This window comes from Amblyomma mixtum, chromosome 9 (genome assembly GCF_055824585.1).
Source record: "Amblyomma mixtum isolate Tamu chromosome 9, ASM5582458v1, whole genome shotgun sequence".
Taxonomy (NCBI): Eukaryota; Metazoa; Arthropoda; class Arachnida; order Ixodida; family Ixodidae; genus Amblyomma; species Amblyomma mixtum.
Window position 1 is genome coordinate 41,533,549 of NC_143020.1, and position 288,358 is coordinate 41,821,906.

A 288,358-nucleotide genomic window follows, 5' to 3' on the forward strand; every position below is an offset into this window, starting at 1 on the left:
TTGGTTATATCGGCAATTGTCCTCTTTAGCTTCCTGTTGAGTTTTTGTCTCTTCCACCGCTTGGTGAGCCCGCGTCTCGCCTCCCATCGAGAACCTTGGAAGCGACCACCACATAATAAGGATCTGCACGGTGGCGGACAACGTCAGGAGGAAGATTGGCACGGCTCGGCTGACGGACTGGGACGCCTTCAGAGCGCACTGCAAGCAGCTCGAGGGCGACATCGGTTCTGCGGAAGAGTGGAGCCAACAACTCAGACGAATCCAAGACCTATACACGAAAGAAGTAGACAGAACGGAACAAATGCCATATGAAGAACGCCTGAGGAAATTGGACGATAACAGGTGGGCAGCTAAGGTATGTAAATATTTATACAGAAAGAGCGTTGACTCACAGTAGCGAAAAAGCACTAGAAAACTAACCAGTAAGTATGCCGGTCATGAGGACGGAGAAAGAAAGAACATGAAACGACAGGTTAAAAACGCGGAAGTTAAAAATTGGAAGAACTCAAGGGAAAAGAAACATAGTGTAGAACTATATCGATACTGGAAAGGGCAGATCAGGAAAGAATTTTTCTATGATAACTCAAGAGGCCGTGCCCTACTTTTTGAAGCTAGGTCAGTGTGTCTCAGAACGCGCAGCTACAAAAAGAAATTTGACGTAGAAAATGACACATGTGCAGTGTGTGGTACATTTGTGGAAACAATTGAACATCTCCTAATCAAATGTGATGGTATCCATCCAGATGTCGATGCAGGCACAGTCACTCTTTCTGAGGCCCTAGGCTTTAAAGATAACGATGGTCATGTAAATAAATCTGCAGTGGAGGTTAGCAAAAAACGATTGGAGGATTGGTGGCTGAAAAGCAGAGATGTGGCATAAGGTTAGAATTGCAGGAAACCGTAGGTAAAGATGACGGCGAATCTTAATGAGAATTGCCAACACAGTAAACAAAAAAAATAATGAAGGAAGAAAAGCTGAGCATGGTGGCAATTGCCACCACCCCGTTTCAAAGGGGGCGCTTCCATCCATCCATCCATCCATCCATCCATCCATCCATCCATCCATCCATCCATCCATCCATCCATCCATCCATCCATCCATCCATCCATCCATCCATCCATCCATCCATCCATCCATCCATCCATCCATCCATCCATCCACCCACCCACCCACCCACCCACTCCCCCACCCACCCACCCACCCACCCACCCATCCATCCATCCATCCATCCATCCATCCATCCATCCATCCATCCATCCATCCATCCATCCATCCATCCATCCATCCATCCATCCATCCATCCATCCATCCATCCATCCATCCATCCATCCATCCATCCATCCATCCATCCATCCATCCATCCATCCATCCATCCATCTATCCATCCATCCATCCTTGACGACATGGCCCGCTGGGTGTGGAGTCCTTCCAGGCAGATCAAGTCAGTACGGTCCACCCTCTAGATGGCCTTGAACTTCGCACAGGCCTACCTGACATCAATCCACCTCACCGTTTCCACCACCAAGTCCAAGGCCCTCCACTACTATCCTAAAGGGCGACGAGCACTGTTGACCACCCTGCAGCTTGGCGGAGTGCCCCTTTCATGGAAGGACCAGGTGAGGTACACCGGCCTGCAGATCGACCACCGCTTCTGTATCGCTGTGGAGGAGGCCATCCAGTCCCGTCCGGAGCGCATTGGACAGGCAGTACAGCACCTCTTAGCCAGGGACAATGGTTGCTCCCCAACCTGGGCCGTCCGCCACGACTCTCCTGACGTATGCGCTGCTGCTGGTCTCCCTGCGGCCCACTCGCCTCAAGACGCAGGAGATAGGCCACCGCTCTGTCCTTCGCAAATGCCTGGGCCTGGCTTCCTGTTCTCCCGTCGCGGCCACCAACTAGGAGGCAGGAACCTGGTCGTTGTCTCCTCTCCTCCTGCAGGCCGGCCTGCGGCATATTGACCGTATGCACCATACTCCAGATAGTGCCGCCCTCCTGGCCCGCCTCCGGCAAGCACCGTCCTCCGCAATGGGGCTCTTCAGAAGCACCTACCACCGGCTATTTGGAGACCCCGCGGGCCATGCTGTCATCCCACCATCGCCAGCCAGACAGCCACTCCGGATCTCAGCAGATATACCAGGCTGCACAAACATCGAACGACTGCTGCTGCCCTCCAGCAGGCAGCAGCATCCCTGATTGAGAAGGCCTTGGCCGCCCACTTGAAGGTCTTCACGGGTGGCTCTGTGCTCCCCGCCCCTGGGGAAGCTGCTGCGGCCTGCGTTATCCCGGCCTTTGGTGCTGCGAGATCCTGCCACCTGAGCTTTCCAGCCAGCTCCACCATGGCACAACTGGCGGGGCTGCACTTGGCCACGGACCTCCTGCTCTTGAACCTCAGGTTCCAACCTGCAGTCATCCTATGTGACTCTCGGGCTTGCCCTCTTGCTGCTACAACGCGCCCACGACAGGCAGTTCACCGTAGCCCAGCTGAGAGCTCGCCTTAAGTCCACAGAGGATGCCGGCCTGCCCCTCTCATTGCAATGACTGCCCTCCCGTGTTGCCATCCTCGTGAACGAGGGGATCGGTTAGAAAAGGCTGCCCGCAACGACGCGCCCCAACTCTCCAGCTCTCCTTGAGGTGAAATTCACCCGGCCTGCCCTCTGACAGGCCGTGCTCTCCCTCCACCCAGACCGCCTGGATATAAGTGGCCGCTTCCAGCGACTACCTACCCAGCTCCCATGGCATGACTCCGCACGGGCTCCTTGCGGATGGCAGCTGGCATGCATCGCCATGGAAGGGCCCTCTCCTCCGCCTGTTCCTCCTGCGTAGAAGAACTTCTGGCCCGCCTGCTGTGAGTCTGTCCCACTCTCGACGCGGCCCGCAGCCCCAGGATGAGAGGCTACCGTCTCCTGGGCCTTGCGACATCAACGGACCAGGACTTCCTCTTAACCGGGCCGCAGCCAGATGACAGCCTTCCGGCTCCTGCTGGAGTACCCCAGACAACTAGACTGGCGTCCAGGCTGTAAGGTGGCGGGCAAATCCAAACCGGGATCCTTTGAACCGCCATGCGCCAGCGGCCACTGCGCGCAATGCTGCGACTGCCCCCCCCCTTCCAATTTCCCCCACCCCTGCTCTAAGCAGTGCCCCCGCAAAAGGGTGGCAGAAAGGAGCGTACCTCCCCCCTCCCTCCCCTAGCCTCAAGTACTAGCAGTACCCGCAGCACCAGGGTAGCGCGCGCCGTCTTGTTCTCGCCGATGACGTCACCAGTAAAGTATGTGGCGAGAGAGACGCAAGCAGTCACAGTTGTGGCTGCCGTTGTATCAGAGGTGGCACCGCAGCAGTGAGCGCCGCCGTCCGTTGGCCCAAGGCGACGCTCAGCGGCGGCGCATCACTGTGCACTCTGCCCAAGCCGAAATCCACAGTTGCCTTCAGCTATAATCCCTAGAATCTAGGGACCACACTTCAGCACTGCTTGTTCCGTATGCTGTCGCCTTCGACCCAAACACCGCAGCAGCTGCATAGAGCCCACTCACTAATCCATCAAAGTAACATTATTAAGGCCATCCTTCATTTAAGCTTGTGCGCCAGAGTTTTTTCCTAACGACTGTAGACAGCCAGGTGATACACTCTGAAGGGATTCCCCGCACAGGAATCGTTGCCTGAGAAGAAGCTCAGCTTTTCCAGACATCACCAACTAACAACAATGTTACAAACGGGCCGACAGCAGAGTAGACCGTGGCCAGCGAGCCTGTGGCACAGCCGGGCCAGACACAATCGAGACAAGTGGTATGGGCAAAAGAATGTGTATTTTTTCGGCAGCTTTGGGATTTTATTAACTAACGGAGCATTCCAATCAGCAATCAGGATAATGTGTTTTTTTTTTTTCATGGACCAAGAAAGGCTCTTGTACCGGTAATCTGGATTCATATCTTAGGTTCTTATTTTCTGAGACGGATATTTTGCTCCTTCGCGGATTCAGGGCTGTGCTCTACGATTCGTATCCTGTAAGCTGTCCATTTTCCGCTATCCAATTCACCTCCATTCGGTCCTCTGTCACTGGTCACTCAGACATACCAGCGGTGTAAGGGATCGGTAGTGCGTGCGGGCTCATTACTACCGCTAATTCTTTCTCAGTACCCCGCCGCTGCCGTCTTCAATGGACCCCCCCCCCCCCCCCCTCGACGGGATGGGACGGGACGGTGGGGTGCGCTCGAAGGGAAGAATGACATTTCTTGGGAAGATGCGCGCGCGCGCGCAGGCGCCGGGCCGCTCGGGCGTCCATCGCCCTTTGGGGCTGCTTCGCGTCGGCTGGGCAGGGGAGCGGTGAAAGCTATGTGGCTGAAGGGCCGCCACACGTCGACCCCCCCTTGTCTTAATCCCCTCGTCTTAGCGGACACCAGATATGCGACACAAGCTCGCGACGAACGTCTCGTTCGAAAAGTATGCAGGATTCCCGAGAGGATTAAGCACTGCCGGACGGAACGGCGTCAGGGCGCCGTGACGAGGGGGCAAACGAGATGAGGAATAGCCGGCGCAGCGCGTCTAGCCGCGAGCAGCGAAGGCCCGAGTTGGGTGACGCTACGGGTATCGGTGAGGCGCCGACTAACAGCCTTGGGAAGGCTAAGTCGCCTTGGAATGCAGGTCCGAGCTCGCAGTGTCAGCTACAGTGGTAGCTGCCCGCTTAAGCCCGATAATCCCGAATTCCGAGACGACGCCAAGCACGTGCTCGCACGAGTTTGTTTTGTGTTTGTTTTTATTTTTATTTTGCAATGGAGAGGGTGTTTTGCCCTACGGAGGCTAGAGGGCTGGCCATGCTCTCGATGAGCCAGTCGTAGGAAGAGTGTAGCATGATTGGAAGCTACCAAATGTGGGCCGGGCCTTACGGGCTTTAAAACCGGGCCCCGGAGCAGGAAAAAGGGTTCTGGGCTAAGGTCAGGTGCTATGCATCTTCGGCTATGCCGAGTAGGGGCCTCCCCTAGTGTTAGCCAGTTCCACCTTTTGTTTGTCTTTTTGCTGCTTAATATGTCTCCAGTTCCTAAACTTGTATCTGATGTAAATATCTGTATATAAATCGTCAAGTATTCCCTTTATCCCTGCATCGTAACTCATCGCAAGACCGTCTCTGACGGGGCACCCTTGGTGCGAAGAAAGGCTTCAGTCTTCCAGTTAAACAAACCGCCTCTGGCGAGGCACCTCTGGTGCGAGGAAGGAAGACAAAGAACTTGTGTGAAACTTTACTAGCGGCTTTAAGGAGTCGGTGGTGAGCGACCCGCGCATTGGGCGGTTGGCGGCCGGACCTCTCCATTGGCTAAAATTGGATGCTTTGTGCAGCCAATCGTGAGGGGCATAGCAGCGCTTTGACAACAGCAGGTGACCGGACATGACCACTGGTGACCGGGCTTCCCCATCGGCTGCATATTTCAGCCAATCGGGAGGTCCGTCGCCAATCACCCTGTGGACGGGTCGCTTTTCACAGACGCTTGAAAGCCGCGGGTATGTCTGAGTGACCACTGATGGAGGACCGAATGGACGCGTAATGGACAACGAAAAATGGACATGTTATAGAATGTGGCCCCAGATCGCCGACTGGAATAGCGTTAAGCGGAGGAAGAGGAGGAGAAAAACAAGGAGTGGCTGTCGTCGATGCGAGCGTGGCGTTCGACAATAACGATAAGCAACAAACAGCCCGTGAGCGCACATATGGCCATGACGGAGCAGTTCGTGGCAACCACTTTTGACGGCCAGTACCGAACACCACGTAGCTCGGTGGTGATATGTTAAACCTGCAATTGTGCAACACTACACAGCGGAGTAAATTGCGCGCGAACGTGTTCATAGCGACAGCCTACTATCTCTAGCACCTGCAAAACACGTCTTGTAAAATGGGTTTCACTCTCGCGCCCACTATTCTCAGCAGCAGAAAATCAAAATGGTACACCAAAGCATTACTTTTTCCGGGGCGATGTTGGACGTTGAGCACCATGCGGCATGTGGTAGAAACCACCCGAACAAAAGTGCTCGTTCAGGTTTGCTTCGATTGTTTGGGACCATAACGCATCGTGCTGAATCGTGGGGAAATAGAGAAAGATTCAATGCTGGTTATCCCTGTCAAATTTGTGGCGACATGTGGCGATTAACAAGTGGCTAACATTCTCGCCAACGTCCCTGTGGAGACTCCTATGCGTCGGTTTATACCTCTGTCCCGCTGCGGTGGTGCATTTATATCAGTGCAAGCTAAGGGAGGAGGATTTATATCAGTGCAAGCTCCCCCCTCCCCCCTTCACGGGGGGTGGGGGGGGTGAGTAGAAAATAAACCGTAGCCCTCCACTTCCATCTATCTCATAGGCAATGTGCAATTTCAAGACGTTTAAACCACTACATTTCAGCCATTATGCAGTCGGAGGCACTGAAACATCAAAATCCATTCACAGAACGGACAGAAACCTCGAATATAATCAATAAGCGCAAGGTAAATGACAAGAGCAAGGGTTGCCTGCCCAGGGGTCGTGTTTTGCCTTTCGTTTTCATTTAATTCGGTCCTATGTCATTGGTCGCTGCTCCCAGTGTAGGAGGCGAAGGAATGACGTCATTCTTGAGGTGGCAAAAATATGTGCATGCACTTACTTGCAAATGGGTCCGACGCCATCGCCGTTCTGGTAGACCGACGCCGACGAATGGCGGAACACGACTACGTGTTTGATATGTCTGGGCACCTTCCTCGGTGCTAATCTTGTCTCTGGAAAGAAACTTAGCGGTGGTTCCGCGACGAACCGGTGGAGCACACTGCCGTGAATCTGTGTACTGTTTGTTTGTTCATTCTTCAAAGCTGCCGACACGCGGCTTTATCACTTTGTGATGCAAGACGCGACCAGATTTATCTCGATTGATCGCACCCAGGCGGAGCTGATTCTACGTCGTTCCAGAATGTTGTGTTAACTTCGCACTCCGCATCTCGAAAGTTTGATATCAGCTTTAAATTGAGTATAGCCGAGAGCGGCGGGCATTCTGTTCGACGACCGCCGAGCGCGCTTCTTGCTACGCCGCCGCCGAGTCATTGAGTTCACTGTGGGCGCAACGCCGCCTAATAAAGAGTTTCGTTTGGAAACCGTTTTCGCTCTCTTTCCTGCACGCCGGACTGCCGGTACTAATAATAATAATATTCTTTATTTCACCACCAAAATGTACATGATGGCAGGAAACCCACAGTAAAAGCGGCCTTTTGGACAGCTTGACTCCGCCATGAACACCCAGCCGCTAACTAGTACGTGACATCCGGTGGAGGTGCGGGGTAACCGTTCATGTGCCTGACACCCCATGCAAGCCGTGACGCCAGCCTTGTGCGCTTCACACCAGAGGACGAGTCACCAGTTCACCGAGTCAGCCGACGTCTCCAAGGGGCGCAGCCTGTGTTCGGGACCCTGCGGGACCGCACCCGAAGCGAAAAGACGCTGCTACGAGCACCACAACCTCGCCACAGATGTCGACTCTGATCATACTACAGCAGCCGCGGGGGCCGCCAACTTGCAATGGATCCCTAGGCGAAGATCCCGAAGGATGGTTGGACCAATTTGAGCGCCTGTCATCATTCAACAATTAGAATGATGCGGCGAAAATCGGGGGCGTATTTTTCTCACTGGAGGGCTCAGCACGTACGTGGTACGAAAACCACGAGTCACCCCTAACGACATGGGGGCGATTTAAGAAGGAACTTTTGCAGGTATTCACCAGTGTCGTGAGGAAAGAAAAAGCCGAGCGACTCCTCGAGTCCAGGATCCAGCTTCCGAGCGAGCTCGTGCGCGGTTACGTCGAAGAGGTAATGTAGAAGAACTTCTTGCTGGGCGAGTTGGTGCATAGCTTTTTTGGGATGGCGTTGAGCACACGAACAAACATGCACAGGAAGAGGCAGAAGACAGAAAGAGCGCAAGTGCGCTCTTTCTGTCTTCTGCCTCTTCCTGTGTATGTTTGTTCGTGTGCGCAACGCCATCCCAAGAAAGTCGAAGAGGTGAAGCGCCTCTTGCACCGCGCCGACCCCGAGATGGCCGAGGAAAAGAAAGTTGTTTTTAATGCACGGCGTAAAATAACAACTCTTCGCCTGCATCTTCCGCCAGCCGCCAAAAACCATCGAGGAATTCACGCAAGGAGCCTGCACGATAGAGAAAGCCCTCGACATCCGGACTCGGCAGTGCAACCGCCCTGCTTACATCAGTGCAGTTCGTCCGGACATGACGATCACCACCAGTGATAACTTGCGGGGAAATATCCGTGAAATCGTCGGCGAGGAGCTCCGACGACTGCTGCCAACTTCCGACGGTCCGCCAAACTCCGATTGCCGAGCATCGCACTGTAACCGACCAGCATGCCCGACCTCTCTGCCAAAGCCCCTACCACGTGTCGCCCCGAGAACGACACGCCATACGGAACAAAGTCGAAGAAATGCTTCGTGACGACGTCATCCAGCTATCGAAGAGCCCCTGGGCGGCGCCAGTTGTTCTAGTGAGAAAGGAAGACGGCGCACTTCGATTCTGCGTCGATTACCGGCGCTTGAACATTACAAAGAAGGACGTCTAACACCTTCCCCGCATGGACGACACACTGGACCGGCTCTGCAACGCCGTGCCAAGTATTTCCCTTCGATGGACCTCAAGACCGGCTACAGGAAAACTGAGGTCGATGAAAGAGACATCGAGATCTCTTTTATTACTCCGGATGACCTCTTAGAGTTCAAGGTGATGTCATTTGGTCTCTGTTCCCAGACAGCGGGACAGCTTTCACAGCGGAACTGGCGCAAGTCATCCTGCGTTACAGCCAAACCAGGCACCGGAGGTCAACTGCATACCATCCGAAGACCAACGGACTGGCCGAGCACCCGAACAAAACCATCACCGATATGCTCGCCATGTATGTCGATGCCGAACACAAGACCTAGGACGTAATCCTGCCTTACATCGTCTTCGCCTACAACACCACAGTGCAGGAGACCACCCAGATGACGCCTTTTAGGCTCGTCCATGGCAGGGAGCCCACGACCACGCTAGACGACATGCTGCCCGACGTTCCCGAAGAAGATAACGTCGACGTCGCCGCCTACCTTCAACGCGCAGAAGCCCGAAAACTTGCCCGATTACGGATCAAAGACCAGCAGCGGACCGACACCAGACGCTACAACCTACGAAAACACAACGCGGAATACAAGCCAGGAGACCGAGTCTTGGTTTGGACGCCCATTCGCCACCGAGGATTGAGTGGAAAACTTCAGCGCCGCTATTTCGGCCCACACAAGGTTCTTTGTCGACTAGGTTAACTGGACTATGAAGTCGTCCCTGAGGAAATGACTGCACCCCAGCGATGCCGCGTACGACCAGAAGTAGTCCATGTCGTCCGCCTAGAGCCCTATCGTGCGCGCTAAAGGACACTATGTTTCCACACCCGGTGTTTGCTTTGCCTGATTACTGGTTTGCTTACCTCATTCTGGTCTCTTCACGATTGACGTCAGGAATAAATGTAATGCAAACGAACTGAATCATTGTAAGATGACGACCTAGACCTCCACGAAGTGCTTGTCAAATGAGTGCGACTTTCTTGGGCATTCGTAATCGCACTTAACGTTTTAAGGCGCTTTGAACACATTCGGAGAGTTTCCAAATTCTTAAGTTGGCTTCTCCGAAATTGACTTTGCCTAGCTAATGGAGGAACAAGCAGCCTTCTAAGCAGGAATTATAAGCTCAGCGCGTGAGTTTCTCGATGTGGTTTCATTAGTACAGGCCGACTTATCTCAAGTATAAGAACTCAACGACTGCGATATATTTCGTGTTTGAAAACTGCATGTTCTGCAATTAGTTGGCTAAAGTGCATAGTGGAGAACGTTAAGAATCTGGAAACTCTCCTTCTGTGCACGAAACGAACTCGCAGAATTTTCTCACAGTGTGCTGACTCCAGCAGTGATTTCTTTGCTTGAGGTGTATTTAGTATCCTTGATATCGCATATAAGTTGGTTTGTTATGCTGCAGAGCGTACGCAAGAAATGATATTTCGCGAAACTGTCGGTTGGGTAGAACGGCGTCCGCCCTCTATCTGCTGTGAGATTGTGGCGCAGTATTACGATGTAAACTTTTTTTTACAATTTCACAAATGATGGGCATCTTGCAAAAAGATATTGATTCCAGGATCCTCCGGCTGTACGTATGTGGTGCAGGTAGGGGCTTATTAATTTTATTTCCTTTTCGGTTGCCCCAACCTATTCTTTGTTCACTTGAGTCCTGGAATTTCGATGTTGCTTTTTACATCAATTATGAAACCCTGTATGAAATAGCGCTGAGAAGAATTAACTGCTTGTATATTGTACCGGAAAAGTGACAACTTATCTTTCTTAACGCCCGAATATGCTATTTAGAGCCAAATATATTTGTTGTCAATGGAAACAAAATGTGGCGTCTGAAAGGATTACGTGCGCAAGCTCAGTTGGCGCTACCCTACAGTTTCATCTTTGTTTATTTGCCTGGTTTTCCCTTGTACTGTTGAAAGTTGCCCCCCTCACCTTTTTTTTTAAATACACCGTCAGTCGATAAAAAAAACTACTCTGTTGCTTCTACTTTCTATAGTTCTTGTCTTTCTACGCCGAAAAACTGGTTTGAAAAGCAAGCATTTCGAGTGTTCTTAAGCGCCAATTATGACCAATGCAACCCATCAGCCAGAACTTCCCTTTCAATCAGAACTGTAAGCACAATTGCATCTACATCGGAACTTACCTAGTGGCGGCAGCAGCCATCTGCCCAAGTTGCCATGGATTAATCGTTTGTGAGCCTTATAACGGCAACAGGAGCCGTCTATGCCGCTCTAATAACGCCTGCTGAAGCGTTCTGATTAACGCCTCAGCTTGTACAAACTGTTTCAGCCGAAATGTACCTTGTTGGCGGTCGTACGCTCCTTGTATCTTGTACTGTGCGCTTACGGCACTTTCTCGCAGTCTGATAGGATGTTTTACAGTGGGTGGCGTTTTGTGCACTTACCATTAAGTGGTAATTGTATTGTAATTGTCATGTTGTTTTAAAATTCGTCCAAAAACTGTAGTCGCTGAGCTTACGAGAGCTGATTATTATAGATTTCTGCAATGAGATGAATGAAGGTTGACTGAACGCTAATTATTTGAAACTCTCTTAATTCGAACTTCCGGTTTTTCGAAACTGACACTTTCGTATAGTCAGTGCCGCGTGCATTAAATACCAGGCTCCTGTTAACTACAACTGCAGATAATTCGAACGAAGTTTCGGCCCTCTTCGAGTTCAGTTTACCGCGAATGTCATGTATTACATTTACAGCATGAAGACAGCAGGCGCTACAGTGAAGATTAGAGTAGAAAATATTTTATTACTAGCTCATCGAAGCTGTGGCCTTGCTGTGTGCAACTGTACAGCGATACGGCTGTGCTTTTGTGAAGCATTTACAAGCGGCGATGTTGTTTTCACCGCCGTCAACTGCTGTATGGCAGTGTCGTCGAGCCATCGTAAACGAGTTCTTCGAGCTGAGGTTACAGCTGTGTGACGGTCGCAGTGGCTTGTAAGCCTTCCTTTGAAGGTACCCTGTAGTCGTACAGGCGACCACAAAAGTTCTATACACACGGAAAGCCCAGAAATGCCTAATTACTAGGAATTCTGAGCATGCAGTCGGGAACTATATATGATACGCTCTGCACTACCCTTAGTGACCTGCACACCGAGTTTCCCAATGTAAGGCTACGCACTTCTGGGATGCGAGGAAAGTCATCTTTATTCGTGGCTTCCGTGCTATAGGAGAACGTGTGTGGGAACCTCTGTGCAGACATCGCTGTGAAGATTTGCGGACTTCCCCCCGCAAAACTGCGGACAACTTGTACATTCCCTGACGTCATGGAGAAGATTCGACGGCTTGCGGCAGGGTGGCATATTCTTACTTACTCTTTTAACCAAGAGAAAAACAAGCACATTGTGCATCAGTGGTTCATTTCTGCTCCTGGCGGTCATTATGGAATCGGCGCGGTGAGGCATAAGGGTATACTAAGAATTAATTAAAACCTTTATATTTATTCTCAGAATTGAGATGATCATTTTTCAGCACCCTCAGTTATGGCGTACAGATACGTGCACGCAACTTTTTTTTTTATTTGCTTCGGGATTACTTCTGGCGTACAATGTGACGAGAAAAGCTGCAGCTTAAATTTTATATCCTTTGCCGAATGTCACCTAGGACCATTCTAAGCCAGGCATGTGAAATGAACCCAGGGAGTTGTTCTCAAGATCGATGTCTTTAGATTTTATGTAAGCGCCGATGTGTCCCCGGAATCTGTGTGTATTTGTTTTGCTGGTACCAAATTTTCAGGATTCCTAAACTAAGCTGAATTTTTTCTATAATTATTTCTCATTACAGAAATGAGTGACCAAAAGAATAATCGACGCCTCAAAACGTGTAGAGTCAAAATGTGGAGATATCAGGACCCGAAAAACACTGCATAAGTAATGATCAGAGGCGGTCGAGCTTCTTTGTGTAGAGTTCAGCCATACTGCTCACAAGCACCTGTTTTTACAGACACGTGGTAGATTGAAAGAAACAACGCAACTTGTTTGGTGCCGAACTCATGACATCCAAATGCCGTGGGCTGCGTTCCGACAGCGCCTAACAAGCCTTATGACTTCCGTCCATTCTTCCCAGCTAAAAGAATCGACGCTTATGTCTTGCCAGGTCTCAGGAAAAAAAAGTCATTTATTAAGCTGGAGACGATAAAAAAAATCGGGGGAGGGACAGAGGAGAGAGGAACAAATTGTTTCATTTTTCGCTGTTTAATTTTTCGCCTACCATTTGTGGGCGGATGTCGGCACAAGGTAACGCCGCCGCTACCAATGTTATCATACTTACCCCAGCCATACAAGTAGGACAGATTGCCGTAAACAACGTGGTTGAGGCAAAACCAAGCAAAGAAGTATGACAACGGAGGTCAGTGTCATTTTCTCCTCAGAGTAAATTTATTGACCACAAGCTCGAAACAAAACAAGAAAAGAAGAGAAACAATAACAAAAAATGAAACGAGTCAACCTTCACAAAGAAGTCAACCGGTTCGATCGCAGACACTATGACACAGAGATGCAATTATGTACATAACTTTACACCGCCCTATAGAATTAAGTATACAGTGATACACGAAGGTCTGTCTCTTGTCCGACGCTTGAACGGGGAAGTTTTTTTTTTGCGTAGAAGGTGTGTAGGTAAGTATAGTGCGGACGGCGCGACCGGCCGCACTGTAGCACGATACAGTGTTGTTACACTATGATACAAGATATACATATGGAAGAGATAAAACAATAAAGTGCTCGCGAATGACTAGAACACCTTGAAATCCATTGACGGTACGACGGTACACAAACGCAAGATGAGGAGGCGGGACTTCAGGGCGGCGACAGCAGGAATAACGCGAAAGGGAACATTGCTGTCAGCAGCCTCCTGCTGAGTAATATGAAGTACAGTCTTTGTCAAAAGTAACCAGGCTGCATGGTGTGCTTCTAGCTCGTACAGTGGAGCTCTTAAAGCTTCCCTGAAGTTGAAATGTCGTTAAAGGTAACAAATGGGGGTCATCTTACCTTCCAACACCTTTCGACCTTTACGAAAGCCACAAGGGCTCCACTAAACAAGCCAGAAGCAAACCATGCAGCCTGGTTACTTTTGACAAAGATTGTACATCGTTTGTCTAGTCGGTATGGCCAAACCCTTTTTTTTGTCCCTTTAAGCATTCCCGTCATTGTTCTGCAAAACAGACGCTGCATATAAACGAAATAAAAGGCAGGATACCTAAGTACCAGTGTTTGCGCCAAATTTTCTCTAGTGCACGTGGAGGGCATGCTATTTTTTTAGCCGTGCCACGAAGTCAAATATTACGGAAAGAAAGAGTTTTTCACTGAAAAAAAAAAACATCGCCATGGATGTGAGATAGTGAGGCCATGACAAGCAGCCGTCCCCTGCGAGGACTATTATCCTGGAACAAATCAGGTGTGCATTTTACAGATTCTGCCGAGTTTAGTTCAGAGCTGTTGCATAACTATGTATAGCGATAACGAACTCTATCCTTCCTTTGTGACGTCATCAAGTTTCGTTTTATAGTTCTAGACATATTAGCCTCGTCACAGTTTTACAATTGCTATGCCCCAGTTGCGTAAGCACTTAATACTGCGTGCAATTCAAACGCATTTGAATACGACTTCATTCGCTCCGTCCTTATAATGTATGATGTGTGTCTAAATTGATTAAGATAGCATGCGCTCGTCAACTTCGTTTAGAATATGTTTCGAGTATTTGTTCCTAATCTATATCAATATGCGGAAAGTGTATTAGCATTCAGTAAGCCACGTACTAGTGATGTGAACGTGATATAAATCTGCACTCACGCCAGCGCTCAACTGCATAAACTGAAGTGTGCTGTGCATACTGTTGACGACGAGAATGAGCTGAGTAGTTGCGCATGCGTCGAATGATGGGAATAGTGCTCAACTAAGCTCTGTCTTTACTAAGCCTGGCATTTCTAAGACAAACTTACCAAGAACATTTGAACTTCGTACCTTCAGAGGCCTAAACGCTTAGGCTTAGCTATACGCCACGTGTGCAAGGCATTCGGCACCTTAAATGTCATTTTGGAACGCTTTAAGTCAGTGCGCCAAATGGTAGTTACGTTTCAAGTTGGCCAGAATCATTTGTAAATGCTGGTAACGATGAAAAAAATTCATCATGGCACACCAAAAATGTTGCATTCTGGAAATATTTTTTGACAGAACTGCCGAAAAACAAAGCGGAAAATTTTCGGTCGTCACAACAGATCTTTGTAGTATTTTAACATATGGCCTGGTAGTAACAACAGAAATTTCCGTACTAATAGATGTTTCTGTAGTATTTGCAGTCACGGCGGTACAGAACGTGTTCTGTCGTATCAACACGTGTCTTCAGAATACTACAGAGAAAATATGTCGTTATGACAGGCCGAAAAACAGGCACGAACATGTCGTATTTCATGGTGGGTGAACAGCGCAACAAAGGTGAGACAAAGACAAGAGAAGCGTTGTCTTTTCTTTGTCTTTACAGCCTTTGTTGAGCTGTTCACCCACCATGAATATTTACCAACTCGCCCAAATCTCAGCTCTACCTGTCGCATTTTTAGCCTGGAAGGTGTTGACGAAATGATATAGAAAAGAATAAAAAAAAAGAAACCAAGCCCGAAGCTCATGTCCGTCAACAGTTTGCACAACACACCGACAGTAAGCAACACAGTTTGGTGCATGCGACGGCAAAGAAGAGGGGTGCTGTCACTCGAGCGCCGCATAGGGTTCAACAAACCGGTAAACATGTACACCAACAGACATGTCAACATCGTTAGAATGCATTTCTGCGGAGTGATATGACAGGTTCAACAGCAACGCACTAAAAACGCTAGGATCCTACAGCTGCCCAGAAGCCACAAGAGAGAACGCTCGGGAAGAAATGCTCACAGGCGGCTGTTGTAGTGCCGCTGAAAGCTGATCGACCCACAGAAAGGTTAGCGAATAAGAAGCTCTTACCTTACCATGCGCGGGCTCACACTCGATTCGTAATTTTCTTGATTATCCCTCATATTGAATAAAACAACAATGCGTAGGCATATATAACGCTTATTTTATGGTAAGAGTGGAGAAGGTTGTTCAAGCCTTTTAATAGCTAAGCTACCTAACTACATCGTTGCTTACATAAGAATAAATGTGCAAGTGTCTGCGCTTATGAGAACTCTTAGGCTATCGGAAATGGTAAGAGATGATTGTTTATAAATTTTTTCCCCAACAGGTCAAATTTATGGGATGGCATAAGAGTGCGCTATAGTTGAAGGTAAACATCGTATTGCAGTTTACACCTGAAAAAAAAGGAGATGCAACAGCGCTGATTACGGAGACTCTAATCAAGTAACGACCACTAACACGGCTGAAGACGCCACTGAAATTCCAAGCAGTAGTTTGCGCTTGCCTTTAACCTGTGATAAAGGCAACTGTCAGCCTCTCTCAGGACGCGAAACTCCCGGTAAAGCTACACTTGCGCATTATCGCAGTGTGCTTTCTGTGCACAAGGCCAGCCGCACGGCGAGCATTTCCACGCCGAGATTCGTGCGTTATGAGGCGATTCCGGCTAAGTGAGATCAGTATGAAGCTGGAATGTTGTGTAATAGTTAGTATGGAGGCGTGCGGTAACACGCGTATTGTCACCGCAACAGCAAACATCGGGTGGCGCGGGGGCAAAGCGAAGGGCCATTCAGAAACGTGGGAAAGCGATGTGAAAGAGAGAGGGAAACCTGTGTCCCAACCTCAACTCCTCCCGGATACTTGCGGGCAATCGCTGGGGTCAAAGGTCAAGAATAATCCTCCTTAACAACTTCTCTCCCAGTCACCTCAACAGGCACGCCCGAAAAAGTTAGAAATCGAACACGTGCGAACTGTGCTTACAGAGCTGGGGTAAAGGAACTTGAACAGCGAACGTAAAAGTACTTAACAGGAGTGTGTTCTACGCTAAATCCGCAACGATAAAAGAGGAGAACGCTGCCATCATCATCAGTACGGGATACATCCCACTGGTGAAGAAAGAAACTCGTTAAAAGCCTAGGAACTGGGCGTAGGAGCAATACAAAGTCGACCAGACATGAAGGTAATGAGCTTGCCGGCAGGAACTCTGAAGCCTTCGAAGGCATACTTTCAGATGTAATACAATTCGAATTCAAATTAATTTGGTCACCAGGCATAGTTTGCCCAACAGCGATGCCCCGAAAGGCTCGTTTGCAAAACAAGGCATTCCGAACATCAATCTCCGGTTCACTGACTGTTCAATACTCAGCCATGTGGTCAGCGTGCGTTTTCACTTTCAATTACGTACCGCTAGAGTTGACAATTTTAAATTCAAAGATGATCCATTTCTTCTCCAGAGTGACATAGATATGCCATCAAAACAGCCGGTCATATAAACTAAGTCGCCTGATAAACTTGAAATATTTTCACCTATTTAAGGAAGCTGCGAAAAAAAGTTGTCAAAAATTGCATCACAACGGCTTCGGAGTGTATGCTGGCAGGGCATGCAAAGGCTGCGATACATGGAAGAGAATACATTCTGAAGGACGTAAGGTTTAGTACGAGTCAATATCAGATCATTCTGCAACAAATATATTCTCAAGTCAAAACTCTCACTTCGGAGGAGGACAAGGCAGAATGTACAAAGCAAACACGGTCGTCTTCTCACGCGTCTCTTACAAAAACACAAAAAATCTAAGCACTTCAACACCACTCTGCAAGTAAGACACTGCATTCAACCGAGTCATCTAAGCCACTACGCTGCAGCTACTTCAGTAGAGTGACTTCGAGCACGAACATAAAAAATTTACAGTCCCAGCGAAACTAGCCAAGCTACCCCGACTACACGTCGCGGAGTCGTTAACCTTGACACATGGCACGCTTGGAAGAATAATTCACGGTTTCTTTGCTTTGCTTCTCCAAGAGGATACGATGCACAAGCTGAAGAATATAAGACTGGTGCCTCTTCACAAAGAAAAAAAAAGCAAAGAACACATTCCAAATATCAACAGTTTTCACGTACTTCGAATCCTATCGCACACGGCACACCACAGCACTGCATCTACGATACATTCTTTTCCTTAAGAAGCGCGTTTCATCTAACTAACAGTTCTACTACGATAAGTAACGCGCGTCTCCGACTTCAATATACAAAATTCGACGTAGGCATAGGCCTATTGCAAGCGACTCAACTGTGCGGCATTTAACTGAAGGTCGAGGGTAAGAAACAAGGGTTAAACGGGAGAGAAACGTTGTGAGCATGGGAGTGTATAGAAAAGAATACAACGTGAAACGACAAAAACTAAGATATCGAGCACACCTATATCATTGCGTTCCCATACGATTATTTTGCCAGAATGGGCTGCCTGGATTGCAGCAACAACCAACACGTGATCCTTAAGACCGAAGAAAGTGTGCTAATCAACCAAACAACTTCGCTTTGACAAGGATCTTCTGCTCTTTCATTACCTAGGAAGATTCGGCGCAGTAAAAAAAAAAGTTTTGTCTTTTGCGATTCAGCTTCATGTTAGCGAAAACTCGAGGGTGCTATTTATCAAGCTAAGCACCCATCGATACTGTGTCTAGCGATTTCAAACACTTGGAACTATGCCAGGAGGGCAAGTGTCGTTACAACAAAGTAAGCTACAGAAAAAAAAAGCAAATGAATGACAAGCAGCACAAGTGAAACGAGCTTCATTTGCGGTCGAGAAGCACCCTTATACACGTGTCACTCATAACACATAGTCCCGAATAGATTTCTACCCTCACAACCAGGCCATAGCAAGCATACACGAATCACAAATCCGGCACACTTGTGCTCAGTCGCGACTCCGAAGATTGAACAAGAAAGTGTTCACATGATATAGCGAGAGGTGACAGAAAGCATAGAGAAATATCCATAGGCTGGTCATCAGCGACTATCGCGTGAAAGGCCGCCAAACAAGAATTTCAAAAAGAGAATTTATGCACTTTCTAGAGTTCTCACAGGCGTCGTGATTAAACAAAACCCAATCACAAAATATGCTAGCGGGAACAAAGTGCCAATATAAAGACGCAAAAAAAGAACAGATGTAAGACAAGGTACGTTGCTAAAACAAGCTGATTTGCAGTAATAAAATCTCACTGGAAAACAAAAGGAACATGTCACCCAGAGGGATTCAAAGTAAACGTAGCTTTTGGCAAAGAAGGCAACCATAAACATGGTTTGAGGTTTCAGCAAGGCAGAGATGACAAAAAATCGCTACACTGACTTCAAGACGTTTCCAAAAAACCTTTGCATATCGCCTTAGTGACCTACATTTAGTAATACTTACAATGGGTTCACCAAGTAGTGTGACTTACGAACGCGAACAAATTAAACGAAGAATAATGCCTGAAGAAAGGGCATTACAGTGTAGGTGCTGTTCGACTATCATCGAGAAAAGATTTTTCACTAGGATGAGATGACACAACTTTTACCTGAAGCGGTATGTCGAGGACCTTGATATATGCACCTGTAAGGACCCCATATCATTCAGCATAGCGTTTTTTATCTTGTTAACTTATACAGCCTGTGATTTCAGATTCCCGCATTTTTTCCTCATGCATAGCTCAATACAGTTCGTCGCAGTATAATAAAAACAAACAAGCAAGCATATCTTAGCCTCCCAGTCACGACGGTGAATCAGCCGTATGCGATCTCCAAATTTACGCCAACAACAAAGCAGAAATGCCGCGATCAGCTCCTCTGACCGCATAACATGGTATGTACACGTCTCCCGTCTGCTCTGGAACAGAGAACACACATTGAATACGCACGAAGGAATACGTTTTGAACAATGGTACACGGGAGGTACGAACGTAATAACAACGGTGCAATAAACAGCAGGCGACTGGCCAACGCATTCAGTTGAGGACGCTGGGAGCCGCCCGCGAAGTGCAGGGGAAAGGGTGGCCTTAGATATTTTGCCTTTGCACCTCTGAGGCCTGGAAAGAGAAGACACGAAAGAAAGCACATCAGTGCGGAACTTTCTCGATGCACTGAGAAGTGAGAAAAGGAAGAAAAAAAGAGTCAGCAAGACTTTTATGGATATCTGCTGATAACACATCACCAAATAGTTTTGTGAATGAGCTGATTTAGAAACAGAGGGACCCTTGAAGATATATTCTGCGTATGCGGGCTTTTGAGGACTACTCTCGTGCATTGTTGCGCTTACGAAGGAACGGGGACACAATCAGGGACGACACAGAACATATGTGCGCAAACTATCAACTGCAAGTTTATTTCTGAGTGCATGTATATATAGGCATTGTCAAGACAAAAACCAAAACAAAAACAAATCCGTGATCACATCGTCATGGCAAGATATCTTTTAACGTCCTGTCCAGCAGTAAAAAACATGCATTATCTTTCTGACTTAGCTGTTTGTTTTTATTTTTACAAAAATTCTTTTTCCTGATTTGAGAGCTCGATAGAAGGTACGCTTACACATGGCCCTTCTTTTCCTGATTGTATGCAGTATGCTTCCCAAAGTTCCCTGATTAGCTTCTCTCTTGAACCGAGCAGTATTGCTGTCTGCTTAAAGTGAGGTGTGCAATTTTTGCATCTGGCGCAATGCGCTGCCAGATTTCCCGGTGAGTTGACAAGACTGCAGTTGCGCCTATGTTCTCTGAGCCTCTCATTGAGGCACCTACTGGTCTGGCCAACGTACGTTTGCCCGCATGATAGCGGTATCTTATACACAACACCTTCGCGGCATTCCACGAACTTTGTCTCATGTTTGACGCCACATGACACCTCTTTCTCGGCATTGTCTTCGTCGTTTACTTTCGCGCACATTGCTTTCAATTTTTTGGGTGCTGAAAAAACAACTTTTACGTCGTGTCTTTGTGCAACCTTTTTCAGGTTGTGGGAAAGTGCATGGACGTATGGGATAACCACAGGCCTCTTCTTTTCTTGTGTATAAGATACCGCTATCATGCGGGCAAACGTACGTTGGCCAGACCAGTAGGTGCCTCAATGAGAGGCTCAGAGAACATAGGCGCAACTGCAGTCTTGTCAACTCACCGGGAAATCTGGCAGCGCATTGCGCCAGATGCAAAAATTGCACACCTCACTTTAAGCAGACAGCAATACTGCTCGGTTCAAGAGAGAAGCTAATCAGGGAACTTTGGGAAGCATACTGCATACAATCAGGAAAAGAAGGGCCATGTGTAAGCGTACCTTCTATCGAGCTCTCAAATCAGGAAAAAGAATTTTTGGAAAAATAAAAACAAACAGCTAAGTCAGAAAGATAATGCATGTTTTTTACTGCTGGACAGGACGTTAAAAGATATCTTGCCATGACGATGTGATCACGGATTTGTTTTTGTTTTGGTTTTTGTCTTGACAATGCCTATATATACATGCACTCAGAAATAAACTTGCAGTTGATAGTTTGCGCACATATGTTCTGTGTCGTCCCTGATTGTGTCCCCGTTCCTTCGTAAGCGCAACAATGCACGAGAATAACAACCACCAACTAGCCCAATTTGAAACTCTCCTAATTTGAGGACTACGGCGCGAAGTAGAACAGGCTGCGAACGTATAAAGGTCACAAAGCGATTCACAGTCAGTGGAGTGAATATAATGCCCGAGATAAGGAATATCGCGGAAAGAAGGGATAACGGGGCCTTCCCTTTGAATAATAGAACTTTAGTACCCAACAAGTACAAGAGAAACCTTGCTACGGTCTGACTTTGTTCTTTGGTGGTACTAGAACTTTAGTGCCCAACAAGTACAACATAAACCTTGCCACGGTGTAGATTTGTTCTTTGGCGGTTGCATCCAACAAGTAGAAGGTAAACCTTGTATGGCATATCTTCGTTCTTTGGTGGTGATAGAACTTTTGCACCGAACAAGTACAAGGTAAACCTTGCAATGGTAGACTTTGTTATTTGGCGGTGGCAGAAATTTGAACTCACGAAGTAGAAGGTAAACCTTGATATGGCCTATCTTTGTTCTTTGGTGATGATAGGATTTTAGTACACAAGAAGTGCAAGAAAACTTGACTATAGCCTTTGTTCTTTGGTGGTTTTAGTTTACCTGCTTGTCGCTGTTGGCTTGATTTAGTTCGTCCTTAGTCCTTGGTTTTGTTAACGCCCACGAAGTATAGATGGTTACAAAAGCAAACATTTAGCGCTTTAGCCGCTACATTGAGCATTGTTTTAACTTTTTAACTAGTGTGCACAGAAGCCTTCTCAAATGTGAGATCATGCTACGAAAACGAAAAGGAAGAAATAGCGCTGGAGTTTAATTCTAATGAACGTTGTGAACCGCCGGCGAGATGCTCAGAACAGCACGAGTCAAATGAGGACAGCACATGAGACTAGAGCTGAGTATATGCTCTCCTCCGTTTGATGTTTTCCAAATTTCAATAAAGACTGCTTCCGAATCAACCTGGAATTAGGAAGAGGAGATATGCGGCCCACTCTATAGTTGACTCTACCTGTTTCAGTGACATTCTCTCGCACGCAGGACTTTGAACACGAAACCACTGTTTATTCCGGCAAGATAGAGCCTTTGATTATGACAGGCTATAGTTAAGTGCAAAATTTTTTTACTGCTACCGGTGCGCCAGATTTAGCGAATGAAGGTTCACGGCCACTCCGGTCGTATTTCCATACATCCACTCAAAATATTAGAAAATGTTCCACTGCCGCAAGTAATCATGCAGTGCGGCGCCTCTTGTAACTGAATGTGGCATTCACGCTTACAAAAAAAGGTAGTTTTTATTAAACGCACGCAGTCACAAACCATGCCATGTAAAGTGCCAGGCACCACATCTAACAGATACATGCAGATTGTCCAGCCCCAATGGCAACCAACCTAATGAGCACTACCAACCACAAAAATTACTTATTTTTTGGTTTACGGGGGTTTAACGTCCCGAAGCGACTCAGGCTATGAGGAACGCCGTAGTGAAGGGCTCCGGAAATTTCGACGACCTGGGGTTCTTTAACGTGCACTGACATCGCGCAGTCCACGGGCCTCCAGAATTTCGGCTCCATCGACCGCCACGACCGGGAGCGCCTTAACCATTGAAAAACCGCGGCGGCTTTCAGTCTGGCGCCCGTAATAACTAATACGATTGCATGTGAAGTCGCTGGCAAAGTTCTTCGTTGACTCTTGGTGCACCGGTAACTTTTAAGCAAGGGCGCTGACATCTGTGCCGGGTAATGGACGCCACGATTACCTGCGGTGGCTCAGTTGTCCTGTCCGTCCGTGGGCTCCTTGAGCGAGTGCCACTGTGCGATGGGGCGGCGCGGAGACGCCAGCATATCCATCCAGTGACGGAGCTCAGTGCCCGTGGCGTTGCAGCCCAGCACAACCTTCCCGATGGGTTCCGACGTCCCGATGCGGTCGTAGTCGACCACCGTGACAACCAACTGCACCTTCTGCATGCCACAGAGAAACACAAATGAACAGTAAGTATAAGAAGCTTAGCGTTTTTTCTTCCCTGCCTCTTGTTGTATGCTCGTTGCAGTACGTACTACCTATGAAGGAAGCTAACAGTAATCGAAACCATAAAATGTCATGTTTGCTATGTGTGTGTGAGCAGTTTGCATTGTACTGTGTGCATTTTTATCTGTTTCTAATCTGAGTGGCAACGGCAGAAGAACAAGACGGAAAAAGTGCTTTTTTGTAGTATTGTGTGACCATTGTATCGTACTCCTGTGTTTTGCGTGTCTTCTGTTGTGCCATCCCGAATAATGATTGAATAACTTCTCTTTACATAGGTCGCGAGTTCGGATCCCACTGGCGGCATGGGGTTGTTTTGTATCTATTTTCTAAGCAATTATGTTTCAGGCAAAAAACAATTCAACTATTAATTTTTCGCTGATCAACGCCACAAATGACAAAATAAAAACAATTTCCCTATGCTTTCGTTGGTTACGTTTAGTGTTGGCTTCCATCATATGTTGCTCTTTAGGAACATGCGAATTGCTTTTAGAGCCCAGCGCGCAGCACAACAATACCGTCATATGAACACATCAATTGAAAAAATAGTACACGTCAGTCAAGGTCTATGTTGTATTCAAGGGCTCTAGCTTCGTTATGATCCCATAGCTGGTAATAACTTAACATGCTAACAGGCTAAAACGAACATTTCTTTTTCTGGACTAGATGTAGACAAGAAACAATCAAAGGTTCAGCTCTAAAGTAGAGGAGGACCTAAAGTCAGTGGTACCGGGAAAACTTGACAGTTACGACAATTCGTAAACAAATAATTACGGCGACGACAATCTCGTCTCTTCTTACGCAAAAATCAGGGAAAATTGCTAAAGAGTACAATACTTTGCTCTCTCTCTCACTCTCTCTAAAGCCTTTCAAGCAAAGCAAGCTTTCGCAGTGAAACCCAAAGTTTACTAATCGTAACCTGATTCGCTACCGTCTTGTTTGTTTTTCGTTCCAAGTGGCTGTTGCGCGATGTTGTCAGCAAACAGATACACATAACCAAAAATACAGACGCACTTTAGAGTCCCTAATATTTAGGCCATAGCTAACATGCGCAAGCACGTCATTGCAAGTAAAGAAGCGTGTTGCTTTCGTCGGAGGTGGCTTAGCTTTGACGTGTGAAGATCAGCTGCATATTTAGTGGTGGCTGTATCGGGACTTGCCTGTATTTGTTCGAACGGGACTTCGAAAGTGAAGGACTCGTTGTAGTAAGGGTTCAGGGTGCACTTCTTGATGCTGGTCTTCTTCTTCTTCAGCCTCTTGCCATTCATCATCAGTGCAATCTTCACGTACGGGTCTATAAAAAGTGGAGAGTTTTGCAAGGAAAAAGCCCGGAAAATAAGTACATATACCAAGAACACATTTGGAGCAATTGATAGAGAGGACAACAAACCTAACGCGTGAAAGATAGCCTAGGGTTCTAGAAAATGAACTCATCACAGAAGAAGCGAAGTGTTCCCCCCCCCCCCAAAAAAAAAAAATTGGCAAGAAATTATTCTTGAAACAATGAAAAGGAACTGCATTTTCTAATCACTAACAAACTCTTAAATTGTTTGCACAAAATTACCGCAATCATTGCGCATGGTCATCACTTAGACTACTTCAGGTAGCAGGAAACGTAATTTACTGGTTCTAGGTCATTAGCAATCCATTATCTCCGAAGGCAATCACCTACATCGGCGAGCGCAACCATCACTGAATGATTTTAAGCTGTAAGCAGTTAAAGAGGCTGGTAGCCCTTCAGCCATTAGCAAGCGATTTTCTCCGCCTAATGACCTCAAAGAAGCCCCCGCGCACGCAAACACCAACCCTCTTGTATGCCCGAAGTAATACTCCGTCATTCATTCTTCAGAAATATCAAAACTGTCGCACGGAACTGAACTCTTATGCCTTTAGTGTGAGGATAAACCGAGACGAAGGTAATACAATCTCTGTTCAAGCTATCACCTTCTTGCCAGGTGCATGTAGTAGCACATAAGAAGCAAATGCCAGTGACCTATTCCTTATGCACGTGCTGCAATTACTCAGAGGGCAATAAACAGTATCTTGCCTCATGCTCTTCTTCATCGCAAGCCCAACTACACTCACTGCTGGACAAAGGTTAACTGCTAACGAAACGCAGAACTACTATCACTGGAATAAGATATTTCTTCCGCTGACACGTGACCTCCAACAGAGCCACGATTAGATAGACGCATTCAGTAACACATGTGAAGTAAGTGACAGTGACCTCTTCCTCATGCGCTTGCTGCATTTACTCAGAGCGTAATAAACAATTATCTTGCGTCACGCTTATCTTCATCGTAACCCCAACTACGCTCACTGCTGGGGAAACTGCAAAGGAAGCGCAAAGCTACTATCACTGGAATCAGAAATTTCTTCCGCCAACACGAGAACTGCAAAAGAACAACGATTAGATATCAAGCTACAAACCGGAGAGTCCTCCAACATCCATCTTCTTAAGGTTCTTGGCTTCCAGGATAACTACAGTCAATTTGCCGGCCGTAGGAACGTAGCGGAGTGAGAAGCAGATGTCACCCAACTTGTTTTCCTGTTCCGCAGGCACAGTTCCGAGGTCGAAAAAAAATAGAGGAAAGAGAGGGAGGGGAAGTACGACAGCGTCGTCAGTCGAAGCACACAAAAAGTTCGTTCTGCGCGGTTACGATAAGCCTGAGCAAAGAGCGGGTGTTACTCGGTCTCTAAATCCTTTGCCAAGAAGAAACATAGTGGCGCCTAAATTTGCCCGGGGATCAGCTCGGCTTCCAAAAGCCTGAGTAGAAAGTGCGATGATCGCAAAAGACGGAGAAAACTTTTCGTGACTGCCGGCACTTTGTTGGCCGAAGGATTTTCGCCCAGCGGTAACACCGTCTTATGTGACCGCCTTGTGGTGTGATGAAGTACGAACGTGGTTTGCTGGGTGCAGACTGAGAACCGGGTGTGGATTGCGTATTCCATGGTAGGGTGTGGCTTATTATTGTGATATCAATTTCACATTATTTTGTACGTTCTGTTTCTTGTTTATTTTTCTTTTTGACTTTATACAAAAGCGTCCTGTAGGCTTTTTCTTGCGAACTAAATCGAATGGTCACCCACCATTTACCCCAGACCTTGCTTGCAGAATAAAAATTGTGAGGCGCCTAGTATTGTGTACGTGGTAAACATATTTTACACTTTTTTTATAGCACTAACAGTAGCCAGTGAATGCTTCTTAGAATAAGAGTCCCCAAATATCTATCAATAACCATCCGCAACAGCCGTGACAGAAAAAAAAATCACCTTTAGAAAGCTACCCGAGGCGATTTCAGCAGAATACTTAGCACATATAACATTTAGCTTAAGATATACGACAATAGGTTCGGTTTCAAAGCTCTGATATTGAGGAAAAATGCTCGTACGCCTAAGATTAGTAGAAAAAGGGCGGAAGAGAAAGTTTGGAGCGTTTTTCCACATTTCAAGCAGCGCACAAAGCCGTTGCATACTTTGCCACAAATACAAACAGGCAGTGCTATAAAATAATTAGGACATCCATTTACGACCAATGAGAAAGTATTATAAGAATAATATAGTAAGGGAATGACGTGTCTTAACTGCTTAAAACCTAGCAGTGATTGCAGCGGCGGCTAATAGCTAAAAGGCGGAAAACATAGTCAAATCCCATGAAGTAGTCGTAAGAAAATCTTCTGGATGAGAAAGTTCTTCGAAAAAGTTTTTGCCATATGGGCCACTGATAGCACCATGACATGTGTTATCGATGCTGAGGCATACATCATTGCATGCGCATTGTTCGGCCCTTTATAGTATAAATGGTACAGAGAGGTTGTGTTCTGAGAGACTTGCAAATGCTGTTGTAATGACCAAGCTACCACTCACCAGTCATTTGGACAGTGACCCCTACCACGTTCCTCAATTGTTTCAGTGTCTCTTTCCTAGCTGTGAGAAGCTCTCGAAGATAATATTTTGGTTTCAAACAATCGCAAGTGAAAGGGAATTTTAAAAGAGGAACCATTTCGAAGACTTGTCCTTGCAAGAACCGCATTCAGGCTTGTGTGATTCACCTGTCAGATGCAGCAACGCGCTCACACAAGGCAGATGTCTGTTTTATTAGTCTTTCTTTCTTTTCCTTGCATGACAGTCACTTGTTTAGTGGAAAAGCGCTTGTTGTCACCGCCTATTATGGTGCCGTAAAGGAAGGGCGCGAAATGGCTCGTCTGAACTTAGTTACGGCAATAACAGAGTGCAGAAAAGTTAGCAACATTCTTTGTTAATAATCTCTGCTTAGGTGACTGCATTATTAGTATTTCTTTCTTGTCCTGCATGACACATTTAGTGGAACCCGCTTGTTGCTACGACCTGCTATGGTACCGTAAGGGTAGGACACGAAATGCCTCGTCTGGACGTAGTTTGAGGATTATGCGTTTTCTTGAGAGTGCTTCTTTTGCGAATTGGTTGCTGCGGTGCATTAGTGTTTCGTGTCATGCTTAAAACTTTCGTCTGGAAGAAATATGTAAACAGCTGCTACACAGAATCCTAGAAAGGATGCTGCTATGATGAACGACAGCTCTACCCAGTTCCCTTGTGTCACGAAGTACAAAATGAGGTAGACAGCCTTATGTGAGCTCTCCATTTGTCTTCTGGGCCAAAAAAGTGTCATATTTTGCATGTTAAGAATCCTTCTGAAATAAAACCTGCCTACCGTTCTTGCAACGACACGCCATCGCAAAGACATCAGCAGGAAAAACCACAGCAAGAAATAAAATACAGCACATCCAAAGCAAATGCTACACAACACACTTTGTCAAAACTGCACAGGTGAGGTTCAGGGGCGTGGAAGAACATCTACTACGTCACGGCACGGCACAAGACAACACATACACACATACACAAATAGAACGCTATATTGCGACTGGTAGTCCAACAAAGACCACCTGCAATTTCGTTTTTTTTTTGTCTCGTACGGGGACGGTCCTTCGGTGGCCGGGGTGCTCCGGGAATTTCTGACTGTGACCCTCGTTAAAGAAGAGACTCCTGAGGACATGCATACTCCAGGTCGTGCGAAAAGTGTGGCTGAAGCGGAACGTCAAAGCTCATGCAAAATGCAGAAGCCCAAGGAACGAAGCGGGCGGAACAAGCCCGTTCCGGGGCCGATTCGGGAAGTGTGTTTGTGCCTTGGCAGCTCTAAGCGCAGCTTTTCCCGGAAGCCGTTGAAGTGGCGTGACATCATTTATGCTCGTGGTCATGCGACTTTCGAGCATAAGAGTTCTGACACTATTTTGCGGTTTATATCATCAATCTAGGCGTCACTTAGATTTCGTGGGGCCGTTTTCTGACTTGTGGCTTTACAGTGTTTTACACGACAGATGATTTTTCAGGCATAAGCTTGCTGTCTTGAAATACGTTTAGGTTCCGGCATTCAGCAGTTGAATCATATATATAGAGAGAACAGCGTGCACAAGCAAAGTCTTGTGCATGAGAATCGTGATTCTGTGCCATTAATACCCCGCCACTACCCTGACAAAAAGCGAGAAGTTGCCTCACTTTTGAAGTACCTTCCAGCTCTTTTGCAGTAAGGCTGAGCGGAATCATTGAAGACAATTTTAGAAAATGAAATGTTGCTGGAACGTGAATTCGCAGAACAAACGCGTAAACAAAGAGCACGGAAGATACGCTGACGAGCTTACATGCATGGAATTGGTAAAAGTAAAACGCTGCGGCAGACTGAGCAGCCGCAATTGTTGTGACTGGTGACCTGTGCGTATGTCAGAAAAACTCCCTTGCAGAAACATATCCTATGGTTCACTGTAAGTAGATATCACCAGCGCAACAACATTCAGTCGTTTGTTATCTTTCTACACATCACACGGATTGTTTGTACTAGCGTACATAAAAATGCCACTTCGGAACTTCGTGTATTTGACGCAGAATATATATGTATTTGGGATTCTCTAGATATAAGCGGCATCGTAACTATTCTAGGCCTTAAGCCAAGCGTATCGCGACTTTTTTTCCATCTGTCTGTCTTCCTTGAACGTGCCTGCTCTTCCAGCATAAACAAAAAAAAACTGGATTAGAACAGCAATGTCGTACCATAACAGTGCTGCTTGGCCATGGCAACGAATTGTTAGCATCAGCTTACAAAGCGTAGTGACTCTTCGCTGTTAGAGAAGAACACATAACATGCTTTCTGCGAAACATAGTCCGCGCCATCACGTTCCACGACACAAAACTGCTTTCTGACCCGTATTAGCGGTTTAAAAGCGAACAATAAGACAGCACACTTTCCTGTCTAGAAAGCCCTCTTTTCATAAAATCCAAGTTTCTAGTCCTGCGTTACCTGCTCGCGCGCAGACATGCAGCATTTATAATATCTTTTCTATGCTTTTGTCTCTTAGAGAAGGTTGAACGACTTGATTACACCATAGCTTGCTAATGCTTACGTTCTTACAAATGAAAGTTCATAATACCGAGTGGAGTGAAATGTAGCCCCAGAGAAGCTTCATCCCCTGCAAGCCCTAAGCAGAACGTGGAGGGGTGACATGGATCTAATTTCGAGCCTAGTTCATAGTACGGCCTGACCTTCTGAGCCATAGTATGAAGTGTTGCACGCATTAAACCTGTATTATAAAAATGATACAACATAATTGATAACGCTGTTTTTTCTTTTCACTGTCTGCTTGATATGTGCCCGCCTTCCATAAAAACTGGTAAAACAAAAATGCCCTGTGCCAGTTTTTATTAGACGGGCGCTTGGGTGTCCACGCCGGCGCATAGTGCCTGTTGACTGACGCGGGAAAAACAAGTATCTTTTACAGACCCGCCCGCACCCTGGCTACCCCGAAGTAAACACTGCGACAGCATTGATTGCCTCACTGTTTACGAGCTCCCGACCCATCGCATATTGGCGATTCTTTACCATAGCAACAACCCCCGTCACGCCACATTCGACAGCTAGAGTGTTTTGTCGCGTGTTTCACGTACAGATATTTATGCAGCTGTGACAGGCACTTAACGCTGGCGTAGCTGGATTCTTCTCTACCAATGTACCGATATGTGGTATCGTTGCCTTAGTGCTTTTTGGTACTCCGTTTTTGCCTGTTCAACCAACCAGCACTGTTTCGTCTATCTTTAATGCACGCGCTGCGATAACGTTGCCATATATGGGGCACCTTACACACGGACCTGCTGAGTTAGAAACGCTTCGCTCAGACGTTTATTCCTAGTTCAGAAAGTTTTAACGGTACCAGACAGTAAAACAGTAATCGAGAGCATTCGCGATAATCTTGTAAAAGAAGTTTTCACTGAAATTATTTTCAAAAAACACTAAAGTGAGAACCTTTAGCTGCATGCAAAACGAAGATGAGTAGTCGCTGTCTCACGTGCTCGCTACCTTCTCTCATAGCAGATTTAGATTTATGTATTATAACAGAGCATACGGACAGCCGAAAGATCCATAGAGAAAATAAAGACAGAAATAAGGACAAAACCCTGAGCGACAGCGATTACCGGGAATACCTAGTTTCGTGCATCTCAAGCCACTCAGCATGCTTCTTGGTTAGATAGCGGAAATGTTGCGCTTATATGAAACTGTTTTCTGCTGCCAAACTTATCACTCCAGCTAACAGTATAGATATTTAATTTGCGAACTGGCATTTATTATCTTCCAATTTTCTTCACTTTTGCAAACACTGAGCACAAAGAGGCACACGGTCTCAAAGCTACGATGCCAACTTACTATTCATGGAGGCACGATAGCATGCGTACAAGTCACAGGAAGCACCACCAGCGACTGCATAGTCATGAGCGGTGGAAAACAGGCCATGCGTTTCAACTGCACCTGAATCCACATAAACAGGTCGGTGCCTTGGGACTTCACCCTGCTCCTGATGTGAGCGATCGCGCCCGCCGTAATGAGTCAAACGCATTCTGTTGTCAAAATTAAGGTGAATAAATGGTTTCCAGTGCTTCCCTCTTTTCATTCCAAAGTTATACTGGATTCCTTTCTGTCCAGGCTGAGTACAACATACCAAGCCGATGTATGTGCAAATTTGGTCTTGGTACCAGATGGCTTGCTTGTGAGTTGTTGCCGCCGAGCTTGCGGCATCTGTAAGTACCGAAGTGTCTAGAGAGTTTAGGACAGTGATTTTCCCCAAATTACGTGAAATCTTTCGTTTCATAGCTATCATAGATGCCGCAATACACGTAGAAGAACATTTATGAGTGAATACTTTCGACCAATGCTTTGAATATTTGCTAAATACGCGATCCTCAGGCAGGGGGACACCTATCACGTTTTTGTTTTCAGACTTTGTCGACAAGCGACCGTGGCTAATAAAATGACTGTGGCCAAAGTCTCGTAACACTGCTATTTTCCTTATCGCGCAAGATGAGTGAGGATAGTAGTGATTAGTGAAACCCTCTGCACAATACTTCTCCTGGTGCGGCATGCATTCACTGAAGAGGCTGCCGCATGGTAGCGAGCGAGCGTAGCGAGCGAATCAGAGAAGGTGTCTCTGCTTTCGTTACCGCGTGAGAAACTCGTCCCTGGCGATGACTGCTGCAGGGATCGTTTCACTTTTGTGATGCTAAAATTCATCTAGCCTATCAGTGCCCCAGATTACCACACTAAGCACACAGCTCATTGATGTTCCTGGCTGCATTTCCCTTTTGCTACTCCAGGCTGCAACGGTCGCATTCAGATGGAGACAAAATGCTAGAGGCCCGTGTACTTGTGATGTCAGTGCACGTTAAAGAACCCATGATGATCGAAATTATGCAGCGTCCCTCATACCCTATGTTGCTTTGGGACGTTAAACCCTATAAACCAGTAGATTAGAGGTGCTCACACGATTAGGTGTTTGGAATGTGAATACGTTGAAAGTATTATTCCTCCATGGAGAGCCGAAAACAACCGACGCACCCGAGTGCCAATGACTGAGGTCTACGAAAGGATGATGAGGGCTGGCGTACAGAAGATGACGTTCTTTGTTAAATCTGTCTCCTCCATCTACATTCTGCACAGAAACTGCCGGGATCAGGGTAGACTTATGTGTTTTACTGCATAGCAGGAAGTGTTGATAGAGCTAAGCTTGAAAATTCGCAGGGTATCGTCGTTCCTCGGGCTTATCAATCGCGTGTTCATTAGAATAATCGCTTTCATCTTCGCCGCAGGAACGACCAGTTCTGCGTTCTTCGACAACAACGAGCGAACACCATGAAAGCCGCCGGGGCACACGCTCACGTGATCGAATTATGACTGTACCGTCAGCGTGTCAGTCTTCTCATTCCCAGGCCATCAGGCCGATTCCCAGCTTAACTATAGAGATATACAGTCTTCTCTATTTCATTATCTGACAATAGATAACTTAATATATGTGGTCAAAGCCCTAGATATTCTCCATAGCTTAGTTGAAATTTACCTCAATACGGCAAAAATAGCTTCGCTCCGAGTGTATTCCAGTATTGTAGTGGTGCCACGCGTACATAAAAGGACGAGTTGTAGTTACGGGGGCGGCAGGCATGAAATATCAGTGGTAAATGAAATCATAAATGCGTAAGCTTGTAACGAAAAGGGTAGCTTGCCTTTGTCTTCGAAAGGTTTAACGAATTGTTCGCTAGGGCATCAACACATGCGCACTGCTACATGAAAGCAGTGGGTTCTCACTAACTGCGGCCCTCAACTGAGGTCAGCACCCTCAAAGATTATGGTTTATGTTTTTTTGTTTATGGGGGTTGAAAGCCCTAAAGCGACTCAGGCTATGAGGGACGCCGTAGTGAAGGGATCCGGAAATTTCGACCACCTGGGGTTCTTTAACGTGCACTGACATCGCACAGCACACGGGCCTCTAGAATTTCGCCTCCATCGAAATTCGACCGCCGCGGCCGGGATCGAACCTGCGTCTTTAGGGTCAGCAGCCGAGCACCGTAACCACTGAGCTACCGCAGCGTCTGCACCCGCAAAAGAGGTGCCAGTGGATAAACGGGATGTTATATATGCGCGCTTCATATATCAGTATTTCGAAACCCTGAAACAGATAATAAATATGTTCAATATCCTAACTACTTCGACATGTGAACTTTCACCAGGCCTCATGTTGTGGCTTCCATGCCACGATACTGTCCACGTAAGTGTTTTCAAAGGTTAAGCCGTCCCTGCATCCAGCTTTGAAGCTAAGGAACGGATGTCGCGCCGATTCGGAAAGCGCCTCATTCCTAAAATGGCCTCAGGAGAACGTTTCATTTCCTCAGTGTGTTTGGCAGAATACTAAATGGGTGCCCTCTCTGGGTTTTCTTACTGTACTAACTGGGTATTCACTGCGTTTGCGGCACTGTACTGTGTTCTTCAGCTTCCCTTGGTACTGTTCTAACTCCTCGTCTTGACATACCACAGCAGCAGTAAATCCAGTCCGGGGTTGCTTTCTTAAACGTTTATGGCCTTTTACACAGTGCTCAGCAACGCTTATTCCAGAAGCTCGAGCCTCAAAGTCCGAGTGCATGCAAGCGTGCGCTCGCTACAACCGACTAGTAATGTCTTTATTGGCTACTGGAAGCCCCGCGATAGATGTTTTTTTTTTCTTACATGCGAGAACCCTCGCCAGCTAACTAAACTGGCATTTCGCAAGCTTTAAGTTTATAGCTCACTGCGCGTCACTAACGCAATTCTTCTTAGTAGACCCTCACTAAAACATGAAAGATTTCGCAACAGCTAAGTTCCCGTGTCTCCTGCCCTGTGTTTGACATGAAGCCTAGAGCTTTGAACAAAGAACAAACCTTCCCGCAGCCACTTTCACGTGCTTGCGACGCTCGCAATGTCAGCGCAATTCGTGCCTGTGGTAAGGGGGGCAACCGCCTTCACTTGTAATGGCTGCGCAAAGAAGGCTCGAGTTTACGACGGGAGCAGAGCCGTGCTTCTGCCTGGGCGAAGTGCCCAGCCCGGCTAGTGCTCTCCCGAAGCACGAAGAAAGGAGTTAATGTTTAAACAACCGTCGAAGAAAGCACGAAGCCCTTAGCGGGGACGAAAACGGGCCACGAAGCGCTGTCATAAAGCTCTGCACTGAGGAGCCTCGTCGCGAGGTCTCCCTTGAGAGCAAATGAGCTGTAGACTATTAATAATGCGGTGCACTAGAACCGAGGCACATTATTAATCTCTCACTGCGAGCGCTTCACTCTATGGCATGGAGACCAGAAAACGGTACCTGCGGGGATTCTTCGGCCCGGGGAAAGTGGCGGTCTGCCTATGGTATTGCGTTTCGCCATTTCACAAAGGGAGCGTCCTTATAGGCGTTGCCTAAATTGACTATTCTAGTATACCGATTTTATTTTCACAGACACGTATCCGAAGGCGCGACACCGCAAATAACAAAAGAGTTTGAGTTTACTCACTCGATAGAAATCTCGAGAATTATCTATTTATTGAGTGGAAACGACCTCGCATATTCACGCCACGGAGATTGGCGTAATAAAATAATATCGACGTAAAACATGACATTTACGATCTCGATTCTAACTGAATTTCTTTTTTTTTTTCTGGACGGCGCGCTTCACCACAGACCTGTGCTGTTAGCCGGAAATTTAAAAGCGCCTTCTTATTCCGGAACCTGCTATTTCAGCAAAAAAAAAAAAAAGTGAGGCGGCGAAAAAAGCTGTTCGTTTCCCTCAAAAACTGCGTCAATCTTTTCGTGTGCACACAGCCTCAGGATCATTAGCTTAGAAATAAACTCTTTCATACTTGGCTCGCAGCTACGCACATAAAACAAATATGCTGAAACAAACAGCGCCACTAAAAGTTTGTACAGTTATTAGTTCAAAGCTTTATACGATATAATTTAGCGTGGTATCGCCTCAGAACGTAAGGCACAAATGATATGAAAGGCGAGCAAAAATTTTCGACCTGATTATGACAATGCTTTGATGCAGCTCAAGGAAATTTCGAGTCTTCGTCTGCAAAATTGTGCGCAAGAAAAGATGCGAGTCAAAATGCGCTGTTTACCAGAGCCCTTGAGCGGTTATTCTTTGAGGAAAGGCAACATTTCCAAGTTTTTTTTTTGATTCGCTTCGTACACTGCGCTTTATAAAGCTCCTATAGTGTCCCACTACAAAGAACAAGTAAACCTTCTCAGAAATCCGACATGTTTTGTAGCTTTGTCGTACCGACACATTTTTCTGTTGTTTTGTAGTATTTTTCTGTAGTACTGTAGTTTTTCTGCAGTATGTAATTCTGTAGTACTTTTCTGCAGCAACTACACGAAATTCTGTTGTTACAGCAATTTATGTTTTTACTGCAGCTTCCTGGTCAAAAATATTATAGGAAATCTGTTGTGATCACAGAAAATTCTGTTGTGCTTTCCGACCGAGGTGCGTAAGTGTTCTGAAGCAAGCATGAACAATGGATAATAAATTAAGATTGGTCGAGTTTAGTGCAGCCACAGTTAAGTTGGTGATAGCGTTAAGTAGAACAGAAAGGAAAAGCAAAGAAAGCCACCAAAACCACTTCGTGTCTTTGCTTTCTTTTTCCGAGTTATAAATGATGTGGCTAAAATATACTTTGCTGGTGGATTGATTGGGTCAGGAGATGAAGCGATTGTCCATTCAACGCGCTACAATGCCGACGAATAAAGGCATAGCTCACGTTAGGGTGCATGCAAGGCAAGGATAATACGTGAGTCATATGTATTCTGTAACTTTATTAAATTCTCCAGCATAGTTAGAGTTAATGGCATACTGAATGCCTTTAAGAAGTTGTAGGAAATTATAACACTAACAGAAATAAGGCAGAGTGCTGCTTTGTTGCGTACTGACTTTCCGCGGCTTGGTCGAAATCGATACACGTGAAGGTCTTCAAATGCCCGCATGAAAATTCTCCTCAAAGATTGACTGTTGCTCTAGCGTGGTGTACGATCACTTTGTGTAAGCTGCTCTTGCACCGGCTGTCTTGTCCCCTTGCGCGGGTTTTGCACCGCTTATTGTAGGGGAGACATTTTTGAAATAAGCACGTATATTTCGATAGCCTAGATTGTTGTCCTTTTGCTTTTCGACAAAAGCGATCCGTCAATGTATGTGGTAGTGTGACTGAACTACTCCTGAGATAAGAACAAAAGAAAGCGATTGCAAACAGCACCAGAGGGGACATAACAATGCCGTTGTTATTGAAACCAGGGTCCGTATTCTATAACTCTCCATTGTCCTTTTCGTCCTCTTTCATTGGTCACTCACATTTACCCAAAGCTTTCAAGCGTCTGTGGGAAGTGACCTAACCAGTGTTTGGTTGGCGACCGACAACACTATTGGCTGGGACATGCAGCCAATGGTAAGGTTTGGTCGCCAGCCATCCAATGGTTGGGTCGCTTCCCACAGACGTTCCAAAGCCGCTGGTATATCACAGTGACCAATGACACAGGACGAAATGAACAAATGCACACTGGACAGGTCGTGCATTACGGCCCCAGATGTCGTACATCAACAGACGCCTAAGTCACATTCCAGAATGTTTGGACTGCTCGAATAAATGCAAAAAAGAAAGAAAATGGACAGCGCGTGTTTAGCTTCTGTGCTGATCTGCAAAGTGAACGAAACATTCTAACAGCCTTTCTTCTGTTATCCCGAAATAGCAGTCATTAGCGCGCGCAAATATTCACTCTTACGCGTGACGTTACGTGGTAAAACAACACTTCAAACAACAATGCAAAACAAATTATGTTTGCCGGCGTTTACGAAGCAAACATGTACCGGTGCGTTCAAAAGTAAACGGAGGACACTATTACCTTTAACACGTTCCTTAACTGACATTGCAATTACGGTATATACATTCCGGCAGTGTACGCTAGTGCGCTTTCTTATTGGCAAACAACATTTCTTCATTTCCAGTGGGAAAGGTGTGAGTTCATTTAAAAAGAAATAGCGTGCGCCGTTTACTGAAGCTCGAACCTGCACATACGTGCGAATTGAAATAGAGTAGTGAAAACAACATATGAAGCTAATGCAAAGGGGTACAGAGGCGGCGCGTGACTATTTCTGTTCTTTGGTTTTGCTTTTATGCAACTGATACGAATCAACTTCAATCAATATCTTTTCCTGGTGTGCCTGTTATTGGTGGAAAGAGAAAACAACACAGAAAGCGTTGATCTAAGGGTCCGCTCATTTTTTGCTTTCTGCTGGTAAGGCAGCAACAGTAATAAAAGTTGTCAGATAACTTGAACTGGCGCGTCAGGTGGATTTGTTCCTTCCGTCAGGTGGATTTGTTCCTTGCTTTTAGCATATTACATTCGAAATTAGATAAAGTTAAAGAACGAAAAACTATGGAGGGCACTTGGGACTGGTTACGTGCTTTGACTACGAAAGCACTGTCGCATCGTTAGCTCTGTTGTTAGGTTCGTTAAAGATACCTTCCTTTCTAACGACACACCTATTCATTAGCATACTGTCGTGAGGAAACGCATACACTAGGCTCACCTTTATTCGCCAAGAAGTAACGCAGTTTTGTGGCTAAGTGTATGAACAGACAGACTTTAAACCGGAGTGACACTACCTCTTTGAAACGTGCTCAGCCTTACCTACCGTCTAGTGCTCTGTTGTTTTGCCTTTTTTGAAATGTCTTTCATGCCATTTCTTAAAAACATTGTAAATAGTTCGTGTAAATAGAGCATTATTTCAGTGCAACAAATACCATGCTTAAATAAGAAACGGTTTTGTGACCTATGGGTTGCATTCTCGCCTCACATCCTGAAGGTGCTTGGTTCAATTCACGGTGGCTTTTGTGCTAATAGGACCCCTAATGCTTTCTCATTAATAAACCGAACAGGAATACTGAAGAATTACTGAAGACGCACACGATTAGCTTTTGCTAGACAGCAAGATTGAGCGCTTTTAACTAGAAAAAGCATTGTCTTAACCTTTTGTGTGGCAGAGACATGCACGAGCAAGCTGACGATAGAATGGGTGGAACCGTAAGCTTCTAAAGTAGCACTCATGTAGAAATGCGACAGCGTGCTGTAAAAGCCAAGTTGAAGCGAGAATACGCAGAGCACTGGAAGATCGCATTTTCCGCTGTACTTTCAGAAACTTCGTTATCCTTTGCACGGTCAATTCGGTGCGTGAAATAGTCGTCATCAACCACGGGGGGCCATAAATCTGTCAGCACACTCACCGCGCAGTGCGTAAACGCCTCAAAACAAAGCCAGCGGCTTGTGTCAACGTACAGTTTTTGCCAAAAGTGACCGGGCAGCGGTGGTTTGTTTCTTAACCGCCTAGCGAAGCACGCATGGCAGCCCTTCAGCTCTGAATCTGTGTAAAGTAAGGTAAACACTTGTCCTGACGTACTGGTCCCTTTCGGTCTTTAGGGGTGCTGTAAAGGCTCCGTTATATGCTTGAGAAGCAAAAACCTGCTGCTCGGTTACTTTGGGCAAAGGGGGTGCTTAGTTCGCTAATATTCGAAGAGTTGTGACGTGGTTCTTTTTGCTTCAAAAAAAAAAAAAGAAAAGGCCTCAGACCAGCCCTATCTTTTCTGTCCATTTATATTCACGTAATTCATACAAAGCATAACATGCAAAATCATCCCCCCCTCCTCCCGGTATTAGGCCCGTCAGTTTATACATAGATTTTTATGACCAGACTCGCAAAGAGAACCTTTAGCGCTGTAGCAGCTATCTCGCGCACACACGCATGATCACGGATGACCAAGGCACAAACACACAATCGCCGCCACGCTAGGCGTGTAGGGTGAAAAGAAAAAAAGAATAATAAAATTGTCTACACGCGACAAAGTCAAGCGCCAAAGTGGACAGGCCCCGTAACGGGAGCACTCCGGAGGGTCAGGTAGAGAAGCCACGTTCCAGGAGCCACCACCAGCTGCAGCGGGAGCGTGAACACGGTAAGCATGAGGGAGAGAGTATTCCGGAGCCAGAAGGACAGGAGAGAGAGAGAAAGAGAGAGAGAGAAGAAAGAGAGAGAGAGAGAGCCACACAGTATATGAGAGATAGCACGGGTGCAAGCCAGAAACGGGGCATGCACGGCGCAGGCGCGGAGGCAGGGGAAAATAGAGAAAGAGGGAGAACACGGGCGACGTCACCGCCGTCTGGCGGTGGCGGTGGGCGGCAATACTTACGGGCAGCCGTGCGTTCCGCAGCAGGTATGGGAAGGAGCAGGTGGGCCATGTTCCCAAAGAGAGAAAGGGGTTTCAAAAGAGATAGAAGTTCTTTTTTTTGCGATGCGACAAGGAGGAGCGGCGAGCAGACCATGTACCAAAAAAAATGAGAAAAACGGAAATGCAGCAAGAAAAAAAAAAGAGTAGGTATGAAACGAGAAAGTTCGAGGATAACAAACGTATAAGAAACAGGGGCGTGTAGACTTCACACTGTTCGCTCTTCGATCACCGGTAGTGGAGATCAGTGCTTTTATTCTGCTATTACAAAATCTTTGTTCTCGTTTCTGTAAGAGGCTACGGGCCCGTACAGGCAGCAGAAAAAGAGCAGAAAAGAAGACGCCTATTGTTTGACATAGTAAAAAACTTCTGCGCGGTGTCGTTAAAGACATCTAAGCCGCTCAGCTCATAATGAAAGTAACATTTTTCTGTGAACTATATAATTAATCACTGATTAAAAAAGACTAAGCAATCTTCACTCCTTTTTTAAATTTTTCACTCCTTTCGGTACGCTGATTCATTACCACAAGCAATGAACGTCATCCAGCTGGTATGTGTAATTAAGGCAATGAATGTGGTCTTGTATAGGACTCAGTGCGGAAGCGCCCATGACATGGCAACCTTAGTACAAACCATGAATTTTTAGACTAACAACCGTTATAAAATGCCTCAGCTGAAATTTTTAAAAGCACATTTCTTGCATGTATATGGATGAAAAATGTTGTGATGTTGAACTGTTGGTTAGGAGACGTTCTCAGAATTTCTCAGAAAACACAGCACTGCGATCAAACGTCACGGCTCACAGCACGAGCAGGGCGCGTAAAGTGGTGTCGAAGTAGTTCGAATGGTGATAAAACAACACTGAAGTGAACTCCTGAGTAAGTATACTTTTCGCATATGTGAGCATGTCAAAAATAGCCGTAGTTACGTTTCAGAACCCTCCGCGGGATAAAAACAGGATAGGGCAGTGCAATGCCCGCAGATGCCACCGCTACATTTATGCATTACCAAAATATTTCAAACATTTTCTGTTTTTCCTTGCGACATGGATTTGATTGACGTTTATGGCTCTTCACATTGTTTTCTTTGTGTACGAACATGTGGGTCAGAGCGGTCCCCAAACTTTCAGGTCCAGAAACTTCATAAAACCCAAAAGCTTTGTTTATAGTGTATACGTCTGCTCAGGTGGATGTTTGTGGCTATCCTTTAGTCAGTGGAAGGTTTCAGGACTGTTACATTGACACATGGGGTTTGAGATTAAGTAGCATCCGAACTGCATGTAATGGCATGCTGACTGTTTATAAGGACAATCTTTATAGCAGACCTTTTAAACATCATAATTAGTATATTAAGTAGCATGGATATACCCCATTATTCCTAGAGCACACCGCGCATATTACCAGCAAGAAACTCAGGGGCAAGCTCTCTTTGATATACCATTAAAACAATTGGTTCACTTGAAGTTCTGGACCAATTCATAAAGTATACTCAGAACAACGATAAGTTGGTTAAGGTCTTGGCAGTCGTGAATTAGAGCGAAAATAACGTGAGATACACCCGAAAGTGAAACACTCTATTTGTTCAGTGTCGTCTTCGTTCCTTTAGCACTATGATTTACAAGAAAAAAGCGTCTAAGCACCTCGTTAACAAAGAACGTTATAAAACTAGAATGCTCCTGTTGCCACGTGCACAGTGATTAACAACTGCATGTAAGAATGAAATACACACGCACAGTTCGGCATCTCTAGACGATGAACGTACGCATTGAAGCCCCTTTAGAAACGGCAAGATATAGCTGATAAACAAAGCATGTGCAACAAGATCTAAGGAAGATTCAGATCGCAGCTAACTCTGAATCCTGGGAAATGTTTCACAGTGTGTATTACGGCAGTGTCCTCAGAAAATCAAGATATTTCTATTTGCACATCTTTTAGGAGAAACGTACCTTGCTGAGAGACGAACAAGTCTCCAAGTTCGCACAAGCAGGGAATAGAATATAGCACTAGCTCGAATGTTGATATAGAGTTGAGGGTACTACTGAAAGTTTTCTGTGCTTTGGAAGAGAAGCGGCCTCAGAACTGCACACGTCTTCTACTATCCTGGCATGCAGTATCATGTTAGTGAATGTCAGGGGAAGGAATTATGAGTATTTGTTTTAAACTGTTTGTAGTTGGAAGGCAGTTTAGGGTTTCAGTTTTCTCAGCATGAGTAATGTGTGTAGTTTTAATGCCCGATGAAGAACTTCAGATGCATAGAATTAAAGGCAGTTTTCTGTTAAATTTCTAAGAGGGTATCGCAGTCAGATCATAAACCTTCCTTCCTAATTAGCCTGCGCAGCTATGGAGCCGTGACCTTTCATACATGGAAACTGCTGCCTTTTTGTGCCGTAGTGCAGACACAAACAGGCCTGTCAGAACTAGTGGCATACACATGTAGCTTCTAGCCTGGATACTTTTTCGTTCCATGTGGAACACTGCGTTTCGGTACATTCCCTGCCAGCACAATCGACAGACAGGTCATGCTGGTTGTGCCACTGGTCTTTTTGCCAGGGTTGATACCAAACGAAAGTAAACCAAGGAAATAAGGACAAAGAAATGAATGCTCCACATATGACCACCACTTCACAATCACGGCCAGCACAGTAGCATGCGCTGCCACACGAAACCAGAGCCCACAGAGGCAGCCATGTTGCTTCAGCGGCGAGGCTCTACCACCGACCAGGCTTGCTGCTGCTGTAGTCACTGGTGAATTCAAGCGTACGCGGTCTCACTCTGGCAGGATTAGGGGCGAAGCAAAGACACGGCCCAGCCGTCCGAAGTTCGTATCTAGTTCGCTCCGCGCTGGAAGTATCACAATACATAAACTAGCCAAGGTCCGTGCTTTATTTGCTCTAGCAACTGGTCGTACATTGGCATCTGGTGTAGTCTTTAAGTGAACTTAAGGCGATATTGCCAGGGTAACAAACAATGCCTTTGGTACTTCGTGATTTATGATAAGCGAAGAAAACAGGACTACATCGTTATACAGGTGTCGTATGTTTGCGACGAGGTATCACATCGCTTTTAGGACCACAGTTTGCCTGCTAGCAACCTTGTGTAGCAACAAGGAGCTTTAGCATATCATGCGGCGTCTGAACCACGGAAAGGAACTGGCGTAATGAGCAGTAACAGGGAAGTGAAGTCATCACTACATATTTTTTCGCTTACTACACAAAAATGTGTCAACCAAAGGCACCAGAAATGAACCTGACAAAGAGTAAACCAGACAAAGAGCTTGTTTTGTAAGAAAGAGAGGTTACATGCGAAGTTTTAAACAGAAAGCGGTGAAGACACTGCATTTGCAGATGTCTATATGGATCGAAGTACAACTAAACTAATCTTAAGGCTCTTACTACAACCGTCAGCATGATCTACTTAACAAAACTCGGATGATTAGAGTAGATATCTACGAATATTCGTGCGTGAGGACGAGTTCGTATGTGTGCAAATTTGTTTTCTCTTCGTCGTCCTCGCGCTATGTACCTTATGCTCACTTAGGTAATGCGACCAAAAAGGTAATACATGAATGCTCTTGAGACAAAGGTACATCTCTCGACGCGTACATTGAAGCCGAGGTTGCCTCTCATATATATTGAAATTTTGAACAAAAAATTGAGAGACCCTCGACTAGGGAAATTTGGAACCATTGTAACCTTCTTGTTCGGATACCTCTAGTATCAGACCAGTGATTTATATTCTTGGCAAAAAGTTATTGGACATATTCATCTAACATTATGCTGTTTAGGCACTGAAGATAAAAAACGTTACACAGCTAAGCTTACCGGCTTAGCGCATTCATCAGCGAAAGCTGTTACAGCTTTGACTTCGCCATTCAGCTCTTCTTTGGCCGTGGAATCTACATCATCAGCCGTAAGAGAAAGCCAAGCTGAACTAATACGAATTAGCGAAATCTGATCTAGCCACCCACCGCCACCCACCCTCTTTCTTTATTTCCCTCTCCTTCCTGTCCCCTAAACGAGGAGAAGTAAGTTTTCTCTCTCTACTTTGCCACCTGGACCACCAAAGAAATAAAAATAACTTGAATTCAATTAAAATAACTAGAATAAATCAAACGAATTCACTAATTAAATCTATACGGCTGACGCTGTAGATTCCACGGTAGATTCAAGGGCCATATTGCTATACGGAACGTATAACAGCTTTCGCGGTAAAATCTGACATGCCCAATGACATGAAAGGAATCTTGCCTAAAGGGAGAACTGTAACTAGCCAAGCGAGTGACTGTGTCGAGAAAATGCACGTTAATGGCATTAAAAACAAAAAAAAGTGAATGGGATTGCCTTTTAAAGAGGTTAAACGCCCGGTACCACCAGCTTTCAGCACGACTGCACACTAGCATGGGGAACCGCACAAAATGGCAGTCTTCCTGGTAGTACTTCTCTCGGTTTAGCCGCTTTCTACAACTTGCAGCTACACACACACTTGCACGCAATCTCACCTGCGCCCTAAAGCTTCATCAATTATTTTCTTGAAACTGGTCTGAAGTGTCCACTGAGGAGCATCCTAGTTCGTATGGGCCGGGGTGAGAGTTGCTGAAGTGACTAAATAATGTTGGAGTACTTTCAACGCTACGTACAAAACGCAAACGCTAGGCACGATAAAGACTAGACATTCTACATCTACATGGTGTTGTGAAGGGTCACGTGTTCGCACAAGGGAACCGTCATCTAAGTGTAGACTACAGTGACACGTTCGACGCTACTCAAGTGCAACGGTGAGTTTGTGGTGGTATGTTTCGGTGTTGCAGTCAGTTGTGCCTCACCAACGCACCACATATAGTTCTACAGTAGACAGTGAGCTGAAGGGGCTCCGTAAGAATGGCACCAACTTGTGCAGCCTGCAGACATATGCCAAATCTTTTTATTACGTGAAAATATTCGGTGAGCACAGCAAGTACGTTAAAGCTTCAAAAGGGCCGAATCTGATGTAAAAGAACAGCACGGTTTGAGACTGCCATGAAAGGATACCTCTAAGGGCTCGAGGCTATATATTTTATTACGGCAATAAACGGGACTCTATTAATTTATGGGTTCTTTGAGTCCGATGAAAAAAAAAAGTTTGTTGAGCAGTTGCGTTCAGTCAAATGATCTTTTTGAAATAAAGGACCCGTATGGGGCTTTAGGTATAAAAAATAACCTCATAGGCTGTTCACAAAACGGGTTTAGTTAGATGCACTTCATTGTATTAGGAAATTGCGAGTTTGTGCAGGCAGGATTCCCCCAATAAAGCAAAAGCCTTTATATGCGCTCAATAAACTCAACTTTTTATGGTCCTTTACCTTTATGAACCATTCTGGAATGCCACTCGTCATCCGTGAAATTTTGTGCTTGGCTTCCACGTCTTAATTTCTAAACTTTTTCAATGTATCTGCATCAAAGTCCAGGTTGGAGATAAAATCCTCTACAGAGCCCATTCAGCTGTCGCTGACCATACGCAGACACATGACGAGACAATGTCCTTTGAGCCAAGTATCCTTTGGTGTCCTACACGAGACAGACCAAGTAAGGGGAACAAGGTGCTGACAGGACACCTTGTGCGTCTGGTACCGCTACAACATGGCGGCGTAGCAGCGTAGCCACAGTAGTACCTCTAACACGGAGAGACACAGAACGTGGGGACTTTAAGGAAGGAGGTAAACAAACTGGAAGAGAGCAGAAGTCGATCCAGAAAGGTGGGATCACATTCGGAATCACATGCGGCAAGCACATGCCCAAGCTGTCCAAGAGACGAAGGAAGAGGTGCCCATGGTACACATTCATGCATGCACAACATCAGGCGTCTCATTCCTTGGTCATGCAGCATGATTTCGCAGGCAGAAGCAAAGGAAAAGGAATGTGCCAACTGGTATGGTACCAGGCTTGCGACACAGGGCTTTAGAAAAAAAAAAACTATCTGACAGGCTTCCTACTTTTTCTTTTACCTGTCCGGTAGCGTGGCTGCCACGTGGATATGAATGTTTCCGCGGAGCTCCCAGCGCGAAGGTTTGGCAAAGTGACATCGACAGTGCCGGACAGAACAGGTATTGATAGTCTGTTCGATTGCTTCCTAGATGGCTATTTGTTAAGCTCCGCAGTTTTCAAGCTCCGTAACTATGTCTGATGAAATTCTTAACTTTTACTGACTTATTTATACTAGTTGGGATCAAGGTACAAAGCCTTACTCATATGCAACACGAATATTGAACTTGCGGTTGTTTATTAACATGAGTTTAACTTCCTATTTCCTCCAAGTGACCCGCTCAATTCACCAGAATTGAAATCGGTAAAGCTACTCATTATTTTGACGTACGACAGAAGAATCAAATTTTATGAAACAAATGGTTTTCGACAGTTAAAACGTTTTTAGAGCATCGAAAGTTTTATGAGAGGCGCTGAACGTTTTGCCGGGTGGCCTTGATGAGAAAACTGGCAACTTCGAAATAATGACCTTGTTAAATATTCGCATACTTTGCTTCTGTCGACGTATAGGATATATGAATATGACCATGACCCTATGCCAATTAGCTTACAGTGAACGGGGGCATGTAAAAAATAACAAATTATGCTGCTAAAAAAATTTGTCAAATTTTCTCTTTTGATGAAATCTGCAGCAGCCTCGCATGATTTTTGTGAAGCTTTACAATGCTGGGTGAAAAGTTCAACACGTAGATAAAATTTTAGGTGTGCATTTTAGAGATTGTCAAGACATCATGACAGGCATCATGACAGTTTTGTTCTATGTCAAGGCTGTAATAATAACAGAAGTTTTTCGTACTAAGATGCAAGCCCGCAGTAAATATATCTGACGAAAGAAAGTATTACCAACTACGGCAGCATTTCATGTTACATACCTACGAATAACTTTACCAGGATGTAATTTTTCGCATGATCAGTGAAAAGGCACAACTTTTATCATTTTTAACCAACAAATAGAATAATATTACTGTTGACCTTGATGCTACGTAAATAATAAAAGCTTGTGATAATTACACGACCATTTTCTTATTAATCAGAAAGAATTCGAAGAAAACAAAAGAGAGTAACGTGTTCTCTCATGGTGGCGCAGACATAGAGCTAACTCAGGACTGTTTCAATTTTCCTTTAATTATAAAGTAGCCTGGAGATAATAAGAGGCTTGGCTTGTATTTGAAAAGTGCTCGTAATGGGCAAGTACTTCAAGCTCCTTGCCCTCATCTATGCTGAGGAGAACGATAGAAATCCATAAAACGCTCTGCGGTAAATAAGAGATACACTGCAGTTGTAATGCCAGTGAGTTATTAGAACAAATATCCTACTACAAAATTTCAACCTCTGGTTTTCAGAAACTTTCTTTTAATATGCTTTACGAAGTTTTCTTAAACATATATACTTACTATGAAATAGACGAAAATATGTCGGCTAAGATTAGGCATGGTTGTCGACTTTCCAGTCTCATAATTTACAATATGCCATCGTTTAGCACACTAGCAGAGCTAAGAAGGGGTGATGTTTGAACTTTCGTCTTTCCGGAAATATGGGACGAAACACTCATAACAGTTAAATAGAATCCTAGATAAGATGGAATTCCAAAGCTATATAGAATGCTTGATTTGTTGTTTACACCACAGAACTTTTCTAATATGGCCGTTAAAATGATGCTCAGTCAATGAGAAGAGGATGTCAACTAAGGTAACTGCGCTTGAAACGCCGCCTAGCAAGATTTTGTTGTTCATTATTTGAGCTTACGTACAGGTAGACGAACTCGATACCGCAAAACTGAGGTAGGGGCGTTCGTGCTAACGCAGAACAGCTTGTGAAAACAAAGGCACTGAATGTCGAACATTTTCTTAAACAACGGCACACACCGCGCTTGAAAGCGGTTTGACAATGCGGGTCAAATGTTACTGACCTGTCCTTGCTCGCCCTCTACGCCAGTCAGGTCCCTCCACTCCTCGATGGTCTGAGCGAGGTCAATGGTGTTCATGGGCACTTTGACCTCGCCAATCTGGTCGTGCTTGGAAAAGCGGTCAAAATCGAAGATGGCAAACACAAGTGTCTTGGTGGTGATCTCAGCGTAGGGGACCTGGTGGAGAAGGAAAACAACGAAGGACCAAAGTGAAATGGGACAACCATGCGGCCAAGAAAAAGCTGGGTGCAGAAGGTGAGAAACGTAGGAGCGACGTTCTTTTCTTCAGGCTACACTTTGTATAACACTGCATTCTGAGGTATTCATGAGCGGTCAGTTCAGTTCCTCTAGCGAAGTGACACGGTTGTAGTTATCAATCAATCAATCAATCAATCAATCAATCAATCAATCAATCAATCAATCAATCAATCAATCAATCAATCAATCAATCAATCAATCAATCAATCAATCAATCAATCAATCAATCAATCAATCAATCAATCAATCAATCAATCAATCAAATAATCTTCATTTGCTCATCGAAGGAAACTTTGTACAAACTGCGACCTGAGCTTTTGCATTAACACAAGCAGAGAATGCAGCATCAGTGACTTTGGTACCCGCATGCAACCTCGTACGCTAGCACGACTGGAGTAGTATTTAATCGACAATAAACGGTAATACAGTGTCCTGCTTTAGCCCTAAACAAGTATCCTCTCATCATCAGCTCCAGCTCATTCTTACTTCAGTCTTATACGAAAATGACATTTTGTGGACGGTGATGTCGCCGCGACGTGATGTTTAAGGGCTAATTTCCATGTTCGTTCGCAAGAAACGCGAAATAACTCTTGTCTCGAAACAGTATCATGGCAAATGGCCTCTGCAGTTAAGGCCTCTGCCAGACAAAAGCCTACCACAGTTAACTTCATTTAAGTAACACTGTCTTACGCAAACCGCAGCGACCTTATGCGAGAAATTTTTCTCCCACAAACTTCTTCTTTGCTGCCCCTGACTAAGTTTATCTTACCTTAATATTAAAGCTGCTACATTAATAGGCCACTGGTCATCCGTTGTGGGCACCATCAATTCTGCGCGATGCCATTTTCTCATCTTAATTTCGACCATCACATTATTAGCGCTACTCCTTGAACCAACAGCTCACGCCGCTGCTGAAAGCCATCTTGTTCGAACTGTTTCTTTTTAACGTGTGTGGCCGGATTTAACGAAGCTTCTCATAGGCGAGTTTCGTTCTTTAGCGTCATACCTGTCGGTGGAGACAGTGCCAAGACCTTAGCTGAGATACTAGCTAAACTTGGTTTGTTCTCGATTGCGGATCGATTTCTTATTCCAGTCACAGGATGGATATATGCAGCGTTCTGATTGCACACGAGAGTTCAGTTCAAGGAAATGTGTTAGTCCATGAAAGAAATAACAAACTGGTTACGCTTAATGACCGATAACCTGAAATGTATAGCACTCTCCGCACTCTCTAGCCCGGAAGCTGTTCCTGGAATTTTCTTGCCTGAAGAATGAATTAAGGCAAAAAAATAACTTACTTTAAAGTTACACGAAGGCCAGCTTCGCATGAGATGCGCGGAAACTCCGTTGCTCCATTGAAGGGCATACCGGCCCTTTAAACCCTGTAGGTGTTACACGCAACACCTAACAGCCACTGAGAACTAAATCGAGATAGTGGTACGATAGTTGTGTTGTCACTGTCCAATTCCCTACTAAAACGTTCCGTATGCCGCTCGTGTGGAATTATGGGAATATGGAGTCCATAAAAGGTGAAAAAATATGCGGGAACTCATATCTTTTCTGTACGGGATTCATACGGGAATATGGAGTCCATAAAACTTGCAGAAATGTACAGAAATTCATATCTTATCTGTACAGGATCCATAGCATTCCATTTCATTCATACACGATTTCTGTACAGTGAACATGATGTCATATGGAGTCCGTAAATTTCTATACGTGCTTTCATAGAGTCCTTACCGGCTCCATATGCACTATATTGACTCCATGAAATGTTTTATGGAAACGTATGGAATTACAGAACTCGTAATATGGAAACGTTCAGTACGAAATCATCACCTGCTCTTGCGTCTCCTCTTTTCGATTTTAGAACAGGACAACATACTTTTGCCTCGAAACTTCCTCACGTGTGCCATTCTCGAAGTACTCTGGGGATTCGCTCACCTTGAAGTTGAACGTCTCATTGAAGACAGGATTGAGCGTCTTGCGGTGCACCTTGGTCTCGTATTTCTTCTTCTTGTCCGGAAGGAGGTAAACCTTGACGTACGGGTCGGACGTGCCGGACATGTCCAACCCAGGCAGGTCTTCTGCTTGGATCACAGTCACGGCAAGCTGCGGAGGGAGAAAAAACGAAGGTGTTCTCGCGCCGTACTCTTTCCAAGCAGCACAGTTAATCGTCCCAATATATTGGCAAAGGACGCTCAAACAAAGGCCCGAAGTGAAACCAGCCATTTTCAATATTAAGGCGAAAGCCTTTAAGGGCTCATACTGTCGTTCGTTAACAAAGCATGCCACACGCGTTTTTTTATGATGTATAAAATGTATTGTATGTATAACTGTGTCTGTGTAAAAAGTTTTTGTCTCTAGCGTTTGACCATCTTCCGATGTTTGTTGCTGTATGCGACGTAAAGGGGGGTCCGGGGGTCCCTCAAGTGATCTGCGATCACTTTTTACCCGGACCTACCCACATCTATGATGTAAATAAAACAAACTTCAAACTTCAAACTCGGGAACTAAAAAAGATAGATGAAAACCGTAGGTTGCTTTAGATAGAGGAAGAAAAAATGAACCTAGTAGCCAAGTTCGATGACTCTAGATTTGTTAGTTAATTAATTATAGGCAAAAAATGTAATGTCGGAATTGCGTCGAAATAGCGCAGACGTCGATATATCCACGGGAGCGGTGTGACGTCACATCCACCTGAAGTCGTCACGGCATAGTGAAAATTGTCACAGAATGGTCGGAAAAACGTCGGATTTGTGTCAAATGAGATAGAAAAGTAAGTAATTAAGCGTTATTAACACTTGTGATCCCCGAAAGAAGTATAACTTTGGTATCGATATAGCCACGGAAACGATGTGACGTCACATCCACCGGAAGTCGTCACGGCATAGTGTCCTTGCCATTTTTTGGGCCGATTACCTGTGCTGCTTGGGTTATATGCGGTCCAAGAAGCAACACGCCGTTAAAGTGGGCCATATGGAAATGACAAATTCCATTTGAAGACAGACACTAAAAAACCATTTTCACACTAACGTGTGACCATCTGTGAAGACTTTTCAGGTTTAATGTCATGTTGCGCCGCTGGCGAATCTGTCTATGTTAAGGAGGAAAAAGTGTGAGTGCTGGAAAAAGGCTTGTCTTTGGCCGTTTGATCTTTTTGCGACTTTTTTTACCTAATGCACCCAATTTGTAAAAAGGCCGCATAGTAACCGGTCAATGAATTGCATGTTATAACAGTCATTCGAGCCAAACACAAGGTGCCGGTATTGTGAACACGATGCACTGCTGTAATGCTAAACTCATTAGTGGTTTTGTGGAAACGAAATGACGCAATAGCTATCTTACATTAGCGGTTAGTGGAAAGGAAATGACGGCAATAGCTATCTTACATCTTGGTGGACACCTCAACCGCGCCCTAAGGGAAGAGATAATGAGCGAGTGAAAAAAGAAAGAGAGAAATCGACGTTGTAGTGAGGGTCTTCGGAGTAATTTCGACCACCTGGGGTTCTCTTTAACGTGCACTGACATCGCACAGCACACAGGCTCCTTTTGAGTTTCGCCTCCTTCGAAACGCGGCCGCCGCGGTCGGGTTCGCATTCGGGTACTCCGGCTGTCTTCAAAATAACAGTCCCTAATCAGTCGAGTTTCAAAATTAAGTGCAAGGTCGACAGAAAAAAGCTGAGGCTATTCAGATGCCACAAGAAGAAAACATTTTATTCACTGCTCCTTCACTCGCACTCTTGAATCGGTGCCGCATCTTGCTCGAACCATTAAAGCACGTTTTTTGAAAATGTGTGCCCAAAAACGGACTAACCGTTGAGTATTCAAAATTTTTTAAAGGACAACTCTGACCTCATACGATTGAAACTGGGGGTACAGAAACCTGCCCAAGGAAATTGAAATGAAATTTTTGGAACAAAAACGACGCTAAAAAGTAGATGGCGACAATGCTTTGCTTTCTACTTCAGCGCAATGCAGATTTGGTATGCGGCAAAGCCAAGGCACCTCGCAATTGGAGCTCATAGGTGGAGGACGACCGCCACCTCACACACAATCTCCATGCTCAGGTTTGACAGTGGACAGACAAGAATGCTGAGAAGGTAAATAAATTATTACTGTTCTTATTATTGTCATTGCGTACGATTCTGAGTTGGTCCAGAAGAGTTGCTTTTGCACGTTTTTTTACATTGCCCGAAAGATTTTGCAGGGCAAGATCTAACGAGCGACTAATGAACTAGGAAGGCCCCCTTTTGATTGATGACCAAATCGATGTTCACAATGAAGTGTGTATTATTATTAACTTCATTATTATTATCGTAATCAAACGATTGCCCATCTGTTGCTGCTCCAAGCACAGCTGCACCTTTTTAGGAAACCGCTCCCATTCCTCGAGCCACAACTACAAATTGATTGCTTTATTGCTTGTCACTGCATTACTTTTATAAATCCTATACACTCTTAATCGTTATTCGTTGTCTCGCGGGTCTCTGAGGGTATCTTCCCCCGACAGCATATATAACAAGCAAAAGGTTGAGGATAAGTAAATTGTCAGAGGAAGCTTAGTTGTGGCTAACATGGTGCCTAGGTTGAATCCCGTTTTCAAGAGTTTGACCGTGAGCCTCCGTGTGGAAGAATAGCTGTTTCTGAAGATTTCCTGCTTTACATGCTGCCGCTGCCGCCTAGAACGACACGGCAAACGATACAGATTTTATTGAAATCTGGGACTGCTCAACGACAAGGATTTACAATCTGGCAGTTATAAGGGGCGCTCTGTGTACGAGGATAAAAAGGCATCAAAAAGAAAAAAAACAGTTAAAATGAGAAGGAAGGAAACACCAATACTGCTTGTCTATAAACGAGTATGGTGGTCAGTTTCTTAACCATCCCGCTTCTGGAAGACAGAAGGAAAAAAAAAGGAAAGCAAATACGAAAAAAAAGCCCAAATTACAAATTGCTCCGCTCACATTTTCGAAATTTGTGCAAGGCCAGTGGTTAGGGAAATTCGCAGTACTCTCCTGAACCGCAAAAAGAGAAACTACAAAACCAAAGAAGAAATCGGCGCGATAAAGATCAGCCCGCTTCGTTTGGAAGGGCACCGCGCCCACGACAGATTACGAGTTACGCAAGGACCAACCAAAACCGCAAGGCCATGCTGGGTAACGGACGAATCCTGTTTCGCCATCAGTCCTAGTTCCGTTACCAGCTCGAAAACATGGCAGCAGAGAGAAAGCAAGAAGATGAGGGGGTGCCAGTGGCACGCTATACTGCACCCCGTTCCCACTTACGCAAGACGGGCATTGCGAGTTTATGTACACGCTGTACTGATCGCAGCCCCAGAGGCGTGGGTGGTAATTAGCGCGTCCCTGCGAGCCGCGGGAGAATGTGCTTGTTATCGCTTGTCCTGAACGCAGGTTCCCAGAATGTGGCAGGTAATGACAGTGGTGCTGCAGGCCATGGACGTAAGTGAGGAGGGGTGGGGCTTGTGGTTATATGTGCACTTTGGCCTGGGCCACTATCACTTGCAACGTGGCACATCCGTGTCTTCTCGCGCCCTTGACTCGTTTCGTTAAGAGCGTACCGCGTCCTCCTTATTCACCTCAGACTTGCTGGCTCTGCTTGCATTATACTCGCAGTATTCACTTACTATGCCTTGTCGTCATTATCGTTGCCGCTTTCGCTGACATTGCGTTTCGCTTGCTTTGAGCCCCCCTAATTCGGGAGTCACTCCCACTGTTGGGGCTACGTGCAGATCCGCCCACGTTGCAGACATGACTTGAGCAGGCTGGCTGCAGCCAGTTAAAAACAACTGATGCAACTATGCGCTTTAAATCAGGAAGGAAAGATGGTCCAGCATAACTTCAGGAGAGACCTGCCACAGCACAGCTAGAGAGAGCGTACCAGACATGCTGGAGTCATGAGACTTCACAGAAGCAGGTAATGGTTTTACAGAAAGCATACACACTAGTGATAGAGAAGCGCAGATGCGTATCGGTAGTTTCAGGATTAAAGGCAACTCTTTTTTCTTTTTTTTTGCACAGGTGAGAATATTTGCACGCTTAAAAAGATCCCTGCAGGCACAAGAGACAAGGTGAAGCGCATTAATCGAACAATCCAAAGCTATGAATTGTGCACTATGCGGCGAGAAGCCTCTACCTCGATGCAGCTTTGCATTACTACAACACTCACGCTGATGCTTGCCGGTGTACCTAAGTGCAAACAGAAGTATTCAATTGAAGTTACGTGGTTTTTTTAGTTGAATTAAGGAACGAGCCCAACACCGTTCGTGGCTGTCAGGACACTGAAGGAGCGGTCCGCATGGTACCAATTCAACGAACGCATCATCGCGCCCATAGCCATAGTACCATAGCCATTGAGCCACCGCGGCGACAGGAATACTCATAGAACATGCTCACTGGCTTTAAAGTGAACACAGCCATCTTCACTTAGGACAAGACACGACACCAAGGCGCTGATAAGAATAACCGTAAAACAGGGCCACAAACGCTGAAATGGTCATCTCTGTAAAGAACTCAAGACAGCGCCCATGTCATTCGAATAAAATCTATGACTTCCTCTCATACTACGAGTGATCAACACATACGCTCGATGTCCCCATCATGGTTTAATAAATGAGATTGCGATGAATACCCCCCGTAGGCTAAAAATAAACGAAGAGACGACGAAAACTGAGAGTGAAGGAGTACCAGCGGTTCTCTTTATTACCAGCCTGGCGCAACGCCCGCGATAAATAACCTCGGCACCGCCTGGGGAGCGACCTGGCGAGTCCCGAAGACTCCGGCTCGGCGAAGACTGGGACACCCGTCAGACCGGCGGGCGGGGCCGAGCCGGAAATATCGAACGCTCGAATGGCGGCGCCCCGGGGCGCGTCGGACGTGAATGTAAGGTATCGGTAATCGAAGGCCCTTTCAAGTCGCGCTCATCGTTGCCTGGATTACCACCGTCACTGAGAATAAACTCGGCGCTGGTGACGGGCGAAAGAACGGGGTCTTAGTTTGCACTCGCCTTAAGCACAGAGTCCGGCAAGCTCCAGAAGGACACAGCGTGAGTTTTCAAGATCGTTTTTCTGGTGAATTCAGTGACGATGCGTCGTTTGCAAGCGGACCCAAATATACTTTAACCCAGGAGAATCCAAATGTAGGCTTGAGAGCCCAAATACATGCTAACAGAGAGAAAAAAAAAAAGACTGGCTGACGGGTAGGGAACCTTCTTCTGCCCATGTTCGATACCAAATCAATGCACTAGTGCAGACAGGACAGTTTTTCCCTTCTCATGCACTATGACAGGGACGCCGGAGGTGCTGTTTCAGCCGCCGTGGTTACTCAGTGCTCATGGTTTTCTGTCACTGGGCACGTGGTCACGGGTGCGATTCCGACAGGAAGCGGCAGAGGAATTTGAAGAGGAGTCAAATGATGAAGCTCTTATTTACAGCTTTTTAGCCGGACATTGGCAGAAGTTAGTTCGGAGTTTTTCATTTAAAATCGAAGCCGTGGTCCCGAGCTAGAGCCCCCGCCTTAGCTTCTGGAGGTGGTGAGTTTTCTGAAAGCAGTACAAGACGTCACCTGGGCTAGCGCTAGGCTTGCAGGGGTGCATGGCTTGGGAAAGAAGCGTGTGTCTTCAAATCCCATCACTGTCGGTTTGAACAAAAAAGGGACTACTAATTGATTTTACCGCACATAGCGGACTTCGAGCTTCGATGGGTCAACTACCCGTCGAAAAAGTGTACGCAAGTGGTCCTCATCTCGGGCACTTCACCCCCTTGAATATTCGAGCACCAGGTCGGGGAAAGCTTGTACCCTTTGGAACACCGGTGGGAACCGAGCACATTGGGAGGAGAAGGCGGAGAAAAACTTCATGCAAACAAAATATTGAAGACGAGCGCCGCAATTGGAGTCCTCAGGCTAGAACCCCGGTAGATATTGCGCCATCTTCGAACCGAGCACCATCCGCATGCGAGGCGGAGGAGTCCTAAGACACTTCTCTCAAGCATTTTCTCCCTGTGAAAACCGAGCCCCGGGGCGGAGGAAAGTTTGCCCCGATTGAAAGATAGAGGGCATTCGGTGGCACTGGGCATCGAACCCAGAACCTCCCGCTCTAGGCCACCATTACGCTAACTTAACACCAACTGAAACTGAAGGGCTGGAAAATGTTCAGCTGGAGCTGAACTCTGCGTCGCCTAGCCGGGTACACACGTCGCACCAACTTTCAAAGTCACCACCCGAATAGCGTGAGACCATTGTGAAGCGCCAAGCTCGACCCGAAGTTTTGCGCTCGTGGCGGATCAAGCTCTTCTGGTCACTGGGCTTGCGTTGGGCGACTTAGCACCTAACTCATTTCCCCCTATAGGTAAGGCGTGACTAATATCCACCTCACCGTGCCTTCTTCAGGTGCAGCGCCGGCATTGTAAAATATTATACTTACAGCGAAAAATTTGACGAATTAACTCGCGAAGTGAATGCAATGTATTCATGGCTCTAAAGAGAATGAACGCAGGCTTGATACGCACGTTGCTGGTGTTGAAGTCGTAGTCCAGCTTGAATTGAAGCCTGCCCAGTTTCTCCTCGGACTTTTTGCTCTCACCGTCGCCCTCATTGTTCTCCATGTTGTCCTGCAGTTCCTCCATGTCAGGCTGCACCTGAGAAAGAGCCAACAAAAAAAGTGTGAGACCACAAATGGTGTTGAGCTAGAGATTTCAGGAACAGCTGAATTCGACTATATCGCCCTTAATATCACTGCTGCCATTGCCATCATCTCCATCGTTAATGTAACATGCACTGCGAGATTAGCCTGTCTCAAAAGTCTTTTGACAGCCACTGTCCTCCTGTCCCAGAAAAATTGCAAATTTTATCTCTTTATCTTCCTCCGTCATGCCCTATGATATAGCTCCTTCCCCTTGGTATCCACTTTGATGCTTTAGAGCAGCAGTCAAATTCTTAGGCCCATAAGCATTGGCCGAGTGCCGTCATCACTCGAGGAAATAAAACACACGTCGGATACCGATGGACGCAGTCTTTTACATTTAACTGTATTGTATTTGCATCAAGACTAATATTTTGTTACAAGGCGAAATATACATATTTTGAAGGCTTGGTGCGCTGAAGCTGCAGAAGACGAGAAAATGCTGTCACTTGAAAGTCAACTGGTCTCCTCTTCAAAGGAGACAAAACAATTGAATTAGGAAAAAAATGCAGGTCTAAACTTTATGAGCGTAAGGACACGTTCGCACTGTCAGTACCATCTGTCAAAGCTTGAAAACCAGCAATCTGGCCGAATTTTTTTCTGGGTATGCCATGAGAAAAGAGGGTGCAAAGAACAGATTACTGATAGTAGGCTACGACAGAACAACACGGGCCTTACAGACCACTGCTAACGGTTAAAAAATGTCTGTTTAAAAAATAAGAATAACAGTTTGCAGGTAGCTAAGCTTTCAGGCTTCATCAGAATACTGACATATTCTGCGGTCATGTCGGAATAGAGTTGCGGCTGGCGTAGGACGGAGATGAATGGAAACCATTACGAGGGGTCATTGTCCTTCAGTGAACGTAATCTAGCTGATTGTGAGGTTCTGCGGTCTAATTTGCTGGCAGCCACATGTCTGTTATGGCAGGCTGCGTTGAGCATTCTAGTTGAGCGTTTCAAAAAGGCATAGCAGTTACCTAGGACTACCCAGGCACCCAGTGCGAAGTAAAGGCACCAGTGTCCCTGGAAGCCAGCCGAACTCGCGAAGTCTTGACAATCAGACACATCCACTGAACTCCTCCTCTTTGGCGTGTGAACAGAAGCGTCAGTCATAGTCGAGTTTTTTAGGACGGTGTAGACATAGTCCGTTTACTAAGCTTTGTACGGGGACCTGCCATAATGCCGGCATAACCACTTGTTAACACCGGGTGGAGAACTGAACACGTTCTGTTGCCCCTATTTGTACTCCCTAGCAGATCGACTACTTTACCTCAGCAGTCGCTTGACCATTGGCTAAAGCTTTGCGTGCTTTGCTGACCAGTGAAGTTTGGTTTGGTTTGGTTTATTGGGGTTTAACGTCCCAAAGCGACTGAGGCTATGAAAGACGCCGTAGTGAAGGGCTCCGGAAATTTCGGCCACCTGGGGTTCTTTAACGTGCACTGACATCGCACAGCACGCGAGCCTCTGAAGTGAGAAACAATTTATGTAGTTTATACGTTGTAATACAAAATGGCATATAAATATCTTTCACAACTTCTCGAGTATGCGTAACAGCTTACTTTAAGAGAACATGACGAGGGCGTATCAAGACAGTGCATATTTTGTTGAGTTAGTAACAAAATTTTTGAGAAGGTGACCTGTTTTTTAGCGATGCTGATACTAGGAAGACAAAAACAATTACCTGTGAAACGTAAAAGCATGAGACACTTTTCGGTTCCATGGTTTCGATCAAGAGTACATATGGAACTGCAATTCATAGATGCTTTCCGTGTCCATAAAATAGACTCGAGTGAAAAAATTGCCAATATTACGGCGCTGACTTCACCTCAAGAACTACGCAAACCTCAATCTCATCAGAAATGTTTTACACGCAAAGCCTAAAGTGATTATCTGAACTAGTAGACGCCGACATGTTTGCTGTATTTATATGCCATATGCCACCGCGGCACGACATCTCTGGCTTAGGAAGGTGGCTGATGAGCCTATTTTAGTGAATTTTAGCCAGTGCGCGTCGAAGTAAAAACAAACAGAATCAGGTCACTGGAAGCAAGGTGTACAGATCAAAGCTCCTCTGCACTTTGGAGTTACCTCAGAAAGTTGCCAATGCAAGACGGCTTTGTGAAGATTGCTTGGAAGCTTGCTTTAGTGCGAAATATAGGTCTGAGGCGGACTAAGGTAATACGACCGGGGGAAAAAAAAATGAAGCACGGTCTCTCGAACTGGGTCAAATCACAATAAAAAAAAGTGAATTTCGAGCTAGTTACTCCTGTGGTCTGTTTCATGGAAAGGGAATGATATGAAACAATGCTACAACTATTCACGCAGTCTTTAAGCTGCTGAATATTTTTGTCGGTTCACGGTATTCGTCGAACCTTCCGAACAACCTTTCCAGAATTTCGACAGCATTCCATTAAAAGGCAGCGCAACTATAAATTTCAACATTATTTTCATTAGCTGAAATGCTGTAAGTGGGTCCTGAATTTATTCTAGTCCCGACGACTGCGCACAGTGATTCAAACAAAAGCTTAAAGCACAAAATGTGCTATATAAGCTGCCTGAATTTCAAGGAAATGAAACTGTCTCGGAAGTCGGCTTGCTTAAGTTTTGAAGACCATGGGCATACATCAAGTTCAAAGACATGGGTATATCTCAGCTTAAGGTATGCCTTAAAGACTCAATTTCGAGGGCTTGACCATGTCTTAATTTCGGCATGCCTCAATGCTTCGATTTTAAGAGCATTACCATGTCTATATTTTGGCATGCCTCAATGCCTTAATTTCCAGTACATGGGCATGTCTCAAGCTCTGCATGCCAAAAGGCGTCAACTTCAATGGCATGCCTGAGTTTCGGCATACCTCGATGCCTTAATTTCAAGGGGTTCACCATGTCTTAATTTCGGCATGCCACAATGCTTCGATTTTGAGGGCATGCCCACGTCTCCATTTCAGCATACCTCAATGCCTCAATTTCAAGTACATGGATATGTCTCAAGTTCTGCATGCCTCAATGCGTCAATGTCAATGGCGTGCGTGAGTTTGGCATGCCTCAATGCCTTAATTTCAAATAAATGGACATGTCTCAAGTTCTGCATGCCTCAATGCGTCAGTTTCATTGACATGCCTGAGTTTTGCATGCCTCGATCCTCAGTTTCAAGTACATGCACATGTCTCCAGTTCCTCATGCCTCAATGCGTCAGTTTCATTGACATGCCTGAGTTTTGCATGCCTCGATCCTCAGTTTCAAGTACATGCACATGTCTCCAGTTCTTCATGCCTCAAATCGTCAGTTTCCACGGCATGCCTGAGCTTGGCATGCCTCGATGCATCAGTTTCAAGTACATAGGCATGCCTCAAGTTCTGCATACCTCAATGCGTCAATTTCAATGGCATGCCTTGATGCCTCAGTTTCAAGTACACGGGCATGTTTCAAGTTCTGCATGCCTCAATGCGTCATTTCAATGGCATGGGCATGCCTGAGTTCCGGCGTGCGTGCCTCGATTTCAAAGGCCTAATACCAGCCGCGACAAAGGCGGCCTTGCAGATTTTTCGATATATAGCTGCGCCGCCACGATCGCTGTCTGCGAAAAAATTGCAGCCGTCCAGGAGTCTCTGTGCCTGCTCTGTTCTTTTTTTTTTTCCGCCGATGCAGCTGTTTTTTGGAACGGAGCGGAACATGCGGCGGCTGCCAGTCCCCGGCAACAGCTGCGTTTCAGAACCGTCCAAACAATGCAGGCGACTGCGGCGCGGTGCCTACGACGCGGTTGACACAGAGCCCCAACCGCGTGAGTTTCGCGGGAGCCTAGAGCGATCGCCGCAGAAACTGAGTCTTGAGAGAGGAAGACAAAAGGGCACGCAGCTCGAATGCAAATGAAGCGGTATAAGGGCTGGTCCTACGTATGGAACGTGCCTCGTTGTTTATTGATAGTGTTGTGTGTTATTTGCTTTCTTTTAGAACTGCCCTCTACGCCTGGGCCGAGGAGTGCTACTGACCCGGGATGGAATAGTGCAGCGATTCCATTAGAGTTCTATTGCCCTTTGTTTCAGGCTCAAGTGCAACGGTTGTATCGGCCACTCGGCGAAGTGGTTGATGGGAAGGAAATAGAATCGAATGACAAGAGTTGTTTGTTTATGGTGTTTGGCGTAGAGACACAGAGGATGTAACGTCTTTTGAGAGACAAGCAGGGCAATGAACGTGCGGAAAATGAGCACGTACACGAACATTCACAAACTTGTACAAGTTCATGACAACAGCAATATGATCAAGAAAATTTTGAGGGAGCGTGTTGCACAGATCATCCTAAATTGACAATCCTAGCTGTCGTCGTGGCCAGTAATGCTTACGTTGACCATTCTATTCGTGACTAAACTGTGAAAGCGCTGTGGGCGATGCGGCCGACATCAGAGGTGGACTGGCTGGTGATTTCACTTCTAAACGTTGCACCAAAGCAAAAAAAAAATTGTCACAAGCACAGCCGAAAATTGGCAGGTTCGGTACTTCTGCGCCTCTTCGTTGGCCTGACTTTTCCTCTGGAGCAATATTTAGAACCAACGTCAGCCAGGCAGGGGATGAGTACAGGTGACGTCATCAAAAGCAAAGAGCAAAGAGGATGGTAGCCTCATGTATATTTATCTACTCGCTAACGGTTAGCCTCTGCTCAGTGGAATAACAGGCAAGGTAGATTAGCTGTCGCACCGCAATGAGAACTGTATCAACCACTTTATTTCTAAATTGCAGCATGTTGTAGGCAAGTGACGTTCATATTTATTTTCACTGTAATCTGTTCTGTGCTTAACGCCTAAACCGTATGCTGCGCAGTATTCAGTGTTTAAATAAGAAGCTGGGGTAAATAAGAGCACAGGTAGCAGGAGTGAAACCAAAATTATTTCAAGGAATTTGCAGCCTCATCCTAAACCTGTTTCCATCAGTCGAGAGGGGAATAACGCTCGAGGTTCCTCCCCATATACATAAAGCCTCTTACCAGAAACAGCTCTTTCGTAGCGCACAGAAACACTCTGCGACCTCTGTCGGGCGCGAAACTCGCGTACTGGTGCTTGTTTTAGTTTCCTGTTAACTAAGCCTGGGTTTGTTAACAGAATCGAAAAAAGCTGCGTAAATTAGTGGCTAGTTAGGCTACGTAAATACGTGACCATACGTCGTAATCATACGTAAATTGTTACATTACTGCCAGTTTATCACTATGAACGTTATGTTCATCATGACTGAAATCGCGTTACAGTGCCTAACATAAAAAATACCGAAAAGTGCTACAGCGAATGAACGGCGTTTTCATCACAGTTTGCTCCAGGTTTTTTATAATAGGTGCCTTGAGGCACTTCTATTATGGCGAGAGGGACTAGCGGCTCTGCGTCACAGAGATAATCGTGCACAGTTCCGACCTGATACTTACTGATAGTTGTGCTCCGACTAATTAGAATAGCTAAGATGAGGATAGCCAAGGAGCCCATACAAGTAGCGCTCAAACATGAACAGCTTTGAGAACGCAGAGACAAGAAAAGAAGCTTAGTCTAGCTCATTCCAGGTAGTATGACAGGTAATAAGAAAAGAGTTCCATGCCGTCGCTGCCCACTCAAGTCGGGGTTCGGCCAAAGGCAGCGCATGTACTACGCTGAAGGGCTACCGATCATACATGCCCTATTCAATTAGGCATTGCCGGACAGCTGCTTACAGGAGGCAGGTCATCGCGAAAGCTCGGCAAGGAAAGAACGAGAGTAGGAGCGGAGAGTAGGGCGGATGCTCACCTTCTCCTTATAGGCGTTGCCCAGAAGCTGGACCCCCTTGAGGTCCACGGCTCCCTTGAGTCCCTTCTTGGCGTCCTTCTTGCGCCGGCGACACCAGCGCCGGAGGCAGCAGAAGCAAATGCAGAGCAGCAGCAGCGCCACTGCGATCAGGATCATCACGATGCCCCAGGGAGGAACTGCGCACCACACGAAAGATGGAGGTGTGAGGTTGATGGAGGGCACGGAAGGTGGGGTCAGTGACATGGACCCCCGGAATGTAGTGCGTAGGAAGGTAAGGTGAGCCGATAATCAAGACAGTGCCCCCCACCTCTGCCGACGAATCCCGGTAGTGTTGCGTCTTCATGCCTCATGATTATATCAATAGTTCTGAAGAATCGATTGGTGGGCGAGTTGGTATATGACTAGATGATACACAGCGCCAAAGGGACATGACAAATGAAGAAACAACACGGACAAGCGCCTTGTCCGAGTTGTTTCTTCGTTTGTCCTGTCCCTTTTGTGCTCTGTATCATCTAGTTATGTCAGTAGTGATGAGGTCATCGCCATGATCGCGACGTAGCTTCTTAAGCCTTGAAACTCAGGCCGTGCCAAATGAGTGGCATTGTGTTTGTTGTAAGCACGGTATACGCGTGATGTTATTAGTGTGGCTGTTAGACCGAAATGGTGACCAGGGTTTTCACGTGGAGGAAGCGAGATGAAGCTAAATACGGAGCTGGACCGGAGCTACGTAGAAAAGGCCCTGAGTGTTGTCCAGGACAGACGTGTGCGTAGCCTGTTTTATTGTTTCTATAGCGTCGTTTTTTAGGCTGCCTCTATAGCTTCGGTAATCTAAAGCTAAAGTTGTTTAGTATGTGCTCGCTTTCCGTCTTGCTGAAAAATAGAAACATAGAAATATAGTGGCCAGCTTCATACCAATAAACTAAATGCCAAGCTGGCCTGTTCTTGGGCTTTCCCTAGTCAAAGTAAGCCTATCTTTAGTTATTACTACTTTTCCACAAACTACCGCCATGTAAATGCCGGTTTTCATTCCTTGTCTACCACGGTAGGCTCTGCTTTCATGAGGAACGCAAAATAGCAGGGTGGATTATCTAATGTTCGGCAGGCAATGTCAGGTGATATTCTTCTTTTGTAATTGGCCAAATGTTTAGGGGAATGCCCCAAGGTGGAGTAGATTTGTAATAAGGGAGTAATTACTCATTTACATCCACCCGAGAGCAGCCATACGACTACAAAGGAAAGCTATACAGCTTTCTCAGAAACTTCGTAGTTAAAGAAAAATTCGTCCTGGTCCGGGGTTCGAACCCGGGACCACCGCTTCGCTGGAGCAGTCGCTCTACCAATTGAGCTAACCGGGAAGGCAAGCTTATGGTAGGGCGAGAGCGAATTGATCAACAACTCGAAGTGGGAACTGTATTTGTCAAATATTGTAATTGTAATTTATAAGCGCGACAGAGTTTTGTTCTTAGATGCACACATGTGCGTTCTTTCTGCACACACGAATATGTGCGGCGGGTGCGTTTGTTTATTTCATTCCAGCCATACTGTCAACCTGGATCTATATGACTGTGCAAGCGTTCATAGTCGATATTGCGATGTGAGCACACTACGGAGGTGTGTACAATCTTGCGTAATGTGACCAAAATACTGAGATGTTAGTAATAAACCAAGAGCGTTTTACGTTCAAGCTCGCACATCTGATTGAAATTGGAACAAGATGTACTGCCGTCTTAATATACCCCGTACGAACTTGTCACATGCTGCAACGCCACCTCTGCCGAGATGAGAAGCGTCTCATCTTATTTTGATTGCCATATAAATCATTTGCCTTGATATATTTGCCTAGATGATTGCAGGCCACGTACTATGCACAGTGTTGATATATAAACAGCAATTAACAGTTAACAAATCTTTGTTGCTTAACAAATCTTTTTTGCCAGCCGCTATTCAAGACTGGAATCGGCTTCCAGAATAGGTTGTCATTGAATGCGATCCAGTAAGGTTTAAAGAACGTCTGATGTGTTATATTGTTGTATAAATTGTTTCATTTCCCTTGCGTGACTTTATTTCTCTTTATGCTTTTGTTGTGTGTGTTTTTTGTTTGTTCTTTTTTAATTCTATTTTTCCCTACCAATGTGAGTCATGTTGAATGTACTACTCCCCCACCCTTATGTACTACTCCCCCCCCCCGGGGGCCTTTAAGGGTCAAATAAATGATGATGATGATGATGAATTATCATTTAATATATACTGCATTTAGTTGTATTTATTCGTTCAGTCTGCCAAATAGGACAGGAAGATGCTGTGCTTCAAATAAATGCAAATTATTTTTATTCCCAGGACTTATCAACGCTGGCATGATACGTAGACCGAGTTGTCTCTCTGTAGTTAGAAATGTGTTTCTGCCATGCGCAATGGTGTGCCACACTACGACCCGCCAGTCGACCAAAAAATCCTGTCGTGTGAGCGCCCCCAAAAATGTGATGTCGTAAACCGTGCCACACATAGCTTCGCATCATCGCATTGCAAATAACGAAATTTTTCGCATCATATAATGACTAACGAAGACATGACCATCTCGTGTGTGCTCCCGCTTCCTTTCCTGCAGCAGAATACAGGCGAGCGCAGAAACTGCCAAGCGTTGTGACGTGACTGATGTACAATACAGACTGAATGGTCACCTTTGGTATTTTATTTATTTCTTTATTCCAATACCCTAAGGGCCCACTGGGGGCATTACATAGGGGGGACAAATCAGAGCACGATTTTCAAACACAAAAAAGCACTTTAGGTGGTTAATACGTCAGGTTGAGAAACAACATTACAACGTAAAAACTGTGACAAAAAATGGACAAATAACAAAGAAAGAGAACATACTGGTTTGCAAGTAAGTGATATAAAAGTAAGTCTAGTTACTGAACGCGCTGGGATCCCAGATAAGTTAGCAATTCCGACTGAAATGAGGAAAACTGGGTTATGGTAGCGATACTGGAGGGCAACTCATTCCATTCTTTTATTGACAAGGTTAAAGGCGAATTCTTGTACTTTTTCCGTCCGAGCGAAGATGGGGTTAACTTTGTAGATTGTAAAGATTGCGAATCTAGACTTCCACTATCAACGATATGAGATCCAGCTTTTGCACAAAATGACCAAGGGAAGGGGTGGGTACTAAGGACGTTTGGACAACGTTTTGACAAGATAGCATACCTTTGTCTCTCTTGTCCTCTTGTCCAAATGTTAGCTAAGTATCCTGAGGCTCCCCCTCACTTGTCCACTCTGTGCTTTCGAGAAACCTACCTCCGTGCCCTGTTTCTACTATGCACTTGTTTGTGGCATACAGGGCGATGCTCTTGTGGTGAAAAGCGAAGTGCAACGTAGACTGAAAAGCAACCGGTATTCCAATAACACTTAAAAAAGCAGTGGAAAAAGGTACTTTACACATTAAAATTGTGTTGCTCCTGAAGAAAGAATAAACGAAATTCAGCCTCACTGCTTCAGCCCTAAGCAGAAATAATAGGAGGTTCAATTCCTTGGAGAGAAACAACACGAATGCTCCAAACTATTAGGTAGAAATAGCAACAGCTCCTTTACTGCTAATAGCGCCGCCGCGGTGGCTCAGTGGTTATGATGCTCGGCTGCTGACCCGAAAGACGCGGGTTCGATCCCAGCCGTGGCGGCTGAATTTCTTTAGAGGAGAAATTCTGGAGGCTCGTGTACTGTGCGATGTCAGGGCACGTTAAAGAACCCCAGGTGGTCGAAATTTCCGGAGCCCTCCACTACGGCGTCTCTCATAGCCTCAGTCACTTTGGGACGTTAAACCCCATAAACCAAACCAAACCTTTAATGCTAGCATACCAACTTAATTCCTTCTTTCATGCTGAAACCAGCATCACGATTAAAGATACTGCTCTATTCGATTATACGCACTGTGCATCGTGAAAATAAATCAGCACCACTCCTACTCGAGACATCTTTCGGCAACTCCCCTCTAGCAGATGTTTATCCCTTCCGTACATTCCCACACACTCGCGAGTGCCCCTTGAGCCTCCACGTGGCCCGCTTCTTTTGTGGCAAAAAACGTTTCCGCGAGCACCGTACTCGAACACACCGCCGTCTCCTCGTCGAAAACACCATTACATGGCGTGCGAATCCACTCCGATCATACAACGCCCACGCTTGAGCAGAGTGCACAGGAGGGAACTACCGACAGTAATAAAATACTAAAGGAAAAGAAATACGACAACCGATAGGCAAACGGAACTCAACATAGAGCCTCCGCCATCAGAGCAAATCTTTCCATCAAAGCGCCTGCTAGATGGCAATGGCCTGGGGAAGCATTTTCTTCTGCCCTTTTCACCAAAGGTTATGCTTTGCTCCCTCGGTTTTCCTGATGCATTTCATAGCCTGCTGTCTGTAAACGGCGAGCTGCTTTTTTCTTTCTCTTGTTTTTCTTTCTCGGGCATACGACGATTCCTCAGAGAACGTGATGCGAAAGCAAAGTTAGTAACGTGGGAATAATGGGGCCCCCTACGGGTAGGACTGGGCTCAGTGTAGTTTCTGGTAACTTTGCGTTCCGTTAACGCAGGCTGAACGTGCACGGGCCGACAACGGCCATAATCTGGGCTCGAGGCATGAAAGCGGTATAACGCTCAGAAAATATGATAACGACACTGCAGAGTTGGAATTAAGGCTATTAGAGCTGCCCATCGAAGCACGCCTGATCGGTTCTGACCAATAAGATGGCATGCCATGGCGTAAATGTGGGTCTTTTAAGAAGCGAGTGGCATAAAAAAAAAATGCCCGTACGATTATGCTCTGACGAATGCGTTTATCCAACGCAGCTGTTGGATGCTTTTTTTATTTGTAAATTTGCCATTACTCCTAGTAGTCTTTTCGAGATGTGCTCGCAGTGACGTCACGGCACTGAGGTCATGTGGGCGGCTTAGAGGGCTCTGCTCAAGACGGCTCCATCTGCGCTGACGACACGGCGCGGGTTCAAATAGTTCGGGCTCGCTCGGGTCAAGTCATGGGTCTTCTCACGTGACCAACCGTGGTGTTACGTTAGGGCTGCTACACCCACATCGACGGATACACCGGAAATGATGTAATGACTTGTGCGCTGCAATAAAAAGTGCTCGAAAGTGTATTTACTGTGAATAAACCGTGACGCAAACACTAGAAAAAATGCCGTAAATAAAAACGATGAAATAGATAAGACAAAAAGATGGGCCAGTAAACAAACCGGACGTGACGCTACATGCTCAGGGTTGCTCATGAGATTCCCTGCCTTGAGATAATGGAAGCCTTTTTGATTATAAAAAACGGCAAACGGTGCGTCAGCGAACCTTCAGTGGCCTTGTCAGATATGGAATTCAGCTACTTGAATAACCGGGTGCACACGCGCGCCACTCCTGTTTAGATTGTCTTTCACGCCTTGCACGTAATCTGTTTCTCCGAGGTTATGACGTAAACAGTCTTAGGTGGTTACTGTATATATTATGTTCTGTTTTTCTAATAAACCTTAGTTGCGAGTCAGCGCTTGTAGTGTCTCCCCTCTTTTTCTGTGCCGCCGCGGTGGCGCAGTGGTTATGGTGCTCGGCTGCTGACCCAAAAAACGCGGGTTCGATCCCGGCCGCGGCGGCTGGAATTTCTTTGGAGGAGAAATTCTAGAGGCCCGTGTACTGTGCGATGTCAGTGCACGTTAAAGAACCCCAGGTGGTAGAAATTTCCGGAGCCCTCCACTACGGCGTCTCTCATAGCCTTAGTCGCTTTGGGACGTTAAACCCCATAAACCAAACCAAACCAATCTTTTTCTGTGTTCTCTGTCTTAGTTTTGCGCTGTTTTTCCACCATGAATTCACACCAACTAGCCCAGATGTCTGCTCTGCTATGACCTGTTCTCCCAGATATTAGTGTTCGAGAACGAAAAGAAAAACGTGTCAATACGACTACCATCAACAAACAAGCAAATGAACTAATGAAGCGAAGAAGGAACAAAGCCCAGATGCACTAAACGACAAACAAACAACAAAGCCAGCAGCAAAAAGTTTGAGTGGAAAACACGGGTACTGCTCAAACAAAACAGAAAATGGACACGTAGCAAAATCAGAGCTACACCATGAGGGTAACGTAGGCCTAATGAAACCTAATTAGGTTGTGCTTTTAGGTCAGCTTAGGGGAACTTAATTAATGTTTTACAAAGGACGCTATGAAGGACAGAAAGGCGAGGTAACTGTGTTACTCTAGATGCACACCCGGAGTCGTGCGCGGATGAAGTGAAAGAAGGAAGCGAAAAAGCAAGAAGAAAGGAGGAAACGTGGGTGCATAGTTGGCCCATGGTGCCTTGCGAGCGTAGGCGATCCCAACCCACTCGTGGTCGATGGGCTGTATTCACCAACGCAGTCCCCGGGTGGAAAACATTGTGCATGGGTTCTTGTCCTCGTTTCGAGCACACTCGATTCCTATTCTACCTGCACCACAAGAAAACTGCCAGGGCAGGATCTTGTTTTGTTATATGGGGCTTGAAGTCTCACTTCAAGAGACGAGTTCGATTAGGAATCTGTTGCTGCGTTCAGTGGCATAGTGAAGAGAGAAGGCACTTTGTATAGGAGTGTCTACCAGATGTTTTTTGCCCGCAAAAAAAAAAAGAAACGCAAGTGGAAGTAACATATGGTACGCAATAAACTGCGAAGTGTTGGCGCTCTGCTGCGTAAAAGCATAAACTCAACGAAAGCTGCCGCTGTGCTGCTGCCTGTCGTTTGCTAAAACCCAACATGTACAGTCTTTGTCAAAAGTAACCAGGCTGCACGTTTTTCTTCTGAGTCATATATTAAAGCTACTATGCCAGCCCTCAAGCTCTAAATCTCTGTATGGTAAGAATAACGCCTGTTCTCACCTTCAAAAAGCTTTTTGATCTTTAGGGAAGCCGTAAGGGCTCTACTGTACGAATAAAAAGCAAACCATGTACATTAAAATCTAGGACTTGAAGACTATATGGTCTATCACAAGAATTCCAACGTGATGTTCATGTGGCTGTTCACGGTCTACGCCACCAAATCCGCCATATAGTCCTCCGTATAACAGCTCTTGCTGTATTACAGTATTTATTTTTGATCACGATCATCCCAGTAGGCAGAAGCCTGCTAAAAATTCATACAGCGTTATTTCAGATCTCCCAGTCACTGGAAGATTTATAGCCTGTCATCTTAACCCCAAATTCAGGCGCCACCACAAGAAAGAACCGTCTCCTTTTTTCTTCACCCCTATCAACCAGTGCCTCCTCCGCAGCTGCCGCCCAATATCCCGGTCGCAAACAAGAGAGATCGATGGAAGTCCGCGGGACGCCCACACAGGCGCAAACAAACAAACAAGCGGGCGCACACACAAAAAAAAACATTAAAGTTCCGCGCCACAGCCGGGAGAATACCTGATGTCAAAGGAGTCCATGGGGCGTCGGTTCAGCGGGCATGCTGCTGCCATAACAACGAAACTCTCCCTCCCCTCTTTGTCCCTGCCTCCGCTATATTGAATATCAGGATCCCCGTGGGATAAAAGCCGCTCCACGCGGACGCAGATAGCACGCCAGCTAGTTTTGATGCAAAGCGCGTCTCCGTCCGTTCGATTTGGCGCCGCTCGAGTGCAGTGCGTAGAAGGCGACGAGGGAGGGGTCAGAGTAGAGGGCGGGCCCATGGCAGGAAGGACAACAGCACGAACTCGTGTTCGAGCTTTCTCGCTCGCTGACCCGCCATTAAGAACAAAAAATTGCAGTTTTCTGTCTAAGGCGAAGAACCGCATAGAGGGTACTTTTATGTCTGGACTTATAATGAGGTGGCCTTTGTGTACAGGGCTGCCGCGGTGGCTCAGTGGTTATGGTGCTCGGCTGCTGACCCGAAAGACACGGGTTCGATCCTGGCCGCGGCTGTTCAATTTCTATGGAGGCGAAATTTTAGAGGCCCGTGTATTGTGCATTTTAGAGCACGTTAAAGACTCCCAGAAGGTCAAAATTTCCGGAGCCCTTCACTACGTCGTCTCTCATAGCCTGAGTCGCTTTGGGACGGTAAACCCCATAAACGAAACCAAACCTTTGTCTACAGTTATATATGCCAGAATTAACCAGAAGCGCCTCTTCTGCGTGAAAGAGACAAGGTGAACATGTTACATTAGCAGGCTTGTAGGCTGTATGGACTGGCAAAAAATAAAACCTTAATTAGATTTCCGGCTCGGAGCAGAAAGGAGAATGCTCTTTTTTGATGCGCTGACCTCATCACATGAGAACGGCTGTTCCAGATGTAAGTCGCTCATTGATTTACCTATATGTGCGCGCATAGTGAGGAGGAAGTTCACGTTCGAAACCTTTCCCTATCTTAATAGGCAATGTTTTTTGACTCTCTTGGGTCCATATATGAATAGAAATGACTTATACTCCGTTTCATTCATAGCACGCAACGTGGCAAAGCTCGCGCGCCTATTCGCGCAGGCTAAGTCCGCGCGCAAAAAGTAGTTCGCCTTACAACGAAAGCTAACACAAGCATATTTCGTTCGAAAAATCTTAAGTGTCCTGACTGGCGCCTCCAGGACTTCGTTTTACCTCTAGCCACATTTTCGTCCTGCGACTCGTCGAGACTTCGAGAAGCAAGAATTACATGTGACGGTATGATACGCGGTTGGAAGGTCGAATCGCCCCTACTCAATACGCTCCGAAAAAGTAGTTCACATTTCGTGACAATTATGGCCAAAGAGCCCGAATACTGAGCGCTCACAGCTTCGACCGTGATTTTAAAAGCTACCACATCGTTTTATACCGCTCTTTGTATTCGTCCAAACAAAGACTAGAGCGCTGTGTGTGTCTTGTCTCCTTCTTGGTCTGTGTGTGTTTGCGCTGTTGAACCATCACTATGAATCTACACCAACTAGCCCAATCTGCAGTTCTTCTAAAGACTAGAGTTTTCAGAAGAACGAATGATACGTGGCGGAGTAATATGGTTTCGCAGACGCACTTCTTCAGGAACCTCCGCAGCGTTGCCTGCTATGTATGAAACAGAGTATGCATGAGTATGCATGAAAGGTAAGGAAACTGTGTGCTGAGATGTTACCTCAAAGCGAAGAAAGCTTCTTGAATTGAGAAGCTATCTGCGACAACCTATCTGAAAACGTGATTTGTTCAATGAAGTGAGGTTCTGTAGTCTCTTTTATTCTGCCAGTTAGCACAGGCACAGTGGTAAAAGCGCTCTTGTTCGAATAACTGCACGATGGCTATCAACAAAAAATTAAAACTTATCCTCTTCAGTTCAAACACGCACTAACACAACTTAACCTGAAATGACGCAGTCGCGACCACCAGCTGCTAGTGATAACCAACCGACAACGAGACGAGGTGCTTGTCGGCTGTCTCGGGCTGTGTTGCTCTCGTTCCTGGTTCATGGTCTCGTGGCTGCACGGAGACGCCGGTAGTTAATGGTCGTTTTGGTAGTTAATGGTCGCTTTGTCGTTTCAAATTTTCTTGTCCACGACTGACTACTTTCTAGAATGACGCCGGAAATCTTCTACTTAATGCGGATTATGTCACTTTTCTGTCACCTGCTTCGTTATCGGATGATTAACGCGGGCCTAACGGGATGAGGTAGTTCTACTAGGTGGCGTAGGTTGAGAGTCTGAGATGCTGTAGTTATAGCATTCGATGAGCATAAAGAACCAGAAGAAAGACTTTGCGGAACATGTCGCAAGTAAGAAGAGTTCGAGCTAGATGCTGCCTATTGAATGGCATATACTTTGTAACCGATATATCTAAACAAATCCTGTGATGTGGAGCAGATTTCGATTAAATGAGTAATTACTCATTAGCGCCCGCATGATCCAAGACATACGGCTCCATAATGAAAACTACGCAGCTTTCTCAGAAACTTAAAAGTTCAGACATTTGTTTTTATTGGTATGCAGCTCCTTTTCTTATCTTATAACGCTCCTTGAAATCGATATCGATTTTGTTCATAATTTTTCTAGCAAGACGGGTTGCGCTTAAAGGGCATCTAAGAAAGAGGCAAGGCGGGACGAACGCATGCCCCTTATTGACTTTCATCTGAATGCCAGATGCGCAGCTCATCCTTCTATACTCGATACAAACCAACTTTCCCACGGCTCCTTTTGCTGGACGACGCAGCTTTTTTACTTGCACATATTTCTGTTATAGAGCTATGGCTATGCTCGCGTGAATGCTAACGATTGATTTCCCCGTATATAACCGTAAGAACAGCACGCGAAAAACACAAGGAGCCCACACGTCCATTTTTTCGGGTGCTCTTAGTAAGCAGTAAAAAAAACAAACAAAAACAAACGTAGAGCTTGAACAATGTTGAAATTCGGGCTTGTTGGTTCATACTTCGGAGCAATAGCGCAAACAGGACAAGGGACAAAAGAACGAGTAGACACACACAGCGCTATAGTGTGTCTAGCGCTGTGTGTGTCTACTCGTTCTTTTGTCCCTTGTCCTGTTTGCGCTATTGCTCCGAAGTAGAGCTTGAAATTTACGCCGACAGCTTAACATCGAGTTCGAAACCTGTTGCGTTTCCGCTGCTTTTGAGATTACCGAAGGGTTTCCAGCTACAATGCAACCCAAGAAGCAGCGTATTCGAGCTCGAGGCTAATCTTTGTTCACAAGCCCGAGTTGCGCACTTTCCTGACGAGGCCGACCTGTTCAATCTTTCCCCGATCCCGTCCGCGAAAGACGAACAATGCGTTGTTGCCGTGGTAACAGATGAGGCGCCGGATTTACACCAAAGATAAAAGCTCAAGAAGAAAGAGAGAAAGAAAGACACTTGCGAACTTTCACCTGTCAATACGGTTGGGCGTTCCGGAGGAAAAGGTCAGAGATTGGCGATGGCCCTGGAACCTTGCGTTTGTCTTTTCTTATTGGTTGCCTTGGTTTTGGCTTAAAAGATTCTCGGGAAAGAAAAAAAAGATAGCGCGCTAAAAAAACGACGAAAATGAAAAATAACGAAAAGAACCGTGAGCTCTCATTACAGTCGGGGCCGTTACGAACGCCTCGATGCCATTTCTTTCCTATCGTTACGTCGGAATAAAGAAAAATATGGCTGGCCGATCAGCCACAAATAGCAGTGATGTATTGATGCTAATATTTATTTTATTTATTTAATTACAAACACCTTACAGGCCTCCGGAGAGGCATTGTGTAAGGGGGAGCAAACACAGAAGTTTGTGTAAGATAGGTCAGAAACAAAAAGCCTAGTAAAAGTGCAGCAAAAAGACAAAAAACAAGTGAGATCAGATAAAATATTACAGTTTACAAAAACTGGTAAAGGTACAAGGCTACTATGCGTCCTGGAACATAAAATGGATGAAATACAGAGTTGCACAAAAGGAAAAGAAAAAATTCAGGGGGCACTTTGACTGTCTAAAGTGCGTAGAGGCGAAAGCGTTTTCCGCACCACTTTCAGTGCTTCTGTGGCACTGGTGGCGTCACATGTAATTGAGTACTAATTACTAAGTGATGGCAAATCACTAATTAATGGTTAATTAATGATTAATGCCTGAATACTAATGAACTGCTAATTAAGCTTAAGCTTCCCCTTTAGGAGTGGAACGCGACGGCGTGTTGTAGCGTCGCCAGGGAGTCCACGGAACGCCACCACCCGTTCGGCGCGATGCCTTGCCGTTTCAACGCAACGGTTTTTGAGGAAAGGAAATGGCGCAGTAAATCTCTGTCATCTCGGTGGACACCTGAACCGCACCGTAGAGGAACGGAGGAAGTGGGAGTGAAAGAAGAAAGACAAAGATGGCCCTTAATGAAGAAAATGAAAATTGTATTTGAGGAAAGAAAATTACGCAGTAACTGTCTCACATATCTCGGTGGACACCGGTCAAAATTCAGGGGGGGGGGGGGGGGGGGTGCACCTTTTTGACCTAAAGTGTGGTCACTGATGTGTGGTTAAGATGTTAAGTTTCGCCTCTAAGAGTGGAACGCGAGAGCGTCTTGCAACGCTGCCAGGGAGTCCATAGAACGCCATCGCCCATTCGGTTCTACGCCTCGCTCGTCGGTAAATTGGTTTTTGAGGAAAGGAAATGTATTTCTCTCTCATATCTCGATGGACACCTAAACCTCGCCGGAAGGGAAGGGAGGAGGATGGCAGTGAGCGAAGACACCGTATTCACTAGACGTGCCTTTGTTCATTCCAAACCATCGAGCTGGCATGGCGGAGTGGATAGCATGCTCGTCTCGCACTCCGAAGACCGGGGTTCGATTCCCGAGCTCGACCAATTTCTTACTAGGTTTTATTTATTTATATGGCCTGACTAGAGAAGTTAATTAGGCTAATTGGGTAATTAAGCAATTAACTAAGCTCAGTCCCACTTACTTGGAGCATCACTATATGGTCCCTTCAATTGGTTGCATGGTTACTAGCCAAAGTACAATTGGCCCCGTTTGAAATTGGCGCACTGTGACGTCACGACCGTTTCGACCAACTGAAAAGCGTGACATTCTCTGTCGACAACTGCTGCTTACAACGATGAGACATTAAAGGCTTTCGCCTTAAAACATTTCAGGTATACATGACGGTAGCAGCCCATGAACTGATCCAATGAGGCAAAAGTCTCAAGCAGCTGAAAACAAAGCTATATGAATCATGATTATATAAATGAAGAGCTAAGCGTTATCAACGAAGTGTTTCAGTAGATGTTCGCGAAAGGTGTCATGATTACGCTGCAGTGCGATGCAATCCGGAAGATCATTCCAGAGGCGGATGGCGCGCGAAGTGACGAGAAGTTGAAAGCATGAGTGCTGCCATAAATGCGGACATAGCTGTTTACCTGTTTACCAAGTTTTGGCTGCATGTTAAAAAAACATGAAGATGCGTAGGTCCCCTTAAGGGAGGGATGTGATAGCTTTAAATTTCATTTGTCGCCGATTCTGTTGCAACTTCTGTGTGTGTTTGCGTCCGTTTCTTTCAATGAACCGCCACACTGGCACTGCTAGCTGCAGGAGCAGGTATCGCTTATGCTGCGAGGGCGCGACATTTGCATATGCCACAATTTTTTATGGATTTTGGTTGAAGATTGCTCACAACCCAGTGGGCGGGTTGTGATGACGTCACAAGTTCACGTGACCTCTCTCGATCAATCAGAGCGTCCCATTAAGTCAGGTTGTGATGACGTCACAAAGAAACATGCTCTCTGTCTACCAATGAGCGGATTTCGTGGCACCCGACGACTGCGGTGTTTTGCTGTGACGACCACTCTAATGCCATTGCATTAAAAAACCAAGCCGACGCACGTCAATCCCCAACACTCAACCAAAACATGCCTCAGCATGTCCAACGTGACTTAGGCATGTAAAAACCCAGTAATAATAATTATTATCTTTTACTCTTGCGTAATATAGAATAACATTTATTACCGACATGTGCGCTTGTAAAAATGCCGCGTTTCTATGTGCAAGCTGACAGCAGGTAGTCAAATAAAGAAAATACAGAAATCTCCAATACCAAGCAATCGCACAGAAAGGCAACTGTTTGCCTAGTGAGCTTTCATTATGCCCTTTGGAGTTGCTTCCAAATCTTGCTAAATAAGCTGATTCAGACTCTAGAGATAAGCGTACCGAACGTTTATCTTTTCAGATAAACGCTAAAACATCTTTGCTAAAACATCATCTAACGAGCTGTCTCTACCAAGAAGAACGTTTTTTTACTAGTATTTGAAGCATTTCCTGAATAAAGAACATATATTTTTTTTGTGAAATACATTTTTCGGCGTCTGCCTGAAAGATCTTTGATCTGAGTGGTTTTCGAAGGAGAGGCTTCCGAATAAATATATCCCGTAACGACCACCTTTAGTAAGATAGCAGGTTGAAGAGCGCAGGAACGATCATTGCGTGCATTTTAAAGGACATATACCTGAAGAAAGGCATGTGCCTAGTATGAAGCACTCCAGGAACTTTTCGCTAAAAACATCGCAGATGAAGCCCACAAAAACTACAGGGATGAGCGCTGACTAGAAGCTGGCTTTAAGAGAACCCGCTTCTAACTATACTGTGTATTGTTCCAGCACTGCTTAATACGTACTATTATGAGCCTAGTAGACCAAAACGCACCCCAGCCAAAGACGAAAAAAATCTTTATATATCGCATCAATAAACTAGTGAGTCATGTCGAGCGCCTCAGGAGTGGTGAAGAACCTGGCGCCAAATACTAGACGTATTACATCAAAGCGACATACCTGATGCCGAAATTTGGCGGCAGCTGGCAAAGCGAGCTTACTACTAGAGCACGACGCACTTAGCGCCATGGATGTAAACAGGGCTATGTTCGGCTTTGAAGGCTTTGAAGCAGGTAGAGGCGTGTTGCAGAGAATACGAAGGAGCGCACTTTCGCGAACGTACAGCGTAAGGACTTAATTCAGTGGCTATACCTGAGCGTCCTAACGCAGAGGCTGCAACCTGACTTCAATACACAAGCTTCAACGCGCATGAATGCCATGCTTTAAGTGCAAAGCCATGTACCACGATGCTTTTGCGGACACTTAGCTGATTTAGCTAGCATGCGTTCTCTAATAAAATTCAGTTCGCTTTATGTACAGCGCTATCCAGCGCACGCGTCGCACGAGGATGCTTTTTATGGCCCATATAATGAGACACACATGTCCTATTGTATGGTGCATGTCTGCGCAGGGTGTGTTCCCAGTTTTCCTTATTTCAGTCGAAATTGCTAACTTATCTGGAGTTCCAGCGCCTTCAGTAACCAGATATTCTTTAATATCACTTACTTGCAAACCAGTATGTTCTCTTTCTTTGTTATTCATGCATGTTTTGTAACAGTTTTTACGTTATGTTCTTTCTCAGCCTGACGTTTCAACCACCTAAAGTGCTTTTTTATCTTTGAAAATTGTGTTCTGATTTGTGCCCCCCCCCCCCCTATGTAATGCCCCAGTGGGCCCTTAGGCTATTTCAATAAATAAATAAATAAATAAATAAATAAATAAATAAATAAATAAATAAATAAACAAATAAATAAATATTGTACAAGAGTGGCAGATTAATGCATTTTTTTCTTGGGTAAGCCGTGACAATTCTTGAAATAAGCATAGGGGGACGGACGCATGAACGCTACAGCAGTACAACGCTAGGAGACAAAATAGCGCGTAGGAAAATACATTCGAGCCGAGATCAGCACCAGCTGTCATTGTCATTATAAACAAGATTCGCCACGTTTTGAACTGCTGCGGCAGTGTCTGCATCGTCGTCAAAAGTAAACAACCGACCATGCACGCCACAGTTGCACTCTAAGCACGAATACGCCTGCATGGGTGTGAAAAGAGAGTAAGAGGTCATCCAGATTACTCCCTTTTGTAAAATGAAGCGTCTAGATGATAGGTTACTCCCTTTTTACACCTTTCTGTTTAGCCGCCGTGGTGGCTCAGTGGTTACAGCGCTCGGCTGCTGACCCGAAAGACGCGGGTTTGATCCCGGCCGCGGCGGTTGAATTTCTTTGGAGGAGAAATTCTAGAGGCCCGTGTGCTGTGCGATGTCAGTGCACGTTAAAGAGCCCCAGGTGGTGGAAATTTCCGGAGCCCTCCACTACGGCGTCTCTCATAGCTTTAGTCGCTTTGGGACGTTAAACCCCATAAATCAACCAACCAACCTTTCTGTTTAAGGTGTAGGTTCACACTTCATAGCTTCGAAGTTGGTGGAGTGGTCTTATGAACTACGAAAGCATATCCCGGCGTCAGCTCTCGTTTTACGCACCATGTGGCCTTTAGTGCTGTTAAGCGTTTGCTCCCACACAGTTCCCAAAATAGCTTCGAACAAGTCTTAAAATACTTTTGTGGAATAGATAAAAAATTGCAAGAACTTAGCACTTAAGTTCTTGCTAATGGGTTGGAATATCAGGATCGAGGTTTTCTGTAATGTATGGATTCGGGAAAGAACAAAAATGTGTATGCCTACTGAACGCTTGGCCTTTCACATCCAGACGTCAATGGCCGTAAAGGGCGAAGAAGAAAAAAAGAGTTGCCCCGAACATTGCTCGAGCTCGAGTTGAATAAAAATTCTGCTTTTGTTGCCCTTTACAACCTTCACTTCTACCTTTTCTATGAACCGGATGCTTCGCTTTACACTTTGGCATAAAAAGCTAAAAGGCAGTGAAAGGAGAAAAACCAGGGTTAGCAGCTGAATGCTTCGCTCAAGCACTCATTATGCGATCAGCACCGTTTTTATGGTCATTTTTTCATCCGCAATGTACACTCGCTTATTGAGTAAAGAGCAACACGCATTGCCATTCGTTACGAAACCATCAATTTGGACTTCGTGTTTCGCCGAAGTGCTGGCATATAATGCGCAGCTTTTTCAGCTTAAAATTAGTTTAGACGCGAGCTTTTTGTTTCGACGGCAGGTAATTTTCATTCGCGATATCATGAGAGAATGATGGCTTTCTAGCTGTGATTAGGGTAGGATTACCAGCAGGCGCGCATTAAGCAAAATCTCCAGAAAGGGCTTAAACCGAACCGAGCATAATGCACTGGTTAGCTAAGCCTATGGTCCGAGCTTTCTGTCGCGATGGAGAGTATCGGATAACTTTCGCAACCACAAAAAACACAAGTGTTTCAATACATCCGTCTTGGTAGCACTCTAAATACACTGTTCCGCTTGTGAATTCCATTAAAATGGAACTGCTTAAAACTACTGCTTGCTCTTTTTTAAGCTGCTGTGCTAACGCGAGAAAGGGGACATTACTCTCTGGGGCCGCTATAAATAAACGAAGTTCCGGCACTATGCCATTATGCAAAGTTTTATACCCTTCGGGTCCTTAGGAGTATTGCACAAGAAACGCATTAGCAGAGGTGCCTTTATATGATCCCTGCCGCCATTATTTTGCAGACGCTCACGAAAAAAAGGCTCTCAAACTGTGCTTTTTATTACGTGTAAGCATTATCTTCTTCCGTTGCCAGAATATTTTTTTCCGCCCTGATTGAAGCCTTTTGTGCAGGATTTCAAGGCGGGAAAGTGGTTCGCTTTGTTTATATAACAAGCTCCTGTTTGATTTCAAAATGATGGAGAAAGCAAGCCTTATTTATAACGCAACTTATAGGCGACGCCTCACTTGTAACGCATGCTTTAAAGAAGGACTTGTCTACGTGCATCAGGTGTTCAGAATGCCTTAGCTCGCGGCCTCGCACGGTGGGAATCGTAAAGCAGAATTTAGCACAATAACCCTGTGCTCCTAAAGCTCTCGTACCTGGAACCCTTTTCGAAGGTTAGCTGCTTTATATCAGTGTCAACACTTTCCTCAACTTCTTAGTCTTTCTTAGTTTTTCCCCTAAAAACGCTCAGAGCAATATACTTCGCAATTTTTCACTCTCATCTCACATACTGCGTTGAATCGTGGGGCTATACCTATGATTCATATCTAGAGCCACTCGTCATTTTTCAGAAACGTGCTCTGCGCATTTTAACCTTTTCAGGTTGCAGAGAACACTCTGCGGCACTATTTCCCGAACTGCAGATTATGTCATTCACAGTCGCACGTGATTACAAAACAGCTTGTGCTGTGCACAAGATTCTGTCAAGTAATAACCCCTTTCCCTCCACCACCTTTATACTCCCAAAAAGGCACACATGAAGTGAGGATCATTATGATTTTAACTTACCCGCCATTTACAACACATACAGCAGGCGATTATTAACATATACTGGTACAAAAATCTGGAACGCTCTTTCCGTAATGGTTAAAAGAAGCCCGTTTCTCTCGCTTGGTAAAGGACATTATCTATAAAAATAACTTTCAATCTCTTACCGAGATATAGTGTACTAAAATGTGTATTACTTGGTTTGTATAGAATGATCTAATAGTCTTGAATATGTATTTATGTATTATAGAATGCTTGTAACGAACGTCCTCTGTTGTCTTTTCCTTAATTTCATTGGTTGCATATGCTTGCTTCTATTGATTGTAGTTTTGTGTAATATCGTCTATGCATATAAAATGTACGCTATTTTGTGCACTTATTGCATGGGCCCGAACTAGCAGCTTGCTAAGGGCTCAGATGCTTTTATTACCCTCTTTTGTATAACCCTCATCCAAAGTGAATAAACTGAAACTGAAACTGAAACTCTTTGATATGCTGTTTCTTTTTCCTTCTCCACTTTCCTTTTTGCTCTGTAAAAGTTCTAGGGAACAAAGAACGCTAATAATTGTGGAACACAAAACTAAGAAGCAAGAATGAGATTGATGTTTATAAGATAACTAGCAATTTACAGATATCTTTCCTGTTCCGTAAATTACGAACAAAGTTGAACTTGCGTCAGGTATTTAGTATCCTGAGCAGGCGTACTTGAAAACATGGAAGCCTCGTAGAACAATGCTTAGCGTTTTGTGTTCTCAGATTATTCACGTCACTTCGGTGTGACACTACTAAAAGATCGTGCTAATTTCGAGGACTTAGTGAACCGCCGCAAGATAGCCAGTCTGACTCTTCTTCATAAGTTGTATGAGCATCCACTTCTTCATAAGGATTTTTTTTTGAGCCCGCGACTGCCATTCTTCCATCCATGCGAAGTTAAACGTGCCTTCTGTCGTACTTAAAATTTTGCGAAATAATTCATTCCCCTCAGATTAAAAGACTGGAACGACTTACCTCCACGCATAGCCATCAAAGCTAATTTCTCTAATTTCCAAGAGCTGTGACGCTATTCTATTGTCACAGAAGCACTATGTATTTTTATTTTTCCAAAAGCATCTTGCCTTGGAACGCGCCCTCTTACTATTGAACTATTGATGTATATGATTGGTTCTTGGCATTTTGGTTTTTCTCCTGATTGGTATCTTTTTAATCTTTTTGTTCTATAATTTTATGATTTTTTTAGTTGTTCTGCTCAACTATCCCGTTTTTTTTTTAAACATCGGACCTTCCTTTTTTTTTTTGTGAACGTACTTGTATTCTAACTTGTTTTGCGGACTCTACTTACAGTTCTTTTTGCCTATGGATACTCCTTAATTTGTATTGGACCACTGACGTTACACGCTCGAACTTAGGGCTCTCGAGGGTGTCCTGCTTAAATAAATAAATAAATAAATAAATAAATAAATAAATAAATAAATAAATAAATAAATAAATAAATAAATAAACAAATAAGTAAGTAAGTAAATAAATAAATAAATAAATAAATAAACAAATAAGTAAGTAAGTAAATAAACAAATAAAGCACAGAAAGCCACCATATAAAAGTTTCCTTCCTTACAACAGACATTATTTTAGTATTTACGGACCTCACCTGGTCGTTATAAAAGAAATTCCTGCCTTAACAGTAACGTCTTCTGTAGCATCCAGCAGTCGTTTGTGGTCTTAATAGAATGAAGTCTGTCGCGACGACCGGCGACTGCGCCCTAAAACGTAAATTTTCGTTCCAACAAGAGGACAGAAAAGTTGTGTTGTACTTTGGGACTGACTCCACCGTGTTTTTCAGCTGTTAACCGCGGAGAGTTAAACAGGTAGCTCTACCTCGGGTTTGCCTGCCCAAATGCAATAAATGGTAATAAATTTTTGCTTGATAAAGCACCGTTGTGTCTTATGAGCCATGCGATCAGTCAAGGCATCTGCATTAATCTCGAGCTCGCTAATGTGTGCGGCAAATTTCCCAAACGGCACGGCCGGTTTAGCACCTTACCTCTAAATGAGCCACTCCAATGCACCGGGGCCTAGATCAGCAACCGAATCCGATAGCCTCTGAACCATAGCGGTTTATACTTCCTAAACGCGCCACGTTGGATTAGTGGCAGTGGCAGCCGACTGCTTAGCCTTAGGCCGTATGTTCGAATTCCAGCTGTGGCGGCCGCACTTCGATTGAAGCGAAATTCAAAAGAAGCACATGGGTTGTGCGATGCCAGTGCACGTTAAATAACCACAGGGGAACTAAATTAATGCGGAGCTGTTAACTACGACATCCCTCCGCGACCATGGGCGCTATGCCGGAAGGCCCGAGTTTGGCGATCGCCCGAGTTTCATCCGAGTTTGCGATGACGGCAGTCAGTGAACGAAGATAGCGCGGCACGTGCGCAGGCAGCGGACAATAAAATGTAGAGATAAAGCCACGTAAAGGCGATACAAGCGCACCCTGCGCGACTGTTTCACACTACAAACACAATACACTGCGCAATACCAGGCCGCAGCGCTACCTGAAGTTATCAGCGCCATATCAGCAATCGCGAAATCATGTCTTCTCTGCTATCTATCTGCACACTCGCCGCTATCTGTTTGACACGCCTTTTCGGGCACATCAAAGGCGTGTCTTCTCTTTCAGGCTCTATCTGCCTCTCCATTTCCGAAGACGAACAGTGCGCACTAGGTGCACTCTTGTATCAACCCTTTCTCTTCTCTCGAATACGTTAAAAGGCAACAAATAATATTATGAACATTTTGTTCATTTCCAAATGTATTTTAATGTCTGAATCAAATAAAGCGTTGTTGAAAAGCATAGCTTTAGGAAATTAACAAAGATTTGACACTTTCTGCCGCTACTGGCGATAGTGAGGCCATTGCTTGCAGCGTGGCTTGCATACGAACTAGAGCGGCAGCCCACCGTGCGAAAACGAGAGAGATCCTGCGCTGACACGCCGCCGGTAGCGCTGCCTTCGAGTGGAAAGACTGGGCAACTATTGCACGCTGTATCTGTCTTATTTTTCGGCCATTGTGATAATATATTTTATTGTGTCGTATATAAAAATATAACAGCCATGCATCTTCTGGCTTGCATAATACACAAAGCAAAAAACTGAACTGCACTGGACCTCCGCGTCACTGCTGCTCTCTGCAGTGACCCGCTGCTACGGCCGCTGCCGCACCCCGATATGGTCAACCATTGCTTTTAGTACGGTCTTGGCGAATCTCAGCGGTAGAAATTGGCCGTGCGAGCGGCTGTGATCCGGTGTGAGGAAAAAATTGCTGTTTGGCTGTATTCAATAATTCATTACGTATGCCTGTTGTGTGTGACGCCTCTTTAGTGCACTGCGGGTGCGAAGAGCGTGCTACCCAGCGACACAACTCATCTTATGCCATCAGACGCTGACTAAAAGCTGTGAAGGTGGTGGCGCGCGTATCTGCGTAGTATTTGTTTACGTCGCGCACTTCAAGGTTTTGCAGACTGGTTTTGTCACTAACGTCGATCGCCGTTGTATACCGTAGTGACATCGCAATAACATCGTTCGGGCAGATGACAGATCCTGTTTGTAATAATAGAATCGGAATTATAACAGAGAAAGGTGTTACGGTTGTGAAGTACGCAGTGCTTGCGTGGTGGAAATTACAAACTCTTTATTGCACTGGGTCTGGAGCAGCCACCGTTTGTCGATCCCGGATGTGTTTGACACATTGATGCTGAGGTTTATCACCGATGAAAGGACGGCCAAGCAAAACACATGTGATGCGATGTTGTTGGATTAGGACGTGCTCCAAGCACCGTTTCGTCGTCGTGCTCCGTGTTTGACGCCTTGCAAGCAGGTGTGACGCGCCGTCAGCGTTGTGCTGTGTATAACGTGGTTGCAACAGGCTATAGTGTTGTGCAATCTTGGTATGCGAGCGAAGAAATCGGCGGCTGTGGCCACGTTGTGTGTCCTTCGCAGAGGTGCTTAGATTAATCAGCGATGACGTCCGTTTTGCTTGTTATATTTCGATGGTCAACATCGTCGATGTCTGTCAGCAATCCGCACAGCCGTGCAGCATACCTGTAGCCGGCAGGGATGTTGGGAGTGGCCCACCCATAGCGCATACGCCTATAATTTATGTACGGCACGCCGGAGGCGTGACCAATGGTTTTGATTGACAGGTGAACTCGGACTAAACTCGTGAACGGTGAAGTGTCCCGAATTCATCTCGGGACTGTCATGGCGGCAGCAGCAGCAGCCTGGGTCATCACTTCCTCTGACGGCAAATGTCAGTACGGCCGGCTGGACCCGTTTACTGCCATGGCCGACGACGAATTCCAGCGACATTTTCGCCTCTCCAAAACATTGGTACGATGGTTGTGTAAAGACTTAGGCGACGACCCACGCCTGCGGAGAGTGCGTACCGGGCCTCATTCGCTTTCGGCCGAAGAGCAAGTCCTCTGCGTCCTGCGGTTCTTCGCGACCGGGAGCTTCCAGGCGAGCGTCGGCGCCAACCGCTTTATTGGACGCCACCAAGCACTGTGAACCGCTGTGTGAGGGACGTCTCCGACGCGCTTATCGACGCGGCTGTGCAGAAGCGGTGGCTCGCTTTCCCCACGACTGCGGCCGAGCGTGCGTATGTTAATGAGCGTTTCTTTCTGCGCGGCGGCATCACAGACGTCGTGGGATGCGTCGACGGGACCTACATTGGCGTAAAGGCCCCTTCGAAGTCCAGCCCTGACATGGTGAAGGCCAACTATTTCACGAGGAAGGCACATTATGCATTGAACACTATGGTTGTAAGAATGCTCTGTTTTTGCTTTCATGCATGTCATGGTTAATGAAATGTTCTCCCATTTATTAGTCATAGTGGACCGTGTACTGTGCAGAGTCAGTGGATGTTAAGGAACCCCATATGGTCGAAGTTATTGGCAGCCCTTCACCACGGTATGCCTCATCGCTTGTGTTACTTTGGGGCATTAAACCTCAAAAACCGCTTCCGTTTATCAGTAACTGAGCAGTTTTACCAACAGTGTAGATAAATTTTTTGTTTTACCTCATCTTTGCGCATGTAATAAGTGCATGGATTTTTCCAGCTATTTCATGCATGCATTTTAATGGGTTTTTAAACGGTAGCATTTGTGTCCCTTGGCAGATTGCATTCTTATGCAGTATGCATTGTCGCAATAAATGTTTCACTTTGGCTGAAGTGGAAAAGCTCCTGCCGGAAGCACTGGCGTCTGTAAGCCAGGAAAACTGGCAAAACTGTTGTGTTCATGTGGAGCAAGTTGAGGCTGAAGCATGGCAACGTGATATGATTGTTGACGCTGAAATTGAACCGGTTGTCTTAAGCATTTCTGACTCGTGCAACGCCTCCTCTGATGAGTCAAGCACTGATTACAGTGAAGAAGATTTGAGTGGCATCGAGGAACTTGTCTGACTTCGAATTAATGTGTAATACACATGCTACCGAGGAAAGAGAGAGAACTCATCGGCTTGCGGTCATCACCTTTGTGCGTGTTTGGGTGGAAATGTGAAATATGTGTGCATGTGGGTGTGTGTGTTGATCAGTCTACCGAGGAAATTGTAACATTTCCATCAAAAATTGTAACATTTCCGTCAAATAATTGCATCATTGCAATTCATTGCATCAAAGTGTTTCGGGCAGTAACTTGTAGTGCAGGTGGTCAGGTGGTCGTGTTAATAGTGGCTGTATAGAAGTAGAATTTGTAAGGGAGTGCAAATAGTAATTTTTACAATTAGAATACGTATACTGGTACACGTCGTCAATGTGTGCAGTTTTTGAAAGATTAATTGGAGAAAAATACTGTGGAGCTTAATCAAGCGTTGTGTCAATTATTCAAAAAAATATCTTAAAATTTGAGAGCAAATTGGATTCATTTAAAATAATTTTGAACATATACTGTTTGATTCGTTCGACTAACTGAACAGAAATTTATTCAATTATGCTGTCTAAAAAGTTGGAACATTCACAAACCTCTAGACATTGTTCTCATTTTGTGTGTGAGGGTTGGGATTGGTATGTATGGGTGTCTGATCTTCATGTCCTGAAAAGGAATTCCTGGTTTGATGTTTTCTTTGCATTACTGTCAATCTCTGGTCGTTTTGACATGTTATGCAGTGCCGGTGTTGAGTTAGCCAGTACTGTATGTTTTGTCCTTAATTTTTAGGAAGTGTGAATGATTTCAAGCTGGCTCTTGCTCAGTTGAGTGTGAATTTGTTTCGAGTCATGTCTTTGTTAGTACATTGGTCAGGTCTTCGTTTTATCAAATAGTGTTGTTCGATGGCTCCACATTTTTTTTAAATTTTGGAGCACTTGACTTAACGTGTGTAGGTGTACATCCACTGCACGTGTCCTTTAATTTGTATGCACTGTGATCCGTGCCACTGGCTGTTTCCAGAATAAACCATTTCTCGCAAACACTGCGGGGTCAGCATTCTTTATTGTCCTGTCTCATTTATTGTTTGCGCTTTCGAAATATCTTTTCCTAGCGTTGTACTTTTTCTGCAATCTTACTTGACGCTCCCACAGCTTGGAACTCTTTTTACCTGGCTGCATGAAAATCCTGCCTGAGCAGCTTCTGCTCTTCTAGGAGAGCAGGGAAATCGAGCCAAGCTGACTCTTGAGGCAATACTATTTTCTGTCACTGTGTGAATCAACACTACGTTCAAAATTTAACAACACGGGAAAACGGGCCATATCGAGGTGGTGTGTGGAAAAATAATTTGACCAATCAGTTTAAATATACTGCTCTTTTGCCGCATATAATAGCCATGTTATAGAGCTCTCTTCAATGACAAAAGAAAACGCGCTTTACTAAAGAACGAAATATATCTTAACAAAAACAAAAGAATTGCAGATATGCACAAGAATGTGTCACATACACAGTCAGAAAATTGGCGATTAAGACGTCTAGAACATGTTTTCTGCGCTCCTGCATGATAAACCAGCATTCTAAATTAACAGACATCTTGCTTCTGAACTTTGCGATCAGTGAAAAATAATTGTTCTCGAGAAGTCCTTTAGGCTACTCTACAGCCCAGTGCCAAAGTCGGCACTGTTTTGGCGAAGAGTGGATCTGCCGCTAACCGGTTGCACGGAAGAATTCATAACAAGCCAGGTACCTTAAGAGAGGCCCACAAAAAAGTGGGCTCCTCGGCAACGGCGAAATCGAAAGTTGAGGACGGCCACTTGTTAATCGGGCCACTGCAGAACACTCACCACTGAGCTCATTAATTAAACTCGAGGAATGAAAGTCATCTTTCGCACAAACCTCTCGCTTGCATCTAAAAAGTATAGTCACAATGCTGCAGAATCGGGAAGAAAACCGCCACTGCTGACCAAAAGCCGGTGCGAGCTCAATGACAACGAATTTCGGACAGCTCACATTAACGCGGTATGCATCAAATGAACAGAAGCACGAAGTTCATTTCAGACGCGGCATAATAATCAAGCGATTCTGAACAAAACTAGTTATCTGATTCAAGTCACACATAATTCAAGTTGCGATGAAAAAAAAATGTGCGAGAGAAAAAGTTTCACCATGCGGGATTTGAACCCACGCGCTCCCATTGCCTGTCGACTATCCGGAGCGACGCGTTAGACCAAACGGCCACAGAACATCGCGGAGCGATACACCTCTCTTTATTTCTTCTGCGGACTACTTCCGTAGCCATTGTCAGTCAGCTGATGACGTGACCGTAGCGTTGGTAGCGTTCCCTCGCGGTACAAAGCAAAAGTTAATAATGCATGAATTACTCTAAAGCGCTTTAAATCCAAATCTTGCTCACTATAAAATGCTTATAAAGGTGTACTAAGTGCATTATAAAATTCAACAAACCTCGTTTGTCTAATTGCACACGCAATGAACTTGGTGGAGCGACACACAAGTGAAAAATGCACCGGCGGTTGGCTCACGTGACCCGTTCTTTGTAGACCGCCCAAAAGCCCATGAGGTGGCGCCGATGTGATGATAAAGCACGGAATATATCCAGATAACCCGATGAAGCTAGAGGCGTGACGAGGGTGGGATTTTGTCTTGCTACCATTAGTTCACTTATCTGAGGGCGTCGCCAGAGCTCGGGAAGATTCCGAGTTTCAGCAAACTCGGGCCTTCCAGCATAGCGCCCCATGTGTCTTTTCGGGACGTTACATACGGCAGACAAAAGCGCGGCTGATGAAGTTAAATAGTTTGTTATTTATTTACTGAATTCGCCTGGAATTTTGTGTGAAATTTAATTCTTCATAGCTGTGCCGAAATTATCAAAAATTTGGAATACTAGTGTCCAGCATTTCTGGAGAAAACTTTTGAATATTGGAATATGGCAAAGTACCGTTATTGAAATATTGAAATAATGGTCCAATCTTCGAATGTATAGCAAAATATTTCGTTCAAATATGTTTCATCGCTGGCATCGAGTAGTTAAAACTGCCTCAGGAAACTTAGGTGGAAAGTTTTTGACGGTAAAAAAAAAACGTTAATAGCAAAAAAAAATGCAAGCGTGCCGATAGGAGATCTGTGGATATATTGTTTGTTATGGCTGGTTTATGGGCTTTAACGTCACAAAGCGACTAAGGCTATGAGAGACGCCGTAGTATATGAAAAAATTTCGTTCATAATTTATTTCTCGTTGAAAAGTAGTTTTGTCTAGAATTGCTGGCTATGCATTTATGCTGTAGACATATTTTTCTGAATAGCCCCGCCGCGGTGGCTACGGCGCTCGGCTGCTGACCCGAAAGACGCGGGTTCGATTCCGGCCGCGCCGGCCGAATTTCGATGCAGGCGAAATTCTAGAGACCCGTGTACTGTGCGATGTCAGTGCGGGTGAAAGAACCCCAGGTGGTCGAAATTTCCGGAGCCCTTAACTACGGCGTCCGTTATAGCCTGAGTTGTTTTGGGACGTTAAACCCCAATAAACCACAACAAACCAAACTATTTTTGTGAATATATCTACTAGCTTTTTAAATTTTCGCAATCTCGCAACCCTTAATAAAGAAATAACGGAAATTAAAAACTTCTGCCTTTTTAATTCCTGGGAATGAAATAGTGGAACACCGGCTAGTGTGCGAAGCAGCCACACGTGAGCGGAACCATGATTGGGATACCGTTGGTCGCAGTGGATCTATAAACTGTAACGTAACGGTTTGAGAAGGGTGCGTCTTACTCACCACGCTTCGTCATTCTTTCGAGATATCCGGTCTTTTATAATGTGCTGAAATAGTTTAGAGCGTTTTTTTCCACCGCACTCAACCAGGAACCGGCAGACTTGCAGCTTACACCTGACGCCCTTGCTCGCTATGGAACATACAGACAGCAGCACGAAGCGAACCGCGGTTGGAGATTGGCTCATAGCACGGACAACGCGGAGTAACTCAATCACATACATAAAAGAAAAAAAGTATAAAAAGCAACTGGAATCGTAACTGCAATCTCGAGAACAAAATATAAGAGACAAAGCTATGCTGAAAACAGGCAGAGTCATAGTCGGAGTGAAGCCGCATCGTTCTGCGCGAGACCTGATTGGTGTTCCGTCAAAGCAACGCAATGTGGTCGGATTTGTACACGCATTTCGAATCATAGACACATTTGCCGCCGGGGGGTTGAGTAGAAAAAGCAAAACCTCGCTCTCAACGTTCGGCAGTTCAGTCATTACCGTTCACAGGCAGTGCAAAGGAAATTTAGTGAAAAGAAAAAAAACGGCGATAAAGTGTCCGTGATAAAAACTGATAGAAAGGTGTTCTAAATGTTTCGAAAGTTGATACCCGGCTGTGTAGCAACCACGCACCTGGCTTATGTCTGTTTAGACGTCTGCGTGCCCGGCGCGTATGTGATGTGGGCTCAGGTATGTGGGGCAGTTGGACAGCAGACAGGAAAAGCGAATGTCTGCATTATATGAGCCATATGCTTGTTTCTTTCATTCTCCTACGAAGCGCCACGCTTTGGAGCGACAAAGTTTAAAGGTACGAAGCAGCGGCTTCTGCTTCCGCATCAGCGTTGCATTCCAGACGAACTTCCTTCCAAGGCCGGTGCTGATGAGAACTGTCAGCGTTTTTTGCTGTTTATTACAAGCGAAAATCGGACGAATGCTGGGCGCTTTTTACTCTTTCAGGCGCAGCTCTTTATTTCAATTTAAAATCGCTATTTTTAGCCTATATTGTACATACTGCATTATATATCAACGCAAAAGACAGGATGAAGGAAAAGACAAAGACGAACACGGGCGCTTCGTCTTTTGCAATAAATGAGACGAATATGATGTCAGAGCAGTAACTAACTAAACAGCTAACTTTTTTAAAATATGCTTCAACTAATTCGGTTTGCAAAGAGAAGCACCAACTATAAATCTTCTACCACCGCGTCCAGGGTGCCGTACTAACGTTAAAAATGGTTCGAAATTGTAACATATGAAAAAGAGGTCTACCTCGAGCTCCGCCTACACAATCGCCTTTACCCTCCCCCTCATCCATCACTCACGGTACCGGAGGCCCACCTTCTTCGGCACATCTAAATGAATGCAGTTATCACCCCGTCTCGCCTCTTTCTCTATCGCTATCGATCAGACCCTTCCTGTCCCAACTGCCCCTGTATCTATGCGGACCTTGCCCATTGCCTCTTCTATTGCCCGGCTGCTCAGCAGTCGGGTTCCTACCCCCCACCTTCTTTATCCATCACCACCTGGCTCGACTGGCTTGGCGCTGAAGGCGAGGAAGAACAGCGACTTCTGGTCGCCCAGGCGGTCGACATGCTCGGCCTGTAAATTATGGCCGAATAAAGGTCCTGTACTACTACTACTACTACTACTACTACTACTACTACTACTACTACTACTACTACTACTACTACTACTACTACTGCTACTACTACTACTACTACTACTACGTGGATTGTCAAGTAAACTAGCTATAGATTGATTGATGGATTGAAATGCTAGTGTAATTACGTTTCGTTCGAAAAAGAACATTACCGTAGAGACCCAGCAAAAATAAATGACATTTTTAGCAGTTGCAAAACCTGTCTCCATGAATATGGCCTGCAAACAAGTTGATGGCAAGCTCATTGTTATTAGAAAATTTCTTTGCTGAGTTTATTTTATGACGTTAAACATCCCTTTATTTGTGGTACGAACGGAGCTAAATTCGGCTAAAACAAAGAAATACTTGTTAGATGCAGCAAACTAAAGTAAAAAAGCTTAGAAGCTGAAGCGTACCCAATTGCTTGCATGCTGTATCGAATGGTAAAAGTAAAGCCTCTCACAAATGGTTGCCGCCTATTCATTGAGAACAGGACAACGATTGAATCGACCGCTAGGGATAGGATTCTAATAGCTCCGCCCTGTTGACGAGAATAAAGGCGTAACGCTGGTGAGAGGCACATAGCAATGCGAAAAGCTATAGCACCTTCGCACTGACTGGGGCGTTGCAAAACACGATCGCAACCTGCCTTGCGTGCCGGTGGTTAAGGAGGCGGTCTTGGCATGACGAAGGATTTTTTTTTTCAAAATAGCCCCCCCCCCCCCCTCTCTTGTAGCCCGTGACGGTTAGTTAATATGAGAGCCATCGCTAAAAGACCCATTAACGCGAAATTATACAGGAAACATGTGTATATATCTGAGAATATAACAGATTCAATTGAATGAAAAAGCTTCAGTGCAGAAGAAGCAAATTTCCAATAAAAGTCAGTGAAGAAAGTTCGGCGTAAATTACTCGTAGAAAGCGAAAACGTTCCAAAAAGACTTTTTGCAAAGGCTGCAGAAGCAGTTTATAATGTCTTATTCTGCCCTAATGTGTTAACCTGCCGCGTTACCTTGCTTCATTTATTCAATTAAATATTTAAAAATGCTTGTGTTCCTATCACAAATTCAGCAGCTGTTTGTTGTCTTCGTATTGATGAACGCATACTACTAGTTTCAATTCTTAAGAGAAATCTAGGACCGCCACTGCATTCAATCTTGGCTACTAGTTTGAAAAAAAGTAAATTTAGCGTTACTCGCATAAGTGACAACCTGTCGGCGTATACTTAAAATACTACATACTTATTCGCTCTCTCACAGCATCGAATTTACTGCTTTCATAAAGTAGCTGTAACATATGAGGCACAAGTTATTTGCAACGTGATTTCTTGGCGGCAACTTGGCGGCCGGTGCGAAACATTCATGATGAACCAAGACCACATTCGGTGGCAGCAAAACAATCTTCTTGCCTGTCCACTTTGACAACAGAGAGGGGGTGCTCTATATTGCCACCCTTAAATAGGTAAAGGTGAGCAATGACACAGATTTATTTTTTTACTGAATGCATGTAGTCCTGATTGGTTTATTGGGGCTTAACGTGCCAAAGCAACTCAGGCTATGAGAGACGCCGTAGTGAAGGGCTCTGGAAATTTCGACCACCTGGGCTTCTTTAACGTGCACTGACATCGCACAGCACACCGGCCACTAGAATTTCGCCTTCATCGAAATTCAACAGCCGGCGGCCGGGATCGAACCCGCGTCTTTCGGGTCAGCAGCCGATCGCCCCAACCACTGAGCCATCGCGGCGGGGCTTGTAGTCCTGAAGAAGATTGTTAGCATGTGTAAAGTATATCCTGTATCGGTATAAAGAGAATTCAGTTCACAGCATCGGACACAATTTCCAGCCCCACTGGTGTCTATTGTATTAAAACTGCGTTATTTCTTCAGTGAGCAGAGAAAAAATTTCGTCAGCTCGCGTACCGACTCCCATGATTTATTTTGCTATAGATTTTTTTTACCAGCAACTTTTACCAGAGTACGAAATTGACGTCGAGAAAGGAAGCAATATTTAAGAAGGCAAATATACACCGGTTAGGTCTCACTTCTGTATAAAGCTGGACGAGAACACACTGATTGAACGAGATGGAGAAAGTTCCATATCTTCTAGCGAAGTTAATCCGCCAGCTGAACGTGCCAGCGCAAATGCGGATTCGAGGCGGTAGAAGTTTGTAATCTTCGCGAGCTCAACTCTCGCTGGGTTTCTTCTGTTATGAACGTAATCCCAGCATTCTCATCGGTCGGTTGCCTGACAACCTTTGGAGCGCGCTTCGGCTATTCCAAACATTCTACCCGACAATCTTTTCACCGAGCATGGAGTTCACGAAACAAAGAGAAAGGACTCTGTCTGCCGAAGGTAGAGGTGGTTCTTTGAAAAAGGAAATGGGGAGTGAAATGGAACGTCGCGCTGTTTGTACGGCTTCTCGCTTTCCGCCTCTTGGCGAGAAATTGAATTCTGAGACTCCTAATCGATTTTTTTCCACATAGAGCGTGAAACGCTCTGCTTGGGATGAGAAGGGGCTTAACTCTTCTAGGAGGCATTAGGACTGATGATTTTTTTTTTGTGTGTGGGGAGGAGGATCGCGAGTTGGAGACGATATCTCTTTCTACTACTTCATTTTTTAATTATGTTTTGTACCGTTACGAAAGGAAAAAATGGCCTGACTTGGTAATAGGGGTGGTTAGGCACGGCATCTTGAAAGTCTGACGTCCCTGAACGATTTATAACCGGGGAAAGACGTGCAGCTCTGAAGGAAGGGCATGTCGGTTGAAAAAATGGTGCCCATTTTTATTTCCATGGTGGGAAATGTGCCATTTGTTTCCTGCAGTAAATTAAAGCTGATTATAACGGAATCTATACAGGCTACGTGTCTGAAAGCACTATTGAACCTTTCTAAAAAAATAGATGGAAATCATCATGGAATTCGGGATTCTTGTGCAGGGGAAGTGATTACTCCCTGTAATTAAGGCTAAATATGCCAAGGCAAATAAGTTGCTATTTTCCTGCTCAAGTTCTGCAGAATGCACAAATTGAATCACGCGAAAACCGTTGTTGCAGTGCGCATATCAGTTCAGAGCATGAACCTGCTTTATACTTTTTTGGGGAAACCTTCAGTTGCCTCCCCTTTGATTCTGTTCCATACCCCCCCCCCCCCCCTTCCTCCCTTCCTTTCTCTTGTAATTCTTTTGGCTGTTGGATTACGGCTGGTGTAGTTCAGGCAACGAGCATAAAGAAGTGGAGAAACCTAACTTTTATTGTTTTCTTTTGCTTTGAAATGAAGTACAAGGCATTAGGAAACATTAATCCAGATACTTGACCTCAGGAAAAAGAGGCATGCAGTTTGCTTGTGGCACTAACTCTCATCGCCATTGCCTGTGTTATCCACATCATCGGGTACTCCGTCTTACAAATCTTATAGACGATCTATCGTTCATATAATGTGGTCAATTTCCTGCATTATAGCTTGTTGACAGCGCAACAGATCAGTTGCCAAACACTCAGTGTGGTTGTTGTAGTGCCTCTGGCCTCTTCTTTAATTTCCCATGCATAAAACAACCGCTACCACTATACCGCTACCATGATTGCAACGAAAAAAAAAAGCACGCAACGAGATATTGATGTCTCTGCTGCTTTAAAGGCATCTACCTCGTTCTCGATGCAAGCCTTCTATATGTCTGCGTGTTCTCCATAAAAATGTCTTGTGGAGAGTCGGTCGCGATTCGTCCAAGCTGGGTTTACTTAGGAAGCGAATGACTTTCATGACCGCCTATTTCATTTCATGTCTTGCATACCACGGTCGGTACCGGCCACCGTTCGCGAGGCTGTGCTCTATGCGGCTCTGCAAATAGCTTTTCGCAATGCCCTGGGTACGGTGCGCTTGGCGCTTCATAATTCAACTCTTGCGTAAGAAGCAGCCTGAGAAACTATCAAGCTAGTGCTTCCAAGTTCGTACCATCTTAGAGCAGTGATAGTGGCGTAAGAAAAATCGCGGAAGGTTCCTGGGCGTAACTAAGACCATATTTGTGACACATGTGACCGATTTTCTTTTGCAGTCTGGTTCGGACATGCCTGGAAGACTAGATGTCATTTCGCGGATCGAGCTCTGTAATTCTAGAAACCAGCTTTTGTAGCAGGTTTTAAGTCCCTAATGATGTGACGGAAAGTAATTAATGTAAACAACAGAGTAGAATAATGTTTTCGTTACATGATGTGCAGCTTTCGTCCAAAGTATACATGCGAAGGGGCTTTCCCACAAGCCTTTCGGTGGGGATCTTACAATACCAAATAAAGTCTTAAGCTTCGAAGTTGTGAGAAAAAAAAAAACTGCCCTCGCCTCTGGGAGATTCTGAGCCGACAAGGGTGTGGAAATGCTGAGCTCGTTACGACATACCTGGTGCGTCAGGAAAGCCCGTCACATTCTAAACATGCGGTTTTCGAGGTAATGGGAGGCATTTTGCGGCATGCTAATCACAGTGTTGGCGCACGTCAAAAAATAGGTGGCTCATGTTACCTAGTCAAGTAGTTAACTAAATTATAATAGTTCACTTTTTAATGATAATAAATAGGCTCTTGATTGTCATTGGAGCAAGCACAAGAAAGAGAACGACGCGTGAACACTTTCTTATGCTGTCGTAGCTGCGTCACCTTTTTCTTGCATCATGCCCCAACTCACCGAACAATCAGTTATTCTTATATGCCATTAGACGTTTGTATTTGGCCGTTAGTAACAGCTATATAAGTTTTTAGAATTGCGAAACCGCAAATATACTCGCCGCCGTGGCTCAACAAATTTAGGCCAGGGTCACGTGCACCAAACCCTGTCACTCCGCTGGAATACGTTTCACAATGAGTAAAGTGAGAAAAACTAAAAAAAACCGCAAATCTTGCTCCACATGCTAATTGCGACAAACTTTGCTGTAATACAATCTTCTGGGGCCTAATTAGACAGCACTCTCAATCTAAAAGCCCCGAAGTCTCAAAGCCTTGCAGCATGGCTTGAAGACTGTTTCGAAACTTTTTTCAGACTGAGGTCCCCATTAATTGGGCCCCTGAATGATATAAGACTCATTAGGAATGGAATTTCGAGCCAGCAGTGTGTGTCATCGCATGAATGCCTTTAAATAACTAATTATATGCTAGAAAGGATGGAGGTACAGATCCTTAGGCTAATCTCGAGAAGGTGCCGGAACGAACTGAGACCATAAATGTGATTACGATGATCTGATGTGAGTGAAAGAAGAGCAGCTCGGCTGCAATATGCCGTAGCTATTGTATTTTGCATGGTCGAGTGGCGGTCAAGCATTGCTTTCCGAGCGGTTCACCCCAGTTAAACCGAGCAGTAAGCCGGTAGAAAACGCCTAAATTTGGAAACCGGTGCGCATTGGTGGCGCCGGGGATTGAACCACACACCAGCCGGGGCGGATGCTCAAACCACAACGCCAACGTTGCTGTAAACTAAGTAGTCGTGCCGGTCTAAAAGCACACTAGCAACCCTGTGGGTAGGTCCGGGCTAGAAAATAACAAAAGCTACTTTTTTTTTGCCACAATATCATGTTGTCATCATGATTCACTGCGTCACACTTAACCTGAATTGCATACTTGTAGGATAATCTTCACTTCAGGTGCGTAAAAAATTGCTCGCGGTTTAGCATTGGTAACCTGAAGATACTGTGCGAAAGCAGGTTTTTGCTGGTGGACACCGAAGACACGTACCTGAAAGTACGATTGGAAGCGCGTTTCTTTTCCTTTCGTGATGACGACGGCGACGTGCAATGCACAGCGCGAGAGTGTGTTGCAGTTTAACACGATGATCCGCTATGCACCCTGGCTAATCCCCCGCCGTGGGTATATATATGCCTTTAAGCTTGAGGACATCATCATCATCATCATTGGAAAGCGGTTAGATTCATTTTTAACAAGTATCGCCGTCATGACTCACCTGCAGAACTATTAAGACAAGCCAACCTTCCTACCATACAAAGTTGAGCCAGACTACTGCGCCTCAAGTTTCTTTTCCTTCTTTTTAATGGCTGCATGAAAATCGATACAAGTAAGTACTTACTGGAATCAAATACACGTAGTACCAGAACAAACCATGCTAAACATATAACTGAATACAGATTTCACAACGACATATTCCGATACTCATTTTTCCCACAAGCGATCCGTGAGTGGAACCGCTTGGCTAGCGATGCTGTCAATTGCGCATCACTCGAAGCTTTCATCGCTTACCTATCACGCAATGCTGTATAGTTTAGATCGGGACGCATGCGCGCTATGTTGTTTCTGTCTTTTTTTTCATGATGGCATCTTGATTTGGTTGTCTGTTTGTTTGTTTGATATTAGTCAAAAGATGGTGCGTCTTATCATTTCCTCCTTGAATATGTAGTCACTTTTTAGCTTTTTGTCTCTGTTTTCGTGCGCTAAATATTCTAACCTATCACTTACTCCTCTTTATGGCCATTTTTAGCATATCTACTGCCTCATCTGTTCAAATTGCTTATGAGCGTGCCTACTTGAAGTTTGTTGCTTTCAATGTGTAATGTGTCCCTTTTCTGTAACGGTCTGAAATGTGAGGCTAGCAGTATGTTCAAATAAATAAATAAATAAATAAATAAATAAATAAATAAATAAATAAATAAATAAATAAATAAATAAATAAATAAAAATAAATAAATAAATAAATAAATAAATAAATAAATAAATAAATAAATAAATAAATAAATAAATAAATAAATAAATAAATAAACATGATGCGTGATCGGCTGCTGCGATAGCATAGTACTCTAGAGCACTGGCCAGCAAAGCTGATCTGTTCGCGCCGTCGCGGGTTCGAATCAAAGTAGGGGGAATGTTTATTTTATTTGTCCTGGTTGGCCAAGGTGACCCTCATTCAAGGAGTCGTTTATTTCCCGAATTTCGCCACATTAAGCGACTGACTTCAGGCGCTTCAGCATACAGCCACATTTTCCAGGTTATCAGGCCATTAGTGCTTCCGCACTAAATAAGGAAAAAACAAACAGCAGTTGTGTTATTTACAAGCTTTAGGCGAACGTAACTTTCCTCACAGATCCACGAAACAAACTCTACTAGTAAATTAGTCAACTAGTCAGGGTCATCTGTCCTAAAACATCCTCCTGGCTATAAAGCGGCAAGCTGCCTAGAACCGGCAGCCATTAACAAACACCGGCTGCCCTGCACTGTAATATGCTCATGGCAGGTAAATGCAGGGAAATAGAGCGCGCATCTCTTCGCAGTATGTTTGCCTGGCTCTCTGATAGAGAGTTTTTGCCTTCGAGGAGAGTGCATTAGCGTGAACCAGCTTCTCCACTTTAATCTGATAAAGAACTCTAGGGAACACATCACCACCTGACAGGGCATCGGAGAAGAGCTGCTGTGAGGCGAACGCCTGTCAAGGTTCACGAAGAGGACGGATTTTTGCAGTAAGGTTTTTTTTTTGGTAAACGCGGGAAGTGACAACTTCAGGGTCCTGAAAGAGCATACAATGCTCAGCTTCCTAAAGCCGCATAAACGATGCAGCCACTTGAAATACCCTACGGGGTGACATTTAATGGTTTATGGGGGTTTAACGCCCCAAAGCGAATTAAGCAATGAGGGACGCCGTAGTGGAGGGCTCTGGAAATTTCGACCACCTGGGGTTCTTTAACGTGCACTAACATACACAGTACATGGGGCTTTAGAATTTCGCCTCCATCGAAATTCGACCGCCGCGGCCGGGATCGAACCCGCGTCTTTCGGGTTGGCAGCCGAGCGCCATAACCACTGAGCCACCGCGGCGGCCCAACTGGTGAGGTGAGGAACAGGCATAAATGGTTTGTTTCCCAAAAGAAAAGGAATAGCGCATGTGCAACAGTCTGTGCAGCAAAAAGCTTGCCCCCACTGCGCTATAAGGCGCTCATAAAGACTCCACCTTTCAACTCCTGCTTTGCCTACCATGCACATGAGAATTTTGTCTCCTAACTTCCATACCTTTGCTGTCCGCATCGTTTTCGCCTGACAAATAAGGGACAATATTAAACAGCACATACTTTGTGTGAAAACAAAACAATGTTTTCTGGAACCGCTATCAGCGACTTGGTTTAATGACAAGCTCAGTCTGAGACGAAATGGACAAGTGACGCGAAGTCTTATTATGCAGTAGTACGCGGAAATGTACGGAAATTAATTCGGACTTTTCACTGCTACGTGAACTTTCCGTCCGTATGGAAAAGAAATATTTACTTGAAATACAAAATCCCTGTAAAAATTCCTCTCAGCGAATTTGCCGCACATTGCCAAGAAGTTAGGCCCGTACACTCATAATACGTACTCAGTTCAGATGTCCGTGGGGATGCTGCAACTCTTGTTAGTGCTTCTTTCCATTTTTTTTTGGCCCAAAATTATCACAAACCTTCTTCATAGTAAGTGCTCAAGATAACATCTAACTCCACTGACTGGAAGTTTGCTCGCTCTTGCCGTTTTTATTTTAATTGGCGAGTCCTTTAATAAGAGTATCGAATGACTCTGTTAATAGCTTCCCACAAATATTACACTTGCCCCCCTCCCGGCCCCTCGATACGAAAAATGCAATTTGTCTGTTTATTGGGCACCAAAACCTTGGGTTGTACTTGCGCATTTGTTTGTACCAAGAGCAGCCTTTCAATTTTTTCGCTCCTTGTTGAAAAGAATCTGCGGCCTTTATTGCGGCCTTAAGAAATAGAAGGTGCGAACAGCTGTGAACCTGCATGCTTGTAATCGCTTTTTTCTCTGTGATCTCAACGTTTCCCACTAATATCGCGTAGACAACCAGGAAAGTATGCATGATACCAGGTGAAACTTAACTGGCATACACCCTGTATACTTGAGTAAGCGCCGTGCTCGTGTAAGTGCCCAACTTGGTAGCCGGTAATTGAAAAAGCAATATGCATTCTAGGAGTGTGTGATGAGAGGCTAGTTCGTAAGACATTCTGAAGAAATAAAACTACGCAGGAGACAGGACACAGAAAAGATGCAGACAGGACTACGCTCGTCCTGTCTGCATCTTTTCTGTGTCCTGTCTCCTGCGTAGTTTTATTTCTTCAGCAATATGCAATATAACGCCTGGGAAGAGGAATTGCGTTTCACGTGCACATAATCTTCCTCGCAGGGCACTTTCTGAGGGGAGCTGCAAGAAGGAAAGTTGCCTACGATATGCGGTAGGGCCATGCTGATGTTGAATCGCTCTGTTAAGACTCCACCCAGCAACTGGAACATAGTGGAGGCTTCGCCATTGCTTCTGCAGCAATGCCTCAAAGCTGCTGAACTCGTCTTGTCTGTGCCTTCGTGGCACAAAGGATAGCAAGCGTTAGGCCAAACCACCTCTACGGTCGAGCGCCATATAGCATCGCTGTACGCACATATCTCAGCCTTATTACTCATCAGGAAGAACCTGAGGTTATGTATGTGACGTTTGCAAATGAAGTGCTCTGCCAGCCTGGCTTATTGAAGGTGGTGCCCACCAGTCCTCGCCTCATCAAGGATTTCAATGGGTTATCATTAAAAAGCGCTCATTACAGTGGGTTAATTCTCTCTAAGAATCGTATCCTGTTATACGCATAATCTGAATTCTACGGTAGTCAGAAAAATTGAGCGGAAAAAGTGCTTTTCCGTGTAAGGGCGCAGCCAACCCAATCATGAAAAAACAAATGCGTCCCTACGCAAATGTCTACCTTCTCCCCAAAACGAGTGTTAGTCATGTCACTTTCTCCTTCTTGCCCTTGCTTTAAAAAAAAAATTCCGTGCCAACCAACCATAGCGGAAGGCGAGCAAGTGAAATGGAGCATGAATTTATTATAGAAATTATGAGCTGCGGCCGTGCGTCAAACAACAATGAAAAGTTTATAGAGGCTTACGAGACGTCACGGGGCCTGATTCATACATAAAACACGCGCATTGCAACTAACCGTAGAAAAGTGAAAGAGTGTGTTGCTCTGACGAATGTTTCCTGCTTCATTTCGATCCTGCAAGCAACAGGGGGCCAGTAAATCGCTCTGTATTTTATTCCTAATAAGTGACTGCGTAAAAAATAAATAATGGGTAGTTCACTGCGCCTGAATAGGAGACTGAACCATTGTTAAAGCCCACTGATAAAGCTCTTGGGTCAGGGAACTGACCCAAGATGATGAGAATTTCACTGACACCTGGAGTGGTATGCGAATTACTGATGTCAGAGCGAGTGTTTATTGATTAATTGACTCTGGCATGGGTGCGGGATGTCAGTTGAGTTTATCCCGTTTAACTAGCATTAGCGCCTCTGGTAAGCTATAGTGGGTGCCTTTTGCTGGCAAAGTTGGAGTAGCCAAGTGGAGCAAGCAACCATGAATTGAGAGGGGCTATGCGGACGACTCCTACGACGACACTATTTCGTCGGAAATGCCATAAACAGCTATCGCTGAAAAACACCAATGCTCACCTCCAGAGCATCGTCCAGGTTTAGTTTAGACCAGCTAGTGCCAACTTGATCAGCGAATTCATGATGAAGTTAGCGCCAAAAACGAGGACCAAAGTAGGAGCGAAGACACAACATGAGCGCTTTTTCGCAAATGAAGCTTGAATGGAAGAACATCTCGTGGGGTAACTCAACTTCATCATGAACTTCAACTTGAACTTCATCATTGCTAACTTCATCATGAATAAGATTCGACTCGCCAAACTTTCCACCTTACTACTGATCAGCAAGCTACGCAACCTAACCGGCGTTCATCCACTGTGGTTCAATGAAGGAGGCTTGCTACTCACTGTGCGTCATGTCCGAGGCCTTATGGAGCATCTCCTCGAAGATCTCCTCCTCGGGGGCCGCAGCCACCACGGATGTCGCATTGTTCGGTACCGCTGCCGCGGCCGCCGCTCCCGCAGCGGCGGCCGCTCCTCCGGCTGCCGCCGGGGCCGCTCCGCCGGACGGAGCGGCAGCGGCAGCGGCCGCCGCTGCGGCTGCGCCCGCAGGCGGCGTCGGATTGGCTGCAGCGGGAGCGGCGGGGGCCGCCGCCGGTTCTGCGGCAGCAGGCGGCTGAGCCGGAGCGGCGGGGGCCGCTCCTGCCGGAATGGCGTCGGCGGCGGGAGCGGGTGGGTTGGCGGCGGGCGCGGCTCTGGGCTCGAGAACGGGCCCAACCGCCTTGCGTAGCCGCATCAGCAGACTGTCGATAGACGCCGCCGCTGGGTCCCGGGGCGCCATGTCGTCTGTCAAGGGGGAAGAGAGGGGAAAGAAAAAGGGGTGTTACGAATTAAACGCATGAAAGGTAGGAAACTTAAAGGTCAACTGCAGCACTTTTTTGAGAATTTCGCGATATTCATGGATTAAAATCTACGTAGGCTGTAGGTGAAGCATACCAAGTGTTCTTGCAGTAATATTTAAAATAGTGCCGTAATCGACAATTTAATTTTGCGCTTCTCCTCAATGCACCGCAGGAGTGCAGGGAAATTCAGCGTGACGTCACGGAAGGTATGATTTCAAATCACCGCTGTCGTCAGCCACACCATGCCCTGACGCTTTAGACGTTTTCCAAACAACTCTCGGCAGGGTTCGCCTTTGATGGCGTTGGTTTTTTTCCTTCAAAACAGGCGTTTGTGCGTTGGAAATGTATCGATACCTTCGATGACGTCATCATGCGCCCCCCACTTGGCGTTGTGCACTGCGGAGAAGCTTGAAGGGCGTCCGGATTTTAATCGGCGATTACTCTACTATTTCAAGTGCTAGCTCAAAAAGACTTCGCATGATTTACCTGAAAGTTTCACACATTCGACCCTCTTAAGCTCGTTGATTTCTAAAACCTATGCAGTTTCGTTTTAAGCGCGCATACTTGCTCCTAGTAGCGAGCACATAGTCAACGCCAAGATCGTTCTAGAACATAACACTCGCCAAGAAATTGAAGAACAATAGGGTAAAAACAAATGACGTTTCGAGACCCATACGGATCCCTTGTTCACATATGAAAACGAAAAGCGGATTGGCCGTGTTTATACGAGTGAAGGTCGCTGTAATGAGCATGCGTATGCTGCAGGCTTGGGCCCACGTGTCCGATCAAGTGTGTGCGGAATTGATTGGATATGGAATGGCTTTAGGAGTAGGCGGGATGATAATGATTTCTCGGTGGATAGGATACTGGCTGCGTCCCAGGCGATAATGTGACCGGTGCTTTTATGGTGATCTGCCAAGGCGTTTTACTGGTTTTTCAACGCCAAGAATCTATGTATTGAAGTGTACTGTAAAAATAGGATTATGATGCAAGGAAAATTTCAAGAGACTGCACTTTTTATTGGACAGATGTGATTTCAGGTAAGGAGCAGAAACGTTAAGCCCGAAATGGAAGAAATACAGTAGCTCGTCAAACAAAACCCAGACATCGTTGATCATAGATGGTACATTAAAAAATAAAGCGTTTTGATGTCAGTGTGCGGGTGGACGAGTACGCACATGACTTTGACGCATTGCAATCAGCCCGACATGAACGCCGTAAATAATAGTGTCAACGTGTGCTCGAAAGCAGGGAGGCTGTGAGAAATCTGGTGCCAAAAAACATCCCTCTGAAAAAAACAAAAGGTGTGAAATGTGTGCCTAATTTTTTATATTCCGAAGATATTATATTTTTATTAGGGATACGGCAGCGCAATCGCTGACACAGACCTGAAAATATATGGCTGCATTATGAAGCAAGTCTAGGAAGCTCAATTCGTTGTCTCCGCTTACGCACTCAGGTGTTTCATAATAGGAGCAATTCATTAAACTTGTCCTACGTCACCACTTTAAGCTTTTATTGTTTCGCTTGGTGTAGCTAGTTACACCAGTTATTTTTTTTTGTTTCCGTTTTTCACTCCGTATATTCAAAGCTTTTCCGCACTTATAAATTCGTGGTGCCATCGTTCTCGTGCTGTACTGCCGCGGTCCAATGCCATTGGGAACGTTCCAGAACTTACCGCGCCGTCTAACTCTGGCTCGTTTGTAACAAAGCAAGTTTAGTCCTATCGCCATCTTTCCTCGCTTACACGTCATTCGCATAGATCTTGTTGCGTCCCATAATATCAAGCGCCTCCCCTTAATTTCCGCATTTCGTTGCGTGAAAAGACTCTACCAATTGCAAACGCGTTTACAAGTCTATGGAAAAAAATATAAAGGAAAAAGAGAAATGAAAAGATTTGAAGAAAGCTGCATCAAGCCATTGTAGGCAGTACGGGGAAAGTTGCAGATGCTCGACTCTTTCAGCTTTTGTAGCTTTGAAAACAACGTGCAAGGCTGCTAGGATAAGATGCTAAGGGGAGAAGGGTGCGCCGCGAAAGAAGCTGCAGCGCCTTCGACAAAATGTGGTTTATCGCCACTTCGGAAACAATTAGGCCAAGAAAAAAAGGAAAAACAAAGAAAGCAACGAAAAGCTTGATACCGCGAACGAAGGGAAGCGCTCTGGGCTAATGGCCGGCGACTTGACTGGATAGCTTAACCCCGTAACAGGCGCTCTCCTAGAGTGCACGGCAGTGAAGGCTGTTCAGGGAGGCCTGCTTGGACACTTAGGGCCATCTGTCGGGCTTTGGAAGGGGTCATCACAAACATGCACAAAGAACGGTTCTTGCGCAAGGCAGGGAGCACAACGCTACACACGGTGTTTCCGAAACAACGCGTAGCTTTAGGCGTAATTAAAGCACGGGGAAAGAGTGGGGGAATGCCTTCCGGGTCTACCGGGATAATTAAACGCGCATTAATCCCCTCCGTTCGGCTCCCCTCCGCCTTTCTAGCTAATGTATCGCCTTAAGTAAGCCCTATTGACTGAGCGGCGAGCGAAGTGACTATATCGGAAGGATGTCGCGGAGGGAAGCGCTTAGGTTCGCTTTCGCCGCACTTACTAATAGAATTGTGGAGGGGTGTCTTATATTAATAGCCACATTAACTCATCCCAGTTAACAACCATAAAGCTGCAAGATACTGAAATAAAAAAGGATAACGCACGGGATCACTGATGTAGGAAAGAAATCATACTTTATCACACTTGCACTGACTATATTGCGTTGCGGTTTCGCCTTATTAACCTAACAAGATAAGCAGTGTGCCGTATTCAGTTATTATCTAAGTTAAGGATTTTTAGCGTTCTCGCTCCGGATGCACGCTTTCGGTCATCTTGGAATCAATGTCAATGCGGTAAACTTTCCTTTTTTGAGCGGGTGTTGTTCTGTCCATAAGCACAAACAGTGCGCGCTCATTTCTAAGGGAATTTACAATGCTTGACGTTGGCAAATTGTTAGCACACAAATGTGGAGACAGTGTAGTCTGCGTTGAGATTAGCGACACATGACTAAGACAAACTATAAAACCGTTGTTAGTTTCGAAGTAACGTCTTTGCCAAAAGTAACCAGGAAACGGGGTTTGTCCTTAGGCCCTACTCTCTAAACACTAATACGTGTATGCAGGATTAAGAATGCAGTGAGCAGTCTTCTAAGCACCTCCTTTTTGACCACTTACTCTCTTTTGTAGCGATAGCTACACTACGCCAGCCACTTCGCGAGGTCAGCGTGGCTGCGCGCTGAGCCGTGGCACCACCGCTCCGCCAGCTGTGCGCATGCGCGGAGTGACGTCAGAGCCCGCAGCTGGTGTGCGCGCCGCCCGCTTCGATGCTGCGCCGACGGCGGGGCAGATGCCGCCCGCCTCGCCAGTTGTGCGCATGCGTGGAGTGACGTCAGAGCACGCAGCTAGTGTTCACGCCGCGCGCCTACATTACGCTAGCATTTCGAGCCTTCAGCGTGGCGGCGCCGTGGCTGGTCACGTGGTTGGTCACGTGGAGCGGAACAGCTGCCGGCAGCGCGGCGCGCCCGCTAAACAGAGTTCGGTAGGAGGGGAGACGGGGAGAGAGTGAATCCACGTCCAGGGACGAAGACGAAGAAGGAACGCAAAGCGAAACGGAGCGGCGAAAGAGTGACTTTGTGATTTGACTCAGCGAGTTCCACTCGGCCAGATGCAGCTATAGCTTCACTCCAGGTTTAACCAGAGCTAAACCACAGCCAATGTTTTACTTCTTGCTGTTCAGAGTGCATGGTGGAGCACTTATGCAAGCCCATAAGCTCTACATCTCTGTATGGTAAAAATTATTTTCTTCACCTTTAGAGGCCTTTTTGAACTTAAGGGCTCCAGTATATCCTGAGAAGCAAATCCTGTTGACTGCTTACTTCTGGCAAAGTCGGGTACGCAAGGCTTTATTTCGGAGTGGACCCGGAGATCTTTCAGCAGCTTTGTAAGGCCAGCACATAATTTTTGGACGATCAATCCCTCAGCACGTAATGGCTTTTGCTGCGGCCAATTAGGTTTAAAGGGAGGACCTTACAGGCGGATTCCCAAAAGTGCAATAAGGTAATACACGACTTCGATTCAACCGCGAACAAGTGCCACAATTTCCTCTCATTACGTATTAAGCTGCTACTTCTTAGGGCATATATTTAAAATCACCGCAATTTGCGCTGAATCTAAAAACGCCCACTCTGGAACTTTGAATAGTTTAGGTGACGACGCACCTACTCAGAGTTAACTCGCACACACGAGGTGATAACTGACTTAACATCACTAGATCAAGTGCATATTACTTTTAAAACTTTGATCAACCAAGAGCAACAGGAGTGGAGCCCACAGAGTAATTATTCCAGCCGATTCCTGATGACTACTGACGCTTTTAGATTTTTTGGAAGCACTAACCTGTCCTCCTCCTCCATTCCCCATACTTTCTCTCTTTTTTTTATGGCAACTTTTGCGCAATCAGGATGTGGTCGCTTCGAGAAAGACTTAAACCGGCGCCGCCGAAACCAGGAGGAGAGCGGCTTAGGAGGTCACACTTTTGAGAAACGCTTTTCATGTTATGTAGAGTTCGTGATGACATGACTGCTCAAAATAGAAGCAATATTTCATTAGCTACATATCACGCGTCCTTATGAGTTAATATCCGGTGACGAAGCGCAGCTGTTGGGAGCTCAAAACTTTTTCACCCCGGGGGAAAAAAAGACGAGCATCTGATCACTGTAATTCGCACTCGCTATTTTCCTGCTCAGATTTTGAAAGTGTTTTCAAGGAAGGAAGAATCAGGAATTAGGGAGCTTGGTTTAATATATAACGCAGTTTAATTACCTTGAGTCGCAGCGGTCTTTCATAACGTCTTAATAACTACAGAAAAGAATAAAAAAGAAGGAAAAGAAGGAAAAACTTCAAGGTGAAAAGAGGCCGTCAGCCTTGTCTCATCCCGTGAAAAATTCCGGCAATGTATCGCTGTCAGATCTTTCGTTTTACAAACTTCAAATGTGGATAAAAAATATGCTGATGTATTTTACGTCGGAAGCATGACGATGCATTAAGTAAGACTGTTATTTATATTTTTTGTTATGCGGCCAAAGGCAAAAAAGACGTCACACGAAAGCTTTGCGAAATGTAGCAATTCATTAAAGAACAAAGCAGAAAGTAAAGCAAAAAGACAAGAAAAGAGGGTCTAAGCAAAGAGGAAAAACAGTGAAGAATGATGTATTGGAGAGCAGATTATTAACTTTACTTAGCATATAAAAAAAACTAAACACAGCCCACTAAAAATGATCGTACATTTCTTTTCACCTCATAGCCTTTCCTGTTTCATTAAACGTGACGCTAGGTTGGCCAGTAAATTAGTAAATTAGAGATTGCCTTCACCTTCTAGTAACTTATTACTGGTAGAGTCAAAGCAGATTAGTTGTTCGTCTAACCGTCTTTGCTAGAGTGCCGTAAGACAGCAGATGGGTATTTAGTTAGCTTTTCGAAAGTCTCATCGTAAGTCATGCAGCTTGAAGATTCGTTAGAACTGCCCGCCGCAAAAAAACAAAAAAAAACCTCGACTGAAAGCAGCTAACTTGAAGGAAAGGAGGCTTTAGCTGGAAACTGGCTGCAATATAAAAATTACTAAAGTAAACATAAAAATTCGGTTTCGAGTGATATGCCTATGAAGGATAACCAATTTCTAACCAAATAATGCATTTAGTTAACTTTATTTGCTTGTCGGTTCGTCAAAGGAAACTAACGGCACTGGCGGCTTTATAACCTAAAACCGCAGCAGCGTCCTTTAATCTTTCAGAAAAGGCCGGCAAGAAGATGGGACCCGGACCAGAATTACGGGCAACACCAACTACGGTGGTTTAAAGTAAATACGTGGTCCATGCGACCTTTTAAGGCGAAAGCCTTTAATGGCTCATACTGTCGTCCGTTAGCAGAGGGTGTCACACCTTTGGCGGTGTTTAACTCGTGTTAACTCGGGAAATAAAGAACATAGGGGAGAACAAAAGGTTGATTTAGATAAAGCAGGAAAAAATGAACCTAGAAGCCAAGTTTGATCACTGTAGAATAATAGGTAATTAATTATAGGCAAAAATGTCAAAATTGCGTCGAAACAGCGCGGACATCGATATAGCCAAGGGAACGGTGTGACGTCACATCCACCGGAAGTCGTCACGGCATAATGAAAACTGTCTCAGCATAGTCGGAAAAACGTCGAATTTGTGTCAAATTAGATGAAAAATGTTTAATTAAGCGTAATTAACACATAAGAACCCCGAAAAATGTATCATTTGGGTATCGATATAGCCACGGGAACTGTGTGACGTCACATCCACCGGAAGTCGCCACGGCATAGTGTCCCTAGCTTTCGCCTCTCAACACTTTATTTGCCAAAGTGTCCTCGCAACTTTTGTTTTAGCCGTGTGGTGTAGAGGAGGAATAATTGCAATCGCAATGTGCTGTCGTTTCATGCTTGTGAGCACAGACAGCTGAGCTGCAAATTAAAGACTGGGTTCTTCTTCTTGACCATAGAAACATAATTCACAGCTGACAGGGCGCAGCCCGCACGGGTCACAAGTGGACACAATCCGTAAAGAACTTTATACTTGGGTTAAAGTGTAAACGCCATCAACATTTCAATCGCGCTATTTTATTCTTCAAATATGTCAGATAGAATAAAAAACTGGCAGTGGCTTAGCTCGACTGTGCCAGGATATACGTAGCAAAAGCGAGCGCAACGAAGAGGCAAGTGGTGTGACGTCACACCAAACGGCGGCGGTGTGGTGTGACGTCATGTCAGACGGCGCGGCGAGCGTGCGACGTCCGCCAGCTGCGGCGGTTGCTAGGCAACGGCTCAAGGTCGGTCTCTGTGCCTCCTCGGAGCACCGCCACAGCGAAATCGCAAGTTCGTGGCCAATAAAGCTTTCGCTACAAAAAGGGCAGTCTTCTTCGCATACGGAGCCACGTACAGTAACTTGGCTCTTGAGGCGCCATAATCGATTGCTTCTTTGCACGTGTTATCACATTGCCATTTGGGCAAAAACAGTCAATGCTTGTCGCTGTCGTCTGTGCCAGCGCCTGCTGGATTTCAGTGCTGGACAGATAAGCTGGTTATGGCCAATCGAGCCCTCTCCCGCTGCTAGTTCTTTCACTCTCTCAACCGCTAGCCTCAGTGCCTTTTCTGCACGTGAAGCACGTGAATAAAGAGGTAGATCACCCCTTCACTAGAGATATAACTCAGCGACACACGAGGCAACAAGTTATAGCCTTTTTTCTTCTCCTGACAGCGTTTTTTACCGCAGCTTTCGCCCACAATGCCAGCAGCCCGTAATACGAGTCGGACATCACTCGCCAATAGTGGCGCCACATCCCGACGAGTAAGCGAACCGATGCCTCGGAAGATGCTCCAGTGCGAAGAGAGAAGTATGCGTGGCATTGATATAGAGGGGGCGTAGTCGTTGCTGTTTACCACTCGACGTACAACAAAAGAGGTCGAGATGAAAACCAGCATCTAGATATCTATAGTTTGGCGCTTGGAAATGAATTGATGGATGCAAGATAGGAGCCTCTCCATTGAAACGGGATGGTGGCAGTTGCCACCATGCTCGGTTTTTCTTTATTTTTGTTTAACTGTGTTATAAATTGCCCTTAAAATTCGCCAATTTCTTAGAATACGTTTTCAGTACTACACTGCTGACCATGTGTCACCCCTTTGCTTCTGAGCCACCAATCTTCCAATCGCTTTCTCACAGATACTTGCGCCATCTCTCGAGGTGAAGTGGTAACATTAGACCTAATAGCACCTAATGCCAGGTTTATCTTTTCAAGATAAGCGCATGTGGTATATTTCGAAAAGGCCAAATTTTTGTCTCGTAGATAGTTTGGAAGTTGGGACTCGAGCACGCTTGCGTAAGACGTTACTTTTGCGCTGTAGGTGAACGCGAGGATTGAAGTTTACAACGTAGTTTACGACGACCGTGACAGTTTATATCCCAGAGGAATTCTCTCGCGGAACGGTTACAGCAAGAGAGATTTTAGTGCCCAGTGTAAACACGAGGCTAAAATTATCGGGCTATTATTTACGTGGGCAAGATACCCGCTGTTCCTTGAGGATAACAGAGTGGATTCCAAGAGAAAGCAAAAGTAGCAGGGGACGGCAGAAAGTTAGATGGGCGGATGAGATTAAGAAATTTGCTGGAATACGGTGGCCGCAACTGGCGAAGGGCAGGGTTGACTGGAGAGACATGGGGAGGCCTTTGCCCTGCAGTGGGCGTAGTCAGGCTGATGATGATGATGGTGGTGTGTTGTGCGTTGCAATGAAAGGGAGTTCCTACAGTACCACCCCCCCCCCCCCCCCCCCTCCAAAAACTAGCCTCGCAGCCAAATATAGCCATCCGCCTCCAACGACTACAGCTAGTTCAATAGCAACAACAAGGTTAGTCCAACCTAAACCACTGATGTCCGGAGCCAGTTATAGAAAGTCAATTTTGAGCTACAACCTCCACTTCACATTTCGCCCCGTGGCACGTAGACTTTGACGAAAACAAATCCCGGATATAGACTCTCTTTCGGCACCGAGCACATAGAACAAAAACTACAGAACGCCGGCCGTAAACCAATAAGCTGAACAGGCAAGTCCTTCCTCGGCAGTGATAAAGCGTAGAGAGAGTCGCTGTCTACAGCACGTGGGCGCTCCATTTGGTGGCGTGAAAAAATGGTCCTTTCAGCAACGCGGTGCCTAACAATGAAAACAAACCAGCACACACAAAAAACTTTGTATTTCGCGTGCCACGCGAGGGACGCAGAATTTTATTCGTGGCTGAGCATCGCGTCATTGCATTCAGAAGACAAAACAAACAAACAATGAAGAAACTGCGTGCGTTGTGCGAAGGAAACAGCGATGGCATCGTAACATCCAACGCAGGATACAAGAAAACAAAAAGAAAGGCGTTGTTCAATTTCGCGAGGCCGACCCTTGTGCGCCAGTCCCCGTCGTCGTCCAATAACGAAGACTGACAAAGCCCAGCGTGCGCAGAGCGAGCGCAGAAAAGTGCGCAAAAGGGTGCCGACAGCTCATTAGCAGCATCCGAGTCTGCGACGGATTTCCGCGTTCCTGTGACTCGGAGGCCTGTTATCTTAACAGGGCGGCGGCGGCACCCACGTGGTACCCGCCCCTATCTTTTGCCTTTATGCTTCTCTGGTCTTCGTAAGACTCCTCCTCTCCTCTCGTCTCTTCTATGTCCTTGTTCAAACTCTTCCATCTTCGGCCTGCCCTTGCGGAGGAAGCGCGAATGAGAGAGAGCGCGGGAACCTACAGTTCCCGCCTTCCTTCTCCCCCCTCCCCTCACCGCGACTTCCTTCCGGCCTGCCTCTCGACTCCCGGAAGTGGGATGCTTTGGACTCGAGGCCGCACTTTCGCGCGGCTTGGTTGTAAGCCAAGCAGGCGTCGGTTCCAGATAAAGCGTCGGTTGCCCAAGAAGTGCGATAGCCTTGAGTGTTGGCTGCTGCGCGGTCGTCACGGCTGCCAGGATGGCGGCACAAGTACGCAGCGTTAAGCATGCAATACAGATACAACTTTGAACACTTCGGTTCTTGAGAGCACTTGAGGAGAATTGCACTCGCGTTTTAGCGGCACCGAAGGTGGTTGCTTTTTTCCATCCAAGGAACTTTCAGTGGAATGAACAAATTTGCATTAAGCTTCAAGAGAGTCATGCTGGAGAGGGCAGTTTCTAGTACGTGAGTACACTCTGAGCTAGCTGTAACAAAATGTGTTGGAGGCGTCAGTTCTTCTGGGACTAACTGCGAGGTCAGAGCTGTTAGTTCCCAAAAGCGCGACATTTGCTCTGTTAGAGACTAACAGTAGAGGGACTAATATCCTCGTTTAAAACGGCGAATAATGTAATCGCCATTACGTGAAACCGTGGTTCGCCGCGGTACACGGTAGACAAAACCACGGTTACAACGCTAACCACGGTTATCGCGAGCCGACCTTTGCAACTTCAATTTGCGTAGTTAGCCGAGAAAATGGTGGCGTTCGTGAACGACGAGAGCACATCAGTGTCTCAGTGGGAAGAGGGCACGAGCTGGCCAGTTTCAGCAACGTACATTTTTCACGCGAAGTCACGTTTCAAGAAATATACCTCATAAAGAACTAAGGTATTTTCAAATGCAGCTTTGTTCTGGCGGTACGCGCGCCACTTCGTATGTAGCATCCAAGAGTCCGCCGGCTGCCGTAACCGAGAACGGTGGCGAGTTGTGTAACAAAAGCTAACTGCGATCCGTGGTGATCATCATCATCATCAGCATGCCTACTCCCACTGCACGGCAAAGCCCTCTCCCATGTCTCTACAATTAACCCTGTCCTATGTCAGTTCCGGGCACCGTATCCCCGCAAAACTTCTTAATCACATTCGCCCACCTAATTTTCTGCCGCCCCCTGCTACGCTTGCCTTCTCTTGGAATACACTCCGTTACCCTTAAGGATCAGCGGTTATCTTGCCTTCTCACTACATGCCCTGCCCTGATCCGTGGTAACCACAGGTAAATTCGGTAACCGCTGTTACGGCGTTCGCGTAGCAACGGTATTAGTCCCCCGACGTATCAACCTTTCGTCGCCAGGAAATGGTGCAGGTGTGGGGTAATTTGATCTCTTTTTGGCTTTGAGCGTATGTACGTACATGTGTTGCAGGTTGACACACAAGTGCGAGTTCTCCGAACCCACGGTTAAATGTTACAACACTACCCATCCGGCTTTAGGATTAAGTGGTGGATTTAGTCCCATTTTAGTTATCAAGTCATGCCTTTGAGATTGGCCTAATAGTCAGAGTTGCGAATAAGGGAGAGGGTTGCGATAAATCTATTAACGTCACTTTTTTGTGCTAGTGGACAGCTACCATAAATTTCGGCATACAGTACACGGGCTAACTTGTTTAGAAGTTAAAATTTTGGCCTTTGCAAACTATCAACAGCTGCGAACTGCACAAAATTTTCTTTTTCATTACCGCATAATACAGCATGCAAAGCCGAACACAGCTATACGTACGTGCTGTGGAAAATGTGCAGGACACATATACGTATTAAAAAAAAAATGTTTTTTTTTCAGTCAAAATTGATATCTAGTCTATACACTGGGTGCGGACTGTATACAGGTAATTACGGCATATAAGTGTCAGAAATTTGGACTTCATAAAGATGCGGCCTTTACTGCTGGGATCGAAGTTGTGCCGAGCACCCTCAATTCTGGAGCGAAGTAACAATCAGTGGGTCACAGCTCCCTACAGAAACCTTGAGTCTTTGATGTAGTTGCTTTAAAGTGCATTCCAAAAGGCTGCAGCATGTTGCTATGCCGGTGAACGCACTCTCATTAATACGAATAGAAGAGAGGAGAAAGAACAAGAATGCGCACGGTATTCAGATGGAGGCCTTGCAGGCACTAGTCGAAAGCCTGAATACCAAAGAACTGTAAGTTTCATTTGAAAATATGCGCCCGAAGTCCGTTGCTCTTTACGAATAGCTTAAGGAGTGCAATGTCACTCTAGGCGTACAGCAGAGGCTTCGTTTCTAAGAAGCTCTCAAAAGGAGAAAATCTACAGCTGTGAAGAAGCGAATATTGCAAAGAGCAGTTCTGAACTGGCAGCATCGAGCTGACTGATTGCAACTTTGAACTTACAGAAAAAGAATTCAAAAGATAAGCAATGTCTTCTGAAAAGGAACTCAAGCGCGTTTTAATTATCTAAACTGCGTTTACATTAGAGGCAGCACTCTTAAAACTCATGCCGAACGATTCCGGACATAATAATTTTTGTACGGGAAAGGGTTTCTGAACGCAATTTCTTCACGCATTGTAAAAATTTACTAGAACAATCAACGTACTGCGTTTTTTTGGCATAACGTTTTTGCTATCGTCAAAAGCGTTCCCCATTGGTTTCCTATGCCAGTCTTGACGGTTAGATGCCAGCAAATCACTAGGTAAGAAACGTTCTGCTGCATATATATAGGAAGAATGGACTATTATTTTAAACATTTCTATTACATTACAGTTTTATAATATTAAAAATTTTTGTTCAATAATATTGGACATGGGACACCATTTTTGAGCGATTTGATGCAAATAATTAATTGGCTGGTGTGCCTCGTCGTACATCTTTCTATTGCCAATAATTGGTTAAGCGCGTGTTAATCACATCCTAGCCGAAATCAACACAAAGAAATAGGCCTGGCAGGGCATGTAAGGACAAGGCAAGACAACCGATGGTCGTTATGGATAACGGACTGGATTCCAAGGAATGGTAAACACAACAGAAGACGGCAGCGAGTTAGGTGGGCGGATGAGATCAAGAAGTACGCGAGGATAGGGTGGCCGCAACTGGCACAGGACAGGGCTAATTGGAGAGACATGAGACAGGCCTTTGCCCTGCAGTGGGCGTAGTCAGGCTGATGATGACGATGAAGCTCACTTGTAGCCTCGGTGCTAAACATCAGTTAAGCCTAAATATAGTGCTAGTCGAATGTAGCCGGGATATATTACGCACATTATTACACATGCTCTAAATAACGCAGATAGCTTAAACGTATGTAAACAAAAATTAGTTACTGCCAAAAATCATTTGTAGGCGGCAGGAGGGCATTGTCGTTACCAACGTCCGTAAAGTTAAATTACCGTACAAAATATACACAAATATTGGTCGAATGTATAGGAAAATACCCCAAGGTGGAGTAGATTTGTAAGAAGGGACTTGTTAATCATTCGCAACCACATCGGCATTTGGAAGCTGAATCGCGTTCTCTTCTAGCTGTATGGCTGCGCTTGGGATGGGTGTCAATGAAGAATTATTCCCCTGTTATAAATATAGTGTTCCAGTGCCGTGAGCACTGTAACACTACCTGGGCTAAGACTTCTCGCGTCGGCACATACACGCGATCGGCTGAGCGCTGCGAAAGCCCAATCCTGTACACTCTGAGCTCCCTAAAGCCTCGCATTGTATCGTTGGTTGCTAGGCTGTGTAAAGTCACACTGTGCTGTTTTTTTTTTGTTGCTGCAAGAGATCTGGGTAGATAACGGGCTTCCAACGACAAAATTCTTATTTTTAGAGCTCTCACGAGTTACGAAAGTCGTTTCTAACGGCCACCTGCGACTGTGCAGCGTATGCACCGACCGCGTTGCGTCATATCTGTGCCAGCCATCAAGCGCGACGTTAAAATGAGGCGAAGTTTCGCATCCGGAGAATCCAGGGCGATATGCGCGAAGGTGATGTAACTACGGTCCTAGAACGGACGGGAGTGCTCCTATAGCTGTACGCTTATGCCTGTCACCCCAGAACTTCCAAGCTCTGGGCTGACGCCTGGCTAACTTTCCTGTCTTCTCTGCCACTGCGATTGCGCAATGTTCCAATGTTGATTGATCAAGGAGTCTTCTTGAGTGACACAAGCGTGGAGAACATGGCCGTTGATTGACCTTAGAGGGAACTCACTTGGAGGAAGAAGTTTGTTTGCTAATACCACGATATGGTCAATGTATTAAAATGCTTTGGAAATATGAACGCGACTCTTTTTCTTTTATATCTTCGTGCTTTCATTGTCCGCAGCTTCAAGCGGGCAGTGTGGGCGCCCGTGGTCGGCTGTGTATGTTCGAACAAGCAATGAATTACAAAAAGAATTTGATTTCAACAAGATTCACAACTTCATGGTAATATAACAGTCACCCTGGTGCTAAAGCTTCGAGAACGGTAGTTTCTTCCTCTGAAGAGAAGAGGTGCGGATGTAATGAAGCACGCCGTTGCTGTAATAGTCCCATAAGTATTATTCGATATAACCTTACCACTGAGAATGTTTGGAAAAGGCAGCAGTTGCTTTAGAGCTGATGAAGGATAGTGCGTCGCTGAAAATGGAAGCACACCGATAGCTGCGCAAGAGGCCCCAAAATATCAAACAAGAGAAATGATACGGAGATAGGGTTGCTTTGCATGGATAATGCATTCACACGTATGCATCGAAAAGGCGATTTCGTCACCGCGACTGAGCTTTGACGTCATTGCTCTTAGCGGCGGAAGCTTTCGAAAGAGATGTACTTTAAACAAAAGAGTTGAAGTATAGGGAAAAGAAGGCCGTGTATAGTAGGAAGCGGAGGAGGGGGGGTCATTCACAGAGCAGAGGAAAAAGTGCCAGACAACCAGACAAAACATTTTTTTCCATAAACCTTTACTCGTCTCCCCTCCAACAACCCCAAAAGTTAGAGGCGCTCTGTGACTTTTAGTTTTCTATAGAAGGGGGCGGTAGTTCAAGCGAATGATCCTTTAGGAGCGCCGGTTGAGCGCTTAAAGAAAATAAACCTGCTCCGAGGCAAACACGTCTACTGCTTTTATGAAAAAGTTTTGCGAAGAGCTAACTGCCACGACTAGTCTTCTGCCTGAAAATCAATAACCGAGGAAGGTGAAAGCAAAGAGCCCCTATCGTGAAAAGAAAAGTTAAGCTCTGATGTCGCCAGAAAAAGCCCCCAGAAATGAAAAGCATGGCATTCTTTTTAAGACGTGAAGTATAGTGAAAAAGTTTAAAGGTCGAAATGCTTAGCAGTGGAAGCGTGCCGTCACCCATTTCCGTTGCCTTAGCCTCTAGCCTGCGGATATCCCTTTACTGATCATATGTGTGTTGATATGTACCCCAAAAGAAGGTATCGACAGCTCCCCCTCCCCTCTCCCTCCCCATCCGCTCCTCCTCCCACGCCTCAATTTTCTACTAACTCTAACCTTTCGTAACCAGTTTTCTCTTGCGATCCTGTACTTCTCGATGGTTTGACTAAACTGCAGCCCAACAGCTCAACCTCCAAGCCCCATTTTGAGAGTATTATTCCTTTATCGCCGAAAAAGAAAATGCTATATTACTTCTGCATGCGTTCTATGCAGTCTGTAGCTTTTGTGGTTTCATATTTATTGCATTTCGTCCCTTACTACTATTACGGTATTCTTAATTTATGTTTTACTCTGCTTATACAGGGTACGAGGAAGATTCCAAAGTCAAACGTGTCGTTTGAGGGTGATTATTTTTGGGCGCTTCGTGGAAGTACGGTGGTTATTCATGAAACAGAGAAATAACGACAGTGCGGTCGTTCTACAAATGTTTCCTAATACCAATAAAATGTTGTGGTGTATATTCAGCTTAATGGTAAACACACTGTAATTATCAAAAGTATAGATCAGGATGCATTTGTCTCCAAACAAAGGGCTCCTTTAATGCAGAAATCATTTGGCGATCGTACCAGAAACGAAGCGTGGAGCATTGCTTACGTCGTGTAGATCGGTCTCCTTCACTGGATTCTTGTTAAGATAGTTAGCTAAAAACGACCGGATCCAAGGAGCACGTGAAAGTTTTGTTAATAAAAAACAGTGAAAATAGAATCCGCGATTGCTGTGATCGTGTTGCAAGCATATATTAACGCAATACGCTTACTACTACTGGAATAAATATATATCAGCAAGAATGGCGTCGATAAGTGCATGCACTGGCAAATCAAAAGAGCAGCGTCGTCAGTTTAAAGCAGGTTAAGTGAGGTTAAGGCTTTCACTGCGTCATAAAATGAGCACAAGTGTTTTCGTAACATCTTTTGGGTGGTACTGACCTCAGACAGAAAAATGTGCAACTGCAGAAAGAATACCGTAGTGAGCAGAAGAAAAAAAACATAGCTGTAGCTTGAGGTGAATGTCCTTGAAGCTATGCCAGAACATTACGAATGTGTGCAGGATTCCGCACATGTTATCGCAATTACAGAAAAAAAAACAAGCGCATAAGCGAGAAATTGCCCAAGTTGGCATTAGGACGAAACAGACATGCTTTTTTTACGCTAGAAAACCTGGAACATTAAAGAAATAAATAAATATAGTGCATGCACTCTGGCGAGCTTGTATATAAGATAAAGGCAAGCGAAGAAGCAACGCCACAATACAGTGAGCCTGAATGGAAAGTGTTATTCAGTTTATTCATGTAATTACGTTTCACTGAATTAAACAAGCTGAAATACTTTACACAAGCATGCTTGAAATACACAAGCACGCACACCTCAGAACGGAAGTTCATGGGTAAAAGCCTCATTCCCGGAAAAAAAAGAAATGTACACCAATTCGGCGTCTTTAAATTTAGCATGCAGCTTAAAACCCTGACTTCCGGATGCTATTAGAACACGAAAGTGCGCGTATAATCTGTAATAAAAAGGCCACGAAAAAAATTTGGCTGTTCATTTAGCTGATTTGGAGGCATTAGTGAGGGGAGTTGTTACAGAAGTAAATGTAGTAAAAGAATCTTGAAAAACGCTGCATGCAATAGAAGAAGAAGCATGAAAAACAGGCTAAAAGTCACGTGGCAAGCAAATCGACTAGCATTGTTCGATTCATTACATTGGCGATCAATTCAACCCTCTTCTATTTCGCTTTCTTGATTATTAATTATTAACCTGAACGCATGTATTTGGACCATGTTGTCGATACTGCAGCATTGTTTTCCTAACTTTAAAAATCTGTAGGGCATTGTGCATTCAATTTCAATTCAGTTTATTTCGCATTTTTTTACAACAGTACAAAAATACGAGGGAGCAACAAAAAGCTGCTGATTAGCAGCTTGACGAAGGTTGCTGCCCCTATATTTGGCAGGTTGAAGGGCGTGAACATACAGCTTTTCATTGAAACAATTAAAGATGTGTGGATTAAAAGCAGAGTAGATCACTTATACATATCTTGTAGACATTCTCATTGGACACAGTCAAGCTTACTATTCATAGGCGTACATGGGGAAATAATACAAGCAATAAGACAACTAATAAGACTATTGGACATACATTAGTGCGTATGTTACACACTGAAACGCTACCCGAGCATTTGGCATGTCATGTAACATAGAATATACATAATACACACTAAAAAACGCACCATGTTCATTTTGCTGTAATCTCACAGCAGAAAAAAAAATAAAGTTACGTGAGGCTTGATACAATGAAATGTAAGGGAAACCATATAAAGCCACCATTAGATGAAGGACACAGAAATTATCGATGCAATCGGAACAAATTCTCATTTAGGACCAGAAGTTAATTACTTTTCTAGGCTAAGTTGCAAGATCTGTGCTAGAAATGAGATATTTGGAATAACGCCACTAACACGTTTTCATACACTTGTGCGTCGCGGGTTTTGCTTACGGTGCCAAACATAGCCAAGGTAAGTCGTGTCGAGCAAATAGAATAGAGTTGACTCCCAAGTTATTTTAAGTGTAGTCAGCCAGTCGCAATGTCTAAAATTTTCATTAGCGGTACTTATGTTTGTAATCGGCAGGGCACAGACTGCACGTAGATAAATTCCGCTGGTAGGCCGTGAAGAGGCGCTACGACGCTCACTTTAGAAGCGAGCATGGACGAAAACCTTCGATTAACAACGTTGTCATACAGGAGTGGATATCCGCGCTTCGGCGATAGCTCGAAAGTCACTGCACACAATAATTAAGTCCCCGAGAAGGCTTCAGAAAAGTTACAGAAAACGAGTCTTTATATACGACAAAAACTTTGATGAAAGCAGAAAAAACAGAACTATTACGCTGAAAACTCCCTGCGGAATAGATACGCTCCATACTTAAACGGCCATCATCATCATCAGTCTGACTACGCTCACTCCATGTCTCTCCAGTTAACCCTGTCCTTTGCGAGCTGCGGTCACCGTATCCCCGCAAACGTCTCAATGGGCTTGGGCAGGGCATGTAATGCTAAGGGAAGATAACCGGTGGTCCTTGAGGGTAACGGAGTGGATTCCAAGAGAAGGCAAGCGTAGAAGGGGGTGGCAGAAAGTTAGGTGGGCGGATAAGATTAAGAAGAGACCAGTCATATGCGGTCGCATTTCAATGGAGGCGAAATGCCGGGGGCCCGTATGCTGTGCGATATCGGTGCACGTTAAAGAACCCCAGGTAGTCGAAATTATCCGCAGCTTCTATTATTCCAGCTTCTATTATATCATCTTCTATTATTACTTTTTTTTTGGCTCTGCGTTTTTTCTGAAAGAAACGAGGCCTACGCTATGGGACGATAAGTGGACACGGGGGAAGACGGAACAAGGCCACAGACGCTCAATGTTTGTAAGGCTGCTGTTGGGCGACACGGAGTTGGGTCGCAGGTCATGAGGAGAATTATTATCTTTGGAATTGACGCGCTGAATATCGAAGAGCAGCTGCGCTAGGCCTTCGCGTCTAGATGCTACAAGAGTCGAAGTGAAATGCAACACCAAAAAGGGACCTTGGCACGACAAGCAAATAGTTACATTCAGCGGGCCTTTGACACAAGCAGCGTGCATTAACAATATCAGCATTTGAATGTTTCACTTCCAGCGTTCCACTGACCTGGGTTACTAGCACAACTTTGCAAGCCCCTTTTTTCCGGGTCAACTGCTCTTTCCGAAGCAAGTGTGCTCTACACCGTCAAGCCCAGAAGAGGGACAAGAACCAACTGGGGCATGAAATAATTTCTCCGTCGACGCAGATTTAGAGCACCAGGCCGGAGGGTGATAAACAATTTCAGCCCGCGGTCGGCCTCATGAAAACGTGACACGAGAGATAGAGTGGCTGGTCATTGGCCCTGCGATGGCTGTTTGCTCTGCAGTTGATCGTCTCAACTATGGATTATTATTTTGCTGGGAAGGCACTGCTCAAGAATGGACGTGGTAGCGAAAATGCGAGGTTAAAACCGAACGAGGCTATGATTTTAAAAGAAAGAAATTGGCAGAGTTTCACCGTAGTTATACCGAGTAGACGTGTGAAAGCGTGTGTTTAGCCTATTTGGCTCATGGTTTTACTCAACTGGGTCGTCAGCACGTCTGGCGACAGTACTAGAAGCTGGCTCAGCTCTGATCGAGGTTAAGTTGATCTGAATTGTTCGCACTGCAGATCAGACATGGAACTCACTGCCAGCAAATGTCTTTCGGCTCAGGATGCCGCTGCTTTTGAAAGGAGTATCTTATTGTATGTGTAAACTTAACGATATCATTGCACTCTGTTTGGTTTCCTTTGTTTGTTGCCGGAACGCTCGATTTGCGTAGTGTTTGATATTATTTTTGCTTTTTGAATGTTGCCCCCCTGCTTAGTCTCTATGACAGCAGTATATGTATATAAATAAATAATAATAAAGTTGCTGAAGAAGACGATGTGCAGTGCACAGCGCGATAGTGTGCTTCAGCTTAACACGAGGCGTGTGCGGCTTCGGCGGTAGACTAGGCTACAATTCTAATTTCCGAGTGATTTCAGCTTATGCCGATAAAGTTGCCCTTCTCTGTTTAGATGAAAAGAGTGTGCTCGCAGCTTTGCATTCAGCATCGCAGTTCTGTGACGTCTCTGGCGCGGCTCGAAATTTGGAGAAATCTAAAGGATTCTAGTCGGGATACTGGGGTATGAAACGTAATCGTTTGAATGGCATTAGCTGGGACTCTGGTTCCCAACAGAATCTTTAGGTTCCCTTTCATCAGTTCCGGAGTAATGGGTCTTATTGGCAAACACAAATGCTCTCTGTTAGGCGCTAAACGCAGGCGTGGATGGGTCTGAAGCTATTTATTTTTGCTCGGGCACAAGTTTGCAACAACTTCTTGGTTGCAAAGCTTGTCTATACATTGCAAGTGATGCCCCATGCGAGGAAGAAGGTACAGACATGCACAGACTATTCGGGACCTTTGTTTGGCGCTCTAAATGGGAGCCTATGCGCCGAGACAATTTGTTTCTTTCTCCCGAGTCTGGAGGAGTTGGCCGTGCTGACTTGTTTGTTCACTACCTTGTTTCACGGTTTTTCGTCTTCAAATTTGCAAGATACCCATTTCTGCTAGCGGTGCTTAGGAGACAACTGAGGTGTCACCTGCCATATCTGTTTGCTTCGACTGGTCATGGCCGAGCGGGAGCTTTGCGGGGTTTTCTTAAAGAGGTTGCTGGTTGCTGATGTCTTTGATTTTCTGTTTAAACTCCACACTTCGACTCTACCAGTCAAGGTCTGGCTTCACTCCAAGGAGAGTTTTGTGCCATGGTCGGTGAAACGTCGCCTGGGCGGGCAACCAGAGACGATCGATCATTGCTTTGTGTGGTGCGTGACGCAGTGTTTTTCTGGGACATGCTACAGCGGACAGTCAAAAATGACGCTGAGGTATTTCATTACAATATAAGGTTCTTGCCTGTCCTAAAAGACTCCGGGATGCCGTTCAGTCTGTTAATGCTGATTGCACTTTTTAGCCCGTAGAAGAGCGCCGCATGATGGATCTACAGGCAGAACAACCTCGTTCATGCCGCGGTGGCTCAGCGGTTATGGTGCTCGGCTGCTGACCCGAAAGACACAGGTTCGATCCCGGCCGCGGCGGTTGAATTTCTTTGGAGGAGAAATTCCAGAGGCCCGTGTACTGTGCGATGTCAGTGCACGTCAAAGAACCCCAGGTGGTCGAAATTTCCGGAGCCCTCCACTACGGCGTATCTCATAGCCTTAGTCGCTTTGGGACGTTAAACCCCATAAACCAAACCTAAACCAAACCATCTAAGTCTCTGTTCAGTGAACAGTGCGCCTTGGTGCGCGGCACAAGAACCGACCGCCTGAATGGTTGCCGGTTTTTGACGCACGCGTATTTCTCCCGCAATTTTGATGTTCTGGTGGAGTGCACTGTACGAAGACATGAGAATGTGTGTCTGCATAACGGAATAAAATGTTGTACGTTAAGCCTTTAGTAGGTTAGCGGGCTTGATTTTCATGCAATAAAGAAAAAAACTGCGGCGATAGCCTAGTGCTCTCGCGCTGCGGCCTTTGAAGTTGATTTCTTCGTGCTTCTGTGTGTTCGGCTCCCAGTCGTTGATATTGGTGCGTTTTTTAACGCAACGTGGCGTCGCTGTAACAGGAACGGATCCCGTTACTGAAAAGTAACAGATCCGCCCTTAAAGTTCCGGCCCGTGCCACTGTGTGTGGGGGAGCCACCTGACAAAAAGCTTCTGGTGTCTAGACCGCCGCAGTCGGCCCGTTTCTACTCCAGAAGTGCTTTGTCCGGTGCTGCCCCCACGCACAGTGGCACGGGCCGGAACTTTAAGGGGGAAGGGAAGCCTGTTACTTCTTCCCCCGATGGTACAAGCACGCACACAATTGAAAAGCGTGAAACTGCAAGAGTTGCCGTATACCCCGAGCCCATGAAATAGCAAACGGGATTTGACGTTCGAATCTTAGTGGAGTTCTGGTTTTAAGTCTCTACCCTGATAAAAGAAGGCAGGTGAATGACCTGGCGCCATCAGTAAGGACGGGTCTGACTGATAACACAAAATATACATCTGTTTTGGCGGCGAGCTTTAAGTACCCAGAAATTCTGGACAAAAGCATTTCGAGCGGACAACCGCGTACGAACGCAATTTTTTTTCACATGATGTGAGGTTTCGCTATAACAGTCAAGAGATCCGCAGATCACCCGACGGCAGTTAACATTTTTTTTCCTGTTCAAATTTTCGCTGTCGTCAAAAGCGTTTCCAACTGGTTTTCTATGACAGTCCGAACAGTGGCAAAATATCGCTCCTGTTTACCAGTGTCAATCAAACTCATAGTGTACAATGCACTGTTTTTGCCCTATCTCAGTTACTGTTTTTTGGTCTGGGGCAGTACCACGGAAACAAATATCCAAAAGCTTTTTCGTGTGCAAAAGAAAGCAATTCGTTTTATTGCAAACGCTGAATACCGAGCTCACACGGATGAGTTGTTTACCCGCCTCAATATCCTGAAAATTTCAAAGCTCTACGAATATTACTTAGCGACAAGGTATAAAAAATCCCTTCACCATATCCATGACAGCTTTCTGGACATGTGCGCGCTAAAACCAAATGACCCAGCATATACTCTTCGAAATCCTGAATTTTGGTGGATCCCCTTTTCACGCACTACATATGGTCATCAAATGCTCCGCCATAGCGTTCCAACACTGCTAAATAAGCTTACCTTGAACAACGTCTGTATTGACACCTGCAATCAGAGAGACATCCGGGACATATGTTTACGATTGTAATGTTATTTATGTTGTTTGTGCCTGAGACCGCATTTTAATCACTTGACGCACTTTTTTTTTATATTTGAGATCTAGTGACCGCTTTGCTTGACATGTTTTTTGTATTACTAGAATGTACAGCTTAAGTGCCAAATGTTTTGCGCTTTATTCCACACGCAAATCTTATTCGTGTTCTTTTTTTTGTTTTGTTTTGTACACGTGTCCCCCCGCGCTGCAAGTCATGTATACGGGGGGTTCAGGCTGTTTCAAGTGGAAGTTGTTTCCACTTTTTGCCTGAACCAACCCTCATCAATTTGTGATGAAAATAAAAACGTTTGATTGATTGATTGATTGATTGAACTGTTCGATACGTACGATGGAAACACTTTATAAGAAAGATTTTGCTACATATTCTGGTTTATTGGGGTTTAACGTCCCAAAGCGACTCAGGATATGAGGGACGCCGTAGTGGAGGGGTCCGGAAATTTCGACCACCTGGGGTTCTTTAGCGTGCGCTGACATCGCACAGTACACGGGCCTCTGGAATGTCGCCTCCATCGAAATTCAGCCGCCGCGGCCGGGATCGAACCCGCGTCTCTCGGGACAGCAGCCGAGTGCCGTAACCACTGAGCCACCGCGGCGGGGTTTTGCTACATATTAGAAGAACTAACCATTACATTTAATATTTACGCAACAGTATATTACAAATTTCCAATTTTCAAAATTTCTCTCCCAGAAGCTTAAGCTTTATGGAAGACACGGTTAGGACCCTTTTGTTCGTCTTGTATTGTTATTGGCAGTATTGCTCGTTACGTCGCTAAATCAGGCCTATTATTGTTATTCTTTCTTGCCTTTATTGGTTTGCAGTAATCTTCGCATTTAACCATTTGAATCACTATAAGGTGGGTACCAAAAAGTCTAATATCCATTTTTTTCAATTAATATCCGCATCGAACTTGCATTATTAGTAGAGGCGTATATCTTCTTGATTCTCCTGCTTCGGTAGCGAAAACTATTAAGTCTTGAACTCTCACTGCAAGCTAGACTCGTAGAAGCACATTTTATTCTCTTCCTTTTGTCTGCTCGAGAAATTCCTTCACAAGCGAACCCTGCGAAGTAATTGCATTCCCCCGGCATGCGTCTCGCTAACACGATAAAGGAGCCAGAAATGTGAAGAATCTCGCGACCCGCTCAAAGTCACCAGCGTGCGATTGTTTGGAAGCTCGAAGCGCATCGATTTAATTTCCGACTGTTTAATGCTTTGTATTCGCTGCATTTCGCTCGCATTGCTTATGTATTATTTGCAACCACTCTGGAATGCCAAGCTTTCGGGGTGCGCGCGCTTAGTCGTCGCTTGCGAGAGTTCCTACAAAGGAAATCAGGGTTGAGGGTTTCTTAATCAGAGATAGAAAATTCTACACTCGCGATATATACTGGTATTACGATGTAAGGTCTGTTGAATTCTGCAGTGGAAGAGTCACACGTACAGCCTTTGTCAATAGTTTGGAGCCCAGGGGGTCTTCTTTTGAGCCACACTGTGTCGTTCTTAATGAATCTCTAGTGCTCCAAATTTCCTGAACGTGAGAAGATTTCTGGTACTGCCTCCCACAATAGGTAGGACTTCCACGAATGCTCCTGGAGTCCCAATATAAAGCTTAGAAGTGAACCCCCTGGGCTCTAAACTTTTGACAAAGACTGTACATCGAGCAGACAGGGCGATGCATAAACGAGCGACGCAGGGAGCATGCGAATAAAGTTAAGAACAGCACAGACAAAGGGGCGCATGTGGTGTCCCTCCTTAATCCTTGCCGCAATTGCGCACCGCGATTTGACGAGACTGTGGTTCTTGGCAAAAGCAAAAGCGCGGCGGCCGAATTTCGATGAAGGCGAAATGCTAGAGGCCCGTGTACTGTACGATGTCAGTGTATGTTAAAGAACTCCAGGTGGTCGAAATTTCCGGAGTCCTTCACTACGGCGTCCCTCATAGCCTGAGTTTCTTTGGGACGTTAAACCCCAATAAACAAAAACCAAAAACGAACACGCGCGACTGGCTTTGGAAGCCTACCACAGAAAGGAAAAAGTAGCAGACTGTATTAGTGATACGTCCGTGGCTCTGTACGCAGCTGAAATCAATTTTTTGCGCTCGCGTTTGCGTTAACAGCCTTTGGCATGACTATTGTTGTTCCAGATAGCGTCTAAGCATGCGTGGTCAGGTGTAAAAGTATGCGTTCTCAAGAAGAAAAAAAAAGCAGTTGTTAGTAGCTCCTGAGTGTGTCTCGGAGTCTCTTCATTGTGGATCGTCCCTTGTTTGCGCAACCTTCACCTTAACAGTAGCACGTACCAACTAGGCCCAACCGAAGTTTTATTGCCGTAAGGCAGCTTCAATAGCCTTAAAAACAGGCAACGAGCAGTGTGTAGTGTCAAAACGTAGGTGATTAAAGGGCAGCTTCAGAGGTTTTGCGTGATTTTCTATATTGAGAAGAAAGTTATACCGTATGTTTGTTTAGTCATTAGGAAGGCTACGAAGACTAAATCTGTCTGGCGGCGTCGAGATCTGAATGATTGTTTGAAAGATCCGCCTTGAGTGCTTCACAGAGCGGGTACGGGAAATTAAAAAATAATTTCGGAAGGAAACTAAAGGCAATAAAGGGCGAGCAAAACGAAACAAGAAAGAATGGGTCCCTCCTCTCATCACCCATACACCTAGGTGGGCATTAAGACAAGCAAGAAGAAAAGGAAGCAGTGTTAGATGTTTGGCCTGCATACACGAAACTTAACTATTCCCAAGCGAAATATTCAATTTGTATTTCCTAATTACGGGTCATGTTCAGTAGTAGTGTATTTATGTGCGAAGTTCGCGGTATAATCGGCAATTGTATCGCGACCTTCGTTCGACGGGAAAGACTAATGAAGGCAATCCGTTGCTCCGAAGCACTGAATTACAATAGATTTCTTGCACAATGCAAAGGCCACTATGGTGTTTGCATGCTCTGGTTTACCGCATTGCAGTTTGCTCCCTCGTACTAAACAAACTGTTTCCGGGGCCGACATCCTTCGAAAAATGTGTATGAAAGATGTATGCCTCTGCAGATGGTTGAAGGATGTCCGCCGTAATAGTTCGCATGCAGTTATGAAACAGCTTTGTACTGCTACAGTGAATGTAAGCATACGACATCATTTTTTTTAGACAGAGATAACGCATTCCTGTCTTGTGTTCTTGTAACATACAGACTACATATACATTCGGTAAAATACGCTAAAAACTTGAAATCAATCCAGAGAAGTTATTAGACAATGAAACCTTGTGCAATGCATTCAAGCAAAACTGACTTTCAAAGCTTCCAAATGTGCCCCGCTCTGACAATGCTGATCAAAGGGAGGGTCCGAAGTAAGTGGAAAAGAATCGGATATTTGACGCCCCTGCTTTGCCCTGGGTGTATGCAGTTTAGAGATCTTGTGCACCACGAGCTTTAAGCATTTTATCTCTGACTTATAATGTTACTTTGCTGTACTTCTTTACCTGCATTAATCGTTTTACTGGCTTCTTGGAGCAACATTTCGCGGCTAATGTTTTGTTCTAGTTTCTCGGCTAGAATATGCACTACCAAGCTGTTTCATAGAGAGCGCTGCTTGAAACTAAGCAGGACGCGAGGACTGCTTAGACATAAAGCATTAAAGTTCGTTGAGCTCTTGCTGACACGTCAATGCAAGATGGAATGCAGATTTAAAGCAATGGCTGAACTCCTGAACGGCTTTAGAGAGCAGTTCATAAATTGGGCATAGCTCGCATAGAAGCAAGAAAATGTCACGCGGGCAAAGACCCATGGATTGTTAAATTACAGCTGGCAAAAGAAAGAGTCAATGCCTTTATTCAGGGCCCCCAGAGTGTCCCTCGAAGACATTAAGACTGGCGAAAAGATTCTGTAGTGAAGCGTACTTCAGAAACTGCAGAGGTTCCGCAGCAGAACCTGATGGCTATTCAAGGTTCATGTTTCCAAAAATTTGACACAGTCCTCTTACAGAGGCTTTTTATTTTCTTCAACAGCGATTATCTCAAGCGATTAGCGAGGTAACGAGCAGTATTGTGACCTGTGTGACATGACTGTTCTTTTTTGAAAAAATATAAGTGAAGAAATGCCTCTGCGAATGCTTTCTCACGAATGTGTTTGATCTGGGCAGTTGGCTGGTAACGTGACGTCACTTGACTAGTCTGCTGATGAAGTCATGATCAGGTGATGTCATGTAACCACGTTATGTGCTACGCCAACACAATGACACTCACGCCACAAATGCGCCACTTACAGCTTCGCGTAAAGTGAGTCGGAGTGCTGACTAGATTGTCGAGTCACCTAACATGTGAAACATGAACTACTCCAAATCTATCCTGTGTAGGCTGAGTGGATACGAGAACCTAGCAAGGCAGGCTGCAGGCTGACCACATGGGGGTGTTCGAATCCGCCTGCCCCGAAAAGCTGCCATATCAAAATTCCGAATTTCGAACAGAAGTTTTTCAACCCGTTTAATAATACAAAAAAATGTATCACTACGTCACAATCGTGGCGCCCTCTGACCCTTACTGCGGTAAAGAAAGCGAAGGGACGCTGTTCCCCAGACGGCTGCCGTTCGTCATCACTCGCGTCTGCTTCCAGGGCCGTGGATAGAAATAAAGAAGAAAAAGAAGACAGCGAAAAAGAAATAAAAGGCCGGTGTCGACATCTCGACCTGCGTGATGGATAGAGCGAACGCACGAACAAATAAATTCTCGCGAGCGTCGCCAGCCTTCCATTTGTTTCACTTTTGGTTAGTTATTTTTGTTCCCGCTTTAAAGGACAGAGTGCTTTCTCCGCAGTGAGTCGCCGCGAGGAGGCAGTCCGGTGACACAGCCGTAACGCTGTTCTCTACTTTCTTGCTCATTCGTATGTTTATTCCTCACTTGTGGATGCGTTCTACACTGTAAGTTGAATGTATCTGCATTACACTGAACTTGCACTGCACCTGCACTGCACGTCACTGGTGCTGATGTGGATGCGTGCTGAATATGCGTGTGTGATGCAGTAACCGTTTGAAAACAAACGTGGCGAATGTCAACGTCATTAACCCTATAATGAACAGCTACTGAAAATATGCAATAAAAGGTTAGACTTTCGAGGATTCCCTCACTATTGGACCGATCATGGCAAGAATGTGACAAAAATGGCGATTTATTTTTAAAATTATGATAACTGGGTGTTTAAATTTAGATCGTGTTTATGAATTTTGAATGTCTCGGGACAATAAGAAATGTAGGGGACACTTGAGCTCTGCATTAAGGGTATGACGCGAGAACGTAATGGGTTAATTCCCATATGTGCAGATGCTTGTTTTCTACTTTACATTCATAGATCCCTGGGGTCCTCATACCCCCCTGGCGCAGTGGTTCAGCGATTAAGCGATGCCCTCCTGCCCTGCGATGGCAGGTGCTCCCACCAGTGGGTCTTGTGCGGCTCAGGTTGCTCTTCCCGACCGACCAATAATTAATTTAACGGCCCCCTGCCACGGCGGTAAGTGTGCCCACTTTGTGATTAGGTCGCATGGTCACGTGACCTAGATGGCCTACCTGCCTATTATGGTGCTTTCTGGAAACCACCTGCCAGCGCCATGCCCGTGATTTTTCGCTCACGAAGCCGATGCCAACAAAGACGACACAGGATTTTATGGTGAAGGGAACCTTTAACGCTACTGTGATAATATGGTTAGAAATTGAAGTTTATGTGGAGTATTGTAGAAATGTTCTAGAACTGTTTTTCAGGGAGGCAACGGCGCAATAAATGCTGAAAACGCGTACGAAAAGCAAGACTACAACCTCATCCTTCTTGTGAAATGCGAAACTTTGTCAGGCGGGGATGTCTACGAATTTCGTATTGAAAACAGAAACAAAGATAAAGAAAAGGTGTAGCGAAATATCGCGACGCATTGCTAATACGGAATAGAGCCAGAGTTTGCTGTAGTTCACTGGTATTTAGACAAAAAAAAAAACCGCTTGCATTTACACGCAAGCTGCGAAAGTAACACTGACGAAAAGCGCTCCGCGACAGTTGCTGGTGTTCGCAGCAAATCTACACAGCGGGCAATAGCTATCGAAAGAAAAGGAGTAACTGGAAAACTGCCTTCATACGCAGAGCAAGATGTTGTGGATGGCAGACAGTGAAAAAAAAAGAAACCGGAAGTTTCCTCGTTAATTTTCTTGTTCTTGTTGAGATATATTCCAGCGAATTAATCAGAAAAGCGAGTATGAAAAAAAAACTGCCTACTGCTTGCTTCTATCCGGGTGGAGAGGTGAAATGAATACACAAGGAGACGTGCCGAATAGTAGGTGAGAGGTTAAGGACTAGTCAGGGGCCATGTTGTTCTGACCCATACAAGCGTGGGCAAAAAGTTGGCATGTATTTGGCTGCCGACAATGGCAGCTGGCAGTCGACCAAACGGTTAATACAATTCGGCTTGCGGCAACCAATTGGCATCGCTTTCTGTCGTACATCGAAACTAGAAGCCGGATCAAGTTTGTGCCGAGTTAGGCGGTGAGCGCGAGTTCTGTGCTTTCCGCAGTTCACCGCAAGTTCTCAAAGGTTAAGGTTTTTCTTAGGTTGACGTCAACACGGCGCGGGATGAGCACGCGCTCATATTACCCAACCCTAAAAAAAAAAATCGAAAGAGGACCACTAACCTTTCTATAGACTGTCCGTGGGCACTGCTTAGACAAGCTATAGAAAGCATACAGGGCGGTTAAAGAAATGTTTTGTAATGGGTAGATTTGCATTGATAACACCCTCAGTGCATATTCTGGAGTTCTCAGTTGTGTGACTGGAGGAAGACGGTGTTTATGCTATCGAAAATTCTATTCGTAGCTCACGCTGTGGAAGAAAACATAAATAAAAGGTAAATCTTAAAAGCGAACATTGTAGCCCATGCGAAATATTTCTACATCTTAAAGGTGTGCACTACATCCTCTGTGTGCAAATCCGCTAGATGAACATTGTCAGCGATTAATCGCTTGTTTCTGTTTCGTTCGCAACCGACCATCTGACAAGCGTTTTATAAACAGCTTCGCCTCCTCGCTAGACAAAACCCCTCGCAGCTGGATAGGAACGAATTCGTACTGCGTCAAAAAGGGTTTTAAACCACACGGATCGAATTGCTATTGGACGGCACTTCACACGTGGCCTAGTGCGCGAAGTAAATGTCATTCAACAAAAGAGAAACGCGTCAATGCTGTACATTCAAGAAAAACATAAAAATAGTGACGTCAGGCAGGATAGGAGCAGGGGATGAAAAAAAAAAGAATGTTTTCTTTTAATGTCGCAGGCCCTGAACTGAAGCGATCGGGCGACATTAAGATTCGTTTTTCATTGCGAAAGGAGCAAACTTCAACTCTGCTCTTCTCGAGAAAGTGCTTGTGCGGGAGATGGCGATGTCCACGGCCACAAAGCCATGCGTATGTTGGTCAAATGTTTAGGGGAATCCCCCAAGGTGGAGTAGATTTGTAATAAGGGAGTAATTACTCATTGACATCCACCCGAGCGCAGCCATACGGCTACAAAGGAAAGCTATACAGCTTTCACAGGAGCTTCGTAGTTAGAGAAAAATTCGCCCTGGTCCGGGGTTCGAACCCGGGACCACCGCTTCACCGCAGCAGTCGCTCTACCAATTGAGCTAACCGGGACGGCAAGCTTATGGTAGGGCGAGAGCGAATTGATCAATAACTCGAAGTGGGAACTGTGTTGGTCAAATATTTAGGGGAATCCCCTGCGGTGGAGTAGATTTGTACGAAGGAAGTAATTACACATTGACATCCACCCGAGCGCAGCCATACGGCTACAACGAAAAGCTATACAGCTTCCTCAGGAACTTCGTAGTTAAAGAAAAATCCGTCCTGGTCCGGGGTTCAAACCAAGGACCACCGTTTCACCGGAGCAGTCGCTCTACCAACTGAGCTAACCGGGACGGCAAGCTTATGGTAGGGCGAGACGGAATTGATCAACAACTCGAAGTGGGAACAGTGTTGGTCAAATGTTTAGGGGAATCCTCCACCTTGGGGGACCCCGGACCAGGACGAATTTTTCATTAAGTACGAAGTACCTGAGAAAGCTGTATAGCTTTCCTTCGTAGCCGTATGGCGGTGCTCGGGTGGATGTCAATGAGTAATTTCTCCCTTTTTACAAAGCCATGCCTAGTCGAAGAACACGACAGAATCATGTCAAAAATACGACAAAGTATTATGTAGTTTTGTCGTAACGACAGATTCTTCTCTTGTTTTGCAGTATTTTTCTGTAGCCGGTAGTAGGTTTCTGTTGTAACTACACAAAATTCTGTTGCTACTGCAGAAATGTCTGTTGATACTACAAGATTTTGTCAAAAACACCAGAGAAAATCTGTCGTGACGACAGAAGCTTTTCTATTGCGCTTTTCGACCGGGCGATGAGGTAGCCGTATAGGATGAGAGTAACGGGTGACAGTCCAGAGCACGGAGGCCAAGCTGTAAACGCCTATCAATATCTGCTGCACGCGCTCACACTACAATTACGGTGTACTTTTTAAGCCTTCAGAGAAAAATGCAATATAAGGAGCACTGCCCCGACATGAGAACAAAGTATGTGAATTGATCATCGACTTGCCAAAGATGCACTGTGCTTTACGATGCACTCCGTAATGGAGGATTACGGAACCTTCTACACTCTGAACACTAATACTTCTATGTGCGAGTAAAAAGTGAACAAGCTGTACTCTAGCGCACAGTCTTTTTTAAAAGGGTGTGCACTAGAGGACAGTTTACTCCTTTTTGTTTACAGTGCAGCGTTGTTTAACGACCAATGAAAATTCAGTGTACGAGCGATTTTGCGATTTGCCTGAGGAGAAATGAAGCCACTGTGGCCGGGTTCGACCACACCACATCGTGCTCGGCAGCACAACGCCGCAATTGCACGTTAAAGAAGTCAAACATACAAAACTACTGCAGTGCATCGCTACACAGCAAGACAACATCTGAGCACCCGACCGTTTTCTTACGGACGGCGGCTAGGCTCCGTATTTCCAGCTTACTTTCTACGCCTGAACACCTTCTCATTGCTCTTATAAAAGCGAGAAAAATAAGGTTAATTCTTCACTGACGTCCACCTTCCATCACTGACGTGCATCGTCTATCACTGACGCGCGGCCCTGACGTGTCTCACTGACGTGCGTTGACGTGCAGCAGTTCCTGTCATAATAGCTGAAATGCTTTGCCGCGAAATTGGAGATATGTTTTGACGCCAAGCGGAAATGCCAAGCGGAAATGCTCGTTGTCGACACTTCAAGGTAAGTAAACAGAGTTGCATCTACCTCGGGATCTTTACGTCACACTGTGAGCAGCTTATCAGGAGAGAAGGTTTCAGAAAAGGAGTGCGCATCATGGAAGATCTTTGGGTTGTTTCGTAGCGAGAGTCTAGAGAGAACGGGGAACCGTTATTCGGAGGAGTCGACAGTAGGCCATCATGATGCTCCATAAAACTGAAATAGAACTGTGTTTCCCTAAAGCGCAATGGACACAACAGCGTTTCAGTATGTGCTAGTGAAAAGCAATCGCATCTTTCAAGCATCGATTAAAAAATGTGGTCAAACACGTGCTATACCATGAAGGTAAGAAACAGCGAAGGTTGCATGTTGCTAGTGGAGGGTTAACAGTTAGGATTGAAGTGAACAAAATTATGAGGTGAAAAAAAATATTCATAGCCTGGATGCCTTGGCACATTTATAAAGAGATGGGAAATGTTATCAGACTAGGCATGGAGAAAACTGGAAGGTTGCTGTACCACGCTTGAATTATGGTATGGAGCGATCGTGTTATTCTCTGCCATCTCTTTTAAACTACTATCAGTCACTGAATTTTGATTTATTTAGTTGTTCCACTGTTAAACATAGAGACACGTTCGCCGATTGACTAACATTTCATCTATTCTGATGTTTGTTTTACATAGCTCAGGACTTTTTTCCTTTATTCTGCACTGATGAAGTGTCTTGATTTGTTTATCGTTTGTTCATTATCTGGTGCTGTTTAGACGCTGCCTTCTATGTAGGGCTGTTGTTAAGGCAGAAGCCTATGGCGCTAGTAGCTAATTTCCCCCTACCGTGTCCGTCTGGAGGGGTTAGGAATGGCGACAGCGGGTCGCGCGCTTCGGATGCTTCGGATGCCGTCCAAGGCTGCGGGAAAGACCGCGACCGCCTTGTCGGGGACCAAGGGGCCGACGACCCCTTGAAAGGATCCCTTGACAAACATAGAAGTGGGGGTGGGGGACAATAAGGTCGACGACTCCTTAAACCCCCGACTGTCTAGCTAAGCAGTGGCGCCTCCAGAGTCGGGCCCTGGCGTGCACTGGGCTCCGCCTACTTGTATGCGCAGTGCCACTGCAGCAGTATTGGTTGGAATTGGGCGAGAGCCGGTTTATTAAAGCTCCGCCCAATTATCGAGGGGATAAAAACCGCTGCAAACAAAGAGCGGGGACGAGCGCGCCGAGTCCCAGTCTCGGCCGCTTTTCGACGGCCTTTTTTTTAACAGCCTTTCTTTAAACCGCCTTTTCTTTAAGTGTTTGTATTTCGGTCTCGTCTTGATTAAATCAGTTTTGTCTGAAGAAGTCTGGAGTGGCTGCCCCAACCGGCAACGTGTCGCCGGACGAGCGGACAAAGTACCGCTGACCAACGTACGATCGGACCAACAGGCCATACCGCGACCTTTTGTATTTAACTGGTGCCGTGACCAGGATAGTCCGAGCGGCTTTCTGCGAGTGGTTGGAGGCAGTACCTTCCGGAAGCTTGACGGGGCAACACCTTGAAGAGTCCCGGGGACCAAGGTCCAACTGAGGTGATTTCCTTGGGAGAGGCCTCGGAGCCAAGACTCCACGACAGTGCCGAGGAGCGAGCGAAGCGAGACCGACGGAGCGAAGCGCCGCGACTTCGGCGGCACTGTGCAACTTCGTCTGCCGGGAGGAAGTGATGGGCCTGCTGCGAGCTCGGGTATCCGGACTCACTTCTGAACCCTAGGACGAGATCTGCTGCTACCACGGATCAAGTGCCATGATGAGTGAGTTTCTCCATTCTCACTTTACTTGCCTCGGGAGTGCTTGAGCCGCAAGGTTAGAGTTAACCAGGGCACAATGGATACGTTCAGTTGGCGAAGTGGGTATGGCTATGGCTGTGGACATGAGCGCGCACAACTGTCAGAGGCTGAGCGAGCCAAAGAAAAGGAGAGAAGCGACGCTTACATACTAGACCTGAAGCGCCAATTGGCAATAGCTGAAGAGAATCTCCGGCAGGAGAGAAAGAGAATTCAGCAGGAGCAACGCTCACGGAGAGCGGCGAGTGTGCTGCCGGAGCCGGCACAGACAAAGGCATTCTCTAATAGCGCGACAGCCGCTGATCAATTGCTGATCGAGATAGCGAAGAAAGAGGATAGCGGCAGCGGCATTCGGTCGGTTCCTTTTGAGAACAGCAAGGAGGAACCTGTGGTTCCTGCAGAGAGTGAAGCGATCACTAGCGCCGAGGAGCCGCCCATTGTGCTGTCAACCACGAGCGTTGACACAGGAAAGCAGGCTTTGGTTCCCGAGGTTGAGGCGAGCTCCACGGACATTGCAGGTAAAAATTCGTCTCGTGATGAAACTGTGCAAGCCAACTCTGGCGAGGCAGCCGAACATGTTAGTAGTGGTGCTAATGGCACTGATGAGCAAAACGGTATGAACGGCTCGGCTGGCCGGGTTGCCCAGTACGACCTTTCGTTGCCCACCGAAGCATCAGTATGCCAGGCAGGGTTTGATGAAAGTGACAGGTGTGTTCAGAGACCATGCGCAGCACTCACAGCGGTGTCGGAGAAGCCAGCAGCACAGCTGGGTAGGCGAGGCTGTTCTGATTCGGAAAAATCAGACCCGTGTAACACCGCGATAGCCTTCGGGGTAGATGAGTGGAATCTGAGTAGTGGCGACGGCGAATTCGCTCCAGGCCTTCAGAGGAGCGAAGTTACACTGCCGCTGATAGGGGCGTATCGCGATCCATGCTGCGATCTCGTTGCGGGTCGGCGCAACAGGTGGATCGCAAGCTTAGACGCCGCTTATGACGGCGTGTTCGATCCTGGCGGATGGCGACGAGCGCCTAATGTCCACAGCCATAGTCCACTCTGCCACTGCCAGGTTGCGATACGCGCAAAAATGCTCTGTGGCTCGAGCGCAATATGAGGCAGTGGGTGAGAGTGGGGAGATATGAACAGTGTACAGCTGAGACTGTGAAAATGACTTGACAGGATCATGCGGGTGTGATGATTGTGTCCTTTGTGAGCTGTTCTTGAGCTGAGGACATAATCCGCGTCTGAAGAGTGCCGTGTTATTTGTCTTGCCCCCGTTGGGATCGTGTTGCGGTGTATATGCAATTTAATGAAAACTCTGTAGCAATATGTTTTCTTCATCTTGTGTTTATTGACATGTTGTTGCATGTAGGATTGTTCCCACGATTTTACCAGGGGGTACTACTATTTGTGCATGTCTGTCGGTAATAGAAATGTGTTAACTGAAAATTGTGTTTGCATCTGCATGCAGACAGCGTCCTGGGCACGTTTTCTTTGTGCACTTGTTAGTAGGACGCAGAAGCGCTCCTTTTTTATGTTGTTCGTACAGCGCTCAGTTGAGATCCTTTTTTTTTGTGCTGTTGTTTTTTTTTCTTTTTTGTTGTTCACGGCCGGGTCTTTTGTACTTTTGCGCGCTTTGGTATGTTGTGTGTACGGCGAGCGTCCACCCAACATTCTTGGTGGGGAGGTGTTAAGGCAGAAGCCTATGGCGCTAGTAGCTAATTTCCCCCTACCGTGTCCGTCTGGAGGGGTTAGGAATGGCGACAGCGGGTCGCGCGCTTCGGATGCTTCGGATGCCGTCCAAGGCTGCGGGAAAGACCGCGACCGCCTTGTCGGGGACCAAGGGGCCGACGACCCCTTGAAAGGATCCCTTGACAAACATAGAAGTGGGGGTGGGGGACAATAAGGTCGACGACTCCTTAAACCCCCGACTGTCTAGCTAAGCAGTGGCGCCTCCAGAGTCGGGCCCTGGCGTGCACTGGGCTCCGCCTACTTGTATGCGCAGTGCCACTGCAGCAGTATTGGTTGGAATTGGGCGAGAGCCGGTTTATTAAAGCTCCGCCCAATTATCGAGGGGATAAAAACCGCTGCAAACAAAGAGCGGGGACGAGCGCGCCGAGTCCCAGTCTCGGCCGCTTTTCGACGGCCTTTTTTTTAACAGCCTTTCTTTAAACCGCCTTTTCTTTAAGTGTTTGTATTTCGGTCTCGTCTTGATTAAATCAGTTTTGTCTGAAGAAGTCTGGAGTGGCTGCCCCAACCGGCAACGTGTCGCCGGACGAGCGGACAAAGTACCGCTGACCAACGTACGATCGGACCAACCGGCCAAAACCGACCTTGTTTCCCCTTTAACTGCTGTGGACTCGTCAAGTTGCCAAGTGGCAGCTTTTTTCCGTAGCCCTCCATCTGTAGCACCGATGGAAATAAAGATTTAATTTGATTTGATTTGATTTGACTTGATTATAAATGTGAGGTTAGTAATGCAACGCACGCAGTATACTGTGAATAACGAGTTACCTGGACGGCGACCTCATAACAAAATATATATTGTTTTCTTGATATGCTTAGTATGAACATCGATCTAGTTCACCTCCTCGCAAACCGTCGAAATTGTGCAGAAGCGGTTAGTGAGGAATGCCATGGGTGGCAAAGTTTGCTCTCCTTACAGGGCCGAATATATATACAAGGTCTGCCCTGCGCGCTCCGGCACTAACCGACTTGGCATCCAGACGGAAGTCGCGGGACCTTGTTTCACTCTTCAAGTGTTTACATGGACGCGCTGACTGTGTAGAAATAGCACCTCTCATCAAACTTCGGATGCCTGGACGGTCCGTGCGTCACAGTCGTGTACCTGACGTGCCACTGTTCTAATTATGCCTCACCGAACAAAATTGTTTAGCTTTTTATAATGGGGTTCAACGTCCCAAAGAGCCTTAGGCTATGAAGGACCCCGTAGTGGAGGGCTCCGGGTATTTTCGACCCCCCGTGATTCTTTAACGTGCACTGATGTCGCACATTGCACGGGTCTCTAACATTTGGCCTCCATCGAAATGCGACTGCCGCAGCCGGAATCGAACCAGCGAATGATGTGTATGCGTAACGCCATGGTACCATGTCATCCTGATATATTTAATTTCATTATAATTTTAACTCTTCTAGGCAAGACCTTCTGTGTTCACAAGGACTTTAGCACCTTTTGATTGTTAACTGATTCTGTTAACGTTTCTGTTGCTCCTTTGTTATTGTTTTCTCATTCTTTCAGTGCTTATTTTCCTTCACTACTCGGACTTCAGCACCGTAAATTGCTTATTGGTATTAGTAGGCCCTTCACAATAAATAAATAAAGATAAGGAAATGGACACGAAGTAATTGCGTGAAACGCAAATGTTCCGTGGTTACATCCGAAGCGTTCAAGGCAGCAGCCTTCATTTGTTACCTCCGGTATGGCTCGATATGCTACTACATGAACGGAGACTTTGAGGCATGAGAAATTAAGAGGGTCTCAAACACGGGCATATTTGTCGCTTCGTGTAACAGCTCCGCGAAAAATGCAGTTTTCTCTCTTTCTTATTTTCTGGTCGAGAATGAATTCGAAATAGGTGGGAAAAGCGAGCTTTCGCTATCAACGTGCGCACCCTCTGCCTCGGCATTGCCTGCCATTGTCCTTCACGCGGCTGCAGAGAAATCAGAACAGTGCAGCCGCATCAGCGATACCCGCGTCGGAGCTTGGCTTGGAGTCCCTTTGTTATCGGCGCAGAAAAAAAAATGCTGATCAGAGCCGCGTATCTCAAGCGCAGACAAGGTATATCGACACAATGGGCTTTATCGGCACCAAAAAGCATCAATCTCTTGAGAGCTCCGGCCGCGCTTCCGAAGTTATCTTGTACAGGAACACAGAGATAGCAAAGAATGCGCTAGACACTAATTGTGCGGCTGATGGAAAAGGTGAGCATCTGGGGACACACGCCGGAAGACGATAATAAAGGATGACGTAGAGCGATCAATGTCTACAAGGCCATGCGCAGTCCGTGGTAAAACTGCTGATAGGTTTGTCGTTTACGGGCGCGTTAAAGTTCCGGACAAGTTATTAATGCGTGCCCGACTGCTGTTGAACGCTCAGTGTTGTAAGAGTTGTGACGATGGTGTAATGTCTATTGCTCTACAAGAAAGTTTGTAATGGAGCACAAAGTTATCGCTGTCTGGAATTTCACTCTGTTTACTCGGTTCAAACACATTTTCAGATTGCCCTGTTGCTGAACTTCCCGTCGCAGCTTCTACAGTGAGTCCTCGGTGACACCTTTGCCACCTTTCCATCGAAATCTCAGCGACGTTGAGCCGGTACTTTAGAAAGCAATGCGTCCCAGAATGCCATCTGTATCTCGGAGTTTCCGCAGAGTGATTTCAGAAAATGAGTGGCCTTTATAATTAGGGCAGGTTTGTAGGCTAATGATAGAACACGGAAAGGCGGGATATAAATGGGTTGTGAGAATTGATTAGTTAGCATGAGGTCAGACGCTAGCCATTCAAGGAAAGTGGAGGGAATAGTGCTGCCTACAGTGGAGATTAAGATCGACAGTGATCATTTACTCTTGATGTCGATTCACGAGCATGAAACTGAAAACTTAGATGACGCTGGGCTTTTCCCAATGACACTCTGGTGGGCAAGTGAGAAGTAATTGAAAGGCGGACATGATGAAATGATCGTTGTTTGCAGACAACGGCATACAACGCTAGGCTCGCTCATTGAAAGACCACATGGGCTCTTGGTTTTACAATAAATACACTCCTTAAGGGATAGTACAATATCCTTATTACAATACCAGTTAGCTGATCACTGAAACACCGCTCGACAATATGACACGTATAATTTGTAACAAAAGCAGTTTTTCAGGCCACTATTTCGTAACATAGGTTTGTGAGCTCTTGCACCCGAAACCTACTTTGGCTTCATTATACACTTTATTTTCAAGTACTGCTGTCTTTCTTTCTTAAACAAGTAACAGGGACGGGCACATCACTGCGATGGCTTTAAGGAAATGCCACTGTCTATGTATTTAAATATAAAAGAAACAGCTAGGGACATGACTTCCCCATCCTTTTAAAAACTTATTCAACGAACCATTAATATATGCAACAAACCATCGTATCTTATACTTTCAGAGCATGTCAGAAAAAGAAAGCTTAAACATTCCAAGAATTGAAAGAAAGGATCTAGCTTCAGTGCGTCACGTGCTTGAAATCTAGTCTAAGTAGTCACACATGCGTTGATGGATCCTGTGAAAAAGTTGGAGCATATGTTGATAATGCAAAAGCTACGGACGTAAAGGTTATTGATGACTGTGTACACTTAATTTTGAACGGTTTCGAATTTGGAGCTGTCCATAATCTAGAGATTACCACAAGCAATGAAAAATCACGCTAAAACACTTATCGACGGCACTGCTGCGACGTAGGTCGAGAAACTTCACGCTGTGGCCAGAATTATTCTGCACCTTTTCACTACCTCGACCTTTAACGCCGATGACGTAAATGCTGCAACTGTACAGCAGTAGGTAAAGGGCAAGTCAACTGCTTGCCTGTAACTTATCGTCATAGAACCCAGTCATGCGAGCCATATTTCACCTCTGCTTTGAAATGTTTCTTCTCATGAGCGAGATATTCTCGAAAGTACAAGACAAGAAAAAAAGAACAGAATAAACAGCAGTTAAAAGCCGCAAGACATCACAGACAAACAATGCTACATCCGTGAAACAGGAGATTAAGGGCATTAACAAGTGAACAAAGTCCACCCTTGCCACACTTTTTAAACATCTGTTCATGTGCAGATGTGCGCAGTTCGAGCACGTCGCCAATAGCAATGATATATGTCATGTTTTTACGAAGTCATAGCTCACTCTCCGGGCTCTAACAGCCCCCGAACAGAATTGTGAGCTTCCTTAGAAGTCGAGGACGGAGTTTTGGCACCGAAAAAAGAACAAGATTGAAACAGATTAATGCGAAAACCTAAGGGCAGCGATAGCATTTCGAAGAAAAGTTTACAGAACGCCTTATCCTCGTACAGCTGTGACGCACTTGGCAACAAGCGGTCCCAGCGTTCGTAGGAGACAATGGTAGTGTATCTGGGATGATCGGTTTGTGTGAGAAAGCGAAAATCGTAGATGAAGCCAAGTGAAATAAATGTCACACCTCCATACATGGGCTAAGAATAGGGAATTTCACATCGCATGTAATCTACGAAGTACGTTACATGGACAATGGAAGCAATGTAAATTTAGAGCTTAATATGGGTACATTATATCTGCATAAAATGCAGATATAATACATAATATATGTAGAATATTTTACGTATTGTCACTTCCGTATGTGAATTGAAGTATAGGAAATGTGAATGTCGAATGGATAACGAATTCTGCCAGTTACCATGACGGGCAGTCGACCAATATCTCTTGGGCTTTCAGTAAGGTAACAAGAAATAGTAATCGCGAATCACACCAACAGTTATCGTATATAGATACTACAGATATCTGCTTTCCTCAACGGCTGCTAGCAGTAAAATGCTAACACAGTGCAGTTTTACAGCAGGAGCTGTATTAGCCTCAGTTCCTGCGGTTTCGCGCCGTCGATGTCGTCGTCCGTCCGCATGCCCTCTTTTGGAGTAAAAATACTGACATTTCTTCACATATGTGCAAAGACACCGGCAGAGGTACGACCATTTTACCCTACTTTCACTTCCCCCTTGACTATAAGGTCTTGCGAAGGCTAACTTGGGCAATGCAATTTGAACCGGGAGTCCCAACCCGGACCGTGGTGCAGAGTACGCATCCCTTCAGCCTCGAATACAGCCAGTAGTCCATAGGCTACTGCTGCTATTCCTGTATGATTAATGACATTTCATTGAGAGTGGGAGTAATGAACAGCTCCATCACTGTGTTAATCATTTCGCCGCGAATCAGCTGGTTGTTATCAGTTGTACCACGCGGGCAAACGGCTGTAATTTTTTGCATCCGGAAAATACCGGCGAGGGAAAGATTACAAACAACTGCTCTGTTTCTGGCCAAGGATAAGCTTCAGACGAAAAAGAAAAGCACATTTTCCACCGCGGCGGCTAATTCTAGCCTTGTAAGGCAACATGGAGACGGCTGAACTCTTAGGCCAAATGTTTCAACGAAATAAGCGAACACTGCGGAAAAGCTAGCTCTCGAATAAACGCCAACGTTACTTGCTCGACCAATTGCCACTATTACTCCTTTTCGGTATTGTTAATTTTTATTCAGAAAATCCAGAATGAAGTCGTTTCAAACTCTTTTTCTTCGTCTGCTTATTTAATATGTTTGTTTGGATTTTCTATGTTTACTTTTTTGAACTCCTTCGTTCTGCCATGAATGTCCCGGCCTTGTTCATTACTATACACTAACAAGATTACCGATTCTAGGCTTGAGCGACGAGGCCTTCGTGTATTTTACTTGCGTGTATGTCCAATTTATTATTACAAATAAACATTAATAATTACATTTATTTGTTAACTTATTCATACTGCTGTAAGGCTTAATTTGTGTCATGACATGGACGGAATACAAACGATACGAACAAGATACTAATAGATACCAACAAGCATTTATTCATTCATCCTGTTAATCTTCATTTTGGGGTGTACCTAATATTTTTGTTATCATTATTATTACTAGATTAATGAAGTGCACCAGGTGAAGCTACCGGCGAGAGCATTTTTGTCTTGGAAAATTAGAAAGGAAATCTATGCTGAGGAATGTATAATAGATATTTGGGTCTGTTGCCAATACAGTAGGCTGTCACCCGCCATTTCAAACATTATGGTCGCGTCAGTGCCCACACAAGGAAGTCAGCATCTTATTACTAACACCTACGTAACTGTGCCTACAAGCTGCTATTTCTTAACTCCACTTAAAACGTGCTGCACTGCAATTGGTTTCCGACGTGTACTAGTTAAATTACCTTGTATGTTTCTAACGTAGCTAAATAGTAGTGCGTTATTAATTAAGAAAAAAGGATTCTGTTCAAAGCTTTCCTACGAAGACTATGTGAATATAATTAGGAAAAAAACTTTTTGACTTGGCTGGTAAGTGTTCAATATTCGTGGTACTTTTAGCGTTTTCCTGAGATAAAAAAAGCCGCACTAGAAGTAGGCATTGCTCTTCCAAGAGGTGTTGACATCTACCTCCAAGTGCTAGATTCAGTCAAAAATGCTCACAGCTTTTATTAGCATTTCTGGCGTTATTTTTTCTCAAGATAGCTGAATGCTACTATGCTATTATGCTTGAGTGGTTCCTTGAAAACAGCCGTGAAGGCTATCAAGGAAAGCCAATCTTCCAATTGGAATTGTTCCTTCCAATAAACTTTTATGCCCGAAAACTTCACTGAGCTTATTACGAGCGTGAGAGTGCGATGGCTGTTAAAAAATTTATAGACGAAACATTCCGGCTCGAAGCGAGCCTTTTTAGAAAAGAAATGGTGCTCAGGAGTTCTTTTCTCGCATAACTGGTTGCTACACGTGTCTTGTCCAGTGAATCGATAACTCGTTCCGCACGCCTACATAGAACGACTCGGAACGGAAAGAAAACTCGTTCCATCTACGCGCACTTCATTTCCGTAATGCCCGAAATGGGATTCGTGCAAGACCTAGACTCACGATCAATACACAACTTCGTTATAATGTATGCATGCCGAGAAGACAGAGACATCACTCGAGACGGGAAAAGGGAAGCTAATCTGATAATGACGGCCAGTGCCAGGCGAAGTCATACACGTGTTCATTTATGCGTTGCCTTAGGTCGTAGATTACCCGCATTTCGTTTCTACTCAGCAGGAGACTGAGTGCTGTGGATAAAAGTCTGAAGTTGCACTTTTTATCACGGTATGACAGAGATAAAGCCAGTCCGGTTGCATGTAGAAGCGACTGGATAATGAAATTTAAATGAGCACAGACTAAAAAATAGTTATTATTACTCCTTTTCAGTTGAGAATGTCTAATGGGTGATATTAAAAAAAGTGTGCACCTGACGGATTCTTACGGGATAATCAAGAGTAGAATGCTGGTAACGTGTAGGCAATCACATTGAGGTCACCTGCATATATCAGTCTCACAGTAAACAGACAAATTTGAGATCAAGCAGACCATGTCATTGCGAATCCACGAAACAGCCCATGGACACACAAACAAAAGCACACTCACATAGACGCACATAGAACACGTAAGCAGCACGTACTAATATCATGAACAAATGCAATGCATACCACAGCCACGTAAGTAGCAGGCACAGACGCTCAATTCCCAAGCATACTCTCAGTTCCAGGTGTGCCCTAATGTGCTTCACTTTGATTAGCATACCGACATCAATAAAAAGTACAGGAAAAAGAAAAGGAAAAAAAAAAAGATAGGAAACTCACTGGAAGCAGCGACGGCTTATAGCCCTGCTAGCAATTCGCCAGAGGGGAATGTTCGGGTTCCACTCCGTGGTACAGAGAGAGCAAGCAGATGGGGAGTGGGGAAAGCGGGAAGAAAGGAACTAGAGACCGCGGGTCGTAGGGAAAGGCGCGCTAAATAATGCACATCGTCGGCGTCGTCGAAGGGCGCGCCGCGGTCGGTCCTATTGTCGGCGCACCGGAAAAAAAGGACAGGGCAATGCCAGCTTGCTCCGCGAAGGATGCGGCTGCCTTTTCGGGAACATAGCCCAGCGTCTGCAGCTACCGCCGGACCCACCGCCGTCGAAGTATCGAGCGAATCGCTCCGGAGGGAGTCGGAGTGAATCCCATTACTCTGCTACGAAGCGTGATGAGGAGGCACCTCCTTCAACTTGTAGCATGCGCGAAGGGCACATGCGCGCACGACGAGCATGTATGTATGTATGTATGTATGTATGTATGTATGTATGTATGTATGTATGTATGTATGTATGTATGTATGTATGTATGTATGTATGTATGTATGTATGTATGTATGTATGTATGTATGTATGTATGTATGTATGTATGTATGTATGTATGTATGTATGTATGTATGTATGTATGTATGTATGTATGTATGTATGTATGTATGTATGTATGTACGTACAGAGGGCAAAACGCATGTCTAGAACACGTTCTGAGCGTGTTTCGGGCTGATCACGCGATAACTACCGATAAGATTTGGTTAAATATAGTCTGGATGTAAACATGTGCAGTTAAACTCATAGAATTTAGTCGTCAATTTTTGCCTTCTTGGTCTGAGCGGCTTTGGGAGCGACGGAAAACACAGTTTGGTTGTTCTAGGCATGTGTTTTGCCCTCTGTACGTACGTACGAACGTATGTATGTATGTATGTATGTATGTATGTATGTATGTATGTATGTATGTATGTATGTATGTATGTATGTATGTATGTATGTATGTATGTATGTATGTATGTATGTATGTATGTATGTATGTATGTATGTATGTATGTATGCATGCATGCATGCATGCATGCATGCATGCATGCATGGATGTATGTATGTATGTATGTATGTATGCATGTACGAGGGGGTACCCAAAAGAAACCGGACTAAATTTTTTGGTCGGCAAAGCTTCTGTGGTACCGCGGTTTGCCACTAGGAGCGCATAGAGCGAACATTCCAGAGTCAGTAAGCCGAGTGCCGTCGTTGAAGGTCAGACTAGTTTAGGCAGAATTTTAGAGTGACGACTGTTTTGTGTGAACGTCGTTTTTGCAATGGCTGATTTTCGTGAACAGCGTGCGCCGGTGAAATTCTGATTTTTGCTCGGAAAAAGTTCAATGGAAACTCTTGAAATATTCAGAAAGACGTACAAGGACGATGCTATGGGGACAACTCAAGTGTTCCTTTATCGAATCCTGAATCAAAGCAACAATCATGCCAATGGAAACCTTCAAATTCACCTCGCCTCAAGAAAGCTCGTCAGGTGAAACCAAACCTGAAAACAATGCTGATTTGTTTTTTCGACGTGAGAGGAGTCGCCCATTGAGAATTTGTTCCGCAGGGTCAGAAGTTAGCCAGGCTTTCTACTTGGATGTTTTGAAAAGATTGGGCAACAGTGTGCGGTGGAAGCGGCCAGATTTGTGGCGGTCGGGTGACTGGTTTTTCCATCATGGCAATGCTCCTGCTCACACAGCCCTGTCTCTACGACAATTTTGGACCAAAAATGGCATGACCCCTATTCCTCAACCCTCATACTGTCCCGACCTTGCCCAGTGCAACTTTCTTTGTTTCCTAGAATGAAAAAAATAGGTGAATGGAAAGCTATTCGCTGATGTTGCTGAGGTGAAGAAAAAAACGACGGAGGCACTGTCAAGCATCACAAAAGATGAATTTAAACAATGTTTTGAAAAATGGAATGAAAGATTCGACAAGCGTATCATTGCAAGTGGGGAATACTTTGAAGGAGATTGAAGGTCGGTGCTTAAAATGTGAACAAATAAGTTCAAACAAAAATAAGTCCGGTTTCTTTTGGGTACCCCCTCGTATGTATGTATGTATGTATGTATGTATGTATGTATGTATGTATGTATGTATGTATGTATGTATGTATGTATGTATGTATGTATGTATGTATGTATGTATGTATGTATGTATGTATGTATGTATGTATGTATGTATGTATGTATGTATGTATGTATGTATGTATGTATGTATGTATGTATGTATGTATGTATGTATGTATGTATGTATGCGTTCATGTATGTATGCATGCATGCATGCATGTATGTATGTATGTATGTATGTATGTATGTATGTATGTATGTATGCGTGCATGTATGTATGGTATGTATGTATGTATGTATGTATGTATGCGTTGTTGTGTGTGTATGTATGAATGTATGTATGTATGTATGTGTTTATGTATGTATGTATGTATGTTAAGAAGCTAAACCTGTTCAATGATATAATAAGCGTTATCGACATCTTATAGTCACCTTTCTTACTCTCGGCCCTCCTCGAATACACGTTTTGTATCTTGGCACCCATTGCGTCGTTTTAAGTCTGCCGGTTGAAAGAATGAACTTGTTGGGATGCTAACCGATACTGAAGCCCCATCATCATACATCGAGTTCTTAGGTGAGTGATGTTAATGCGATTCGAAGTCATGTCGTTAAATAGGTCAAACCGGCAGACTTTTGAAGTTATAGGCCGAACACTGAAGAAAGTGAAGCGTTGGCGATTATGGAAGACTGTAAATTGACTTGGTGGGGTAGGGAGGTATTGGAAGAGGGTCAAGGCAGGGGTAATTGCTGATCACTGAGTGAGCCTCAGTTTTGATTTCCAGTGGGCTTAGAACGGGTGATGGTGATAATGACGACACTTGCTAGTTAGCTAGTGCGTAGGAGGAAGAAGCGCCAGGGGAATGAAAATAAGGTTTTTCGAGTACAGGTCGAACACGAGTAGTTGGCCTCGAACATCGAATCTAGTATCCAGCAATGAAGGGCAGGTACAGTTAATCACAAGCGGGTTCTTATTTTTGTTGGCTGGAGTACTGAACCTCGATGAATAATAGACCAATAAACTCCATCGAATAAACTTCGGCAAATATAGGATCTATAAACTCCGTACAACTGTTGTTCTTAGTAAAAATATTTATATGTTTTTTGCATGTTGTATTTGTGTGTTTGTTGTATGTATTTTATGTATTTTGTTTGTTCAGCAACAAAGGACGCATTTGTTTAGAATAAGAATAATTGTCTTGCATGGGCACACGTATGGATGCCCTTAAATGAACACAGTGTATGTGTTAAAACTGCGCAGGTCGTGCTTATTCGATTCGCAAGCGTAAAGCGGCGCGACCATAAACTATTTTTTTCACGAAACTGGCTTCTCCGTAGGGGAAAAGTTAAAAATTATTCTACAGGACCATATCACTAAATGCAGACTCTGCCTAGAACGGAAACACTGGCAAAATACCAACGTTCAGAAGGTCAGCTTTGTCGATTGAACAAGGCTATATAATAGGTAACACAAAGGACCCTACCTCGGCCTGATGAGGACTGGTTTCACCACCCTCATCAACGCCGCCATTGCCATCATGAGCCGAGTTCAGTTCCCTGCCGAACAATTGCCCAGGCTCATCACTCCGCTAAACTCTCCCTCCCCCCTCCTTGATGACGTTTTTCTTCTCCTCTGTTAGGGAGGAGATTATACATAGTGAAAAGAAGCATCACAGTTTCTATATGAGAGACGATCTGACCGTGCCGTAAATTGTCGACCTGAATTGCTACCTATAATGTGCGATACGGCGGTACAGGGTCGATCAAAAGTTTCCATGCCACAGGCTCTACTTTTGAGCAGTATAGCCAGGCAGTTAGGAAACCTCCGAAGCTCAAATTATCTGTAGAGGGCAGAAGAAGTAGCGTCCTAACCTCTAAAAACTTATATCTTTGTCGGCATCGTAAGTGCCAGGATATACCGCAGACCATGTGGCCTGGGAACTTTTGAGCAACCCTCTACATTCGCCGGCATAATTACGCGAGGCAAGTTTGAAGTGTAGCTCATAACATCCACAGCTTTAGCTTCAACTTCATGAGCGAAGAGTCGGTGTTTCGGCTGTATTTAGACTTTGGCCGCATTTAAGAGCCCTAGACACAAACACGGGTAAGCCAACCTGACGCTTATTGTCCGAACTCTATGCCACCTTAGCGCTTTCATCATATACAGTTGCATAATTTTGACTACGATGAAGGAAGGAATGTTGCTAGCTCTGCTATCCGGCGTGACCGGCGACAAAAAGGAAGCATGATACAATAACAAGACTGATTGTGTTACATCTACCGAAGCGTCACCATTGTTCTTTCTATGAGAACGCTACCTCCCCATAGTCGCGCGTTGCCTCACACCGCTGTGAAGGATGGCCGCAATGTCAGAGCATTGGCTTTGGCTGGTGAGCGTTCGCGCATTTCTGGAAGACAATAAAGGCTTTGAAAGTCGGAATTCGGTATCACTTTATCTGTGAGGGCAAATTCGTGAATCCCGAGGGTTGCTTGCCGCTAGGATAGCGGCGACATATCGAAAGCCGACGGTTGATAAAAGTATGTACTTAACGCCAGGAACCAATCGAAACGCCTGAACAGTAACGTGAGCATAATGCATCAAATGTGCCAATTCGACATGCACATGGCACATCATCAACATGCCTGATAACAAGATGTCAATATGGCTGCTTGCTTCCTTAAAATGTCTGGTGAAATAAATACCATGTACCTGTAATTGATAGTAAACTGCTGCCCACAAGCCACTCAGTAAAAGCTTTAAGTTTTGAGCAGCTAGAGTTGGAAGGAGCACAGATTAGGCCGACGAAAGCGTAGCGAGTTAGGGCGCATAAAATGGTTAATACGAGAAAGCGCAAATAGCTGGAACCAATTCGAATATGCTGATATGCTTCTGAGTTTACTGGGTCATGACGTAATGGTGCCGGTCATGTTATTATAGTGGCTCATGTGTTCGAAGCTCAGTACATTGCCAAGGTTTGTGACTGACGACGGGAGAGCTGGAAGTGTAAGATTTTCAGTTTACTCAAACTTGTACACAAGCCATTTTCAGTTTCGTAGAATCGTATTCATATTCAAGGCGTCAAGAGTGTGGTTAAAGGGACCCCGTCGTTTCCCAGAGAATAAATAAATACCTTTGAGATCTTTTTGCGACATGTGCCTGCCGCGATGGCTCAGTGGTTATGGCATTCGGCTAACCCGAAAGACGTGCTTTCGATTCCGGCCGCGGCGGTCGAATTTCGATGGAGGCGAAATTCTAGAGGCCCGTGAACTGTGCGATGTCAGTGCACGTTAAAGAACCCCAGGTGGTCGAAATTTCCGGAGCCCGTCATTACGGCGTCCCTCATAGCCTGAGTCGCTTTGAGGCGTTAAGCTCGCATAAACCAGTTTGTGACATGTCTTTGCTGTAGACATTTTCTACAACTCAAGCGCTTCAGTTATCGTGAAGGCATATCGGACGCGTGCTCAACGCTTTGTGCATCCTATCTTATCATCGCAGACATGTCTCAGGATGCACTCATTGTTCACGCTTCAGAAAGCTGATTTCAGCTTCCTGCTGGCATCGCGTGGGGGCTGTACGCACAGCGCTGAGTAGTTTCATTCGAGCAGGTGCTTGCAGCGTTTTTGCAAACTCACAGTAAAGAGGGTCGAAGCATTACCATTTGGACAGTCAGAGAATCGAAGATAAGTCAGCAGTCGCGCTTTTACAATGCCCTAGAGTCCGAATTACAATCTACGGTATTGCGTACGCGGTTTAGCACCTGTCAGGTACCACAAAGACCTATCGCGCTCAGAAGCCTGCAGCTTCCCGAGTATCGCAGACGCAGCGTCGGTCGTTCTCAGTCTATTGTTCCCGCAAGCGAAGGGCGAGATTCAATGACCTTGCAGTTATGTTTAGGTCGACTGCACCGGGAGTACAGACTCGGACAGACGCCGAATGACAGTTTTCCCAGGTGGCTATGCAAAACACGTCGCGGGTGGTATTTCAAAACCTTTTTGCCTGTCTTATACATAAAAAAACTTGTCAGGCGAATAGTTAGCACTAGTTGCGCATATACAAGGTCTTTCATCTGACACAAAATTCTTAAAAAGAGTGTTTTTCAGGTAGAAGACCGATTTTTTTTCGGCATAGCATTTTTCGCGGTCTAGTACATCAGAATACTGCTAAGACATGCTAACTAGCAGGCTGGTTAAGTAATACTTAATAATTAACTTTTTAACTATTACTGTTAGGCTCTTTAGTTGTTGACAGGCGTGTAGCCCACCGTAAGTAATGTCCATATCAGTGTTTTGAATCTCAACAACGCGGTTACTTTAGGTGTGTGGTCCAACAAATTATGACTACATCGTGCCGAAGTACATGCGCTTTTGAGAAGCTTGCAGGCAAACCAACCTCTCCAGTGCACGAAACTCATTGAAATAGCCAAAATTTGTTAGCCTGCAGGGCCGTGGCTACTCGCGTTTTCCTAATTCTAAAAAGTAATATGGATATTAGTTATGGTGAGCTATACGCCTCTCAATACTTAAAGAGCCTAACTGAGATAGTTAAAAACTTAACTATTCAGTATTCGTTGACCAAGCTGCTGGTTAACACGTCTTACCAGTATTCTGATATACTACACCGCTGAAAATGCAATGCCTAAAAAAAAAGCGTTTTTTTTTTAAACTCAAAAAGCTTGTTTTTTAAGATTGTGTAAAATCTCAAGGGAAACACTCTGTATATGACACAAGTAAGGCCTGAAGCAATGGTTCGCAGAATAATGTCGGAGGACTCAGGCGCGAACAGGCAAGCAGCGAAACGAACACCAGAGGTCATTGGCCCAACTAGCAACCGAACCAGGGACGTCATGACTCACGAGGTTCCGCGCGACAAGAAACCCTTCTAAGTATTGACTCAGCAAGCTTTAGTGGCCCGAAGGTGAGCCCAACGGCGCTCGCATGCTCCTGCGGGCAGAGGATGGACTGCCCGTTAGCAAACCTGCGTACGCAGTCTGGCGAAGAAAAGAGCTCGGATTTTGCGGTTAGGAATAGGATAGATCGAGGGAAAGGATTTGTGGAGGAAAAAAGAATGTATCCGCCGAAGATCCCGAGAATGCAGGATTGTTAACATAGGCGTCTGCTTATTTTGCTTATATTTTCACTCCCGGCTCAGTGAAAAGCCGTGCCCCAAAACTTGAAACCGTTTTCTTTGGTTTATCCAGAGCAGCTTGCGACAGTTTGTACGGCATTTCGTTAAATGAACGCTGCTGATGGGCAGGAAAATATTTCTTGAGCCGCAGTAACTGGGGACTAGTTGTGAATAAAAATAATATTTGAAGATAAAAATGATCAGTATGGAACATGCGCAGTTCATTCCGGCCATCATTTATAAGCTGTTAAGGCTTATTTGAGTGGCTTAACAGTTAGGTGAAAAGATTTCCTTTCGTGTATTCATAGTCTATAGACAAAAGTCTGCTAAAAGTGTATGGCCGTAAATCTCTAGATTGTCTACACGGTTTGTATTGCCCATAGACTACTCTATAGGAATTCTCTATAGAAAGTGTACAAACTTTATAGACAAAAATCTATGGACATTTTACAGACTGTCTCGAGATATTTTTGCAAAGGTTGACCCGTTAAAAGCTGTTTTCAACATTTTCTATCGACGTCATCGGGTGAATTCCCGGAGTTCTTATTTTCATGAAGAGTTTTCGTTTTATTGAAACAAAAAGTAATCAACGTATTTTTTTTTAGTTTGAAGGAAAGTAACGGCACCATCTGCAGAAAGAAGCAAACAAAACAACGTGGAAATACGGGCGATTGATTGAGAATCCAGTAGAGCTATGTATGACTAAAATTTCCGCTGCAGTGATCGATGAAAGATCACCTAGTTTAGAGAAGTTTGTTCTGCATCTCCGCTCCAGAAAAAGTCGGCCTGAAGGACGCAAAAGAATGGGGGTCGAGAAAGGCAGAAAACACCTCGTCTCGGCGCAGCGAACAAAAGCAGGGCTGGAAACCCTGGAAGCAGTGACAGCGTCACCTCCCATCTCATTGTTTGCGATTGCTTGTCGGAATTCTAGGCTAAGTGTGTCTTCTGGGCGCACTCGGCACAATGCACGACATGTCTCGATGAGAAGCCCTCCCCAACATGTTTCGAAGGACTTGCCGTGATTTCGCATTGCGACATGTGCTAGACTTATCTTAGGACAGTTTATTAAGTGCCGAAGAATACATATGCGCTCCGTGCGCAAGTCTTACGTGGCAGCCATAACGTTTTCAGCGTGCTCATGTCCAGAATTCTTGCACAGAAATTTTGGATATTGGAATTAAGGTACTGTTAAAGAAATAATGAAGGTAATGCTCCATTCTTCCGATGCGTGGCAAAAACTTTCTTTTAAAGTTTTTCAGTGTTTCCATCGATCGCATCGAGCAGTTAAGCCTGCCATAGAAAACCAACGGAGAACGTTTTTGACCGTAGGAAGAACGTTAATAGCGGAAAAAAATGTAAGCCTGCCGAGAGGAGGTCTGCGTATATATATATATATATATATATATATACGCATACGCGTGTGTGTGTATATATATATATATATATATATATATATATATATATATATATATATATATATATATATATATATATATAATTGATTTTTATAGTGAAATCTTAAAATATATTAAAAAATTGTGTTCATAATCTGTTTCTTGTTGAAAAATGCTTTTGTCCAAAATTGTCGGGTATGTTCTCTCAAGCTCCAATCTCTTCACCTCGAAGAAATATGTGTGCGCCAGCTGTTATTTACCAAGAAGCGTATGTCTGAACGTTAGCTCATAAAATATGAAAAGCCGGCTGCTCATTTTAGATTTTCTTCCAGGAAAAATAACGCGAAATAAGCAATAACCGGCGCGGTTTGTAGCGGCTGTCACTGAGTAAAAAGTTTTAAAATAAGCATGTTATAGCTTTGATATCTTGTGTGTAGCAAAGAATTTATCATTTGTGCCTTGATGAACTGGGCTAGTAATGTCTTCAGTGGTCATGTTTGTTGTAGAATGCATTCCTATCTTCTGGAAATATCTTCCAGGAACCGAGCAAAACTTCCCGAACAACTTATAATGTATACCGTTTATGATATTAATTGCGGGTTCGAATATATCGTTTAATGATTGAGTGATACGCTAGCTAGAATACTGAAAAGAGCAAGGAAGTATATTAATTTCACTTCGTTCACAGTAAAATAGCACAAAACTGCATCTTTTCACGACTTACTCACCCAGAAGATCAGGTCAAAATACGAGCTCAGATCCTTATTTCTCTGAAGTTCCGGCGCACGAGACCTTGATGACCATATCGATTTCTCCAAACACACTCTTTACAGCGTCACGGTATTAACCACCACAGGGAAGCCGAAACACTGCTTTCCACTTCTTTCAGAGGCGGATATTTTCCAGGGGAGCCGCACAATCACACCAGAAAAAAGACGCCTTGTTTGTCATCCTCCGAGACACTCTGAAGGCAGCCACGCACCCCCACACGGCACTCGACACAAGGTGTCGCAAACAGTCCGTGGAGCCGGCGGCCCCCAAACAGTGTCAGCCACTCTCTACAGGCATCGGTTTTCCAACGCAACAAGCAGCACTGTCTCCTTCCTCGAGGTTTCGACGCGACGAAAAAAGAACCGCCTCTTGCAAACAGCGTGGGCCGGTGTGACGAGCGAACACGTCGAGGGTGTGTATGTATGTGACGCACGCAACCGAACCCAGCGGAGGACAGGCTCCGAGCTCCGGGCGAAAACCTCGAACGTTAAGCGACGCCTGCAGAGCGTCGTGGCTGCCGCCGCGTCTCAAACTGTCGCGACGACTGCCATGCGAGCTGCCGACGGCTGCGGCGCGTTTAGAAAGCGGGAGAGAAGGAAACAAAAAAAGAAAGAGAACGAGAGAAAGAGTAGTGAGAGAGGGAAGCAGCTCCACCCCCGCTTAGGCTTCGCGGGCCTCATGTCGCGAGAGAAATGATGCAAGCAGTATATAGCGACTGCAGCGCCATCTAGGAGTTGTTTGCCTCGCTAAGTGCGAGTATGGAGCTCCGCCGGGCTGCAGAGCTTGCTCTGCTAGGCTCGGCTCCCTCGCGCCGGGAGCCCCCGAATGTCGAATGTCCCCTCCGCTTCCCCACTGCCTTTTCGATCCGTTTTCCCCTTGCCTTTCCAACCATATCGCAAGCTCGGCAGCAGTTCTCCCCTCTTTCGAGTCCCGAATTAAAATGGCTTCGAAAGAGCTCTCGCTAGCTTTCGTTCAATCCACGAAGCCCTGTTATAGAAACCTGTGCTGCTCGCGCCGTGGGTTCCAAGGCTACAAGCCTGGGGAGACGGCGAAGTTTTTAGGGGAAGCTGGGAAGGCAGATCTATAATGTAAGGAGGCACGGGAGGAGCCAGAAAGAATCATTTCGCCTCTCGCTGGCTCTTAATGCCCTCGGCGATGCCGAATGTTAATGGGCCTCGTCGGATGCTCTGCGAACCTCACCGTTGCTACGAGCTACGAGGGGCTCTTTGGTAGTCATATGCCACTTTTGAGCCTTCCGGAGAGGGTTGTAACTTAGTGTCGATGAAAGAGAGCATCTAAGCTCTGCATTATTCTGTACATAATTTTTGATGAAAAGCTGCCAGGGAGAAGACTCCTAAATGATTCACACTCGAGATGTTATGGAACACGAAAGCATTTAAAAAAGTGCGCAGATTAGGGAGTCAACTTTAGAAACAAAAAATATCTAAGACGTCGTCGCTATTCATAGTTAACTGTTATGAGCAGTTAAAATAAAACGTAGTAAAATAGTACACAGATCTAACTACCTGCGTACCTCGGATGCACTAATGCTACTTGACAGGAGAAGTTTGAAGAATGGCGATGTTTTTTACGCCACTGATCAATATTCTTTTGTGCTTTCACGCCTTTCGTAGAACTAACGGAAGTAATTTATACACCTTTATGTAATGCTTGCAAAATTTCAACATCTTGGATTATACTGCTGTTTTATTGTTACGCAGGTTAACCAAAATGCACTGCGCCGCATTCGCTCAAGTTTCCGTGGTTTGAGAGCAGCTTTAAAAGCTGGCTTAGGATCGATAAAAGCTTGCTCACTAAAAAAAACAAACGTAGTAAATAAATATGAATAAGATTACGCAATGCACAACATAAGCTGCTGAAAAAGCTAACGTGATGCGAAAGGAGTGAGTTTACTGCCCGAGTTTAAATCGGTGCTTAGGTTCCTGATGTTAGTGCCAGCCAGCACAGCGCTGAGTGTTTTTGTTGCAGGCGAAGTAATAACGAACATGTCAAAGCTCATAAAGCAGTGTAATGCGCGGTTCTCTGTACATTCCGGCCTGAGTTCGGGGAGCACCCATTCCATTGTGGTTTATCAATCATAAAAACATAATGAATGCATAAAAGGAAGAATCGTCGACGATGTATTACTCTTACTGCGCCTTCTCCTGATGGTCATCATAATCACCATAAAAACCGAAACCATCGTCGTAAACATCAAAACACTGTGATATGTACAGAGGGCAAAACGCATGCCTAGAACAACCAAACTGTGTGTTCCGGAGCTCCCAAAGCCGCTGCGACCAAGGCAAAAAATGACGATGAAATTCTATGAGCTTAACAGCACATGTTTACATCCAGACCATTTTTAACCAAATCTTATGGCTAGTTATCGCGTGTTACGCCCGAAACACGCTCAGAGCGCGTTCTAGACATGCGTTTTGCCCTCTGTACATGCAGTATTGATCTTTTATTAACTCTTTCGTGGCCATCTGCCTCTTGTGAACGCTGAACATCTTCAAATTGCATGCGATGGCGCGCTCAAAGAAAGAACGAACTGAACGAAGGAATCGCGGAAGAAGCCGCGAATTGCTAGCGGAACCCCGCAATAATAAAAAAAAATAAAAAAATCAAACGGCGGGAACGATTTCGCGAGAACGGAGTGCGTCATGGTTCCTGTTTTAGAAACGCCAGAAGAGATCCACCCCCGCGGATTTCCGGCCGTGGGAATGGAGCTTGCGTGCTCGACAGAGTCTGTAAACCGTTTTTCGCCACGGCCACGGCCGCTTTTCTCATTCTTAGTGTTCCCGCCGCCGCACGCTAGGTGGCGCGAGAATAGCCCCTCGCGTGCCCTGTGCCTTCCATGAAGCAATCGCCTGCAGAAGGAGGGCTGAGAGATATTTAAAAAAAATCAAGAGAAAGAAAGGAAGGCGCATTCATTGATGCGAAGGCAGAACCGCGGCTCAAAAGCCCTCTAGGCACTTTGCAACATTTCCATTTACTGCGGTGTAAGGAAAAAAGCTGAGAAAAATAACGACCTATGCCGGTTTGCGTGAATAAATAAAGGAAGGTATGCAATCTTCGGGGCTTATTACAGCGCGGAGACGAGCTGTTCCCCACTATACGTGCCTCGGTAAACACAGTGAGTCGCCGCGGTTCGTTTACGGCACCGTAAAAAAAGGCGTAAACTTGTTTGACCCTTCACGAAAGGTAAAAAAAAAACAGACTGTTGCGAACAGTATGTAATGTAGAGAGTATCTTGAGCCCGAGACTTTCCAGATTGTCTGTGGAACGGAGACTACACTACGATCAACCGCAAGTCCCATCAAAACGTTTATTGGAACAATGTTTTTTTTTTTTCAGGTAGTCTCGCACTCGTTGTCGGCTGCGGTTTACGATGCCTTCCATTAAGTAGTTAAAAAATTGGCAGTGGTTTAGCTCTGGTTAAACCTGGAGGATTGCGAAAGCAACGAGGAGAGAGAGAGAGGCGATGAAGAGCGCGCGGCAGCTGTGGCGGCCCCGGCACGCTAGCTATGCGCCGCTACTGCGCATGCGCAACTGGCGAGCGCGGCGGCGGCACCTCTGGGTCACCCGAGCATCGACGGCGGCGGCGCGTCAGCTGTGCGCCGTGTGACGTCACTGCTCCTCGCGCATGCGCAGTTTAGCCTCGCCTCAGCTCCACGAAATGGCTCGGAGACTAGCATAGTGTTGCTTCCGCAACAAAATAAATAAGTAAAAGGAAACCTATGTTTAAGCTTCAAATCAATTTTTTAGAGACAGATAATGCGGAAATAATACAAGCTATATGAAAGCATTCCTGTTTGTTAAACGATGCGTATTTATCTTCAATTGGGGATAGATTCTTTAATTAATATAAGGTTCAAACTACGGAAGTTGATGAAATAAACAGACACTCCCACTCCCTTCATCCGCAGTTTAATCCATGTAAATAGCGCGGGGCCTCAATTGCGGCTCCGTGGGCTCAAAATAGGGGAGTATGGCACTCTCCAGACGTTCCTTAGAGGAAGAGCAAGAGAGAGAGAGAGAGAGAGAAAACTTTATTGGTTTGGTTTGGTTTATGGGGTTTAACGTCCCAAAGCGACTGAGGCTATGAGAGACGCCCTAGTGGAGGGCTCCGAAAATTTCGACCACCTGGGGTTCTTTAACGTGCACTGACATCGCACAGTACACGGGCCTCGAATTTCTCCTCCAAAGAAATTCAACCGCCGCGGCCGGGATCGAACCCGCGTCTTTCGGGCCAGCAGCCGAGCCCCATAGCCACTGAGCCACCACGGCGGCAGAAAAACTATTGTCAGCAATACGTTGGTGAAGTTCTGGGTACTTCAGCCGCTCCAGGTGGCCGGCAGTTTCAGTCTGTCAGCCGCCTCCTGCGCTCTTACCGTGGCCCTGGACTGAACGCCGGGGTCCGGGCTAGCGAGAACAGCTTAACAAATTATTACAGGGAGCTTAGGAGCGAGCTTGCCTCCTCCGCACGTTTCGCTCAGCCGCGAACAGGCTACCACGTGGAGGCGGCTGCAAACGCGCTCACAGCCAAACACGTGGACATATTCCAATATCTTTCCAGATTTGGTAAATCCGTACTGTCAGCTGTGCGGCGAGCCTGCCACTTTAGACCACATAATCTGGGACTGCACGGAGGATACGCCTCCGGCAGATCTAGTCACATCTCCCACACTTGAAAAGTGGGAAGCTTACTAATATTTGGCTGTTCTGTTCTGAAGAAGAAATAAAATCTAATTTCTCAAGTCTTCTGCCCCCAACTGCCCTCCAAAAAGAAAATACGCGTCATCTCCTCGTTCTCTTATTGTTCCACTTGAAACTTTCAAAGGCTCGCGCTTATTAAGAGATAGTTACCATCCGTCGAACTGGACAGAAGAGACCATTTGAGGGAAGGCATATAACTCGCTTCCGAATGCCACTGCCAAGTGTTCCGCTGGAAGCCAAGTGTTCACTGGAAGCACGTTTACGCGAAAATTGTGCATGTTACTTTTATAACTAGTTTGTATTTAGCCAGTTGCGCCGACTGCCTAGCACTGCTCAACAAACCGTTGTGGCTTGGGCTGACCCGAAGAAGTAATACAGAAAATTGTTAAGATCCTATTCAAGCATTTATAATAATATTTTTATAATTATAATTTAGTTAACAAAATGAGCAGGTTAAAGCAACTGTCGCCTTTTCATGCAGATCTGCATTGACCTTTTCCTCTCTCGGCGTTCTCCGGAAAGCTTGGTGCCGAAAAAAATTACTTGCCTTGGTTTTTCCTAACGATGAAGATAAATATGAAACGGTAATTTGCCTTTCACGCACATTGAATGTGTCGGTTTGGTTTAATTTGGTTTATAGGATTTAACTTAACAAAGAAACACCGACAATAAGGAAAACCGTAAAGGAGGGATGCGGATAATTTCTACCGCCTGGAGTTCTTTATCATGCACTGATATCGTACAGTACACGGGCATCTAGCATTTCGCTTGACTTCGCCGCGTCCTGGATCGAACCCGCGTCTTTCTGATCCGCAGCTGAGTACCCTAACCATTGAGCAACCGAGGTGGCTTTCAATGTGCTCGTGTCGTCGTCATTAGAGTCGTTATAAAATTTCTGGGACAGCGCACTGTATTTGTACTACTACAGCACAACTTCTGTAGTATTAGAATTACAGGTTTCTCTACATTTCAATACCATTCTTTACTCTCAACAAAACGAAGTAGAAGAACTAAAATACTTCTTTCTGGGCGTTATCAAGAGAATATATATATATATCCTCTAAACATCTGCGCAACGAAAGGCAATGGTTGAACTCTCATTCGTGCTATTACGTTGATGCGGGTATACTGGCAACAGATAAGCAGTTTGCACTAAACCAATAATTTATAGGTCGCTTTGTTGCTTTCTTGTCATAGGTCCAAAGTTGATCCAAAGTTGTGATATAGTTGAAAACATGCAGCAGCACCGCCTGGGTTTCACCACAGCTTTCCTTGCACATTGCACGATACGAACAGTGAAAGGGGCTGGGAAATGGGGGGGGGGGGGAGCTGCGGGAAACCGCGTCTCAATAAATGGCAAGACGAACATTGAGCGTTACAGCTAGGAGTTCCGTAAGTGCTGGACACAGACTGGCGCTGCACGTCGGTAGCTTGTGTGTCCAGGGGAATCACCTCCCCATCCTCCTCCCCTCTGTTCTGTGCCCGGAGATCCTGGCCCCGCATCCGCAAAACGACGCAAACGTGCGCCCACAGAAAATTGACAGACGCACCGCCGTAAAGTTTACGGCTCCGCTTCTGGTTTTCCCGTGTAGGCTTAGCTCGCTCTGCACGTATACCTCGTAAACGTGTAACTCGTTCCTGCTTCAGTCCGTCGGGGCCAATTACTATCAGTTTCTCGAAGTTATTGGAAGCTAGAAGAAGCATGCTATTGAAAGGCAAAATGGCAGTAGCTGCAGGAAGATGCCTGTAGACGAAAAAAAAGTTTTTCTTATACCAGTGAAAAGTGTTTACTGTTTTGCGTTAAAGAATGAAGCGCATTACGACATCGTGCTGGTGGCAGTCGTTCGCGAACATGTACCAACGGTTTGATAGGATGCGTTTACTGCAGCATGTTTCGCGGTCTGTAATAGCTGGGGGTCTGGGAATACTTAAGAACTTGATAAAAAGAATTGACAAAAGTTGCGGCGCTGTGGCACAAAGAATTGAGCTTACCATCTCAATGTTGAAAATATTTCTCTAAACGGAGCTTTTAAAGCGGCTGGTATTGATGCCGTTTGTTACAATGCGGGCGAGAGTCATGGCTTGATATACTTTGGGTTACAGAACTGAAGGGACCACTAAAGTGACTTTAAAAAAGTTTTATTTCAGAACAGTTTAACGATGCACTCACGAAATGACGAGCGCCACAGGCACAGTTCCATAAAAAGTGAGAAGCTGCTGTGTTCGCTTCGTCTTCTTTAATAATGTCCGTGCTACTAGAACTTGATTAAAAAGGCCAAAGCTTGTCTCGTCAACATACATCATTATTTATTTATTGCACAAACCCACACCACCCTGAGACATTACAGCGGGGAGGAATCACGAACTTATCTTACGCAGGTTAGGCCATAGAGATGAGAACTTTATTATTCGTGCGTCTGTCTTCAACACATTTTGCCAATGATATAGCGGACCCGGAATACTGATCGTGATAAAATCACGATGGTCAAATGTATCTTGCACAACCGCATACTCAAACACCGAGCTTTTTTGTATCGGCAGAAAGGCTTTATTTTTTGAAGTTTTCCTTATGTTCTTCGTATATGGCAAAAACAAATCGCTAGCCGGCCTCCGCTGCAGCTTCTGTCAACATGCTTTAAAAACTCTTATCGCAATCTCCTTATTTCAGTAGTACGACCTTACGTTATGTTCACAGGTTTTAAAGAAAGAATGTTTTGTTTGGTTTTCCAATGAACGTCAACAGTTCGTTTCGAGCCCGTTTTGATTTTGAGGATATATAAATGATCAAGTAAAAGTTTAGCTGGACTTAGCTCCCTCATCCCCAGTGCAGGCGGGTACCAACCGATGAAGCAATGGGTGCAAACTTGCTCCTGGCCTGGTACTTGCCTTCTCTGGAGTGTAATGAATGAATGAATGAATGAATGAATGAATGAATGAATGAATGAATGAATGAATGAATGAATGAATGAATGAATGAGCACTGGCGTTAGACGTCTGAAGAGCGAATTGAGTGAGTATGTACGTGTGTTACGGTCAACTGCGCCGTGGATTCCCTGAACAAGCTGAATAAGCCAGCTGAACGTTGGATTCGGAAAAAGTTGAAGGAACGGTTCCGTTCTTCGAACTCTCAAGACGAAGACTGAACATTTAGCCAAGTGTTTCTTTTTCACACTCCCCACCGCTCTTGCCTTTTTACGCAGTTTTAATTTCTTGAAACATCCCGCTAGTGCAATCTCTGAGAAAAGAGCTCCTGGCAAAATAAAGAGCTTCCATGAAAGACGACTAAAAAAAGTGAAAGGTCGGCCAACTTCTGAAGAAGCCTTATAAACGTGGGTCATTTATACGTGCACGTTTTAACTAAGGTCAACGATGAGGTGACTGAACGGAGAATTCTCATTAAGAATCTTGTTGTTTAAGAAGAAAAACTACGAACACAGCCGGTTAAAACGTTTTTTAAGATAATTAAGTGAACTGACAGCAATTTTATGTAAGTCTACGCTGTTGTATCACATGAAATGTCGTTTTTTTTATTAGATTCCTTGCAATCATGAGTGTTTCATAGCAATTCACAAGGGTCCTCAAGAGGCTGCACATACGATGTATGGATTAACAGCTTCCTTGCATGATTCAAGGGCTGTTAAACTGCTAAGAGTAATAACTATTATTGCTCGTCCGCACCTACTTTATTTTGAATTATTTATTTATTTTTGTTCTCATAAACATACGGGCTGAAACAAACTGCGAGACAAGAACATCTCTCAGTGATGTCTGTTTGTTCCACGTTATGAAATTGGTATGTTGGTTGCCAAGGAGAGTGTTGTCAGCGTGCAGCGGGAATGAAAATCTGAAAATTTGGAAGACGTAATATTTTACAAAAACGGCACTGTGAGACGTTCGTCGGTTCCGAAACACTCACTACCCGTGCTTCATCGTGTTATAATCATCAACCTACTGAGGCGTCCAGGAACACTCCGGTCTTTCTCACGGAACTACAAATACTTATATGTCCTACACCAGACAGGACCACCTAACAGCCGCAAACATCCCGCTTCTATCTGCTCCCAAACCAAACACTGCCTTTAATATCCCAGATCTCCTTTCTCTATGAGAAAGTAAAGAACAAAAAATGAAACGCAAGGCTAGCTATGAATGCTGCAACGTAGGTAAGGAGGAGTAATAAAAATCCCAGCAATCCCCGGGCGCATATCTCAACACAGCTGTTGCCGTTCCTTCTTTATTTGATTCATGCCCAAAAAAAAACTGAGAAGACGTCAGCCAAGTTACATGGAAGCAGTTTCGAAAAGAAATCACATAAGAAGAAATCAAAGCTCAAGGGATACATGAGCGCAAATGCCAAACGAGAAACGAAAAAAAAAAGAAAGATTGCATGCTTCCATAAAAACCACTGAAGAGGACCGCCTTCTGTCAAAACGCCCTTCAGAAAGCTGGGAGCGATTCTCGAATCGAAAGCTGGAAATGATGGCACATCAATGCAGAGGTCTTTTTTCCATAGGCAGCAAGCACCGATAAACCCTCCGGTCGCCATTCTACTGAGCTTTCATCTCGTCATTTGGTTTGGCATTTCCTGCTAGGATAAACATATTTTTTTCTTTTGATGCGGGCAGTATGTGTCAGCGCATGTATGAATCTTGCTGCGAATGCGAAGGTTATTTCGACTCTGTCTGCAGAAGCGTGGCGGATTTTGCGCCAGATTCAGTGCTGTTGAATTGAAAAAGGAGTTTAAGAGTACGAAAGCTCTCTAAGCTGTCTAGATGCTTTGAGAAGTAAGCAGCTGTTTCAAGCCGCCGAAAAGGGTGTGCGGCCAGCTAGAAAACGAAAAAAAAAAGACATTTCGGGTATTCAAGCAAGCAGCCGCGGTGGCTCAGTGCTTATCGTGTTCGGCTGCTGACCCGAAAGACGCGGGTTCGATCCTGGCTCCGGCGGTCGAATTTCGTTGGAGGCGAAATTCTAGAGACCCGTGCACTATGCGATGTCAGTGCATGTTAAAGAACTCCAGGTGATCGGAATTTCCGGAGCCTTTCACTACGGCGTCTCTCATAGCCTAAGTCGCTTTGGAACGTTAAACAAAAAGCAACCAACCAATGATTATTCCATATGTATAAGCGGAAACCACGCTTCTTCTTCTCTTTCAAGAAATTTTCCTTAAGTTATAATACCTTAAGTGCAGAAGTAACAACTGAAACCCCGTGTCGAAATTCTGTGCGCAAAATTGTTGTGTGGAAACTGTTCTTGTGTGAAAATTCACTGTTCCCCTTTGAACTGAAGCTGCCTGTCCGCGCAGACTCCTCACTAATGTTAAGATAACGCTCGGCTATTTATAGTTAGATCTCCTTGAGTATTGGCCTGTGGTATCAACTGCACGCGATGAAAGCAAATGCTGTAATTCGCTGTGTGCAGTTCGTACCTAGTAAACTGCCTGCAGGAGAAAGCTGTGCAACCAGCGCATAGAAATGTATGTGGAAGCCTAGCATACGTATAAGAAAACGTCAGAAAAGTAAGAATGTTGTGAATATTTTGCCATATTCTGCCGCCCCGAAAAGAAGTGTATTGTGACCACTTAGACATAGCGCGCAAAGCGCTAAACTTCAGCGTTTAAACACGTACAGCGTGGAGCCTCTATACGAGACATTACGGCAGCGGTCTGCATCGTAGCGTTTCGCAGTGCTCTTTGGTACAAGTATATGCAATAGTAATCATACAACGAGATAAAGTTCGAGCCTTCTATCGGTGTGCCTGTGGCATAAAAATTAGATAATTAAATTTAATGAAACTAAAGCAGAGGTCAGCCACAAAAGCTGATATCTGGCCCGTTCTTTTTGTTACATGAGTAATTTGAATATTCCGATCTACTTCACTTTGCCAGCATTTTTCAAAGACTGTGTCGGCTACAGCTGTGTTTGCTTCTCACGTGAACTTTTTGCGCAATATTTCGCCCAGTCCCTCACACATTCTCGTATTCTGTTGCCATGTATGCAACGAATGGTTAACAAGGCGCTCCTAAGGCTGGCTCTTTCTTATTATAAAGAAAATACAATGTTGGAGACATCAGTTAATCTAGTTATTTGGTGTCGAAAGCTACAGCTCTCCAAACGTTACTTAAGTGCAGTATTCAGGAGCGAACCAACTAAACTTGAGTTGGCGAGCGATAAACCGTGACTACTGTGTTGCAGGTGCTAGGAGAAATAAAAGTCGAACGATCAAGTAGAAACAGCCTGAGAGAAAAGCAAGAAAGCCTCGTAGAGGCTGTTTCTGTCGTCATGGCAACGGTGTCCGCTTATGGAAAGAGAAGACACGGGGAATTGGAGACGACAGGTCAGAGAATAAAGAGTCGGGGCAAGGAAGGGGAGGGAAGGAATTCACGGGACAAAGAACGAACATTCATATCTCATCCAGACACCTAATGCCACCCTTCCCCAAGCTCTCTCTCTCTCTCTCTACATCGGTCGGCAAAACTGCGTCTCACTTCCCTTTACACCCTTTCCATTGCATTCCACCGAATGCCCGTCGCCGGCTCAAGTGACAGCGATATCTTCGCTTTCCGGACACTGCTGACAGAGGGCGTTCAAAGCCGCTGGCACCGGGCGCCGAAATTTGAGTCGCGGACTCTTCCTCCATGGAAGGCCACGTACATGTTCTGCACAGAGTGCATTCTTGTGGAGCTTCCTCGGAACGGTTTCCATTTCCGCCGGATATAAGGTGGGAGGTTTGGGGCAGGCTTTGGTTTCCTGAGGATATCGCAGCTTTGAGTGTTCGTATATGTGTCATATCAGTGGGGTACTTTCTCAGGTTGAAAAGGTCATATCGCTGACGTACGAAGAAGTTCTACGCTCGCGCTATTATGGTTACCGGCATGTAAACGGCTTAGTTCTGCTCCGCATTGAAAGTAAGTCTGTCTTCTTGCTGACGGAAAAGGCCGGTGCTTGCTGGAAATGCTGGACTGTAGATAGAAGGAACAGACTATGACGTCTTTCCGAACGGAGTCGTTAATAGAAATGTGTGCTGGTTAGTGCGGTTAGTGTATTCGAAGAAGGAGTAGTTTGTCGGATCTGTTAGTGTGGTTAGTATATTTGAAGGAGGAGTAATTTGTCGGATCATGACATTACAAGAGCGCTACCAACGAACGACAACACAAAGACGCATTTAAACACAGCTGACGCTGTGTTTAAGCAAAACAAAATTCTGAGACTGAGAGTGATTCGCAGTAATGAATGGAAGAATCACAGATATCTATGTATCACTGCATGGGAGTCGTCATTTAGTAGGAAACTAATAAAAAAAGTAATAAAACCGTGAGAGCATAATTTTGTCGATCATCGTGATCAAAATTCAGGCTATTTCCGTTTCTAACAGAATGTGCAGGAGTGTAAAAATGTGCATATAGCTATTTTCCAAAAAATTAGCAGTCCTCAGCCAGTTCCAAATATATACGAAGAAACAAAAACAAATAAACAATAAAGTAACATAAAAACTGACAAACCCGCAAAAGGCATGCTCTGTTCAGCACTTAATCGTTTCCACCAATGCAAATACTTGCTTTGTCAACGCAGTAACGTGTTCAAACACTCATGGCGCTGATTGAGCCCCTTAGATCCTTGCTTTGAAAGAACAATGAGCGTAACCATTGTGAAAAGCGCAATCACTTTGCAAGGATACCAAATATGAACTAGAGTTTTTATATATGCTATGTCAAGTCAAATGTTTAGGGGAATCCCCAAGGTGGAGTAGATTTGTAATAAGGGAGTAATTACTCATTGACATCCACCCAAGCCTGCCGTATGGCACGCTTGTAGCCGTATGGCTGCGCTTGGGTGGATGTCAATGAGTAATTACTCCCTTATTATGCTATGTCAAGGTTCTCACTTCATCGCTTTTGTCGTTTGTTCAGGTATAGACGAGCATTCACTGGAGTGGACCGGATAAGTGCCAATGCCCTGACCACTGTCTGCTGCAAACGTCGTGCGAGGTGTACACTCTTTTTATTATGGGCGTTACAGAAAAGCGTTACAGAAAATTATCCATAAAACAAAACCCATTAACAGGCTCCTTTCAAATAAAAATTATACGACGTTAGGCTATCTCAAAAGATTGGCCATTTGTTCGGAGGACATATACATGCACACAATCCACACAACCTTAAAAAGTATCAGTCGTAACTATCACAAAAACTCAGTGGGCACTTTGACTCTCTAAAGTGCTGCAAGGCGAAAGCCTTTCCTGGCGCACTGTTTGGCATTGACTGCGAGTCTGTTTGTGCAGTACTTAGTGCTTTATTTGACTACACACTTTGACTGCCGATTTGACTGCTTATTTTGCACGACTCTCTCTCTGCTTCGATGAGTTCGGTTGGGCCCATGGCTTTTTTCGCAGTAATAAGGTATGTAATGTGGTCACCCACAGACGCCTTACGCCCCCTGTTGGAGCGGACGACAACTATTTTATTAGTTGCGCACTGCAAAAGGGGGCGTCAGGCATCAGTTGGTGACCTCATTAATTTGAATCCGCGCACTCTGAGGTCATAACCATTTCGACCAACCAAAAAGCGCGACACCTCTGCTGACAACCTTCTGTCGACAACGATGAGGCATTAAATGCTTTCGCCTTAATTTCATTTGTTTTTGAAGGCAATTGCTTTTCCTGCCCATGACGCGACAAATTGTTCGATGTCTCCGTTTACAGGCGGTTACTGTGCGGATTCACGACGATTTCTTCGTAAACATCTTTGCGGTAAATTCTCAGCGTTTGCTTGTTCTGTCTTTTTTTTTTAGCAAAGAAAACGAGTAGGCGTGCGAAGGCGCTCCCTCCTCCTCGCCTGCTTTTCCTCCCCTCCCTACGTTTTGCCCTCGTGCGCGCCCCCTTACTGCGACGACGGGCGAACGAACCCCGGCGCTGACGCATGGCTGTACTTGCCCGACTTACGTAATCGGATTGAAGACGGCCTTCTCTGCTGCTCTCGAGACAAGACTAGAAGGATCGTCTCTCGATCTCCATAGCTCGTGTTTCTCGGCCCCTGCGAGCCCATCGATCGGCTATATTGCTTTTCGCGCATGTCGCGGTCGGCGCGCTGACATCCAATTCTTTCGTCTCCGCTAAGTAATGGGATGACACTTGGCTGATGGGTCGATTAATTAGGCAAGGAAAAATAAATGGAATTCTTTTCGTTGTTCATTGCAATGTAATGGAGGCAAAAACTGCACACGCACGCACGAGTATGAGACGTTGTGCTCTTCTTAATTGCCTCATACTCGGGAATAGCTGAAATAAACCAGCAAATTCCGATACAAAAAAAAAATGATCCGCCCCACAGTGTAGAAATTCAATACGCATAAGGTAGGATCTCGTTCAGGAGAAACAACCTTTCATAAGAGCTTGAAACAAAAATAAAAAGTAAATGCTTTGGTCAGCCCGTGTTAAATAAGAAAAATAAAAAGAAAGAAAAGAAGTGGGGACAAAAAAATGACTGGCTTTTTCTTTTGCGCCAATATACTTGTGAGAGGTGGGTATTTAATTGTTGTAATTTTCGGGCTGTACACTAAACTTTGACCTATCTTCTTTCGTGGGCGCATGCATTTGGCAAGGAGATCATTAAGAACACCACCAAGGAGTAGATGATTTGGTTCAAAGCTACCATTCTTCGAAACAGACGTTAAACATATTCACGACCAACATTCCTGGACAGAAATTTTGAAAATTGGAAAGCTGTAAGACATTGTTATGAAAATATTGAAGGTAATGGTCCATTCTTCGGATAACTAGCCTCAGAAGTTAGGAGAACTTGGTCGACCATCTCGTTCCAGAACGTAACAAAAGCCTTAAGCCTATCTTTCTTTAGGCACGTTAGAAATGTGGTGGGTAAGGAAGCTTGTGCAAGGTGGGCTATAATATGTCAATAGGGAAGCACCGGTCCCGTAGAAACGTAATCTTTAGTGCCATTAGTAAAGCTGCTGTCTGTCTCCCATCGAATCGACTGAGAATGACCCTTTCCGCACATATTTCGGGGATTAATGGTAGGGCTGCGTGAATAGACACGGCCAGTTCCAATGGGGCCCCAACTTCCCGACACGGAGTATATGTTCCTTGTGCGACGCGCGCTTACATTCATGCTGAACGAAAAAGATGACGCTTTATTTATCGCGGTGTGGAATCATGGCCTTAATGTCACTCCTCCTGATGGGAGAATATTTCCTGTCTGTCTTTTTTTACAAGGAGGAAAAAAGGTTATTTGGAAGGGCAGATGCTTGGGCTTGTTGGTTTATGACTCAGGGGAAACAAAAATGAACGCAAAAAAATACAACAACTGAGAAGGACGGACACACAACGCTAGCTTCCGACAATGACAGATTGTTAGAAGTTAGCGCTGCGCGGGTACCTCTTTCTCAGTCGTTGTCTTTTTTTTTTGCCTACGTTTTTCTCCTGAGATTCTACGGACGGCGGTGAGGCGTCAGAGCGTTTCTTCTTTTGAGATGTATCAACAGCAGCAGCGTTGTGACCAAAGTAGCACAGGCGATTGGCTCAATGTTGGAAATAGTTGGCTTCACTATGGTCCTTTGGAGGACCAGTCTTGCCAATAAATTTACAATATTATATAGATTAGCCGTGTTATTGAGGGTGTTGCTGCTCAGATCACAAAGAAACTCTCAGTAATTCTTAACGCGAAACGATATAGAGAAATCAGGATTTTGACGAAGTACAGTTAGAAGAAAATATGGGAGACAAATCAGAACACTCAGCCAGTGAAAGATTTTAAAAGTGCTTAGTTCTAAGTGGCTACTTCACCCAACTGAGACAAATGCCGTGCAGACAATCCAATGTGCGCAGAGTAATCCCATGCACGCAAAACTAAAAAGAAGGGCGGATGAATTTACAAGTCACAAGTATACCTTAGCAAAATGAAAAGTGGGGGCCATCTCAACGCCCACAACGGACCCGAAACCGTCAGAAGCAAGTGACTGCGCACTCTCAGCCATTGGGGAAATGAGATGTCAGCGCCGATGGGGCAATCTCGAAAAGCCAGACGCTGGGCAAAAAGGCACGGCTCTAAATTTACATTCCACCAGACGTTCTCTTTATCTGGCGTCCGTTCCTAGCTGTTAAGTTCTGAGTTCGGAACACGAGTGCGGCTGAAAACACTGGATACCCGAGAAAAAAAAATACCGAAGAAAAAGGGAGACAAGTACAGGTGGAGGACCGCACAAACCAAGGAACAAATACCTATGGCGGGACTTCCACTTGCGCAGTGACGCCGGATATTGCTACGCCCCGGGAGGCGCAAGCATGTTGGGAAGGTCATACGAGATTCTCGATCCCACACGGTCTTCCTCATACCGGGGTCTCAATAAAGCGCAAAGGGCAGACGAGCATGACATTTCCCCTCGTTCCCGCACAGCTATTGTGATTGCGTGAGTACGACTCCGCGGGTAGTCGGTTATCCTGCTATGAGTTCATTCAACAGGAGTTATTGCTCTGCTTACTTAGAAAACAGGAGGTGCTGCGCGGCGAGATATCTGCCACCGACGCTATACCTCTGGCTCTTCGAGCAATCGCTTATTTCCATTAAAGGGGTCGGGCGTTTATGCAGTTTTCGGAGATATGGTATTGGAAAAAACGATGTGCTATATTGCAGTGACTTTGCACCTTCATCGTTTGCTGTTATTTTTGTTGGTTCCGCGTCTCATCCGATTTTGCTGAGTAAGTTTCGCTAGTAATACAGTGTTTTGTTGATGCCCTCTTTCATAGTGTTGGTATCATTTTCACTTTCAGGATCTTTATCTTCCCGTCTCCTTTTATCAAGGTATTAATGGTGCGTAAGCTTGCACACACTGATGTAGTTTAGATTGGCGCTCTGGCGGGTCCGCGCATCATGTACAGTCTTTGTCAAAAGTTTAGAGCCCAGGGGGTCTGCTTCTAAGCCTCGCAGTGGGACTCCTGTAACATTCGTGGCAGCCCTACCTATTGGAGGAGGCAGGACCAGAAATCTCCTTACCTTCAGCAAATTTGGAGCGCTGGAGATGCATTACGAACCAGACAGCGTGCTTCAGAAGCAAACCCCCTGGGCTCCAAACTTTTGACAAAGGCTGTACACGTAACTCAATACTTATCCGTTTTGATCCCGGCTATGTCATGTGGTGGTTGCTTAGTGCGTATAAAAGGTAATGCTCGAAGCGTGTTTCGAATAAAAGTTGGAAGTTCTGCGCTCCATGTGTGTACGTGTTTTCTGTCTCTGTCCGTGCTTTTCCGCGCAGTTTAATCATGAACGACAAGCACCAACTAGCCCGCTAGAAAACCCTTCGTGAAAAACTAGGCATCAAAAGTTGAGATCTTTTTCTTTTAAACGTTTCACACACTAACTTTCTTATTTGAACACCTTCGAAATGTGTCAGCAGTTCCCACGATACCGATGTCGCCGCCTCTTTATCTGCAGTAAAAGTTTGCAGCCACTAAACCGCCAAAGCGGGCATGCAGGCAGCACTGCTCAAAGGTTTGTGCACTCTGACCGCCTATGTATCTTTCACCTTTCTCCGTTGTTAATTTTTTATTCGGCGACATTCGAACTCCTGATGCTGTCAGCTGGGTACTGATGCAACCAACGCGTGCCCTTCAGTAGACGCCGCTGCCACTAAGCCACCGAGGCGGGCACGCCGTTTAAGTTGTTCCAAGGTTGATGAACTCTAAGAAACCCAAAAGTGGCATCGTCTACGTGCCGAAGGGTGCCCTTACGATTTCGTTCACTCTCTCACCCTGAACAGCCTACGAGACGAAACGAAGAGAACCGTTGGCAACGCTCAGACTCAGAACGCATTCAAGCGACGGCAGAAAGTCCTAACCTTCAGCAAACCCAAACCACCACTGCCTGTGGTTTTCTACCGCTCTGATGTTTTCTTCCTTACATGCAGACTAGTGCTTGTGCGCACGATCTCGCCAACGTGTCTTGCGAAACCGTTGGCCACCGACGCTTCTTTCCCGAGTTGTTCGACACGTGCACAAAATCCCGACCACAGTGCCGCACAGCGGCAGCCAGGGGAGCTCCACCGCATTGAAAACGACGGGGAAAGGCAGCGACCGGTGTTCTGGGGGATGAAGGGAAAGTACCTGAAAGCAAAAGAGGAGGACAAGGCATGGAAAAGAGGGAGCCAATCAAAGCAGAGCAGCGGGAACCACCTCGGGAGAAGGACTTGGAAGGGTAAAGAGGGCTTACATGACGTCAGAAAGGACGTCACAGACGCGCTGTTCGTTGCCTCGGAAACGGGGAAGAGCGCGGGGAAAGAAGGATGGAGGAGAATGGGGAGTGAAAGAGGTTCCGTGACCGTATTATTAGAAAGCGGCCGCGCTGCGCGGTCGATATGAGAACATTCGCGAGCGTAGTTCCCTCTCCCGCCGCCCGACTCTGCCCGGCTTTCCCCATTTTCTTCTCTCTATCCCCATCTTTCCCCTTTTCTCTAGCGCGTTCGTTCCCTAGACGTCCGGCGCAGTCTCACCGCCATGATGCCGGCAGAGGCAAGTGCATAAAGGCTAAAAAAACAACGAGAACAGGCGGCACAGAAAACAAAGATCCTCCTCCCCAGCTAAAGAGTAGGAATATGGCGGGAAAGAGGAGCTGCTTGTCAGAGCCTAAATCCCCAAAGCTCCCCATTCCGGCCACCACCGCCAACTCATGGCCGCTCCCTGTTTCGCTTTTATTTTTTATCCTGGACATTATGTACATACCTCTTTCCGCTCATCCTGTTCTCTTCCCCATTTTCTCCCCATTCTCTCGCCTAGTGCTTCATGACTGGCTGTGCAGGGCCGGGACTGTGAGCCAGGCGAGGCCACCAGCGATGCCAAAGGCGCCAGACATTCGATTACTAATCTCCGAAGCGTGCGTAATCCGGAAGTTTATCGCGGCAGTGGGGAAAAAGGGTGCGTGGGGTAGAAGGCATCTGGAAGGTGAACTGAAAGGAAATAGGGAAAGTAGGGAAGGACCTAAGGGAGACAGGGACCGGCAAAAAAGGGTACCATATGGAAGTGCTTTTTGGTGGCCTGCGCGTTTGCCCGTGAACGTGGTTGCAGCGTCCCTGCCCTAGAAAGTTTACGTGTTGCAATAGGGGAGTTGTCCCACTTTTTGCTGCTTCGATCGGCCTACTTTGCACGGCTGGTCTAAAAGTAGTCGGGGATGACCTTGCTTTTGCTGTGTTGCCGGGCCTTACTGGGCACAAGCTCCGCTAGCTGTCTGCGGAAGCTTTACGGTAGATTAGTGGAGGTTATCTATATTGGTCAGGCGCGGGTGCAACAATTTTGACAGTTTCAAAAGTGCAATCTGGACAAGCCGAAATATAATTCTTTGTTTCCCTCACGACTATGCCCGTGTGCTAAAAATGAATTACTATACAGCGAGGACAACTATGAAGTTTTACTAGTAGTAAAAATGATTTTTTAAATTGCTGTTTTAGTGTAACATGTTTTAGGCCTATTGCCACGTGGTTTGCAAGCGTACGTACAAAACCTAGGTTAACAGAATGACTTCTAAAGGTAATTCTAAACAACTGATGACATGATCTGGAACAAAAGAAATTCTGAAAAAATTTATTGTTTAGATGGTGCTTATACCACGCAGCAAAATTGTAAATCGGAGCAGGCTTGCTCATATTAAAGCTATGCAGACTTGGTACATCAAAGCTAAAGGTTTCAAAACTCGTTCGTGGACCGTGTTCTATCGGCTGTTATGCATGCAGGGTACGTTGCATTTGCTTCGCACCCAATTAACTCTTAGCTCGAGAATAAGCTCGTAGTTAACAGCGCATAAACATTTGCAGCACGCCCCGTTGCGGAGGAGAGAACTAGAAAGGCACACAGCTGATGAATAAGAGGGGTCTATTTGGCCCGCACTACTTTGTGGAGTATGTCTTTAGGTACAGAGAGAGAGAGAGAAAACAATTATTAATAGATGTGCAAAAAACATGCACATGAACCCACGGATTTGCGAAAAGCGGCAGAGTGGACATATGATCGAGTGTAGTCTATTCTTACAAATAACTTTAGTGTTTGCACATCTACATTTCATATCAAGATGTGAACAGTTCTTGGCATACCAAAAAATTCTGGACAAAAGCATTTTTCAACAGAAAATAGTTAATGAACGCAATTTTTTATATAAAGTAAGGTTTCTTTATAACAATCAATATATCTGGAGACCGCTTGTCGGCAGTATTTAATTTTAATATTGCTATTAGCGTTTTTTCTATCGTCAAAAGCATTCTCCATTGCTGTTCTATGACAGTCTTAACTGCTCGAGGCGATCGATGTAAACCCATTAAAAGAAAAATCTTGCTAGACGTCCCAAGAATAGACCATTGCGTTCAATATTTCCATAACAGTATCTTACAACTTGTCAACATTCAAATTTTTTTTGGATATGATATCGTAGACACAAGTAACAAAAAAAAACGACAGTGCGTAGAACGCAACTTGCGTGCTGTTCTACTCTAGGCTCTTTATTTTTGTGCGGGTCTTAGGGGACGCATGAATAAAGATTAGCAATAGCTACGTTTGACCTGAAAGCTGCAGCGTAGCGCACTTTTTTCACTTTTGGCGATCCGGCCAGATTCAGTGGGAATTAAATTCAGCGGATATTTAATTGCCGTGTCTAATGCGACGCTGTACTTTGTCATGTGGAAGTTTCTACCGAAATACAAAGTATCTACATCGCTAAATCTGTGACCAGCCATCTACTGCGGAAAAAGAAAGAACAGACTGCCCGCGGCGTATTGGAAGAGGCAGTTTTAGCTCCGTTAACGATCGATACCGGAGGCTGGTCATTAGCATGAGTAATGGGGAGTCTGGGAGGTTGCGAAACACGTGTTTACAACGCCAGAGATTGAAAGCAGGGAAGAAATCAATTCACTATAAGAAGTTGGTTTTGTAAGAATCTGTTGTGAGAAACAAAGGTTCAATATTGCTTCGCTAACCGAAACCTGAACCATGTCTAGCATCCTTGGATAAAAAATATTGAATGTTGGAATAGTGTTAGGTACTCTTATCGAAAAGTTGAAGGTAGTGGTCCATTCTTCTGATACGTAGCAAAATATTTATTTTGTAGTTTTTACATCACTCGCATCGAGTAGTTAAATTTGCCATAGGAAACCAATGGGGGATGTTTTTGACGATAACAGAAATGTTAGCAGCAAAAATAAATGCAAGAGTGCCGCGGGAAGTTCAGCGGATATATACATATTTACATTAAAATCTTGCAATATGTGAAAAAATTGCGTTCCTGAACTATTTCCTGTACATTTTTTTTCTTAAATTTTTGTAACCACTCCCCTCTATAATGCCTCTGGCCCTGAGGGTACACGAAATAAATAAATAAATAAATTTTTTTACAGAACTGCTGGATATCTACGACGCAAAGTTGCGGGACAAGGTTTTTTTGTAATGTGTTCATCGCTCGTGCGTCTGCCCCGGTGCTTGCTGTAAAGATTAGAGCTTGGGCGATTCGGATCTTGAAGATAGCTACAAAAGAGCGAGGTAAATAATCAGATCATCAATTAATCTTTTTTATTCCTTTTTTTCTCTTCATGCTTTCCTTTTCTTTTGAATCTGCGATTTTCGATATTTTTCTTCCTTTATATCTCTCTATCGTTCTCCATTCCTCTCTATGTTTCTTCGCTTTTCCTCTTCTCTTCTTGCTCTCTTCACTTCTTTCATTGTTATTTACATACTTGATTTTCTTCCTAGATTTTTATCTTCATATTTATTTTCTTTTTTTCCTTTTGCCTATTCTTCCCTTTCATATTTCTTTATTCCAGCAGGGCTACTGATAGGGCGCTGGCTATTTATTACGAATTTTAATTCATGCTGAGCGTCAAAGTTTAGAACAGTGCGTCGTAGTATCCAAGGCGAAAACAGAGGTTCGTAACAAGCAAGGCAGCTTCGCCGAAGTTAAAAAAAAATAAACCATCGCAACAATAGCTAGTGCTAACACAGAGCGAGCTGCTGGACATATTATACACGAGTAATTATCTTCGATAAGTTGTGAAGAAACACGCTACAAAAGACGGTAATTTTAGCTCACCGGGAACGCCTCAGGTTTGAGGAAACGTGCTAGGAATCTTGCCTGTTTTTTAACGAAACGATAAAAACGTGAGCTGCTGTGGATGATCTGCCCATTAAGAAGCGTTCGTCAACTAAGAGCAGTCAATTGCCATACATCTTTTTTTGAGGCGAAAGCCTTTAATGCCTCATCGTTGTCGAGAGAAGATTGCCAGCAGAGGTGTCACGCTTCTTCTAGTCAGACCCAAAAAAAAGAAAAATCTTATTGCACGACGGGATTCGAACCATATCCTTCCGTTCCGCAGCCGAGCCTGCTAATGGCTACGCTACATCCTGCCAACGCATATGTAGTTCTCCTTGTCTAGGACTCTGGAGAGTGTTTGCAGAAAAGCATCGAATCTGTCGGATGCCTCCCAAACGCCCTCGAGTGTCTACAACATTTAAGATTCACAAACAATCGTGTACTTAATTAACATCTTAACCACGCGTCAGTGACACAAACAGCAACACCGCGCTAGAGGCTTTCGCCTCACCACACTTTAGGTGAACAAAGTGCCCCCCCCCCCCCCCCCCCCCCCTGAGTTTTTTTTTACTTGATGTACAGAGCATCCGATTCTAATGTTTGATACGGACCACTGCATTATCCGTGTCTGTTTAGTGACGCCGGAACCTCTTTTGAGCGGAGCTCAAAGGTAGTGTATGCTCTTCCTAGTACTTTAATGAATGGCTGGATTCCGAATAATTTATTGTGAGTTATAGTTTAGGCTGATCGCGATTAGTTAGTACCGCAGAAATCAATTTAGTTCGTACATCAAGGAACTAACTTTAGTATTCTCTCCTTGCAAATGCTTACCAGGCTGCTTATTGTAATACAATCCCGAATTTATTTCAGGCAGCCTTTTCTAAGCAAATTCATTAAATCAGAACTTCAGCGCAGAGCAGCCTCAAAATTCACCACGCGTCCTGCATGCAGTTGCAAATTAATACACGCGTCAAAGTGCTGATGATGTGACACCTAGAGAAGAATGGCCTGAGGGGCGAGTTGGTGCATGATGAAATGAACGGCGGCTAAACAAGGACACTAACAAGAGAGGGGACACCACATGCGACATCTACCACGTAACACACGAACAATAGCCGAGCAGAGCCCGTGAAAGTTCAACAAATGGTGGCATAACGTCGTTTCGTTAATGCAGAGGCAGAATACATAATCCATTTTAACGACAAGAGAATTCCTTTATGAAAAAAGTCTCCTTTATGAAAAAAAAAGAAATAAAAACTAACGTCGTACCAACTTTATCTACGCTCTCGACCTTATGTTTAGTTTGTGGACGAACAATGAGAGGAATGAGGTTGCGCAACTCTACCGCCTCTCAGCGATTTATCTTTTATCAAGAGGGGCCGCGAGTCATTGTGTTAAAATGGATTTTGCCCTGTTACCGGGCTTGCGTAAGCACTGTCTGGACCTGGGAAAATCAGTTTAGCCTCCCTTCTCTGGTACTTCCTTCCCTGGAAAGAAGTCTGCCTCCTCAGCTATGCTGCCGCAATGCATCGACATCAAATTTGATGCGGAGGCCGGAATAAGAAAGCGTGAATCTTCTTTCGCGGGTGTGCTCAGATTGCAACACGCTTGGCGAAAGGGGGCAGCTGACGTGTCTACGGGAGAGATTTTCACGGCCGTGTAGTGGGAAAAGGGCCTGTTTGCGTAAGCTGCTGCGTGTTGAGATAAGGAACTGATGCTTTTTGCTTTGTGAGTGTTTTGTCGCTCTCCTCAATAGCAAGGAAGAAATCACTGGAATCAATTTCGTCGCCCAAGACGTTGATGCTCGAAGGCGACAAAACCTTATAAAATTGGGATGGCTGCAATCGATAAAGCACGCTTTCTCCCGTACCAACCACTCCATTGGATGGATAAGAGTGTCACTTTTATATCTTTGCTCAAGCTCTGTTGGGCTGCTTCTAAGATTGGACAGCTAGTATACGCAAAACAAGACTGGTCTACACAGACGTGTTGGAAAAATCACATTTGATTTAGTTATTTCGTAATTATTCTGTACAAGAATAACCAACCTTTGTTGGCCTGCTTAAAAGATTGGACAACTAGTATACGCAAAACAAGACTGGTCTACGTAGACGTGTTGAAAAAATCGCATTTGATTTAGTTATTTAGTGATTTAGTTAGTTGTTGGGACGACTATACAGTCGTTCCCTTGGGAATAACCTTTCATATAACATTTTAACCAATCATATAACACTCTGTATTAGCAGTGCAAATCTTTATTAATATTCTGGTACGAGTTATGAATACTAAGCGCAAAGCCAGAAGCTACTTGAACGCTGCGAAAAATATCACAATTTGTTTTATTTTTTATTATGTAAGTTGTATTTCTAATTCAGCGTTGGCTGTGAGCAGAAGTTATAAATAATCGTAAGCCTCAGGCCATACGACTGCTCACGCCACTTGTCTGGCTCGTTGCCCTTAATGTTTAGCCGCTCTTCGACCAAGCTTTCTGATAAAAAGAAACGCGCCTTACTGCGGTATTGATTGACCCTGCAAAAAATAGACTGAGACTCAGCTTTGCAGAGCTAGAGATTAAGAGGTAAACGCACAATGTTGGAAAACTAATTGTATCTAATGTATTCACAACCAGCTGACTGCCTTCGATCGCCCTCTAGTGCTTGACTTTTATCCCAGCTTGATTATTTAGTTGGCAGTTTGTACAACTCACAGAAAAATAACATAATTAATGCATACAGGCGGGCTTGCTGTTGATTTTTCCCGGAATGCATAATTTTACAGCGCATGCAGATAGGGGCGCAGGCAGAGGAGACAGGACAAGGCGCGGACTCTCAGAAAGGACTGGTGTTAGCAACGCAAGAATGTGACGAGGATTTTTGTACTCAATTTGGCTGATGTGTAGCAACAGCGGGGATCTTTGGTCCTCAGTTTGGCTGACATCTACCAATAGTTCTGAAGGCCCTTTAAGCAAGCAGTGATAGAATAAGCTTCAGTGCTGATTCCAGGAGGTGACGAGCCCAAAAATGGCCATTGATGCCTTCTTGTTCATATAAAGAAATCTTGAGGACATATAAGTTTTATTTGTACTAAAAATAAACCTTGTTTCGCTGTGTTGATGCATGTTCGATGGCAAAATATGCATTTATTGCTGAGTAAATTTGATGCAGAAATGGAACATGCCTTTTACACCAAGAGACACACGCACACACATGTGTTGGTGTTGTGTCTGTTTCTTACCCCTAAGAATATGATTCCTTCAAGTTGTTGCCAACTAGCGCAACTTAATGTTTTAACTTTTACACCACTCAACTGAACTCGCGAAGTCATGACAAGGCCAGACTCCGCGACCATCGCCTTAAAATGAACGTCAGTGCAGCCTAGTCTCTGGGATCAGCACCACCCCCCGAAAAGAAAAAAAGAGGAAAAGCAAATCTTCACCTGAGCAGTTTTATTTCAAAAATGGCCGATGGTGGCGGTGCTTGTATTTAAATTTTTAGCCTCTTCTGGCTTATAAAATCTTTTTTTTTTTAACTGAAAGTAGCGGAATTACTCGATTCTAGCACACCCGTTTTTCAAGATGAGGGAAAAAAAGTGCAGTGACTTTGATTGTAACGCACACCATGTTTTCATGCTTCGATATAGAAATACGCGCGTGACGTCACCTGATTCCCGCTTGCCTCTGCACACAGGACGCCCTTATTTTAAAGCGTCAGCTGTTCTTAGTTGGTTTCTTCGCGCTCTCTTTGGCGTGTGCAGTGAGCCCATGGCAGCGCGCCAACATGGCGTGCTGTGTTCCGATAACACAACGGCGCGTTTATCTTTCAACGGGAGCGCAGGCGGGCCTGGCACTCTCGGCTACCTTGGCAGAGTGCCAAGAAGAATGCGCGCCCTGGACGGGAGCGTCGACAATGCCTGGCGGCCTCACCTTGCTGAAAAAAGCTGCATGATGCAATGCCCTCATAGAGGCTTCATCATAGAAATGTCATACAATTGCAAGATTAGCTTGGTTTGGTTTGGTTTACTGGGGTTTAACGTCGCAAAGCGACTGAGGCTACGAGGGACGCCGTAGTGAAGGGCTATGGAAATCTCGACCACCTGGGATTCTTTAACGTGCACTGACATCGCAGAGCACACGGGCCCCTACAATTTCGCCCACATCGAAATTCGGCCGCCGCGGCCGGGATCGAACCCGCGTCTTTCGGGTCAGCAGCCGAGCGCCGTAACCACTGAGCCACCGCGGCGGGGACGATTGCAAGATATTCTATGACATCTCTATGTGACGGTGTCATTTTGCAGAAATGTATGACATTTGCATGATAATTCTCTATGATTTGTCTGATAATTGTGTGGTATTTGTATCACACACTGTATGAGTTTATTGCATCATACAACTTTTTTCACCCGGCGGCGTAGTGAACTCGGCGCGTCTTAGCAACCGACCTTTACATGTTGACTTAAGTCAAGGTCACTGCCTTGCTGACGGGGTAATTCAGACGCTCGCGAGGCCTCTCAGTATCCAACACTTAGTAGGCGGTATCGATAATATCGATGCGCAAGGCGTACCCTGCCATATTTTGATGACGCCGACGACAATAGGGTGTTCCTGGCATAGTTTCATTTTCATACTCGGTTCTAATGCGCATGTCATTTGTGGCGATTTTTCCGGAAGAAGAGGTGTGTGTTAGATTCGAGCAATTACGGTAACTCTTTGTGGTTAGATTACGGTAATAGACTGATACAGGGCAGCAATAAAGGTTTTCGCAGTTTTCAATTAAGTGGAGTAGAAATCTAGCCTTCTGCTAAACGCCATGTGGTTGCACATGCACACAGTCGCAATAATAAAAAAAGAAAGAACTTCGTTTGGTCTGTCCGAGCGGTTAAGACAGATGCATCGCTTTTTGAAAATTCCACAATTTTAAAGTATTTAAAATCTATGTACGCTGCAGGTAAATCCTTCGAATTTTTAATGCGACAGCATTATAGTTCACATCAGGAGCAAAATCCACCCTCCGATGTCACCAAATTCGATGACGAGTCGAGAGAGGTCACGTTACCTTGTGACGTCATCATAGCCTGCTCAGTGGTTTGCGAGCAACTTAGTTTCTAGATAACAACCTAGATAGCACGCACGGAGCAACCCGGAGCAGTACAGTGTCATGAAATTCGCTAATTGGTCTAAAGTAGTATAACGTCATAACGATACTTGATTGCAACGGAAGTAATCACAGGACGGTATCATAAGGAGCAAATTTAAATAATGGTTCGAAATTCATTGTCGCATTTTATTGTCAGTGTCCTTTTAGCGCCCGTTGCCATGTCGGCATCCGTAAAACAACTAGCCCAAAAAAGCGTTATCAATGGGTGGAATTTCTACATCGGACATGGATGGAGATATAGACTAAGACTACTCGGAAGAAGAAAGTCCATATGGGATGCAAAAAAATGTAATAAAAAATAAGGACAGCTGATATTTGCAAACGTCATCCCCGTTGTACAGGTTATTTAACCTAAGATTTCGCACAGTTTTAAAAAATAGGTTTTTGGAGTTAGAAGAACGTTGTTTTGGGCATAGCGTTTTCAGCGCCGTTGTACAGGTATTTCAGCTAAGATTTTACACAATTTTTAAAATAGGTTTTTCAAGTTGGAAGAGCGCTTTTTTTCGGCATAGCATTTTCAGCGGTGTAGTACATTAGAATACAGCTAAGTCGTGCTAACTAGCAGGCTGGTTCACTAGTACTGAATAGTTAACTTTTTAAATGTTACAATTAGGCTACACAATTATAGAGAGGTGTGTAGCCCCAGTGTAAGTAATATTGATATTGTTTTTTAGAATTGCGAAATCACGGTTTCCCTCGGCGCTGTGGCCTAACAATTTTTCGCTATTTCGACGAGTTACGTGCACTGGAGAGGTTGCTTTGCCTGCAAGCTTCACAAAAGCGCATGTATTTTGGCTCGATGTACCCAAAAATTTGTTGGGCCTCAACACCGTGAGTAGCCGCGTTTTCGAAATTTTAAAAACATATGAATATTACTTATGGTCGGCCACACACCCCTCAATAATTAAGGACGCTAACTGTAATGGTTAAAAGGTTAACTATTCATTATTAGTTAACGTGCGTGGTAGTGTTAGCACGTCTTAGCCGTATTCTGATATACTACGCCGCTGACAATACTATGCCGGAAAAAGAGCTGGTCTAACTGAAAAAGCCTATTTTTAAGAATGGTTCTAAGTCTCAGGTTAAATTAGCTTTAAGCGATAACATATTCAGTAATATTCTAAATTGATCAACACCAAAAAATGAATTAATTAATTAAAAAAATCCCCTGTGCCCCTTGGTTTCTGTGGCTGTTGGCTTCTGTCATATTTATAACGAGCCCCTCATTCCCCTTCCCTTGTTTGCTTAATTGCTTAGCGAGGGCCTCGGTTCTGGCAGCCTTGACGCCGTAGGAAGCATAAGCGGGTTCTCACGCAGCTTCCACCCTCTCCGTTCGATGACGTTCTACGTCACACCTGCGGTAACTCAGGACGTTCGACGTCCGCCGCTTATGAACGTGGGTGGCGCTGATGAACACTCTCAAGGTTAGGTTACTTGTAAACATAAATACCCCCGAAAACAGAAGATTTGACAGCCGTCGCCGTAGCTCAGAGGTAGAGCACCGGACGCGTAATTCGGAGGTCGTGGGTTCGGATCCCACCGGCGGCATGTGCTTGTTTTTTCTTCTGCTTTTCTAATCAATTAGCTTTAAGCGATAACATATTCAGTAATGTTCTAAATTGATCAACACCAAAAAATAAATTAATTAAAAAAAATCGCCTGTGCCCCTTGGTTTCTGTGCTGTTGGCTTCTTTCACCCTCTAGTATAGTTGAATACCTGCTACGGCTGCCAGCAGTCCGAGTATGGCGGGTAAGCGACAAAGAAGCTGACGCAAACTCACACAGAAGTTGCAAAAGAAGCTGCGACAAATGTGAAGTCTAAAGCGGTCGCATTCTACTCCCGCGGTGACTTAAGCGTCCACATAGTTTTGTTTGTTTTTGCGCTAGCATTTGAACCGGCGACGTACTCAAGAACCGATTGTTAGGCTTCTCCTCCTAACCTTGAAGAAGTGTGGAGAAGCTCAGTGCTGCCGCCCCGGGCGGGGAGGTTTTAGATTTTCCAAGTACCACTGCGGCCCAGTGGTTATGGTGCTCGGCTGCTGACCCTAAAGACGCGGGTTCGATCCCGGCGGTGGTGGTCGCATTTAAGTGGAGGCGAAATGCTAGAGACCCGTGTGCTGAACGATGAAAGTGCACGCCGAAGAACCACAGGTGGTCGACATTATTCGGAACCCTGCACTACAGCGTTCCTCATAGCCTGAGTCACTTTGAAACATTAAATCCGATAAACCAAACTGGACTGCAAATTTACGCTGCCCTTGCCCGCAACTAGCCCTGCGTGGCCGTATCTTTAAATTTACCGGTCCCGTAGATGACGTCATCATGCGCCTTCCAGCCGGTGCTTTGCGCTGCGGAGAAGCATGAACGCAACTGCGGTTGTAACCGGTGATTACATAACAATTTCTAATGATAGGCCAAAAAGTCTTGGCACCCTTTACCCATAAGTTCCACACAATCGAAGCTTTAAAGGGGCTCGGAAACACCTTGAGAGGAGAGCCCATCAACTCGCTCAGTCACTGCATTGGGACGTCGTGAACACCTGTCAAAACAATACATTTCTACACGCAGTAGACAATCCACAATCCCGCGCGAAAGTTCGCGAGATTTTCTAGGTGACTTTCTCATGCTCGCACCTTCCTCCGTCGCTCTCTCCGGTGTATACAGGTTGAGAAATGGCTATTGGCTAGATTCTTTCAGACGTCAGGCAGCTACCATGGCCACGGCCAATAAGAAGCAGCGTAGTTCCAGCAGGTCAGGAAGCTCCGCCCCCGGAGGTGGGACCTTCGGAGGAGCGCGTACCTTCAGCGTGCAAAAAGTGACGAGAGGAGAGGAAAAGGCGCGAGGACACTGAAATTCAAATGCTGACTATAGATAACTCAGCTTCTACAAAGCGATATAAAAAAAATTGTTGATGGAGGATATATGTGATGCGGCGTGCTTTAACATCCCAGGCATAATTCAACTTTATAAGAGGCCCTTTCAGAGGCCCTTTAAGCTCGACAAATTCTAAAACCTCTTCGAATGCCCTTTAAGAACCTGAAAGGACAGGCGGTAGGCGTGATTTGCGGACCGCTGATATTTCTAAGCGACCGTTAAGTAGCTTATCTTCTTAGAGACCATCGGCTCGTCAAGGATTTGAAGGTGAGCTTTGCTGAATGATTAATTATAAGGCTTATTTTCAAATCTCGTCCAGCCCGTCGCAAACAGTGTATTTTGAGGCAGTGCTTCAACCGTAGAGTTTGCGTTTGAGTTCTAGGCAAGCGCGCAGCTTTCGAGGGTCTGGCGTCCTGCTAATAGGCAAAAAAAGTTACGGATTCGAACGCGCAATATTGGCGGAACCCAAATGTGAGGACGAATGTGAACTGAGGTTTATGTGGAAGCTAAAAAAACCCCAGCTGGTCGAAATTAATCCCCGATGGTCTTCGATGGCCTACCTTATGAGGAGTTTCTAAGTTACACTACATTACTCCTTACTGTTTGTAATAAGAACACAGTAACGGAACCTTAGGTAGAATTCGGTAATCATGTGTCGGATTTGTCACCGAGGACCGGAAATGACATGCGCAGGTCTCAAAAGCTCACCTTTTCAGAAGCTGGTGTATCGCAATTTTGTCAGCGTTGATTTTCTTAAACTGCTCGTCAGGTCATGGGGTGTGCCGGTTAACACTGGTGCCAGAGCTGCTGAGCTGTATCCGAAACATTGCATTTCAAATTTTCTACGCTCGTACTTATTGGCTTTTTTTCATGTTGCTGGTCCACAAACCTGCTGTCACCATGTATAAAAAAATGGCAGCAGCTTAGCTAGCTGGGCCATTCCAGCATATGCGTAGCGAAAGCGAGCGCAGTGACGAGGCAAGCAGTGTGACGTCATACCAAATGGCGGCGGTGGCTCCGCAGCGAGGCGTGCGGTGTGACGAAAATTTGTTGGGCCACAGTGCCGCGGCTAACAGCGTTTTCGAGATTCTAGAAACTGATCTGGATTTTGTCTTGCCGTAATTAAGGAGCCTAACAGTAATAGGTAAGAAGTTAACTACCCAATTGAAAGTTCCCATGCGACGAGTTCCATAATTCCACACGTTTCCAAAAGAAATTTCATGGAGTCAGTAAAGAGCACATGAGGCCGGTATAGACTATATGAAAACGCGTATAGGAACTTGCGGAGTCCATATGGCGTCATGTACACTGAATAGAAATCGTATACAAATTATGTGGAATGTTTATGGAGTCGTGCAGAAAAAGTATGGATTACCATATATTTTTCCACATCTTATGGACTCCATATTCTGGTAATTCCATACGAGGGGCTTATATGAAACTTTTCAGTTGGGTGCGCAATATTAGTTAACCAGCCTGCTAGGCAGCCCATCTTAGCTGTATTCTAATGTACTACACTACTGGTAATGATGTGTCGCAAAAAGCACTCTCATAAGTGAAGAAGCCTATTTGTTAATTTGTGTAAGGTCTTAGATGAAACACCCTGCATATATAACATTAAGAGTCAATAAACCCTCTCTCTCTCTGGCCTTGTTGCATCAATGGGTGTCGTTCTGTCTGCTGCTGGTCGTCCTGTTTAATTTAATTGTTAAAGTGACGATCCGGGAGGTAGAGCCAGCGGTCAATCCAGTTTTGAACCCAAGAAGGGCTCAGATTTTTCTTTAACTCCGCAGATTATAAGAGAGTTGTGCAGCACTTTTTTTACAGCAGCATGTTTAGACTCAGGTGGATGGTAATGAGCTGAAAGTAGTTACTGCTCTGTAGTGAGTTCAGGTTGTTCTATTACGCAATTGGACTTCTACTGCGTCTCCATACAGATAAAGACGATTTCTTGAATAGAAGCAACTTTGTAGATAATTGCGTTTTTGCTTCAGTTATAATAGATATTACACTCATCCGGCCATTAGGCTAAACGAACAAGGTGCACCGTCGAGAGTCATCGTGTATACACAACTTTAATTCATTGAGATATATGAAAGGCTTCGAATCGCTGATTTTTAGACGAAATACGATGTTCGTTGATAAGGAGTTAATCATGCTTACAAAAAGTGGGGTGCCGCGCTGGAAACACAGGGACAAAAAAAGTGAACCATACTTACGCAGACTCACAACTAAAAGTTAATTGTCCTGTCCACTTGTTCTTTTGTCCTTGTGTTTTTTTGCCGCAGCACCCACCTTTTTGTAAGACGAACACAAACGAATTAGCCAAGCTTACCGCTCTACTGAGTTAATCACACGTAACGCGAAATAATAAAAACAGGCCATACAGGCACTTGCAATAGCAAATATTGCTCTTCACACCGTTTCACGACAGGGTGTCGTTGTTCTGTAGTTAATCTGTATTCACATACAGTGATTGTAACTACGTGCAAACACCGCGCGAAGTAGCTTATACAGTTGTTCGAAAAAAACGAGCAAATAATCCTCAACAAGAAACGCAGTCACAACGTCCGCATACTTGCAGAGAGATCTGCTTTCGCATGAGGGACAAGCGGCAAACAAATTAACGCACGCCCCAGCCGCCAGGGGCCATAAAAAAGCAACATAGAGAGTTAAAAATCACACAAACAAGTCTGGTCGCCGGAGGACATACGTCGAATGCGGACGGCAAAAGGGCGTGCAGCGGATGGCACTGTGGACCGTTAATTAGGCCCAACGCGAACGGGGCTCCGAAGAGCACGCCGAACCAACTTGCTGACAACGCTAAGCCTAACAAAATCACCGCGAGCAGGATGTTTCGCCACACGCAGAGTGCAAATGAGGAGAAGCAAGCTTTCAGTTCTGCTGAGCGAGGAATTTTCTCGCTGTATTAACGCCTACCTCAGCTAAATGGAAAACGAGAATTATATCACGCAAAAAAAAAAAAAAATGTAAAAGGATCCGCGCTGAACCTTCCGCGGGGAAAAAAAAATATTGAAAAATACCTTCCTTTTTACTTTCACATGCTTTCCAGTCATCTGGATGTACGGGTAACGTGCACGTTGTCAATTTTGCCCAAATTTAACTAACCAACGTCACGTCGCAAGATTGTCTATATAACAAATTCCATTTTCATGTTCCGCACGAGTCTGTTACCACCCCTGGCTACCGCTCAGCCACACGAGCCATAATAAAGACCTCTTGCCCTCTGCCTGCCTGCACATCTGCACCTCTGTGTTCAATTTTTGTACACACTGCGAAACAATGAAATTACTTGATCGGCCAGGTCTTGCTCTATACTGACCCATCACTAATCAAATCATCAAATGAAGAAATATTTTGCTCTGTAACCCACTTACTTATGTAATACCCCTTCAATGGGTCCTCTGAGATAGTAGTTAGTCAATAAATAGGTACATAAATAAAGATCAAAACAGTTTACGAGATATGTGTCGTGATATGAATAACGCGTCCTCGTTAACTCAAATTGTAAAGAGGAAGATGCTTAGTAGTCGGAGCAACAGAACCGATGCGGGGCGCGAGGCGAGAAGAAGACGATCGGCAGCTGAAGCAGCAGAGCCGACGCGCGGCGCGAGGCGAGAGCATCAACTGTTCTGGGACCGGACCTGTCCTTGCCCGCTCTAACCGGCCTTCACAACCAGTCATCTCTTGCCAATAAAGAGCGTTACAAGATTATTATTTTATTATTATTTGCAAATACTGTTGGCCGTGGGGCCGTTACACTGGTGGGGCGTGACACTTGATGAGTAACATGTTTCCTTGGTTATATAAAACTACAAAGTTCATCTTCATCTATACCATCATAATTATTATTACAATCATATTTATTATAAAGCACAGAGAAGTGTATAACAATGACAAGGTGCTCTTTATGCCTGACATGATGTGAAGACCTTATAGTGAAAAAAAAGAAAAAGGTTTTGAGGGCGACAGCCGCAGAGGTTCTACGGGCGACAGTTTTTAGCGATATTACCGCTCGAGGTGTGGACAGTTAACGCGGCTTTAAACAGACATTTAAGCTTGCTTCAAACTGGGACTTAATGCATAAGCAGTAAACAGCAGTTTGTATAATAATAAGCAAATTAAACTCAATGACCTTGCTGATGCGTCGGATAGGTTGAGGATTTCGATTGATTGTTCTTTTTTGCAATCTACAGTAGCCGCTATACTATTAGAGTGAGCGCTAAGATTCGACGCTCGGTGGGTTTTGCACATTAGCTCCAGTTTATATTATTTCGTATGTTTTTTGTTTCTATTACTCGTTGGCACGATGACTTGTGCATGTTTTTCACGCGAGAAAACTTGAGCTCGTTTCTTCTCTAGACGCGACGACGCGCAACTTCCTTTGTGAAGTGCAACGTTGTTCTAGACTACAAATAAACAATATCTGAAAAAAATTCTTAGTGGTCTCTAAAAGAAAAGCTGCTGGGAACGATGGCTCGCCTACAAGAGGTGACCACCAAGTGCACTTAAGTCCTCTTAATTTTTGTTTTGTGCGTACGTTTGTCCTAGAAATAGCTCGTAATAATTCGATGCCAGCCTGACCCTCTGTCATGAGTCACATAGTGCGTTAATATCATCTCAGCCATGTGAGCTTAATATACAAGGCGTTTCACCCAAGGCTTTACACAATTTAAAAAAAAAATAGGATTTTTGTGCTAGAAAAACGCTTTTTGGGGTATAGCATTGCCAGCGGTGTGGTACAGAGGGCAAAACGCATGTCTAGAACACGCTCTGAACGTGTTTCGGGCGTAGCACGCGATAACCAGCGATAAGATTTGGTTAAAAATGGTCTGGATGTAAACATGTGCTGTTAAACTCATATAATTTCATTATCATTTTTTGCTTTCATGGTCGCAGCGGCTGTGAGAGCTCTGGAACACACAGTTTGGTTGTTCTAGGCATGCGTTTTGCCCTCTGTACATCACAATGCAGCTATGACGTGCTAATTAGCATGACGCCTCACTAATATTGAATAGTCACCTTTCTACCTATTACTGTTAGACTCCTTAATTACTGAGAGGCATGTAGCCCACCGTAAGTAATATAGATACCCCTTTTGTCAAATTTCGAAAACCCACTTACCCGGGGAGCTGTGGCCCAACAAACTGAGGCTACATCGGCGAAAATACATGCGCTTTCGAGAAACTTGGAGGCAAAGCAACCTCTCCAGTGCCCTAACTGGTCGAAATAGCCAAAACTTATTGGGCCACAGCACCGGGGCTAACCGTGTTTTCGAAAGTCTAAAAACTGGTATGGATATTAATTAGGCTGGGCTACACACCTCTCAATGCTTATGGAGCCTAAGACTAATAGTAAAAAGTTAACTATTGAATATTAGTTAGCCATCCTGCTAGTTAGCACGTCTTAGCTATATTGTAATGTACTAAACCACTGACAATTCTATGCCGAAAAAAGTGGTCTTCTAACTGAAAAAGCCTATTTTTCAAACCTGTGTAGTCTTAGGTGAAACATCCTGTATAACAATATCTTTCTATGACTCTTTATATTTACTAGCCAACTCGTATAGCTATTTCAAAATGACTGACACAAGAGAAACGACTATAAGGTGCAAATATCTGAGTCGACAACACATTTTTTGGCGCATTTGCTTCGGGACAGTTGAAGAGTTTCGAAGTGCTGAACAAGCAGGAGGTGATGTTTCCTATGATGTACTTGCAATTAAATACAGGTCAATGCTATTCTGTACACAGGGCGTTTAGGTGGTAACGACCGCTTAGAAGTAAATGTGCCGTTCAAACTCCTCAACGATCCATTACTTCAAGTGCGTGGAGAAATCTTAACTATCTAAAGATTATCATCATCATCATCATCAGTCTGACTACCTCTGCTGCAGGGCAAAGGCCTCTGCCATGCCTCTCCAATTAACCCTGCCCTAATAATAGTATAGGAGGTACGATTCGGCTCAGAAAAAGAACATGCGTGTATTGCGCATATAGGCTTGCCACGTGGATCCAAAATCTAAAAAATAAAGAATATTTGCGAGCTGAACCTGAACTTATGAGGAATGTAATAGCGGAGCGCATGTAATCAATTTCCGCCACATCTGGTTTTCAACCGCCACCAGCACCGCACAGCATACGAGCGCTTTTCAATTTTTTTTTCAGTAAAAATGCTGCAAATAAAACCGGAAAAAAATTCCTGGACCTTTTTATAAGTAGAATGTCAAACCGTTCAGCCGGCGTGGCAGGGTAGTGAAAGATTCGATTCCCATCGACTGAAAAAAAAAATTGCAATAGATACTTTGGACGACCTGATTAGCTTGCTCTCAGATTTCATCAAAGGAAGCTTGATGAGGCAGACTAATTAAAACATTCCGTCATTTAAACCTGATCGGCACGGGCGTTCCAGTATCCACTTTAATTAGGCAGTAATTTTGCTTCATCCTTAAAACACGAAGCACAGAAAACTTAAAATCTGGCGTGGCGATTTCACATTGTAATCATGATTCCGCTGCCCACGGTTCCACTACGGATTAATAACAAAGTGGACAATGACAAGGGTAACTGTCGAACACGGGCTATTAATTAGAAGGGATCAGAATTACTCCTGCAGAAGCGAACGTCTAATTAGGCAGTGAGTGTAGCTGATCATTACAATAATAGACGTGAAGTTCTATCCTCCAGGTCTGAAATGTAAACACTCTCATTCTAATTACGTCGTCTCCGACAATGCCTCTGTCTTCTTGCAATGCGAATAAAAAACAAACAGAAATAGAGAAAAAAACTCTTGTGGAAAGGGGGAAACAAAAAAAAGCAGCGCACTGCATTAGGAGTCCAGCAAACGTCAATAAAGATTGGTATCGATCAGCGTGGCTGCACGAACACTTTTTCTGCCTGCCGAATCAATACGGAGGAAGCGTGCCTTTCAGGCCATTTGCTGGACACACGCAGTGAAGAAAAAAAAGCAAGCAAAAAAGAAACAAGGGCAATCGTGGTGGGCCGCAAAGCGTTCAATGTCAGAGACAAGCACGGGCCGGTAGAGTTACGGCTATCGTCGGTTCTTCCGTCCACCGTTGCCTTGGTTTCGAAGTTCGCCTTTCTTGTCTTGTTCTCGCTAGCTTTTATCTAATCGTCTTCCTCACACGTCAGCACCATTTCTTCTGATATAAAAAAAAGGGTGCACAGCTGCCGGCATTAATAAGTGACCAAGGCGGACATGATAGGGCTCCGTGGTGAACTTGTCAGACGGGCGGGCGCCATTATTTATTAACGGTCCCTGCATTTCCGTACTGCTAGCCGAACATTTCTGTTTGCCAAAAGCACGATGTCCATGTTGAAAAAAAAAAAAGCAATTTCACTCGCTCATCTTAAGACGAGTGGTTCATGTTCTCACTCTTACCACGTATCCCGACCTCACCGTCAGTGCCGTCGCATCTAGGTCGAGTGTTTGGTATTGATAATTATTTAATGACTAGTTCTGCCACCACTTTATTAGCTGCTAGTTCGGAGCAAAAGTAAATGCAGTAAAGAGTGCAGAAACGTAGATGCTTCGATGATATACGGTTTTTGTTAGCTTTGCAAACCAATAAATAATGGTTTGTTGGCAGTTCTCTCTGGCCGCCGCGGTGGCTCAGTGGTTATGGTGCTCGGCTGCTGACCCAAAAGACGCGGGTTCGATCCCGGCCGCGGCGGCTGGAATTTCTTTGAAGGAGAAATTCTAGAGGCCCGTGTACTGTGCGATGTCAGTGCACGTTAAAGAACCCCAGGTGGTCAAAATTTCCAGAGCCCTTCACTACGGTGTCTCTCATAGCCTTAGTCGCTTTGGGACGTTAAACCACATAAACCAAACCAAACCAGTTATTTCTGTAATAAATCGGGTACATCCATCAATACACTCACTGCGACAATTGACCAGCTAAAGGTATATACGCAGAATGGATGTAATATACAGCGGAACACGAAAACGCAGCGTAATGCGCATAAATGAAAACAAAATACAGGCTCAGCGAAATAGATGCGCGTACACGCACACGCACACATACGCAACACGCACAGACAACACACGCGCCTAACAGCTACGATCATCCAGAAGAACCCATTGCTATTCGGCAAAACTTTACAAGTTTCAAAAATGCCGGAAAACAAAAAATTGAATTAAGCAATTTCTGCAATCAAAGTCCTGCTATCTGCATGACTTTTTGATTTTCGTCGTAGGTTAAAACTATGCGATGCATGTAATGAAAAAGAACTTCGAGATCTCGAAATGCATTTTCTTGCGGTGAAGTTTTGTCGAAGTTTGCTGGATTTTCAACCAAATTTCCGCCAGCTGGAAATATTGAGGGCAACGGAAACAATCATTGCTAAAAAAGGAACTAACAAGCGACTAAGAGGTGGGACTAACAACTCGCTCCGAAAATATGTGCTTCAAACTACAGAAAAGTTCTGAGCGAAAATGGATCGCAGCTGGCAAAGTAGGGAGTTGTAAACGAAGCAATCGTTCGTGTCTGTTCAATTACGAAATTTATTTTGCGCATTATTAAATCTTCATACTCCACTAAACCAAAGCCTGAGAAGAGTCCCAGGTTTTATCCAGTCGGACTAATCCATGTTAATCCTTTATAAAGCACTACCTTTGTGCGTATCTCACATGCATACAAATCGTATAATTGCACTAGCAATGCCTCCAGGAAGTGAATGACAATTTTGAAGCTGTGTCGACCGCTTATCTTGTAGAAAATGGGGGCACACATTTTCACCAATGACTTTGCAACCTCAAAGGTGGTACGTATAGAACCGCAGTCTTTCGAAAGTATCAAAAAACTCGAGTGAGAATAAAAACTTCTTCAAGAAACATTATGAAGCAGTTGGCTGATGGAAAAGACTGGAAAGCCGAACAATTCCTCAAATGTTTACCCCCTTTAGAAGTATCTCGTTGAACACTACATCCGCGCTTGTAAAAACGCACAGAATACCAGCGAGGCCTATAATAAAAAATAAAAACACACTGAATGGTTTGGTTGATAGTTCGGTAGTGTTCAGCACGCAAAAGCAATGCATGTAAATGCACCTTGTTCTATTTCCCGACACCTGAAGCAAGTGGGACACATGCGTACCGCTACCCTGTAACAGCTACGCTTATAATATTCGGCAAAAGTTTCGTGATCTGTGAGTGAGCGTTCATCTCCATGTCGTTATGAGTTGAGTTAGCTTCCTTAAAGGCGATAATGATAAAAGGACCCTCGCTACTGTATAGGAACATAAGGTAAAGCTTTGAACAGTACGAATGGTAGCATAGTGCGCTGTCCCGATGGAAGAGTCGTCGTGCTCTGGCTTTATGCGCAATACCGTTCTTGCAATCGCTAAGCTTCTCCCTCGAAACCTCATTTTCTGAGGGAGCTATTTTAGTCACCCAGGTCAGGAACCAGCACACAGACGCCGAGATAACGCATGCAGGGTTATCGTTGAACAGCTGTGCAGCGCTCACAATCAATCAACAGGCTTTGAGTGAGCGGCCATATAAAGCACACCCATTCGCTTGCTGCGTCACCGCGTAAAGCTAACGCACAAAAATGGAGAATATACATCGCAGCAAAGTATATTTCTAAGTGTAACCAAACCGCCAACAGGAATTTTATGGACGGATATTCAGCGAATCATGTGCTGATTGTGTTGTAGTACAAAGATTGAAGTGCGGCCTTTTGTTACCGATGGTCAAAAGACGTGCCGGCTGGAACAGTTATTTCTGAGGTATTATTAAGGTTATAAAAGCCCTCTAAAGATTTTCATTCCCTTTTTATTCATGGAAGTAAAGATTTCTTTGAAGTAGGCCTGTGATGATCTTGATATTGGTATTTGGTTTGCTTTGGTTTATGGAGGCTTAACGTCCCAAAGCGACTCAAGCTATGAGGGACGCCGTAGTGGGGAGCTCCGGAAATTTCGACCACCTGGGGTTTATTAACGTGCACTGACATCGCACAGTACACGGGCCTCTATAACTTCGCCTCCATCGAAATTCAACCGCAGCGGCCGGGATCAAACCCACGTCTTTCGGGTCAGCAGCCGAGCGCTGCATTGAAGCTTCTAGTTTCAGTGGTAGTGATCCTTAAGTGCAACTGAGTATCAACGAGCACTGAGCAGGTCCTGGGCACGACTCTAAATATTAGTGGAGCAACGTAATTCACTCATATAGGGTCTCGTCCCGCCGCGGTGGCTCAGTGGTTACGGCACTCGGCTACTGGCCCGAAAGACGTGGGTTCGATCCAGGCCGTTGCAGCCGAATTTCGATGGAGGAGAAATTCTAGAGGCCCGTGTACTGTGCGATGTCAGTGCACGTTAAAGAACCCCAGGTGGTCGAAATTTCCGGAGCCCTCCACTACGGCGTCCCTCATAGCCTGAGTTGCTTCGGGACGTTAAACCCCAATAAACCAATCATATAGGATCTCTACATTGTAATCCCAAGACCATTTTCATTCCTAAGCCAATGTTAATTTTAGTCTCGAAAACATTGACATTTTTTCAACAGGTGCTGCAATAGTCGCTCATGTAGTCGCTTGAAAGCATGCCACTGAGAAACGTCTACATTGGAGCCGGGAAGTTAAAAACAAGACACTACCCCTGCATACGTCTTTTCAGCCATTAGTACAGTGAATGGCATCTGCTTACTGCGTAGCAAAGAAAAAAACTTGTCTACCCAGCTCTCCACAAAATAGAAACCACTCGTCACAAGAGCGTCGTCGCTTCTCTCGAGTGCAGCTCCATGACCTCACTCGCCGAGTCCTTGACGGCTCGACAAAACCCTGCGAAGCCCGAACATATGCCGGGCCTCCAGGGGCAGCGCGCGCGGAGCCGATACTGCGCTCTGCGTACGTCACTAGGAACGCGGGGGCGAGTGAGGGTAGTGCTTGACGAAGCAACGACAAAAGGAGACTCGTACGCGCAAGCAGGGTTCGCAACCCTGCATCCTTTTTCCTCTTCTAGATTGACGTAAACGGAGTAGAGTGGGGCGACTCACCTTGCGTTTAGTCGTAGAGAGGATGGATCGTCGTGCAGCTGCTACGAAGCGCTGGATCTCTCTCTCTCTCTCTCTCTCTTTCGCGTAGGTTGTGCTTTCTCCCTTTCAGCTCTCCCCTTTCTCGTGGTAGTGCTCCTCTTGCGTGCAGCGGCGAAGCAAGAGTAGAGCTTGAACGTCTCGGTGCGTGCAGGAAATTGTGTAAAAGAAAAATGAAACAGGAACTGTCTCCGAAGCACTCCCTCGAAGCAGAGGAGGACACACAGCACCGACGCCCCTTCTCTTCGTATCCCTTTCGTCCCGATTTCACTCCTCCCTCAACGAAAAGGGGGGAAAATAGGGAACGACGACGGCGAACAAGCGAAGCGCGTACGTGCGGCGAGGGGGGCCGGCGAATATTGCCGGGGCGTCGATGGGAGAGGCGCAGCTCCTTTCTGGAAGGGTCGTTCCGAAGGGCGATGCGGTGCTTTTCGGACGTCTCCTGCGTGGGCCCCCGGTCGCTTCGTTTGAGAACGGCTTGTTTGTTCTCTCAACGCCGCCTCCGGGCAACACTGGGTCTTCTTCTTTCGGGACGGTCGTCGTAGGAGTGCCCGGAGGATCGGGGAAGACTTACAGGAGGAAGGGAACCGTGTCGCCGCAGGCGCTGAATACGGTCGGTCTCAGTCGTGCCGCGTTCCCCCTTCCATGGCTGCTGCTGCTGGTAATGCCTGCAGCGCTCTCTCCCCCTGGCGAAGTAGACGACGGCGACGGGTGGTCGACGAAAGCTCCCCCTGTTCGTCTGTAGAGTGCGTGTGCAGCTTCGTTTGCGTCTCCCTTTTTCCCTCGCCGTCGGTCGGTCTCGGGCTTCCTCTTCACGGTGTGGTTCGATCACCTCTTCTGGCTTCCTCTTTCCTTGTTTATTTTCTCTTGCGCAGGTGTCGGTAGGGAGTTTCCACCCCGCGAGACGCGTATCACCCGTCTGCGTCGTCGCCAAGATGGCAACGCTGTACCCTCTGACCGGGAAGACAGCTTCCCGAAGCGGCCGCCGCGGAGTCAGCGGCGCTGCAGGCGTTCTCTGCGCGAGCGTGCGCCTTGCGCTGTGCGTTTTTTGTGTGCTGTTTTTGATGGTGGACGCAGCAGCCGCCGTCGGCTGCCAATCGATAGCGCTTGCGGTCGATAGAGGCCGCCACCTCACACGCGTCGCTCTGAAAGCGGCAATCGGCGGTACGTCACGTGGCAGTGACGTCAGGGTTTGGATTTTAAAAGTGGTGATGGAGCCGTCGGCAGTTAGTAGCGAAAGTATATAAACGTTCCTCTCTCCTGTGAAACTGCAACCAGTTCCTGAGCTGCATTACTAAAATATATGCTCTGGTATATAATGCAACGACTGCTTCTCTTCCGTTTGCCACCCACTGAAGCGAAATGTGATGCTCAAACATGTATCTCACCTTTTTCCTCTACCTGCCAGCATCGAGGGGGCTTACTTTTGGCCCGCGGATCCCATTGGGCTCCGGGCAGTCTGGATCATTTGACACAAATGGCATATCATAAATTGCCACCACCCTGAAGGGCATTCTACAGATCCGGATTACGACCGACTGTGACGAAGTTTACGTCGTCTTTCGTCTGAATGTGCCGTATGCAAGTATCACTATAATACAAATCCGAGTTATATGCATTTGGCGGTATGTGACTTCGGTTTGTTTACACACACTTGAGAAACTCTATTAGGCGAAAATAAATTGCTTGCTGCACATAGTTAATTACAGTCATATTAGTGACTACCTAAATATGTATGCGAAATGGCGGAAGTCGTGGCATGAAAGCTCTTAGCTTCAGCCGAGCAGCAAAGGTTTTGTTTTTAAGCGCCCGTACAACCCCCCTCAAAAATATACAGCCCAAGAGGTTTTCCTCTAAGTTGTTTACCGTGGATCCCGAGTACATCAAGCACTCCAAACCTCGGAAGGATTGAGGATGCAAGGACATTACTCTTTCGAGAGATTACCGTCGCTGAGGATGCCTAACGAGGCGCGCATGAGGCCTCACATGCACACTTCTGAGGGCGGGAGGGGGGGGGGGGGGTTGTGCCCACGCAGTCCATAGAACGCGCTGTGGTTATGAAATCTGCGCTACAAAACACGGGCCATTCCAGAATAATCCAGATTCCGCCTGACACATCAGTTCGAGGTAACCGGCATTTACGGACGGAAGTCATAATGTGAACTGTTGAACAGTTACTACACCTGTATTTACGTGGCTATTTAGGTGTGGCAAACACTTCGATATTAGATGCGAGCGTTGTCATTCGCTGCATCCAGGACGGAGGTAAGTTTTTACACCCAGCTTCCTGTTACCGGCCTATACTTATTCAAAAAGCTCTCAAGTTCAGGAGCTGAGTTACAGCGGACATTCTGAATACTATCATGAACGCTGCTGCTTGATGCTGAGCTCTTATATATCGTAATAACCTGGCGAGACCTTCTCAATGAGTTAACGAAAGCAGGAAGAAACACTGTTTCGTGCGGCCTGTAAATGGCTGCATTAAAATATCGCCCGTTTTTTGGCATCAAAAGTTTCGTTCCAAGTTTTGATATTTCCGCTATGTTCCCCTTCAATATCCGTCTGCGCAAAAGACTTCCTTGTATTCTTGTTTGATAGGTTGTCCGCTAAATAGACGTTCACAGGAAAAAGGATATAGACGACTGGAAAGAAGCGCAACTTTCAACTTCAATGTCGACAAAAGAAGCCAGGCGTACTTATATATCCGCTGATAACCAGAGATGAGCTGCGTGACGGAGCGTGAACCCAACAACCAAACAAAAGAGAGATGAATAAGGCATATCTAAGGGACATTATAACAAACCCAAGAATGTGAACGTATCAAACACATGCCGAGGTATGGTAAAAAGGGAGCATTCATATCGGCTGACAACAATGCATAAAATGAGAAAACAGAGCTGTATGAAAGATGATACTGAAAAAGAAGGGCATAACATCATAAAAATATGCATAACAACATGACGAAATTTATAGCAAAGAAACGAAACAAGTGAAAAGATGGGGATAAAAACCGTGTAAAGGGTGGCAAATAAAATACAAGCACATTAAAAGTTCTAAAAGGAAACTAATATACAGAGAAGCGAACGGGTTAGGAGTCTAGATATAAACATCCAAAAAGGTAAGTTCATTCTTAGAAAGGTTAATAGAAGGTGTGCTAACGTACTTGTCTTTCCTTATGTCAATGAAAAAGGCCTCAATTGCTTCTATTTCGGTCTTGTCCTGAGCCTTAGCTAGAAACTTAGTTTCATTAAACTTGGGGTAGCAGTTCTGGCAACTGCTGCAGTGTAAGGGAAGGTTATCTAAAGATTTGTTCTTCAGGTTGACGTTGTGCCTGCGGGCGCGCTGATTGAAACATTTTCCGGTTTGACCAACATACACTTTGCCGCACGTCAAGCGAATCTCATACACAACATTGGCAGTGCATTGCGTGTACACGGTTTCATGCTTGATATTACAGACCTTCTTAACACGCTTCTTGGTCACCTTCACACATCATTTCGCCAGTTTGCAAGGAGCCGAAAAAACCAGCTTAACCCTGGGACGAGACGAAACGTTCTTCAAATTGTGTGAAAGACCGTGCAGGTAATGCATAACCTGCACAGATTTCAGTTCTCTCTGATGTTTAGCAGGGTCCGATTTTTAAATTTTTTGCAAAAGGTTTTCAGACATGTTGGTGACCAGATCTGCAGAGTAACCTGCAGAGGAAATTCGGTTGATCTGGCACTGGAAACTTTCACCTATCTTGTGGGCGCCGGATTTTTCTAATGCAGATTTCATGCAAAGAGATACTACGTCACCCTGAGAAACAAATCTGAAGGTAACCTTCCGTTACACTGCGGCAGCTGCCAAAAGTGCTTCCCTAAGTTTATTATCCCCATCTTTTCACTTGTTTCTTTTCTTTGTTATAAATTTCGTCATGTTGTTAGGCATATTTTTATGGGGCTAGGCCCTTCTTTTTCAGTGTCATCTTTCATACAGCTCTGTTTTCTCATGTTATGCATTGTTGTCAGCCAATATGAATCCCCCCCCCCCGCCCCCCTTTTTTTTACCATACCTCAGCCCGTGTTCGATTTGTTCACATTCTTGGGTTTGTTATAATCTCACGTAGACATGCCTTTTTGCTCTCTCTTTTGTTTGGTTTATGGGTTCACGCTCCGTCACGCAGCTCATCTCTGGTTATGAGCGGATATATAAGTGTGCCTGGCTTCTTTTGTCGTCATTATAGTTGAAAGTTGCGCTTTTTTCCTCTCGTCTCAATCCTTTTTCCTTTGAACGTCTTTTTAGCGCACAACCTATCAAATATGAATATGTACCAACTAGCCCGACAAAAAGCCTTACTTAAGCACCTTGTATTCTTGGTCAAGAAAAGTTTCGCAGCTGGGACGTGTGCCATACAGAGGCAGGGCTCTGCTCACTGGAAAATTTTAGAGTAGCGCATTTCTTCTCCCCGTGCCGGCGCACTTGGAAACAGCATGGCCAGCGTGTTGCAAGAACAGCTAACACAAAGATTTTCAGTGATTTGTGCACATCCGCGACATTCCGTTGCCTATGGTCTCTCCGTTAGGACCTCTACACACGCGCAAGGTATTGCCTACGTGAGTTACAAAAATAATTGTTTCCAGTTTGTTCTGAATGTTCCTTCACAATATCACTAAATGTGTTTGTGCGAACTGCGCACAAGTTTATTTTGTGATTTAGAATAAACACATCATTACCCATGCCAACCACGTGATACAATAGTCACGCCATATCATGCCGTTGGCGTCGGCCAATGACATTCCAGATCCCTCGGTGGGGAGAAGGGATTGAGATGGTCGCAAAATTTTTCTAGTGACTCTACCTTTAGATTGTCAGTGGCCCCCTGTCAGCAGCTTATGTCTCCATGTGAAGCTTCTGCCGAAGCTTCATGACGAAGAGAAGTAGTGAAGAGTTTTGGCAGAATGTCGCAAAATTTTTCTAGTGACTCTACCTTTAGATTGTCAGTGGCCCCCTGTCAGCAGCTTATGTCTCCATGTGAAGCTTCTGCCAAAGCTTCATGACGAAGAGAAGTAGTGAAGAGTTTTGGCAGAACGTCTGAAGCACGTGCTTGTAACTACACCTCCTACTTACAAACAACAGCCCTACTAGGTGAATTTGCGAATTTTGGGCATACGTTAGTAGGTACCTGAAGCCTGCTTTGTAGCAAGCGGCCGATCTGCTCACAGGCTGGTAGGCAACTGGCAGGTGTGCATACTTGGCAGGCCTTTACCATGATGATGGCCTTCAAGGTAAATTCTTTTAGGTAGAAGGCCTTAAGCCAAAAACTGTGTCAAGACAGAAGGTAGGGCAAGTTGGTACAACATTCTAAAGAAAGGTCAATGCGAAAGATATGTACAATAATGACCTAATAATAATAATAACTCAGAGGCCCTTACTGTAAACGTCTTTAAGTCAAAGGATGATTCCTCATGCATAGAACTTAAGGACCTAAGTGCCCACCGCAACTAGTGCCACTGCACAATATTCTGTGCATAGCCGTGCGAAACCGTGTGCTAATGTTTCTTCGACGGAGCATGACAGGTCTATAAGCAAATGATTGAATGAATATGTCTACTGGACGTGAAAAACAGCCTAAAAATGTTCCTGGACAAAATCGCTCAGCTTGAGTCTTTCGTTTCCTAAAGTACGCCAGAGACAGGTGTAAACAAACTTAAGATTGAAAACATGTTTCATTTAAGGCAACATACACACACACGGACCCTGCGCTTGGTTCGTGGACACTATAGTCACTTATATGCCATAAAGCCCAATGTAACAGAACATGAAAACGCGAACGGTTAGAAATAGCCTTAAAGTGACTGCAGTACATCGTAATTTTTTAGTACTTCCCCGAAACTGAGTTTGAGCGCACTCAGCGGAGTTTGGCAGCTGAACGCGAGGACAAGGACAGGCAGGCGCAATCGGAGGGCAACGCCAACCAACGTCATGTTCACGTCGAGCAAAATAAAAGTAAACCAATTTTCAAGGTTAGTTTTATGATCAGGATGATGATGCTGATGATGAAGACACGTATTGAAAACCAGAAATGCTTGGTTTATGGTAGGACTGATAGGGACTCATGCTCCTCTTCTGGACTGACCTTTCCGAAAGCCCGGCAGCGATCATTTCGAGGATTAGAGGAAACATCCGCCCTATGTCCGACAGCTGAACAGCGGGTAGAAGCTGGTGTTGTCTTCCAGTAGAGACGCCCCCTCCAAGTAGTTAAAAAAAGTTATTTTAGGTGAAAAGGAGGAAGCTCACTTTTGGATGTCACGCGGGATGCAAGCGGAAGTTGAAGAGGAAGAAGGATCAGGTTCCTGCTGGCCGGCCGAGTTAACCTGCTCTCGGAACCTCTTAGCGTCGAGAATTCGCCAACCACCCAAGAAGCTGCGCTGATTGCTACGCTGCCCATTTTTCGGCAACGACAGATATCAGTTCCACCAAGCCACCATGGGGGATCCGAGCCAAATGTCACAGGTGAGGTACTCCTTGGTAATTTGTCAGGCAACTGCTCCGATGCATTTACTCCGCCTTGAAAATGGACTGTATATGAAACCGCAGTGTACAGAAACTTCACGGTAGATCGAATAGCGCGCAACATTTTGGGCGCTGCACTTCAAGCTAATCGGGCCGTCACCTTCCGACACTGGTTTGCACCTGAAAATACGGAGGGGCTTAGCCGTTGTATGGTGTTCTATGTGGCGATTGCCACTTCAAAGCTCTACGTGGGTTCTGGGGGCGCCGTAGTAGAGGGTTGAGATGAATTGTTTCGCGGATGTTTCGAAATTCATGGACATCTAAATAATACGGACGCCTTGCCATTCCGCCTGTATCGAAATGCGGCTGCGGCGAGGGTTAGGTGTGTCGCCGGGCTTATTAGTCGATTGCCGTAGAGGCTCAGCCATCGCAGACGGTCTGCGAGAAAAACGAATCGTCACTATTTTTAAGATAATAATTTATATTTATCCCGACGGTCTGTAGTCTGCTCACTGCGCCGCCGCGGTGGTTCAGTGGTTATAGTGCTCGGCTGCTTACCCGAAAGACGCAGGTTCAATTCCGGCCGCGGCGGTCCAATTTCGATGAAAGCAAAATTCTAGAGGCCTGTGTTTTGTGTTTTGTGCGATGTCAGTGCACGTTAAACAAGCCAAGGTGGTCGAAATTTCCGGAGCCCTTCACTACGGCGTACCTCATACCCTTAGTTTCTTTGGGACGTTAAGCCCCCATAAAAAACTGTAGTCTGCAGTCTTGCTTCGAATTTCACCTGCCTACCAGTTAAGGCGACAGCGTTAAAGCTCCCGTTGAGCCGAAAATCTGGTGTCGTCGTCGGCGTTGTGAACGAGTAATCCTCGGAGAAGGAACCTAGGTCACGTGACTTTGTGGTGTCATCACAACCTGCCCAATGAATTGTGAGCAAACTGACCACTTGTGTCGTGTGTTTGCGCGACAGCTCCTATGCACTGTAAGAAAAACCGTAAGGAAGACTGACCACCGTGGCAGTTTAATTAATGAGTGATCGCGAGAAGCCCGGCAGCAGCAACATGGGTCGCCCAAGCCCCACCAATAGCAGCACCTGTCGCAGCAGGCCCATCGCCTAACCGCTGCCTGCAGTGCTGAGAATTCCCGCTGATGTAGCAATGTCGAGTAGATGAAGTGGAGGATGACCAATGTTGCATATATGGGCATTGACGTACTTAAGCTATCGCTTTATACCCTTTAGGCGGAGCCTGAGCGTCCCCTCGATTTTTTTTCACTGCATTTTGGTTATCACGCTGTCTCTTGAACAGACCCTAAAGTAATCGCTGTAGGGGGGGTTTTCAAAGACATAAATTATGATAATGACGACGATGGTCTTTCGCCAAGCAGATGTCGATGTCGGAGAATCCGGAGATGTCCCAGATGTCTTCGTCCAGCGTAACTGCGGGCTCGGATCGCCTCGCGGAACGCGAGCGCAAGCGGATGATAGTGCGCGTCGGAACAGTGGTGATCATCTTGCTGCTCATCATCGACCTCATCCTGCTCTACCTGTGGCTGACGGCCGAGCCCAAGGTGATCCGCAAGACCGTCCGCAAGAAAGGGGAAGAAGAAGATGCGCGCCTCTTCGGGTCGGGCCTCGAGGACGCCGACGGCTCTGTCCTCTTCCTGGTGAGATGATGGTTGTGCGATAACAACGACAGCGATAACACCAATAGAAAATATTTATCAGCTCGTCATAAATTACACCTGAGCGTGCCGGCACTTGCTACAGGGAAGCTGAAATGGTTCTTTGAGAATTCGAATCTATGAAGCTTCTAGGTAAAGAACCCTACTGAAAATCTCCATATGAAGAGTCCCATAATTCCATACGATTCCGTACAGGTTGTATGGATTTGGTGTGGAGCATATGCGGTTCGTATGAACCATATTGCCACGTATCATTTTAGTGTCCGCTCGTTCGCGCTCAAGGCCGCAGGAAAGGGGTTTTTCATTTTTGTTTGTGACGCGAGAAGCGACAGGACTAATCTCGATTGATCACAGCCATGAAGAGCTGCATCTACGTTTTTCTAGATTACTGTAGGTGACCTTGACCTGCTATTTGGAAGTTTCCTTGGTGGCTTTAAATTGAGAGATGCCCCGAGCGGCAGGCATTCGTAGTTCGACGACTGACGCGCACGCTTGTTGCTTACGGCGCCGCCGAGTGATTCAGTTCTTTTGCGGGTGCAAGCCAGCCCAAATAAAAAGATCATCGTTTGCAAGTTGCTGTATTCCTGACCGCTGGACTGCCGTCAATACCACGTGACAATATGGTAAGCACGTATATAAGCTTATGGAACCCATATGACATCATGTACACTGTGTGGATGTCCCTATGGTAATTATGTGCAATGCTTATGGACTCTGTACATACAGGATATCGATTTTCACATTTTTTTGCGTGGACACGTTGCCGCAGCTGGCAAAGGACAAGGTTAATGGAGAGACATAGGAGAGGTCTTTGCCCTCCAGTGGGCGAAGTGAGGGTGTTGAGGATGATATTTTTCTTTATCTCATGGACTCCATATTCCTATAATTCCATACAAGCGGCTCATATGGAACGTTTCAGTAGGACATGCAAAGTATTTTTGCCCTAGTATTTAAAACGGTGAAATAATCATACGTTCAAATCGCGATGATGTTCAGGCTTCTCCTCACAGCGTTGGACAATACGTGGAAACTTGTAGTGACGTCATTATCGCAAACTTTAAGATGTCCGTTGCCTTCGCCTGTAAGCTGCTGTGCGTTATCCGATGCCGCCAAACGATGCTTCGTGAGGTTCATCTTCGGTGGCATTGTTTTTCTTCCATGAAAAAACAGTTTCTCCGCTGGAAACGCAACGCCGTCGTACGTGACCTCATCATCGGAGCCTCTGCCCGTGGCTGTGCCCTGCAGAGAAGCCCGAGCGCCGACGCGCCACTTTATTGCTCGATTACGCCACTATTTCAAATGGTAGCGCAAAATGATTTCGCCAGCCTTACAGGCATCTTTCACACATTCGGCCCTTTTAAACTCATAAAATTCTAAAACCACTTCAGTTGCCCTTTAAGGCAGTAGATGACATGTATCACAAAGTCTGACAGGAAAACAGAAACGGAATTCGCAGATAGTGCAGCAGAAATTTGCACTTCTATATCAGAATGAATAGTCGGCTGAAACTCTCAGGATGGTTACCACAGTGCACCATGCCACAGTCTAACACGAGATTCAGCGATATCTGTAGACAGCGGTGAACACAATAACATTTACGCGCAATTAGTACTTGTCTTCTCTGGCAGGGGCGCGTGACGCCAATATTGTTACTCCTGACATCAGCGCGCTGAGCCACTCAGCCTGGTAGGCTGCCATCGAGAGTTACCGTGGCTCCATGCAGGAATTCGCTGCAAAGAGACAAGCCAGCGTGGCGCGTTGAGGTGACGTCATACGTGACTTCACTGAACCACTTAGAGCTGACTAATCAGTGTGGACTGGTGGTACGTTTACGACGCCAACGCAGACGCTAACGCCGACAGAACTATAACAGCTGGCGCTGTGGAAGATTACGGACTGGTATCCCATTTATCTCACTGGTGTTTGCGAACAAGTTGTCTGGTATTTATCCCAACATATGTGCATGGACACCACTTTATAGTTTTAGGCCTTTCTTGCGGTTAGCATGCGTTAAAAAAGTGAAATAAATCCCGTGCCTTTGATGCCGACTGTGCGCAGAGGTTAGAAGAGCCATTTGACCGTCCTACAGTGTACACACAGAACGAAGGGAAAGAAAAGTCTTTGTACAGTAGGGTTAGTTCTTGGGCTAGTTGCTATTCTTGATTTAAGCTTTCCAGCGAAACGGCACACGGCCAAAGAAAAAAAAAACAGGAAAAGAAGAAGGACGAACACACCGCTGTGTTCGTCCTTCTCTTCCTGTTTCTGTTCTTTGGTCGTGTGCCGTTGCGCTGAAAAACTACGAGCTCTGTACTTGACCTGCAGTTCTCATAGTCTTGTAAAGAGTATACCAGAGAAATTTCATAAATATCAGAGATAAAAGGAAATAAGTAGCTCTTCTGCCCAATGCACAACCCAGGACGAGTTAACGCACCCTGGCATGAACTCCGCCGAGGGGCGCCACCGTCAACGCCTGTGCAACAGCTCGGGATGCCTCTGGCTCAAGGCCTACCTCCATTACGGGGGACGGGGCGGAGGAGACAGTGGCCCAGGCCACATTCACGGCCAGAGCCCCCCCGATCCGTGCGACGACTTCCACGGTCACGTGTGCGGAGCCCGGAGCCATTCTGTGTACGAGGACGGCGTCGCCCGCCTGATGAGCGCAGTCGCAGCCAGGATGACGGGAAGGCGAGGGGGCAGAGCTGCGCCCGGAAGCGGAAGTGACCCGGCGAAAGGCTCCACCACTCGAGATCCGGACAACGATCGCGTGGTTCTCTTGGAGCAGTGCTTGGAGGGTGCGACCGTTGTCACCAAGGACGACGCCACACGGTCCGTGCTTAAGAGTGGCTCACGCGGTACACATTGCCTCCATCTTGGAGAAAGGTCGCATTAACGGCTGAGGCCTCGACAAATTATAAGGCTGGCAGAGGCTTTTATTCTGTCTTCCTGTGCGAAGTGGTGGCAGCGGTGATGCACCGTAGCCGTTACGGGATGGTCGACCTTTAAGTTCACCTAGAACCTGCTGCAAGAGGTGGTCAGTTTTATAGAACGCCATCTCCAAAAGGCCGAGTAGTAGTAGTAGTAGTAGTAGTAGTAGTAGTAGTAGTAGTAGTAGTAGTAGTAGTAGTAGTAGTAGTAGTAGTAGTAGTAGTAGTAGTAGTAGTAGCAGCAGTAGTAGTAGTAGTAGTAGTAGGAGTAGTAGCAGTAGCAGTAGTATTAGTAGTAGTAGCAGTAGTAGTAGTAGAATTAGTATTAGTGGTACTTGTAGTACTAGTAGTAGTAGTAGTAGTAGTAGCAGTAGTATTAGTAGTACTTGTAGTACTAGTAGTAGTAGTACTAGTAGTAGTTTTAGTGGTAGTAGGAGTTTAATAAATAAAATAATAATAAAGGCAAGGAAAAGATCTTTGCTAGCCGAGGCATCTGCCATCGCAACGGGAAGCACCTGAGCTGGGGCAGCGGAAACAAAAGGATAGCAAATTCAAATTCAAATTCAAATTCAAATTCAAATTTTATTTTGCCACCATGGTACAGATGATGGCGGGGACCCGTAGTAAAAGCTGCCGTTTGACAGCTTGACAAGGCCACGGGCCCCCACTTTGACAGCAATGCAGTGGTTTGTTTTTTTTTTATTTTTTTTCACACACACGAAAAAAAAAGAAAATACAGGAAATACAGATAACAAAGGAAAAAATACATATAGCAGAGCTGTTATCAGGTTACAGTAGTCAGCATAAAATCAACAGCATTGTCCTGGCTGGAAAGAAAACTTACAATGATGGTGAAAGAAAGAATTAGGTAAACAAATCACAGAAAAAAAAGGTTAGGTGTAGTGTAAAAAATACTCGAACAGTTTGTGGCGTGTTGTGTTTTGGAGATCAATATCGTTTTGTGCGAGTTTGTTAAGAAGTCGTGGTAGTTTATTTTCTAATGTTTGATTACCATAGAAAGTTATGTATGTTTTTACGTTCCATTGTGCTATATTTCTTGTGTTGTACATTGCATCTAGTTTTTCTAAACCAGCTAATTTGGATAGAAAAGAAATATTATTCAACACCTCGTTTTTCACACACTTGCTCAGGCGATAGTCATAAAGCTTAGTAATTGGAAGTAAGTTATACTTTAAGAAAAGTGCGGCCGTATGGTAGGTATGCGAAACATTTTCAACAATTCTTAGAAATTTTTTCTGTAACAAGTGTAGTTTCTGAAGATTGCCTGCTGTTGTTGCACCCCAGGTTAAATGGCAATAGCTGAAATGAGATGAAATGAGAAAGCAGGCAGGGCGTAGAAATGAAATTGAAGAGGTGAGAGGGTAGTTAGAAAAGGATAGGGGCGCGAGGTACACTGTACAAAAATCTATTTACATATTAACATATATACAAGTCGGACGCACGTAATGATCTAGTTAAAGTAGAATACAAGCACACGCGCACGACACAATGCACACTTCAGCTGGAGTGTGGGGCGTCCAAGGCCGACTAGTGGCCGTTATGGTCTTGTCGGTCTGGTTTTAGGTTGCTGATTTCAACGTTGCCAGTTAGATCATGGCCGCGGCGGCCGTATTTCGATCGTGGCGAAATCTTAAAACGCTCTTGAGCTCAGCGATGACAGCGAACGTTGAGGAACATCAAGTGGTTTAAACCAATACGGAACGCTTCATTACGGCATCCCTCATAGCTTGTGTGTTACTTCGAGACGTCAAAAAGCCCATAGTTTACCATAGGTCAAGTGGTAATTATAGTATGGGCTCACATGAATAATATTCTGAATGACAACGAGGTGAATGAAGAGTGTTCAGCTTGCACAAACTTAGAGTTTTTAGCTTATATGTCTACGTTGACCGGCTTACCTTAACTACCTGTACTGTGTTCGCGAATTGACGGGAGGAATCAGCAGAGGTACCCAAACTAACTTCGAAGTTTTGCTTCTGTGCTTATATTTGTAACTAGACTCTACATTTTCGTGGTAGCTTATACAGTGTGTTCACGTAAGAATTTACACGATATTAAAAATTAGCTTTCTGAGTTGGAAGAGCGCTTTTTCCAGGCATATCATCGTCCGTGGTGTTGTGCATCAGAATACTATAACGTTTACTCGCAGGATGGTTAATTAATTTGAGTAATTGAACTTTCAATAATTACTCTTAGGCTTCTTATTTGATAACAGGCGTGTAGGCCACCGTGAGTAATATTCACATAAGTTTGTAAAATTTCCATAACAAGGTGACCCTATGCCCTCGGCCCAACAAATTTTGGCTATTTGGACGAGTTAAGCCCACTGGAGAGGTTGCTTTGCCTGCAAGCTTCTCGAAAGCGCATGTATTTTGGCACGATATAGCCAAATGTTTTTAAGCCACAGCGCCGAGGGGTAACGACGTTTTCGAAATTCTAAACACTGATACGGATATTACTTACGATAGGTTACTCGCTCCTCAAAGGAGTCTAACAGCAGTAGTCGGAAAGGTAACAATTTAATATTGTTAACAAGGAGTCTCGATAGCATGTCTCAGCTGTATTCTGATGTCATCATCATCATCATCATCATCAGCCTGACTACGCCCACTTCAGCGCAAAGTCTTCTCCCATGTCTCTCCAATTAACCCTGTCATTTGGCAGCTGCGGCCACCGTATTCCCGCAAACTTTTTAATTTCATCCGCATACCTAACTTTCTGCCGCTCCATGCTAGGCTTGCCGTCTCTTAGAATCCACTACGATACCCTTAAGGACCAACGCTTATCTTGCCTTGGCATTACATGCCCTGCCCAAGCCCATTTCTTGCTCACGTTTGTTCAGTCACCCACTTCGCCCGCTTCCTAACTCTCAACGTTACACATAATTTTTCTTTCCATAGCTCGCCACTTCGTCTTTAACTTTAGCTGAATCCTCTTTGTTAACCTCCACGTTTCTGTCCCACAGGTCAGTAGCGGTATGATGCAGCTGTTGTGCACTTTTCATTTGAGGGATATTGGTAAATTGCATTCATCATCTGAGAGAACCTGCCATATGCGCTCCACTCCATTCTTATCCTTCTAGTTATTTCCCTCTCATGATCCGGATCAGCGGTCACTAGCTGCCCTAAGTATGCATATTCCCTTACTACTTCCAGCCCCTTGCTACTAATTGCGAACTGCTGTTCCCTTTATAGACTTTAGAACATTACTTTTTTTTCTGCATGTTAATTTTTAGACCCACCGTTCTGCTCTTTGACGTCTTTTGCAATTTGTTGTCAAACACACACCGCATTGCTTTTCTATGAAAGTCTTGACTACTTGGTGTAAGCACAGGGCAAAACGTTAAAAGCAAGACTTTGCTGCGCATACTAATTTCCATCAATATTTTTACAAAAGTATCTATCTAAAATATCTGTAAAAACGTGCCTCACATTTTAAAGTGATATTCAAGAATGCTGGATTTGCTTTGTGGTTTATTGTTCCCGCTTCAGTTGTTTTGTTTGCGGTTCATTTTGCGGAGACCTTGTGTTAGAAAGTCTTGAGCACTTGTGACGCGGACAAAAAACACGGGCTGTTTCATGGGCGAGTGAACGAAATGCCGTTTTCCAGCAGCGCCTGCCGGGGAAGAAGAGACGACGGGCCGTGTCCTCAGTCTCTTCCGGACGCCCCCCTCCGCTTTTCGGAGGGCTTCTTCCGGGAGCACCCCAATGCCAGCGTGGACAACTTCTCGGCGTTCGTGCAGAGGTGACAGATATTTGCACTTTTGTAGCGTGCGCTACACTGGGCGTGGATGAGCAATTTCGCGTCAGTGTGGATGAGCCAAGCTGCGCATGCGCGAGGAGCGAGTGACGTCACAGCTGCGCAGCTGGTGCGCCGGAGGCGCCGCCGCTGCTGTGCGGGGGAGACCAGCCAGCTGCGCATTCCACAACCATGACGTCATAGACCTGGCATAGGGTAGCAGACGGCCTATGGCTTCAGCGCCGCGTTTCTGGCACAACGCTGTCAAAGCCAACGCACGCAGCGCACACCTGTCACTACCACCACTTAGCTTAAAGCGCGGTGGAGGTGTCCACTGTTCCAAGAGGTAGTTGTGCGCTTTCCCTGTGGTTAAGGTGTCCACCGAGATGTGGACACCTCACCCTCACCTTACGCAACGTATATCTTGTCATAGCAGAGTTAAGCCGCTGCCAATTTTTCCATCCAGAATACCAAATGGTCAGCCATAATCACGACCCCAGCACTCATCATCCTCTCTTAAAATGCGTTCTGTCGCAGGATCAAGTTTTTGGCGCTGATCTATAGTCACCAAATATCCTCCTTGATTGTCTGATACATCACTAAATCTGGTTTTGCGATTAGATTGTCATGGTTTTGTTGACGGTTTTGTTACCGTCACAGAACTGACGGTTAGCTGTTCACGGTCACAGAACCGCAGTTTTCATTTCCATGCTGTGAGAGGCGAGAACGGCTGGTTTGTGTGCTTATTAGCACAAGTACGAATGAAAGAAGGAAAAAGAATGAGCACCGAAAAAATGTTAGTGTTCGAGCGTTTGTTGTTTTTGTTTTTTTCTAAGTCATATACCTTATTGGTGAACGGGCTGCATCGTAACTGGTCGAATGAATTACATGTTTTAAAACATCTGATCCAAACTCAAGGTGCCCGTATTTTGCTTACGACGCACCCCTAACGCGTTAAACACATTCTAACAGGCTCAAGCCCGATCATGACCAGGGACAGTTATTTGAAATAAGTGGTTAGGAACGGATGATTCTAGCGGGTGTTTCAGCGAATACTTTAAAAAAAATTTTCAAAAATAGGTTTTTTGGGGTAAAACTATGACTTTTGCCACAAAGTATTACCAGTATTTGCGGTCTCCAGAAAACCGGTGATTCGTATTAAATAGTAAGCCGGCTAACTAATTCTTAATATTTTACTTTTTACCTAGCAGTGTTAGGCGAGTCGTTGTAATTCGAGATTTGTAGGCAGTCGTTGGTAATGGCTGTATCAGTTCTAGATTTTCTAATATGCGATTTACCCTCGGCGCGGTTTCTCGGCAAAATTTTACTTTTTTGGCTCATTACGTGCACTAGAGGGGTTGCTTTGCCTGCATGCTTTCAAAAGCGAATCTATTTTCGCGCGATGCAGCCAGTAGAGGAGGTTGGGGAATAAATACTTGGTTACAGCATCTCGGATGATAACAAGCGGAAATGGACACGGGAGCGGATATAATTCGATCAGTAGATAACCGATTGTCTCTCAGGGTGCTGCAGTCGGTTCTGAAGGGAGGCCGATGGCGATATGGGAGTCATCTCGGTGGATAAGGAAGTTTGCTGGATATGGTAGCCGCAGCTGGCGCAGAAAATAGTTAAGTGGACACCAGTGGGAGAGGTCTTCCTGCTGCAGTAGACAGTACCGTATTTTCCGGTGTACAAGACGCGGCTTTTTTTCAAAAATCTTGCTGGTGCGTCCTATACAAGGGTGCGTCTTATATGCGAATTTTTCGGCTTCTTTTTGTGAGTTCGGAAATTACTCAGGTTCATGTTGAAGCTTTTTTCACCGGAAAATTATCGCTACCAATAACGCGGTTGTAACACGGCTATAATACGGGGACCGCCATGCGCAATTTTTTTGGTGAACTTTATCATGAAACGGCGGGGATGATGACTTCCGGGATCATAAACACGCGGCCGTTTCGGAGGCCCCAAGCAAAAGTAATGTGAAATGCCAAAAAGATGGCGACAATCGCGCTTTTCGCCATTGTCAAGACAAGCCGGCATTTTTTTTTAGTCTCCCTTTGCAACTTTGTTTGCTCTGTGTATGTAGTACGTGCATTGTGCCAAGAGAATGTTTCAGCTGCATTGCCTCCAGAAAGGCGCAAACTTTTTGATAGCGCATCCGAAGATGAAGACTTTGAAGGTTTTAAGTGAAAATAAAATGTTGTTATAGACATAAGGAGAGTTCTTTCGTTTTTTTTTTTGCTAGAACGTGGGCGCGTATGGCATGAGTGTTGCCTTATCGATCACTTTGCGTTGCTTAAGAACTCACAGGTACGGTGCATTTCACGATGTCACGCAAGCATGTTTAACTAAGCCTCACTAGCCTAACTGGGTAAATTGGGGTGCGTCTTATACACGGGTGCGTCTTATATGCCAACTTTTCTAATAACAGCCTGCATATATGGCAGGTGCGTCTTATACAAGGGTGCGTCTTATACACCGGAAAATACGGTAGTTGGTTGTTGATCATGGTTATGAAAATAGTGATGAGAATATATGAGCTAAGCACTCAGCAGAGCAACGCGCCCTTAAGTTTTTTACAATGAAATCAGACACCCATGAGGGCTAGCTCACCGTATTTCCGGTCTTAAACGGCAAATACAGTCGAACCTTGTCACAACGAAACACTTTGTAACGAAATAATCGATCTAAGGGAGGAATGACGATTCCTTAAAAGGCTCGGTGAAGACGTGCTATAAAGAAACTACGGCTATAACGAAGTGATCGCCGCACCCCAGCTGCGTTATAATGAGGTTGAACTGTACTGCACTTACTGAGTTACTCGCGGGTCACTGCGGAATGACGTTCTTGCAGTGTAGCCCCCAATCTTAACCTGGAGAGCCGCCTCCACTTGCGCGAGACCAATGCATCCTCTGCCTTCCCCAAACACTGGATCCAACAAGCATGCCGCCGGGTGGAGCTCTCGGCGCGTTGCCACCTGGAGCGGATTGTGCGCTCCAAGGGATACGGACACCTGGCCTTGTACCAGCTACTGTGGAAGCTGCTCTACTTCGCACCATTCATGGGGAATGAGGCGAGTACTCATGATTCGACGTTTCATGCTTCTTGTTAGATCAGTGGAGTCTTGTTTTTTCGAACTCACTTATTTCGAACTCCCGGTTTATTCGAAGCGACACTTTAGTCAAGTGAACATTAGGGGTACCTGCCAGGTTCCTCATAATTCGGAGGCTGCTTGATTAGAACAAACTTTGTCATATTCGATTTAGAATTATCGGCCTTTGACAGCAGTACAGCCTCATCACGGACATTATTTAGAAAAATAGTACGTCTCAAAGAGGAAAAAGACTCTTTTTCGTTGCATGACGCTGGATGGATTTCTAGCTCGTTTAAGTTTTCGCTCATGAAACTGCTGCTATAGTCATTTAGAAAGATAGAATATGAATTTCAAGACTTCCTACACACCCCTTCCGCCTTATCAACAGTAAAAACTTTCTTGGTGTGCCACTCATTTCCTTTTGAATAAAAGCGACTATGGGGAGTACGAGAAACGAAGGAAGATATATTTGTTCGGCGTCTTTGAAAACATACCTGAGTTGAGCACTTATTTCTTCGGGGCTGGTTAATAAGCCTGAGTTGGTCAGATTCATGCTGATTATGACTTCACTACTACGTCGATATTATTTGCCGCGGCTAAGGTGGCACGTGCAGAAACTGCAGTAAATAAAATGGTAGACTATTAACGCAGTTAAATACAGTAGACGTGCGAAAGCAGGTGTTTTGCCTTTTTGTCTCATGGTTTCCTTGCTGGGTGATCGGGACGTCTTGCAACGTTATTAGTTTGATATTAATAGATCTCGATGAAGTCAATGGGGTGCAATACACAGCACGAGATTGTGTACATCAGTTCGATAGTAGTATTAGTTGATGGAGACAACATTATGCAATGCACAGCGCACGAGAATATGTTTATTAGTCTGATAGCAGTATTAGTTGAACAGGAAGACAATGTGCAATGCACACGGCGACAGTGTGTTGCAGTTTAACACGAGGCGTGAACAGCTGCGGCGATAGCACATTGCTCTCGTGCAGTGGCCAGCGAAGCTGATCTGCGCTGTTGCGGGTTCTAATCCCGGTCGCGGCAATGTTTATTTAATTTATTATTTATGCTTTCAATAAGGTCACCCCCAAGGTCGAGCTTCACACAAACTGTCACCTCGTGAAGTGGTGCATTTGCACTAAAATATGTAATTATTGGCGCTGTGCCAACGCGACGAGGGCCCCATGTAAATTCAATGCATCCCTGATGTACACTCGCGAGTAAAAATAAGATTAGCACTAGTAGTGACGTGCCACCGGAGCGCCAGATATCAACGCTCGGCGCTGCAGTTACGAATACGCCAATAACAAAAGTGCCAGCTGTGTTCGCAAAGCATGGCGCCGCGTCAGCCGCACAGTGCGATTTTTGCCGTCCGGTGACGTCATTGTGCGAATGTTTTTTTACTCCCGACTGTACTGCCAAGCATGGTTTGCATGAGCGTTGTGACACCCAGAGGAAGCAGCTATCGCGCCCAGCGATAGCTGCGCTACCTGATGTTGTTTCGATCACAGATCACCATTAGTTTAAAAATTTTTTTCTTGAAAGTTCTCAGTCTTGCAATTTAGGGAAAGTAAATAGGACCGGATGGCGTATTTGCTGCTTTTCGACCTTCAATTGGGCGCGTTTGATGATGCTAGAGAAGCTACATTTGAGATTGCTGGTAACGTTGGTGGAGTTAATATTACGCTGCATTTTCTCTCGTATTCTTTTTCATCTGTTTCTAAAGACTTGATACAGAAATTTTTAGAGAAGAATGCTTCTTTCAGAGCGTTAGCTCTGATTTTCTCGTTCCTAAGCTTCGCGCCGTCGTCTGCGCCCGCAGGAACACCCAACTACCTCGGCTGGGAGGTGGCAAAATTGGAAAGAAGGAAATGTCCTCTGTACTTTATGGGGAGCTGGGGAGCGGAGCTAGGGAAAAATGGGAGAGGCGAGGCGAAAAGAAAGTGGTAGCTTGGACGTCCGACTAGGATGCGGTAGGTGGGTTCGAAACCCACTGCCAGACTAGGATGGCTACGAGGGTACCGTAGAGCGGCGACCGTTTTTTCTGCTGTCAGACCACAGCTAAAGCTCAAACATCCGCGTTCCACGCTCGTCCTGGAAGAAATCCTGGGATTTTTTAAAATTTTTTTTAAGAAGTGTACTATAATCCAAAATGTCAGACTTGGGAGTGGCTTCTTATTTTTCGCATCCTTATAGGAAAATTACAATCGGTAGGGACTTTTATTGTACAGATGCTTACCTATTCTGCAACTATTAAAGCGTTACGCCTCAGAGTGCCCAGAGAAGGGTTTTTAAGGTATCTTCACATCAGATTTGTGGAGATTTCGAAATTTCCTCTAGACAGCAGTAACTTCTCCAGAACGGCGTAAACTAAGCCTGACATACCATTTCTCTCCTTTATTTTTGTTACGCAAAATATATTCATCATGACTAGTCTGTCTTGATTCGTACGTCATTGCAAAGTTAAATTGCGCTGCGCTAAAAGACGCCACCTGTCGACAGGATCACGATCGTAATATTTCGCTCGGGATATACGAGGGGGTACCCAAAAAAACCGGACTTATTTTTGTTTGAACTTATTTGTTTCCATTTTAAGCAGAAACCTTCAATCTCCTTCAAAGTATTCCCCACTTGCAATGATACGCTTGTCGAATCTTTCATTCCATTTTTCGAAACATTGTTTAAATTCATCTTTTGTGATGCTTGACAGGGCCTCCGTTGTTTTTTTCTTCACCTCAGCAACATCAGCGAAACGCTTTCCATTCACCTATTTTTTCATTCTAAGAAAGAAAGAAAGTAGCACGGGGCAAGGTCGGGAGAGTATGAGGGTTGAGGAATAGGGGTCATGCCATTTTTGGTCTAAAATTGCCTTAGAGACAGGGCTGTGTGAGGAGGGGCATTGCCATGATGGAACAACCAGTCACCGGACCGCCACAAATCTGGCCGCTTCCACCGCACACTGTTGCCCAATCTTTTCAAAACATCCAAGTACAAAGCCTGGCTAACTGTCTGACCCTGCGGAACAAATTCTCAATGGACGACTCCTCTCACGTCGAAAAGAGAAATCAGCATTGTTTTGAGGTTTGGTTTCACCTGAAGCTTTCTTGAGGCGAGGTGAATTTGAAGTTTTTCATTGGCATGATTGTTGCTGTGATTCAGGATTCGATTCAGGAACACTTGAGTTGTCCCCATAGCATCGTCCTTGTACGTCTTTGTTAATATTTCAAGCGTTTCCATTCAACTTTTTCCGAGCAAAAATCAGAATTTCACCGGCGCACGCTGTTCACGAAAATCAGCCATTGCAAAAACGACATTCCCACAAAACAGTCGTCACTCTAAAACTTTCCCTAAACTAGTCTGACCTCCTTCAACGACGGCACTCGGCTTACTGACTCTGGAATGTTCGTTCTATGCGCTCCTAGTGGCAAAACGCGGTACCACAGAAGCTTTGCCGACCAAAAAATTTAGTCCGGTTTCTTTTGGGTACCCCCTCGTATGTGTGTTCTCACAAAGCGAAATTCGTTACTTCTCTAGCAAATACTGTGTGAAAAATATATCAAATAACAAAAGATATGAATAATGTGAAATATTTAGGCAGTTTTGATCTCTCGCGGACTCTCCTGTCCCCGAATCTCTAGGAAATCTCGTGATTAAATTAGTGGTCTTCTGGCAGCAGACAAGTGCTAAACCGAGAAAACTGTGTGGAGGCATTGGCTTGTCCGCCATGTATGTGCGCTTTCGAGCACTATGATGGAACTTGTGTCATAAAGTCTCGAGCAGCGCGAGAGAACAAAAACCTGAAAATCTTACGTTACTTAGGATTACAGAAACAACGAAGACAAATAGAAATAGTTAAGCGACAACCAGCAACTCAGGTTTTATCCAAGTGCACCGAAAAAAAAGAGACTAACTATCTCAAATGACATTTCTCCGTGACACTTGGCGTGACAAGTGATATTTGGCTTTTCTTCGTTGTTATTCATTTTATCACCACTCTAATGGTACATGCATTTTTTTCTTTTTGCTTTAAATAGTGTTCCTGAATAAATCCTGCGTTGTCGGGCTGCATTTAACAGCTGCTGTTTGCGTTACTTAAGTACTTCCCAGCCATTCAAAACCTATTGTAAAAATGAAGTTCCAACTAACCTATTCCCGACCAATCCACAAAACTCACGCTTCCGTAGGGAGCCTGTGGAGTAAATGTAGAAATAATGAGACAGCAGTGTCACCTGGTGACACGAAACGAAACTAGTCTCCTTTTGTGTGGACTCAGAGATTGCCAATTTGGTCATTTTGTTTCCACCGCGGTGGCCTTCTGCTCTTTCGACCTCCCCATTCATCAATCTGTTTGTATCACATAAAGGCAGAAGCACCCCATGCGGTTTTCTAGTACAGTTCTAGGGCCAGTATCGAAAGCGTTGGGAGCCTACTTGTATAGAGGTCCCTAGAACCCGTGCGACTCTAGCGCCATCCTGAATAACCATTGGAACTCTCCTGTTTGTTCGTTACGCTGCTCTACCGCAAGGTGCCGCTGGCTGTCAACTTTTTTTTTAACTTTTTCCTGTTTATTTTCGCGTCCCAACGCAAAATATAATAACGTCGCCCCCGTGCTTGGTTTGCTTCGAAGATAAACAATGAAAGGATTCTCGCCCAGACTGAACCAAAGCGAACAATAGAATTTCAGAAGACGTTGAGCACACAAGACACGGTGGAGACACAAGATGCGTGAAACGCAACCTCCCGCTCGCTGGAAACTGAAACCAGCAAGCTATTGGTAAAAGATAATCCTGATGCTTCCTGATTGGTATCACTTCTTTGAATCCTCAGAAGGCTTGGATTTTAGATATCACTTTTTATCAGTAGTGGCAGCGAAGTTTCGCTCAAGATACTGGAAGAAAAATGTGACTAGCTTTTGTTAAATTGTTGATGAAATTTTAAGCCCACTCGCATAGTTCTAACTTCTGTACCTTTACGCTAGGACTGCTTTCGCAGTAATGCCTAATTTCAACTGATACCCTACATTTGGGGAAGGCAGTCTCCTTGTATCAAGAGGCACAACTTTTACCTTAAAGAATCCGAAGAGAGCATTGTTTAAAGATCTATACATTTATGCGTCAATTTGAATCAACAAATTTGGCCTGGAAGTTGTCGAAACGGTCTTACTGCCGCGGTCATATTACCCCTCATGTAAAGCCCTCATCCGAGGGCCCTTGAGGTATTTGTAATAAACAAATAAAAAATATATTTGTAGTGCTTGTTTGTTCATTCTTCAAAGCTACCGGCAAACCGCTTTATTGCTTTGTTTGTCTTGGAAGACGAGACGAGATTTATTTCCATTGATCGCATCGAGGCGGCCACGCTTCTACGCTCTTCCAGGATGTTCTAGTAATTTTGGGCGCGTTATCTCGAAAGTTTGCTATCAGTTTTAAATTAAGCGCGGCCGAGATCGGCTGGTATTCTGTTATACAACCGCCGAACAAGCATGTTGCTTCGCCGCCGCCGCCTCATTCCGTTCTTTGCAGGCGCAAGTCAACCCGAATTAAGAGTTTTGTTTAGAAGCCATATTTTCGCTGTCTTCCTGCTCTCCGGACTGCAGTCACCACTACGTGACAATATCTGCAGTTAGATGAACATGCGCGTCATTGCGTTGTCTAAGTGCCCATGAATAATGTTTACTTGCTTCCGTGACGGCGTTGTTGGACGTAGACGCAGGTTTCACAATATCAGCCATGCATTGCCGTCGTACTGTGGACATCTTGTACTTTCTTAGCACAGCGCATTGAATAGTTCAGTTCTCACTGAAATGAAAAAGCTAATGCACTTTCTTCTATTCCCTGCTAGCGATGGGATACATGGTTGAACATGCGTAGCGCGATGTTGCGCCTTAAACTGACCTACCTGCTTACTCTCTGCCACAAGTTTGCAAATAATGAATAAATACACGTGAGAGGAGGAAGTGTTGAGATAGCAGCACTGATTCTTTCGACATCGACAATCATTGCTTGCCGAAAAGCCACAGTAGCCATATAGGCCGCCGCGCCGCAGCACTAGGGACAGCTTCATTGGCGCCGTCTAGTGGCATCCATGCACAAGCGGGCCGCCTGCGTGGAGCCGTTTGTCCCGCAAGCATTTTTCCTAGTGAACAGTAGAATTGTAGATAACATGCTGCACTTTCCGGTCATGTCAGCTGCGGGCTGTGCGCTCCGCACTATAGGGCTTACGTTGCAATGCTTTCATTGGCACCGGATTTAAACCCTCTTGTTCCGGAGAACTGTGTTGCAGGAATACGATCGGCGTCCCACTTTGCGACGGACAAGGACTGGAAGTCAGTGAGTTCTTTGAGCGCTTTACCTTAACTTCAGGGGAATTCGAGGAGTGTAGTTAATGATGGCGGATTACCAGAGTGAAGATTTTAAAACATCCCCTTTCCTCCTCCAAGACAAACACGCAAAAGCAAGACACACATTTTTAGAGGAACTCTTTGGCACGCATGGGCAGGACTAGCGAACATACAGGATGCTTGGCGAAAGGCGTTGCACATTTAAAAAAAATAGGCTTTTTGAGTTAGGCCTTTTTCGGCATGGCATATTCAGCGATGTAGTACATCAGAATACACGATTCAGAATGTTAACAAGCATGTACGTCTGCAGGGTTAACTAATAATGAATAGTTTGAATAATTGAATATTACTTTTAGGCTCCTTAATTACTGAGAGGCATGTAGCCCTACTTAAGTAATAAAAATACCAATTTTTAGAATTCCGAAAACGCGGTTACTGTCGGCACTGTGGCCCAACAAATTATGGTGATTTCAGCGAGCTACGTACACTAGAGTGGTGGCTTTGCCGGCAAGCTTCTCGAAGGAGCATGTAATTTGGCGTGGTGTAAACAAAATTGGTTGGACCATAGCCCCTGGGGTAACCGTTTTTTCGAAATTCTGAACATTGGTATGCATATTACTTCAAAAAGCCTATCTAGCCAAAATGCCTCTTTTAAAAGAATTGTAAAGTCTTAGGTGAAACGCCTTGTATAGACGCTAGACAAATATACAAGCCTAGACACAGAGGAGACCAGAGGTACGCAAGAAACAGGAGGTTATGTCTTCTGTACTCTTTGGTAAATAAATTTTCTAAGTGGAGGCTGAGGGATAGAATTCTAAGGAGCATTAGGGAAGCGCAACGCAGTGAACAGTATTGCAATACAGACATAACAAGCCTTGCGCACTCGCTATCGCGAGCATACAAGCACATTTTTAGAGGCGGGTAGCCTTTCGAACGCTTCACTAGTTCAGGTCTGCAGGTTCCGGCTCGACGTGTTGGTGCCGGACTAGCCACAACAGGAGGCTTGATTACCCGACTGTACAGTTTATTTTGCATATTTGCAGGATTAAACGAACTATGCGAGAACATGCTCTCCAGCTTGTTGAATAGTCTGTATTCCATTGATCCCTAGCTGGGGAATATAGGTTTTTAAGTTGGGTCCAATCAGGCGGCCACTCGGGGTGTCTTATATGTGCGCTTACAGCAGGAAATTCTACCAGCGCTGTCTTGCATGTGTTCCGATAGCGATGGAGATCCTGCTACCGGGATGGAAGGCTTTGTTTGGAGTGATATTTGATCAAGGTCGATTTGAAGGGTATGTCACAGCTTCCAGAAGGGTTGTTGTCCTCAGGCCTCAGCGGCCTGTGGGAATGGCTCGGCTCCTTCGATTTGCTGCGGCTCTCTTTGAGTGCAGGCTAGAGGGGAGGTTTGTTCCCCACCAACGCAACGCAGAGCTTGTGTGCGTGAACGCTTACTAAGGCGAAAACCTTATGTCGCTCATAAGTCAAAACCCGGCGTTGAGTTGACTCACCGTCCACATGGAACAGACTGAACGCCCACAACCTGATGACGTCATCGACAGTGCTTGCATCATCAGGAAAAAAAAAATTTATTCTGAAGTGACTTTCGAACCCAGCCCCAAAATTCATAGTGGTGTCGAAGCCAGAAGTGGCTGCAATCGAACCGGAACTGGCGTCATCGGATTAAAAAGTGAAACAGAAAGTAGCGTCATCAGACCAAAAGTGAAAGCCTTGAAGCGGCGTCATCAGACCTGAAGTGAGACCGCGAGTGCCTTCATCAGTCATGGGCAGTATCGAAGATACATGTATCTTCGATACTATCTTTCGATACATTTTGTGTATCGGTATTAGGTATCGCGTGCTGAAAACTATAGTATCGGAGTATCGGTATCGAAAATACATTTTTAGTGTATTGTGTATTTTACGATACTCGATACAAAAAAAAAGCTGCAAAAGCCCTCGGTCAGGCGATAGTACAAGACGGGCGGCAGCCCCTTCGCTGCTTTTTAGCCAACTCCCAAGCTACCACTTCTGTATCGGCGTTTCTGCGCCGTCCGACTGTCCGCCGTCCCATTTCAGTGCGACTGCTCACACGTGTTCCTAGTTTGCGGTATACGCCAGTAGCCCTCGCCGCGTTACGCGCGGATAAGCAGCAGCTATGGCTGACGAACTTTGGTGTGCCATCTTGGATGGAAAATATTTCACTGTCACGTCATCTGATGAGGACAAAGTCAAGGCCATGTGCTCATTTTGTAAAACAGCAATCAGCGGTGCCTACTCCTCGACTTCGAATTTCAAGCGTCACCTTAAAGTATGTAAACTTTCATAGCTTTACTGTTTTTAACGCATTAATATTTCTTATTTTAACTGTCACTTACGGGATGAAACTAGGCGCTGGACATTTCGGCTAAGCGAAAAAAGAAACGATAAAATTACGTCAAATTACGTTGCTTGAAATTTTGTTTTAGCCTGATGAGGTCGCTATTCTTTTCATGCAGACACAACTTGCTGGCAGTTAAGTACGAGTTGCACTTGAGTCAAAGCTGACTATCACGTAAACAAGCCTGGCGCGGGATTAAAGTTCAAAGTTAACTAAGCAAGGACGCCCAGGGCATAATACGACGGTGTCTGTTGGATAAGGCGCAGCTGTGACTTTTGGGGTACTGCTCCAAAATCTTATACGCCCCTGCTGACCAGCCACCATTATCTCCTGTCCGCTTTCTATCTGTAGGCGGCGTTCCGATTCGTAGATAAAATTATACGTATCTAAGTATGTCAGTGTATATGCCCCTATGTAAACTTCGTTAGTCGTAATATAACCTGTATTATACTTGATATTTTAGTGATGCATCGAAGTATCGACGATACAGTATCGAGTATATGTATCGAAAATCGATTTCGGTTCTGTATCTTGTATCGGTATCGGAGATACAATTTTCAAAGGTATCGAGTATCGTATCGAAGATACTATTTTGAAGTATCTTGCCCAGCCCTGGCCGTCATAGACCGGGAGTGACTTTAGGTAAACCGAAAGTGACGTGGTGTCTTGGTTGAAGCGACGCTTCATATGTCCGCGCATGTAGTCATGTCGTTCCTAGACGCCTTCACCCTGAGGCCTTTGACTGAAATGCCTTCACAGGAATGACCTTTCAGACATTAATACTACTTACTAATACTAGCTAGCAAACAATTGTAGTTAACTAGTAGCCCATGATGAAACAAAAGCTTACACATTCAGAGCATTTTAGTTTTAAATGCCCCGTACTTTTTGCTCTTGGTTGCGATTATTCCCCATTTTGTTATGTGAGCGTATACCTCCTCCTTCCTGCGTCCCTCCTTGGTGTCGTCATGAGCGCTGTGTTTGTCCGTCAGGAGGAACTGCCTTGCCATTGATTCTCGCTGACGCAGGCTGCGCCCCTGGTGAGAAAGACGTACCGGGAGCCCCCGCAGCCTCAGGTCCAGGCCTGCCTGCGGGTCGTCGAGGACGTGCTGAGGCGTAGGACGGCTCAAGTGGCCCGCGCGACGCTGCTGGAGGCCATGGACGGCCTCCACGACACTGTGGCCCACTTCGTCTGGGAGGCGCGACAGGCAAGCGTTCAGCACGTTTTCTCACTCCGCGCCAGAAATATAAAATATACATGTGAGACACTCTCTACGCAAAGCCTCCGATGGAATAGATAGCGCTTGTCGAGTTGGCTATAAGTCCCCTGACCAAACAGCGAAGAGATGAACGCATGCAGCGTCTCCTCCGTGACCATCTTGTCCTATTTGTGTTCGTCTGTTTGCGCTGCCAAGTTGCCACGACAGGCCTAAACGTTCCCGAAGACGAAGAGTGTGCGAGAGTCGAAGCTTGGCCGAGCTGGTGACGGTTCACTTGGCACATAGCGCTAAAAGAGACGGACACAGGGCGACACACAGGGACGGCCGCTAACTTGCAACCGAAGTTTATAGGCCAGAGAGGCAGATGCCTCAAGGATAGGTTGCGAGAACACAACTATGATGTCAGGAATGGTGTCAAAGGGCATCTTGCTGGCGTATCAACGCGAAAGAAATAGATGGAAAAACAAAGAAGTGTCCTGACTGTTACCCGGATTTCAAAGGCTCTGTTTTCATTGATTGCTACAAAGATAAGCTTACTAGGAAAATTATAGAGGCGTTTAATATACATTCGCAAAAAGAAGATACGTGTGTCAGTGCTGCCTGAGTGTTTCTATCTGACAAAAAAATGCTTTTCATGTCTGCTAATCCGTAAATGGCATTCGACGATAACGCTGTTTTAGTGGTTCCTTATTTCAAAGGTTTTTATTTCCTCTTGTTTGTTAAGAAAGGGCTTATATGGGCTGATTTCATGCACTAAACTTCAGTTGTAAGTTAGCGCCCGTCCTGTGTGTCTCCCTGTGTCCGTGTCTGTTTAGCGCTATGTGGCAAGTGCATGGTGTGTGTTTTTCAAATTTCTCCCTGCGAGCTACCTGAGTTGTTTCTATTCCAACGCAAGAACTAGAACATTTATTAAATTAACTCGGGCGGGGGGGGGGGGGGGGTGTTGCCGAACAAAGGTTACACGGAAGAAAAAAATTTGCAGTCAGCTGGTGGAGGCCTAAATGATCACGAAGAAAGTAGATGGTTGCTTCACCATCTATCAGTTTAGCAGATAAGGAGTTAGGTTCTCTTGGCAACTGTGTGCTAGGGGAGTGCCGTCTACTATGAAAGATAGTCGTCTAATTTCGTTGAAAAAGATGTCATGACTCGACTGTGATGTGCATGAGCAGTGTGCATTTTAGGTTTTAGTCTTTGTTCTGTTTTTTTTTTGGTTGCCCCGTGTATTCTGCGTTTACCAAAATAATAGAAGCAGTTGTTGGCGCTCGTGTCGTCTCCCGGCTCGCTTTTCTCCTCTTTTCTGCGCTGCTTAAGCATGAACCCACAGCAACTCGCCCAGTTGACCGTAGTGGTTACAAAGAAACCAATGAATTAAACTTCACTTAAACGGTGCCGAGCAGTTACAAAGCAAATCTGTGAGGATTTATCAAGTCTTCACAGTTGAGGAAAAATTAGTCTAGACCCGGGCTCAATTTCGCTTAACATGCTTCGCATTCAAGTTGTTAATAGATTCAGCCTCGCCCAGCAAGCAATTCAGTGAGCCTGGTAACTTACTCTCGGAATATGTGTGGCGATGATTAAAAGGTTTAACCAATCGGCCAGGACGAATTTTCTTCTATTGTGGAAGGCGCACAAAGGTGCCCAGCTTTGTTTCGATGAAGTGTGGTTATATTAGTTATAATTACTCTCCTATTAGGAAGTAAAAAGGGCTATCATTAATACCGTCACGTGGCGGTGACGCATCGAGTAAAAACCACCCTAGACGGAAGAGTCAGTGGGTGGATCACTGTCCGCAAAAGACGCAAAGTCGCTTTGAAGGGGCAATGATATGCACAGTCTTCAACCGTTGATAGGAAACCGAAGCATTGCATCCCGCCTGTGCTTAGGCTGCTGCATTGTACGCATTCAGACGTAATCGTCGTATGCCTCGGCATTTTGAGAAATTGCGATCATTATCGCGGCGAATGGACACTGAAACCGTGAGCGTGGTCTTCTCGCAAAAGAATTTAGCGGATGGAGCCTTTGCAATAGCGCTGGGGTAAGAGGAAAGGGGACTCTGTTATGTTGATCTGAGAAAAGATAGAGAAATGATAAAGCATACTGCATATAGACCAACACTAACATATGTATATAACGATTGGCATGAAATGACAATTCGACAAACTAGAATGTGAGCCATCAAAAATCAGATTGAGTATTGAGTCGGGACCGTTTGGAATAGTGGTTGCCTCATTTCCATGCATTTTTCTTGACCCTGGCGCCCATAAAATATATATTTTATATACCACAGGTGGCGAGGAAATGACATAAGATAAAAAAGGGGGGAGGGGAGGAGTAACATCTTCACAAAAAAAGTAGTAGTAATGTGAACATAGTATAGAAGAGCGACCAAACATCTGTTTAGCTAATATTTCTGTAATGTTCAAGAAAAAGAGAAGAATTAGATTTGTTTGTCATATTACCTGGTATGGAAAGACGAAATTTTAAACTGACATTTCCGGACTTAGCAGTCTCGACATTCCCTTTTAGTAGGTGATTCGACTACCCGGCTGCTGAATGCAAAAATTAGGCTCAGTGCCCGAGAACAGTGCTTCAACTTTGAAGTTATGACCTATAACAGAAAACGCACTAAATGCTTGAATGAGAAGCACTGCCATATATTTAGTCGCATTGAGCCCTCCCTGCGAGCCGGTCAGGATGCCGGAACGTCGTGTTTTTGTTTTCTTTTGCTGCTGCAGCAAGTTTTTTGCAAAGTGTACAGAAAGTAAAACAGTCTCAAACTTGTCATGATCACCACCTACCGGGTGTTCTATTTCAGTATCGACATAACACTCATCCTCGCTCTGTTTTTTGCACTTATTAATGCGAGAGCATTTTATGGATATGTCCTGTCCGCAAAAAGTGCCCGTAATTTTGTCCGCACGATCACGTCGTTCTCTGAAAATAAATGTGTGAAAGTGTGCTTGTGACAGATAGTGTGTGATTAAAGGTTGCCGTAGGAAGAAGTTGGTTGAAGAGGCTTAGTTAATTAATTGAACGCGAAGAAACGCGAAAAATACACTCAGACGTCAAAGTAGCCATGGACGTCGATATAGTACATGGGCGTCGGAACAGCTACGGACGTCGACATAGTATGCGGACGTTTTTTTCACGCATTGCTTCAATGCTCGCCGCGCAGTGATCTCAAAGTTTTTTTCTTCGGTCCGCAGCACTAGCTTTACAACCTTCATTCCTGCAACGTAAAACAAACGGAACAAGATAACCTTGATAGTGTTCAATCCAAGCCAGGCCCTGCGTACGTATGATGACGTCAGCACTAAATATTCAGTCACGTGCCTTATTTTCAGTGAGGATTGCCAAGAAGAGGCGCGCGATATTCACGGAGTGGAGAGAACTGCTAGTGTTTGTAGTCACGCGTTCGACCAGGACAGTACACAATGGAACGAAACGTAAACACAGAACAAGTATGACAGTAAAAAAAAGTTAGGCAGTGGTTAATCTCTGCCGAACCGAGTTACACGTAGCGAAAGCTACCTAAGCATGATTAAACATGGTTTATATTTGGTACGTCAATTGTTGGTATATTCTCCCCGCAACTTCACAGCTGCTTATTCCTCTTCATTGATCAATTGGCTTGACGCAGTCAAACACTGATTGATGGTCAGCAAAATAGTAGTTAGCCACCGTTTCGATCTTGGACACGCAGTAGTTAGACCAAGTTAAATGTGGTCGCACACTGCGTAGTCTGTATTTTAGGAACCGAGGCTAGATGAAATCCAAACTTTAGTTTAGTTTAGTTTATGGGGTTTTACGTCCCAAAGCGACTAAGGCCATGAGAGACGCCGTAGTGGAGGGCTCCGGAAATTTCGCCCACCTGGGGTTCTTTAACGTGCACTGACATTGCACAGTACACGGGCCTCTAGAATTTCTCCTCCAAAGAAATTCTAGCCGCCGCGGCCGGGATCGAACCCGCGTCTTTTGGGTCAGCAGCCGAGCACCATAGCCGCTGAGCCACCGCGGCGGCTCCAAACTTTTGGTTCATCTGTACAGTTAAGTCTTCTTCTTTGCGCTTAAGGTATTACTGCCGGTGCCGACAGCTTGCAAGGTCGAAATTCAATGTCAAAGTTTGAGACCAAAGTTGAAGGTCAAACGTCAATGGTACAGGTCAAGTCTCAAATGTCAAGGTCAAAGATAAGGTTAGACTTGAAGGACAAAGTTCAAGGTCAAAGGTAGTCCACTAAGATAGTCCACTAAATGTGCATAGCAACACTAGCCCTGATTTGTCTCAAGGTCGTTTCAAGGTTACGACGAAATGCGTCCCAGCTGTAGTAGTGTAGCTTCGGCTACAAACATTCGGAATAGCTAAATTGGCGTTTGGCTTTTCAGGTCATAATCGGAGATTTGAAGACAATAGTGTTGTATGATTCACACCTGTAGATGGCGCAAAATAATAAGATTTAAATGGGCCATGTCGGCGAATTGCGTACCGAAAAAAGCGCTAATCTAGAGGAACCTAAATTGAGTCTTGCGCCTCGTTTCGCAGGTGATGCGCAGCTTGGTACCGATGTGGCTCGCTACGGCGAGCGGAAACTGGACAAGTGACGTCATCGATGACACAGCTGAAAGAGGCGTGGCAAAGGTGCTCGCCGCACAGCAGCTGAGTGCGATAGAGGCCCTGGTGGACGACGGCTCGGACCCAACGCGGCCAAACTCCAGCATCTTCTCTTGGGAGGTACACGGCAGTCCAGGGGCGTGGCTTTAGATGGTCCCTCATGCACTTCTTTTTCAACCGTAATATATAATAATCGCCTACGTGTGATGTCGCCCGGAATGAAATTGTAGTTTACGCACAACAAGAGACAAGATGTTCAAGTGAATCTGGCGTCAGATTTAAGTTGGCCTGCATCAATACAGGACCAGTTGCAGTAATAAAGAGGTCACTTTTCTTGAAAACAGAATTGGAATAGGAAAACCGCGAGAAAAAGGTGAATTTAAGCAGTTGGATAAAGCTGCTCCGCGTCCTTCGTTCTTTAGGGAATGCTAGATGTGTCCATATCATATTTCCTTATGTCGGTTACCTTAGGCGTATTAATTTTTATGTCTTGGCGCGTTCTATTATGTCTGTTTGGTTAGAGGCTCTCATGCTTCAGCGTTCCTGAATCAAATCGTCTCCTGCTGGAGTTTGCTAGTGTACTTCCGAGCAATCATACTGCCCACTTCGACTGCGCCCTCCGTATAATGATAGTTGCCAGATTATGGTCAACTGCTTGAACACTAAAGGCGTCGTCCTTGGTTAAAGAGGAATATGTGTTCTGCAGCGCTTTTGCTGAATTCCTCTATTTTCCTTCGTACCGCTAACGTTGATGGGCTTCTGTTCTTATTAGGTTGTCTCGTTCTCTAAGTCTACGCTAATTCAAGACCTTGTCATCCTGTCGACACACGTCGCACGCTGCCGAGCACATACGCTTTCTGGACGATGCCAGTGTGGGCGCACACTATGAAATCTACTTCAGTTTTAAAGACGCCAATCTGGCTCTTCAATCTCCACTTCCGGTTCTGCCGTTTGTGGAAGACGGTAGCCACGACCGGTAAATTATTTCTTCTCCCTTTTCAGAACCTATACCATACCCAATCAGCACAGGTAAATCGGCAAAATATTGCAAATGAGTGTTTTCACAGCGGTCCTTTGTGGGAACTTCATTTCCCTATACATTTCCAATACTAGACCGATTGGCTGTGCTGTTGGGGTAGTCACCAAATGGCCAATCTCCAGCATGCATCCTGCCCACCTTGGCAATGAAGTCTTTCGTGTACACGGTAAGAGTACGTGCCAATTTTCCGCGTCCCCCAGGTTCGCTACCTGGAAGACCGCAAGGCCCTGCTGGTTCCACCGGGTCTGCTGGGGCTCTTCCTGGACGCCTCGCCCACCGTCGAGCCAGTGCTGGTTCCTCTGCTGGGCCGGCCCCTGCTGCGCGAGCTCATGCCCACGCGCCAAGGACCGTACGCCTGGCGCAGGCGCCACGAGCGACGCCTGGAGGACTTCGTCAACTGCGTCGCGTCCGGTCTCGACGTCGCTGGCACTCCGCAGGGTACGTGCGCGAAGAGTGGAACGTAGAAAGGGAACGTAAATGGCGCTCGTCTCAGCGTTGCGTGCCGTGGTGATACGTTCAATCAATTGATTTATCGATCGATCGATTTATGAATCAATTGGTGGATTGCTGGGTGGATGGATACGATCGATCGATCGATAAATCAATCAATCAATCAATCAATCAATCAATCAATCAATCAATCAATCAATCAATCAATCAATCAATCAATCAATCAATCAATCAATCAATCAATCAATCAATCAATCAATCAATCAATCAATCAATCAATCAATCAATCAATCAATCAATCAATCAATCAATCAATCAATCAATCAATCAATCAATCAATCAATCAATCAATCAATCAATCAATCAATTCAGAGGAGCGTGTTGTTGGGCTAGTTGGTTCTGCATAGTATATAAGTGAATTGCGCAACAACTTATACAGTACACAGAAAGAAACACATACAACAGTTCACGATCGCACGTGCGCTCGTGAACTGTTAATCACTGTGAACTGTGAATCAATCGCCGCCTCTAATATTCAATCCCACGTCTTTAAGATCTGTAGCCTACTAATATTGCCACTAATCCACTGTGGCAGGTAGCATGTATATTTTTAAGGAACGCTCGGCTTTATCCGCTGACTGTTGTAGCAAATGACGCTCAAGGAACGCAATTGAGCCCCGCGATTATCACTCTCACGCTGTACTTTAGCTGCTTGCACGCATGCTGGCGTCTGGCCTCAACTTGTTTATCGAGGTAACAAGAAAATACAGCCGGTCAATAAATGGCTTCGCACGGTGGTTTCAACGGGAAGCAGTCAGTGGTTCCAAAGAGCTTCATACCTGTTTCGGCCTTTGAAGCATTTTTACTTAAGAAGAGCAGTGTGTATACTGGTGATGAATGCAAGTAGCTTCTCGACTTCCTCATCGGTGGACTGGATGCACTGACGGTTATCCTGCCTTACGTTCCTTGTACAGCTTCTCGCTGTAACTCCGACACTAAAGCGAAGTAGTGGGCGCACTGTCATGCACATCCTCTATAATTTCTCGCTGTCTTTAGTGTGAGGGATTAAAATTTCGCATATTTATTGCTCACAGTTTTGATAGACCTAATATATAGCTTAATAATCTGTCAACATGGAGCCTTGAAGACTAAGTAGTGGGAATTAGCACCGCGATGGCTTCTGCTGGCACGAATCTAAACAATTATACGTAATTGCTAAGGACGTTCTAGAGATCAGAAGAGCTGACAACTAGAAAAAAAAAACTTTTTAAGAAGCAGTTTCTGCAATTTTTAAAAATATTTTCGTTATTATCGAAGCATATGTCGGGAAATAGAAAATAATTATTTTGTGCCCGATAGGAAACACGAGCTGTACCTTGCAGAGAGAAATAAAACGCAGAATCCATGTAATTTAGGATACACAGCGGTAACCATGATATAGAGGTAGAAATTTGAGGCGGAGGTTATACTGTCGCTTTCCTGGCCATATACTTGTAACAACATTCTCGCTCAAGGTCAAGGTGTAAGAGTAGTGCTCAAGGTGCAGGTATTTTTTGTCCGATCATTATTGGCAGTAGCTTGATGGAGCAGCGGACGGTAAGCACCATTTCGTCTGCGTTATTCGCACCTACTGCCGCAGATATTCGCGCCTTGGCCACGGAAACAGCCCTCGAGTCCGGAGTGCTGGAGCCGTTGCTGGTGCTCTACAGCCGGCGGCTTCGGGAGGAAGCAGGGCGGCCCATCCGGTTGCACCACGACTACAGCAACGCCGAGCTCTTCTTTGTGCTCTGGGCGTTGGGACACTGCGGCAGTCGCAATGCGGAGGTCCTGGTGAATGGGGCGCTGAGAAACTTCGCGCCCTTCGCCAGGGCCTTCCGGTGTACCCTCAACCAGGCCATGTGGAGCGGGCACAGGTGCCCCTTCTGGCACTAAGGACACCCTGGTGTCGTTTGGTGGTGGTTTTCACCGATGATTAGAATATTTGTTCGTTAGCGGTGAATGAACGCACGGGTGGACTGAAAGACTGTTTTCTTTTTGCGAAATGTTGCAGTGCCCAAATATATTGCAATACCCAGGGGGATGGGCGGGGTGTTATGATGAAGAAAAGCAGTTCTTTACAGACCATTATTTTTAAGTATTGTAATTTTTTTTATTGAGGGGTTTTGTACTGTGCATTTTTCCTATTAAGGTTTCGTATTTAAGGTAGGGCTTACTGCAAACAGTCCTATTGGAAACAAAGTCCTGTTGGGGGTCCTTCTGTCTGCATTATTATGTCTATATTCTTGAGCGTTACTCGCGTTATCATCTTGCGAATACATATATGGCCTAAACGAAAAACTGTTCATCTGTATTCCGCGGTTAAAGAAACATATTTTTTTTAAAGGGAAGTCATGCTTCGTCAAGCTGTGTGTCTACTGGTATGTTTTGAGCCTTCCCTTTTTTTATTTCAAGGAATAAATTTCATTAATTCATAACAAATAAAATTCTCTGCGTCTAAGTGCCCTACCACTGCCTACCACTCATGCCAGTGGAGTCGGTTCAGTACTGATTTCGTCCACTTACGGCTCTCTCTCGTGTTCCGAGAAACCGATGCAGGGGGCGTTTTTGCCTGGCTGCTTTACCTTAGCGTGGCCATCAAGGCGACGAATATGAAGCATGCAATGTTGTTAGCTTCCTCTAACAGGAAAGTCGGCTGAAAATCGTCCGGAAACCACGGCGAACAAGAAGTAGACGCTGATGCTCAAGTTGAAACTTGATTTCCAATACTGCATCGCAAACGGAAGAGCTCGTCGCGAGTTTTCCAAGCCTCTACTATCAAGGCGAAAGCTTGGTTTCCGGCGATAGCGCGGTAACGCTATGTGTTTCAGCGATTCTATCTTGTCATCGTGGTTTTACTCCCCTATCAGATAAGGCGGGGGGCGTCCATAAGGTAAGAGTTTACACAGCCGAAGATGAATTGGTACGAGGAAAGCGCGCTGGCAGCTAAGCAGCGTCGGGGTTGTTATGGTTGTGTTTAACAACAAGCCTGTGTCGCGTGGTGTACAAAAACTGGTAAAGTGAAGTTGCATTGTCTTCCTAGCTGTGCGGGGCAAATTCGCAAGCTGCGCAAAAAAAAAAATGTACCACAGTGCCAGATACAAGTATACTTCACCAATCTGAAAGTTAGAAACATTTATTAGCTACACTGGAGGCCTCCTGTTCGAGTTGTATGAGGAAGATAACTTACGTTCGTGACTTGCAAGCTGCTGTGCCGAAGCCGATCAAGATGTCCTTCGACGTTGAACTGTGCACCTACTATAAATAGCGTGTACGGAATATTTTTTTGCAGCACCCTTACTTACCTCATCAGCACTAATTTTCTGGCGGCAAGAAGTCCTCTCTCCAGGAAAAGGCAACCCTTTGCATTACGAAAGGCGTGGACAGGTTGCGCCTCCTACCGGAAAATATAGAAACTTAAAAGTGCTCTCAGAGACATGACTACTGTATCACAATGCACCGGCGCCGCGAACTGAAGCTCATTGCTTCTGCTTGGTGCTGTGGCGAGCAAAAAAACTAACAGACAACCAAAAGGGCGGAACCGCACCGTGAGGCACTGCGCTATGGAAAAGCGCTGTCAGGGACAATGACATGACGTTTGCACGTTTGCAGCAAGGGGACGTCGGCATGAGGCAACCTTTGTCGAGCGCACCGCTCCGCAATCTTCGGAGTGCCACTATAGCTTTGGGCCGCTGTCTGTGACTCTGCATTTCTTTTTATCGTTTCCGTCATGAACAGCAATATCTTCAATTGTATCAGTTTAGGGCAACTGAGTCTTTAACCCAGGCAACACAGGGAAAATTATGGGGCCGCTAAGACATCTTAAGATTAAAATACGATAGTAGTGAGTTCTGGATTTATTGCGCACGGATGAATTTGGTGAAGAGTACGACGTCGAAAGCACAGGGCGAGATTGGCTTAGGAATCGAAGTTAATCCATTAGCTTGGCTCCTATTTTTTGGCCCTCCTCACTAAACCCTTTGAACCTCTTTTTCTTTACTATAACGACTGTAATGTGAATCTCTTATGTTGTTTAGTGTAACTTTTATGTGTTAAATATCAACTTGCTTTTTTTCTTTTTTTTCTCTTCACGTTCGGTACTGCCATGTAATTGTCTCTTGGGCATTTGTCATGCTGTGTGCACAGCTTTTAGCCCAGGGTGACCAACCAGATTTTTGTGGTGAATAAATTGCTTTGATTTGATTACCCCCTTACAAAAAAGTTTTAAACCGTCTATAGAGTGTTTATAGACTTCTGTCTATGAAGTCTATAGACTGTTTATAGACAAAAGTCTATAGGCAATACAAATGCCATAGACAAGTCTATAGACAATCTATGGATTTGTGGCCATACACTTTTAGTAGACTTTTGTCTATAGACAGTCTATAGACTATGAATAGACAAAAAGCAATATCTATAGAAAGTCAATATAGTCAATAAGAAGTCTATAGACTGTCTATACACCATTATTCCCGCCGTGGGTATGGGCCATGCCACTAAGGCAACGACAAGAACTACTGAAGTTGAATGTTGGCTGCGGCGATTGGCGGGCAGAGTGATAGCAGGATGCTGGGGTTAATATATATGACAGATTCACGGGATGTGGCCTGGTTAAGTAAGGCTAGAACATTGTCAATGTTGTGCTTTCATGCAACAAGGAAATAAAAGCGGCGATGGCGTAGTGGTTTAATGTACGAACCAATGAAGCTGATCTCTTCGCACGGCCGTGGGTTCGAAAAGCACTTGCGACTACAAACATTTTGTCATTTATTCCGTCAACCACTTACCTGACGTACTGACGCCCCTTGTTACGCTTACTGCTTCCCTAAGCGACGTCAATACTGCCGCAGCTCTTCCGGTGCAGTGGGATTTTGTAATACGCGCTCATCATGTGATTCGTTACTCGATGCCACGTGAACTTGCTGGTGCCAGAATTATGTCGACAAATCACTGAATTTTAACAGAGAACGCGTGGGTTTTTCTTCAACAGCAGCTTTAATATTGTCGCATGAAAAAGTCTTCAAAGGCGGTGAGTGTCTGCTGAACCACCTAAAGTTTAAAAGTCGGAACGACAAGGCACTGTAGTTACCGGTGTGTTCATATATATATATATATATATATATTGTAGTGTGCCAACTGTGACAGGTTCCGCTGCCGCCATGCGCCGACACTGCGCTGCGCCTGACGACGACGAAGTTATGCGCCGACACTACGCTGCGCCTGACGACGACGAAGTTGCCCCGCTCTCTTGGTGCTGGCTACGCCCGTCTACGCTGCCAGATCCTGCACGGCGGTTCGGTCTCTTGAGGACGCCTAATAAACGCATCCCTACAATTGGTGGAGGTGCTGAGTTCGTCCCCTACCAACCTGGAACTCCGGAGCCGTACGCTGCCGCCTGTGTCAACCATGCCAGATGAGACTGCCCCAACACCGGCGGCCAGTTCAACCACCGTCATTTGTTCTGGCGCCATCCGGCAGCGTGACCCTGCCCTCTTCAGTGGGACTGCCGATCAAGATGTTGACGACTGGTTGTCATCGTATGAGCGAGTGAGCAGCTATAACAAGTGGGATGACACTATCAAGCTGAGTAACGTCATCTTTTATCTCACGGACGTGGCGAACCTCTGGTTTCGAAACCATGAGGCGGACCTACCCACTTGGCCCGTATTTAAGAAGAGCTTTGCGGAAGTGTTCGGCCGCCCTGCGGTGCGCAAGCTCCGTGCCGAACAGCGCTTACGGGACCGCGCTCAACACACCGACGAGACCTTCACAAGTTACATTGAGGACATCGTTGACCTCTGCAAACGTGTCAACGCCGCCATGCCAGAAGCGGACAAGATCCACCATATCCTCAAAGGCATCGCTGACGACGCATTTCAGATGCTCCTCGCGAAAAATCCCACCACCGTCAGTGAGGTCATTAAGCTTTGCCAGAGCTATGACGAGCTCCGCAAGCAGCGCGCTTCTACACGGCGTGCCGGTGTCTGCGACGAAGCCCTCTCCACTCTGGCCCTGGGCGGTACTACTCCTGAGGACTTCCCTCTTCTCAACCAAATCAAAGCCTTCGTTCGTGAAGAGGTCGCTCGCCAGCTGTCCCTCATATCCCATTTTCAAGACCCCGCCCGCCAAGTTCCTGACTCGACCCCGTCTTTGGCTCCTACCATTCGCCGTGTCGTGCAAGACCAAGTCGCTGATCTGCTACCGTCCAGCCCTGTGCCCGCGCCTGTGACAGCACCCCTGACGTACGCCCAAGCGGTGGCCAGGCCACGACATACGCCCGCAACCGATTCCTACCAGGCCGCCCCTTCTTTCCGTCCTCCGCCGCCGTCTGAGCCCCCGTCTTAAGCTCCGTTTTCAAGGGTTCGCCCACATCCTACCAATCCCTGGCGTACTGCGGACAACCGACCCATCTGTTACGCCTGTGGTCTGCCCGGCCATGTCGCGCGGCTTTGCCGCCAGCGCCTTCCGCCTTCTCGACCTGACCTGCGCTCCTACCCGTACGATGCCGAACTATCCTCGCCGAGAAGGCCACCTGGTCCCCCCTTTGTTTCCCCTGATAGCCAAATTTACACCACTCGCCGATCGCCTTCCCCTCGACGCCGTTCCCCTTCACCGATGCTGCGACGTTCTAGCTCCGCGCTTGAGGGAAACTAACAGCCGCAGTTCCGGGGGCAAGAACTGCGCTTGTTTCGAACTCCTCAAGGCCTCCGTGTCGTCCCGCTAATGTAATCGTAGTGTTCGTGGAAGGTGCCAAGGTTCTCGCCCTCGTCGACACGGGCGCTGCAGTATCTGTCATAAGTGAAGCTCTCTGCCGCCGACTCCGCAAAGTGACTACCCCAATTTCTGACTTTTCGCTTCGCACCGCCTCATCACAGCGCATTCATCCCTCAGCCGCATGTACGGCCCGTGTCCTCATTCAAGATGTTTTGTACACCATCGAGTTTATTGTGCTGTCTCACTGCTCACACGACATCATCCTGGGATGTGACTTCCTTTCGACTCATCGTGCCGTTATTGACTGCGCTCGAGCTGAAATCGCCTTTTCTCCGCTGTGTGACGCTCCCTTTTGCGACGTACCTACGCAGTCTGCCAAACTTGTGGTCGCGACTGATACCGACATTCCTCCGTTTTCTGCTGCCCTCGTGCCGCTCTCCTGTGTCGGCGTCCCTCATTCAACTGTTTTCTTCACGCCTTCTGAAACCGCTTCCCGCCATCCCTGCCTCCTGCTTCCCTTTGCTGTTCTGACGATCGACCATGGACAAAGTGCAATTTACGTCTCGAACCCATCTTCGTGCCCGTCAGCAGTGCTCCGAGGTGAATGCCTCGGGCGTATTGAAGAACTTGATTCCTGTCTTCCCTACCCTATTCTCGATACCACCGCTTCCTTCGATGTCGATGTGCTCAGCTCTTGTGATGTTCAGAATGATCCACCGCCCTCCGACGTCTTCCACCGTGCCATTGACGCCGACCTTCCACCCGCGCTACGTGATCAACTCGTCGCCCTCCTCCAGCGCTTCAGTTCTTCTTTCGATCTTCCTCAGACTGCCTTGGGCCGTACGTCTGTCGTTGCGCACACCATCGACACCGGTACACACGCCCCTCTTAGCCAGCGCCCCTATCGTGTCTCGGCTTCTGAGCGCCGCGTCATTTCTGATCACGTGGACGACATGCTCCATCGGGGTGTCATACAGCCCTCCCACAGTCCCTGGGCGTCTCCTGTTGTGTTGGTAAAAAAGAAAGATGGTTCCATCAGGTTCTGTGTTGATTACCGCCGGCTCAACAACATCACACGCAAGGACGTCTATCCCCTGCCACGAATCGATGACGCCCTGGACTGCTTGCAGGGAGCTGAGTATTTCTCCTCGCTGGATTTGAGGTCAGGCTACTGGCAGGTGCCCATGGCTGACGCTGATCACTCAAAAACTGCCTTCATAACACCTGACGGCTTATATGAGTTCAACGTCATGCCGTTTGGCCTTTGCAACGCCCCGGCAACTTTCGAACGCCTGATGGACACTATCCTTAGTGGACTCAAGTGGGAGAGTTGTCTTTGCTATCTCGATGACATCGTCGTCTTTTCTGCGGACTTTTCTTCTCATCTCATCCGCCTCGAGCGCGTTCTGACTTGTCTTACTGACGCTGGGCTCCAGATGAATTTGAAAAAGTGCCGCTTTGCTGCCCGACAACTCACCATTTTAGGACATGTAGTCTCTAAAGACGGCATTCTTCCGGACCCCGCCAAACTTCGTGCAGTTGCCGAATTTCCGAAGCCCACCTCACTGAAGCAGCTCCGTAGCTTCGTTGGCCTTTGCTCTTACTTCCGTCGCTTCATCTTGAATTTCGCCACGATCATCGCTCCTCTGACCCAGCTACTCGCAGGCAGCTCCAACCTCTCCGCTTGGACGCCTGCTTGCGATGACGCCTTCGACACCTTGCGCCGCCTTTTGGTTTCGCCTCCCATCCTGCGCCACTTTGACCCGACTGCGCCTACTGAGATCCACACTGACGCCAGCGGTATTGGACTGGGTGCCGTTCTCACTCAACGCAAACCTGGCTTCCGTGAATATGTGGTCGCCTACGCCAGTCGGACCTTGAGCAAAGCGGAGGCCAACTATTCTGTTACCGAACGAGAATGTTTGGCCATCATTTGGGCTATTGGAAAATTTCGTCCCTATGTCTACGGTCGCCCGTTCTGTATAGTAACCGACCACCATGCCCTGTGCTGGCTGGCCTCTCTCAAAGACCCGTCAGGCCGCCTACCTCGCTGGGCTCTGCGATTGCTGGAGTATGACATTCATGTCATTTACCGCTCTGGCATCAAGCATAATGACGCGGACGCTCTTTCCCGCTCGCCGCTACCTAGTGCTTCATCGCCTGCTCCTGTGTCTGCTTACGACTTGTCCTCGCTTGCCACTGCCGACATGTCCACCGAGTAGCGGAAAGACCCTTGGATCGCCACTCTTATTAACTTCCTTTCGAGTCCTACGACTGATAATTCGTCCCGTTCCCTCTTACGTCAAGCCCGTAACTTTTCTATTCGGGACGGTCTCCTCTATCGTCGCAATTACCTGTTCGACGGACGCAAATGGCTCCTAGTGATCCCCCGCCATCTACGCACCGACATTTGCGCCGCTTTCCATGCGGACCCCCAGTGTGCACATGGCGGCGTGTTGAAAACCTATACGCGTCTGCGTCTCCGATTCTACTGGCGTGGCATGTACCGCTTTGTTCGCCACTTTGTGCGATCTTGCCCATCCTGTCAACGGCGTAAATGTCCGCCTCACACCTCGCCTGCTCCACTGCAGCCGTTACCCTGCCCTACCAGCCCGTTTGACCGCGTTGGCATAGACCTCTACGGCCCCCTCCCTCCCACTCCCGCTGGTCACCGCTGGATTATCGTGGCCGTGGATCATCTCACACGTTATGCTGAAACGTCTCCATTACCATCTGCCTCCGCCCGCGACGTGATTCCTTTCTTCTAAAAAACCTGATTCTTCGCCATGGTGCTCCTCAAGAACTGCTCAGCGACCGTGGACGCGTATTCCTGTCTGACGCTCTTGAGGCCCTCCTCAAGGAATGCCGCATTATCCATCGAACCGCTTCGTCTTACCACCCTCACACCAACGGCCTGACCGAGCGTTTCAACCGAACCCTCAGTGACATGCTGTCCATGTACGTCGACGCCAACCACTCCAACTGGGACCAAGTTCTTCCCTTCGTCACCTACGCATATAACACTGCGACACAAACCACCACTGGATTCTCTCCCTTCTTTCTTCTGTACGGCCGAGAGCCCCCCTGCACGATGGATACTCTTCTTCGCTACCAACCCGACATTTCCGAGTCCACGCCACTGTCCGACGCTGCCAGGTACGCCGAAGAATGCCGCCAGCTTGCTCGCTCGTTTACCACGCAGACCCAGTGGCAGCAAAAACATGACCGCGACACTTCCGCGGCCTCTACCTCCTACCCTGCCGACTCCCTTGTGTGGCTCTGGGTGCCTCCCACAACTCCCGGCCTTTCGCGGAAACTGCTGCATCGGTATCATGGTCCCTACCGGGTTCTCAAGCAAACATCTCCGGTCAATTATATTGTTGAGCCTGTTGCACCCGCTGCGGACTTGCGTCGCCGTGGCCGCGAAACCGTCCACGTCGACCGACTGAAGCCGTACTACGACCCCTCTGTTCTTCCTTCCCCTTAAGACGCCAGGATGGCTCCTTTTCACCGGGGGGAAACTGTAGTGTGCCAACTGTGACAGGTTCTGCTGCCGCCATGCGCCGACACTGCGCTGCGCCTGACGACGACGAAGTTATGCGCCGACACTACGCTGCGCCTGACGACGACGAAGTTGCCCCGCTCTCTTGGTGCTGGCTACGCCCGTCTACGCTGCCAGATCCTGCACGGCGGTTCGGTCTCTTGAGGACGCCTAATAAACGCATCCCTACAATATATATATATATATATATATATATATATATATATATATATATATATATATATATATATATATATATATATATATATATATATATATATATATATATATATATATATATATATATAAAAGAACGTTACAGAACCCCAGGTGGTCGAAATTTCCGGAGCCCTCCACTACGGCGTCTCTCATAGCCTTAGTCGCTTTGGGACGTTAAACCCAATAAACCAAACCAAACCAACCATATATATATATATATATATATATATATATATATATATATATATATATATATATATATATATATATATATATATATATATATATATATATATATATATATATGCAGAACAAAAAGATAAACGTACTGGTTTGCTGGAGGTAAAATGCAAAATTGAGAAACGCTTCATTTAGGTAAACATTTTTACCTAAATGACGCGTTTCTCAATTTCGCATGAGTGTGTGTTTGTGTGTGTGTGTGCGCGTGCGTGTGAGCAGCATGCCACAAAACCGGATTTAGACAGAGGGACAGAGAGACAGACAGGGATACATACATACATACATACATACATGCATTCATACAGACAGACGGACAAACATAACGGCTAAATGGGGAATGGCCCCTATAAGTTCTAGCGCACTAAAACATGGCAATGGATACCTGAGCCACGCTTTAGAGCAGAAATATAATAACTCGTGAAGATTTACGAGGACTGAACGAAAAAAAAAATGGCTGAGGCTTAACTTGGTTAAGCCTGGAGAATGCGAAGCATCATCGTGTCGCGTAATTTGGAGGCGCACAACCACAGCGACGGCGCGAGGTGGGCCGCCGTTTCTCCACTGTCGTGACGTCATCGTGTCACGTGGTGTGACGTCATGTATCACGTGATTTGGAGGCGCACAACCACAGCGCCGGCGCGAGGTGGGCCCCGTTTCTCCACTGTCGTGACGTCATCGTGTCACGTGTTGTGACGTCATGCATCACGTGATTTGGAGGCGCACAACCACAGCGACGGCGCTAGGTGGGCCCCCGTTTCTCCACTGCCGTGACGTCATCGTGTCACGTGGTGTGGCATCATCGTGTCACGTGATTTTGAGGCGCACAACCACAGCGACGGCGCGAGATGGGCCCCGTTTCTCCACTGTCGTGACGTCATCGTGTCACGTGGTGTGACGTCATGTATCACGTGATTTGGAGGCGCACAACCACAGTGACGGCGCGAGGTGGGCCCCCGTTTCTCTACTGTCGTGACGTCATCGTGTCACGTGGTGTGACGTCATGTATCACGTGATTTGGAGGCGCATAACCACGGTGAAGGGCTGAAGTGGTAGCTAAAGTAGTATGCTTCGCATAAAAAATAGCTGAGGCTTAGCTAAGGTTAAGCCTAGTCAGATGTGAAGCATATTGACGGCTAGGCTTGGTAATACATGGCTTTCCTTGGTTGAATACTTGGTCATTTTAATACAACCACTAGAAGCCTTCGTCCTGGGGGAAGACAACGGCATGGCTACAGCGGAACGCCGACTAACCCCGAGACGCGCGTTGGGTGAGCGCCTGGATTGCCACGGAAGCCGCGTCCGCCTGCCCGGTGGAGCGAGCGTTTCACCTACACCGAGTGTGAACGCGCGTTCGAAATGCGCGGGAGTGTGACGTCACCATACCACGTGATTCACACGGCGTGCAACCGCAGCGACGGCACGAGTTGGAGCCGCGTCTGGATGGATGGATGGATGGAAAAAACTTTATTGTCAATAAATTGGTGTTCTTGACCCTTACGGGTCACTGGGCGCCGTGGTCGATCCTTGGTCCAGGATTCAATTCAATTCAATTCAATTTTTATTCAACATCTTGAGGATGTTGGGTGCGCCGACAAAAAGCCAGAGAGAAGGCTTGACAGAGGTCGACGCACCCTACAATAACTTGACAGCAGCACCAGAATGTTGTACAGTCCACGGCAAGTGAGCACACAGGAGAAAAAAAAAGTACAAATCATGAGTAAAAATCTCCGTGACACGAAGTGCCGACGGTACTTAGGGTTACAGCAATTTAGATGCCTTATTTAATGAGCACGGAAGGGTATAGCAAAGCATTTGGCGACCGTAATTCGTTCGAGTTTTTGGCACGAACCATGTGAAACCAGTACGTGTGGCGTACTTCTGTTCTTTACATTTTAAGTTCGACAGGTTCATCATAAATGGATTGTTTTGTCTAATACTTGTTTTATACCGCCTTAACAGTATACTTTCAAAAACTTGTGGGAGGGGGGTAATGCTAAGAGATGCAAAAATCGGTTCGGTGTGTTCAAATCGTGAAGCATTAACAATATTCCGAACAATTTTCTTCTGAAGTATATGTACCCGTTTAATATTAATAAATGATGTTGTGCCCCATACCAAAATACATTAATTAACAACAGAGGAAAACTGTGCATTGTACAGCATCTGCTTAATATGTTTTGGTAAAAGGTATCGCAGTCGGGACACGTTACCAGCAACCTTGGACAACTTGTCCCTGACCTTTGAAACGTGTTCATCCCAAGATAAATGTTCATTAAAAAGCACTCCTAGACTTTTGACCGTAGGAACTATTTGAATGAATGAGGAACCCATTTTCAGATAAATTTGTGAGACAGCAGGATCCTTATTGCGAGGTGTAAAAAGTACAGCTTTGCTCTTTTCGGTGTTTATGACCAGCGAATTCGACTCAGACCATTCGTGAAGCTGGTGCAAACAATCTGCGGCTTGATGTTCAAGATCACGCACATGTGCCGCTCGGAAGAATAGAGTGGTGTCATCGGCGTAGATCACAAAAATTGGCAGTTTACTGATGCAGACTATGTCGTTAACATAAAGGAGGAAAAGCAGCGGCCCTAAAATACTGGCTTGCGGCACGCCAGAAAACAGATGTTTAAAATTTGATGACTCGTTGTTTACCGTTACTTGTTGGACACGGCAACTAAGGTAAGATCTGATTATTTGATGAAATTTTCCGCGAAAACCATAGTGCTCGAGTTTTGCCAACATTGTGTTGTGATTGATGCGATCAAACGCTTTCGAAAAGTTGATAAAAATGCCGAGAGTGAAAAGTTTTTGTTCAAATGACTCTAAAATTAGTTCTTTCTGGGTTAGAAGCGCAGTTTCTGTAGAAAAGTTTTTTCTGAAGCCGTGCTGGCTAGGTGGCTAGGATTACTTTACATTTCTCGCAGAAACTGGACATTCGCTTGTATTGTATTTTTTCAAAACACTTCGAGAAAATGGGGAAAATAGAAATTGGGCGATAATTTGACATATCGTTTTCGTCTCCACCCTTATGAACAACAATTACTTTGGCAATGCCGCACTTGACTGCTGCCATCGTGGCTCGGCGCACAAGGAATCGTTGCGCTTCCTCGTCCTCGCTGGCCAGCAAGTGCTCCCACTGCATCATACTCGGGTTTATTCTTGGCTCTAAGTGTGCCTTAGGGCAGGTCCATGTGATATGTTCTAGTGTAGGTTTACCCTGACACCACGGACATTCGTCTGCATGTTGTGTAGGGAAAATCTTGTGTAGTTTGTGAAGGTGTGGGTGGGTACCGGTTTGTAGTCTGCGCCAGTCCACCGCCTCCTCTTTGGTGAGCCTTTTGTGTGGGGCTGGGTAGCGTTTCCGCTGACCCCTGTAATGATCGAGTATATCTGAGTACGTGGGGGTAACTGGGTCAAAGGTGCCTGTGGTGCAAAGTGCTGAGTCTGCTCGGTTGACGTATCATCGAGCTAACTCGTCTGCTGCCACGTTGCCCCTCATCCCCTCATGTCCCGGAACCCACACTATACTATGTTTAGTGTTTTTGTGTCTTCTCGTCGTGTGTAGAATATGATTGGCGATGCTGTCGATCCTGCCTCTTGTGTAGTTTCTACATGCTTGTTTGGAGTCCGTCACTATAGTGAGGTTGTGTCCTGTTGCGTTGCCGTGCGATATTGCCAGAGCAATGGCGGTTTCTTCAGCTGCTTCTATGTTCGGGTTGTTTATCGTTGCGCTGGTTATTTCTTGCCCTCCTTCGTCTGTTACAACGGCGATTGTTTTGCGTTGGTATCGGTACTTTGCTGCGTCCGTGTAGACTACGTTGGGATTGTCGCTGAGTTCCCTGGTGAGTGCTCGGACTCTGGCTTGTCGTCTTTCATGATGTAAATTCGGATCCATGTGTCGTGGTATTGGTCTTACCCGGATGTTGTTTCTGTCTTCATTATTAATCTGTTCCTTGTCTCTTTGTGTACCTAGAGGTAGCCGTAATTTCTCCAGTAGGTGTCTTCCCGTTCTGGTTTGAGTGAGTCTGTCTAATTGCGCACTACGTTGCGCTTCTCGTAGTTCGTCGAAGGTGTTTGATACTCCCAGGGCCATTAGTTTTTCGGTTGGTGTGAACATTGGCAGTTTCAGCGCCGTTTTGTACGCTTTGCGTAGTATGGTGTCGATTTGTAGAGTCTCTTGCTTGTTTAGTTCGTGGTAGGGGAGGCTGTACGTAACCCTGCTCGTGACGAGGCTGTCAATGAGTCTTAGGGTGTCCTGTTCTCTCATCCCCTTCTTTCTACTGCTGATTCTTCGAACGATACTAGCGACTTGCTCTGTTGTATTCTTAATAGAGGCAATGGTTTTGCTACATCGGCCTGTGTCTTGCAGCCACATTCCAAGTACCCTGACTTCCGTTTTCTCAGGTACTGTCTCGTTTCCGAGTTTCAGGGTGATTTGGGAGTCGTATTTTCGTGTACCTTTTTTGATTCTTACGTATGCTGATTTTGCTGCTGAGCACGATAATCCTCTGGCCCTGGCGTATTGTTCAGTATGGTCGATCGCTTTTTGTAGCCGCTCTTGTTTAGCTGCTAGGGAGCCTGTGGTTGTCCATATTGTTATGTCATCTGCATACATTGCATAGCTGATGTTTTCTATTTCGTGCAGTACTTTCGTGAGTCCTATCATCGCTATGTTGAATAGTAGCGGTGATATTACTGAGCCTTGCGGGGTACCCTTGTTTGGCACCGTGAAGCTCTCCAATCTTGTATCTCCGATGCCTATCGTAGCTGTTCGTTCCGTAAGAAAGGCTTTGACATAACGGAAGGCTCTGCTTCCACAGTTTATGTTATTGAGACCTTCCATGCTGGCCGCATGTCCCACGTTATCGAAGGCTCCCTTTATGTCGAGTGCTAGCACTATGTGTTCGCCGCTTCTTGGTATTTCAGTGAGGACATCCTCCTTTAATTGTAGGAGTACGTCTTGCGTGGACAGTCGCCTTCTGAAGCCAAACATGGCATCAGGGTAATATCCCTTGTCCTCCATGTAGTTTGTGATCCTTTCATTAATCACCCTCTAGTATATCTTCCCTAGACAGGAGGTTAGGGAGATTGGTCTTAGGTTTTCAATTTGGAGTCTTTTACCCGGCTTGGGTATCATAATTACTTCTGCATGTTTCCATTCCGCCGGCACGATTCCTTTTTCCCAGATAGCGTTTAGGTACTTCGTAAGCTCGGCGATGGCCGTGTCTCCCATGTTTCTAATGGTAGCGTTATTTATTTTGTCCTTTCCGGCTGCCGTATTCTTTTTTGCTTCCTCTATGGCTGCCCTTACTTCCTCCTCGGTGATTGGCCTATCCATCTCGGGGTTGCTTTCGCCGGTGTATACTTGGTCTTGCTTTGGGTGCATGATTGTGCCGTAGCATTTTTCCCTCAGTGCTTGTGTTAGTTGGTCTTCCGTTCCAGGGAAGGTGTGGAGTAGTTTTTTCATGGACTTGCCGCTTTCCATTTTGGTTTTTGTGGGGTCTATCAAAGCTCTTAGTATATTCCAAGTTCGGGCCGTGCCTAGTGTTCCTCTAAGTGTTTCCATGAACTGTTGCCAGTTTTGCGTGGCGATGTTGTCTGCTTGTTCTGATGCCTTCTTAGTCAGTTCTGCGATCTTCAGCTTGAGTTTCCTGTTGTGTTTTTGCTGCCTCCATCTCCTGATAAGGCTTCTTCGTGCTTCCCATAGGTGAAGAAGGTGGCTGTCTACGTCTGGGTGTTGTTCTGTGCGAACGATCATCTTCGTGTATTTTTGTCTGACCTTCATAAGCTCCGTGCACCACTCTTCTATGTTGGTTATCGGGTTTATTATTTCGTCTCTGTGGTTTCTGAAGGCCTCCCAGTCTGTGATTTTGACAGTCCCTGGGCATCTCTTCATTTCTCCTGCGGCTATTTCTAAGTTAAGGATGAAGTGGTCGCTCCCTAAGGTTTCCATTGTATTTTCCCATTGGATATTCTCGTTGTTTTTTGAGAAGGCTAGGTCAGGCGTGGTGTCTTTGCAGACGCTGTTTCCTACCCTCGTCGTAGTTGTGGGGTCGTTAGCTAGCTCCATGCAGTATTTTTATGCGCTTTCTGCTATGCTTTTACCTTTGGCATTGAGTTTTTGGTACCCCCAAATGGGGTTTGCCGCATTAAAGTCTCCTAGGATCAACAGTGGGTTCTGGCCTGCCATATCGCTGGCTTTTTTGAACAGTTCGTGTATTCTGGGGTTCTTTTGTTTTGGGGGGCTGTATACGTTTATGATGAAAGCGCTGTCATCCGCTGGTTTTTCTGGTACAATTTCTAGTACAGTGTGGTGTACGTCCGTATCCGTTATGTTGGTTTTGCAGATTGCCGCAATTGACTTATGTACTAAGGTGACGGCCTTGCCGGAACCGTCTCCGTCATACATCTCGTATCCTGTTATGCTTGTTTTAGCCCTGGCCCCGTATTCTTGGATGGCAATGATGTCCGGCGGTTTTTCTTGGTTCTTTATGAGATGGATTAACTGAGTTTGTTTTCCTTTTATTCCTCTACAGTTCCATTGCCAAATTTTCAAGCTTCCTTTCTTGTTTAGCCTTGTGTGTTTGCCGTTAGACATTTTGTATTCTTACTTCCTGCTCGTCGGAATGGATGGACCTATTGCTCATGTGTTCTCTCATGCGTTTGCTGTGTGCTTCCTTCGTTGTATTCGCTACTTTCCCTTTAATGTAGTTGTATTTTCCGTCCATTTTCTCCAGGTCTTCACTGACTTTGACATGGTGTTTCATTATTGCTAGCAAAGTTGCTCTCACCATGTCCTGATCGAGTTCTTGGATTTCTTGTAGTTGGTGTTGTGCCGCCTTTATGGCGGCCACCTCTGCGGATTCTGCCCTACGTTGGTACGTTTCTACTTGATCGGCCTCCGTGATGGACATGGGCTGTCTGGCGTGTTCGAGGCTTTTTAGTGCGTTCATGTATTGTGCTTTTTGTCTTTGGAGTTCTATTTTAAGATGCGTGTTTTGTTCTTCTAGCTCTTTGACCCTTTGATCGCTTTGAGCAAGTCGCTGTTCTAGTTTTACTATTCTGTCCTCAAATTGCATTGTCTTAGAGTGTGACACAGTGGTTGCACAGCTATGTCCAATTGGCCAGCTCACCTTCTTCTCCGGTCTCTGCTGTGGCTGATTGAGATCTTGCTTCTTGTTTTCGCTCGCCAGGCCTGGGAAGTCCCCTTTGCGTTCCTGGAACCCGCTGTTTTCTTTGCGCGTTGTCGACCTGGATCTGGATCGCATCGCTGATCTTGACCTCGATCTCGTGCGCTTGTCGGCGTTGCTGCTGAGTGTTGCGTTGTTGTCTGAACGAAACAGTTGCTTCGTTGCGTCTGCCCCTTGTTTTTCTCTGGATCTGCTCGTTCGTGTAGCAGCGTCCCCGGTGTCTTGCGTTCGCTGTCCCGGCGATCCAGCGTCTCTCATCTGTCGTGACGTCATTGTATCACGTGGTGCGCACGGCGTGTAACCGTCACGAAGGGCTTGGGTTACCTATTGTAATATGCTTCGCATAAAACTCATGCAGAACTTGCAACGAAACAAACAAAAAAAACTAGCCACATCAGGGACAGCATTCAGATCAGAAGAAAAAGAAGAAACGACGTGGCTGCGAGTGCAAAGAGGAGAAGAAGAAGAAGAAGAGTGCACTCCGCCGCGAGACATTCAGTGTAGAACGAAGAAGAAGAGACGGAGGCTTACCTTGCGGAAGCTCTTGGAACCAGCTCCACTATTCCCAGTCTCCATACAGCCTCTGTTTCAGCAGAAGACACCTCTTCGCCCACACAATGGACCAAGAGGAGAAGCAGGACGCGGGAGGCATCCACAAGCGCAGGAGGTCTTCGCTCGGCATGGACAGAAGCAAGAAGCAGTCCACGGTTAGCACGGACAACCCTGGGCCGCCTGCGGTGCCCGTGGCAGAGATGCACGGCGTCGGCTCTTCTCTGCAGAAGCCAAGTCTGACTGGTGGCGCCGATGCCAACTTGCTTCCTGTGGCTGGGCCGGGTGCCGCTTTCGCAAAGCCATCGAAGGTGTCCTCATCTCGCCGCTCCTCACGGAGCAAGAAGCGGAGAAAGCAGGGCTCGAAAACATCGTCTTCGTCTTCGTCATCCTCTGCGTCGAGCCAGAGGTCGGAAAAAGAAGCCACCGCAGATGCAAATAAAACATCGGCTCCCAACCCTCCTGAATTGAAACGAAGCCATGTACCACCAGGGTGAGCTCTGCTCTGTACGTAAGGATTATGATAGTCATAGAAATACAACGCGGGCTTCTAAGGTAGAAGGTGGCTTCTCGCATGTCTCGGCTGCAAGAATTGCTCTTTGCTAACATTGACGCCCTAAATATTTCGTCAACAGTTCCAGTGATCAATTCTTCTCGATGCCTTATTTGCGGCTTTAGTATTTTTAATGCGCAGGCATAATCAGTATCAGAGACGATGGATTATTTTGTTTTTCTCTGGTTTGGTTGACACCTCGACTGGCGACATTGTTGGCCAAATTTATTGACTGCGTATGTTTTGTTTTTTCGTTTAAAGAACTTCGGACTCTCGTTGAAAAGAGCACTACCAACTTAGTCGCTGTTGGTATGAGGTGGCGAACTCTAGCCTTTCGCACTATTATATTGCTGGTCATAAGAGTTGCGATAAGTAAGAAGCGCAGCTCATGACAGGCAATGTACTGTAAACTGCAAGTTACCAACCTCTTCCCTAATTTATGACGTTTTTTTAAGAGCAAATGTTCAGTCAAGTGTGTGTTCGTCCACGTCACATCCGTCACATCGTTCACTACTCACGTTAAAGAACCCCAGGTGGCCCGAAATTTCCGGAGCCCTTCACTAGGGCGTCCCTCATAGCCTGAGTTACTTCAGGACGTTAAACCCAAATAAACCTAAACCTAAACATCGTTCGCAACTATACGAAGTTTAAAGCTCATTTTTACAGTGGTCCGGCTTTGTTGCCTACTATGGGCAAGACGCTGAAAGGCCTAAACTACTGTCCAAAAACACTGACCTAAGCAATTACGCTGTCGCTCACTGCAGCCGCAAGGATTCACGTGAAGAGGTCGCTATTGATGGCTGCTCCGAGAAGAAAACTGCGGAGGCCGCATCGGCCCCCGGGACAGTTGGCTTCTCGTCGAGCTCTCACGAGCGTCAGACTTCGTCCTTGGCGACCGGTGCCTCCAGCTCACTGTTGGCGCAGTTGGAAAGCGCTGCTACCTCAGGGGTTATTCAACAGCCAAGTGAGAACAACAAGCCACAGCGCGACAAGACAGCCACGGGAACAACAACCGACTCTTCGGCTACTCACACAGAGCAGCAAGGTTCCTCCTTCATGCGGCCAGCTGACGCAATAGCGGCCAATGAGAAAGCCACACAAGAGGCGGAGCAAGAAAGTGAAGACACCGGGAGGACCACCGCGGCCTCGACTACCTGCCATGGCCAAGCTGGTTCCTCACCTGCGGGGCCGGCAGTAGTCACCGCTGTGGTGGAGTACCATTCCCAGGTCCTTGCAGAAATGCCCCTGGACAATAAGGCCTCGACTATAGCGCCACTTAACTCCGAAGATATTCGAGCTTCTGCATTGCCAGGGCGGAAAAGCAACGACGCCTCTTCTTTGAAGCAGGGTCAGGATCCAGAGCAAACAGCGCATTGTGAAGATGGTGCCATCAAGGAAGATCAGCGAACTCAGCCAACAGCTCTTGCGACCGCGTCACAGCCGCTGCCACTGCCAGCGGATGAACTTGTCAGTGGCGGCCGCGAGACGCGGGGTGGGAAAGATCATAAGCACGAAAGGGCTGACGACAGCAAGCTTGCTTTCGGTGCCGGTAGCGAAGTGCATGCTGACAATGCTGAACAGCATACTGGCCTCTGCTCATCAGCCAACTGGTCCTTCTATCGTGAGTGTATACTGCCTTTCTTAGGAAAGGCATTACTGCTAAGAGCAGGTGAAATGCACTGATTGACTTCTCCTGCTAGCGGCCTTTCACTTGACCGCACAGGGACAAGGTGATAAGCGTATCAGAGTTCCGTATACGATATGGCATGCTGAGCCCACTAAAGATTGAGCATAAATTTTAGACAAGGTTTGTTCCAGAACTTGCAATTTCGTTTCAATAATCCGGAAAACAGTTCAAATGTGCATTGAAAGACCTACTGCGTACGCATTACCGAATAATTTTATTGCAGTGTCCAAGGATTTATTCACGAGAATTATAAAAGCAATGCTGCAATAGCCGCTCCCAACACGCAGCGTGATCTCTGGTATGTAGATACGAGCAAGGAATGCGTTTATACATGGCTTTCTGTTTGAATATAGTATATTACTGTAAGATCTCGAACATCTACATATTCTGCCTGCTCTATCAATAAACAGCCACAAAATACCGTTTAATTGTACTACATAATATTGTAGGCAGAGTTTCCATTTTATAGAACGTTGTTTGTCTCTTCGTCCCCTCTGGCATCAGGTCTATAAGACTTCTACGAGGACTATGAGAGGTCTATTAGAGCTTTAAGAGCCGTTTAAGAGGTCTATGAGTATCTTTCTACCTCCTTCATACTGACGCCTGCCGTGGTGGATCCATATTACCGATGGTGCATTATGCTGGTGCTACACTCTTAAAAAAAAAAGACACTGAAAGACAGTAAGTGTAGCAGTTACCAACTCTGATTGCTTTTTACTACCATTTACTAAATATTTGCTACGCTCTTCAACGCAGTAAAAGTACGCCCTTCCTCCCGTTTTACTACCTGTGGTCGCTAGTTAGTACCAGGTTAGTAGTCGTTCATTTAACTCTAAAATGAAAACAGAAGATAACTGACACAGACTGTTCTGGGACTAAAATGGTTTTGTAATTAAACATTTTTGTATTGTCGAGCGATTAGGCAAACTTACCTGTTTCTACAACCGCAACTTCATAATTCAGGCTGACATCTTTGCTCAACGGGTAAGAGCCACTGGCCCTAACTGAGAGTCAGATGAACGCTGTGTACAAAACGCGGAAAGATTTAACCGTGCGCCCGCAGTGCGCGTTTGGCTCTTGTGTGACGCTGATTTGTGCTTTTTTTGCATTCTGAACTTTTGTGTGTTCCCTGTAGGGTTTCTTGATGCCATTGCCTCGCATGATTTGTACACGCAGTGCCCAGTATATAGAGCCTAATGCCCTTTTCACAGGGGCATTGTTATGCTTCTGTTAGTTTCTAGTTCAGAGAAAGTTGAACCTGTTCCGCGTGCAGGAAAATATCGCCTCACGGTGGCGATGGAAGTAAACCTGTAGAGAGGTCGACATAAAAATCAATATGACTGCCCAACTCGTTACCACCACCAACCTTCTTGTTTTGTAGCTAAGATTTTTAAATATACCAGATATTTAGTGGTACCGTGAGGAATATTGTGTTTCTCACTGGGAACAGGAGTGCTCTTTTAGCTCGCTGAGTTAGATTGCCGTGCTCGCTTAATGAAAAGCCCCTTTCACTTAAGTCTGCTTAGTTTTTCCGTGTGACACTAGCGCAACTGCTTTGATATGAAGAAACATTACCTTAACGGACTTCAATTGACATGTCAAGGTGGGGTATAAGCGTGCTCTTTACGGCCGGTATGCTCTGGTAGTTCTCACCAGTGTTGGACATTGTTCAAATTGAACATATAGCGGCTACGCCCTGTACCATCACCACCTCTCCGCTCCTGAAACTCACACCAGCGGGCCGTATCTACACCCTCCGAATGCATTGTCCCTCGAGGTCCTCGCCATTGCGCATGCCCTCCAGTCATTTGCTTTCCTTCCCTCTCTTCAAGAGTACACAGTCTATTCGGACTCACAAGCCGATATACACCACATACAGAAACGCACCCTAACCCCATCTCTCCAACAGGAGGTCGAACGAGCGGTCTCCGCAATGCAGCCTTCCATCGTTTTCCTCCGCTGGGTCCCTGGGCATTCAGGGATTGACGGCGGCAATGGGCTGACCCATCAGCTCGCCCACGACACACTTTTCCGGGCACCGTTAATCCCCTGGCCCAAGCTCTCGGAGGGCGGTGGGAGACTCACCCTTCGCCGCACCATAAGAGTCTACCTCGAGCTACGCCTAGACAAACGCCTTTACCCTCCCCCTCATTCATCACTCGCGGTGCCGGAGGCTCGCCTTCTTCGGCACATCCAAATGAATGTAGTTATCACCCCGTCTCGGCTCTTTCTCTGTCGCTATCGATCGGACCCTTCCTGTCCCAACTGCCCCTGTATCTATGCGGACCTAGCCCATTGCCTCTTCTATTGCCCGGCTGCTCAGTAGTCGGGTTCCTAACCCCCCCTTTCTTTATCCATCGCCACCTGGCTCGACTGGCTTGGCGCTGATGGGGAGGAAGAACAGCGACTTCTGGTCGCCCAGGCGGTCGACATGCTCGGCCTGTATATAACGGCCGAATAAAGGTCTTGTACTACTACTACTACTACTACTACTACTGCTACTACTACTGCTACTACTACTACTACTACTACTACTACTACTACTACTACTACTACTACTACTACTACTACTAGCTTTTTATTTTTCCAGCGTACACATACTTAACAAGCCACGCCAGCACGCCGCACTGAACTCGTAGCAACAATGTGAAAATAGTTTCTACTAATTTTCTTAGTAAATACTGATACCTTTTGTGACTTCAGTACTCTTCACTAGCTTTTCGAGATAGTAACTTTCACTACATTTAACTTCACTACCTCCAGTTATTAAGAAAGCAGCGGTCTGTGTTTCAAGTATCTGGCTAGAAGCCACTTAGTGAATTGTGTCACCTTTTTCGTAAGAATGTGTGGTTCCAATAAACAGTGTCTGCGAAGAGCCGCCTCGCATATCAACGCGACAGCGTTGAAGGCATCGTTGTTCAGAAAATCCGGTGTCAGTGTCGTGACCGAAAACATTGGCAGTGGTTTAACTTTGGTTAAACTGAGTAGTCAAATAATTAAGTTACGCTATATGGTTATACTTGGTAAAGCTTTTATTGAACTGTTGTTGTTTCCCCAGTAACTCTGGCCCAGGCGTGCGTGGCTGTGGCAGGTGGTCTCCAGAGAGCAACCTAGGAGGCAGGTGGGCCGCCTAAGTCACGCGATCTTGCGGTGTCATCACAACCTGCCATCGGATAGTGAGCAAACAGCCCACTGTGGCAGGAGGCAGTTAAATTAATGATTGTTCTCTTGGGAAGAGCAACCTGGGTGGCACAAGCCTCAGCGGTGGCAGCACCTCTCATCCCAGGGCAGTGGCGCATCGCTAAACCGCTGCACCACTGCGCCAGGAGTGGTACGAGGACTCCCAGGGATCTATGAATGTAACGTAGAGAATGACCGCCTGCATATATGGGCATGAACCCTCATACCATTAGGCGAAGCTTAAGCGTTCCCTGTAATTTTTGACCTATACGCCTCCTTTATGCGGATTCCGCCACCGAATTCTTACGAAAAGTGAAACAATCCAAGATACGCTATACCAAAGAGAGCCTAGCAGATGACAAACTGCACAAGAAAGTGGTAGTGTTTTGGCGTAGTTATTGGGAGTAGACGTGCTAAAGCGTGTACTTAGCCTGGTTCGCTCATAGCTTTGCTTTACTGGGTCTCAATATAGGCAAATGATTTTGCGGAGTGATTCGTTAGGTGAAACCTAGTTTGACAATAATTCTATAAGGGCAGTTTATTTTCTTAGCCCTGAGCGGTGGCTCCTGCGGCGCCGCAAACACTGCAGCTCTGAACGTCACGTTCGTGACCGAGTTGGAGAGCCGCGACGAACGACTCCTGTTCGGAGCCATGGTAACCGTGGTCTCTCTGATGTGCTCGCTGATCATCGCGGGTGTCGTCCTGCTGCTGTACGGAAAGCGCATCACGTCGCCGCTGGCCTGCGTGACGCCGGAGTGCAGGGCGGCGCGTGACTACCTGGTGGGTCTCCTCAACACGAGCAAGGACGCGTGCAGCGACTTCTACGGCTACGTGTGCGACTCGTGGCTGGCGCGGGGACCGGACGGCGGCAGCTTCCTCGGGGACAGCGTCACTGCATCACTCGCAAGAATCAACGAGTCACTCTGGAGCCAGGAAGGAGAGAACGGTATGAGAGCTAGAAGGGTGTGCGGAAATATTGGATTATATTGATAGATTGCCCTTCACCATAGGGGTCACTGCGCTTCCCGTGTAGCCCTCGCCAACTACTGAGAATTCAGCGACCTTGCAGATATGTTGTAAGTGGAATTCATAGCCGATGTGCTTGAGCCCAGGTTATATTTAGAAATTCATAGCTTCCATTTAGAGGAAGCTAAATAAACCGACTGAATAACTTCAGTGTCCAATAATACACGTCTCGCGCTACCTTCTAAGTGCATTTAGATCTTGATATGATGAACTGCAGACATAGCAGCTCACTGTTTTTACAACGACAGCTGTCAAGGGCCCGTTCCTGGATTTCGGGTCATAGTCGTTGTCTGTCGTTGTCCGTCATAGGCTGTCGTAGTACTCAGCTCGTCCTGTTTGCTTCTGTCCTGTGTGCTGTCCCTTGCTCATTTTCATGTTTTGTATTCATGTCATACCAACTAGCCCCTCATCGCTCACTGTCGTAGACGTCGGCGTAACCGGTGGGTATGTTGTCATGGGAGCCACTCGGATGGCGGTTACCGTGCAATGAAGAACGTATGATGCGAGCGTGGAAATGCGTAAACGGTGGTTGCTTACTGCAGTAACGATCCGGAGGATACTTACCCCGAAAGGACGTGAAGGGTATTAAGACTGGGCCTCCGAGCCAAGTCACTATGGTTGGGACTGAAACATCTCAGCCAGCTGCCTCTGTTGCGCAGAGCTGAGCCAAGAAACGGTCGAGGCGACGGTGAGTCAAATGACGTTATCTACAATATGTACAAGGGATTTTACAAGATACACGGGCCAAGAGCACCACGGGCTAGCACAAAGAAGGGCTGCCCGGGCAAGCGTAAATCCGGCGTGATGGCTCTTCTGCTGCCCGTCTGCTGCTCAGGCTCAGCGCGGCTCCGTTTTTATAGCCGCCGGTGTCCGTTGCGGCAGCCAGCCATTCAAACCCTCCAACCAGGTCACGGCACTGGCCACCGTTCAAATTAGATGAATGGTCGAGAGGGGCTCGGCCGTTGAAGACTTGCAGACTGGAAAGGGCGGCCGGCGAAGCGTCGTAGGAGTTCGAACCGACGGTGAGGAGGAGGAAGAAGGGTCCGCGCCGGCGAGGCGGGATGATTCACGCTGCAAGCCGCGACATGTCCGATGAGAATGTGGGCTTGCTTTGCGCGACGGCGGGCGCGCGGCGCTGGTTTCCAGAGAGGCCAGCGGAATGTGGGCAAAAGCACAACAAGGGTTACCATCAAAAAGAAGCTTTATGGCGAGAGTGTAGAAAGGCGTAACCAGAGGGCGGTTAAAGCGATAACCGTCCCTAAGATGGTTACCAAGAATGGAGAACAGTGTGTCGGAAGGGGTGAAATCCGAAACCGGAGAACGATTACTCTGGAAGCAGGAGAGTATTACGAGAGCATGAGAACAAGCAACCGGTGCGTAATTTCCATGGGAACTAACTGGAAGGTACTCGCCCTACAAGGAGAAGGAGGTGGAAGGAGGGCACTGTGAGAGTGCAGAAAGGCGTACCACGGTAACCATCCGGAACATGGTTACCATGGAAGTAGGAGGAAGTGTATGACGAGAGCGAATGAATGTTGAATGGTCGATCTACAACAGCTGCTGCGTTACGGGCCGCTCATAAAGAAGGTTATCGGTGGTGATGGAAAACTTTTATGTACACATACACTTCAGGGGGTTATGCATGAGCTGATCCAGAGGGGGCCAGCCCTTACAAGTACTAGGTGGAGGTCCCTAGTTCGGAACCCCAGTGGCGTCGGCCGCCGCCTGGGCTCGCGCGACCAAGGCCCGTTGGGCCTGCAGGTCAGAGCAGCCGAGCAGGGTCGCCTCCCAGTCCTCCCGGGTTGTGTTGGGGTGAGGGGGGATAGCAGGGTTGGAGGGGCAGGCCCACACCATGTGGTAGATGTTCGAAGATCTCCGCACAGTGCGGACAGCTGCCTGAGAAAGAAGGGTTGAAGTGTTTGAGAGCTGCCGGGCAGAGCAAAGTATTAATTAGTATGCAGGCGAAGCAGAAGCCGCTCCTCCGCCTTTGAGAGATCTTAACACGGGCGGGAATAAAGACCGTGGCCAGATTGATAAAGTAAAACAATGTCTTTGAAGGAGTAAGCGGGAGTGAATTCGAGTTCCTGATCGTTGGGGTCGGAGGGAGATGTCCGGTGAGAGAGCGCGCGATTAATAATTTTGCGGAGGATGACTTCTAGGAAATCCTCGTCTTGCTTCCGGAGGTGGAGGTACGGAGTCGAATATAGAATTAGACTGGTTACAAATGCATGCGCCAGCCGCAAGGCATCCTTACATCGTAACCCCCCATCGTAGCCAAATTGAATAAGAGGGGAGAGAGCACCGCGCCCTGGGGTGTACCCCTGGTTCCTAAATGAAAAGGGCCATGTCCTTTATCCTGGATTCGAATGTAAGATTCTCTGTCGGTTAAAAATTGCCGAATGTATTGAAAGGCGCTTCTGCCGCAGTTAGTTTGGGAGAAGTGGGTGAGAATGATCTCATGGGTAACGTTGTCGAATGCACTCTTAGAAAGGAAAGTTTTAATGAGGAAAAGGTGGAGAGGTCGGCTGGTGGCAACATGAAATGCACTCTTCAAATCCAAGGTGAGTACGACCTTTTCCTTGTTAGTGCATTCGACGGGGTCGAGGACATCCCGATTGAGTTGTAGCAGGTCATCCTGTGCAGATCTGTCTGGGTGAAATCCGAACGTGGTGTCTGAGACAAGGTGTTTGGATTCGATGAACTCGGACAACCTGTCGCGTACCATCGCCTCCATGAGTTTGCCCACACAGGAAGTTAGAGAGATGGGACGGAGGTTGTCCGTGTTGATGGTCTTGCCAGCTTTAGGGATGAAGGTGACCAGGGCGGTCTTCCAGTCGATGGGGAGTGGCATTTCCCCAAGCCAGATTGAGTTAATCGGCGGCGCTGCGCTTCTAGAGCGGCAGACTGGAGAGGAGACCTAGACGAAAAACGACTACGCATGGAAAATTAAAAACAGCTCCCTAGAATATGGAAACGTGAGGTAGCTCTCATATTCTCTAACCCAACATATCGTAAAGCATAATTACGTTAACAGCTGTCGCCGACTCTCGGTTAACCAGCGGTAACTGTCCTGTGAACTTTGTGCATTGTATATAGTACTAAAGTAACCGTTATTTCATTAGATCAACATAGATTTCAATAAATCAAAGAACCTGGCTGGCTTTCAGAAAGGATGGTCCACAATGCATCAAATATACTCCATCTATATATCCTAAGGGCAAAAATTACCGAAGACACTTTGGAAATTCTCAAGTGTGCTTGGCGAAAGCCTGGTGGTGAGCCCACTGCCGCTTCCCCGAACCGCTTTGCACTTGGCGGGCTTCCCGCTGTGCAGTTTTTATTGTCTTTGGTGACTGCAGTCGCTATTCTTGATTGTAGTGTTTGAGAGCACAGCTCGTTTGCTGCCGTTTCGCGGTGTCGCCGTTGCCCGTTGGGCGTTCATTGGGTGCAATGGCATGGGCGTTTTAGACTCCGATCATTTTAAGGAAAGAACATGCGCTAACTGCTGGCTCCCTGGGTCAGTGGACGCCTGAATCGCATTGTTGGGTTGTTGATGCGGCCGTATGAGCCGCTGCCTAGCAATCGTCGTGGTGGACACCCGAACCGCACCGCACAGGTAGGGAAGAAGTGGGAGTGAAAGCAGAAAGACAAAGAGGGGCCGTAGTGAGGATAATTAAAATTGTATTTGAGGAACGGAAATTACGCAGTAACTGTCTCGCACGTCTTGGTGGACACCAGCACTCCGTTTGTAGAGGAACGGAGGTGGTGGGAGTGTAAGAAGAAACAGAAAGAGGGGCCGTAATGAAGAAAATGAATTTGAGGAAAGGAACTTATGGAGGAGGTTGCACCGCCGCGGGGGAGAGGCCACAGATGGCACAATTCCAGTGCACGGATGGACACCGCGAGCATGGGCGGAGACCGCGAGCATAAGTCATTAAAGGCTTTCGCTTTAATATACTGTTTTATACCCTGTATAGACAATGAACGAGCAGTAAACTCAGTCGAAAGAAAAGTGTCCGTACTGTGTGGAGAAGTCTTCGGACGTCTTCCACATGGTATGGGCATGTCAGCCAACCCCGAACCTCCCCCCAAAATCCACCCCACCCGTGAGGACTGGGAGGCAGCCCTGCTTGGCTGCTCCGACCTAGTGAGCTAGAAGGCCCTGGTTGAGCGCGCCCGAGCCGCAGCGGTCGCCATTGGGCTCCTGTACTGAGGAGCGCACCAAGTGGTTGTTAGAAGTGGCCCTTTCCGGGATACCTCATACTCTCCCCTTATTATGTAGCAATAATGAAGTTTTTTAGACAGACCTCGATAACCGTGGATGCAATGCGTAGCAGGGATCTAAAAAAGGCGTGCGTAAAGGTTCCGGAAAATATCGCGTTAAGTTAGCGGTAAGGGAAAGTTATACAATTGCGATCAGGAAGCGCGTTACGCAAGGACACACGATAACCGCAGTGATATGCACCGCGTGTTTACATTATATATTCGAGAACTGAAGTGGGAAGTGTTGAGAATAAAACCCAATCTAGAATACCTTAGTAATCTCTGATTTGCTGACGGCATCGCCTTGTTAAGTAAATCCGGTAATGATTGCAAAACATGATCTAGGAAGTAGGCAGGCAAAGCGGCAGTATGAAGAAAACAAAATAATGTTAAACAATGTCGGTACGAAACAGCAGTTTACGGTAGGCAGCGAAGGGGTGAATGTGGTACAGGTATACATGTACTTACACAGGGTAAGCAGTGAGCACAGCTCCGGGCTATGTAAGCCAAACAATTAGGAGAATAGTAATTTCATGGGATGCTTTAAGCAGGTATTCTCTGTGGAATGAACAGCAGTTAACCAGCACCTCTGTAGAGGAACCTATATAGCAGCTGTACCTTACTGGTTCTTGCGTAAGGAGCTGAAACGAGGATGGTAACAAAAAGGGTCGAACTGTAATGTATGACAAGGCAGCGAGCTATGAAAATGAAAACGATAGGCACAGCGTTAGCAAATCGGAAGGGAGAACAGTGGATGAGGGAACAAGCCCGAGTTTTTAATGAGCTTCGTCAGGGCATGGAGTCCGAATGCAACAAAACAGTTGGTCGTTAAGGTGGATCAGACGAGCAGAGCGGATCGCAGACGATTCACGCGGACCGCTTCGAGCGTGACGCGAATTACACTTCTCTGAGTGACCGCGAGCGTCCTGTGAAGAGTCCGATTGTGCGCAGCGCGTTCACGGTCAGCCAGAGGCGTGATGTTTTCGTCACGAGACAGGACTCACGAGGGCAGCGAGAAGTTTTCGTCACGAGGACAGCTTCGGACTGTCCGCAGTCCGAGGCTGGTGAAATTCAGATGCGGGTATAGATTAGGATGTTTTCGGGAATAAGGTGGCCGCAGCTCGCAGAGGACAGAAATAATGGCACATGTTGGGAGACGCTTTTTTTCCTGCTGTGGACGTGGTTAGGATGATGATGATGTTGATCAAGAGAGCCCGCTGTTGGCAAAGGGAAGCCGCTGTAGACGCAGTGAATATAGAGAGGTGAATAGAGGTGATTAATTGAGAAATGTTTCACATCAGCAGTTCTAGTTTTTATTCTCCTTTGGTACATTCCATTTTATTACTTTAGAGAAAGTCTTCAAATAGCCAAGGAATTTCCTTGCGCAGCTGTTACTGATAATGTTAAAAAGGTTCACTTTGTGTGCAAAATGATGAAACACATGGCTCTATTACTGGTTCATAGCTTTTTATCGTGGGACTTAAAGCTAGTAGTGCATATTTAGCGACGGCTGCTTTCCGGAGGATGTCACGTTATAACAGCTTTGCCTCCTTGGTGATGTGTCCTGTGATCGGAATGGCATTTTCATTTCTTGGCATATTCAAATATCTTTAGGGTAGGTACGGGCCATACGGGCATTACAACCCGGCGACTGAGTGCTCTACAGAAGGCGGAACCTTTGACCATAAAGGGGGGGGGGGGTTGTCCTTGGAATTGACTGTTTTGAATCACGACATGGTGGTGGTGTAGTTTAATCATTGGTGTACTTCCTCACCGGTGGGGACTTTGAAATGTCTTACAGCTTTTATCAACAGAGAGAACCTCTTCAGCAGATCATTCAGACAGCCGGCACTTCAAAATGTAGAACACCCTGAAGAGTTTCTTTCAATTTAAAGTGCGAAAACGATGGAAGGTTCGTTATACACATTTGTTCCTGGAACGTCTGACGCAGATGAATGGGAAGACATCAGCTTGGTGCGTCGCGTCTACCGGGAGTGCCACCGTTACGCGTCCGACAGGACGACATCTTCACTGAAGGGAACTCTGCAGTCTGCACGGAAGCAGCTCAACTGGTCCAAAATGTCCGGCTGTCGTGACTACCGCGAACTCGTAACGCTTCTGGTACAGACGTCGCTTATGGTCGGGTTACACACAGTTCTGGTCCTAGAAATCCTCAGTGAAGATGACCGTGCTGTCATGCGTCTGTCCCGCGGCAGGTCGCTGTACCATAAGCTCATGAGCACGGACGGTGACCTCGGGAAAGTGGAGGCAATTTTTCGAAGCGTAATGGACGATGAAGCGAAAGACCTGCCCAAAATCCTCGACATTGACGCGCTCGCCATGCGCGATCTGGACGTTGCTGACTCCACAGGGATTGATCTAAGCGAGGAAACGCATGGGCTGCTGGAGGAGTTTCTCGACGGCCTTGTACCTGGCGTTAAGGCGACCGACTGGTTAGCGGCAGTTAATGATGTACTTATGCCGTTGAATATGTACATCATGCGGCTTTCGGACTTGGCCCTTGCGTCTGGCGTAGATGACATCCGCAGGGTGTTCAAACACATCACCACCAAAGGAAGTATTGCTGACGTCGCCTTGTACCTGGCGTCTCATTTGGACGCCAAGGTGCTGTCTCTCGAACTGTCGAGAAGGCGGGCGTCATCCGACCGCGCGAAGACTGCGCACTTCTGCCTGGAGCTGGTGCAGAGGTCCCATGGCATCGTGTGGCCCCGACTCGCTTCCATGCTCCTGAAGCCACGCAAGAGCGAAGCTGTCCTCGAGAAGATGTATAGCCAGCTTCAAGATGCATCGAAAGGCACCATCACGTTCACGTGGCTGTCCAAGGAGGTGCGTCCGTATGCCGAAGAAAAAGTGAAGAAAGTGGCGCTGTCGGTCGTTTCTGAAGCCACGACGGTGAGGGCCACACCGTCACTCCAGTGAAGGCATTCTTTATATTTGTCGATGGTAAAGCTCAAGTCGGTAGGTTTGGGGAAGGAAGGATCCATTAAGAGTCTACTCTTTCTGATGTCTTCATGGCCTACATGAATTGATGCCGATATTCTTGAAGAATTAAAGCTATGAGGCTTGTTCAAGCATCTATAGGGTAGCCACCATTCCGGCCACGGCCATAGAATGCAGCTTCTAGCCAGAAGTGATAACACAGGATCTAAGATGGCAATTTATTTTAGGTAAAAATCTTCGTATGCCTAACTATCCATCATGGTTTGTCAAGAACTAAGCGTTAGTCTACTGAGCCTAAGGTCGTAGGGTTGAAGCACCGCGTCTCCAGGCTCATTTAAATGGAGGCGAAATACAGAATTACGCCCATTGGCAGTGCGATGTAAGTGCTCGTTAAAGAACCCAGCTGATCTAGGTTAATCCGGAGCCCTTCAGTACGGTGTTTGCTAAAACACTTGAGATCTTGGATGTTAAGCCCTTTACACCGCCACACCATGTGATGCGTGAATAATAAGGGTTATCTGAAATCAGTTACGCCTACAAAGCGTTCCTGACCGCCGCTCGCCCTTCGGGGAAAGGAAAGCTTCGCCTGCTTTAATGAAAAGTGCTTCAGTGGCTACTTTAGTGTATCTGTCGGGTAATAATGAATATGTGTATGTGCACCGTCTCAATGCCGCAGCCAGAGGAAGCATGGATGCACGATGAAGACCCGGCACACATGGGCACCATCAAGGAGACTAACATCAGCTTCGTCGAGCTCTACCTCAGGGTTCTGAGCTTGGTGCATGAAAAGCGCCTACGAAGTCCTCCACCGTTAGCCCGCTTCACCATCTCGCGCCTTGAGCGGCGCAACGAGTTGGCGCACTCGAGGACAACAATGTCCGTGGTGGTGCCGACAGTGTACCAGGGCTCGCCCTATCTGTACGCGACGGGCGTGCCGTCGTACTTCAACTACGCCACAGTCGGTGCACTGCTGGCGTCTAGCATCGCAGATGTCTTTGGGCCGGCTGTGTCCTCCAAGCCAGAGACGGTAAGGCTCCATTGCTTGTCTAGAAGGGCACACCACATGAACTACGGTTCGGACGGTGTGCCGCAAAATAAATCATCTAAGCCTGAGTGGGCGGTAGGGTACCTAGGGCGGCAGTTATTTATAAAGCACAAGGTTATGGTGGATGCCCGGGGACAGCATTGTGCAGCTGGACAGTGCTCGCAATAAATAACGCTAAAGAGCATGAACTTCTAGTCACGTTTGCATTAGTATATATATAATGGCCTACTAGTGTAAATGTTGACAAACTTAGAATGGGGTGGCCGAGTGCCATATGCACAGGTGAAGTTGAGAAGTTTTCGGCGATAGGGTGACCTGACCCTGCGCAGGACCATTATTTGATCTTCACCGGCAGAGGCTTTTGTCGTGCAGTGGGCGTAGTGAGGAGGAAGCTGCTGCTGCTGCTGAAAAGCTGGTCGTTGTAGAGCCAACATTACCTAGTTAGGCTGAGAAACAGTCTTATACGTCTCTCGGAGAACTCGTTTATCATTATTTGAATGGTTATTTACTCGCTCACATAACCCATTTTGTAACCTACACCATGCCGTAGCTAGTAGATCAGAATTGCCAAAATATTGGCCTCTCAGAATGCGCGGCTCTGTAACAGAAGTAAACCGAAACACACGTTAAAAGGAGGTAGCTTGGTGCAGTTATGTTAAATTGTAATTTTGTGGAAGGAAAGACGACATGTTATGGACCTTTGAAGTGTGTTTAAAATTCATTTCTAGTTATTCATCTCGTACTCCCTATATATCTTTATAATGCACCTTCTAATGCAATATGTGACATCTAACAGGTAATATGTGATAGAAACTTACATAATACGTTAGGCTACTGCCTTATAAGAAAATAGAGCCACATATATTGTATACCTTGTAAATTAGAATTTTATAATACCTCATTGCCATATATTTATACCCCTTACCTCGTAAATTAATCTTAGACCCCTTTCAGGCGAACCGTCGGCAAAGCGACATCTGGTGGACGCCGGAAGCGATCAGCCAGTACAACGGGACAGCCATGTGCCTGCAGGGACTGCTCGACCGTCTGGGCCTGCAGCGCCCCCTGAGCGGCATAGATGATCTTCAACGGCGCGAACTGTTCCTCCGTGCCCAGGGACTGCGGCTGGCGTACGACGGCCTGGTGGCCAGCTTCGGCTCAGCGGCGGCCACCCACGGGTTCCTGCAGCTCTGGCCCGAGGCACAGGCCGCCTTCTTCGCCCGCTTCTGCCTGCTGTCGTGCGACGCCGACCAGACGCCGAGACCCTTGTCACCCCGCGCCAGCTGCCTCTTGCCGCTGCACAACATGCCCGAGTTCGGTGCCGTGTTCGGATGCGACAGCCGGCAGGACTTCGTCGCGCACCAGTGCCTGCCGTAGTACTTGGTGGCCCGAAGATTGCTGCTTTTGTCCACGGCAAGACATGTCGTGGGCAGGACCAGTGCTGGGAATTTTGTTTACATAGATAACATCAGCCGGACCCAGGATTGCGAAGATATAAGCGGTACTCTTCTCAGCGACCATGGCCTCCAGGACGACTGAGCATATCGAAACTTGGGTTTCGTTCTGAATGAGCGGTGGAGCTTGAAGCCAAGAAGGTTCCATGCAGCCCTGAGGCAAATTTTTTTTTCAAAAACTATTTCTCTTTACATATTTTGGTGCCTTGGTATTAGTTGTTCGTTTATAATTTGACCTATGCAGTGCTAGGCTTATAATTATTTTCTTCCCCACAGAATAAGTATCAGGCCTGAACTATAAGGAGCAAAAGTCGTAAGAGATATTTTCCTCCTCTCACAGTTCTCTACATTTTAAGCGGAATGTCACATTTCCCTAATTACGCCCATATATTTCAAATACATGCCTACATGTTCACGCTCTTTCCCTTCGCGGAAGGGAGATATAAACACCATATTTCAAGCAAGCTGTGAAATGAAACACACGAGTTCAATCATCTGAAGAACTGAAGTGTTCTTTGGTCTTATCCTTCAAAGAACTGGATGCACTCATATCGCGCTAACTGGTTTATTTTGCCCAAGGGTGTTCGTGGGTTTGTTATCTGCTCTCTGTGTGAGTTTCTGTTACTTGTTTCGAGAAGACCTTTAGTTCACGAGAGGCCACCGGATTCTCCTACTGAGAGACTGAAATTACGCGTGTTAAAACACTCTGATCAAGCACATCTCAATGGCTTTTTCTCGAGGATGTTTCATTATCGATGATGTGACTCTGCCGCCGTACAGAATTAAATTCACCGCGTCGAGGCCTCCTAATGCAGGTTTCAGCGTTGGCTCTCTGAATACAGATCTTGGCTGTCTTTTTGCACTGAAGCCGCGCGTGAATACCAAAACACTTCTCCTTTGCTTTGAATGATTTTCGGGGCTTCAGAAGTCCAGAAGTATCGTGTCCGCGACGCATATTGGCCAGCGCCAGAAGCATTATGCGCCTTTTCACAACAGCCGGAAGTGAAAAACCGCTTGTTTGTAATGTTTCGCACCTTGCAGTTAAGGACTGGCCATTTGAAAGAATGACGGGTTGGTGGTGGTGGTGGTGAAAACATTTATTCAGAAGGGACAGGTGGTATGTTTGGATCAGCCCGTAAGGGACCGGTCCGCGTGTTCGCCAAATGCAGCCGGTACAGCCAGCGATGACAGCGCCGCCCACCGGCAGGTAGCAGCCACCATTAAGGCTGGTTATAAATATTCATTCAGAACGACGGCTTGACATCGCTGCTATGGCGCAGTGGATTAGAGGCACGTGTTGCGTATGGAAGGTCGGCCGTTCGACTCCGCTGTCTGTACAGTAGTTTTATTGTTTTTTTTAATTTCATTTTTTTCCAATTTTTTCCCTTTTACGTCGCAAATCGTGATGCTTAGTGGCATATAATGCAGTTTAAGAGGATTTATTATCCATTTTAGGTAAGGCGTTGTGACAATCTTCAGTCACCGTGATCAATTCACCGTGGTTTCAAGCCTTGTGGCTGTACAGGCTGCAGTTGGCGAATACGCGACCGGTCCTTACAAGCACTAGGTGGAGGTTCCTAGTTTGGGACCCCAGTGACTGTGGCCGCCGCCCGGGAGCGCCCGACTAAGGCTTGTTGGGCCTGTAGGTCGTGGCAGCCGAGCAGGGTCGCCTCCCGGTCCTCCCGGGTGGGGTCCCGTACGCAATTTTGGTATATTCGATAGGCTAGGAAGGGAGTGCAGCCTTGTTCGACGTTCCGACAGGCCCCTCGCGAGTCGGTGATAATTTATTTGGAATCGGAATGTGAGGCCGCGAGAGGAATCGCGACCTCTTCTGCTTGTATTGCACTGCGGGCTCTGAAAATGAGGCCGTTAACTGTGTTGCTGCTGTGAACTACCGAGGCCGTGTACCATCCCCCGTGGTGAGGGCCGGAGGCGTCCACGTAGTATACACCTGTTTTGTTGCCATAATGTCGGGCTATCGCTTCCGCTCGCGCCAGGCGCTGACCATTATGGTCTTCATTTGACATGTTGGCTGGAAGAGGCCGCACGAGCTTCAGGGTATGTCAGGGCTCGAGTATAATAGAAATGAAAAACATATCGGTCAAGCCGGGTGCTACTGCACATGCTCAGTTGCCACATGCATACGCGCCTCCCCCGCACCCCCCCCCCCCCCCTTTCAAATCTGGCATTGCGCATGAGGGGCAGGTATCGGACCACCTCGGTTAACATGATTTGGTTCTGTCCGTGATGTGGTGCAGTACCACAGATCGTTCCTGTTGAAACGGGTTGGTGGCGTGCGGCACCGTGGCTCGGCATTTTCTTCTTTTGATATTTTTCAAGCTTAGCTATCTGTTGTTCGCTACTGTACATATATGGCGGCACGGGCTTTTCCCACATCTTCACTGCGTTAAAGATACGACGGAGATCCACTCTAACAAAAGAAGCTAGCAAAAGCTTTTTAATGCGAAAGGAATACTAGGCTATGTCCGCGGCTTTCTGTCATCAAAACCGTGTCCGCAGCGATTGTGGAAGACTATAAAGACATACCGTCTCAAAAGTGGTTATAATCGGGGTAGGATGATGTGAGGATGCGGCGCAAACATTGTGGTGCCGATCGGATCGTTAGTTAGAGCCAAAAAGCGACTAAACGTGGACGTGGTCAAGCCGAGAGTAGTGCGAAATTTGAATCGCCGGAAGTGCGGTGCTAGTTGACACACCGTGTGATGTACCACGCGACTGGTCCACGTGACGGGAAACGTGGGCGCAGCCAATACGCGGCGTGAAATTTGAATGTTCGAAATGAATACCGAGATTAAACGATGGGGGCTTTGGAGTTAATTGAAATCTGATGAATAATAATAAATTATAGAAACGCCAGTCATAAATAATGAATTGAGGTGAATTAATTATGAATTAAGGTGGATTAATGCGAGTATAATGTGACTGTAGGTTACATTGAAATGAATTAAAGGTGCGAATTCAATTAACTTAAAATTATACGAATTAAGTGCAAAATAAAAAGAATAATTGGGTCAAAGTTGAATTAAGTCAGTAAATTGCGAATTAAACAAAATTTATTGCGAATTAAATGCGAATTACAGAGCAAGGTGCAGTAACTGTGGTTTAAGGTGATTTAGATTTGAGACGCGACGTCACAGTCGACGTAGATGTAAAGAGGAGCAACTATAGAGGCAAAGAGGAGCAACTATAGAGGCAAAGAGGAGCAACTATAGAGGCAAAGAGGAGCAACTATAGAGGCAAAGGGGCGCAACTATAGAGGCAAAGAGGAGTAACTATAGAGGCAAAGAGGAGCAGCTATAGAGGCAAAGGGGAGCAACTATAGAGGCAAAGAGGAGCAACTATAGAGGCAAGGAGGAGCAGCTATAGAGGCAAAGGGGAGCAACTATAGAGGCAAAGAGGAGCAGCTATAGAGGCAAAGAGGAGCAGCTATAGAGGCAAAGAGGACCAGTCAGAGGCGGCGAGGAGGCGTCGCTGCTTTCGCATCACTGCAATGCGGTTTCCGCAGTGCCCTCTAACGTTTTTTCAAGACGCTGAAGGCTGCGTCTGCTTGTTTTGTCATCAGATGAGTTGTTTGTTAACGCTCCATTTTGACCGTGTGCTTATGAGCTTTAACCCTGGCACTATTGCATGTAGATTTGAGCCAATTAGCAACGGCGTACTCCGCGCTGAAACATGAGTAATGTATCGACTAAGACTACAGTGAAAAGGACCGGTACCCTGAATTTCCCATACGCAACTGGGCAAGAAAATGTGCGGATCGATACCTAAGAACATTCCTTTTTCTCAGTGTATGCGTGGGGCTGGAGGTACGGATAACTAGGCGTTTTTTTTTCGTAACTAATATGTAGCAGTGTAGGTGAAGGAACAAACGCGGCTTAATGGTATCCTAGTCGAAATCAAGAGGAAGAAGTGGGCTTGGGGAGGGCATGCAATGCGAAGGCAAGATAACCGCTGGTTCTTAAGGGTAACGGAGTGAATTCCAAGAGAAGGAAAGCGTAGCTGGGGGCGGCAGAATGTTAGGTGGGCGGATTAGATTAAGAAGTTAATTGGAGAGGCATGGGAGAGGTCTTTGCCTGCAGTGGGAGTAGTCAGGCTGATGATGATGGTGTGGTATGTTGGAGAAGCTGGCAGCCGAAAATACGAGGCTTACCACTCTGGTGACCACCGACAACTTCAATCTCACATTTTGAGGAAGTGGTTCACGCTGGTCTGAGGAAGTCAGCAATATGTACTTCTATTTCGACTCACGGGAAACAGGGTGACATATTTGATTGTAAACTCGGCGTGCAGAGGCGGAAGACACATGCGTTCACTACCGCAGTTCACTGTAAGAGTACAGTCTACGTCACCAATGTGCACAGCGCTCGAGCAGTGTACATCAGGGAACGAAAGTGGGAAAAGTGCTGATGCCTAACCTGCTCAGAGGTTTACATGGTTTTATCTGCGCTGAAGCGTTGTCTCTGCAACAAAACGGCGCCGGCGAGGTGCTGCTTTGTACACAGGGAAGTGACCGCTCGAGCTGTGCACTAGAGTGACACAGTTAGTACTGTACCAAATGCCACAGATGCTGAGGTTGGGTCCCCTTGAGTGCTCTTCGCAGGCACACGAATTTATGAAAGATTTGTTTCCTTAGCTCTGGTAGAATGTCTTTTTTACAATCGGGAAGTTCATTCTGCGTCAACATACCGGCTGTGTCGCGATAAAAGTTTTGGAATGCCAGTTTCATTGTGGACATACGTTGTTTCTTTTTCTGCCCAAAACTATTTACAAGGTGTTTCTTTTTCTATAAATCACTTTCTCAGCAGAACTTAGCATGTCGATGGTTTTTATACCATTGTGAAAGCGTCTGCTCCTCGTTAAAATGTTTTTTTCTTTTTTACACTGGCTAAAGCTCTGGGTAAGTAAAGAGCTATATTATTGTTTATTAAAGACGAATTCGGAATTCCCCAAAACTGAGAGGAATTGCTCTTTTATAGTCCAGATAGCGCAGCTGATAGCACAGACTCGTCCTGTGTGCCTCTTTGCGTCTGCGCCCTTCCGGGGTTTTATTTGATTTGACTGATTTGATTTGATTTATTTTACATCTAAAGAAAATGGTGGAAACTGAGGCAAAAGCTAGCTTTAAAGGCCCTCAGTCCCAGTACAATGGCAGCAGGAGAGGAAACTCATGCACAGTTTCTTATAACACTTAACGGATAAATGAGTCAGCTTAATAAGTTAAAGATATGTACCAAAGTTCAAGATATGTACCAGCCCGCCTAACTCTCCTGTCTACTGAATCACGAATGAGAGGTTTATGAGGGCTTAACGTCCTAAAGCGACTGAGGCTATGAGGGACACCGTAGTGGAGGGCTCCGGAAATTTCAACCACCTGGGGTTCTTTAACGTGCACTGACATCGCACAGTGCACGGGCCTCTAGAATTTCGCCTCCATCGTAATTCGACTGCCTGCAGCCGGGATCATACCCGCGCCTTTCGGGTCAGCAGCCAGCGCCGTAACCACTGTGCCACCAAAGCTGCACGACGAATGAGAGGCGTCAGAAAACTTCTCTTAGCCCCATATTAGCTTAGGACTAAGTAAGGTTTCTCTCTCTCTCTCTCACACACACACACACGCACACGCACACACACGCACGCATGCACGCACGCACACACGCGCGCGCACACACACACACACGCACACACACACACGCACACACACACACGCACGCACGCACGCACACACACACACACACACACAGACACGCACGCACACACAGACACGGACACACACAGACACGCACGCACAGACACGCGCGCGCACGCACGCACAAACACACACACACACACACACACACACACACACACACACACACACACACACACACACACACACACACACACACACACACACACACACACACACACACACACACACACACACACACACACACACACACACACACACACACACACACACACACACACACACACACGGGGCTTTGTCCCATGAGCTTAATCAGTATATCTTTCCTTCCCAAGGGTTTCTCCCTGGGCCAGGTGATGAACCGCCAAAGAGTGAAGTCAGTTGCCTTATTATTAGGCTTATTTATTTATTATGTGTGCAATATTATTATTACGGTTCACGTGCAGTATTTTGTTAGTTGAATTCCTTGATTCTTTCTGCATGAGCGTCCCTGGAAGTTCATAAAACCGGGCCTCAGAGCTGATTGCAGCATCGCCTTTTGTTCTCTCATGTGATAGGGAATGGTTGAGGGGTGTACTGGAGTCTTCACAGGCGTTGCGTTCTTTTTCATAATCATCATCAGCCTGACTACGCCCACTGCAGGGCAAAGGCCTCTCCCAATTTCGAACGTGCGTTTAAAAATCTCAAGTGGTCCTTGTTTTCCGCTGCCTTCCATTACACTGCCTCATCTGACACTGTCTCTGAGGCCTTCGGGCGAATAATAAAGTCAGACATTCGGAGATGTCGAGAATGTTAAAAGCATCAACCAGCGCACAATTCACAAAAAAAGTTGATAAGATCGCTTTGATCAGCGGCGTTTCGGTGCTGGGACTGCTTAAGTTCGGTGTTAGTAAAGACATTGCAACCGAGAAAAACAGACTTAAAGCTGCTGAAAACCAGACGTCTTACTGTGAAACCTGGCTACAGGAATTCACCGCGACACGCGAATGTATAGCTCGTGTTGAAAAATACCAGCATGATTGATCATAGAACAGCCTGTGTTTTTTAGCACAGGTAATCAATGTCAAACACTCAGTGCTCTCTGTACGCCACTAGATATCCCGTTTGTGTCTTTCACTAACAACATATTACCGCGATCGCCCCATGCGTGCGCTTAAATAAAAATCCCGTTTAAATATCGGCTAGTAACCCCATTGCAATACGATGTCCCATGGTCTAGAACTGTTGACCATTTATCTCATTCTTTCCCAGGACATTTAAAGAAGAAAATAATCGTACGCGAGCAGTTATCACTATCACTGACCCTATCCACAGTGCAACCAAGTCGATTCAACTGTTAAATCAAATGTCACCTGCCACTTGTAGCAGCATGTATACAATAAGACCCATTTCAAGATTTTGTTTTTAGGCTGCATGCTATTAATGCTTTTTTTGCATTTTGAATTGTATCGGTGTTTCTCTTAACCTCTATGCCTCTCCATAGTTTAGTGTGAATGCTCTGAAGGTAAAAAAAACGCATTTTAAATAAGAGAGGCCTCCATGTGATCCCACATAAAAGAGGCGCTATTTGATCGCACTAGTAAATGAGTATGCGTGTATACACTCAAAGTTATCCCCGACGGTTTTTGCTGAACCATGGTGGATGATTTTATAAAATTTACGGGACATTAAAAGCCTTTGATTGAACCTTGTATTAACCCGAAGTATTACTATTTAGAGCAAATGTCGATGCAGTCGAGCCCGCTTATAATGAACGTGATGGTTACGCAGATCTCGTTCGATGCATTCGAGGTTCGTAATTAGTGTACTTCCCAGGTTACAGCCGAAAATACAAAGCCAGACTGTGTAAGTCTGTTATGCGCATCTGTTTATACAAACTATACCCAAGCAGCGTAGCTAATCGGTCTAATAATGGAAAGATGTTGGCAAATGAAGGTCCTACAAACTACCAGAGTGAAACCATCCATTTGCAATATCGGGCCGAGTACCTGTGGTACCAGGTCTAGACCTCATTTCGGCGCTTTACAAGCGCCCCTGAGCAATCAGATGCCTCTCACCGATAGGGCTGTTGCCAAGGAGCTGCTTCAGGAACGTGTTATAACTAACCGCGGTAGACCCGCCGCGGTGGTTCAGTGGTTACGGCGCTCGGCTGCTGACCCGAAAGACGCGGGTTCGATCCCAGCCGCGGCGGCGGAATTTCGATGAAGGCGAAATTCTAGAGGCCCGTGTACTGTGCGATGTCAGAGCACGTTAAAGAACCCCAGGTGGTAGAAATTTCCGGAGCCCTCCACTACGGCGTCCCTCATAGCCTGAGTCGCTTTGGGACGTTAAAGCCGAATAAACCAAACCAAACTAACCGCGGAAGAAGCCTTCATGTCAGTTTGTGGTAGGGCAACCTTTCTACCCTTTCATTGGTCCTCTCAGAAATTATAAAAAACAACATAGGAAAAAAAGAGAGGAAGCCCGGACCAGCAACGCTTTTCGAGGCTTAGCAACAATCGAAGATAAATTGAAAAGGAGCTAAATGCTCAAAAGGAAAAAAAAATAATGAGAAAACAGAGCAGAGAAAAACGAACTAAAAACAACAGGAAACTAAAGGGATAGGCAGTGAAAGAGTCACAGGAAGAAGGTGAAAGTACAGAGTGTAGGCCACTGCGAAAAAGAAAAGTTTAAGCCAAAGTCACAGTGCATTTGAGATCTCAGTAAAAATTGTGCAGTCAAAGCGCAGAGTGCCGGCCACGACGAAAATCATGGGAGTAAAAGCAAAATAAAACCAAAACAATACAAAACCGATGTCACCGCATAGTCAAGGTCACAGTCACGTAGACAAAGCATGGTATGTAGGCCACGACAGGAGACACCCAGGGCGAACAAAGGATACGGAGCCATCCTTCGTGGTCGCACTCGTCATCGTCTTCATCCTATTCCTAGCAATGGCAAAGTACCAGCATTCGCGTACTTATATTTTGGTCAGTGAATGTATCTGATATCGGCGTCCCTATCCGCACCAACGAAATCACTCCGGGCGATATTATCTCGGGCTAGCTGCGCATCGTCAACGCGTTGCCACAGATCTGCATGCGTTCGATAACGGTTGTGTTCGGCAGCGTCTTCCACCGCTGCTGGGATTACAAACGCAGCCTTACGAAAACAATTCTTCATGCACTCGGCACGCAGTCCATCCACGCGAACGTTTTCTACGGCGGCGAACAGAGTTGCCAGAAATGTAACGATTGGTATCTGGTCAGTCATTTGCTATCAACATGCACTGGCGTCGCCGCTGTGATTGGACATCTCCAGCACATAAATGGTGCCGGCGTCCGTGGCAGGTGTGGCTTGTGGCGGTCGGTGGAAGAAGAGCGTGGTCACCGCAGACAGAAAAGGTCGCTCGGTTGTCGAGCACGCATTGCATCTTTCTATTCTTTTCTAGCCACTCGGCGAACATGTGGCCTATCATCCTTATACTCCATCTAAATTTTTGCGTTGTGAAACACTCGTCGAACAAAAAATCGCTGGCTCTCCCGCAACCGAGAGTAGAGTAAGCATAAATGTTTACGGGCATAACACATTGGTTGTAGATGGTACTAGTCAAAATCTTGAAATGGGTCTTATGTTCAACATACCACACCACACCACTCATACTGTGCACTGGTCCATGTGGACGCAGTCGTTTCCTGTGTGTGTCTGGGGAATCTCTTCCGCCCGGCCTCGTCAGCTGTATCCGGTTTCTGTCAGGCTCCATTGCTCGGCTTAAGCAGCTGTGACGGTGGCGGCATCGAAATGCAGGACGATGCAGAAGCGTGCGCGGACACGACGAGACGCAGGCCTGACAAGAATGTATGTGCAGCGCGTTCGAATACTCCGGGAGCGTGTATACATGTGCCTGCCAAAGGTGAAAACGTCATGAGCTGAAGGTCCAGTGGCCGGTCTTTTACATGCGTGAGTGTGGGACCGCAGCGCCATCCTTGGGGACGGCGCGGAAGCAGTTTTTGCGCCCAAAGCCCTTCTCGCCCTGGAGCTCCTCTCTTGCTCTAAGCGGCCCTCTCTCTTAGAGAGTCTCGTTAAATCTCGTACGGTGGCGGGATGCTCTCGTTTCAGTACCCGGATGAGTGGAATTCTGTGCCCGGATGTTGGCTCTCGGTCTCGGTGGGACGTCATCACACTGGCGACAACGGGAGCTAAAAGCAATTCATGCTTAATATGCTTAAAATGTCGCGCATCGTGCAAGCCTCTGTGTCGTGTCTTTGTAAAGCACGAGAACGTAGCCTTCAAAGCACTGTACCTTGTAGCCATCTCACTGATATACGGCGGCCTTTCGTCGCTGCTGTCCATGATAGTGCATAGAATTACGATAACGCGATTATTTCTGCCCTGTTCACCAATTATAGGCGCCGCCTTTGAAGGCACCTGTTTTTGACGGCCGCGTCTGTCAGAGATTCATAGGCAGTTCATACGTTGTTTCGTTGGAACCGGAAGAGACGGAGGGGGGGGGGGGGGGGGGGAGGGGAGGGTGCCAAGAGCCTTGCAAGCGTCCGGTGTTCTCTGATCTTGTAAGAAACGGGTGATTTCCTCTCCAGGCCCGGGTTTACAGCGCTTCCTCATTCGCTGTAACCGACTTGTGTGGCCACACTTGTTCGTTTAATTAGAGATGTAATGACAGTACCCCGATACATATTTGGGCGGTCGCACTATCCTCGATCACAGTAAGAAAGCGTTCGTTATATCCGAAGCTGTTCTAAGTGCGATCGACCTGCAAGCATGGGATAACAGTAACGTTTACTTCAAGAAGTAAATGTTAAGCCAAATTTTATGACAAAGCTGAAATTTGTTTTATTATCGCTTTTTAATATTTGAAAAGACAGTTTTAGTAGCATTGGGCGTAATTGATGCCCGTACGAAAGAACCATGAGAACAATGTCTATGTAAGAAATCTTCATACCTGTGTCTAAGAAGCTTACTTTTTTTCTCTTTATCCTGATGAGTAAGTCCACAGCGCATAGCACTGGTGAAGTGGTTAAAACTTTGCCATGTCTACCAACCTATATAGGTGGCATAACTAGCCTAGTGTTGCTGCAAATTCCTGCAGATCGCAGTAAACAGTTTTGAGATCAATGTCGCGTCATAAAATCATCCCCGGTCGCGGTATCACGTACCAATAAGATGATAAACGGAAGAAATACAGAATCACTGCGTTTACAAATTACAAATACCGTTGAAAGTTGAAAGTTTATTGAGTAATACAATAAAAGTTACAATTGTATACAGCGAGAGGTCCCATGGTACAATACCGCGGGCGGGACCTCCCATGACAATAAATTTCAATATGCAACATAATATAAAATACACAACACGTTAATTAGCGACGAAAGAGAATAAATATAGGCACATAGTGTAATATTAGTTACTAAAATATTTAAATACAAAAATTGTAATGCACGATAATGTAAAATAAAACACTCACAGATGCCGCGATACATAGAATCAATAACATAACAAAAAAAATCACAAATTAAGAAGGAAAAGCTTTAGTTTGACCTTGAATAAAGAAAGCGTATTAGTTTGTTTGATGTCTATGTTCAAAGAATTCCAAAATGATACGGATGAAAAATGAAGGCATTGTTTCCCGTAGTTAGTTCTGACCTTAGGTAGTAAAAAGTTATTACGCAGCGCAAAACGTGTGACGATGTTGCTCATGATCGTGCCGGGAGAAAATATGCTTAGCGGGAGATAATGATGAAGAATCTTAAAGAATAGGATACCAAGGTTGTAAAAATAAAGGGCCGAGATAGGTAGAACGTTTAAATCTATGAACAAAATGCGGGAGGGTGACATACGAGGGGTATTGGTTATGATGCGCATGGCTTGCTTTTGCAGTTTTATTAAAGGCCAGAGATGAATATGATAGGCGTTACCCCAAGATGAGATACCGTAGTTTAAGTGGCTGTGGATGAATGCGTAGTAAAGACATAATAAAGTTTAGACTGGAAAATAGCTTCGGGCTTTAATTAGTGCGCGTAACCCATAAGAAATTTTCTTGCACGTTTCAGCTACATGATGATGGAATTTTAATTGAGGGTCAATGATAACACCAAGAAGAGAAACTCGATCTTGCGGTGAAATAGCAGCAGAATTGAGGTATAGAAGTGGTGTGATGGGCAATGACTTCTGAGGGGGATGGAATATCTGAAAACAAGTTTTAGTGACCTTCACGGACAGGCGGTTAATGTGGCACCAACGCTCAAGATTTGGTTTGGTTTGGTTTATGGGGTTTAACGTCCCAAAGCGACTAAGGCTATGAGAGACGCCGTAGTGAAGGGCTCCGGAAATTTCGACCACCTGGGGTTCTTTAACGCGCACTGACATCGCACAGTACACGGGCCTCTAGAATTTCTCCTCCAAAGAAATTCTAGCCGCCGCGGCCGGGATCGAACCCGCGTCTTTCGGGTCAGCAGCCGAGCACCATAGCCACTGAGCCACCGCGGCGGCCAACGCTCAAGAGAATTAAGATCATTCTGTAGGTTAAGAATCAGCTGATTAATGTCCTGGTGCGATGATAGCATGGTAGAGTCATCTGCGTATAGTATACTATTGCAATTCTTTAAACAGGATTGTAAATCATTAATGTAGAGTAAAAACAATACAGGGCCAAGAATTGAGCCCTGTGGAACACCCTTGTTAATTAAAGCTATGTTAGATGTATGGTCATTAATAGAGACTATGTGCTCTCGGTCACAGAGAAAGCTCTTCAAGAGCATTAGGGGAGGTCCAGTGATACCATAAGATTCCAATTTGTGAAACAAGATGGAGTGATCAATGGAATCAAATGCTTTGCTAAAACCTATGTAAACTGCTCCTGAGAACATTCCTTTATCAATTGTTAGCCTAACGTAATCTATGAGAGACGCTATTGCAGTATCTGTAGATAGTCCGCGCCGAAAGCCGTGTTGGCTATCTGTCAATATGTTAAATTTTTCAATATAACTAGACAACCTTACTTCAATTAGTTTTTCTAAAATTTTGTCAAAAAAAGGAAGAATTGCAATCGGACGATAATTATTCGGCAAAGCTGGATCGCCTTTTTTGAAGACCGGTATTATTTTCGCTATCTTGAGCTGCTTGGGATAACTGCCAGATTTAAAAACGAGATTGCAGATGTGGCTAAGGACTGGAGCAAGCAATGACCGGATACTTTTCACATGCTTTCCATGGATATTGTCAACGCCGGGGCCGGTCGTCTTTAAATTAGCAATTACAGATAGAACTTCGTCTGGACACGTGGGGGTAAGAAAAAAGGAGTGAGGGCAGCGCTCAAGAGAAGGTGTGCATAACGAAGAGAAAAGATAATTAGGGGAATTGAAAAAATAATTGCTAAATGTATTCGCCAGTTACTCGGGATCAGATAAAGTAACACCACCGTGGAAAATAGATTTAACAACACTAGGTGACTTACGAATATTCAGAAATTCGTCAAGCAGCTGCCATTTTCGTTTAGAATTGTTAGTATGTGTGGATAACTGGTTTTCATAATAACATCGTTTAGCTTTCTTTAGAAGCGACGTTAGTACACTGGAATACCTTTTATATCTCAATTTAAGACGCAGATTGAACGGCTGGTGTTTAGTTTTCTTATACATGTTTTCTTTTTTCTTCAGAGAGTTTAACAGAGCAGTAGTTATCCATGGGGAAATGGGGGTAACATATTTTCTCGTGGATGATTGGAGCGATGTGCATTTATTGATTGCTGATGAAATTATTTTCGACAGCTCAAGTACAGCCACTTCTGGGTTCGAGAGACCCAAAATGTATGAAAGATCAGTATTAGATATGGCTTCAAAATATTTTCCGCTATCAAAAACTGACTTCCTCGTGGACATGTTACTACAGCGAGATGATAGTGCGCAAAGAAATACCGGAAAATGATCAGTGACATCACATTCTATCACGCCAACCGGAGGAGCAGTGGGAAAATTCGAAAGAATATGATCAAGTAATGAATGCGAGCCATGGTCAGTACAACGCGTAGGCGTGCTAATTAAATTTGCATAACTATAGCTGTAGAAACAGGTCGTGTAGTCGACACAGATGGGATTAGTCATGTCTAGCATATTGATATTAAAATCTCCCATAATGAAGACGTTTTTATTTTCGAGTGATAGTTTATGGAGTGCTAGTTCAAAAGCCCGGCAAAATTCAGACGCATCATTTGAAGGGGACCTATAAATAGCGCCGCATATAACCTTCTCTGTGCCACCAGTAGATCGGCAATCAATTTCTATCCAAACCGGTTCGCATTTACTCACATTCAAACACAAATGAAGACGTCTTTTGTAAGCAATGTGCTTTGAAATGTAGATAGCCGAACCACCATAGGGGTTATCAACACGGTGTGCGTATTCGCATGAATAGCCAGGAAAAGCATACAAATCTTTATCAAGGGATGATAGCCAAGTTTCAGAAAATGAGATGATGGAAAATTGATGCTGAAGGGAAGTAAGCAAAGCGGTTATGTTATCGTAATTCTTCCGTAGGCTACGAGCATTGAAGTGGATGGCAGACAGACCTTTAGCTTCGGATAAGATCGAACGAGCATATTCCGGGGAATATGATGCCATGATGACGGTTAGAAAGATGTAGAACGTCAGCACCCGTATGTCTATTCACGGAAAATTTCAAGGTCGTCTACATTATTTATCCGAAAGACTGTGCTGTTCTGCTCCTTCCTAGCTAGAATAACACAGTTCGATGTCCACAAGAATCCCATTTGTTATCTTTCTTAAGCTTGTGAGCCTTCAAAAAAAGGTCCTTGTTGTCAGGTGAAAGATGCTCATTGACATGAACAGGAGACTGTGCGGTGGCCCTGAGATCTTGTACGGTCCAAACTCACTTGCTTAATAAAGTTTTCCATCCATCCATCCATCCTGCGTTTGAGGGAAACCCAGGCATGTCGTTGTAGGATGTGTTTTCCTAGCTTTTGCCAGGAATTCCGCCTTCTTGTTTCGCGAGAGGAAACGAACAATTATGTTTTTTTCATTCTTGTTTCGTGTTGGAACCCTGTGCACGGTATCCAGATCTTCTGAATTTACGGGGCAGTCAATCTCGCTGCCGAGAACCTCAACGATCTTGTTGCAATCTTCGCCCTGAGTCACAGGGACACCTCTAATTTCTAGATTGTTCAGACGCGAATATTGTTCCACGTGGACAACCCTGCGCACTAGGGCCTCATTGCTCTCGTGTAGTTTCTTGTTCTCCGCAGTAACACTGGCGTTCCGATTCTTTATGGTTTCAAACTCGTTGCTCATGAACTGAAGAGATTTTTTCAGCCCTTCAACCTCATTTTGAAGCTCCTTTACAGTATCATCACTGCGAAAGGCGACGGAACTTTTCACAGTGTCAAGTACATCAGTGAGATTTCGCAGTTTTGCTTCGAAGGACAATTTAAATTCTTCGAGTTCCTTAGCGACAACAGCAACAGTGGGAGCCATAACCCACTGTCAGAGTACTGCTAGTCACACTGTTCCTTTTAACTGCAAGAATTAAAACGGCGGGAAATCAAACATGCCTGACTATTCGAAAACACGCGCGAGGCAAGAGTGACCGTGACGCAGCATCACCGATATGACACGTGCAGGACATGATAAGTGAAATTGATGCCAATATCGGTATTACCTTTACACATGCCGTTGCTTTCGAAATACCAATCCACCTTCTCGCCTCTGAGTGAGACTACATTTGATCAAAAATCAATAATTTTTCCTGATAACCACATTGCATGCAACGCCTTTCTTCGGATGACGTCATGGAAAGGGAGCCATATATTAAGGAAAGACCATCGCGTGTGTACATCAAAGCGTGGTACGCCCGTCTGTAGATTAACCAGCGCGTCGACTTTCTGCCCTAGCCTGTCGCTCGCTAAAGCTCGGAAAGCCATGGAGTTCGCTGAGCCTACGTGCAAATGCCAGCGCTGTGAAGACTGCCTGAGACGAAAGCGACTTCAGCAGGCTGGTGTTCGCGCCGAGGAACCAGCAGAGCAGGCCGCTGTTCGCCCCGAAGAATCCGCAGAGCAGGCCGCTGTTCACGCCGAGGAACCTGCGGAGCAAGAAGTGGAAGGGGAGGAAGTCCAGAATGGAGGTGGCTTTTCCTCTTGCCGTGGCAGCGGATCATCAAGTTCAACCTCATCGTCCTACAGCAGCAGTAGTCTTCGGTCGTCCGAAATGCGCCGAACACATACGACTGAGGTGGGGGCTGTACCTGCGAGCGTGGCTGTGCCACCCCCACCAGTAGCCCCGAAAAAGCCTGCTGCCGAGATGGAGCCGGTTTCATCCGATCCGACGATTTCTTCTGGAAGCATGCCGGAGATTTCACCCGAGGACGAAGCCGGCCCCAGTGGAATTACCGCACGTAAAGCAAGTCTCGTCGAGTATGACAGCAGTGAATCCTCAGGAAGCTTAGAAGCCACTTTACCGTCACCGCCATCGGGCGGGATTGGCAGTGAAGGCGGCACGCCGTCGGAGCAACCGGAAGCGGCGTCGGCGTCTGAGAAACTTGAACGCCCTTTTGGGGCAAAAGAAGAGTACCTCAGCGGAGCGTCCTCTTCGGAACCGGAAATGGACGTCGACACCTCTCGGGGAAAGCAGGAACTTAGCAGCCCTGAAGGCTCTTCCCCGTTGGCAGAAGAGATGCTGAGCTTGGAGAATCCCACGGGTCCGGTGGAGATGCACCCCGATCCGTGCGCCGCGACGCCGTCCTTGGGAAGTACTTCTGATGTTGCACTGGGCGTCAGGCTCACTAAATCTGAACCGCAGGCGGAGGACAGTGAGTCTCTTCGGCTACCGTCTCCGGAAACGGTGAGTACTTTGGAAAGAAATTTCGCTCACCATCGCGGTGAACGCAGAAGAAATGCAAAATTTTTAATGAGCATAAGTTGGATATTTGCGTTTAGGCAGTGGTGGTCCTCGTTCCAGACTTCAGCAATAGCAGTTCTTGAATGGACCAACTTTTTGCGCGTTGGTGAAGCACACAGGGGCTAAGGAAGCCCAATATCGACTGAAAGCGCTCTGCTCTGACCACGGCTTCCCTTCGTAATGCTTAACTTAACTGTTATGATTGCAACATATAATTATTCGCTGTCTGGACGCAGCTGAGTACTACAGCTGCATTTTGTGTTTGGATGACCATCCGTCATTGCAGTCTAAAAGGGTTCCCAGCTGTCTTGCCTGCAAGTACCCATAAAACTGCACAAAACGCTGCTCATTCAATTATTTTCTTGTGCCTTCAAACGGTTGTCTTCAGCGTCCAACGCGCATGAGTTATTTCTTCCAGGGCCGTAACTACCGTCATTTGAAATCTGTCGCTGTTCGCGATTTTTTTTTTAATGCACCTTCCTGTTGACTTTTCGTTCACGCTACCTCTTATGCTTCCCGTCTTACGTTATTTGATGTTTTCGCGTTTACTTTTTTTCAGACTCTCTGAGGATTTCTGACGTTCTAAGGATGGCAGCCCTTGACCACCTCAGACCCTTGCTTTATTTTTCAATGTATTGCATCCTTTTGTTCACTTTTATCGTGATTTCCCGTCAATAAAGTTTCTGCTCGTATTTCCCGTCCGCTCTGCCTCTGATATTTTTTTTTTCATGTGCTGTGCCAAACTCGTCTGCACCCTAATCGCTGTGGCTGTGCTTATTTAACCTCAACCGGTACATGGTGCAATAACTTGCCCGTGTTTTTTTTATGCGAAGCATGCTACTTTAGCTACCACTTCAGCCCTTCACCGTGGTTATGCGCCTCCAAATCACGTGATACATGACGTCACACCGCGCGACACGATCACATCACGACAGTAGAGAAACGGGAGCCCACCTCGCGCCGTCGCTGTGGTTGTGCGCCGCCAAATCCCGTGGCACGATGATGCCACAACACGTGACACGATGACGTCACGACAGTGGAGAAACGGGGGCCCACCTCGCGCCGTCGCTGTGGTTGTGCGCCTCCAAAAAACGTGATACATGACGTCACACCACGTGAGACGATGACGTCACGACGGTGGAGGAAAGGGGGCCCACCTCGCGCCGTCGCTGTGGTTGTGCGCCTCCAATTTACGCGACACGATGATGCTTCGCATTCTCAAGGCTTAACGATGTTAAGCCTCAGCCATTTTTTGTTTTTTTTTTGCTGGGCAGCATTCGCCCCGTATCGCTCCACTGCGGCAGAGCACTAGCCTGTGCTCATGGCAGCACTTGGTCTCATCATCGACATTGGGAAGCTCTGATACCCTTGCCTGCTAACGTTACCGGCAACACACCAGCGAACGCTCACGGTAATTGTGACATAGTACCGCCTGCGTTGCCTTTCGTCCGCAAGCCTTATTTTTCGCATGCGTGTTACATTTTAGATGTCCTGTAGAAATTAAACTTGGTTGCGCACGGCTACGGACTGGAAATGATGAGCGGTTGCTTTCAATTTCTGGCTTCCCTCATTCCACATATCCGTGAAGTAACACGCCTTCCGCTCCTTCACAAGCTTAGTATCCGGTGTCACAGGGTGACGTGGGCGCATGAGTGTAGTAAGTTTGTAAGGATAAAGTGGTCGCAGCAGGCACCGGGCATGATTAAGTGGAGCGATGTGGGCGAGGACTAGGACCTGCAGTGGCCATGATTCGGCTGTTCTCGGGACAGCCGAAGCCGGGCTGTGACTCGGCACCAAAAGAAATAAACGTTGACCACTCCGGAGCAAAGGCACTTCCAAAGGCGCTTGTCTGCCGTTCTTGACGAAATGCTTGTTCTGATCCAGCAAAAATGGAGGGAAAACTAAATGCTTTGTAAGTACGTGGCGCGGAAGCCGCCATGAGGGCGATGCGGCTGTCCTTACTACATCGTGCATTTATGTAGTTCTAATACTCGTGTTCTTGTAAAGAAAAAATAACGAAGTACACGCTCTCAGGGCTTTTACAACCGGCAATGCCAGCGATCCAGTCGTGTGTGTTCTTGTTATGGATAGTTTGGGCAACGTTTCTCGTTGCAGCTGGCACTGGCGCCGTATGCGCTAACGCTTTGGGATGGAGAGGAAAGTGGTAGGTGTGATCGGGCCTTACGAAGTTTGTGCTGAACAAGACGCCTCTCGATTCACAGCCCTGTTTGCTCTCGACTGCCGCTGGCCGGAGCGTTCACTACTAACCAGCGCGGCGACTGAAGTGATTTGGATGATTCAGTGGTTGATCTTATTAATCAACAGCGCACAAAATAAAAGAACCAGGTAAAACACCTATGCTTATGTTCAAACATGGTCTTTATCAGAAGAGAAAATTCAATTCCTATTGAGAGGATTGAGAGGATTGTTTCGTAATAAACCAACAGTTGTGGATAATAAATTTTACATTATGTCCAAGACTAAACGAACCATTTGTTTGGTACGTATCTTTGGAATGAACACTGAAAGGGAATTGTAAGCTTTTGAGCGCCCCCTTTAATTATACAGTGTGTGCTTTGCGCTCTAATAATAATTAGCGCCGACATTTTTTGAGAAAAAACTGCTTGGCAAGAACAAAGTTGTACAGTGTATGCGCTATCTATGTAAGGTATCGATGTAAGGATGTATTATTACGAAGAAGAAGCCGGTAGCGTCTCGGGCCGCAGCGCTCGCGCTATGCTCGCAGGCTTTAAAAATCATAATTCATCTGTCATCATATCGTCTTTTTCCTTGGCTTGCCGTCTGGTATCATTATCACGAAGAGTTCTGTGCTGTAATCTGAACCGACTGAGATAAAAACGAAGACTGGGGTTTATTGCAAGCATTGCTGTCTTGAAAGTAGGATATGTCGCACAATCGTTTTCAGCTGAAATGCTATGCGCGACTTTCATGTCTTGGCACGAGTACTCGAAGTGATGAAAATGCCGATTTGACAGCTTTATGGCATTTCTTAAGAAGCTGGCAGGACGCGTGCTTCATTATCTCTTCAAAGTGCTAATTTCGTCGAAGAGATTGAAAGCCAATAGGCCTTTTACATGACTATAATATTCAATGACAATATTCATACCATACGAGAGTAACAGCATTTAAAACAAAAACTAACCTCCCCAGCCTTGAATCCCGTCGAAAAATAGCGAGACTCTACCTTTTCCACAAGTTTTATCATTCGCATTTGAGTCAATCCGTTATCAGCCCTGCATAACGCATTTCACTTCGCATCAGCCATCCGAAAGCTGTTCATACACCTCGAGCATCAACTTCTGCGCACCTAAAATTATTCTTCCCCCAGACCGCAAGAGATTAGGACGACCTCCACGCTGAAGCTTTCACCCATCCTGGTCTGGAATACTTCAAATCATTCATCACTCATTTTTTTAATGATATGTATGCCCTCCTTCATATAATGCCCCTAGTGGGCCTTTGAGGTACTAATAAATAAATAAATAAATAAATAAATAAATAAATAATTTGAGCGCACATATTGTGCGGATTGTGGCGAGCACCTAGGGTTAGCTATAATTATGAAATTCGACAACTTGAGGCTCTGTGCGAAGTTTCAACGAAGACGAGCCAGCGGTTGGCTCATGAAAAAAAAAAATTCAAGCGTTCACCCTAATGATGCACAGTAGTCTCTGTGCTCTTTCACCGTGCGAACAAGAGGCAACTGGTCGACATGCCCGCCAAGCCGGCCAGTGGATAGGAGGGGGTTTCGCGTAGTGTGCTGAACGGATGCATAGCTTCTTTTCACTTTAAAGTAATTTAAAGTACGAATGAAGAGTGGAACTTTTGAAATTGTAAAATAAATTTTTGACGTGAGTTAGACATGGTCATTTTGAGACGGCAGTAAGTTTTTATCTTGAAAGCAGCTCACTGCAGGAATTCAGTGCTTTCTTTGTAAAATATGCCATCAAATATATCTCGTGCAAGCAAAATAAAGAAAACATGCTTTGGACTTCAATGTACGCAGCCCAGCTACCTGTTGTCATGACACGTGACCAACAAGCCAGTCATATGGCTACTAATTTGTGAAATACGCAAAAAGTAAGCTAGCATTTTCCAGGTGTTTCATGGAAGGCTCACAAACTTTCAAAATATCTTGGCTTTTTGGTGCGAAAATTTGGCTTTTGCAGCATAGTTTTACCAGTGTTGGCGGACACCAGAAACGTTTAAAGTTTGAATACATATTTGAACTTCCTACAAAATAAAAATATAGATATACATAACCCTAGCAAATACAAGTGGAAGAAATACCATATTCTTGAAGACATATGGGTTTAATTATGTTTCTCCGACACAAACTGCTTTTGTAGTGTGGATGTATTGTATCTTTTTGTCATCGTCTATTTTCCTGCTTCTATTATGTGAAATTGTGTACACTCGATTATATTTGGCCCTTTGGAGCTGCTGACGCTATTTTTTTGTTTTCCTGCTAGATATGTTTCTTCCATTTTCTGTGCGTTGAATTGCAATCTTAATATGTATAAATAGTCTGCAACGAGTTAACACAGATACATGTTCATTTCTGACATCAAAACTATTTCAGATATAGCACCTGCCTTACTGTACATTCCTTTGCATACTTTTTTTCGCTTGTTGTAAGTTCTGCATGTATATATATATATATATATATATATATATATATGTAATAACGTGACAGTCTGTTGGCCTTGTCAATTAGGGGAGGGAGTCTCGTCAAGCTACTGCGTTTGTAGCTTTTTCCTCCTACCCTAGCATTTTTTTTCTGTTCTTCAGGACACAAAATGCTGAATAAAGTTGATTGAAGTTGATTGAAGCGATGAATATTTTTAAGTAGCCAGCTGGATAACTTATTTTTAACAACAAACTTTTTAACTATTAGGGCTAGGTGCCTAGTTGCAATTATAGATTGGTAGCCGGTCGTTAGTAATGGTGATATCAGTTTTTAGAGTTTAGAAAATGCGATTATCCTCGGAGCTGTGGTTCAGAATAATTTAGCTACATTGTGCCGAAATACATGCGCTGTAGTAAGCTGTACTCTAGCGCACACGATTTTGTAAAGGGGTGCTCCGTAAAGGACAGTTCACTCGAAGCCGCCGCGGTGGCTCAGTGGCTATGGTGCTCGGCTGCTGACCCGAAAGACGCGGGTTCGATCCCGGCCTCGGCAGCTGAATTACTCGCTTATTGCACCTATAACTCATGCTTGTCATTGGCTCGGATTGATCCCCGTGGTTTCTAGACACGCCTGTCAATAAACAACGACACTGACAGTAATAGTTCAAAAAATTAACTTTTCAATATTAAGGCGGAAGCCTTTAATGCCTCATCGTTGTAAGCAGGAGTTGTCGACAGAAATGTCGTGCTTTTCAATTGGTCGAAACGATCGTGACGTTACAGTGCGCAAAATTTCAAACCAGGCCAATTTGTACTTTGGCTTGTAACCATGCAACCAATTAGAGGGATCGTATAGTGATGCTCTAAGTAAGTGGGAATGAGTTTAGTTAATTGCTTAATCGCCCAATTAGCCTAATAAACCTTTCTAATCAGACCAGATATATAAATAAAATGGAGTAGGAAATTGGTCGAGTTCGGGAATCGAACCCCAGTCTCCGGAGTGCGAGACGAGCACGCTAACCACTCCGCCATGCCAGCTTTTTTTTTTCTTTATTGCCTGTCTTTGGCTCATGACACTGCACAACAAAAATACACATAACGCTATATACATACGACACTGTCGTGGTCAGCCAGCACGAGACTGGCTTCGTCAGCTTAAAATTCCCGCAACATACACAACGGCTCTAGTCTTGAGAGCCACTGTATATGGCGCTCCAGAATGGCAGGCTACCATTGTGACAAAGACGCACGACCGGCCCGAATTTATTTTCGGGAAAGCATGGACTGGTTTCTTGCAATCCAAAAAGCAGCTGCAGAGCCTCCGCCATGCCAGCTCGATGGTTTGCAATGAACAAAGGCCCGTCTAATGAATACGATGTCTTCGTTTCCTCCCATCTTCCTCCGTTCCCGTTACGGCTAGGTTGGGGTGTCCACCGAGGTATGCGAGACAGATACATTTCCTTTCCTCAAAAACCAATTTACCGACGAGCAAGGCGTAGAACCGAATGGGTGATTGCATTCTGTGGACTCCCTGGCAGCGTTGCAAGACGCTGTCGCGTTTCACTCTTAGAGGCGAAGCTTAACATATTAACAACACATCAGTGACACAAGCAGCAACAACGCGCTTAAGGCATTCGCCTCACCGCACTTTAGGTGAACAAAGTGCCCCCCTGAATTTTTTAGTTAACCAGCCTACTAAGTAGCACATCCTCGCTGAATCTTGCACTACTCCGCTGACAATACTATGCCAAAAATCTGACTCGATGAACCTATGTTTAAAAATTGCAGGACACTTTAGGTGGAATACCAGATTTACAGAGAAAGTGGTAATGGTGCGTATGCTTGTCGACAAGTGGTAATTTTGTTTTAGCCGCCGCGGTGACTCAGTGGCTATGGTGCTCGGCTGCTGGCCCGAAAGACGCGGGTTCGATCCCGGCCGCGGCGGCTGAATTTCTTTGGAGGAGAAATTCGAGGCCCGTGTACTGTGCGATGTCAGTGCACGTTAAAGAACCCCAGGTGGTCGAAATTTCCGGAGCCCTCCACTACGGCGTCTCTCATAGCCTTAGTCGCTTTGGGACATTAAACCCCATAAACCAACCAACCAATTTTATTTTACAAAATAGGAAACAACACATGCCCTTTTTTAGAACGACCTGGTACCAACGCTCGTTCAGAATTTTGTCTCCGAAATGACCAGCGCGTCTCTGCGAGGCTGCACAGCTGCAGAGTCCGAGGAAGTAGCCGTTGCTCTAGCGGTGGCGGAGGGCTATAGAACCGGGCGGTCACTAACAATACTCACGGACTCTCAAAAAGCCTGCCGAAATTACATGAATGGCAGGATAGGTCGTCACGCGCTCCGTATACTCTTCGCAGCGAGCGACAGAACTAAAAACCAGGAAGAACAAAACTACAAGATCCCACACAAAATTGTGTGGGTACCGGGGCACACGGGGGTGGCAGGCAACGAAGAGGCCGACAGGATAGCTCGAGGATACATTACTTTCCGAGCATCCGACGAGACCGCCGAACTCGCCCAGCACCCAGGGAATATTCGGCCATACTACAAAACTATAGAGGCAGAAGAATGCGATATCCCCCACCGCACAAATCTCTCAGCAGAGAGGAAGCTGTCACTTGGAGACAATTACAAACAGGCTCTTTCCCAAACCTACATATACTAAACAAAATGCACCCTCGATATACACGAACAAATGTCCCTGGTGCGACGAAAAACCTACTCTATACCACATCACATGGGCCTGCCAAAACATACACGTGATCCCCAAAATACAAAACCCGAGTGCGGAGCAGTGGGAGACTCTGCTGTCCAGCGACCGCTGTGAAGACCAACAAGGTCTGGTGCAGCGAGCTCAACGGGCGGCAGTGGCCAGCGGAGCCCTGGACTGAGGGCAACCGACCACTGATTAGAGGCGGACGACTTCGACAGAGAAGGCTCCTGGGGGTAGAACCAAGACGTCTCTGAAGATGCCCCCAAACCGCAGGAAAAACCATTAGTGTAAATAAAGTTTTCCTTTCCCTTCCTTCCATGCAAGAGACTGCCTAATGAAATATTTGTACTGTAGTACATTTGGTTTGGTTTGGTTTATGGGGTTTAACGTCCCAAAGCGACTAAGGGTATGAGAGACGCCGTAGAGGAGGGCTCCGGAAATTTCGACCACCTGGGGTTCTTTAACGTGCACTGACATCGCACAGTACACGGGCCTCGAATTTCTCCTCCAAAGAAATTCAGCCGCCGCGGCCGGGATCGAACCCGCGTGTTTCGGGTCAGCAGCCGAGCACCATAGCCACTGAGCTACCGCGGCGGCTGCGAGTGAACTGTCCTTTACGGAGCACCCTTTTACAAAATGGTGTGCGCTAGAGTACAGCTTACTACAGCGCATGTATTTCGGCACAATGTAGCTAAATTATTCTGAACCACAGCTCCGAGGATAATCGCATTTTCTAAACTCTAAAAACTGATATCACCGTTACTAACGACCGGCTACCAATCTCTAATTGCAACTAGGCACCTAACCCTAATAGTTAAAAAGTTCGTTGTTAAAAATAAGTTATCCAGCTTGCTACTTAAAAGGATTCATCGCTTCAAACAAATTCAATCAACTTTATTCAGCATTTTGTGTCCTGAAGAACAGAAAAGAAATGCTAGGGTAGAAGCAAAAAGCTACAAACGCAGTAGATTGACGAGACTCCCTCCCCTAATTGACAAGGCCAACAGACTGTCACGTTATTACATATATATATATATATATACATGCAGAACTTACAACCAGCGAAAAAAAAAGTATGCAAAGGAATGTACAGTAAGGCAGGTGCTATATCTGAAATAGTTTTGATGTCAGAAATGAACATGTATTTGTGTGAACTCGTCGCAGACTATTTATACTTATTAAGATTACAATTCAACGCACGGGAAATGGAAGAAACATATCTAGCAGGAAAACAAAAAAAATAGCGTCAGCAGCTCCAAAGGGCCAAATACAATCGGGTGTACACAATTTCACATAATAGAAGCAGGAAAATAGACGATGACAAAAAGATACAATACATCCACACTACA

The 288,358-nt window shown here is 45.8% G+C and overlaps 4 protein-coding genes, 1 non-coding gene and 2 pseudogenes across 8 annotated transcripts; 5 read left to right on the forward strand and 2 right to left on the reverse strand.

Moving 5' to 3' along the window:
• Positions 1-7,293: 7,293 nt before the first annotated feature.
• Positions 7,294-8,237, forward strand: LOC149328840 (uncharacterized; annotated as a pseudogene).
• Positions 8,238-12,959: 4,722 nt separating this feature from the next.
• On the reverse strand, positions 12,960-195,305 carry Syt1 (Synaptotagmin 1). 4 transcript variants are annotated; one of them, XR_016285492.1, is made up of 11 exons: positions 153,440-154,030; positions 101,056-101,493; positions 61,831-62,006; positions 55,899-56,027; positions 49,316-49,483; positions 47,117-47,290; positions 25,496-25,613; positions 24,226-24,359; positions 22,800-23,001; positions 13,772-19,551; positions 12,960-13,726 (listed from the first exon to the last, which is right to left on the reverse strand). XR_016285492.1 is itself a non-coding variant. In XM_089559811.1 (10 exons), exons 2-9 carry the CDS (start codon positions 101,486-101,488, stop codon positions 22,810-22,812), a joined length of 1,524 nt encoding a protein of 507 aa, XP_089415937.1. In that variant the 5' UTR covers positions 101,489-101,493; positions 194,331-195,305; the 3' UTR covers positions 12,960-19,551; positions 22,800-22,809. The 4 variants fall into 4 exon arrangements, 3 of the variants coding, with proteins under 3 accessions (XP_089415937.1, XP_089415938.1, XP_089415936.1); XM_089559811.1 differs by lacking the exon at positions 153,440-154,030 and adding an exon at positions 194,331-195,305 and having other exon boundaries at positions 12,960-19,551; XM_089559812.1 differs by having other exon boundaries at positions 12,960-19,551; positions 25,496-25,604.
• TRNAA-AGC (transfer RNA alanine (anticodon AGC)) lies at positions 63,112-63,185 on the reverse strand. The gene has a single exon. It is a non-coding gene; the product is annotated as a tRNA-Ala (tRNA).
• Positions 195,306-202,253: 6,948 nt separating the features above from the next.
• On the forward strand, positions 202,254-226,697 carry LOC149328843 (uncharacterized). Its single transcript, XM_089559109.1, has 6 exons — positions 202,254-202,526; positions 204,961-205,370; positions 209,102-209,233; positions 212,081-212,300; positions 222,072-222,251; positions 226,647-226,697. Exons 1-6 carry the CDS (start codon positions 202,254-202,256, stop codon positions 226,695-226,697), a joined length of 1,266 nt encoding a protein of 421 aa, XP_089415235.1.
• Positions 226,698-226,824: 127 nt separating this feature from the next.
• LOC149328844 (uncharacterized) lies at positions 226,825-230,293 on the forward strand. The gene is made up of 3 exons (XM_089559110.1): positions 226,825-226,992; positions 228,112-228,349; positions 230,001-230,293. Exons 1-3 carry the CDS (start codon positions 226,825-226,827, stop codon positions 230,291-230,293), a joined length of 699 nt encoding a protein of 232 aa, XP_089415236.1.
• A 30,053-nt stretch (positions 230,294-260,346) lies between these two features.
• LOC149328845 (uncharacterized) lies at positions 260,347-262,945 on the forward strand. The gene is made up of 3 exons (XM_089562126.1): positions 260,347-260,475; positions 261,200-261,550; positions 262,523-262,945. Exons 1-3 carry the CDS (start codon positions 260,347-260,349, stop codon positions 262,943-262,945), a joined length of 903 nt encoding a protein of 300 aa, XP_089418252.1.
• Positions 262,946-279,075: 16,130 nt separating this feature from the next.
• Positions 279,076-279,518, forward strand: LOC149328846 (uncharacterized; annotated as a pseudogene).
• Positions 279,519-288,358: the final 8,840 nt, after the last annotated feature.

Excerpts from the sequence above, each read along its gene's own strand:
- Syt1 (XM_089559811.1), bottom strand. The coding sequence starts at position 101,488 with ATGGCGCCCCGGGACCCAGCGGCGGCGTCTATCGACAGTCTGCTGATG. Across the intron at positions 25,614-47,116 it reads TAGAGGGCGAGCAAGGACAG|GAAAACAAGTTGGGTGACAT; the intron begins GTCAGTAACATT and ends CCTGCGGAACAG. Across the intron at positions 24,360-25,495 it reads GGATGTTGGAGGACTCTCCG|ACCCGTACGTGAAGATTGCA; the intron begins GTTTGTAGCTTG and ends CACTTTTTATAG.
- LOC149328843 (XM_089559109.1), top strand. The coding sequence starts at position 202,254 with ATGTCGGAGAATCCGGAGATGTCCCAGATGTCTTCGTCCAGCGTAACT. Across the intron at positions 209,234-212,080 it reads TTCTCGGCGTTCGTGCAGAG|TGTAGCCCCCAATCTTAACC; the intron begins GTGACAGATATT and ends ACGTTCTTGCAG. Across the intron at positions 222,252-226,646 it reads TCGTCTGGGAGGCGCGACAG|GTCATAATCGGAGATTTGAA; the intron begins GCAAGCGTTCAG and ends TTGGCTTTTCAG.
- LOC149328844 (XM_089559110.1), top strand. The coding sequence starts at position 226,825 with ATGTGGCTCGCTACGGCGAGCGGAAACTGGACAAGTGACGTCATCGAT. Across the intron at positions 226,993-228,111 it reads CCAGCATCTTCTCTTGGGAG|GTTCGCTACCTGGAAGACCG; the intron begins GTACACGGCAGT and ends CGCGTCCCCCAG. Across the intron at positions 228,350-230,000 it reads CGTCGCTGGCACTCCGCAGG|ATATTCGCGCCTTGGCCACG; the intron begins GTACGTGCGCGA and ends CTACTGCCGCAG.
- LOC149328845 (XM_089562126.1), top strand. The coding sequence starts at position 260,347 with ATGTATAGCCAGCTTCAAGATGCATCGAAAGGCACCATCACGTTCACG. Across the intron at positions 260,476-261,199 it reads TCGTTTCTGAAGCCACGACG|CCAGAGGAAGCATGGATGCA; the intron begins GTGAGGGCCACA and ends TCAATGCCGCAG. Across the intron at positions 261,551-262,522 it reads TGTCCTCCAAGCCAGAGACG|GCGAACCGTCGGCAAAGCGA; the intron begins GTAAGGCTCCAT and ends GACCCCTTTCAG.